A 261687-nucleotide genomic window follows, 5' to 3' on the forward strand; every position below is an offset into this window, starting at 1 on the left:
CCACAGGGAAATTTTTAACCGCCCCAGAGAAACCAATTCCCAGAGCGTCCCTCCTGCAGCCCTGAAGTCACACGGGGCTCCCGGACAACCCGCCCTGCCTGCGGCTCGTCCCCGGGCGGCCCCTTCTCCGGGGCGGCGGTGGGCGATGCCCCGTGGGCAGCAGCCCCAGCACGGGCCGCCGGGGCGGCGGTGGGCGATGGCCCGTGGGCAGCAGCCCCAGCACGGGCCGCCGGGGCGGCGGTGGGCGATGGCCCGTGGGCAGCAGCCCCAGCACGGGCCTCCGCTCCCTCGGGCGCCTCGGCGGCAGCACGGCCCGACTTCGAAGGTGAGCGAGAGACTGCTTCACAGGGCTGCGTTGCTGAGAAACGCTGCTGCCGTCCAGGCCGGAGCTGGGTTCATGGCGTCCTCTCAGTCCCTCCAGATAAAATTATTAACAAAGGAGATTCCAGGCGCAGGGTCGGGGTCGGTGACCGGGTTTGGGAGGAGGCAGAGCGGGGCCGCTGGTGAGAGGAAGCCCAGGGCGAGGGGGGTCTGCCACCCGCACGCTGGCTGCCGGCAGCGCGGGCCCTGGCATTAAACCAGACCACGACGGGCACAGCCCTCGGAGGCTGCTGGCCCCAAACGGGCTGAAAAGATGCACTTTTGGTGCCGAGAGCCACGCCAATGCTCCAGCCCTGGCGTGGCCCCGCCAGCCCCCTGCGAGTTCGGGCACCGCTCCCCCACCCGCCGCCCCGCTCCTTCCCGGGGAGGACAAGCCGACAGCAGCCGCACGCGTGCCCGCCCACGGGCGCCAGGACAAGGGGCCAAAATCAACCCAGGCGCTTCCAGAGAGGGCTTTTTTTAAATACATTTATTAACCAATGTTAACACATTAAATGACTCTATATATTGCTAGTCAGAGCAGCTTACAAAATGCCAGAATGCATCATAAACTGGACAGCCACAATGAATAATTACAATGTGCATAGTGGCTAAGCTCAACACTTTAATATAGCTTTATGATTTGCAGAAAAATTAATTTTAAATCATGATTCCTAAAACAATCAATTGTAATTTTACCTAAAACTTATACAAAACCAGGCCACAATCTTTTTTTTTTTTTTTTGTTTTGTTTTTTTTTTTCTTTAAAACACACAGTTTTCACGCTGTAGTAACTTGGAAATGTGCAACCGTGTCAACAGAGACAAAAAAGCCAAAGTAACACGAATCTTACTTTCATGCAGCTATCAGTTAAATATTACATATTCTGGAATGATTTTACACCAAAAATATTTCCACAATAACTTGCTTTCATAGGGGTGGATCGAAGTTTTGGAACTTGTAAAGTAATCGAACAAGATTGATTTTTAGTTGTGAAGTGTTTTACAGTCACAACACAGAGGCGACAAAAGTTAATTACACATTTATCATCAGGCAATAATGTAGCTGTGGTAATACAAGTTACCATCTACTTACTATTTTTTCCAATCAACTTACCACTTACTTTATGTCTGCAACATATTGGGCATTATTTGGCAGTATCTAGTCAATTAACTTATATCACCACTGTAAGTAAAAAAGATCAGGATTTCAGTGGTAGTTCACAGAAGTCTTAGTTATATTTTCATCTTTAAAATGACCCTGACAAATCCTAGAGAAAACTTTTTTAAAGGCTTTCCTCCTGATTCTTCAGCTTCCATCGTTCCATCTTGTAATTGCTTTCAATAAATATCAAAGATCTAAATAAATATTTACAAATTATTCCTCTAACTTCTCAAAAAATAGCTGGATGATTAATGGGCATATGACTTAGTCTAAGACCAATCTTTGAAAGAAACTAAAATGCGGAGACACTTTAAAAGAAAAGCTATTTAAGTAAGCTTTACATCTATTTAAAAAATTGTCTCTGAACATGGATGCAATTCATATATCTATATATAAAACAAACAAAAAGAAAATCATTTTTCAACTATCGATCCATTCCTATTGGCAATGCTTCTTAATCCAGACATTCTGCAAAATACAGACTTTTTACAAATCACGGCATCTTTAATACAAGAAAATTAACATGCATTATTCTTCATTCTGAGTACAGTGATGGAGCTCATTATTAGGCAATGACCCATTACTACAAACATAACGGCTTCTGTGAAACTTAAGTGTTTTTTCTCCTTTTATTATCGAGTTACAATGGACCAGGTGACACCAGATCATAGGCAGTCAAATGACGTTGGATTGGGGAGGCTGAAGGGGGGGGCGCAATAAAGAAATTTGTATGCCTCATAATTCCGTGTATGAATAAAGGTAGTTGGTTTTTTGTTTTTTGGCTTTTCTTATTCTTGTTACAAGCACTCATGTTAGGACAAAGATGAAATGTGCAAACTTCAAAATTTAAATACTCATTTTTCTCTAAGATCCAGCTCAGTAAAAGATTATCCCAGTTCCCTGTGATTTTAAACTACAAGATCAAAGCTAATATTTTGTTATAAAAGTTATATATTGAAAAGAAATAATGAAAATAAAACACAGTTGGGAAATATTTAAGAAAAAATACGCAGGACTAGCACCTGCTGTGTCAACCCTGTTCCCTAAATTCAATCATGTACCCACTGGTATAACCAATAGATAATGCCTTTAAACAGTAAAATTAAGCTGAACAAAACCAGCTCAACAAGGTTAAGAAATAAATGTTACATCAAGGTAGTATTCTTCACTTTTCTGAAACAGTTCTATACTTCTTACATTCAGATCTAGCTTTTAAATGTTCCTTTTGTTAAACTTGCATGATTTTTTTATTTTTAGATCTGCTGTTTTTAAAGATTAAAATCTCTGTAAAACCTAAAAATGTTTTAAAATTTGCTGAAAATGCAACAAATCCTCTAGTTTAAAATTATTTAAAGTAACCTGCTCCCACAGATGTTAAATTCATTTCGCTGACAAAATTTTGGAGGAGCGTTAAACAGAAGACTGAAATTACTGTGCAAAATTTCTTTTACGAAAAGTGTTTAAAGGCTGGTGCAAAATGGGAAGCAAATTCTAAACAATTTTGGCTTCTTGGAAACAAAAACCGCTGTGTCTGAGAATAGCAATCATCGGGGTGGTTTTCTAGGGGAGGAATAACTCTTTCATCTTTTTCTGCGGCAGGTACGTTTGTGTTCGGCATGCCAGTGCTCCTGCTGACACTTGATGGAGCAGTAGGAAGTGTTCCAGCAGCAGTGGTACATGGCCTCCTCTTCACAGTTGTAGCACTGGAGAGAACAAACGAGACAAGATTACCACCCTCGCAGAATCCCTCCTTCCCAACGCACAGGCGTTCTCACCTGCTCCTGGATGCACCAGCACATGCAGAGCAATACTTCTCGTTCATTGATGCTTGGGGCATCCAGAGGCAGGAGGGCATTTTTCACACGTGCTGAGTAAAGCAGCGGTCTTTAGCAAATCTGCACAATGCTTTCATATTTTCCGGCATCTGGATTATTGCTTTTGAAAAAATCATCTCTTATTTAAGAAAACTCATCTCTCAGGGCAGTGGACTGACATTTTTCAGCCACACAGTGCAGGAACCATCTTTTACCCTACATTTGTATAATAGCACCCTGATCTATGTCTTAAAAGGTACGATAAATCAACAGGCACTTCTGGAGTGAACAGGTTCTGCGCAAGCTTGAAAATTGGTGTTTCTGAGGTTTCTTTACAATCTTGACCTGTCCAGAGGTTGCTGGGGAAGATCCTTTTGGGCTAGGAAAATCTCAAAAGTCACAACAATAACATCACTGAAGAAAAGAATAATTCGTTACCAAGTGGTTAGTTATAGCCCGTTTAGGGTAGGTCCGCAAGGAGGCTACTGCCCTTGGCGTTTGCTGGCTGCCAGACAGCGCTGCAATCTCGTGAAAAGAAATGCTCGTGCTACATCAGTGCTACTGAGAAGAGAAAGAAAGTGCCTTTTCCCTCAAGTCCTCCAGAAACCAGAGAAGGCCTGTTGTACACAGGATGGCTACATGGGCTCTTGCCCCTCGTCATGCCTGCCAGGATGGCACAAAGCTCCCGAAAGAAAGAGACGCTGCACAGCCCGTGATTTCTGCAGAAATACTTGGTGCTGGGGAGTGCTGCAGCAAAGCGGATTGCCACCCTGGAACACACAGAACGGCCCCAGTTTCCTGGTAGCTGGAAGAGCTACCTGGAAAATAACCCTGTGGCCTCTGAGGAACTCAAAAAAGGGAAGCAACATGCTGGTCAACACTACAGGTGGTCAACAAGGAGGTACGGCACCCAGACGGGCAATGTGCCCTGTCTCTAGGTGGTGTTATACCCCTTCAGAGAGTGCTGCAAAAGCATTAACTATCATTCTGACAGAATCCTGTGAAGTAGGGTGGTACTGCTGCTAAAGGAACCACTTAGACTCAGCGCCCTTGAAAGACAGGGTTGAAGGATCTCAGATTTGTCTTTCTGAATTTGGTCTGCTCAATATCAGAGAGTATCTTTATAAATCCAGTCTGAAATGCTTATTGCATGATGGGGAACAGAGGGAGGGATATCACACGGTCTGTGCAGGCTGCTATCAAACCACAGAATAACACACAATTTACTTTTTATGTCCCGTCTAGCTACAGCATTGTTAATAAAACAGAGAATTACAAAGAAAACAAACCCAACTGCCTTGAAACAAAACAAAAACACAACCACCCTACATACTACTAAAAGACAGATAGAAGAAAGCCAACATTTACATTGGCTAAACCAGTAACTATTTATTTACATCAGCAATAAAGGGACTGCCCTAGCTGCATGAGAAGGGAACCTCTGCATTTTCCTTTTATAACTTAGCTCCAGGGAAGTTTATTTGTAGAAATGTCTGCAAACAAGTGTCCTCTCGAGAGCTGTTTTCCTGGTTTTTCATGTTGCTGGCTGCCCACAAGCTTGTGGGAACCATTAGGATCATCTGCTGGAAAGGTGCAAGGAACAGCTGTGTCTCTCCATTACATACAGCATGGGCCTCAGCCCAGAGATCAGCTTCACATCTGCTTGCTTGGAGAGATCAAAAAAGCTAAGGCAGGAGAGGACAACTGATCTGTGGGTCCTGCACTTCCCTTTACATATGCTGGCCATAAGTGTGGGGTGTAAATCTCCACTTACAAAAGGAAGATAGTGTCATCTAAGCTGGTACCAGCACATGTGGCAGAGAAGGCAAAATGCCAGCTGGCCTCAGGCCTCCTCTTTTCTTTGTATTTTCCTCTTTCTAAGCATTATCAATCACTTGGGTTTTTGTTTCAGACAGTACACATCATGGACAATGCTCATTCACTTAAAAACAACCTGTTGCAAGATAGAATAAATATACATGTATAAATAATTAAAAGGGACGGATGATAAAAATTATCTACAAAAATGAACTATGCACCAATTTAAATGAGGCTTATAAGCAAATAAAAGAACTGGCAGAAATTAAAAAAGAAACATTGTCAAGACCGGCACTCTAGCCTGTGTTCTGGAGGCCATCAAACTGCATAATCTCATAATCGTTACCCCTGCCTTTACATTTCTTCCTTTTGTTTGCTATTTACTTTTCTGGAGGTATAAAAATGAAATGGGATTAAGCCAAGGGGACTGTGACCAGTTAGAGCAACAGAAAATGTTGTTGTTTAACTATGTGTTAGGCTCCTAAGGGCTCGGAACACATCTTCTCATGTGCCTGTACACCACCAGCAAAACGATCCCTTCATCCTGACTGGATTTTTTTTTTTTTAGGTATGAGAAAAAGACAAATATAGCGTGAATAACAGCAGCTGTATTCCCAAGCCTAGACATCTGCCTTACACAAAACCAGAGGTCTCTGCTTCTAATTAAAAGGCAAAGCCACCAAAAGTCATTTAGTATGTGTGTTAATTACACGAGATTTTGGTAAGGAGGTGTCATTATAATAGCAGCATACAAGAGTGGTACTACACACCAGGGACTGTCATTAGTACCACCGAAGGAAAAATCACTGGGGAGTGGTGTAATTGGACCAACTCCAGCCGCCTGAGGCTGTGTGTTGGCAGGCAGATCCATCAGCTTGAATGCAAAGGTGCTTATCCTTACCCTCCCTCTCCTACCACATGCAAACCAGCTGCCGGTATGATGCCTTCACTTAGGGTGGCGATTGACAGATAGTTCTGGGTCCACAGAAACAGGCAAGACTGTCAAATACTCTTTATATCTTTAATAGTCTTGCTCAGAAAGAGGCTTTATGCGCATGACCATAAGATGCAGTGATACGGTACCAGGGCACTCTCTGATTAGGTTAAAGGATATGGTAAAGGCACATTGGAGCAGACAAAAGTGAGTCTCGGGAGTCTCTTTTATAAATTCTGCCTTCAAAACCACCAAAAAGCAGCTATAGCTAAGACTCCAGACTCACAATCAAGTTACTGTGATTGAGTTACTGCGTATCAGCTGAAAGGTGGCAACACTTCACATGTGCACTCTTAACTTTTGACAGACGAGAGCTAATCTGACATAGTTCTATAGCAGGCAAAGGCAATTCAATTTTCCCCTCAAGTGCCACAGGCAAAAGCATGCATGCAGACACCAGCAGCCGGTGACTCATTAAACACAGTAACTTGATCAAGTCGGAGACCTAAATAACTTCTCTAGTCTGCAGAGATAGGTAGACAGGGAGGAATTTTCTAACTGACAGAGACCCAAGCACTGCAGTATCATAACACCGACAGTAAAATCTCTACTAGGAACAGGAATGAAGACTCTACAGGAGCTCTGGCATTTGAAGTAATTCTTCTCTTTACAAAAACCCAAACTCGTAACTGTGGTAGTCAGCAACCCATTGTCTCGCCTTCGTATTTATTTCACTCTTCTACAGAGCAGAGTTTTCTCTGCAGGGGCCATCGTTTCATCTGTAAGAACAAGGAGTAATGAGGCTGAACATAAACAAACAGCCCTTTTATAGCGGAAAACAAACAGGAGCTGCAGGACGGAGCCGGGGCTGGCTGTCCCCGGGCGGCAGCAGCAGTGGGACGGCGGCTGTCCATCGCCGCTCAGATCAGCGTGCCATCTTGTGGCAAGGCACCCGCACGCTTCTCAGCCGCACCTGGCAAAATCGAAGCTCAAAAGCAGGAGAGTAGAGAATCTTGTACCCACCCACTGTGTTATAGATAGCTATTACAGTGCAGTGTGATGCCCTGAACGATGGCTTTCGTTTCCTTGTTCTATGAAAATTAGGAAAGAAATAGCAAAGTTTGTATGTGTGGCAGGCTCACTGCTCCTCAGCGTAACAGTTGCCACCTGTACTCTGTTAGAGGCTAGCAGCACAGTATTACAGTACTTGCTATAGTCCGAGTAGATGCTGTACAGCCATGTGGGAGAGCACACTTCTGGCTTGAAAATAAAACACGAGACACAAAACAAACAAAAACGGGGAAAGGTTTGCAGCATGTAACAGAATGGTAAGTTAGATGTCTGTTTTCACTTTTCTAAAGGGAATACAAACATGTTTTTTGTAGGTAATGCTGCAGATTTGGGCTTAAGGACTGAACAAGGGAGGGAAACGTTTCAGAAAGTCATGTCTTAAATACAAAAGAACATAAAAGAGCTGCAGAAAAAGCTATGAGAGGGATAGGCCAAAAGGATATCACTGCCAGCATTATTAGCAGGGGAATCCAAATTGATGCAGGCAGATATTGTACCCTCTGGGGTCTTGAGATCAAAGGAGTGTGAACATAACGCAAAACATGTCTTACATGGAGTAAAACTGCATTTAGAAAAAAGTATTTTGATACTAATGCCTGACTGGACTCAAGAAGATGGTGCTGTTAACACTACATAATTAAGACAGAAAGTATTCACAAGATGGAAAGTAATCAGAACTTCGAGTTGAAATTTGGAGGTTAAGAAAATTTGAAAGCAGTAATATGAAGGAGAAAACCTTAAAGCTGAAAGACCAGTGACAGAGAGGTGCAGTTAAAAGTAAGGAAAAAATCAACTTCAATTGGCCTGCAGTATGCATTATATATTTCCACTTATACTCTTGTAATAAATTTCTGACACTTACCCACTGCTTCTTCTTGGTCTGGGAAATCAGTTGCTTGTGCTGGCCTGCTAGCTTCTTAATTTCTTCTAAAAATTCTTCTTTGCACTTCTCCTTTACCTGCTTACATTTTCTGTCCATCTCTCCTTGTGCATTGGCCACAGCTTTATTTACAGCCTGCCTTTTCTCTTCTTCCATCTCTGTACGCAGCTGCCATAAGAAAGTCAGCAAAACAAGTCAGTGGACAGCTATTGGAATAACAGTATCTTCTTTAAACCTCTACTCTTTAAATCTCTATTACTGGTGTGGGTGGAGGTCACATAATTAGAGATTTCTCCTATTTAGAAAACAAAAACTTCCTAAAGGAGAGAACTTTTAGAGTTGTAACAAAATTTCCATCCCATACGAAACGTTTAAAATAAAAATGTCACTGTATTTCTATTCTGCTAGGCATCCACAAAAACAGTTAGTTTCCGTGAGTATTTTGCCAACGATCAGTTTACAAATTTATGAATTTATCTTAGACAAAGATTTTGTCTTTTCCAACTCTACAACTGCATATAAATCTACAGCAAGGGCACAGTGGAAAATACAAAACAGAACACCCCTGAGTTCAGTAAGAGGTACCTTTTAGTATTCATTGTCAGTGGGATTCCTTTGCCCTTGCTCAGTTATCTAAAAGTTTGGTGTCTTAATCCTGCAGGATTAACACTTACTTAAACTCCCTAGGTTCATTCCATAGTCCTTCTTCCAGAAGGAAATTCATCTTGTCTTAAGACAGGTACTTAAGAGAGGTCAGACAAGTCATCCTCTAAATTTTCCTGCTCTCTCCAGCCAAAGGTGACCAGCTGAGGCTTAGATATTGAATTTTAAACAGGTTATCATTAGATAAGAAAATTCAAACAAATTTCAGCGAATCTGTTTAGTGTTTAGGTCAGAAGACTGACAAAAGAATTATTTATGAATAGCATTTAAACAATGCCATTGTTTACAACCACACTTGACAATGGAGACAAAGGCTTTGGAAACAGATACTTATGAATGAACAATTAGTTTCATTTTTGGATCACAAACTGATTTCACTGGACAAGAATCAAAAAAAGCAGGAGTTTTCTGTTTAAACTAAGGTCTGTTGGTATAGAAATTGTCTAAAAAGCAATAATGAAGACTATTTTTATGTGGTCTCTTTGGAAAAGGTTTTTTTATTCATTTTCTTAAGGGTGGATGTTACAAAAATAGAAAAGAATGTGAAAAAAATCCACACTCCTCCTCTCCTCAAACCAGAGTGTAGGTGGTGCTCAACAAGTGTTACCTTTTCCACTGCTTCTCGCACAACTCTCTCAGTTTCCCTTTTGTGATCAGCTTTCATCCTGTCCTTGAAATCATTAAAGATTTTGGTGTATTTGTCATGGCACATGTTCTGACACACTCCATCATTACTGGTCTGGGTGCTCCGATGCAGCATTTTTGGAGAAGAGGCACTTAACTTCTTGGTCTGAGTTGAGACTGAAACTTTTTCAATGGGCTGAGGCATTGTGGGAATTTCCTGGCTTGAACTTACTGCTTCAGTTTCAGGTTCTGGCTCCTAAAGAGAAAGACAAACTTGTAAACCCAGATATCAAAATAGAACAAGTTAACTTTCAGATCCCCCTGGAGAAAGAATGTTACACGACTAATGCCAGTGCAACTAATGTGAAAGGTGTCTGTTGAAGACCTCTAGTGCTAATGGGACGTGGGATCCCTGAGGAAAACCAGCATGACAGTGGGTAGGCTCTTTGGTCAGGCTTTTCTGACTTCAGCTAGGAGCCCTCCAGAAGGAAGGACACATATGTCATCAGTACGCGACACTCACTGGCCTCGTTTCCCAAAAAGTACGACCAACATCAGCGGCTATGCTGAATCACTGCAGATCCCTTGGGATTACTAAAGGGTTGCTATAGATTTTTTCCCCTACCATTCTCCCTGAAGAGACTGTAGCTGTGTGGCCAAGGTGCCTGAATTGTTTTGGTAAACTCTGGCCCAACAGGCTCCACTGGAGTCTAATATTCCACTGATTTCATAGAACTGCTGCAAAGATTGATCAGTACTTCAAAGGTGCTTTGAAGATGAAAGACTAATGAGCGTCTAAGTCTTGCTTCCAATAATATAGAACTACACTTGGATGACCACAGTAGCTTTCTGTAATTACACAATTATCAAGAAAAAAATCATAGTTACTGTAGTGTACTGTACTGAATTTAGCAGCCTATGTTATTACACTGTAACACCAATTGTTACTGCTCTTTAGAACAGATGGAAGTAATATCCCTGCAAACTCTTATTGATATTTGAAGTGTCTGAAGACACAGAGGAACATTTTTTTTTTTTTTTTAACTTAGATTTTTTAAAGCTCATTTAACAGTGTACAGACGAAGCACATAGTCCTTGTAACACCAGACTTGCTCAGGACTGGACTTTGTGCTTGTCTGTGTGATGGGGCACTGCCCACACCAATGAAAAGGCTGACTGTGTATTCCCTTTTGCAACCAATTACTCTCTAATAGGTTACTGTGATTGACTTCTGGATCACTGACCAAATATGAGCAGAGCTAAGACAGCAAATGTTAAGACGAATTCATGAAGCAAATTACAGCATTTGCTTGACAGAAAACACAATAAAAATGACAAGGCATCCTGAACTGTAGTCTCCCTATCTTGCATGCAAGTACAGTTTGTGCCCCAGGGAGCACAAACTGTGTGTCACTGCCTCCATCAATGAAGGTGCCTCACAGAGCTAGCCCTGAGGTATCAGATACAACAGGGAGGCAGGTGCCCAGATATTAAAAGTGGCAATGTCTGTATTTCAGGCACCAGGGCCATCCCACATAACTGGTGCTAAAACACCTGAACCCTCCTCTGTAATGGAGTCCTGAGTCCTCTTCCAAGGACTGTGCGTATGTGCGACTTTTTCTTAGCGTTCAACATGCAGCTGAAACAAGGCCAAGAAAAAGTACTCAAAAGTTAGGAAATATGAAATTGATGGCTGCCTCAGCAACTGCCCCCTTGTGTACAAGCATAATAATACAGTCCCTTGGTTATATGATCATAGGTTTCTGTTTCCCCCGCTTCATTCAGTGTGCAAGTTGGATAAACAAGGAAGGAAGTTCCACAGACAAGGGTGGATATCACATTTTATAAACTTAATATTCTTGATTGTGCAAAATACGTTCTAATTTCTGCTGTTTATAGACTTACTAACTAGCCTGAATTTGTCTCATTAAAAAAAAAAAGCCGTAAGCTGACTGTTGATTTATTCATGATACAGAATATTACCACAATGACACCAGTGGCTTGCATGTGGGAGATGCAATTATGTTTCTTAGCAAGGAGGACCAAGCTATGGGGCTGGAACTTCCAAGATGAATACTGTAAAATCAGTAAAAGGTGACAGAAACCGAGGGAGTGTCTATTAAAATTTCAGACTTTTTGTACTTTGCTGTCTCTACAAACATGGTAATTGAGGTTACTTACTTCTTTCTTGAGTTCCATACTCTGGTTACGTCGTCCTTTCTTTGCTCTTGGTTCCTGAGTAACCTTCAGCTGCAAACATTAAGAAAAGCATATTGAATCATTCCAAAAACCAGTTCATATAAGTAGCATTCATTGTAACATGACCGATGTACCTTTTATTTGCAATTATTTAATTTAGCATATAGAAAGTTGAATACTCTTCTTAAATGAGAAGTGCACACAATAAACTTTCCACATTATCACTGATGACTATGACTGCATGAAGGAACAAAATTAATGAACAAGTTCTAACATTCCATATGTATTTGCTAAAACACCCTTAGTCATTCTTTTCTCCATTTCACACACAAATTCAAACACTTGTTTTCTGGAATATTCTGATATCAGTGACCCATAATTAGGGAGCAGATCTTGTTGGAAGCCAGAAAACAGCAATAATTATAAAGAGAATGTGTATGTGTAAAGATAGCAAGATTATCCAGACTTGCTATAATCGATTATAACTGTATGCTTGGAGGGGTATGAAACTTCATGCTTTAGAATAAAAGCCAATCTCCAGCAATAGAAACAAGGGGGAGATCTCAGTGGATGGTATATGATCTTACAATGGCTTACAGCAAAGTTCTTACTCCTGTCTTTGAAGCATCCCGTACTAGCTAGTGTTAGTGACAGGATACTGCAGATTACTAGAGAGCACTGAGTGTGATGGCTACCCTTATGTTCCTGTATCTGGGAAACCAGCGAAACAGGTATAAGCGTTAACCAAATGAAGGATGAACAGCTGCGGTGGAGAGAAAATATGCAAACGGGCACTTCAAATCTTATGACTGACACTTCTGAAAAACTGGGAAAATGCCTCTGTTATCTTTCATAAATATTACTTGTGACCGTTTTCCGGTTTCGTCATACATTGTTGCATGACTGCACATATGACATTAAATAAAGGGCCTACAAAGGGCCTAAAAAGGGCCTAAGCAAACCAGGCTAAAAAAACCTAAAACCACTCTGATAAGGAGCATCCCTTTAAAGCAACATCCAGTTTTATAAGCCTTAAGTTTTTAGCTACAAATTGGATGATAGACCTGTTTGACAAAAGGGCAGAGGAAGGGGGTCAAAACATGCTGATTTTTTAAAATACAGAGAATAGTGGTTTTAAATGAGGAAAGAAGATGTTGCCAGGGAAAAGGCTGCCAAAAATATAGAGAAGCATCCTGCAAGCTATGAAAATCTTACTGCCAAGTCAGTAATAGTGAATATGTAACACCCTCTTGAACAATGAATGACTAGCAAGGTTCAGCTGTGATAAGGGAATTTCCATATGGCAATGCAAAGTTTTGTATCTTGGCTCTTTGTGCTTTTCACTTTGTTAAAGCAATATAATTTTTCTTGTTTTGCAGAATTATTTTTAATTACTTTAATCAGTTGCTGGTCACGTGGTCCTCAAGTGCAATGTTTGCAGCTAACTTTAGTTGGACTTGCTGAAAATGTCATGGTTGGTTACTCAGGGATCTGTAACACAGAATACAGTCCAACGTGAACGTACTCCAGCTGTGAAAAGGCTGAACAGCTACAGGGCTGTCCCTTGATGCGAGTCCAAGAAGGCAGTGTTGCAGTCTATCTGATATCCATGACATTTAACTTGAACATTCCTATTTAACTTTAGAAATCTTGATCTGTCTCATCAAGGTGCTGTAGGTGACAAACATTTTAAAACTTCCCAGAGGTCAACCAAGAAACTGAGGAAAGAGGAAAACTCTATATTCTTGCTATTACTGAGCCACAAAACATAGGGAAAATAAGCCTTTGAACCTTTTCTTGTCACCACAAAACTGCAGACAGAGCACAAGACTAATTTAATAGTAGATTAATAAAAAATATGTCATTTTTGTACCCTTTAATAAATTGCCCTGATTGCTAACTTTGTGGCAGCACTCACCTGCTCATTGCTGGTGGAAGAGATACTTGACTCTGCCTCCTCTTCCCCTTTATCCTCATTCTTTGATTTCCAGAATCTCCCCTCACGAAGAAAACGCTGGTGCAGTTCCAGCTCATCACAGGCCTTCTTCCACCCCATACTGCGCTTCACATGCAGCCGATGGATGTTAACTGTGATATCTTGAATGTTTTCAGAGGGGATCCAGGCCCTTTTGAATAAACAGTACAGGCAGGTTCAGAAACATTAAATACAGAGGAAGGACCTTGACCTGAGAAACTGACTTCAAAAGCAGTTTTTCACAGCGGCCGATCACTGACAACTCCTTTTTACTCAGAATTTTTGTATATTCAATACATTTGAAAGAAAACAGACTGCATACCGTTATTTGTGTTAGTTATACGCACTTGTTAGCTGTGCGCGCTATGGCTGAAAGTCTCTTTCATTTTTGGTGAGCCACACACCTCCCCGAGCACCAACAGCAGTCACATCTCCTGCCTGCTCTCTTGCTAAATGCCTTAAGTCAGACACAGAAACATCTTTACTGAAGGTTTGTATGCTAATCCAATTTAGCCCTTGACCTCTTTGCTAAAACTGTCACGGAATGTACCAAATTATCACCTCGAATAGAGACATTTTGCAGTTTGGTCCCCTGTCTATCGTGTGGAGACTGTCATGCTCTTTTGGACTGAATTCATGCCAGTGACTTGGTTCCAAAGGTACTTTGTCCTCTTAAATATTTTCAGAGAGTCCTCATAGAGTTAGATGGGCAGCTCTTGACATTTTGAAAGGTTATACCAAGCAACACTGGACATTAAAGAAAAAGAGTCACTGCCATGCACATCTACATAACAGAGTAAATACCGTAACAAATTAAATGTCTGCAGACAGATTCTCAGTTCTTGCAATATAAATTTCATTTCAGTGAAGCCAAAGAAACAACGCTAATCTACATCAACCAGGAATTTGGCCTTTCGTCCAAGTCCAGCACAGTAACTAAGCAATGGCACTCTAGTAAAATGGATTTTGCCTTTTCTATCAGCACACGTTTAAGGAGTTGCAAGCACCTCATCCCACAAGTGTCATGTTACTTTATTAAATAGTTTGAACCTGTGCGAACTTAATGCCAAAACTACTAATGAGATAAGCTGTATTTACCAACAGATTCAAGGTAAATCATTCTGTGACTGAGACACAAATAAATATCCTTTACCCATTTTATGCCTATTAGGAATCTTGGTAGTTCATATAACAAATGAGAACATGTTATATACTGTGCAAGTTACACTAAAAGCAATTTAAATAAACAGCCTGATAAAACACTGTTACTGAATTGTCTAGGCCCTTTTGGAATGCACCAAAATATACCACCTTCCCAACAACCATGAATTACTTCTTTGCAAATGTCTCTCCTCCTCACATCATAAGCATATAAATCAAACAGCAAAAAAAATCAGTACATCCACTGTAGTAACACCACTATAACCCCCCCCCAAATGGTGAACAAACAACTGGAGATGGAAGTAAAAGCTGATCTCTAAGAGTGAAGTTTCCAATGTAAAGAGTTATGCTCTGAAATTGCAAACTGGCTCACAGCAGGAGCTCTGTCAATGTTCTAGCAGTGAGACAGAAACATTTGTGATGTATATTATGTTACTAAAACACAAAATTGCAACGTGCCTGCTCAGAAGAGAAAATTGCACAAAGTCAATACTGCTGGTAGTAAGAGTACATTTCTGTCCAATTTTCACCTTCGCCTGGATTAGCAGGCTGCTACTGATTTGAAGAAACAGTTGAAGTTCACTTGCTTTATTTAATTAAAATGGCATTAAGTAACATTCCTATGGCAACTGTGGAAAGGGAATCTCTGAGCCATTTGGCAACTTCGGATGTGTTAGACTGAGCTTTAAATTTTCTGAAACAATTATGGCAAAGTATTCAGTCTTTCTAATGTTGGCAACTAGCTGAGCCAGGATTTACAACATGATAGATCAGATAAATTCTTTTAAGTATTGTTCATAAAAAGCAGCACATGGAATTAATAAATTACCTTTGGTGGTGATGGCCAAAAAAGCGAACATCAACTTGATTGTCCTCTTTCTGCATGACTTTGGCTGGCCAAAACCCAAAGCCTTTCATTTTGGCCCAAACCAACTCATGATTAGGTATCTGGAAAAAATGTTGTATTTATTATTGAAGTATTATATTGGTATCTCCCACAAATATTTTGCTGTAATACTATGCTAGTATCTTAAGAATATGGTTGCTGTTTATGTCTAGTGCTATTTCCGTTTTTATCTTCTTACAACACATATTTCTCTGCCAGATGTATTGCTTGGATCAAGGTAAAAAAAAATACAAAGTCTGAAAAGGGTGTAACTGGCTACTGAAAACAGAGATCTTAAGCAGCCCAAAAATTAAACTTGTCTTTATAGCTTCATCTAGGAGCAAAGTTTTATTTCTGTAAGCTCCTTATTTTCTTGTGAGACTGTTGTAACTGGCTGATAACCAAGTTTTATAACCTATATTGTTACAGCTTTGAATTTCAATCAACATTTCACTTGTGTAAAATATCTAGGCTTACAGAGTCTTAACCATGCTTTTGAAACAAGCCTACTGAAATGGAATATTCAATGCATTAATGACACCAAAACTGCAGGCTTTTATACGGAAAAGCAAACAAATAAAAATCTGTGTCAGCAACATACACAAGGATAGCAGAACCAATTGTCAGGTCGCGCGTTTGACAAATAGAAACAGTTCTTGCAAAGCTGCAGTTCATCCAGCTGAAAAACAAAAAAAAGGTAAATAAGCCAAAAAAATCCTATTTATGTGACTTCAGTAGTATCCCTCTCTCGTAAATTGTAACATTTTTCAGCCCTGCTTGCTAATCTGGTGGAGTTACTTCTGTCAGTGCAAACTAGAAGTGTGAAACTGAGGTGAGCCGAGAGACGACGAAAGACAAGCTGCAGAAACTTTACTCATGTTTTAGAAAAACAAGGCAGAGGGAGGAGACTAATTCAACTCTTAATGACTTATTATAGCTAAAATGCAAAGAACAGTTCTTTAAATTCATCAAATATTTAAAATACATTCTGAAAGAAGTAATTCAATTGTACAAATGGAGAAAGTGTGACAGCTCCCCTCACTTTATTTTTTGGTCTCCTCCGAATGTTAAGAAATGTTTCAATGCCAATTACAGAATTTGGTAGGAATCTCACCTCAGATTCAATTTATATTAGCAAGTACAATTATTTCTAGTCCAACTATGTATTACTAGATTATTTTCAAAACTAAAAGTTGAATATCGGTATTTTGTAAATGATAGTCTAGTTGAAAAAAAAAAAAAGGAATTCTGACTCAGCTGTTAGAAAGTTACGGGAAAAATTGTAACAAACTTCATACCCTTTTTATTTTTGTAATATGAAGAATAATTTTCTCAGATTCTGAAATGAAAATCAAGTATCGTGTCTACATCTTGGTTACTTGGCACTACTTACTTCATGACATGTGTCTTTGTAAAGCATCCTCGCTATATCAGCTTGTTCACTGTCCGCTATAAATTAAAAATAAATGGTATGAACAATCACAGTATGGTCACAGTGCTCACAAAGATTTGCAGCTGTCATTGCTATGACTTTCATGCTATAATTGTCTTGCTTGAGAATACAAAACATAATTCAGTCACTTGGATAACTCTTCCACTTAACATTTTCAAACAATCAGTTCTATATTTGTTTTCTCTTTCATATTTACATGCAAAAATACTGTTTGGAGCTTTTAAACTGAACAATACAAGTACATATCTGAGGAGCAGAAGCAGGGAGACAGGGCTGCTTTTCATATGGATTCAGTTTCTTTCTCTGCTAGTGTCTTAATGACACACTGCAATTGTCCTAAAACATGGCTCTGCTATCACCTCTTGACCGGAACACAGGTACAATCACATAAGTATTTCTGCTCAGAGTAATGCTTCACAGACTATTTATCACTATGCATTTCCCTTTACACCTGTGTATTTCTCTATTAGCACATCCACATCTCCCCCTAACAACAACAGCATGGATCTGATGCTGCAAATAGACTGGTCCCACCCCGCTCCCAGTTTCCCTTATGTGGGCTGTGTCTGCAGGGGGGAACCACATCCTTCCTGAAATGATGGCTCTGGAGAACCTTGTTACAAGACCTGGCTATAGCTTCTGGATGTAGTGGTGGTGTTTTTCCACTTCCAGTCAGACTGTCCCACCGCATCAAACAGTCACTTATTACCTTCCCAGTGGCTGGCAGCTTCTCTGACGGCTGTACCTTCACACACTGCACCAGCAGGACAGTTCTAGTGTGGATGTAGCTATATTTGTTGTTGCAATATGGCAGATATTGCCCACGAGTGAAAAATATGTGTCTACAGTACATGTTTCTGCTGACACAGCACATCAGACATCAGACCTCTTTCCACCCTAGAACAACACACGTATACCAGCAGAAATCTGCCACTTACGACTTAGGCTGCAGAGGAAACAGGATGGCAAAGGTGCAAATTCCCAGCAGGTTTAGCCAGAGAGGATGAAAATAGTTGTGTAGTAGGTGGGCCAGAAAAGACCCTGCAAAGTCCTCCTGCAGCTTACTTTGATTTTTAAGGGCTCTCAAATGGCCTCATCCACAGTTAAGATTATCTAATACCGAATTCAATCCTGAACTTGTGAGTTTCCTACGGATAAAGATAAATCAAATAAAGCAAGCAGTAAATGTTGTACTTTACCTCCATAGAAAATCACTGTGTTGTGTAGAAGCAGCTGAGCATCTGCTTTGAACTCCTCATAACTCCTGTACTTTCCTTCATTTACTTTCTACACAAAAGAAAACATAGGACTGTGAAAAAACTGTTAAAGTGCTGTACCTGTTTTATGCAGAGAAGCTTTCACAGAAATCTGCATTATGCAACACAGATCAGACACTACCTTTCCTGCATACAGAAGGAATACTTACAACTCTTTGACATGGTTTGTTAGTACCTGAACGCTGGCTGCATTGGTCCCTTTATGCAACGCCCAGAAGTAAAACAGGTGCTTTAATACTTGACTAAGTTTAAAAAAAACCCTCTTGGTTATAACAAGGTAAATCTGGAGTAGCTTCATCAGAAGGTGTGGCCCAGAACACTTGTTCAAATGAAAATATATTCCCTGAGGTGAAGATTTTGTACCTTAAAATACCAGCTAAATTCAAATCAGTGTTGACTGCCTTTATAATTCCAGGATCTTCACTTGACAGTCAGTGTTTTCTGATGAAGGCTGATTGTCTTTAGTCTTCCAAACTCGTAACAAATGCCTACATGGAGCCATGCAGTTCATTTTCCTAGTGTGGTCTTTTGTCTGATAAGGAATGCAGCATTTTCAGTTGTGCTCTGTCAAGAACACCTATGAGAATTCCAATCATCAAACAAAACATCATCGGTTTCTAGTATGTTATCAAGGCCAAAACACCTTCGGTGGAAGCAGGTGAAGGTGACACAGTGAAAGGAAGGCCTGACCTATTTTCAGGCTCAACCAGTGTTGCCAGTACTTCAAGCCAGCCAGTAGTGTTGGTCTCCAAAACTGCCAGTGAAGCTACCGTTTATCTGTGTGTTTCAATAACAATAACAAAACAAAGGCTTTTCACATCTATGGTTGTAAAGGGCAATATATACTATGGCATTGCATAGTAATCCAGTTGCAGCAATGAATAAAGATGAATATGCTGTTCATTTTGGTCATTTGCAGTTGATTTACATGAGTCATGGTCAGACCTTTGGTTCAGAAAAAAAGGACAACATATTTACTAGTACTTTATTTTTGGAACAATTAATGCAATACAGATGTTTTAAGTGAGTCTTATTTTTTTGTGATCAACAAAATTATTGGCTCTTTATGAATCATTTAGATGTTTATAAAGTTGCTACCTACACAAGGCCTTAATGACTAAAATGGAACATGGTCAAAAACATTGGGCCAGATATGCCAACATGGACACTCAAGTCCCTATTCAGTGACTTAGATAAAGGGTACTTCCTCTAAAGATTTCAGCTACCTACAGTTCCTAGTAAAACCTTAGTACAGAAGGACTTGAGGGTACTCTATGTCTGAAAACTAGGCACCACGCAAAATGGTTTTACTAGGTTACCTAATTATCAGGAAAAGTTTGAAATTTTAAGCTCCCATATCCAATACTGGATACAATACTGAAATACTGATCATAAGGAGAATTAAACAGGATTAGTACTTTAGTCCTTCAGGTTTATCTTCACTGTTAAAAGACATCATAAACGGTGTGGAAGTTAGAAATCAAGTCACTCTACCTCCTGTATAGTAGGAACATCAACAGCTGAGTGCACCAGCCTTCTATACATTGGGTGTTTGTTGTCCTTCCCTTTCTTGTTTAGATCTATAGCCTGAAAGGACCATGAGACAGTGTAAGTTATTGCATTTAGAATTTGCTTAAAATACACACAAAAAAAATTAAAAATGCAATAGTTTGGAATATTTCCGGTGGGGAATACAGAAGGCCAAACTGTAGATCCACAATCTGACAGATTACATGTGTCTCAAACCTGAAAAATGTCCATTTCAGAATAGCCACAGGCCCATGGTGTAAACTACTCCTGCCAGAATGATACTAATCCGAGCAATGAGACGTGGTAAGTGTATGTTGAAATACACACACTGCTTATGACACAGGAAATAAAATGACACCCTCCGGTAGCCCTCCTCCCTACACAGTCACACATGGCCAACCAACTGCAATGCATCCTCTACAGTGCAACCCAACACTTCGAAAAACCTCCCTGTTTCAGACTCACCCGCTCCTTCATACGAGAGACTATGAACCGCAGGTATGTGCTCATCTCTTGTTTACTTGTGTTTTTCTTCTTGATACTCTGCCAAAGAAAAAGAGGATCATATTATTATTTTAAACTTGACTTCAGAATTCATCCAATAAAAATTTTCTCTGCATCGCAACATTATTTGAAAAGGTAACTTTGAATCACATATCACGCAATTTTTTAGGGAAAATCTTTTCTGGGAAATTAGTAACACTAACACGTCACAACAACTATATATGTTGCTTTAAATTATGTCTGGGCTGAGGACTTCAGCTACAGACGAAATGCAGGTTCTATTTCCACTTGTATCCATAACACTTTGTCAAAACCTCTCATGTAAAAAAGTGTCTAATTAGAATAAAGCGATGAAGAAAGGCATTTTAGGGAGCAGTTTAAAATTTATTTAATGGTCTTTTTATTATCAAGGCATTAATATTTTCAGTAAAATAAGAAATTATTTTTAAAAGAATATCCTGTAGCATCTACAAATTATGTGCTTACTAGGCAAAATGACACCGTCTAGGAGGAAGTCAAATAGGCTCTAGCCAGTAAAAACTCAGAGCACCTTTTACTGCTCGAGAAACATAGCAGTTGTTGATTTTTGTGGTTCTTCCTTCATAAAATCTAATCCAGACTGCTTCTTTTTAGCAGTTCAGGATCCAGAGTTTTTCCTCCTCATCTTAGACTAGTATAGAGACTTATCCCCACACTTCAAAGTCAATGCAGGCTAGTGGGAAGCACTGCACACAGAAAACATGCTGCTAAAGAGAAGGTGGCTCTCTGCAAATGCCTAGCGCGCTCTTACAAACCAGCCTTTCCAATTCCAGGTCACAGCAGCTGTGCACAGTTCTGCATGGCCTTACAACAGCTGGCTGAAAAGTGCTTTCTCCTTCTTGCTCTTGCCTCCAGTAGTTATCCAAAACAAAAGCGCAGTGAAACAACAGCATGGGTTCCAGGTTTATTATCCTGAAGTGATTTCTAACTGCTCACATCTCTTGCAAAAACGTTTACTCCTCACACCTCCGAATGCACTGAGTGCCAAGCTGAGTTCTCCCCTTCTCATGCCTCACATCACCACCTGTATGCAAACTGTGTGGACCAAACTGACTCAGTTACACCTGCATCCTCAAATTTTGATGGCCTTTAGCAAGATCCATGTAATTGTGCAGATGACTGTTGCTTAGCAAACACAAGAAAAAACAGAATCCATGTCCTAATAGGCAGCTAAAAGAGGTACGAGGCTTATGAACTATTAATCACTAGAAGTGTGCTATTTTTAACTGAATTACTTATATATGACTCTGAACATACAGAGGGAGCAGACACATTGAGTACAGAGCAACTACTTTTACATAGTTACTTGGCAAGAGTAAAAATTACACATTAGCGCAGGAAAAAATGATAGGATTTGATTGTGTCTCCTCTGCTTATATTCCTCCTGCAAGACACTGAAGACACTGAAAATCACAGGCTGGCCCTTGTGCTACAGCAAGTGTGCAACCTATACATCTCAGGATTGTACTTACTGCCTCCTTCTTAAATCAAAATTGCACACAGCACTACCAATGAAGCTGTTTATTTGATTGCTTAACAGTATGCACAGAATCATTACAAACTGTGCTGAAATATCAGTTCAGTCATGAACCTATACTACAGTATGCATAACAACACTATATAGCTTTTTCCTGACAGGACACTACCACTGCTGGGTAAAATTCACTGTTGTGGAAAGGGCCAGCACCAGGTCTTTCTAACACTCACAGTGCTTTTAAGCATTACTTTCATAGTATTAATGGTTCCCTGACCTTCCTTCCAAACTCTGGAATGAGACAGAATTTTACCCTGCGCTGTACGTCTGAATCACCTTCTGTATATTCATGTTTTACTTTGTCTGCCATGAGAATGTGCATTCTGCTGGAATTCAATTCACCTATTCAGTTTTGCATAAACCAACATTGCTACTGCAAATGCAAACCCAAATGTGCATTAAATTATCTGCATTATGAAACGCTGCTGTCATTTTAGGCACTGGAGTGCTGTACGCTTGCTAATGACACAGCATTTTAAAAGACTGAAACTTATTAGGACACAATAAAATTCACTTGCACTGACTAGTCCTTCTACACCTCCTTGTCTGACATGGTTCTGAATTTATCATCCTTTGGAAGTATTTCAGAATTCATGCGAACCGTTTTTCATGCCCTGCTGGGCAAGACAGTTTGTAAGAGACTGTGTTAAGATAGATGGTTTACAGTCTTATCCTTCAGATCATAAGAAAAGATAGATAGCTGGCTTTGTATCGTTATTGATGTCAGCAATTAATATCATCTTAAGCACCAACGGAAATGATATAACTGACTTGCCAATTCAGGCAAACTTGAATTTCTCCACTTTTCCTTCAATTCCCTACACTGATTTATTTAAAGAAAAATTTGATCTCCAGGTTCCTCTACTAAATGTTGAAAGGTAATGAATTTAGGGAATCGAAGCCTATGAGCCAGCAAAATGTCTTTTTACGGCAAGGTTGCTCACCCTTTGTAGAAAGCAAGTTACAATCCAACCGCTTCATTCACTTTTCAACAAAGATTAGCCCTTTAGGAGGTACCACTCACACATTCTTTGGAAGCTATAATGGAAAATGTGTAATTTTTTAATTAAAAAAACCCTACTTTGTATTTTGAAGACTTGTAGTGTTCTCAGAGAAGTCAACTTAGAGCCACTTAAAGCAAGAAAACAGATAATACTAGATGGGGGATATGATTTGCATAAAATCTATTTATATTGTTCTGACACAAGAAAATATACCCACTTTCAGGTCCCTTTACAGCCAGAGTGATATAGAAGTAAGTATAACTGAAAATTAGGTCTTTTAATTTCCTACTTTTGGGAAACAAAACCAATGATGGTGGCTTGTGAATCTGTAAAAGTGGCGAGATCCACTGTGTATCTTTTCCCACAGTCAGATCTAGTAAGATATGCTACCGCAAACCTCATTACTTAAACAAGTTTCTTTCAAGGAGACTGCTAAGATTCAATCCAGCCCCAAAAGATTATCAGGATCTTTATACTTGTAGATATCCTATTTGTAGGATATACTATCTTAATACAGGATTGTACTAGGCCTGGCTGGGATGGAGTTAATTGTCTTCATAGCAGCTCATATGGTGGTGTGGTTTAGATTTGTGACCAAAACAGTGTTGATAACACACTGATGTTTTAGCTCTTGCTGAACAGTGTTTGCACAGTGTCAAGGCCTTCGCTGTTTCCCACTCTGCCCCCACAGTGAATAGACTGGGGTGGTACGCAAGAGGTTGGGAGGAGACCAGGCAGATGACCTGAACGAACCAAAGAGATATTCTATGCCATATACCGTCATGCTCAGTAATAGAAAGGGGAAGGAGGGGCTTTAAGGGAATTAGCCATCTTTTACTTGGGAACTGGCTGGGCACCAGTCTACCCATGGAGGGTGGTGGGTGATGGCCTTTGCATCACTTGTTATGTTTTCTTTCTCTCTTCTTCCATTTCTTCATTTATTAAACAATTTTTATCTTGACCCCAAAGTTTTCTTGCTTTTACTCATCCTTTTCTCTTTCTCTGTCCCACTGGGACCTGGGGAGAAGTGAGCGAGTGGCTGTGTGGTGCTTAGCTGCCTACCCGAGTTAGCCCACAACAAGGATGATTCCTAAGTCACACCAATTTTCAGAGAAATCTGCAACCCTTCTGCTTTGAATCACGGTACACTGAAAGGCTTGGTCAGGCATGCATGTTTACGTAGGGGATGTAAGAGTGAAGTAATAACCTTCACAGTAGCAATCCTCATGTAGAAGATTAATGGGATCTGCTAGGTGGAAGGCCAAGGCTGCAACCTAACTCTTTGCTTGTGGGTATAGGAAATACCTTATATATGCTTTATTCTCTGCGGCCCATCTATTTCTTAGAAGCTGGTACCTGAAGACTGGAATTACATTTCTTTTTGTATTCAATATTCCAGATTAATAATACTGCTTAGCTGTTAAAGAGGGTAGCAATATATTGCACTGTGCAGGTGTGACTTATTTAGCAATTCTGACATGCTTATAGTGCAGGAATTCACTACAAAACTTTATGAACCACACGAGGTTAGCAGCAGCGAGGGGTACTGCCAAGAAACACTCCATCCTGCAGCAGCACCGTTTATGATGGAAATGACTATTCTATGCACCCTGAGTTAGCATGTAGCTCTCAACTCCCAGGGTGACAATGGTCACTATGCTGCAGCTGCTGCAGGCTTTCATTTGAAGAGAAACAAAATAGAGAAACTCTAAAGAAATGCAACGTGTTAGTGTCAGCATTCTGTCTAGCTATAAGCATTGAAATTACATTTTCTCCATGTAAAGGGGTTTCCCTACAATCTCCCATTAACGAATATTTTTTTTTTCCCTTCCTCCCTCAACTGTCATGTGTATCCGCACATCAAAGAGCTTCATTTCAGTTCAGTTATGGATTAGGTGAAGGCTGCTCAATGACAGGTACATTTTTCTAAGGCACCAGTTCCATTTTCAGAAGCAATTCAGGTTTCCAGGGGTGTATCTGCAGAGGGGAACTATGTGCATGAGTCTATCATACACTCCCCACTGCTGTTCAGAAACCCTTTGCTTTACCCACTGGCCCTTGGATTTTTTTAGGGCTTAACTTTCCAGAGGAATGTGGTGGTACATATGGAAAGCTTTACTGCTCTGCTGCCCTCTCAAACGCCCAACCCTCGGGTCCTCAGGTTTCCTGTACCATTAAGAAAGGTATGCAGGCGCACACGATGGGTCTCGGAGCAACCAGTGCGCCGTATGCCCTCAGCAGCATACAGAAAAGCATCTGCATGAGCAGAATATGCCATAAGACCTGCCTCTTTCACGACCATATACAGTTAAAAGTAGACTTTTCGAAGCATTTTGGAAATGTTACAGCTGAATCCACAAATTGGTTTGTACCTGTTTGGTGCATTGAGCACCTTCTGAATATGAAGCATCGTATGAATTACATATGCTTTTACATGCACAGAGAAGGTGGTGGGAGGCTCTAAGTGGAGGTTTCCCAGTTTTCCCACTGCTGTGGACAAATTCCTTTATTAAATATGCCCTATGCAGTGCCCAGTTCTGCTGGCTCCCTGATTTACTCAAGGGTGCATGTGGCTGCAAGGTGAATGGGAGGGAGCTGCCGAGCACTAACACCGCCCCAGGTGTGGGCTCTGCACACTGAACCATGTGGTGCTAATACTGGTCCTATACTAGGACTTCCCTTCACCCACCAACCCACGGCTATTATTTGTGTGACTATGCCAAATCCTGTTTATAGAATATTTTTCATCATGCAGTTATTTAAAAAACTCCTGCCATAACACCCCATGAAGTCAACAGAGCCATATTCTTTCTTCCTTCCTTTTATTTTACATTAACCATCTTGACTGACAGCTAGTACTTAAAACCCCCTGATCTAAGTACTTGAGTTACCTCACTTAAGTAACCTTCATCTTTCTGTGCTTCTAACTTTCTACTGTTTGTCATTCTCACTTGTCAAATCATGTCTAACATTGATTGTGAACTGCATGATGGTGTATTTTTATGTACTCTGTGAAATGCTTAGTACAGTACCAGAACTCAGAAATAGCCTACTTATAGAATACTTATCAGCACAGCATTTAATATCTTAAGCTCTACAGTTTACATTAGTCTTATATATATAAAAACCAAATATTGAAACACCCACTATGATAGGTAAATTGGTTATAATTCCTTGTAAAGTACATGCATGGAAGATCAATCTCTGATCAGATGATTCTGAAAAATTCAGTAGTCAAGTTAAGCCATATGAATAATTCTTTCTTTTTGTTTCACAAATCAAAATCTATTCCTCTGGGACAAACTATATGCCAGCATGCATAATTCTGCCTTTCTATAAAATTACTTTAAAATTTGAATTTTTAAAAAAAGAAATAACAATAGTCTGTTACCCCAACATGTGATCAATGTTCTCCTATTCAGATTTTTGTATATATCTATTTCCTCCCACCAAAACCCTAGTGTTTTTGCAATACTTTCTATAGTCTTTAGATGCTAAATAAACAGCTGGAGAAAATTAACTTCCTCCTGTTATCTAACCAAAGAGCAGCAATAAATGTACAAGTCTTCTGCATCCTTCAGAGATCAAGTTGACTCACCCTGTCTTGAATGGACCATTCCAGTAGTGGGAAAAGGCTAACGTAATCTCTAAGTTCATTTGATACGGAGTCTTTCTCTTGTGACCTGTCTACCAGGAATTTTGCTGATAATACCAATTTATTTCACTTAAGACAATGATTAGTCAGCAGTTAGGGAAAATTTTCAATCACTGCAATGTGGTTTGAATTGAACTTTGTTTGACTCATGACTCCTGCTGAGAATTATGTAGGGTACAAAATATTCAGATTGGTACTGTCAAGTTAAAAAAAAAAAAAGCCAGGAACTGGACATTCTTGCTCATGGATGCAGTGGAGAAAACCCACCAGCAGGGAAACAGAGTTCAGAGAAAGGTTTGCAAGGGACTGTTATAAATGTTATGGGAAGAAAAATATTTTAAAGTTATGAACAAATCCTTGGCAATGTCCTTTATAAAATGCTTCTGAGTAGTCAAGTGTGCAAGATAAAGCTGCACAGGTTGATTGCACTAGCACAACCAGCAATTGTGAAATGAATAATCCAAAGGCTTGCTGACCTTGGCAGCATTACAGAAGGAGTCTTTACATAAGAATGAAGTGTTCTTAGATAATTTCTCCCGATCTATTAGGTTTCAAACATACTTTCACTTTACCTTTGTAAAGAGCTTTGAAATCCCCAGGTGAAAAGTGCTATGTCCAGTTACAAGAATAAAGTATGAAAATATACGCATCTCTCTGTCCCAGCTATTACTTTTCTTGAACGTACATATTTACTGCTGATAATGCAAAGTAAATCTCATTGCCCTTATGCAAGATAGTTAAGCTCTGTTATGTCCTCTGGACATCAGCCAGAGCTCTCCAAATTACCATAGTTTTTTTAATATAGGCCTCTCTCCTGCTTTTAAAATAAAATTAGAGCAGTCATTTCCTAGGAAGGTGGGGAGAAAGTAGCAGAAGAATACTGAAACCTGACACAAGGATGCTAACTTCCATGCCCAATTAGACCTCTCCCTTGCTTCCAGGGACAGTGCAAGCCTCTTTAGTCCAAGTTTGCAGAATTAGGGCTTGAAGCAATTCGAATTAATTAGAAGGAAAACAGGATGCCAGCACAGAGGGAAAAAGGATGCCATGGCATTCAAAATGGCAATATTCACAAAAATAGGTTGATCATTATCTGAGGCACTGAGTGAGCCAAAGATCTCTGGGGCAGGAAGGATTTAAGAGCCCCCAAAACCTCTCCTTAGTCCTTGTATAACAAAAAGGGAACCAATATGCAGAAAGACAGACACAGTGCACATGGTCTGAGTTTCACAGTTTTTTTTTCAAGGTAAACATTTGTTTAATATCATTGCCATAAAAGATTTCAGGATGAAAGCCAAACTGATCTCAAAGCTGACCACCCTAGGTATCTGTGCATATTTCATGCAATGTTTCAGCATTCCACTCTGACGACATCCATGTTACAAGATAAATGTTATAAGCCACCTCATATACAAGGTGGCTTAAACTATTTACATTCCCTGCTCTCACCAGGTGTCATTTAAAATTACTGGTAAACTAGAGTGGAGACTGGATCCAGTTTACCTAATTTTAACTATTTATAAGAACTATCAATACTTATTACGAGAACCAACAATTATTAAAGAGATTTATTTAAAAATCTGAAAGCAATTCACCTATATGTGGTCATTCTTTGTTTTTAACAGAGGGAATATTGAGTAGCTAAATCAAATGCTAGTAATTCAATATGTCGAGATACAGTACATGTCCCTATTCTTAACTGGGTTTTCCCTGCCACTACCTCTTTTTCATTCCGTTCCACCTCCTTGAGGCAGGCTCGATTTTCTTGCTATTTCCCTAAACCCTGAGAGCTCCCAATCTGAGGCAAGAGGCAACAGGTTTGTTACAACTGGTTCTAAGGCAACAGCGGTCAGAAAGTGATGTTTTGAAACAAAACAATCCACGAGTTTTCAAAAACTGCTTCTCTGTACTATGAAGTGCCTGAATCCTTACATTCCTTGCAGCACAGATTATCTGCAGGTCGGCCTGCTGCTCTACAGCTAGATCTAAGCTTTTAGCAAGGGAATTTTCTCTCCCTCCAGCAATCCAAGGCAGAGTGCAACTGGCAGTTTTATGCCTTTCTATAGCAATAATTTTATCTTAAACATACATATGCATTATTCCCTCCATTTAAGGAAGCCTAGGAATGTGCTCCATTGGGGGAGGTGACGTGGAGATGACAACAGTAAGGAGAGGTATCTGGCTGGTTCAAAGCCAGGTTCCAGTAAGCACTATCCTGACTAGAATGTTTAGTCTTCTAATGATATGTAGACAACATACCTGCTCATTCTTGGAAAGTATATAAAAAATACTCTTCACTGTCTCCCTACCATACTCATAAAAATAGCAATTTTAAAGAAAAAGCAATATAGATATGGATGCTATGGGTAAAATCCAGATTGGCCTTTTTGCACCAATAGAATCCACAGAAGTAAATGAGAAGCAGGATTTCATCCCATATTTTTTGATACTGCCCTCATGAGTAACATGATTGTGGCTTTATAATGTAAAATATGATTCCAATAAAATATTAAGAATGCAGTCATCAAAATACAAAAAAATTTACATTATGATTCATTAAAATTATAAGTAAAACCAGTAGCATCTTATACAGCAATTTGTTTACTCATGTTGAAGATTTCCACAATATACTGCATTCACACGTGGCATACATACGTACACACATCCCCACACAGTATACTGTGTGCGTTCAAATGCATACGTAAAACTTGCTGGAGTCTTCAAAAATGACCATCTGCTACATGCACCATATTTTGGTATCTCTGTATAGATGCTCTAGGTATGTACCATCGTTTCAATATTCAATTCTTTATCCATTAACCTGACCAGACCATCTGGACACCTTAATGAATCTATTAATGAATATCAATCCTCTAATCAGCACATGAAATCTCATAGGTACTCACCCTGCAAACTGGGCACTGCCAGTGACTACTGCTGTCTCTAAGCCTGAACTCATCAGACAAACACTTGGAATGATACACACGAAAACACAGGTCACATATCAACACCTCTCCAGGCAAATGGCATTCAAAACAATACCAGTCATGATTTTCTGTTTCCCAGTCCTACAAAAAATACAAAATATTTTGGTATGACATTCTGTCAAAATCTGCAGGAACTAAGAACAAAATTGATATGTCTTGAAATCCAGCAGCAATTAGACATTATAAACATTTTAAGAAGTGTATAATGTTTAAAAAAACAGGGGAAAACCTACATGCTTTAAGATCTTCATCAGTTTAATACATACTAACTCCAATAGAATATGAATGCCACGTTTTAGCTTTTTCAAGTGTCTGATTAGTAACAATTTCAAATATGAGCTCTGTCCACAATGAAAAGTGGGTTTGTTTTCTACCTTTGTGTAAAACACTTGTTGACCTCTCTGTATTAAACTACAAACAAAAGTTTGTGCGCCTCAACAGACCATACCTATTTCCTTGGACTATTTCCCCTTGTTTTGATTGTTACAGTATATTTTCAACTGTAATTTTCTGAAGGGCGGTCCCTTCCAGTCTTTACTGTCTTAAAACTGACAGCTTTTCAGTATCAAAGTGTTGAGTTATGAGAAATAAATGAAATTATGAACCTATTACTGCAAGAAATGTTTCTGCTAAGCAATCCCAATGCGATTCAAAAACCAGAATGTTTCACTTGCAGTGCCCAACAGCACTGGGCTTACTCCTGAAACGTTCTACAGAAGACAAAGGATATGGTTCTGCTGATGCACAGATGTCTTTAATACATTCTTCCTTGAAAATTCAGCCCCAACGGCCAAATTCTGACCTTTGAAACATGTGCACAAGCTTTGCTGAAGTAAATGAGAGCAGCACGCATGTAATTTGGAGGCAGAATTTTGCTCTAGGAATCTGTAGTACTAAAACCAGAGAGAATTGCCAGTGGCCACCATTAAATGTTTATGTTTGTTATCTGAAATGCTACACTTTTCCCTACACTTGGAAGACAAAATAGCTGTCATATATCAGATAAAACTCCCAATGCCTTTTCATGTCAAATGTCACTTTTCAGTGGGTTCAGATCTCTGAAAAAATTACTCCTATTCTTCAATAAATTATCTTGATAAAAATCTGATCAAGCTACTTTTAACGTCATGTTGTGAAGGTGGAGTTAGCAATTCCCACCAACTGCCAGAACCGGCATTTGTCTGATTCTCATCTTCCCGTGCCTGGGAACTACCGTCATTTAAGTCCTTGTGTGAGAGGTCTCCTCCAACGGAGCAGCGTAAGAAGCGCTACACAGAAGTGGCACTTCCAGTCCCTTACGCTGAAGAGCGGCCGTGTCGTGTATATAATTCATCAGAGCCTCCCGTGAATGTAAGAGATTTAGGGACAGCCTCAACCCAGATTGCCTACACTAAGATTTATACACCATGAATGCTGGGCTGCAAGGACAGTAGTTTAGGGGAAAAAAACCCCAAGCAACCCTTAACCAATGATTTTTGAACTCAGAACTTTGCCCTCCTTTGTTGTTCAGATTAACAGTGTAACTTGACTCTTCTATCGTTTCTCCTCATTTAATTTTACTTGCCAATTTTGTATATCTCAGAATGGCATAATAATACCACCAAATCTGGCTATAAAGAACACATTCTAATTTCACCAAATCCTGCCCCTTCCACAAAATCCAGTGGCAGTGCACTTTGGGAGCCCTTTCTTTACGATATTTTAGAAACAACTAAAGATACTGCATTGTCGATGTACTTGATTTGCCTGTAGATTGAGAAAAATCAGGATAAAGTATTGCTTTATATTTCCTTCATATTAAGTGTAATACTTATCTTCTTTATGAAACTAAAAAAAAAATAATCAGATGGCAGTAAAGGGCCAATTAAGCAAGAAAAAGAATCAGTTTTGATTAAAGATCTACCCAGATAAAAATCAAACTGAGAAGACCCCAGCAGGTCCCAGCTACTGGGGAATTTCACCACAGAATCAGGATTCCAGGATTCTGAATTTTTATTCATACTAGTTACTTATTGGTATATCCCAGATATTCCATTGTTAGGAAATATGCTGGCAAAGAGATGCGGAATTTCATAAACATACGGAAATATACTTGCTGGCAAGAAAAATCATACACTCAAGCCAGAAACCATGACGTTAAATAAAACACCAGAAGAAGCTTCCTTCAGTATTCACACTGTAAAGTTTTGAAAACATCATTATTTCTAAATATAATCACCCAGGTTTTTCACAGAAAAGATTTTTAGTCTAATGCAGTATATTTAGTGCATAAGTATATATAAAACATTCATTTATGCAATATATTTGAAAAGTTAATAAAGAAAATAAAAAAGGTACATAGCCCTTGTGAACAACTACACTATTGACCTCAATAGCAAGGTCAGAGGCATTAATTTTGCTCCAACAGCAATGAAATGTTATTGCTTCTCCTGGTTTACATAAGTTTGAATGGGAGGAGAATGTGCTCCCAACACATTTTTTTCATGCAGGAGATCAGATTCATTTAAATAGCTCAAACTCTGCCTGTCAGTGCTCGGGGTAGGACAGGTCAAAATTCTCCGCCAGCTGCAAACACGGTTAAGTCTGCATTTACAAAGCACACCACCAGGTGTCATCAGCCACTCCGAAAAGGACTGATTAAAGGGCAACCATTGTAACAACATCTTGAACTGTAACATGTGAGTAACCGCTTCCAGCCCCCAGGAGAGAGAAAAAATCATCCAACTACATACATACATAATGCAGACTAAACTCAGAATTGGAAGTGATATGGATGATGGTGGTGGTTAATATAGTAAACTAAGCTATCCTAATGGAAGACAGAAACGTAATAGAAAATATGACAGAATTCAAAACCACATAGTGCAAAAATTGTTCACCTTGTTTTTTGCTGCTGTCTGGGAAAAAGGCTGCATACCGTAGGCCTTTCAAAATAAAAACAAAACAAACTTTGTATCTATACTGTAAGCCATCCGATTATCAGGATATACACAAGGCTAGAAAGAATTCATGCACAGTGACCAGGAAAGCAAGCTGTTACTTCTAACATCTGGTTGCATACATTTCCTCCTGCATTTCTGGAATGCTACCTAATGCTTTCACCACATTTTGCTTCTTTAAAATATCCCATGTACTTATACCATTAAAAGAACCCAACACCCATCTTCTTCCCCACATAAACACCCACCACCAGGACAACTTAAAAATCGTCAAGAATATTAATGATTGTTAATTAATGCACTCTCTTTGATACATAAACCTTCTTGCGGCATCTAAAAAAGAACCCTGTAATGTAATTTACTGCATAGGCAGTGGCCCCACCAAAATCAAAGCAACACCTTCTTTGCTGCATGTTATCAAAGATTAATCTATCACTTTATCAATAAAACTCACAGTCCTTATTTGTGTATAAAAGGTGATACATTTTCCCGGGGCCATGCGGAATGACGGCAGGCTCTCCGCCACGGGGACTCAATTTGCCAATATCCTGATCTCCTGACGCGGGGCAGGGAAAGCCTCTTGGGTCACCGCGCTGGCAGACGAGGGGAATCCTCCGCCGGCAGCGCCCGGCTGCCCGAGTTCAGCAGTTCAGCGGCACCCAGGGACTGGCCACAACCCCCAAGAGGGAGCGGATCTGGCAGCAAAGTCGCATAGCTCAGATGTAACAGGAGGCCTTCCCCCCTCATTTCACTCAGCTGCCCGTTGCATTTGGAGATACATGCACCAGCAGGGCAGCAAATGTCTGTTTGGGGGATTGTATTTAATAGCCAAAGAGCTATGCTCTGTTAAGCAGAGTGGGATCTTGCAGTGATAAGGGTCACTTGTGGTCACTTGTTCTTTATATTCAAATCAGCCAAACGTTATATCATAAAGGTCACTTTGCACTGACATAAATAGTTGAGATTTCTCAGCAACATGAATGAAGCAATGCAACAATTTCGAAAATATGGCTTAATTTATGACCGACACGTAAGCTTACTTTTTTGTGATTTGTCTTAAGTAGGTTGTCTTAAAGCAAATACAGAAATTTATTCTGGAAGTACAGAAAAATAACATGGGACAGAAAATGTCAGGCTATCCAGAACATTTGACAATTTAAATACAGATAAACCCAACAGAAAGGAATGAATCATCATGTCGTAGCCTTTACTGTAGAATAAAATATATAGTTGTTGTCAAGGAAAGAATAATTTTAGTGCATAAAGAAAATGTCCATTTTAATGCAAATGTACATGGAAAAGAAATGCTTACTCATTAGTAATGGAGATTTACTTAGCTGTAATTGAAATAGGGAATCTGTATGTTGGAGAATGTGACATCCTGCTGTACAATTAGCATACCATTAAGTAGGAGATGTGAAGCACATACTGACAGTAAAATTAACAATAACTTAGAGGTCACAATTGTAACTATTAGGTCACTTCCATACCTTAGCAAGCCCATAATTATTGTAAAAAAAAGATGTAAAAACAATTAGTAAATTTTTATTTTCCTATAAATTACATGTAGGCATAGCACATGAAAACAATATAACCTCCTTTCTTAGACTTTGTCTGAAAGGACCACTTTGCCTTTTATAATGCATATTCCATTAACATAGCTCATTTCTTACCTGTTAATCTGTTTTCTCCAAGTCCCTTAATGGTAGCCCAGATACTCGGTATTAAGTCACTCTACTATCAGGTGGAGAGAGGAAAAGGGAGGGGGAAAAAAGGCAAAACTCTATTCACGAAACTCCCCTTTACGGGAATTTGCTGGTTTCACACTGTTGAACTAGATTTCCCAAACGATCCAAATTATGGGTATCCTTTGGACCCAACCAGTAAGCTAAAAAAAAAAAGGGTCACATATATGGGAAAAACAATTATAAGTCATTTATTTCTTTGGTGCAATCATGTTTATTTATGAATAATATACATACAGTTCTGTTGTCCTAAATTCAATATGACGCAAATGAAGGAAAGCATTTTCCATGGAGCTCATGGTTCCCAGCATTTCCTCTGTGGCACTTGTCCCATAGCACTCTTTGGACTTTTTTTTTTCCCCAGGTGTTCTGTTTCAAGTGCTTCACCGGAGTTTCTTTGCTGCGTACCTATGCACTGCTGTGGTGTTTCTCTGTATCTCTCATCCACACTCATGCACACACAGCTCCTTCCAGATCATTGGATTTTCATTCAGACCCACCTGTGCACAAACTCATGGTCAGCCCTGTGTACTGTCTGTGCTTTAACAGTCCCTACAGCTCCAGCTGTCTAGTGAATAAAGAACTTAAAACAGTTTTTCACATTTAGCCTAAAGGAAGAGTATTAGCAGATACACAGTAGATTTCACCCACTTTGTATCATAACAACACTTTTGGTCTGTCACAGCGGTGGAATCTAGAATGGCAACAAGGTCCATGCTAGCAGAAAGAAGTCGTTTACAAAACATAAACTATGTAAAAATAGTAGCACTTGCATGCTACATTTATTTCAAGACTTTTTCAAATCACCAACCCAAAAGTTTAGTGTGATCTTTTCCTGACTATTTCATAACCCTTTAGAAAAGTGAAAAGGATCTCAATGAATGAGTTCCTACCATTTCTCAGATTCCCATTTCTTTGACATCTAATGAGATAGGCCATGTCCAATTTGAAGACGTAATTTCTGAGGCAAATGTTCTGGATTCTGGTATTTTAGGATTTGGGAACAGCCGTAAGGAGCATTTCTTTCTCTTCTCCCCACCTCCATCAGCTTTAACATCAGAGTTCTTTCAATTTTCCCACCTTCAGCTAAGAGAGAAGCTTTTAAAATCTTGGACTCTGCTGTTAAGGTTTCTTTGTTGGCTTTCAGTAACTCTTCACTGGAACGCAACAAAGTTGACTACCAGTCCATATCAGGTTGACAGATACATTGAAAGAAATGTCTCCCACAAGAATTACACATTACTTTTTTCACACCTTTCATTTTGCTTTAGCTTTTTCAGCCTGCATCCATCATCATCTGCTGTCGGGAAGTAATTCCTATCTTTTGTACTTAATCTTTCATATTTCAAACTTTCTGCTGTAAATGAAAAGCCTTTATTATAATAACAAGTGGTGGTACTGCATTCTAGCATGGGTGTATCTACCATACCATCACTCTTTTCTGGTATCCAAGTCCTCTCCTTAAGAGGTCTCAGAGCATGCCGCAGCAACCTATGCCTCCATTCACATTAAACAAAGCAGCACCTATTTCTTTCTAAACACCTTCTCCATTCTTAATCAATCAGTTCCTTTCTGTCTTTTTCAGGCAGCATCTGTTTCCATCAAAACTTTCTGGATTAGACATAAGCTTTACTATAGATAATTGTTAAAACTTAGCAGTGCATTTTGCAGTCTTTATGACTCACGAATGTAACGAACCACTGTGGGGACACACTAGCTATGTGTGCTCCTCTCCTCCAGTACAAAACCTGAAGGAAATGTTTGTTACTTATACATTCGCTGTGAACAGCTACTGCACATTTAAATTATTTCTCCGTTCACCAATACTTCTCTCAAATTATATGTATCAGAATCTGCGCCCCATGCAAAAGGCAGTCTGAAACAGGCTCAGCCAAGAGCAGTCCTAAGAGCCCTTAAGAATGTGGAAATGCTAAACAGTGCTCAGCTTTGAAATGTCTTCCCTTGCCCATCTATCCACTGCTTTTGCAATACTGTTTAACTTCCAAGTAACTGCTCTATAGTAAGAGGAGTTTTACAAAATGTGGCTGTTTATCTGTAGAGCTGGCCAGATTGGAACCTTGCTCCTTTTTCAGAGGAAGACTAGCATGTACACCTTGTATGTGCACACTGGCCTTTTTTTTAAACAGGCTATATCTCTTTGGGTACAGTAGCTAGTAAATCTTCAGCTTATCATGGTTCTCTGGCAGATGTATTGGTTTTCACTCAGACACTAGCACGCATCAAATACTACCTGGGTCGAACAAACATAATGTGTCACGGAACACCATTCCCGGTATTTTTTCAAACGCAGTGGGGACACTGTGTATGTTCTTCCCAGAGGTCCTAGCCTGCTGTGGGGGCAGTCCTCCTTCTGCCCTTTGGGTCAGCCTTCTCTTCATGCCACAACATCTCTGGCTCCATCTGTTCCTTAGCGAGCATGAATCCTCCTGTAAACTTGCTTTCAGTAGCCCACTGAATCTGCTTTTATCTTTCCATCAAAACGATAGGTTAGGCTCTGAACTGAGAAAGGCATGATCAATTTGTTGATGGCTCAGAGGACTTACTCCATCTTTGCAGCAGGTAAGTGGTGAGCTAGCTGTAAAGTATTTCCCTTTTATCATCGCTGTACAGGATCCATACTTGATCAGGATGATTGCTTTACAATGATAAAGTTTCTTAGATCATCCCATGTTTTACATTTAATGTTAGAGTAATGCATTAGAGTAAATTCAGCATCAAAATAAGCTTATTTTCTCCCCACTAGTTTCCTTGTATGTATGTATTTACGAGATACACTGCCTCCTGTTTTGCATCTATTTTTTCCCACTGCTTTTGCTCATCAAAAGTGCTCAGCAAATAAACAAGCATCCATCTCTCCTTCAAAGCCAAAAAGACTTCAGCAGCTAGAATCCCTTTATGAAAATTGTTTCACTTTATCTTTTCCTTCCTTTTCTAGAAAACTACCACAGCAGGTAGCTACAATGATGTGTGCTTTTACAGACAGGATAATCTGTCCATTGCAAATCAGTTGCCTTTATAGATCCTTTCCTTTGATGACATGGGCTTCATCTTTAAAATTGATTTCCATAAACTGACTCTGTAGGACACTTTGTAGGTATTCATTACTCATATTTTATCACAAAGAAATTCAAAGCAATTATGAGTTCATATGTCCTCACAACTACCTAGGTGTCTTGCCTAATTTCAAGTACTTTTATTTTTTTATTTACTATGGCCAAGATTTTCATAATCTCGGCAATTAACTGTTTTTTTTTTAATATTATTTTTAATTTCTCTCATTTTAGAAATCAGTTTTAGTCTAAAAAGAACCAATACAAACCCATCAGTGAGAAGACAGACCAAAATCTCCTTCTCCATAGTGCATATTAAACACAAACATATTTATAGGCTCGTGATAAGCCATTTCCATTTTCTTCACTGATAACTGCTTCCTCTTCTGATGCACTGATGCCAGAAGACTCAGGTTCTGCAGTGAATTCCACAGCCTCTCAGAACATTTGTGGCTTTCTTTCATTGAGTTTAACCTGCAAGCCTAAGTTTGTCTAATTAATTTATTGCCAGTTTGTCTTAGAAGTCTTCTGTTTCTGGCAGAAACCACCAAAGCCTTCTCTGGATGCCTGCCAAGACAGGTAGATTTTTATTCCCTCTCCTACCTTGTAGTTATGTTCTGGACAATTCTGGGTGATAGGCTCTGAAGTACAGAGACAGTCTCTAGCTCCCAGAGCTGAAGAAGTGAAGTTTTTTCAAGAAGTGTAGTAGCGTGCCACCAGCCAAAATGACCCTGTCACGCTTATCTTCTCAGCCTATGAGCTGTGTTCGTGAAGCAACGAATGAATCTCCGTTTCCCTCCCAAGAAGATCATGTTTGGGTAGCAGTAGTTCACATTATTTGAGGTGAGACAATATAAGTATTCTCCTCCAGGATATTAGAAATAGAAAATAGTTTCAAATGAAAACACTTTTTTTTCTTTCTTCACGTTCCAAGGGAGTTCACAGTTAATAGAAACTTTCAACTTATCTCCTCAGAAACTGGATTCGCTTCTGCTATTAATGTCACAATTTTTTACTTAGGTTGAGCCAAGAGGAGGTTTGTAGGTTATTTTCATTAGGGAGATAAATCAGTGATGAAGTATTTATTAGGTGCAATGCCTTTTATTTCCACATTATGTATGTGAAGGTTTTGTTCCCCTAGAAAGAGGACGAATCCAGACCAGAAAAGAAACCATCTCTTTGCTTGTAGTTCCAAGTCTCCTTCCAAGAAGAACTGTGCACAAAAGGGGTCTCCCTCCCATTTTCTTTCTTAAAATATGTTTACATTGCTTTTCTGGACTTATCTTCTCCATGGGATTTTGTAGTGTTTTTCTAGGTTGATGTTTCTGCACAAACAGAAACATGTTATCTGAAGCAACAGCAGAACTTCCTACACACTTTGCTTAAAGTCCAACTCCTTGTCCATGTCCCCTGTGCTGCAGGTGTGGCTAGTATTGTTTCAGCTGTCAGTGATATAAAGGCATGAGGGCTGCATTTACTGTGAATGAAGCATGAATGTTAATAAGCCCACCAGCTTCAATGAAGTTTCATTCAGTGACCAGCATGACATAATAAGAGATTCAAAACAGTTGCCAGAGATGCAGAGCACTGTGAACCCACAAAGTTAATAAAAACAACACTACTAGGTCAGGGTTGGCACAAAGGAGGTGGAAAAAACCAAGATGCATACTTTCAGAACAAATTCAAGATGGACTGATCTATGCCATCTAGTCCATTAGCATAATTTGAGTCCCATGATGGGAGCTTTATACAGAGTAGTTTGACTAGTTTACTTCAAACCTGTAAGTAAATTGTCATTCTCCAAAACACCCTTTCAGTCAGAAAAAACATTTTGTGAAATCCATGAACAACATCATCAGTATCTCAACTCCAGAACAGTGAGTGAAAGCCTCAAAGAAGAATATAGCGTTACATTGACTGAATTTTTAAAAGTCAAGTTGGCAAAGCTGGGAGAGGCAGGGGAAGATGCTGATGAGGTTGTTTTACCAGTTTAAAAGAAGTACCACCTCTTAGGTATGCAATAAGGTGGACTCTACCAGTGTCAGCTTCGGTAATATGAAGATCCTTCAAATAGTGTGGCTCCTTTTTTTAGGGGATGAAAAATAAGGATGAGCAGAGGAGAGGGAAGAAATACTTCTGAACAAATGGGAAGACAAAAACAAGATTGGAAAAGGAATGAAAAGAATTGTTCATGATTCTTAACCCATCTGGAGACAGGAAGAGCCACTGGAACGGCAGTGAGGCCACTCTCATGAGCCCCATGCTAAAAGCCTTAATGCAAAGACAAAGGAGCAGCTTGGCTTTAATACAGCAAGAATTTCTGATCCATGAGGTGGGAGTTCAGAATTCTAATTTGCTTCTCAAGAACAAAATAGTCTACGCTTTGATTTGGTGATTTGAAATTATTTGCTTTTCTGAACTTTCACAAATCCACAGCAGGATATTACACCAGTGGACACTAATTTTTGGTTCATTAATAAGCGGAATTTTACACTAGTGTATTTTGTGATAACAATTTGCAAGAAAAATCGTTGCTTTTAGCACACGGTGGATTGATCTGGTGGCAGTCTCTTGGCAAAATAAGCCCTGAATGATGGGACCTTAGAGGATGGAAAAATAGGCAGCAAAGAAAGATTCAAAGAGTTCCAGAAGCTCATTTCCCTTGCGTGCTCTTGTGTGACCAGACTATTATGTGGCCTGACCCTCAAATCCTCCTCATACTCTCTCTCAGGTGTGGAGTAAGAGATGGAAGCCAGTCTGAACTTTTCTCTCCCACAGGATCATTCATCAACTCTTTGCATCAGTGAATCATCAAATGTAAAGAACCCCGGTACTTTTGCAGTAATTAGGAATCTACCTGGAATGTTCCAGCCTGGAAAATCCTCAATTCATTACAATATGTGAGAAATAGTAACTATCATGGTTTGGGCTATGTTTGGCTTTGGATCAGTGAATTCACACAGGACTTCAGATTAAAGGCAATACGGATGGATGAGACAAATGGAGAATTTTTTAAACACTGAAGGAAATTTTTCTTCATTTGGTGTGACATGTTCTTCCTCTTTGTGCTCTCTAGTTGCAAGAGCTTTCATGATGAAGGCACTGGCTGTCACTATTGCTGTTTCATATTATCCTTGTGCTCATAACTGTAATGAATGGGATGCACATTAAAACCATTCCTCAACCTAGTTAGTTAGAAGGCCCTAGCTTGGTAGCAATAACTGGTAGCTATATAAGTTGGTTTTGTTTTGAGGTTTGGTATGGTGGTTTTTTTGTTTTTTTTTTTAAATTTAAAGAGTATTTTATGTACAGAAAAGATTCAAACCCTCACAGTTCTTAAGTTTTTTACAATTCTCTTCATATTTATGGAGACTCAAGATGACATAGCCAGTTCAAAAAACAGCTTCTGGCTACCAATACTGACCTAGCATGGAAAAATCAATATAATTACAAAAGCAATTAAGCATGGCAAGTAAGAAACCCAGCCTTTGCTCAATCTAAAGCAATTTAGATTAACACAAACATAACAGCCAAAATACTCCTTTCTCATCGATTGATCTCAGCAAAATTGAACCTGCAATACATCAAATCACAATAATCACCGGGTGTGTGCCTAAGGTCACTAGGGTTAACAAAATCACCTTCAAAACTCACAGTGCTGGTAGTGGGTTACAGCAAAGGTTAAAATGATGGGAAAGCAGACAGAGTGAAGAGATGGATTATTTCGGCAGCCTTGAGACTTGAAAGTATCTGGAATCACTCTGAGCAAGCACCAGCACTTTCTAAATATAAAGTATCAGAAAATCCCCAGTAATGAGTTAGCAAGTTATGAATACATGGTTGTGTTGGGAAAAAGCACATTCTACTTCTAATATTTTCTGAAAATAGGAAAGCAAGCAAACTGCTCTTCCAAATAGCATGCTCTCCATTAAACGAAAAAATCTTTGGAGGGAAGACTTGGACACGCAATAAATTAGATACGGGGAGGACCAAATGCACAGGAAAATGACTGTAACTAAGTCAGACTTAACTAGCCTAAGAATTGCTGGCTCTTTCTATAAGCAATCAACTAAATGATCAGAAAATCAGAAAAAACTCTGTAAAAGAGTGACTTCTTGAAAACATCATCACCTTGTATGTATTTTGTCAGTGAAGAAATAGATCAAAGCGCCTTAACTAAGTGTGAAGCCTCATTCTTCACGTCTCATTAGAGAATTTGGCCACTATGAACCAACTTTAAACCACAGCAGTTCTACGAGGTATGTTGCATTCAGATGCAAACAATGAACCCATGTTACTAACACATCTCCATTTTAGAAGAGCACAACATTGTTTGGCTTTATGAACACACGTAAATTGAAATTATACATTCATAATGCCTCTCTCTGGGTCAGTGCAGTTTTATGACTGTAATCATGAGGAGAAGATTTAGCATATTAAATGCTCAAAATAGCTCTGTGGACACTGTCTGTAGAAAAATCAAAAAATACGTAAATGAGTAAAACAAACTAACTCTAACAATTGTATCTAACCCCCCATAAAGCTACATGACATTGGCGCTTTTATTTGATTTCTTTCATTGGGATTAGACTGACCACTATTTTACACAGATAAAAGTACGTAAAAATCATGGCATGATTTAACTGAAAATAGAAATGAATAGGTAAGGAGATTCATGATTCTTTTCTTCATGAACTACATTTCCCTTCTATTTTATCAACTGCATTAAAAACATAGTTAACAACACTGATTTGCAATTTTTTTTCTAAACCCGGAAAGCAAGGAGATAGATAATTTCTTTTATGTTGATAATAAATAACACTTCCAAATCCCACAAGTTCTGTGAGAAATAGAAATAAAGCTTTTAGAAAGAAAAAGTACCATTACCAGATTTCAGGATTGACATTTCCCTTGCAAGGTAAGAAGCTGCAGAGATTTTGTTGAATTGCATAATAATGGCATCGACAAACAGTGAAAATGCAAAATTCCTAACTAAAATCCTGGATAAGAATGGAAAATAATATCTTCTTTCATTTATTTTGTGTCAAATGCATTAATCATCTGCAAGATGAGAAAGCCTGTAAGATGAGAACACATTTTGAAAATCCGCAAAGCATCTGTATAGATGGCAAATGAGCAAACAAAATGAATACCTGCACAAGCCCCAGAGGTATAATATTTGCGGCAAAGTTCTTCCATAGGTACCAACCCTTAAGTATCAGTTGGAATATAGTACATTTGGCAACTGACTCCATATTTTAAATTTAGTAACTTACATAAAAATATTTCTCCCACATATATCTGAGAGAAGAAGGGAACAATTTTATACTCTTTTAAATCTGACCATTCTTTTTTCCAGTTTTTCAGAATATTCATTTTCACATGAGTTGTCTCTTTTGGAAGGGCCTCCTCCTGATGCCCTCGAACAGTTTTGTCTTTGCTCTTCAGCTTGTTCTTTTGTATGATTTCTCTAAATATCTGAGATTTTGGTTCATCTTTTTACTACAGCTTCAACATACCGATAGAACAATGATAGCAAAGTGGCATAATTGTTTTAACACATTCCTCTGAAGGCTAACAGTAACCCTATCAGAGATCGTATCCTTACTGCACAGATCTGTCATTACGTCAACCTATTGGATAGGGCAAATGTTTGGAAACACATAAGCAAGCACCACAGATTGTCTAATGAATCTTTTCCAAATGGAGCTGTGTTTTCATAACCTATGCCTTTAATTATTGTTACCATTTAGCTATCAGTCCACAGTCATCATTAAAACCAGTACTTTCAGGCCTTGTGACAGCCTCTAGTCAGTCAACTATATAAGTAACAGATACAGGTGCTCAGCACTTCTGCGGCCCAGGCCAGTAACTTATTTACTTGAATATGGATTTAAAATGCTAAGATTTAGATCCAAAACTTCAAAAATGTAAAGAAACATCAAGCAAGTATTCAAAAAATGGCAGGAGGGATGACAGGAATGTGTCCCTTTGCTAAGTCCTTGAAACAGCTGCTCCCTACCGACTTCCACTGTGGTGCCAGAAAACAAGCTAAAATCCAAGGGCATTTTTGTACCAGTGCCAATAGGTGGTGGATCAGTTCTCAGCTCTTTCGTTTTCACATTATGAGCTTTCCAAGTTCCTGTAATACCCGTCAAACCGAGTTTGACAATTGGGTCAAGGGCCTGTCTGTAAGTGCTGAAGTTTGATGAGCCTGAAATCCCTGTTCCAACATTAATAGCCTTATTTCATAGAGTTCTATCTCCTACAAGTGGATCTCTGACAAGACTCCTGTGTGTTTGTCCTCACTGAAATGTAACTTGAGCTCATGGTTCAACAGTCATTAGTACCAGATCTGAGCAGTACTGAATTACAAAGAAAGAACTACAAACTGCATCTTGATTAAGTGCAGACGAAGCATCTGTAAAACTATCCAGTGTGTCCAACATAGAGAACATACCAAACTTCATGGTTTTGCACCAGTTGTTGGAGAATGGAAAAAACTTGATCTGATGTCGAGTGACGACAACGACACTTTGTTACTCATTAAAATTTTTTGAATAAAAGAACAAGGAGAATGACTTTATACCAAGTCAATGTGTTTTGCTTCATGTGTCTGCAGCATTTTGATTCAGTATTAGGATCAAGAAGTTGGAGGTTGGGTACTGTTGAAACATGGCCTGGATCAGAAGCTGATTTCTATTTTCGCATAAAACTGTTAAGTCAAGTGCGCACTGGTGTTCTGAACAACTGAGATAGCCATCAGACATATGGACACAGCACAATGCATCAGTGATTAGCAGTCATGCTGAAAATACAGTCAATACTTCTAACCAAAGGGCTATTCATAATGTGACTTAAGCAGCATCTTCAGTCAAGTCAAAGACAACTCTTTTCATTCTGAGATAAAATAATTACGTAATTCTAATGACTCACTGGGAATTTACATGCTGGTTATCTTATAAGCTTTGTTAAGACAAATGTTGCTAATAAGTAGCAGGAACATTTTTTGAGTGACCGTTTAAGAAATGGCTATTGTGAAGCATTTTGATTCTTTTTTTTTTCTTCTTTTTCTCTTAGCAATAGGGGAAACAAACATACTGAATACTTGAGATAACTACAGATCTCAGGCTTTATGTCATGTTGAGTCTGCACAGTTAACATCACCTCTAAATAGATAAAACTGACATAAGAAATACCTAAAAGAGCTAAATGGGAATTTTGAAATGTTTACTCCCAGGAAGAATAGTAAAAACAAAGCTACATACCCTTTAAAGGTTCACTTGAGGGTTTCTAATGAAATTAGAATGAGAATCTTAACAGTGACATAATGTACATTAAATAACTATTTCAATATAAATTAGTATAACTGAGATAATTTTAACCGTAATGTTTTCTATTATGGATACGGCTTGTTTCCACTTTCTAGTCCTCTCACTTTAAAACAAAAAATAATCTGTTGTTTTACTTTTGGGATCTTATTGATGGCTGCAATAATGCAATGAGTGTTTTGGTGGTTTTTAGAATTTATTTTCCTGTAGAGTTTTTCTAGTTTTCCTCAAATTTTAAATTATTATCTCTGCCTGAGACAATGCTTGTCCATTTTACCAGTATTTAATGCAATTTATATTCCAAAGCAACAGTTCCTAGTTCAAGTATTTTAAAGCTTTGCCAAACTCTTTTTTTTTTTAAATTACGAAAACATGGTCTTGTAAATACAGGGACCGGGTTTCTGAAGAAGGCAAAGCAATTGCACAAGCTTTTTCCTGGTCTATGGGACTATTCTCAGTTAACTTTTTAGGGGCGTTCCATCTCAGCTATGGAGGGATAGAGAAAACACGCTTGTCTTCCCTTCACATCACTTTCAACTTGTTTAACTCGATTTAAATATTTATTTCACACATCCAGTGGAACAATGTCTGGATGCCTGTAACTAATTTGCTAAGAAAATCCTTCCTAACTGAGTGCCCTGGTATTCACAAATATCTGTAAAACACATCTTTTCATGTGTGTTTGTATATAAATGTACAACTTCTTGTTGCACTTTCGAAAAGGAGGAGTTCTTCCTTCCTCAGATTCAGATTAAAGCAAGACTAATCAAAAATTCTTGTCTTCTTTTTTTTTTAAAGGTACCATCTTTGGGATTTGAGGACGTCTGAGGATTTCAAGTAATACCAATATTTACTGTCTTCCTATACAGCTGTAGAAGAGAATACCACATAAAAGTGAGAAATGACTGACCAAAGGACTTTGCCAGTGTTTCATAGCAAAAAACTCAGAATTCAAGAAGAGCGAGCTTCTATGGAATAGAAAAGGTTAAAAAAGTTTAAGAGTGCATTACTTCCCTGTTCACAAGCATCAACACAGCATCTATAAATAACTTTAAACAGAAATTAAAACAAGTTTCATGCTAAGATACCAGAAATCGTGATTTATTTTCTCAAAGATTTTATACTCACAATCTCATCTCCTGGCAACCAATATCCTTCTTGTTCAATACCAGCTTTTGACCCTTTACACCCCACTGTCAGGGTTTCAACAATAAGACCATCCTTGACTGCTAAACTCAGCTGTCGTGTGGTTTCTTTTGGATGCATACCATGGACTCGAGACATATACCTGCACACAAAGCACAAAAGTCTTTGTTAGTGTTAAACTATAAAATGCATCAGCAAAAAGATATTCTTTTTCAAATGATTTAAAATAATACACAGTCTAGTGTTAGGTTGTTTTTAAACCCTCAAAATTTATGCAATTTCCCCCTTTACTCTAAATCATCTTTTCTTCCCCTTGAAGTTATCATGTACACACTTAAACAAGTAGTAGCACAGTAAACTTCTACCAAAAAAGATTATCACACTCCAAAACTAACACACACATTGCTTGGGCTTGCCTCTGCTAAACTTCCACATCGATTTGTGCCCCTAAAGAGACTTCTTTAAATTAACTGAAACTTGCATTTCTGTAATACTTCCTATAGCATACATACTACAGAGTAAGTCTGGAGATGTACCAGTGAATCTACGTGATGCTTGTGAGTACAATACATAAAAAATGTGAAATTCATGCATCACACATGAAAACCCAAGAGCCAGAGTTAGAGTACTAGGTGATTTTTCTCCTTTTCTTGAGATAATCACACTGATCACACTATGATGAACTGCACTGGTGAGAACAAAACATATATAGCCTAAACTGTGTATATACATGAGATGCAGTTGTGTAATGCTGACCTTTATCCAGTATAATTTACTTCTAGACCAACATCAAATGTGAACTTGGAGTAAACAACATAAAATGATCTTCCCTCAAAAAAAGACAACCTTCCTGTTTTAAGATCATTACACTTCAGAATTTTTTTTAGCAGAATTCCAAGAATGTATCTACGAGTCACTGCACACAGAGAAGTGAAGAGAGCTACAATCGCATGTGATCAGCAGATAAGTGAATTGACTCTGAACCAATTGGAAATACCTGTTTTGTGGACATATTTTTCTAGTTATAACTCTCTTACAGCTACAGGGCTAAATGAATTTCTCTCCCTTTTTTGGTTTCTCCAGGTGCTCTGTCTTTACCTGTCTCCTAGGAGAGAAATCTGTAATTTGCCTGCTTTAAGACAAAGCTGTCAGCTATAGTATCCTCTATTTCATGCTTGACAATGAATTCCAGCAACCGTGATTCTTTTGCGACTGTCATCACAAACATCTTCACAAAAAATATAATTATTTATTGTCAGGAGCAAACTCGAGGAAAATTTATTTTAAAGCAGTAGCATTACATAGGGGGAAAAAAAAAAGTTACATCAGTTCAGATTTTCTTTTTAGTAACACGGCTGACAGGAACTTTTAATGCCTTAGAAGTTACAAACTTACAATAAGGGATGAAGACCACTCTAGTGGTCAACCCTCCAATCAACCCTTCTCTTTGAAGACATACGACTTTCAAACTTCTTACTGTTTTGGATGCGTAAAGGTCTTTTCCAATCCTGCATTCTCTCTCAAACTTTTGCTGAGAACTGGTTTACCCTAGTCCACAGGACCCTCAGGACCCTGTGGACTATGGTCACTCTTGGTTTCATTCCCAAACTCACTCGCAGTTACCCTGTGTGGAGGGAAACTAAATGCATATAATCATATAGTAAATTTCTGATTGAGTAGAAGTATATATTTGTGTAGTACATTATACAATAATCAGAGCAACACAGGAAATTTATAAATTTCTGCCTGGTATCAAATGCAGCACATTTGGAGGATCTTGGGTATTTTTTAGGGTAAAAACTCTTAGATGCTGCCATTTACTGTATTTTACAATGTCTACCGCAACACGGTCCAAGTCTGGTTGGTTTGTGCATTCTACTACTGCATAAAAAGTAAGTAATAATAAACAAAATTAATATAGAAAGAACAAAATTCTGTCCAAGTCTGTGAACCAAGCTAATATATATGTCAATCTTATGCTGGCTAGCAAAAAGGATCGAGGGCCAAGCAATGACTGAGAAGATAAGCACATCAGTTCAGTTCTGTATCACACTGGGTGGATGCTCATCTGCTCAACCTGATGCCTCTCTGCTTCTGTAGAAACCTAAACTCAACATGAGAAGCTGTTCAAGTGATATTAACAAGTCAGTAAAATGAGTTTTCCAAGTTCTCCAAATTCCAAGGAGAGCTTGAACAGGCAGAGACTCCAATCTATTACTTCACTTTCAGAGTGCAAGTGAACACTATTAGTTTGCTGAGGCATAAAGTGCTGAAGCTTTGAAACTGTCTGAAATAGAGAAAACAAATCATTTGTTTATATACTCATGTTACATGTATTTCATGTGTGTGTACACATATACATATATTTATGCAAACACAACTAGCTTTTTAAAGTGCAAATTATCTTTGTCAGCATTTGCTAACTTTATTGGTTGTTCAGCAAATTTCCATTTTAACTCTGTACTAACAACCTCCCTGTCAGAGCCACAGCATTCATGTCTTCCGCAATTTCTTCAAGCCCTTAATAGGCCTCAAAATACATAGCATAAGTACTAACTATCATTCTTCCCATTTTACTGATGGAACAAATGAGGCACTGAGCAAGGAAGTGATTTCCCTACAGTTATACAGCAGGCTGCTATATGTCTGAGAACAGAAATCAAGTATTAACCCAGTGCCATGATCTTCACTGCATCCTGCTGAAGAAACCATGTATTTTGCATTGCATCATCCATAGTTGCAGAAACACAGTCCAGCAAAACTCTGGAATGTAAGCTACACGTTTCGTGATTATTTCTCACTTGCATCTCTGAACAGAACAGATACATAATACAAACCAAAAAGCCTTAAACCAACTCTGATCAGCTAAGAGGTTTAATCTGCCTATTTCAACTGTGTCAGGGTGTGCACTAGTGAAAAGGAGCACAAGGCTCAGAATCTCCCATTTCTCAAATCTAATCTGTGTTCTCAACCGGCGTGAAAGTACTGCCACCAACTAAACAATCTCCTCCTTTTCTCCACCTGTAAATCAGGATTAACAAATCGCCAGTGGCTTTCTGAAGAATACTTTGGTCAATGTTCAGACTGTGAAGCCTGAAGATCCACAAGGGCTATGTTTTCCATGTTTAAAGTAAAATGCTCTCAGCTTTCATAGGAAAGCACACACATGTAGACAGAATGTTTTTACTTGGAAGAGTAGAATTGCTGTTAGAAAAGTGCCCCCTGCCCCCGAATTTTTACTTATATGAAAACCTGTGACGTGTATGTGGCTAGATATTCACAGACTACCAAACAACACTGGCAGGGTCTGGATGAAATCCTACCTTGTTTCTTTTCAGCGAGGATGGCAGCTAACTAAGAAGCTATTAAGGCACAGGATTTGAACCAGAAAAGATAGTTAGAAGTTCTTTAATAATGAAATGTGAAAAACTGTCACAACATATGAAAGATGCTGGAAACACAAAATAAGTTGAACTCCAGCCTAGAGACAGAAAGCATGATGTCTGGAGTCCTAACTACCACATCAGACTCATTACCGGATCGGGAAAAAACAATGCTGAAATGTCTTTGTGCAAAAGTGACACTACTAATCCAGGGAGTACACGTCTTTTCCTGGCACTGCATACACTGGAGCATCTGGCACCAAGAAGTTAAAAAACAAGTAAGAGAGATAAAGCAATCCCTAGTTGCTGTTTTCAACAAAAGCTGATTAGCCTTACCTTGGAGACAGGGAGTTGAAGCAATACTGGTTTGTTATGCTCTTGCCCAGTTCTCCATATCAACAGACTGGGAAGCGTAATACAATCCCTATCCTGCTATTACCTAGCCAGCCACGAGAAGTAAAGCAAATATGCTTTCAGATGGGTGAGAACAAGGCATGAAGACAAAGTAAAATCCCCTAAATCAGCAAACCAGCCCTAATCAGATAGGGGGCTGAAACAACCATTTCAAAATACAATTTAACTGCGCTAATCCCTACTATATAAAATGAGGGTCTGTCTGATGAAAAGAGGAGGTTTGGCCTGATAATCTGCATGTTAAATTCCAAATCTCACCAAATGAGGCTGCCTGTTTGCAGGACACAGAAGCAACTGAACTGCTTCTCAATATTACAGTTTATAGGTCAGTATTTTCTCCATTTATAAACTGGCAGCATAAACCTCCATGACATTAGCATAGAAGAATCTTAGCAAATCTAGCAAAATTACAGTTTTTGTAATCAACATCTAAGAGCCTACTAAAGCATGTTTTCAGTTATTGCAACACCACTTGGAAAGCAAAGGATAAGACTCTTTAGCATGTAGGTTGTTCATTACCACCCTTAAACAAACGTCAGCTCTGTCATACCATCAGATGTATATGTAAATGTGCTGACCTTCAGAAACAAGATACTACCAACAGAATCAGGTAAATGCACATGTGCACATAGCTAATATATGTGCACACCTGTCCAACAGCAAAAGAAAAAATGTAGAGGAGAACAATAGTGGATAATCATTAATGGATTTGTAGATTGAATGTGTGTGTGCATGCTCATCTCTATTTAGTACACAAAACACCAATCAGAAAAATGTGAAATAACAATTTTAAACCTATTTGGCACTTCAGATAAACAGTAGTGAGGTCTTTTCAAATTTAGCAGCAATAAAATATCATCATATTCTTGTGTTTATATACCTCATTCTTGTTACCCATCCCAAAACCCTGACCCTCTCTGAGACACCACAGGGACAGCCCAAGGGGTCAGCACAGCCGGAGGTGAGGACTCAAGCAGTTCTCGCAGGCCTCACGGCATCCAGGAGCCACACAGCCAGCTGCTGCACACCCCACCTGAGCCATGCTGCAATGACGGGGAGGAACGATACACAGGGAAACCTGGTACCTGTCCTTCCAGAGTCTCTCTCCTTCATAGCAACAAACTGCAGAAGCTCCTGTAACTCATGCCACTACTAAGTGATAACTGGATCTTGCCCTCCCTTTGCTAAACAAAACTGAACCACAGGAGTACCCTAATCCACCTGTAAACTGTGTGCCTGCCCAATCCACAGGAGACATTACAGAAGCAACAAAGTCTGTCAGCATATGAGCAGTTCACACCTAAAACTTCAAAAAAATTTTCTCAAACTAGCCAGTGTTCGGCCTGTCTTTCTATTCAAAACCTACATCTAACACATGTGCTTCATACACACCTTAAAACTCAAGAAAAAGGTTTGTTTTGATCTAAGGGGTGTGGAGGAAGAAGACTGTAAAGCCGCCATCACCATGGGAGCAAAACAGATACAAAAGTAGCTGGCACTTGCATGGGGATCAGATGGTGAACTTTTCGCCTACAGCTGTCACACAGCTCACAACTCTCTTGCTTGGTGCTGTGCAAGACACAACACGAAGCCAAACCCTGTCCCAAAGAGCTTAATACACATGGCCACAAAATAATGCACATAAACAGCTAACTCTGCCCTCAAAGAGTCCTCCTGAAGGCAACTTGTCTACCAAGATGCAGCAAATGGTTTAAATGGGCACAGCTGTGTTCTGGGCCAAAAAACAAAGCTGGCCAAGGAAGGAAGGAGGTAAGGTACTTAAGGTGGAAAGTTGACAACGCAAGTATTTGAAAAATAATCACAGTTTTCTGGACTCATAAGGAATTGCATTTTCAGCCACCTGAACTCATCAAAAGGAAAATACTGAAAAAATGCTACAGCAAACATCTCTGTAAAAGACTAAAGTAAAATACATATAGGAAATAGCTGCCTTTTATAAAATACAACAGTGTGACAAGTGTAGGTAGATGCTAATTTTAGTGGCAAACGCTGTAATCTTGGTCTGATCAATTATCTCTGTCTATGCTGGATGCCTCCGCCCTCCATGACACGAAGGGAAGTAGCAGTCTGCTGGCAGCAGCAGACTATCTGCTAAGCAACTCACCCAGGGAGAAACAGAGGTCTTGAGATTTCCTTGTGTGCACAGCCCATCTCACAACTGAGATCTGATAAAACACAGCAGATCCCATTAGACTCAACTGAAAGACTGCCATTAATTTTAGATGTTACCTACAGGTATATAAAAATGTCCTAGATTCAGGGACAGACCTTAAGGAATAATACATAAAATGGAAGGAAAGCAGCCAAAAATCTGTTCTGAGTTTTATATTGTGTTCCTGCCTCTGGTGAGAAATGATGCCTTTTGCTTTAGATTCAGGGTATGCCAGCAGTTTTATAGAAGGCCCACGCACTTCTTTTAAGACTTTTTTTAATTTGCAAAGAATAGGTCACATGGTCATAATGACAGTAAAAATGGAAGAGATGGCTGTGATTTTTTTTTTTTTTTTTTTTTTTGGTAACAAATACAGCTACATAGCATAAGAACTTAAAACACCCAGGTTCAAATCTCAGGAATCCACTAGCTATCCTTATGGCGAGCCAGGTGAAGATTTGTGCTCACAGTTGTATCTCAAGGTCTCAACTCGGAAGCGTAGGCTGCCTGCTCCCACCAGATGCAGCACTGTGGTACAAATCAACTTTCACAAAACTCAGGCTAAACATTATGGGTATTTGTATTTCAAAACAATATATCTGAAATATATATTCCCTGCTTGCCAGAAACTGAGAGCTGCCCCGAGAGCCCAAGACAACACAGACACACAGAGAAAGTAGAACCGTCTACAGCGGGGACATAGCAGCACACTTTTGTTTTCTAAGATACTTTTTGATATGTTTACAGTTTCTGAAAGTTTCGACTCTGGATTAAATTCACTAAGATAAAGACAACCAAAGCATAACATTCTTCCTCTGCATTTACACTTCAAAAGGAGGGCCAGGGAGAATCTCCCTCCTTTGTTGGATGTGGAGGAAAACATTGCCACGAAGGATGAGGAGAAGGCTGAGGTACTTAATGCCTTCTTTGCCTCAGTCTTTAATAGTCAGAGTGGTCATCCTCGGGGTTTTCAGGCCCCTGAGCTGCGAGATGGAGACAGGAAGCAGAATGAAGCCCCAGTCGTCGAAGAGGTGGCAGTCACCGACCTGCCCCTCCACCTGGATGCTCACAAGTCCATGGGACCAGATGGGATCCACCCAAGGATACTGAGGGAGCTGGCAGAGGAGCTGGCCAAGCCACTCTCCATCATTTATCAGCAGTCCTGGTCAACCGGGGAGGTCCCAGATGACTGGAAGTTAGCAAATGTGACGCCCCTCTACAAGAGGGGTCGGAAGGAGGATCCAGGAAACTACAGACCTGCCAGCCTGACCTCGGTGCCGGGGAAGGTCACGGAACAGAGCATCTTGAGTGCCATTACACGGCACATGTGGGACAACCAAGGGATCAAGCTCAGCCAGCATGTGTTTATGAAAGGGAGGTCCTGCTTCACTAACCCGGTCTCCTTCTACGACAAGGTGACCCACTTAGTGGATGAGGGGAAGGCTGTGGATGTTGTCTACTTGGACTTTAGCAAGGCCTTTGACACTGTCTCCCACAGCATTCTCCTGGAGAAAGTGACTGCTCATGGCTTGGATAAGTGCACTCTGCGCTGGATAAAAAACTGGCTGGACGGCTGAGCCCAGAGAGTGGTGGTGAATGGAGTCAAATCCAGTTGGCGGCCGGTCATGAGTGGTGTTCCCCAGGGCTCAGTGTTGGGGCCAGTCCTGTCCAATACCTTCATTGATGATCTGGAGGAGGGGATTGAGTGCACCCTCAGTAAGTTTGCAGATGACACCAAGTTGGGTGGAAGTGTTGATCTGCTGGAGGGTAGGAAGGCCCTGCAGAGGGACCTGGACAGGCTGGATCGTTGGGCCGGGGCCAAGTGCATGAGATTCAACAAGGCTCAGTGCTGGGTCCTGCACTTCGGTCACAACAACCCCATGCAACGCTACAGGCAGGGGGAGGAGTGGCTGCAGAGCTGCCTGGCAGAAAAGGACCTGGGGGTGTTGGTTGACAGCTGCCTGAACATGAGCCAGCAGTGTGCCCAGGTGGCCAAGACGGCCCATGGCATCCTGGCCTGTATCAAGAATAGTGTGGCCAGCAGGACCAGGGAGGTGATGGTGCCCCTGTACTCGGCACTGGTGAGGCCGCACCTCGAGTACTGTGTTCAGTTTTGGGCCCCTCACTACAAGAAGGACATCGAGGTGCTGGAGCGTGGCCAGAGAAGGGCAACGAAGCTGGTGAAGGGTCTGGAGCACAAGTCTTATGAGGAGCGGCTGAGGGAGCTGGGGTTGTTTAGCCTGGAGAAGAGGAGGCTGAGGGGAGACCTTATTGCTCTCTCCAACTACCTGAAAGGAGGCTGTAGCGAGGTGGGGGTCGGTCTCTTCTCCCTAGTAACAAGCGATAGGACGAGAGGAAAAGGCCTCAAGCTGCGCCAGGGGAAGTTTAGGTTGGATATTAGGAATAACTTCTTCACCGAAAGGGCAGTCAGGCATTGGAACAGGCTGCCCAGGGAAGTGGTTGAGTCCCCATCCCTGGAGGTATTTAAAAGGCGGGGAGATGTGGTGCTAGAGGACATGGTTTAGTGGTGGACTTGGCAGTGCTGGGTTAACGGTTGGACTTGATGATCTTAAGGGTCTTTTCCAACCTTAATGATTCTACGATTCTATGATTCTATGAAAGAGAGATGCACGTATATGAACAGGCTGCATTTGATTTCCACTGCACTTCACATACCAACAGCACACTGCATAGACCACATAGGCATTGACAGAGCTGTTGCCTGTGCAGTGAAACACGGATTGTATGATCTACATTTTGTGCAGTCCAAAATTCCAAGTGGAGGACACAGAGAAACTGAGCTACAAAGAAATGATGAATTTTCTTTTCTTTCTGACATCTGTATCTGCAACATTCACATTCAAGACACATACACTAAGTAGGAAATGTTTTTAAGGTTTGTTTCATCTCTCCTTCATAGTCTAGAAATATAGCATCTGCATGAATACAGAATCTAATTTTGTGCAGTGCTTTTATAAAACAAAAAGAATGCATAGACTTGATAGTGAAACAGTGAGATCCAGCAGTTCAACGAAACTCAGATCTGCCTGATGTTTCTTCTGCTGCTGCTAAAACAAAGGTAAGGAATAATCTTGTTTGTGTGTGCTTTAGATACCCCAGGCACCATGCGTTTACCTATAATGTTAATCACCTGGGTCATTTCTGTCAAGAACACAGGTAATTCCTTGTTTCAGTAATTTAAATTCTTACTCATACAACTTCACTGTACACTTAAAGATTGTGTAACTCACCAATACGAAGGTGAAAAGCAAGTAATTAAGGTACTGAGCTATTCAATGCTTATCTAAAAAAAAATCTCTCTTTCAGAACTACTACCAACTTCTTAAGGAGGAACTTATCTAAAAAAGGGCTCTACTTCCATTTTTTGAACCCAGAAAGTTCTATGTGATACTGCTGGTAATGTACACGTACGTGCACTGAGCACTACTGGCAAACAGGAGCACTAATCGTTCAGTAGCATTCCATGCATATGTAAAATTGCTTGTGTATATGCAGAGCCAGCGTTCCATCCAGCACTTTTCTGTGGATGTACTGAAGAGACAAACAAGTAATACATGACTCAGAATGTAACATCCTGGCTAATACCTTGCAAATTAAATATTTAGTCAGCTCATATCAAGCTTCTCAATTAAAAACATGCTTAAAAAATACACATTCAATTGCTTTCATGATTCAGTTTTTCAGAGTTGTCTATCTAATTTAATTTCCATTCTTATCCAGGTTAAAAGTAACAATTTGTTTTTTTTTTTGGTCAGATTTGTTTTAGCTTGGCTGAGTTTCAAAATCATCACACTATCACACAAATGTTCACCTAATTACCAGCTAGGGAACAGCACAAGGGCTGGAAAAGCCATCAGGGCAGGGCTGCTGCTTTTGGTGATGATATTGTTTACATGAATGGCAATATGAGACCACAGCCTAAAATAGATGGTACGACTAGTGCTTTGGAGATCCTTCTCTCTCCACTGAATTACAGAGAAAGCCTTGATGAGCACTTCAGGCCAGATAACAACCTGTTAAACGGCCATGTCACACTCATTTTTATCTTTTACTTCTAATAGAAAGCCACATCTATTTACAGCAAAGAAACCAAATGTAAGCTACAAGTTTCACTTTCAAATATTATAAAGATGCTATGATTCAAGCAAAAATCAATATTGGTTGTGACATAAAAAGTAAATTGGTTTGCTTTTAGTAATTAGAAATAAAGACAGCCTGTTACGTATTTTTCTGTGTAAACTTACACAACTTCAACACAAATATTAATAGAGGTATGGAGTACCTGAGAATATTCATTAAAATGAAAATGAGGACAGTGATTTTCAAGTCAGTTACACTTCCACCACCTTCCTTCTCAATATTTATACTGGAGTTCATAGTTTGCATGTATTATCTATGAAAAGTATTAAATGTTGACTATTACAATTTTTATAGTAACACAGATTAAGGAGAGTTTAAATGAGTTTGCACTCATTAGCAAACATCAAACAAGTAGCATGGCTGTTGTTAATACCCATGTGTTTGTGCTGTTAGTGTGAATCATTTTATTTACCAGTCATACTCATGCTCAGCCCAGAGATGGCTTCACCTACTGAATCAATGAAGAACATTGACCTTTGAGACAAAAGAACAAAACTGCCTTACTAAGAATACCACATAAGGTCATTCTTAAGAGAAGAATTATTACATAAGGAAAATTGATCAAGCAAAATTCGTTAGAAGATCTGAGCACCTATCTATCTATCTATTTTTTGCAGAATGAACTGTAGGAGCTAGATGTGTAAGCATTCATATTTCTGATCAAAGCAAACACACAAAAAGTTTAGCCTCACCTCAGGCTCTAGCCCTCAACAAAATAGCCTTTTATGCTAAAGCCCTACAGGCGTAATGGTTGCACAGAATCCCTTCCATTCCATGTAGTCAGCATAAAGAAGGAAAAAAGGTGGCAAGGCTGGAGGAATCTCCATCAGTCCTGTGGTGAAGAGTTTTCTACACTAGGCACTGAATTAGTCTTACGACAGCCAGCACTGAGAAGCAGACCCAGCAATTCAGGTAGCAATGTTCTTTATCACATGGTGGGACAGTGGCTCAGTACCAAGTTGAAGGAACAACTATCCCTAACAAATCACAAAGAACACTGCTTAATATATCTGGACTTCTTTTTATGTATTCCTTTATTCAGTTTAATTAATGTGATTAAATAGAATCGTTACAAAAATTGAAGAAATTATCTATATCAAGGAAAGAACTTGATGGGAAAAAGAGTAAATATTAATATGCATTATAAACTCAAGATGACACTTTAACCACATTTACTAATTCAGAAATTTTAATTCTACTACTACTCACAGCAAATGCAGCGAGGTTCTTTATAGCCTTTTTCCAAGAGAAGTTTACAATTCTTTCCTGTCACCCCTGCTTCCACCCCCCCTAGTCAAAAATGTCTAAAAGCAGCTCTTAAAATAGACCATAAATACCAGCAATATTAAAGTTACATAATATCCAAAACAGAAAATCATGATGAACTCACAAACAAAAGTAAGATTAAACACAATATCTACAAATAGATAAAAGCTTTATGACAAATGTAGCTATCTACAGGTAACACAGGTGAAATTTAATGAACATATGCCATTGTGAATGTTCCTTGTGCAACTGATGACAATCCGTCATTTCTTCTTAAGGGTCTTATAAAATATGGGTGTTTAGCTTAGTTCCTCACTTCTCTTCAACATTTCTGTGAATCTGGATATTAAAAACTCTTACGAGCTTGCTGAATAATTACCTCATTGGTCAGTCTCAGTACAAATTTACAAGCAAAATTGTATATTGGTTACAATGCAAAAACTGGTGAGATTCCCTGTACTTTCCTGCATATATGCAGTTTTCAGTGTTCTTTTTATTACTTCATACCATATATCTGAACTTTTGAAAAAGTTCAAAAATTTCAATCTGACTGCATCATTTAACCTCACTGTGAAGCCATCAGTATAAAAAATTAATATATCAAACAAGTCAAATGTTTTGGTGTCCATCATATTTCTATGCAACATATTGCTATGCTTGTAACTGACAGTTACGCACACACAATGCAGAGTTTGTATATACGACCAAAATAGTACTTTTACTAAAAATTTTGTTATTAGGGAATCAAATGATAAATTTTAGATTACTTTTTATTTTATTAATATAATGATTTTTAACCAAATTGATCAAAAATTGCTGAAAAAGCACAGAAGCCTTCCCCCCACCCCCACCCCGATGTTCTGTGACAAAGGATTTATAAGCTTTAAAACTCTAGACTTGGTTCATTCTCTTGGATTAACACAAAAATAGCTATGAAAACAGAAAAAAACATTGGTTTTGGCATAAAAGAAGCAACTGAAGTTTATCATGGGAAAGAGAGAAGGAAAGTAAAAGAAATGGAAAAGAGGAGTGACTTAGTGGAGTCAGATAGAAAGAAGTGCCTTGTCCTTGACTATAACAGAAAACACATAAAGAGGTATTTAAAACTAAGTTTTCAACCCTGTCATCACCTGGTGATGTGTTTCTGTGTTTGTTTTCTGTAATGAATATATCTATAATTAAGCCAACCCTATACAAACGGAATTCAGTTTTCTCAGAGGTGAACACTCAGTAGACAGGCTGTGACAAGAAGCAGCAATGTGGCCTGCTGAGGAAGCAGTATCATGCTGCTTATTCTAGGACCTTGTACTCCATGCTTTTGCTTACCCTTGCATAATTATGAACTGCTATTACACTGCATGGCAGGGAAAAAAGTACTTCACTGTACTGTTCTTCCTCATCCTTTCCCAATTGGTAAAATACAGGCTTTCCTGAGTACCTCCTTCAATATTGACCTGTTCCACCACAGTACAACTGACCAGGGTTTGATCAACATGTACCAGATTCTGAAGAGTTGCTTTTAATAACACTATTTGCTTCACATGGTCACATTTAAAACATACATGAGGATGAAGTAAAGATGTGGAAAAAGAGCCCGTAACACTGGTTAAAAGTGAACTAAAGCAACCACTGCATTCTTCTGTGTAACAAGAGGATGTTTTACTTCAAACAACTGTTTTCAGATAAGCCTACTCTCCGGTAACAAAAAGACAGATATTTTAGGGGAACGGCTTGACAAAGGATAAGAAACCAACAGAGCAGAACAACATTTCTAAGCTTTCATTTCAGTCAAAGAAATATCAGGTGCTACAATACTTCTGCTCATGTGAAGTTAAACAACAGGATTATCTAGTTATAAACCCAGAGTCATCTGCTCTCCTAATCATTCTTATGACTTACTATTTTTGTTTGTGCCTGACTATTTAGTTGCAACATGCAAAATACTAGGAAGATTTAAATTTTCATCAAAGGTACTATAAATAGTGACAGTTTTTTTCTAACAAGTTTCTGAGCTTCAAATAAGCAATACTGTAAGAATCTTGCTCTTTCCTTCTTTTTTTTCTTGCCACTGCATTGCATATTCTTATTTATAGACTTGTGTGATTATTCCCTACCTGTTCAAATTGCTCATTTTCTTATTTATACTCTCTTGTGATTATTCTCTACCTGTTCAAATTGCCCATTCTCATCTTTGCTTTAATCAGTGCTTCTAGAAACTGTTTTCTGTTAAAGCAGATGGCCTAAAAAGAGAACCACAGAAGAAATAAGGCAACAAAAACAGAATTATGGATGGGAGAGGTCCTTAACTTTTAACTACTCTCAGAGACTGACTGGAGAAATTTCATAGAGTGATATTTGGAGAAGAAATCCCCCTCCTAGGACAAAATGTCAAACTGAGAGGGTCACATACTCTATCTGCAACTGCAGCGACTCCACCTCAACTGTAGGCCCAGAAAATCTCATCATTTTACAGTAATCTTTCATATGGAGCAATTCTTTTCTGGCATGCTATCCCATCAATGCTGATTAATGTCAGTCTGCACAAAGCTAACAGGGGACTGACAGAGCCTACTCTGTATAGGCTTGGGATCTGCTCATTTCTCTTAGATGATCTGACTTTGCTGCACTTAAATTAAATTAGAACATAACAAAAATGAGTCCACAAAACAAATATGGGGAAAAATGGTTATGACCATTTAGGGACCTAGTACTGGACCACCCCATTTGAAAGAGAATTAAAAAAGATGAGAGTCTTTGTACCTATTTATGAAAAAAAGACATTTCCTTCTATCACCAATGTTGTAAAACAGCTTTCTGACTGATGAAAATGATAGTTTCAGTTTCGCTCTATTTGAAAATAATGCAAATTCTCCAATCACAGCATATCAGTTTTATCCTAGCTAATGGTCATTCCATCAGCTTCATCCCCCCCAAAAGTTGGGATACCTCTACCCTGTGGACTATGGTCACTCTTGGTTTCATTCCCAAACTAACTCACTCTTGGGCTCCATTCTGGAGAAAGCCAACTTGTTCTTCCTGGGAAAAAGGCAAAGCATGGCCAAGAGGTTAGTTTGCCCCTGACAGAGAACATGGATGTAAACCATGCCAAGACTGGCTCCTTCTGCTAAGGGCACTCCGACACTGTTCCAGCATGCTATGTGTCCTCAGACGCCTTCACACCATGCCCGATGGCAAACTATCATGCCTCTAGCTTCAGGTTTCAAGAATAGCATTGCTGTGGGCTGTGTTATTTTTGGCGCTTGGAACTGAAGAACCACACACCAATATAAAACAAAGAAAGAATATGTCAGGGCCAAAGAAACACTCCATGAGCCAAAGGCAATGCAGTGTGGTCACAGCGTATCTGCTCCAGATGGTGCCAGGGCATTCCCTGCCACAGTACGCAAAGACAGTATAGACGCAGCCTTTATAAGAGACAGGGAGAGAAGCCAATCAACTAAATAAATCATGAAACACATCAAAGGGAGAGAGGAAAAAATATGAGGAAGGAAGTATGGAAGAAAAGAATTACGGTTTTGTTCTTCACATTAGTCTTCACGGAATAGCTTAGAAAACAGAGTAATTATCTGTTTACAATGACAAAACCTTGAAAGTGGCCAATAATAGCTCTAGAACACCATATTTGCCAATTGGGTATTTTAATAACATTGACTTAATAGGTAATGAACTCTGAACTAATCATAAAGATCACAAAATATTCATAAATTGCAACTGAGGAAACCCAATACCTTGAGAGAAAGAGGGTAAATATTTAATTAATAGTTAATTAAATCTTAGGAGTCCAGTTACCTGTATGGGAATTATAAAGAAAGCACTATAAAAGAAACTGGAATACTAGAGTAGCCAAAGAAAGAGAACTTTAAAAACATGTCTGTACAGAAATACTTACCAATCTGCTATGTCAATAATTTATCCTACTCATTTAAATATGTGTGGCTTTTTTTTGCAGTATTTTAAGGCATTTTATTCCATAGAATGAATTTTTGACGTTACCCCAAACCCAAAACAGATGGAAGATAATGAGGAAAAACCAGAAAGTCAAAGCATAATTATAATTTTTAACACACTTTTAGGGATGAACAATTTGTCAAGCTGCGCTCTTGACAGAGAATTCACAAGATACAGGAAGCCATTTCTCCCCTAGTGTTTACAGCATAACTAATACCAATAATTGTCATCTAAATAGTTGACATATTAGGGTCAAATTATCCCAACATCAAGTCTGGACAGAAAAATAAGTCATATTTCTTGATAAATACCTCCTAGAGATATCATTTTGTTATTAAGTCATTTGGTAGTTTAGAAATGTTAGATATTTCTAGTAGTTAGATTTTGAATTATTATAATCCATTCACTTGAGATACACTATGACAATAGAAGCCGGGTGAGAATATTTATTTTGTATACCTTTACAGAAATGGTACCACTGTCTCCAAATGAGCTTTACCACTAAACAAAAATATACTGAACACACTGACACCTAGGTACAAAGACGGGAACTTGTATATATATTTTAAAGTTCTCTTCAAAAGGCAGTTTGCACTTTTACTACAAACTCCTTTAAATTCACTACACTGTCACTTCTTGTTAGTATTGGTTTTCAGTCCTCCATTTAGTTTGCAAGCGTATCTCCAATGAATGGAAAGTGCCTTTCCAACTATAATGTACCCCCACATTTAATCACTAAAATTGCAGAATCCCTTTCATATAATGATTTGTTTATTTCTTTTTTTTGGAGACATCAAGTCTGTGCAGTGTCATCTCTTCCCTACCAATGCTTTTATTTAAGTATTTATATAATACTCCAATTACCAGTGTCATATTCTTGCCATTTTTCCACACACATGTTTTTAATTCCTTCAAAAACAGACACCTTTCTTGTGTTTCTTAATATTTCTCTGCATGCAATGACTTTTCTAGAATAATTGCCAAAGGTTCAGTAAGCTTACTAATTTCCTAAGGGCTCTAACTTGCATATTCAAATTTTCCAAGTGACTCTTTCCTCAATGTAAGACAGTTTTCAATCACTTTCTAATCATGTATTTTTCTATTCTTGCTTTTCCTCCTCATCAATTTAAAAAGCAAAGCATACTTGATTTAGTCTACTTTTAATTAAAGGGCTTCTTTCCTTATAGGTTTTTCCTGATAATACCAGAAGTACCTTCTAGTGCTCTTGGCTCCTCCTACACTATCCTCCTACTCTTATGTTCTCTACAGAAAATGCGTGGCTAGTTGTATAGATTTTTCTTGCATACTTTCCATTAACAGTATCTTCTGGAAGTCTTTGTTTACCCCAGATATTTTTTAACAACTACACATAAAGTGCACAGGTTACATTTTACACATTTTAATGTGTTATATAAATTTGTCCTTTTTACATATTGAGTTGAAACAGTTCATAATCTATAAACAATGAATCCTCTTTTTAATTATCAACATTTCGTCCCTGGTCATAAAAAGTAAATGCTCCTTGATATGTACAGTGGCTTCTACTCAGCACCAGAAGGCTAAGAAAAGCAAGAAGTAAATGAAATAAACAGGAATATGTTAGGAAGAGGGAGACAACCATGATGAGCTGCTGGTTAGGAGAAAAGCCAACAAATAGATTTGCTTGAAAGTAGCAAACCATCTGATAAAGAAAGCAGCAATAGAGATTCTGCTATGAACGTGTTGTTTGGACTAACAGGTCACAAAGTATACAGGACAACTTGTCTCTAGCAACAAATGAACACTGGAACTATGGCAAAAAGAAAATAAAATAAAAAATCAAATCATGAATCATCTTTTCAACTTTTGAAGTTCTCTGAAAGTACACATTTGTCATCCACTACACAACACAGTAGGATGACTGTCACTTACCTTAAACATGTATTTATAAAAAAAGATTTTCTTGCTGTTTTTCTGTATCCTTACTCAGAAATAAGACATGCTTCCATAAATTTCACTGTCATTATTACTTGCAAATACTTGTAATATGCAAAGCCACTCTTTCGGTCAATCCCAAGAGTTATTAACACCTCTAAAAAATGTTACTAATCCAAGTATGAGAATCCTCCCTTTAGCTCCAGCTATGTTTATGTACTCATAATTTTCACTTTTGACCACTGTTTGCTTTTGATCTTTCTTATTAGTCATACATTTGCCTATGTGCCCAGACACTGATTGATCTTTTAAGGAACTGCTGTTGTACTTGACCAAATGATCTTTGAGCCTGGAAGAATGCATCAGCTGCTTAGTTTTCATCAGAAGAGGTATTCTGGCACCCTGCTAATTTCAAAACTTTATTCTGAATATTATATAATATGCATATTCATTTATGAAGTCATCTGTGTTTCTTCATCAATGACTAGTACCGTAAAGCAACTCAAAGGTCTTTATCTTTTCCTTCTCAAAAGTTATCATCTCCTTAAAAATATCATATAACAGAAACTAGGTCACTGTTCATCACTCTTGTCACTGATGTGCATGTGGAGCATTTACAATGTCCAAGCACTTTTTAGATTACTCTTCACTGCTAACACCTTGCACATCTTTCTCAAAGCACTAAGGCTGCCTGCATCTCTGTTTGTTTAGTCACTTATTTTTCTTCTGATTAGAAATAAGTCATACAATCTGGATCTAGGCTGTTTTTTAAAAAATCAAACTACCCTTCAGTTACCAAGAGTGGTACTTCTTTTTCTAGTATCTAATTACTTGTTTTCTCAGCATTGTTTGTAACGGTAGGATTTGTCTTACCTAACTTTACCCAGCTAAATGTTATTCACACTATTTTAAAATAGGCATCTCTCATAAGAGTGGGATGAATCCCCAGCTAGACATGCCTGTCTTCCTTTATTACATATAAAAAGAGCATAAACAGCTAACAATCTCAGCTAATATATGGCCTGGAGCAAGTAATTTGAAAGGTTAAAATTGAAAGTGTATAGCATTAGTTTACCCACTTGTCTCCTTGGAAACATGATGCAAATATATATGCTTTAAAGGATTCTGAAACTCAAGTGCAACCTCAAAAACGAAATTCCCTAAAATACAATCTCCCTCTCAAGCCCGCTTGGAACTCTCTGTCTCTGGGAAGGTGCTTTTCGGTTTAATGGTGCATTTTTCTTTATTGTAGGAGCCAGGTACACACTAATTCATTTGGGACATCATCTTTTTTCTTTCTCCTGTTTACTGTTGACTATGTTTGGAGAACCTGAACTGTTACACTTCTTCCACTTATGAAGCCAGTTTTGCCTGTCACTTCCACGCCAGAGCTTCCACTCTCTGTCAGTGGACCATGTTATAATGATTTTCACTTCGTTAGTCACCTGCACTGTTTATAACTCTTCCCTTTAGTGGTCTCTGGCCTCATTATCAGTTCACATTGGTTCTGGCAACTGAAGTGTTGCCAACTGGTTACTTTTGCTCTTTTAAATTATTCATATTGATTGATTACTTTGACAAATGTGACATACATGTTGGCCTGGAAATGCAGGCAAAGCAGAGAGAGGCACAAAACCTCCTCAATTTTTATTACAGTGGCTACTCCAAGTTATCTTAAAAGGTATTCCAATATTGTAGGCCTTTTTACACATTGCAAGCTCCACAGTAAAACGAATATGTATTTCTCTGTATATACAGCACCTAATACATTTTGAAGAATATTTTAATATTAACAATAGTATTAGGCATAGGTGGTAATCATCTCCTGTCTTCTTTAATAGCATCCTATGCCCATCTCAGCAAATATGGCTTCTTATTTGTTTGAGTAACCTAACACTTCAGGTTTATCTTTGCCTTCTGGAAAAAGAGTTCTCCACTGGCCTATCACATTTTCCTAAAGAATTAGATTATTTACAGATGTTATTGCCCTTTTCTCCTTAACTGTTATATCTACTTCTTGTATTTTGACCAAGCTACCAAGTGAGTACAACTCTGACATGCTAAACTGAGTTCAAGTACTATAAATATTGCATATTTCCTGAAGATGTTTATATAAAACAAATACAGGGTGTGTAAGATCTCAGTTCAATGGACTAAACCTCTCTTCAGGATCTTTAGGTGCTCAGTTCTATAAGGTTTTTTTTTTTAATAATTAGATAATTAGTACCACAGAAGTGCATGTAACTGTTTCACAGTCTCTCACAATGTTTACTGTCTCTGTTTCCCAGGGCTTTTAATAGCATCAACCTTCCCCCTCATCAAGACTTTTTTTGGAATGGATCACTTACTTTGTAATACGGTCAATGTTAGCAATTTGCTTCTGGTTCCGGATTATTTCTATAGCTGCCCAAAGATGCTGGATAGCCTTTGTATCTGCCTGTCGTCTCTTCGTTAAGCGTGCCATGACCTGTTTACTTGGTCAGCTGCAGCCGATAAATAAAAAAAATACACCAAAAAGTTAATCATGAATTATGAAATGGATTACATGATGATCATATTGCAATAAATATGATTACAAGGAAAATTTTGTTAATCTATAGCAATTCAATTTGTCTACAACAGCATGTTTTCTTATACTTAAAGAGCAGTAAAAAGTAAAAAAATGTAGTTTACAAAGAACCCCTTTCACATCACATAATCTATACAGAAGACAAAAGGCAATCAGTAAAAATTATCAAATCAATAGCAAACCACTTATCAAACTGGTTACAAAAAGTCACTTAGTTCACATCTCAGTTCCCCCAAATTTGGTAAAAAGCAGAAGCTACCCTAGCCTGAAACTTCCACAGCCTCCTGCATTGCCCGAAACCTTTAAAAAGGACGAGTGGTGTTTGACTACATCACACGGTGTAAGCGTGAACTCTGACACAGAGAAAAAGCTGGACCCACAGTTCAGTATACAATATAGTTCTCAGAGTATTACTTTCATATCTTTATCATTTACAACCATTTAAAAAAATCCATTCTATGAGCAGAAACTAGAAGTATATTTTCATGGATGATAAATATTTAAAAAAAATATTTTGGAGCAATTCCATTTTCTGTAACATGCTAAAACCCAACAGGACCAAAGTGCTTCTGATGGCATTTACCCATCTAACCAACCCTGAACAGGAACATAATGAGCATCTGGCTTTGTTTACAAATTTTCCAAAAGCTCGAGGCAATGAGTACAGATAAGCCATAAATCGCCTACAGCTCTACTACAGGCACAGAATCCCTTTTTAAAAGCTTAACGATGCATTTTGATCACTAAATAATTTCTTCCAGTGCCACCACTTTCTCAATGAAAAAAATGACTGATTTATGACTGCTACCAAGGTCTGTAATTTATTTGAGACCTCTGTCCTCAAAATGAACTCTGTGGTATGCACATGGATACTTGTAGCTAGCAGAATATTAACTTTGGTAACCCAAAATAATATAAAAAATGCAAAAACATTACACCATCTGTGCAATGTTAAAGATGGGAATTTAAGTATTAAGTGTGTCCCTCCTCTCAAATTCAGAAAAATTAAACAGATTTGAGTATTCCATCAGTTGCAGCAATGTAATTTTCAAGTCCATGGGACCTACAGGTATTTGTCAAAGAGAGCTGTGAAGTTTCAGATCCAATATTAGCTCAGCAATGCTCATTCACTCTACAGGTGTAATGGAATGAAGTGCAACGTTCTATTATTCAGGAGAAGAAATGATTGAACAGCATTATACTTAACATTACGTAGCCCGTTTTAAAAAAAAAAAACAGAAAAAAAAAAGATGATGTGAAGTGACATGTGCATGTCCAGGTGCGTGAGGCACCTCTGGCTGCTGGAGATAGCAGGGAAGGGCAGAACAGAGCGGCGCTTGCGGGGACGCAGTGTGGTCACACGTCGACCCCACATTTCTGCTTTAGAAATCTCCTCCCGCTGGGATTTAAAGCAAGGGCAACTGGATGGATCTCCCAGAAAAGAAAGGCCAAGAATACATTTTTGAGGGAAGGATAAGAGGGAATATGACAGACATACAGCTAAGAGTGACAGCCAGTAGATAGCATCGCCTAAGAATGATTCAGAGAAAGAAAGCCTCTGTTGGGAATAGTGGGAAAAGACACTGCATCCCTGTGAGCTCCTCTGCATTCATTTCACAGAACATGTGGCCATTACAAGTAAAAAAAAAACCCTCCTAATTTGTGAGAGAAACATATGATTATTTGTAGAATTTAATTCTTAAGGAAAATAGACCTGTAAAATACAAAAAAAGGTTAGACACTAACAAGAAAAAGGACAATCTTTACAGCCCTATTATCTTAGCATAAAACTCCTTTCCTAACACAGAACTGACTAAAAGTGAAACAATTCTTTTTATTCTAGCTCTCTACAAACTATCTGCCTTAAAAGCTGTTAGCCGATATGGCAGTCGACAGGCCGGACACGGAGCCTCTTACGCAGTATCACGTCCACATGCGAGGATCAAGGAGGAAACACTCGACCCTGATATCAGTGTGAAACAACAGACCAGTTCTCAGCGTATTTTGCAATAAATGAAGTGAGTCCTGTTATCCCAACTACTTTAAAAACAACCGTTATTTTTGGCAGCCTGGCATATGGCTGCCGTGAGAGAGCCGCACTCAGCGCGCCTGGCAGAGGGGGAAGGAGGTGGTTTTCTCTCACACCCCTGCGACGCCTGGGCCCGAGGGCCCCAGCACAGGGCAGGGCCCCAGGGAACCCATCTGCTGCCTAAGCGTGGCCCCATGTCCCCGCCGTGCAGCCGAAGGAAAGGCTGACCTTTGGGGCTAAGGAATTCCCTCTTGTGTCTCCAGGGCGGGAGAAGAAGCCCACGTCTGAGACAGGGAGAGGGAGAGTGAAGGATCGCTGTAACTACGAGTTCCTGAAGCCTTGTGGTTGCAGAGCTGCACCTAAGATGGCCGCCAGCAGGCAGAGGAAGGCCTATCCCTGCAAATGGGCTCCCCGTTTCCTTTGGAGTGCGCTTCTGGAACAAATTTCCTGACCACCCCACTGCCCCATCCTTATTACGCGTTGTCGGCTGGGAGCATGCAAACACTATGCCTGTGCCGCGGCTAACTCCAACCCACAGCACAGGCATGCACCTCCCAGGCCCCAGCTGCGACACGGAGGTCACTCCGTGGGACCAGACTGGACCTGGTCTGAAGTAACCCCCCCAAACGCAGCGGGTGCGGACACCCTCCCAAACTGCTCCCTCCTGGCTGGTCCCTTGCTCCCCACCATTGCTCACACAGGCACAGCCATGGCTCTTCCCCCGTTTGTCTGGAAATAAAAGCAGTAAGAATTCTGACACGTGGGACACAGCAATCACATGTGTTCTCTTCTGTTCCTTTTTTTTTTTTTTTTTTTTTTGTAAGATACAATAATTTTAGCAGGTGTTCTACCTTCAAAGAATATACATTTCATTTTAATAGCTTTGGTTTACTATTTAAGGGCACTTTTGTTAAACTCAAGAGTTGACACTCCACTATTGAAATAGCAGTTCTTATACACCACACTTCCAAAAATACAGATTTTTTTTTTCCAAAAAGCCCAGACCACTTTAGTATTATTTTCATCATTTAACTGTGTGGTGTAGAAGACATATAGAGCCTTTTTGCATGAAAGAAACAGATTAAAAGATTGTGGCATATTTCTTGCTGTTCATTGCAGTCACTCTTCCTCCACGGTAAAACTAACCACAACAGTCTACTCCCTTCATTCCGGCAAAAATACAAGCAGTTTTCTATATTATTATAAAATCTTAAAGATAACTTGTATCAGACTGTTAATAGTTCATAAAATGCTTTGGAGTGCTACTTCCAAGCAACAGAAAATGCTCCCAGTGCTTCAACATGCACAACTTATTCATGCAAATAATAGTTTAAAGTTTAATGGGAGACATACTAGATTCTTAAATCTATATTTATCACTCCTGATTATTTGCTTATGTGTGGGTGTACACACACACATGCAAGAGAACAAGCATAAACATCCAGTGCACATGAGTATGTGTAAGAATTTATGGCTTAGAGGTTAAATACCGAAAGAGGCTGATTCATCCATGTGCTGTTTTAAAGAAGTTAGAACTCCAGAGACTCTTTAAAACCACAACACTGAAATGTACATATACATATAAATGCTTGAAGATGTTTCTCATCCCCCTCTTTCATTATAGCATTCCTCTCAATATCCTGGGAAAAAAAACCTAAAAGCTGAAGCTAACATTAATTTCCCGCTTGTGATTTGCCAGCAATCGTGCTTGTTCAGCTATGGTATCCCCGGTCCATACAGAATTATTCGCTTCGTGCCATTTCTGTCACGTCCTGCTAGCAAGTTTATGGTAGGATGCAGCTTCGGGGAGAAACCTTGGCAAACAAAAGATGGCTAAAAATGTAAGAATTTATATCAGCAGGATGTGTCTTAAGTTTTGTAGACCTGCATAATGTAAGAAGGATTCTCCTAATAGAGGCAGTTTTGTGTGGCTGACGTGCCAGCTCACACACTTCCATCACACGCTCACTCACACAGGGCCCAAAGCAAATAATTTCTCGTCTCAATTTTCAACTCTCTAACTGTTCCTCAGTGCAATCTGAGTAAGTTTTTACTATATTTTATATTTTCAATCCCTCTTGAATGTCCTATGTACAACATTTCGAAAAGTATACCACGTTATTGTACACAACTTTCCTCAAGAGCTAAATGTTACCCACATTTCTTACAGGCAGCCTCAACAAACTGCCCTTTATCTTGTGAATACACACAGTGTGGCTTATCTTCTCAAAGTCCATCGCAAAGCGTGCGTTGCCATGCGGTGGCAATGTTACAGAAGTGGCAAACCAGACTTACTGTCAAAACAGCAAGGCTACTAGTCGTTAGACACGGACTTGGCCAAATCAAATGCTGTGCAGCTGTCTGTTGCAATAGTAGTGGATATGGAAATCTGTACTGCAAGTCAAAATAAACAAAAATCACCTTGAAGCATGCCTAGGGACTTAGCCCAAGGAACCTCCTGACCTGCTGCCTGCATCCAATTTAGCAGATACTATCAGGTACTAAGTTTAGCTTGAAACTCTCCCTACAGACAGAAATAACTGAAAGGTAGTCAAATCTTGCCATGCTTGAGCTGTGAAATACCATCGTCCAAGCAAAATACGATGCTTCTGAAAATTTAACTAATGAATTGGACTTTGCACTGAAGCAGACGGTGTTGCAGTTGGGTGCTGCTGCTCTGATGGGAGCTGCTAATTAAGAGCTGACAAGTAGTAGCTTGTTACATCTCCTGTTCGTACTTCACCGTAAGTGAGGCTACCTGTGGCGCTCGTCCCTTTCAGTGCAAAGTCAAACAGGTTAAACTTCATCCCTGCTATTAGCCACCATTTGGCTGAGATTTCGTATGCAGTTAATTGCAATGGAAAGACAGTTTAAGAAGTTGATCCTTGCCACTGCTCAGCTGCTAGTTACTGCCTTTCAGCCCCTCATCCCTGGTGCTTGCTATTGTTTCTTCCACACCACACCGTGAAAAGATTTCAGGCTCAACAGAAGGAAGAAGCTAGGCTCAATCCTACTTTTTGTGGCTTTCACGCTGTGAGACTGGCTAAGTTTGGGCGGTTAGGAAACTTGGACACAGACTTAGCTTCATATTTATATGCACATTATAATATGGGCTCTAGTATTTCTTAAAGTGTAACTTTCTATAGTAAGCATAAAACTGTATGTATCAGCAGTACAAGCAGTTCCAAATGTTTAGTGCTTTATTCTTGTATTAAATAGGAGTTTCCTATTAAAGTCCAGATTACAAATCTGCGAGTTGATGTAGAGTTTGGGTCCCTGGACTGTATACAGGTCTTTGTTGTACTCTGAAGTTCTGCAAGTTTATAGTTCACAATTTGAACTGCTTTTAAAGCGTATATTTCATCACCAGTTTAGTGGGAGGGTAAACTCTTTAGTCTTCCCCTCCTAGAACAACTGAGAGCAAAAGTCATAACTACCCTATTTTTATATATGGAAGGTGCACATGAAAATGTTTCGACTGAGCAGCAGTGAGGGTCATGCATGGGGGGAAAAACAAGAGAAAGTTTAACTTCAGGTCTGCCTTCCAGATCTAGTGATCCAAAAGCGTGGGGAGCAGCTGCTAGGGTGAGCACAAAGCTTTTGGCAAGAGCAATCCCACATTTTGCTTACCATTCACTTGTCTTCCTGAGCATGCAATATTATGAGCATGACCTAGGATTAGCTGGGCACCTGGTAGCAGGAGACCCTCTTTTGCAAGAGTGCAGGTTATCAGAAATGCAGATTTTGCATACAAAATCATTTTCAAATGTTTAAGAATCAGCAAGTGTTTTGGTATCATTAGATATTTATTCTGGACTTAATCCCAATCCACTAAAATCAACAAATGCCTTTCTGCTGACTTTCCAGGGTTTTGGAGTAAACTTTCAACCGCTGACTGCTCTTCCACATCCTCACAATGAAAAACTTAAAAGAGGTGTTCGATGATGTTAATGAAGCTGAAAGATGTAACAAAGGCTTGTGGCTGAAATAGGCAAAATTTCTTTGTTAATTAAACTAAACTCAGAAAATTAGAGTATAAATTAATAAAAGTTACTGAATTCTGCAGTGTGCCTTTTTGTATTAAGAGATTAGTTCATGCTGTAATGCTGCCATTTTGGAAGTTAGTAAACTACCAAAGTTTTTTGGATGTTGAATGTGTGTCATTCCTAATGAAAATCTTTTCATTTCACTGTTAGATTAAGGTGCACACAGTCTATTCAAAAGAGATATTTATTAGCATAGTTACCCTAAATATTTCTCATGCGCAAGTGAAATAATTCTGCTGTTACGTGCAACCCCACCTTTTGCCTTTCCTGATTTCTAGGTTTGCAACCTTGACGTCATGCAACTTTCTGAGTGAGGTTTTGCATAGCTCCATAAAATGCAGTACAGACAGAAAAGAGGACTACATGAATACAAAACTGTAGTGTTCTGTTTCTTTCTCTCTGCAATTTAATTTTTTTCCAACTTCAGTACGCAGAATACAAGAAAGCTTTTGCTATTACCTTGTGCCATTCCAAGATGGCAGTGAGCCACTGTAGAAATCAGAGCCAAGGACACTACAGAATTAAAGGCCCCAAGAATACTTTTACTACACATATGTGTAAGCTCTATTTGAATCCCTGATATTGCATTTACTCCATCTGTATTGTATTTCATTCAAAATGATTAAGTAAGTGTCCTTCACTGAGGCTAAGGCATATGATACATGAATTTTAAGCTCAGACATTCTGAATCATCGGTGTACAAATAGTAGAACTCTCCTTTCCTTTTGAAACCAAACCTGGACTTTCTTGTTTAATTAACTCACCCTGCTACAGAGAACTTGACACAAATGTTGAGGCGCCATCCCAGAAGAGACTTTCTAAGGAAGTGTAAGTGTAAGTCAGTGTAAACGGAGTATAACAAAACCTGAGATGAAGCATCAACACCAGCTGCTGAGAAAGACAGAATACTAGCCATACACCCCAAACAAAGGCTGTCAAAGTGGATTTGTTAGCTACCTAATACAAATATATGTACAGGGCTAAAATGTAATTCTGTATTCTGCTGTCCCTCCAGCCAACCCCAGTCAGTAATTTCACAGACAATAGCAAATGCCGTCCTAAAAATTGGAAGGAAACTATCCTTTGTTCCCGTCTGGCAGAAATCACTGAATAAAACTTTATCAGGCAAAGTAAGTTTGGAGAAGAGAAGAACACAACTGCCAAAGAAAGTAATATAGTCAAAAGGGCTGAAAGCAAAAAGCCAAACCTATTACTAGCAATGTAGCTACACCAACTTCTTTCAGTTGCTTACTTTTTTTTGGTAATGGTCATCATGTTTTACTCCAGGTAATGTGCTTAGGTAAGCTGAAGCACATAATATATTTCCTGCTACAGATTTGTCTCAACACAATTTTTCATGTGTACATGTTCCACATTCACCTTTTAAAATAAGCAGTATTTACCTTAATAATTCAACTTTTAATAGGTATTAAATACATGGAGAATATTTATTTTTGTATAGGTAGTAACAAAATTAACAGTTACATAAGAATATCGAGAACCACAGGAGTTTTTGTTTACATGAGAAAATACCACCACTGAAAATGTATACACTGTTAACGCACTTAGCAAACTTCTGAATTAACACAATTTCAATTAAAAAAAACAATTTAGTGTGGTTTGGCTAAGGCTTAGTTAATGAAATTAAGCTACACTAAATAAAGAGTTTCCACAATGGAGCTTGCACTAGTATAAATTGCTTTAAAAAATATGGTTCTTGTAAAGTGATGCAACTTTCTCATGAAGATAAGCTTTAGCTGCCATAGTAACAAAGCCCCTTATTTCCAGGATGATGATACACTAGTATTAAACAGCCTTTAAGTTGTTAATCTCCAGAAGACTACTCAGCTTTGTTCAAAGAAATTTTCTGTACAAAAGACAGTCCAACTTGACTAACTTCAACATCACTAAATAATAGATGGCTCATATGAGGTGTAGAAGATCATCCTACACATTTCTTATCCCCTATCATGGCTGAAAAATAATGACAACTCTTCAGATTTGTTTACTTGAAGAGTTATCAAAAATAATACTAGCACCCAAACTGCTATCAGCAACACTCTGGGTCCCCTGTATGAATGCACAGATGCATGGACACCCAAGCAAGTTACACACATGCCTTGATATAAGAGGCTTGAACTAACACGTTTTGCCTTCCATTTGCCACAGACTAAGAGCATGAAGAGAGTCAGTTACAGCAGATTAAGTGACACGTGGAGACAGGATCATGTTCCGAACCCATGCTGCACGATAATACGGGCTTTCTGTGGTTTACCTACGCCCACTACCAAATTCTATGTTTTCCAAAGCAGCCTAAAGCTAAACCACAGAAAGACGCTCGAGGAGAATCCATGGAAGGAGTTAACGCCTATCAAGCAGCCTGAGCTATTTCCCCATGTAGACAAGCCCTGAGTAAATAGATGCTTCCTGTCCACTCGCTTGGCTGTAGCGAGCAGGGATGATTAATGCAGCTATGCATCCTGACAGGCTCCAACGCTCACTTGGTCGTAAAAGGGGGAAAACCATGGCCAAAGAAGGCTGACGGCGAGGGCTGGAATTTCGGTTTGGATGATAAATAGATGCTACTTTGATTCTGCAGCTCTCTCTAATAAAAATGAGAGGTGGAAGACATCTTAGAAAATGCTAGGAAATGTAAATGAGAAGAGTATCTCGTTCTCCACAAGCAACCTTTTGATCATCATCTTCCTTTCTGTTCTGAAAGCTAAGGAGCTTGGTTATTCTGCAAGCCCAACTAAACTGATGCAATACATTTCTGTGTCAATAAGTCAGGTATAATAAATGAGGTATGATGACATAAATAAATAAATAAATGATTTTTCATGGGATATTATCAGGGAATGTAATTCCGCATAAAGTCAGTTTCGCATTAAACAATAAGAAAAAGAGATACGTTTTCCAGGTCAAAGAATTAGGAATGTATGGAAAAGAGCTAAATCATGAAAAAAATGTAAATTTATTGCAGATTATATAAGCTATATGGTAAAATAAGGAGTTGACGTTGACTTTTTGCAGTGTAACATGAGATTCCAAATTGCTGTTTTTTCTTTTCTCTGAACTACACACAACTGACAGTATCTTGAAAGTACAAATTGTGATTCTGCTGCTAGCAACAGGACTTAAACCTTAGATGTTTGTAAAAACTACTCCTCCACCAGGCTGCATTTTTATTGACAAAAGGCAGCTGAATCAATTTTTGTTGCTCCTTAACAAAAACGAAGACTGCCTGAACTTGTTTCTTTAAAAGCTATTCTCTTTGGCTTCTCCCTCTCTATAAATAAAAGCACAACTACACAACTTCTAAAACTGCTCAGGTATTGAATTATTTGAAAGTCAGTGTGTTATGCAGGTATGACCACTTTCCTCCAGAAGTCAGGCCATGAGCAGCGTTAGCCCAGAGGAGACTTTCTCTTGTCAACAGTCATTTCAGGGAAAGCCGATACTATATAAAGAAAACAAGTGCAATTCTGAACCAACTAAGATTTCCAAACTGAAGTTCCTTCAAGCCCAAAATGTCTGGGCTCACACTTGGAAACCTTCAGAAATATGCTCAGACTTTTCAGAGTTAAAATACATTGATCTGTAATGCAGGTAAGATGAGCCAAAGATAAACACTGCCAAAACTTACAGGCTTTTACAGCATTAATCAAAAGAAACTTTAAGGCAGGGAGGGGATCAAATTGTAAAATCTGAGCTTTTGATCCTGCTTCTGAAATTCAAGGCGAATGTCAGAAATAATGGACCTGAAAGTTTCATGCAACACTCCTCCAGCTGTGGGACAGTTCATCAAAACAAGAGCAACAGAAAGAATAATATATTGTAGAACTGGAAGCCTTTCCCCAAGTCCTCAGCTCGCTTGGTTTTCTCCTCGCTGTTTTTTACAGTGTATTTCCTAGGTTGGGCATAGAAATCTGGCTTAAAAGTACACTCTGAAGTATATTTGGAACGTTTGCTCTCTCCTTCACAGGCAGTACCCAAACTCACTAATTATATGCATTCCAATAAAGCTTTCCTCTCATCCTGCCCCAAACCAAGTCTATCATCACTCCTCAGTGAAGCGCCTTAAACCCTATCCATTTCAAAGGTCCACTTTGATTTCTTTTATTTTCCATTGACATTTCAAATTTTTTTTATACCTCAAAAGCAGGTAATTTATTTTGTTTGCACTTTCTTCCTTCAGATTGCCCTCAGCTCTTCCCCCAAAATATTCATGTCTGGACAAGGACGAAGCTTGCCTAGAGGACAACTTACAGACATGTGAGAACAGCAGTTTTCATGAAAACCAATGCACAGTGATAAACAACTGCATTCATAGCTAAACAAATCCTGAAGTGGAAAACAGCTGAGTATAATCATGACCCTTTTCTTTTTATCTTTGTTGCAAAAGTTGATAAATCAGAAGTGGAAAAATAATAAAAAGTTTCAAACCCACAAACTTCATAAAGAGAAACTTTAAAAGCCAAAAAATTATTCAAAGAAACAAAGAACTTCCAAAGAAACTGGTCAGGGGATGAAAATATGTTGCCATTACTTCAGCTAACACCAGTTTCTCAGCAAACCTGGTAACAGCTGACATCTAGAAAACTTTGCCCTACCACTGCAGGTTAGCGTTTCCCTCCTGGAAGTTGTTTAAAAGAGACAGGAGTGAGGACAGGAGAAATGGGTCACTTCACTTTCCAACCAGGTCTTGGTGTGGCTGATGGTGTGGGGGAGGTTGTCAAATGGGCTTTTCTGGCATAGATTTTTTCCCCGATACCATACAAGGCTCAGTGCTGGGTCCTGCACTTCGGTCACAACAACCCCATGCAACGCTACAGGCAGGGGGAGGAGTGGCTGCAGAGCTGCCTGGCAGAAAAGGACCTGGGGGTGTTGGTTGACAGCCGCCTGAACATGAGCCAGCAGTGTGCCCAGGTGGCCAAGACGGCCAATGGCATCCTGGCTTGTATCAGGAATAGCGTGGCCAGCAGGACCAGGGAGGTGATGGTGCCCCTGTACTCGGCACTGGTGAGGCCGCACCTCGGGTACTGTGTTCAGTTTTGGGCCCCTCACTACAAGAAGGACATCGAGGTGCTGGAGTGTGGCCAGAGAAGGGCAACGAAGCTGGTGAAGGGTCTGGAGCACAAGTCTTATGGGGAGCGGCTGAGGGAGCTGGGGTTGTTTAGTCTGGAGAAGACGAGGCTGAGGGGAGACCTTATTGCTCTGTACAACTGCCTGAAAGGAGGCTGTAGCGAGGTGGGGGTCGGTCTCTTCGCCCTAGTAACAAGCGATAGGACGAGAGAAAACGGCCTCAAGCTGCGCCAGGGGAAGTTTAGGTTGGATATTAGGAAAAACTTCTTCACTGAAAGGGCTGTCAGGCATTGGAACAGGCTGCCCAGGGAAGTGGTTGAGTCTCCATCCCTGGAGGTATTTAAAAGGCGGGCAGACGTGGTGCTTGAGGACATGGTTTAGTGGTGGACTTGGCAGTGCTGGGTTAACAGTTGGACTTGATGATCTTAAGGGTCTTTTCCAACCTTAACAATTCTATGATTCTATGATTCTGTACATGCTATCTTGGATTACAGTCTTAAATTTGTTGAGCTGTTTCTTTCAAAGATCCTGGTGGGAGCTCTAGTGTGATCTCTTTTGATACATTTTCTATTGCCTATGACTTTCAGATGCTTCCACCTCTTATTTCTTCCCATCTTCTTTTACCTGAAGCCAACTCACAACATGTCTTTATTTTTTAATGTATAGAATTCTTCTCAAGGCTTTTCCAGGACTAGTTGTGGGTGAACTGAATTATGCACTTTTTTGATACTGAAAATCCATTTCACATCAGCATGATTCATGCATTTTGTATCTATCTGCTCTGTACTACTTCTACAGGAAACTTATTGCTTTGACCAATGATTCGCTATTATATTCATATGCATGCCCACGGCATACGCTAGAGCTACAGGTCAGAGAGATGAAAGAGCTCTCTGCAGCTCTGCAAGATTACGATACTTTGCACTTGCAAAATTATGTTCTGCCTCTGCTCTGGTAGGTGCATCTGAAACCTATTTCTTCAAGCACTGATGATGATGGTGATGACACAGAGCAGATTACAAAGGCCCTTTAGGGAGGAAATCACTTCCTGAACACTCAAGAGCTCTTCCTGCTGTATCATTATCTAGGGCTGAGGTTTATTAAAGGCAACAGGACCATACGGTTCTCAGCCATTTCCTTCAACTCAGAAACATAGGATTAATAATTTTGTCAGCAGAAGTAGGACTTCATTTTTCAGATTATTTCAGTTATTCTACTGCCAACATTTGGCTGTTTTTTTATTTTACTCCTTTAACCTGAATGCAGATGAATGAGCCAGAGCTCTGACACAGCAACTTAGCCTTACAGGGTGAGGGAAATTCATGGGAGTGCAGGACATGACTGAGTAGCGTGCCATCCCTGTGGCTACCAACAGAAGTTAAAGCCCAGCAAAATTAACTAATCCTACCATCAACCTAACATAAATTTCAGAAAATGTCATTCATGAAATACAGCTTCCTACTGTGATTTCTGCGAAAGTCTTTTCTACCTAACCCAAAGAAAACGACCTGCAAGAGTATCATAGCATTACGGTGTTGTAACAAAGGGCAAGCCTGTTGACTTGAAGCTTGGATTTGCAATATAATATTCTACAGGAATCAGAGGAAATAAAATGCTAGAGTTCTGGCAGTCTTTCCAATCAGTATCTTATTTTGTCACGTGGTGTTCTTCCAACCTGGGCAGAAGACCTGGAGTCCACTGTGCTGCTGAAGCACGTGCCGGAATGACTCCAGTTGTGATGCCTGATGCTGAATGAGGCATTTAACTCCAGGCTACTTCACCAAGCACTAGAAACCATGTGAAGCACAGTCTAACATTTCATCACCCTCTTAAGCTGCTCCCTGTCCTACAGAACTGAACCCAAAGTGGAAACGGAGAGGTTAATTTGTGCATGACAGAGTTTTTGAAGCTGGATTACCAGATTGCTTGATTTCAGACAGCTGCTCCTTAGGAAAGTGGTTATTTTCTCGCAGGGGTGTAACTTTTATTCTCACATAAGTCAAATCCATTAATTAAGGTAGCCAAGTCTAAATTTGGGATGATGTCATAATAGTAGTGATTTCCTTTCAGGCTTACATACATATTTCTTTTTGATACACTTACCTACTAATTCTAAAACAGCTTAGAGTGTGCTCAGCCCTTATTTCTATTTCACTTCTTCATGCCTGTTTGATAAAGGTTTAATTTAATTTTTCGTTTTGCTTTCTTGAGTATGACATGACATAAAGCGAAACTATGAGAGCTTCTTTTACCTTGAGGAGCAAGGTTTCTTTGTTTCAGTGATGCCGAGGCCCCGGTGGGTGCCCACAGTCAAAGTGACGAACACCTTGTTCCACCTTATACGATGAAATCCGAGACATTTTTTACTATTTTCACCTCCATTAACAGAAACAGAATGTGTCTGTCCAAGTGATGACATATGCTGAAGGAAAAACATAGCGAATCCTGAATCGGTCATTTTAAAGTGAAGAAAGACCATAATATTTGTTTTAGCCATTTCACATCTATTCTTCCAGTGCTGAGAGATTCTGACTTTTACCACATTTTTTTCTGTTGAAGATAGACTGCTATTTTATTTTTAGATGTGCGATTTCCTACCAAAACCAATTGTGGGTTTACAATCTTCGCTGAGCTCCAACAACACAAAAAAACTCCTTTTGGGGAGACTTTTCAGGCAGCGCTTGTCTGAGGCTGCTGCCACCACAGTGGTCACCTGTGGTTCAAAGCACTATGAACTGACCACAAGAAATTTTACTCCCCAAGTCTAGCAGCATGGTTGTTAAACCAGACACTGTCCTGTCTTCGTAAGGGTTTGTGCTCTTTCTGCAGCCTTCAAGCGTAACTGTTTCGGTGTGCTAAAGAAGACACTGACATTCATGTCAGTCTCTGGATTGCAGCTTCTGAGTTTATGACAGATGGGAAACCAACAGAGGAGTTAAAATCCTGTGAATCCACACACAGCTTATAGCCAGTAGCCATCTGGCTGGGGATCTACATAATACCACGAGAGGATGACAAAAAAAAAACGACAAAAAAAAAGGCAGTTACATTTGCATTTCCATTTCTCTTCCCCTTCTTTGTACTTCCTGTTTTGAATATACTTAATAATCGCATTACAAATGGTTTTTCAACTATTTCATACAGGTTAAAACTACAGTATTTTCTTACTAGCGCTTTCCACACAGAAAAATAAATTCAGTATTAGGCAAGAAGTCCAACACATGACAACATATAACATTTGTCTATGCTAGGTAACAGCCGAACAGGCAGCATTTAACAAAAGCGTAAGCATTTGAGGGGAGAACAGAGAACGGCAAGCACCAAGAAACCCCATTCTGCAGCACTGCCAGTTACTCTATAAAAACAATTCAAGGCAGAAGTTGTAACACAGGGCCCCTAAAGTATAATTACTTGGGAAAAAAAATGTGGCCAACAAAAGTTACCTAACCTGTTCAGAGAAGAAAGCAGCTATTTACCCCCAAAATGTGCTGGGAAGGCTGAAAATCTGGTTTTCAAAGGAAAAAGCATAAGCTTCATCAAAACCCTCTTTTGCACAGCAGTGTCTCCTGCTAGCTAGAGCCAGGAAACAAGGAAACATGCAAACCTGCGTTAAAGACAAAAACCATTTTTCGCTTCAACCTGCTGAAATGTTCAGCTAGGCGTTTTCAACCCATAACTGCGTGTTTGTTGGGGTTTTAGTTTCCTGAAAAGAGCAGGTTTCTGATGTAAAGAAAGAGTAGAGCCACTAGAGCAAGAACTCTTTTCCCTGTGTGCTGTGTTGCAAAAACGAGAGCATATTAAGCAACTTGAGAACAGGAAATAACACTGACAAACAAACTGATATTCTTTCCATAGCATGGTCGCTCAGAGGAGGACATTTGAAACTTCATCTCCCCAAATCGAGAAATATTTATTCTACTTTTGGCAAAGCTGCTGAATGTTTGTGTACTCCTTCTAGTCCAACTGTTTTATGATCCTTTCAGTGAAGTAGTCACACTAGAGTAGAAATGAACATTGAGCTGAAAATTTTTTTAATAAAGCTCTCTCCTTCGAAAAATGTTGTTTTACTGGTACCAGGATGGTTTGTAGAAATGCACCAGTTCTAACTGACATGCATGTGGGAATGTATCTTAGATCCCCTCACTTCATCTGGAGTTTCGGGCACCACAGGTGAGCACTGTAGAAGCTCCAGCTATATAGCCAGTGTCCTATAGCAAGTCTGTTATTTTATTAATGTAACCTCCCACATGAGAGAGAGAATGGAAAAAATGGATTAAATGCAGACATCTATTTCTGAGCTAATTACTCTACGCTCCCTTCACACTTGACATGAGGTAGTCAGTGCAACAATTCACCTTGTTGTGGAGCAGACATCATAAACAGGTCAGATGAATTAAGCCCTAAAATTAACCATTTATCTCCATGGAAGATAAAGGGAGATTAGGAAAACTAGTTCATGTGGCTGGACTTAAATCACACACACTCCACTCAGGCTGTCTTTTTTAACCAATGCCTACACTTACCTAGTTTAAAGTCCTGCTTGAAACTGAATTTCTTACATCTCAGCTAAGGGCGTTAGCCATGATATTACTGATTTTTTTCTGCTACTTTGCCTTTTTTGGATGAAAAATTTCATCGATATGTTTTCCATTTCCATATGGACATCTTTGAATAACTGAAGATATCTTATTTACCCCATCTGTTTAAAGTGAAGAAATGCAGTTGTGTTTTTCACTGAGAAAGGCTTAAATAACTGCATTTTTTTCCTCAAAAATAAAAAAACAAACCGAGAAATTTAAATTAAAAACTTAGTAATATCACATTGCAATTCTAGTAAAATGGATGATTAATGGCAATGTCTGATATATATTCTAATTTTCAATGTGAATAACGTATATTTTGAATTAATTATTTCTTGACAGATTGAGTTTTTAATTAAGAAAAAATTGCAGTGCAAGACATTTTTTCATTTTTCTTTCAGGAAGCTTATTTTTCAGAAATGCGGCTATTTAGCCGGACAAAATGAAACTGCAAAAGCGTAGCTGTAGAATTTTCTTCAGTGTTTTACGACAATACCTTGATCAAGTAGAAATTGAGCTAGGAGATAAAATGAATATCCTTCCTTACTTCAGGAGGTTAACTTTTGCTGACTTTGACTCCTAGGTCACAAGGGATTCTGTTTATTTCAGATCAGTAGTACCATCATTTAAAATAAAACTACAAATTTTTCATCCCATTTTTTAACTTTGTGGCCGTATCACCACTGGAACAGTCATCTCACCCTCCTGACTTTCTCAGCATTCAGCTAATCATATTTATTTGGTTACTCTGAGACTGATTTCTATATGCACTGCATGCAACTACCTCCAAACAGTTTAAGAAGTGCAATAAAAAAAAGCTGCAACTATAAGTAGTGGAAGTTTTCAATACTGATGTCTCTGTCTTCAACGATTTAAAATAAATGCCTCCCTTTCTTCACAAGAGTTCCTTCAATTTGACCTTGACTTTTATGGAGTTCACAGAAAGTTATAAACTGGAATGTAAAATAAATAAGAAAAATGTTGAAACCAGAGGTACAACCTCCCTTCCCAGAGAAGGCGTATGTGGAACTACACCCTGTGGGCGAGGGAGCAGCCCACCGAGGAGTCACCCTGCTCACAGGCGGTGCCCCGGTCCCTTCAAGGACTCCTCTTCAGAGAGGGTGCTGGAAAAGCAGTTCAAAACTTTTAGGATTCATCTGACACTGTAATTCAAACCTTCAGCCTCGGCAGCCGTCTTTATCTCTTTCTGTGATTTATTAAGGGTTAACAGCATGTTCTTCTACCTGTTAAAACATGTTACTCTTTCCTAAGGAGCTAAATAAAAAGAAACAGTATCTAAATTCCTTCCTATACGTTTTACTTACAAAGGAGGAATTCGTGTATGATTCAACTCTGTATATACTCCTCACTGCATTTTAAATAAAATATTGTAACTTCAGCAGTTGCTATTTAGAGTAAATTTCAGAAATAAAAAATTAAAACAAAAATCAGATATAAAATACCATTCAATTCTTATCTCAAAAGAAATTGCCCGCTTCCATGCATTCAGTTCTTATCTTACTACTGCTTATAAATTCAGGGATTTTTTGCGTGAACTATAACAACCGATTTACAAAAGAAAGAGTTGAATTAAATCCCGAAGTGACATGTAAAAACCATTCCAGTTCACTTCTATCTGATGGTGGATCAGGCAATTTTGTGCCTTTGCAGCACCACCACATCACCAGGTTCTTCTGTTTCAGACCACGATGGTGTCATTCAACACAGCAGCACAGAAAAGCAGGGCAGCGTTCTGTGCAAGCGTTTGATACGGTATGACGAAACACAGAAGACTCTGTCCTATCCCTAACGATTGCTAGTAGCAATGCTTCAAAAAACTTAGACACTACAAATACCCACGATGAACCTTACTAATTGCAGAAGGCTTTGCAGGTGACAGAGAGGAACGAGGCCTTTCCAGATGCTCGCAGGTAATGCGCTTATGTCTTAAATCATGAGATTTGATTACCCTTCTCTAAGCATGCTTTGCTGCAACAGTTACTAGCTTTTATATCATCAAGCCCTTTTTGAAAATTGAACCACTATATTTAACTATATGACCTCCACGGTGAATTCTACAGGCTAAATGCACACTGTCTGAAAGGACTATTTATACCTTATAAAATTACAAGCTACTCTTAAATATCTGATTTCTTGATCTTATTTTATGAAGCTGGAAAAGAAGGAGAAAACAACACAACCTGATCATTCCTCCTCTTATTTCATATTACTGTATATCTCAAAACTAATTTTTTTTACTGTTTCATTTGCAAAACAAAGATAATATATCCCCATCCCACTCCCCGTCATCTCACAGACAAGACTCCTCTCTATACTATTTAGTAGTCCTACACTTTATAGGACTTTAAAAAATTTAAAATTTCAATTTTATAGGCTGAAACCATTAACACTTTATCTCTTCTCCAGTTTTTGGGCTCCCTCATGGTTGCCAACTGCAGCAAGACGACTTCCTGATACAACACTTTAATCCACACCCCTCCAGTAGGACCACAGAGGAATGAACAGGAGTTCCAGAGTTGGTTTTTTCCCCTTCAGCTGTTCTTTTTAAGAGTTATGGATTCTTCTTTACTCTTTGAAGACATCTATGTGAAATTACCCACACAACAGTAATCCTAACAAAACCAAGATTTATTAAAACAAAGAGAAAATGGAATTAAAACAAAATAAATTGTTTGCTTAACATAGCTGAATTTACAATTCTCATAAGTTAAATTAGGTAAGGCATAAACCAGATAAGCTTAACTTCAGATAAAAAAGAAAAAAATGAATCCTGTAGTTTATCCTTTGAAATTAAATATCCTTTCTGACCACACCAGTCAGCCTGTCAATGCCGCTTGCTGCTCGGAGACCAACAATTCCCTCTTTTGTCTCCCACAGATATGCTTAATAAACCCCGGTTCAGGTTTCCTAAACACTTTTCTGAAGACAAAAAAATGGGCTTTGGTAAACAGTTTCAGTCTCCATCTCTGAGGAGTTACACTACCGAGGAAACGAAAAACCTTAATTATGATTTATGACTGCCTTTTCAAGGTTTATGACCCAACTCAAATATTGCCTTTTGCTAACCATCTTGGCTGGCTCTGTCTAGGTTTTGGCTAGACCCATGGGCAAACCTCACCTAAAGCAGATCCTTTTCTCTTCCACTTGTCACAAGCGATGAATTATAGACAAGGGCTAAGGCTCGCTCTTACAATCAGCTACATCTCAAAACAAAGTCCAACGGACCTTTTAAAAAAATCAGTCTTGGCTGACGTCTCAAATGACAGACTGTTCTTTGTTTCTGCCTTTATGGGTTTTAGGACTCACATATACATAGTTTTTGCTTGAGTATGCTGTGTCATTTAGCGGACAGCATTTCCCTGAGATAAGAAGAGTATGACTCTTGGACAGCTATAATAAAAACCGATCTGTAATAGAAACTTTTGTCACTTTGGAAGTATAATGAAAATGGCAAGCTTGTTCCTTCTCATACACAACCGTGGATGCAAGCATGCTAGCAAAAATGGCTTAGATAAGCAGAACTTCTTTCTGTTAAGCAAATAACATAAAGACAAAGTGGAAACAGTCGCACTGAACAGCCTCCATGCTGGGACACAGATGTATCAGAAGAACGAGGAGAGCAGTGGTGAACAGATCACACCCGTACCCTGCGCTATTAACTCAGTGTAACTCTTCTCAACCTAGAGCATGGTCTAAGCCATTCTCAACCCTTTATTCTTCAGCCTCTCCAATAAATTTGAAATGAGAAAAAAAAACCAACCCAGACAAGAAACCCTGAAGGCATGAAAGTGATGGAGATATTATTACAGAGCTACTTAACAATATCCACATAGGCTTGTCTGATGAGATGCAGTCCAGCGCTAAGCCAGGACTACTGTAGGCAGGCAAGAAAAAGAAGCGATCATGACTCGAAAGCAGATTCCTATAGGAGAAGGTTAGCTTGTGACTCCCAGAGCTGGAACTGTGTCACATACCATTTTTTGATATAACAGGATGCTCGGAAGAAACCCTTCAGCAGCAGGAATTCAGGGTGCGGCTGCACTTAGGTTCCCTAAAGCCAAAAGCAAATGAACTGTGATCTGAGATCTGTTCAACAGAACATTATATTCATTTAATTATTTTTTTCATTATGAAATCATACATAGGACAGTCTTTCCAAGCTCCAGATCAAGTTAATTTCATTCATTACAGAGGCACATAGAGTTACTCAAACATTCCATTAAAATAACCTTACAGAACTGCATTTAAATTGTATCATCACTCTGACGAAATCCAAAGCAAAACATAAAACAAAGGTCAAACTGGAGAACACTATGGAGCAGGTTAATACTCATGAAAAATGAGCACAAGAAAACCAAAACTATTCCCCAGTGAAAAATGGTAGCAGAGGATGTGAGAAGGGATGTTATTCCTCTCTTTTATTGCTGCTCATCTAACAGAAGAAAAGCCGGAGAAAAGGAACTTCAACATTTGTACTGGGGAAAGAAACAGACAACTCTGCCTTACCACGTAACAAGGAAAGAAGGAGGGAGAAAAGAAGGTGTATAACCAAAACAGGACCTCACTGCTTGCACATCTCTCTCTCAAGCCCCAGGACACAAAAGCCCTGCTACAGGTGATTTTTTTTTTTCAGTTTGTTCAACAGTTTCTTACAAGGAAATCATTTTGTAATTGACTTAAGGCAAGGATTCCTTCTTAAAAACAAGCAGAAAAAATCTTAATGCTTTGGTAATCTCTCTCTTAATCCTCTCTATACGTATCACTGGAAAAGACTTCAAAAACTGATTAATCCAAAGATAATTATACTCAACTGTTCTCCAAAGAGGAATAAAAATGTATTGGAACTCAGCTAATACACAGCGTCTTCCTTAAAGAAATAAATTACTTAAATATTCTTTCAAAATGCTGTCAGATGCATATATTGGAATTATTCAGAAATATATTAATTTTAGATCCTGACCTTCTGGCTACCACTGCAGCAGAATACAATTAACATTATGCTGAGGCTCCCACAATGTATATTCAAAGAGGTTTTTTATGACTAATACACAAAATGATACAAGGGAACTCTTTGAAGTACTGCACAATAACAAAACATTGAAAAACAGTATCTACCATGTTTGCACACAAATATTCTGCATAAGCAATGATGAGCTAAGCACACCACCAGGATGGAGTTTCTTTACAGGTGGTGAATTTGGACAGATATTATTGTCCCTACATTACTAAACATGGCAGAATGGCAGAAGTCTGGTAACAAGGTAATGTTTCAGAATCAAGGTTTGTCTTCAGTGGGGACAGAGCATATTTTAAAGACTCATTAAAATGCTAGTGTCAGAAAGGTAGGTGGAGTTTTGACAGCTATCCACTACTTGAGGTGGATCCTAGTACAGTGGGAGTTGGGGCCACATTTCAGGGGTGTGTAGGTAGGTACCAATGCTGCTAAACATGCTGAGATTTTTTTTTTTAAAGAAGCCCAAGTCATTTTAATTTCATTAACTGAATTACCCTATTGCCAAATACCCAACACAAAGTGATTAACAACTGTGAACATGCACCTAGGTTCTGTACAAGCGTTTGTGGATCACTGTAGGATAACCAACAGATGTACAGCTCAAAACAAATATTTGTAAAGTCTCTGGCTTAGTATTTACAATCATTCACCTGAGTTAAAATAGGACCTTTTGATACTTGGGTTATAAAGGTGTGATTCACCAAGGCACTTGACTACAACGTGGTTTACCCAGAATTGGAAGAACCCTCAGCAGCACCCTCCATGGCAAGAAGATTTTCCCCACTGACACTGGACCTGCTCATGGACAGCCCAGGCTACGGAGTGCCTAGCTGCCCTGCTGGAGTGGTGCCACTTCCATGAATAATTAAATATTTATTCCAACATGATTCAAACCCTCAAATCCTAGATAGCTGCACACTCCCTAAGGTTAGAAACCCGGTGCTGTGTGCGTCACTTATCCACCAAATGCAAAAGCTTAAGATCATACTAGGAAAGAAAAACTAACTCTCCTGTATGTTACAGAAACTGCCAGAGAAAATATATTCATCGCTGTGATATTGTCCATTGGTTTGCACCTGGAATTTCATTTTTCCTCATCCCTAAGTAAGGAAGAATTAAAATTACAGTGTTTTTTAATTTTATTTTTACTGAGCAAAGAAAGCAAAACTCTTATAAAAACAATTATTCGTACAAAACATACGTGTTTCAATTTTCACAAAATAATCAAGAGAAGGGAAATTATGTACTACATTTTCTTAATCCATTATGCCTCCAGTGACTTTCAGGTCTGATGAAGACTGGCACCATGCATTTTTTTTAATTACTAACAAAAAGCTCTGGATTAGTTGAAGAGCTTATCAACTCTTCAATACTTCAAATACGTTGTTAAAGGCAAAAATGTAAATGGCTTTCATTCATAACATTTTAAACGCAAGAGGTGACAATTCTCATGATAGCACTGTAAGAAAGCAGTGAAGATAGCATACGGTGGTTTTGAATTACACCAGGACAGAAGCTGGCATGTCCAAACCAGTCTGAGAGGGATGGAGATGGTTGTGAGATGCCCACCACCACCACAGGAGCAGAAAGACAAACACAAAAAGTAAGGCTCTTATTCACACGTGCCTGGCAAAGGAGAGGCCTCACAAGGACAGGGCGTAAGATGGTGAGCGCGCCTTGGGCAGGTCCCCACGAGAGGGGGAGTGCAAGGAGACATGGCATGACTGTCCTTAAAAACCAGCATGATGACATGGATGGTAAAAGGAGCTGCACACAGGTAGAAACTGGCAGAAGTATCATTCTTTGGGATGACTCAGGCTAATTCCAAGAGAAAACGTTATCCTCCACCACTGGATCAGGCAGCTCATGTCCACAAGACAATTCCACTGCAAAATAGCACAGTTCAAACCATAAATGGATGTATTTGGCCAATACACTCGGTACTGGACGTGCCATAGGATACACAGCTAGCTCTAAGTTACTAAGCATTATCCAAAAATGAGAAAAATATTTAATTTCCAAAGCTCATAGATAACCCTTCAAGAAAAGATACAAAGACCGGATGACTGAGTAACTCCTTTTCTCTAGTGTAGTTCCTAGTACCCTAAAGAAGTGGGATTTTTTTGTTAGATCTTCTGAAGAACGTCAAAACCCTGCTCCCAATCTAAAGCAGGGGGAGTTGAGGCTTTTAAAGGTTAAAGGGCTTACCCAAGATCTGTAAATAGCAAAGACAAATCTCCAAGCTCCATCTCTCCTCCTGTTCTTCCCCTACTCTACCATGAATCAGATATAATCCTGAACCAGAGCTTTATCCCAGAGATTACAGAAATTATTTTAAAAGACTGCATATGGGAAAAATACATAAATCAAAAGTTCTGGCATGAATTCTAAATAATTTGATTTTAAGAAAAGCAGCGTTTCAGTTCAATTCTCCGCTCCAGTTATATTCTCTCTCCTAAAAATCAAGAAACTCATTTCAAAATAACCAAGATGAATAAACACTCTTTTCAGTAGAGCAGCAAATCAAGTAGATGGATATCTTAAAGATACATGTTTGAAGTTTCACATCTCATCACTGCCTACAGCCCTCAAGTCTCAATCCTGACAACAGCCAATAGCTTTTATGAATAAGCATCTTCTGGAAGAGATGCTGGACTACGTGGCTGGATAAACAGGCAGATAAGATGGTAGAGAAATACAAAACATCAAACATCCATTTACCACAGGTATCAGCCCAGGAGCTTGCAGTAATGTTTATGCAGATAAGAAAAAAAATCAAAAAGAAAGCTATGCAAGTAGTTTGGTTCTATTATTTATTATAAGATTTTGGCTTTGTAAATATAAATCAAATACAAATGTACAGCGCTGCCAAGGAAATAAATTATATTTGATATCTATACATTAATATATTCCAGTAAACCAGACTAAGGAACAAATTTAGTCATAATTCAGTCAAGAAGTACAGAACCATACTATTAAATTCCTATGGTATGTGAAGAACAAAACAAGTTTAAGCAATACAGTTCTTCAAATCATATCAAAAGCAAAATGACTGCAAACTCCTAAAGCAACGTTACTAATTTATCATTGTTACAGCTTAAGAATGTAGCCACAACACATAAATTGCTTCTCCCTTATGTAGTATCTTTGAATCGCTCAATCTGAAAAAAAAAATAAAATCCAAAGTGTATTACAAAGAGACGGCACTTTTATAGCAAAGGAGGTAGCAGACGGTGAAACAAGAAATAATATAATGGCATGAAGAATTATATGCATTTTGCATTGGACGTATCATTTATATGATAAACACACAAGTGTACAAAAAAATTGAGACACTCGATTTTTTCTCTTGAAGGAAAAAGATCTGTTTGGTATAGGGTAACTAGTTGGAAGATACATGGATTTTTTAGTAATTCTGAAAGGGACTGATGCAGACAGTAACAGCTAAAATGTAACTCACTACGAAATGCCTTCCTAACAATTTTGGGATGTTACAAGGTGCAGATCTACCTTAATCACAAATAGGGTAAAGACATTCAGAATCCTACACAACAAGCACATTATCACTACGAAAATCTGCAAACGAAATTCAGCTGTGCCTTTTCTGGATCTCATCCAGGAGGAGTAGTGGACTTTTATCTTTTTTTCTCTTGCAATTAAAACCAGACAGATTTCTCTTCTACTCAATTAGATATTTTTCTGCAAATCTTTATTTTCAAAAAACAACAAGGGAAACATCAGGGGCACTTAATTTCCTTCAGGTAATCCATCACATCATTGATACAATTTTTGTACCCTTAATTCTATGATGCCTCTAACATTCATGACCTGCTCGCTGCTGTTCTACTTAGCCATAGTATCTGAGTACTTCTCTGGTGACTTCAGTCACTGTAGTCATTTTCCCACACCAAGAGCCTCTTCAGTTGCCCGGTTGATTTGCTATAAATTTTCATGGATTATCGGCCACCTCCCTGACATCCTCCCCATTCCTTCTTACATCTTGTTCCCTGCAATCGTGGGAAAGGAACACGGGACATTTCATCTCCGCTCTGCCTCATTTTCTTGGTGGTCCTTACTTCCTCTTATTTCCCCATTTAGCAGCTTTTGATATACAGGGCGTAGAGATATAGGAAAGGATAAGAGAAGTCCTTCTTCACAAGAGAGCAGCAAATTAAGCTCCTTTGCCAGCATCTCAAAATGCCAAAAGATTTTCTAAAAAGCAGAATCAACCAATAAATTACAAATATTTTTTAAATCACCCCGAAACTGCTATGAAAGTTTAGTGCATATAGTGAACGTGAAAACGCTAATTATGAGGAATAAAAAATAAACTGACTTGTGTTTTTAATTGGCCACAGCTAACAGCTAGAAGAAAGCAAGCAACAGAAGTACATATTGGAAAGCACATTTGATTATTTTAAAATGTTAATACTTTTTACTGGGAGTGTTTTAGCTGCTGTTTCATGTAAGCTTCACGAGAAAATGTGAAAAATAATTATATTGTCTCCATTTATTCTTTTTTTAAAAATCATGCTATTTTTAATAATTTACAAGCTTAAAAAAAAGACATTTTCTTCTCAATATATTTCTTTTTATTGTTTTTCTTTAGAAAAAGAAGAGCTTGTGTAAAATCTGTGCAACTAGTTTTTAAGAAAGAATTAAAAAAGACTGCCTGACCTGATAAGCACTCTGGAAGAATCTACTAAAAGTCTGAGAAATAGAAAAGCTGAGCTGCAGGAAGATTGCACTGACTATTTTGGTACTAAGTCTCCTGTCTCATGTGCCACTCCTATCATCTGTTTTAACCAGAAATGACAATGCATGGCCAGTTGCTGACAGTCAGCTTCAACAGTATAGCACATAAATTTGTTTAAGAAGGTCTGTCCTGCAGGTCTGTCCATGTTCAATTCCTGGCAGTGCTACAGACTTGCTGTGACACCAGGAAAGTTTCTTAACCTCAGTTAAGAAAAGATATCATATCTATATTCTTTAGCAGTTCATAAATTGTCTTCATTTTTACAAAATGGAAGAATATCCAAACATATACATTCTGATTACAATACTCTCTAGTCATTCTTGAAAGATGGGTATTCAGATTCAATGAGTGAACACTGAAGAAGCCATTCCTGTTTAATTACACTCAAGAAAGAAATAAAGAGGGTATTTCCAAGTGTAGGGCTCATGTTCTATAGCACAAGCTGAAGTTTGAAACCTGACAATTTCTGTAAGAACAACATCATTCAGTTCTCTAAAAAGCTATGAGAGCGGTTCCAGATTTTATTGTAGTGAATGCTCCAGCTCGCTGATGACAACAGAACTTCTGATGTCATGGCAAAAAGTAAAGAATGGGCTATGAGCAAATGTAAATTGGAATATATTTCAGTCCTCCCAGAGAAGAGACATTCACTCTGAACGAAGGGATAGTAGTAGAGTACTGGTAAGAGAATTGCTAGCAAGATTTGATGTCTCTTCGTGAAGATTTTAAGCAAGATTTTTCTCTTGAGGAAGATGATGCTAGTTCTCATCACATTCTTTCACCAGTTATTAGCAGTTTCTCAATTTCAAAATAACATTCATTTAGTTCCCAAGTACAAAATTTGCTACCTTTAATGTAGTACTTTCTTTAAAACTAATCCAAAAATCATAGTAGCAAGCGGTTTTCACAATTTCTATGGCTTAAGCACAATTTCATTTCCTGCTACTACAGGGGTACCATCAACTTGAAGTTCCAGCCATTTTTATGAAGCCATTAAACAATTTAGTGTATTAAATCTGCTTGCCTTTTACTTTTGCACTTGCCTTCATTTTTATCAAAACGACTTTCTCTCCATCTGTTGCTCCCACAAAAATAACATGCACTATTTCTTACTTCTAATTTTCTATTCTTCTAGTGCTAAAAGTATTGGCATATTATCTTCATCTGCTTCTGGTCTTAGAAGCAGACCTGTCCTCAGAATAAAATGGAAGTGTTTGCCTTAGCAACTATTCCCCTCTAATTTATACTCCAAATGCCTCGTAATATAGCGAAGTGCTGATACTGCTATTTTACAGGGAGGAAATCATGCCATAGAGAAGTATATTCAAAATCTGTTACAAGCACGAAAGTGAGACAGCACAACTGGTAAATCATTTCAGAAACCTGATGAGTTATTCTCACCTGCTCCATACAGAGCTGCTGAAGCCAGTGGTGGCCAGCGCACGGCTCCTGAACCGCTCCTGGCTCAAAATATTTCAGGTGTGGTTCTCACGAGGCTGCCAGTCATGTACCTGGCAGCAGGGCCAAGCTGATGCAGTGGTGGCTGAATAAACTCAAATTATTGGATTTGGAAGCAACAAGTCAACAAGGGTTGCTGAAGCAAACGTCACCCTAGCACTCAATGCGGAGACAAGTTCCAGCCCACATTTTGGGAGCCCTCAGCTCTCCAAAGCGTACAGTAAACACTAAAAAGCAGCCATGACATGATATGACATGAGCCTAATATAGACATCATGACAGGTTCTTCCATCTAAAATGCTAATGACTAGAAAGTACAGCCTAGCTTCCAATCCGCATTTACTCAGACTGGCTGTATACAGTCATCCTCACACCAATATTGGTCTGTGGCTTAAGTGTCTTTTTACTCTCTTCCATAGTCACCTCCTTCTAGACACATTTATAGAGATCGTAAGAACCATAGGGGTTGAACAAAGACACATTTACTGAATTCCTTGAGTATGACATGAAGCTACTGAAATACATAGGATACTCATGGGGTAAAGATGGAGAAGGTAACATAGGTAACAGCACAGTTTCAGCCTCTGTTGGAACACTGGAGAAATATCAACATCTAATTCACAAAAAATCTAAATCTTACCTTATTAATATAAGCAGACTGTAAATAAGAGTAATAAAGATTAGATATTTTTACTGACCTTCATGTTTCAACCAGTTGCCTTCCTATCTAACATAGCTGTAAGGCCCACAAATATCGGTTCTTTCTCTAAATCAGGCTCTGACTAGAAGGACTGAGTATGCTATGAGGAATCTTGAGAATCTTTGACTTTGAAAACAACATGAAGTATCCCGGGTCTTCCCTGGGGAGCCTTTTTGTTGGGCCCAAGAAGGAATCCTAAGGAGAAATGTGTCCTAAGCTTGGGGGCTCTCAAGGTAGCTGTTGGCTCATCGAATCCTTGGAGGGAATGGTCTCTAGCTTTTGGGATCGGGAACAAACCTCAGCTGAGTAAGTTACAGGAATTAATTTAAGGGAGACAGACCACATGTCTGTTCTCCTGCCGGAAAAGTTTACTGTAATCCACTCTCAATGATGGGGTAGAGAAAAGCAAACAAGCTGGGCCAAGAGCTCCTGTAGTACCTACAGCACACACATCCAACATGGCCCAGCATCCCTCCTCTACAGTCAATTTTGAGAAAGCAAGGAGAGAAGAGCGACAAGTACTCCGTGGTGAGTTGCAGCTGGATAAGGTTACTAGTGTTTTTTCCGCAAGCCATCTTGGCTGAGGATCTTGTAGCCTTGAACGTTTTTATGCTCACAGCACTTTGTAAGATTTATTTTTCAATTTTTTCATTTTACAGTTTGGGAACCAATACACAAAAAGCTGTGTTTGGAAGGCCCAGCGGAGGTACCCAACTTCAGCATCACAATTACCAGGGTGTGCAATTTCAGAAGTCTGGCAAGTGGTTTTTAGCCTCTGCCCCCAGTGAAATAAAAATAATTATATCCAACAACTAACAGTATCCAGGCTATTCTGCTGTGAATAGTCCTGGGCATCTCCAGTTAGCTTACAGCTCAATGCATTATTTTGGTGACTTTATGCAAAACAGAAATAGTCCCCATCACAAATTTCTACTATAGACAAAAATAACATGCACACATTAAGCTGCTTTCGCTTGTCACCCCTGATGAACTTCATATGGCAACCAGACCAAAAGCCCCTGCTGAGCCCCCGAAGCTGAATGTGAAACGGAAATATCACAAAAAAACACTGCCAGCATCCCAGAACATGACTCACACTGCTTAAGTACCAAATCATTACATTTAGAAAATTCTGGATATTTTGTATGGATAGATTGAGCACTCTGAACCTACATTTGCTGAAGAAAGTAGACTGAGCGCCAGGGCTCCTAACTTGGTTCAGTATCCTCCTGTGCTGGTTAACTTCAGGCAAGTCACTGTGTACCTCTGTGTTACCATTTCCAAATGCAAAACTAATTACACTAATCCCCTCTGTGCAGCACTTAAACATCTACGGATGAAAAGAATTATCCTAAGAACTATTTATGTTATTAGAGCAAAGAACTGCAATACTATGTGGAAAGCCAGGGCCAAGTCTCTTCTGTCAGTCTATCCCTCTTGACAGGTATGAACTCCAAGCTCAGAAATTACTACAAAATGCTGTTTATAACTGATGGACCTTCCTGGGCAGAGTAAAATGGGGAACTGCTACGGGAAAAAGCAGTGAAACAACACAGGGAATGCTGTTAACTGTCCTAAGGGCCAGATTTTCAAAGATGTCTGAAGACAGACATGAGGTCCATACGTGGTGGGATTTTCAGAACTAACATTTATTCAAAATACCACTAAAATCAATGGCAGCTAAGTAGTGTAACCTTCACAGACAGTCCCTGCAACTTTAATCACTTTAATCCTTGAAAATCTGACCCCAAGTAAACAAACTAAAAAGACATTGTTTAATGTTACTTGTATGACTATCGTGGAAAACTTTTTCAGAGAGAAATGTGACTTTTAAATTGCAGTTTATCAATCCATAAATGCTAATGAAATCCCACACTGTCTGCCCTGTGATAATTTTTTCCTGTTAAAAGCTTATTCTTTTTTTTAACCTAATAAGTACATCACTAGTCTAACCACATTCATTGTTCAAAGTTTAAATTTATAGTTAAAATCAAAAGAGAGGTCACTTACCAGTAACCAGAATTCTGAGACATGAATTCTTCACGTATATTCAAACTAGTGAGCTACACATATGTCCTTTCACTTAAGACTGGTCTTGTATCTTTGCAATGAATAAGTGTATAAGGTACAGACTGATTGTGCCACTTTCAGTTTCCCCCCAACCACAGAAACAAAACTCAGGGAACTTCAAAAAATTCTGAGGGAGAGAAAAATAATTAACAAGAAAACATAAATGTGAACTACACACGTAAAACAAATTACTATTGGTAAATCACCTCTTTTTCTCTTTTTGAATGACAGCGCACAAGTATAGTTTATCACAGTGACTTAAACAGCTACACCTGGCCACTAAGTACCTGAGGTCCTGGAGTCTTTTGTACAAACCACTCTGGCACTTCTTTACCAATATATAGGTTTGAGTAATGTTACAGCACATGGTGAAGGTAGGGATGGAGCTCCAGATAGCATCATCTCCAATATCTCAACTATTTCTTAACAATGTTGTGTGCTCTGGAGGAGTACTCTGTAGTAACAGCAGGAAATTCATCTTAGCAGTCTGATAGCAAATTTTGACACAGTCTCCAACTGACGTCGACAGTCTGTGTGGCTGAACTGTTAAACCCTTCAGAAAACACACATGAATAGCCTGAAGCGTTTGAATGTGTGAATATAGAAGTAGACAACCCCCAGCATAAAAGTATAAAACCCAAATTCTGCTTTAGAGGCAGAACACCAGAAATAAAATTTGGAGATTAAATAAAACCTGTTGATTAAAAAATATAATTCTACCATGATTTGAGGCAGAAAATGAAGAAGGTCATTCATAAGAACATATGCACCTTCTGCAAAAGCCTCTGAGGAAGTGGCCTTGATGAAAGCAGAAGTAGTAAACACCAAGCCCAAGACCTTAATGAGGCTAAGTGAGAGTTCAAACTCTTTTAGCCTTAAGCAGATATTCCAGAACAGCTTTAATAAATGATACAGAAGGAAAAAAAAATGGTAAGAAGCCACATGGGTCTCATTCCCAGAATGCGCAGCATGTGGGTGCTGGGTGGCTTTCCTCATTGAAGTATCCCTGCCTCTTTCAATAAAAAAGCCCACAGATGACAAAAAAAGAGCCAACTAGACAGACAGCGCTAAACGGGTAAGATCCCTGTCTGCCCCACAGAAAGGTGGGTTTTCAACCCTTTCGCTTACACACGATAGGCTGGCTGCTATCACAAGGGGGCGGGATGGCATTTTCAGTGGGCTTGATCCAGGAGAAATAGGTAAAATTATTTAAGCTGGGTTATGCAGGAGCTAAAGGAGGTCAGAATAAGTGATCAGTGCAGTTCTGCTAGATAAGAGCTTAAAGGTTTGGTACTACTGTGTATCTGTGACCTAAAGTGAAAAATATTTTTGTTTAAATTCTTTCCAAAAACAAAGCCAAGACAGATAGCCCAAAAAACGTTAAACAGACAAAAAAAAAAATAGGAAGAACCACAACTTTCAAAAGCACATGCATTGTCCTAAATCTCTCCTTTGCGTAAGTACATAGTACATTATGTACTACTTTTATTAGCAAATGAAGTCATGTAAAAACAACTACTAACAATAAGAAACATCAATGTTAATATGCAAATTCTAAGATACTTTCAAAACCATTTTTTCCATTTCTAGAAAAATAAAACAAAAAAACCCCAAACTCTTGTTTTGTGAACAATCTATTTGAGATTAGTATGATTTCACTCACAAGTACTATTCGAAAACATTTTTCTTGAAAGCATTTTCAAAATGGAAACTGTTTAAAACTTTTTTCCATGTACTTCTGGCATCTCTGTCAAATGGGGTACATCTGGGCTGTGGATGAAGCATCTCTAAGCAGACTTAAGTATTTTTGGAAGAACACTGGGACAGTTCTTGTAAATATTAGACTGCTATGGTTATGTAATATTGCCTAATATTGGATTATTTTGAACTCCTCTGGAAATCCATTCCATGTTAATACTGATTATTAGTATCAATCAGTTTTAAGAGTAAGCTTGCAGCTTTAAAGTTCATATTTCTACAGAACAGCTCTCCACAACAGGATGTGGCTTGGGTTCTTCTTTTCACCATCATGGTTTAACCCCAGTTGGCAACTAAGTCACCCTCCCCACTGCCAGTGGGATAGAGGAGAGAATTGGGGGAAAAAAAGTAAAACCCATGGGTTGAGATAAAGACAGTTTAATAGGAGAGCAGAGGAAGAGAAAATAATAATAATAATAATAATAATAATAATAATAATAATAATAATAATAATAATAATAATAATAATATACAAAGCAAGTGATGCACAATGCAATTGCTCACCACCCACTGACCGATGCCCAGCCCGTCCCTGAGCAGCAGTCACTGCCCCCGGCCAGCTCCCCCCCAGTTTCTAAACTGGCCATGACGCCATACGGTATGGCATAGCCCTTTGGCCAGTCTGGGTCAGCTGCCCTGGCTGTGCCCCCTCCCAGCTTCTTGTGCACCTGGCAGAGCAGGGGAAGCTGGAAAGTCCTTGACTGGTATAAACACTACGTAGCAACAACTAAAACATCAGTGTGTTATCAACATTATTCTCATGCTAAATCCAAACCACAGCACTATACCAGCTACTAGGAAGAAAATTAACTCTATCCCAGCCGAAACCAGGACATTCACCTACCTGTAGCTCTACAGTAACACACAGCAAGTTCTTCCTACTGTAATTTAAGCAGGATCCTAAGAGACTGAGTGGCAAACGATAAAATGTGCCTTTGAATGTAGAAGAGGAACATTTCTGTGCCAGCAGATGGTTGTCACATGCAGACCTGTGATTGCCTAAGTCCTATTGCCAGGTATACACACCACCACATAAATTGACTCCCCCCTCCCTTGTTGATACACATGTAAAATCCATGCCCAATAACCTTGTAAAAATATAGAGAGAGTTCTAGCTACAATACAAACAGGTATTACTTCTCCTACCAGTGAATTATATCCATTTCTGCTGCACAATATATCATATGTTTAACACTGCACACTACTCAGCAACTTAACCCATGGTGTACCAGCTTTTGCAGGAGTGTCTTTTACAAAGCATTCTTGAACTACACCTCAGCCTGTGTTTCTTTTCTCATCCCTCCTACATCTATCTAGTTTTCTCACCTCTCTCCTTTGTCTCCGTCACCCCTTTGCTGTCTTCTTTTACACTTGCACTTCATGGGCTGCGCTTTCTCTTCTATTTCATAATTTCTGCAAATCTACCTCTTCTATGAATGCTACTACTGAATGTGCCACTTTGTATTTTTTCTGTACTGCATCACACCACACTATATTTATATTCACGGACAAATTTATTCACGGACAAATACTAAATGTAATTTGGAGCAGGGATTTTTGTAACTTTTTTATCCTGTGCTGTTATTTTGTAAACTGCCAAGTACATATGCATTACTATGTAAATAAACAACAGTAACACAAACCAGATGAAACTTCACAGAAATGTAGGTAGTCAGAATGTAATTACCCAAACTGGAGCTTGGCCAGGAGGAGAGGGCAAGCATCCTTACTCTTGTGGAAAGTGGCAACGGATCATACAAATGGCTCAGATGAGTCAAAATCATCACTACATAAATATATACTTTAAATGAAATTTCCAAACACAGTACACCATCATCTATCACTTTTTAATTATCTAGCATACCTGTCAAGGGTGCTAGAGCCTCATTAGCAAACACCTTCTCAGGGCTACCTCCCATTGCAGCTTGCTGTAGCCTCAGACGCGGGAAGTGAAGGTCGTCATTTAAATTCAAGACAAAGCGATTGTAAAGCAGCACATTCTGTCCGAGATGTGGGGCTCCTGCGACAACAGCTAACCGGCAGCTCTCCACCGAGTTTGGCAGTTCAGTTAATTTCATTAATTCACTGGAACTTGGAAGAAATGCTTAAAACCAGGGCTGTCATTTCAAACTGTCAAGAGCTCTTTTGGTTTTTAAGTTTAGTAATGTAGACGTGAAAAGGTTTGATACCCATTGTAATACTGTACTTCAGTTATTTGTTTGATAATCATCTGGCCACCAGACCCACCAGAATGGACTGAACTCAATGGATGCTTGTTAACTCTCCCGCACAGGAGGGCTTCAGCCTGCCTCACCTGTAGCTAAACACCCTTTCCCTCAACGACTCCTAGACTGTAATTCAGCCATCCAAAACCTTTTTCAAGAGGCACCTTCAGTTCCTGAAAAAAGCTGCAAGTATGTTGCATTAACACTGACTTTTTGCTTTTATTATCACACAATTCTCATTTTCCATTGCCATGCAGCTGGGTTTCAGCACCATTTTTTTTAACCTCGCTGAGTTGCCTTCCATGACTGAACTCCCTTGTTACTGATAAAGAAATACACAGCGTGGACACCGCACATTCATCGGAGTTTGCAGCCTATTCCATGCTCTCCCAAAAGAAAGAGAGCAAAAGCAGCAGATCCCTGTTTAACCTGCCTTGCTGCACTGAGGTCTTACTCAGCAACGAGATGGCATTCACAAAACCTTTAGTCAAATCCCTCCTCTGCAGTCAGACTCCTCATGTATATACATCACGGCACGTTACTTAAAGAAAGGAATCACATCCCAGAGCGCCCAGATGAAAGTGTAACAAGAACTTCTATCAAAATTGTCATAGACTAATGTAATAAAGCAGAGGAGCTACTAAAACAGCCTGAGAGTGAAACCATTGAATAACTTGCTTATTAAGAAAACACTGCAAATAAGATGAACGACTGACCACTTCCTCTGTTTAGAGTCTCTCTGACGAAGGTACAGTAACACTGAGAGATACTTAACATCATCATAACTGCTCATTTGACAAAGCCTTCGGTGTACATCAGGAAAGCACAAGAAATAAGCCAAGGGATCCAGATGCAGACAGATGGAATTAGCATCTCTGGATTTTAAGTTTTCATTTAACAAGAGGGAAATACAGTTCCCAACTTCATATGAAACATGACTTTTTTGTTCCACCTGCATTCAGACAGACTAAAACAATACCTCAGAAGAGCATGAACTTTCCTTTTCATCTCTGTAGGGAAATAACTGAAAAGCGCACGGGTGACCCTTTAAAAACCATTGCTGCCAAGTGCATCACTGCCAAAGAATTTACCGTCTCTTTTTATACAAGATACTTGCCTATCGCATACCAAGAAGAGGTTTATTTCATTGTGAGTAGTTCCCTCTCAGAAAATACTGGCCACTCAAGAGCATCACAACAATCTTTTCCTCCACTTTTCACTGCCACGCATTAGCTGTTGCCACATTTATTTCCCTTTTTATATATCTAGATCACTGGGCTTCTACTATTGAAGTGCTTACAGTCCAGGAAATTAGTTTCCTACTGCTGCTGAATACCTAAAATACAGACTTTTCCCATTTTTTACATGATTATACTTAAAATTAAAGAATAAGCCATTTTTAGAGTATTTTTTAATTTCAGAAAGTTATTTGGGGTTACAATTTTAAAATGTGGCTTTCATTTTCATGCTCACAAACTACGTCTGTTATGAAAATATTTAATAGCAAGCTGCTGCCTAATTAGATGACTTAATGTTGCAAAACTCTCTATTTAAAAGCAAAAGAACTGCCAAAGATCAAAATCAGATTTTTTTCCTTTGTTTGCTACGATGTGCATTTTTTTCTATTTATATTATGTACAGAAAAAAAAAAAGAGTTGAATGATAAGATCATGAATTCACATTGTGTTTTCCTTTATACTGTTTATAAGTTAACTGGGATGTTTATACCTTGATTGCTTTTTTCTTCTTTTTTTTTTTTTTTGCAAAAGTGCCATTTAGAAACCAATAACCCAAAGTATATTCCTGAACTCTTTAATAGTGTCCGATAGGTAGACGACCTAACTGCAGTGTGATTAAATAATCTAACTGCTAGATCAATGAATGCAGCATGAATTAAAATGGCTGCAAGCTTCTCCAAGCATAAGATTAGAGATCCAAAAAAAGGTTTCTCTTACCTTCTATTTTACATTTCCAAGAAAATGTAACCATTTATTAAAAAAAAAAAAAATCCGTGTTTTTCTGACAGAAATAATACAGTAGTATTCTCATATATAGTGACTAAACCATATATTTTTATTGTCAAAGATCAGACTACATTTTGCCATTCTCATACTGAATAACCTCATTCAAGGAAAAAGCAGTCTCTGCTCAAGAAACATAATGGTGCTAGGATCTGGTCCAAAGTGAACTGTTATCTCACGCGTGAAGATAATGAATGTTAATTTAAAATAATGTTCTTTCAACTCCAGGTTTTTTTTCATATAATCAATCAGGCCTGAAAATGCGTGCATGCGCTCTCGCTCTCGCACGCTCTCTTTCTCTGTCACTCATACATAAACACTTCATTATATATTCTCATTCCCAGATATTCAGGAGAAAATTTTCTGCAGGTGTAAACTAGTATTTCTCCACTAAAGTCAACAATGCTGCACCAAATTATGTCAGCAAAGACACTGGTCCCCTCTCACGCATACTGTGACATGTGTACCTCGACTTTCGCTTGATGTGCATTTCACGCCAAACTCTCCCTTTCTTCCTTTCATATGTGCATTTCCCAGCTCTTATTTGCACTCAACAGACAACCACTATGGCCTTTCATTAACTCACCCCTCAAGGTCTCTTATCTCCATCAAATACTGCGCGGACAGGCAGGTATACATGGCTCTTTTCTGTAACCGAGGCAGGAGCTCTCAAGTAAATACCAGAAGAGAAAGAGCACTGCAGTGGGAGGCTGCAAGGCATTTGGAGAGGACAGAAGACCAGGCTTGACCCAAAAAAAAGGAGCAGATTTTAACATTATTCAGTTATTACAGTAAAGAGAATTTACAACATTCCAAAATGGAGTTTTGGAATAAACATAAATTTTTATGCATAAAAGCAGGAACCAAGATGTAAATTACTATTGTCTGGAAACTACTGTGGGGAAAGAAGTATTCTATAGCTTTCTATATCAGAAAATTGGGTGATTTTTGGCATCTGTCTGGGAGACAGTTGAGACTGGCAATGGCTGGAGACAAGACTCTGGATTACACGACGTGCTAGTTTGATCAAGAAAGGCAGTTCTCACGTAAGAAGAGCCAAGCGGAAATTTGGATACCATTCCTTCCCACTGGCCCAGGGAACACTGTAACTGCTTAGCCACTAACTTGGCAGAGCAAACACCGTTCTGCTTCTAGGCTCCTTGGTGCACCTGTACTCAAAGCATCTGTGCCATCAATTACCTTCAGCTGATATTTATCAAGTTTCCTGTGCCACTATAAGGGTGTATTGCGTTTGCATGCCAAGGTTTTGGTAGTGGGGGGCTACAGGGGTGGCTTCTGTGAGAAGATGCTAGAAGCTTCCCCTATGTCCAACAGAGCCAACGCCAGCCGGCTCCAAGATGGGCCAGCTCCTGGTCAAGGCCGAGCCCATCAGCGATGGTGGTAGCCCCTCTGGGATAACATATTTGAGAAGGGGGAAAAAAAAAAAAATAAAACCCGCACAATTGCAGCTGGAGAGAAGCGTGAGAATATGTGAGAGGAACAACTGTGCAGACACCAAGGTCAGTGAAGAAGGAGGGGGAGGAGGTGCTCCAGGCGCCGGAGCAGAGATTCCCCTGCAGCCCCTGGTCAAGACCATGGTGAGGCAGGCTGCCCCTCTGCAGCCCATGGAGGTCCATGCTGGAGCAGAGATCCACCTGCAGCCTGTGGAGGACCCCACACCAGAGCAGGGGGATGCCCAAAAGGAGGCTGTGACCCCGTGGGATGCCTGTGCTGGATGGAGCAGGCTCCTGGCAGGACCTGTGGGCCCGTGGAGAGAGGAGCCCAGGCTGGAGCAGGTTTGCTGGGAGGACTTGTGACCCTGCGGGGGACCCACGCTGGAGCAGCCTGTTCCTGAAGGACTGCACCCCATGGAAGGGGCCCACGCTGGAGCTGTTCATGAGGAACCCCACCCCTGGGAAGGGCTCACGCTGGAGCAGTGCGTGGAGGACTGTCTGCTGTGGGAGGGACCCCACGCTGGAGCAGGGGAAGAGTGTGGAGTCCTTCCCTGAAGAGGAAGAAGCAGCAGAGACAACGTGTGATGAAGTGACCCCAACCCCCATTCGCTGTCCCCCTGCGCCACCTGGGGGGAGGAGGCAGAGAAATTGGGAGTGAAGTTGGACCCAGGAAGAAGGTGGGGAAAAGGTGTTTTAAGATCTAGTTTTTATTTTCTCATTACCCTACTGTGATTTGATTGGCAATAAATTAAACTAATTTCCTCAAGTTGAGTCTGTTTTAGCCCGTGATGGTAATTGGTGAATGATCTCTCCCTGTCCTTATTTCAATCCATGAGCCTTTCATTGTATTTTCTCTCTCCTGTCCAGCTGAGGAAGGGAGCGATAAAGCAGCTTTGGTGGGCACCTGGCATCCAGCCAGGGTCAACCCACCACAAAGAGACAAAAATCATTCCATTATATTGAAAGCTACACGTCTTCAGAAGTTAGTGCTACAAGTGAGGCTTATACTTGGATGATTTGTAAATGGGTTATTTTTATAAAACTTTTTAAAACTATTGAGAAAAAGAATGTCAGCATGGATTAGAAAAACCTAATAAAACTGGCACCTGAAGGCACTTCACTGATAATCCATATTTCCTAAAAGGTACAAGTTGAATAACAAGAGGAGATCTCACATTTGGAATCAGAGAGAAGTGAGGAGTATGCTTCCAATTAGGAGGTTTTATAAAGAAGCCTTCTGGGAGCCAGCAGTGTGGAAAGTGCGCAGGAAAAGGAAGAATCTTTCTTACAACAAATATTTCCTGTCAGTCTATTTACTCCAGGTCAGCGTAAGAAGAAGAAGGAGACGACAAAGCTAAAAAACTGAAAGATGCAATTACAGATTGAAAGCGTCCATGTTTCTTGCTTTCCAACACTGTCAGTCTGAAATGCTTCCAGGTATGCATCAGCACTCTCCTTCAAAAAGATATGTCAGTGAAATAAAGCAATCTTTTTTTTTAACAAGGAAACAAACAAACAAAGTTTTAATACTTAGGGCAGCTTTTAAACAACATGACATTACATTCTAGTCAGACTGGTAAGAGCTCAGACACTGTGAGTTACCAATGAGCAAAGCGTACATCCCTGCTCACTGTTCCCCACATTTTACCAAGATCAAGAAAAGTTTTCAGAAAGCTATTTTGATTGGTGAAAATAATTTAAAATTCTCCTTTTTTATTGAGAAAATGTTTGTGTCAATGCCAAATTATTCAGTGTGCCATATTATCTTCAAATGTCAGCTTGCACGTGACGACCGACACCGAAACATCCAGCTTCTTGAGAAAAAGCTCATGCAGTCAGTTCTTAGGAACATCGTGAAGTCTCAACTGTGCTTATATGAAGCTAAAAATGGTGCCAGTCTGGTTCCTGTGAAAACAACTAATAACAATTCCGTGCTTTTAATTAACATAGAAAGCAAAAAAGTTTTCTGAGATTTCTGAACTGCCTAACAAAGAAAGAACAGAAGCACAAGGTGAGGAGAACATTACTCTTTCTGAACTCCTCATTGCACGGAGCAAAAAGGATTGTCTAGATTTTGCAGGTAACAGCTAATGAACAGGATGAGTCAAGATAATTTTCAGAATTTGCAGGTTTTTAATTTATGTTCTGTGATAGAAAAAAATAAAATCATGTGATTATTAAACTTGCTTTCACATGCATGACTTCCATAATTTTGAAACTAGGTTAAAATTCTCAGTTTCCTGTCGTATCTGTTTCCTGTCTTTCCTCACGTAAAAATAAACCTTTCTTCTCATAATGGTATCAGCTTTTCCACTAAGAATCCTTATATTTCTTCTTCTACCAGTTTATTTATAATTATGTCTTTCTATAGCATACAGGCTTTAAAATATACAGAAAATGTTAAAAGTCACTAATAGAAAAATGTTAGCCATGTTTCCTCTGTGTTTTTCATAGCTACTGTAAATTCCTTCAAAGACTAATGCACATGCAGGAAAAGTGCCTTAACTTCAATGGGAACAATCATCAATGTAGAATTTAGTGTGTGGAAAAGTCTTTTTAAAATAACAATAGTCATACTGTTGATATTCAAAAGGCACGAAAAATACCTACGTAACATTGCATACTCCAGTAGAAGAATAAAAAATATAACATTACATAAAATTATATAGGCAAAACAAATTGTAACTGTGTTCTGCCTTGAATACTGGAGTTGTACATGAAGTTTTCATTTTAAAAAATATTTTATGAAAATAAACTTGATTCATCAGTATGCTCCAAGGCCTATGCATTTTTATGCCTCTGGGAAACAAGTGCTTATATGATCAAGGTCTCTATCATTATATTAATATTAATCTATTGGTAACAATGAATTTTCTGCAGTGAACATCACCAATTTTCATCAGTGAACAATCAGTGGCCTGTGATTACATTTTATGAAATAGCAATTCTTTTGTTTTGATTTTGCACAATTTTGACCCTGAATCTTAAGCAATCGGATGGGGAGAGGGGATTATGCATAAACACCGAGTTAAGCTTGTCCCCAGAGTCAATGATGGTTCAGAAGATACTGATCTCAAACTCAACAAACAACCAAAAGGAAAACTGGAGAAACAAAAACCCCACCATTTTGAGGTAAAATTTCCACTTTAATTTGCGCATGTCAGTGCACGCACTGCACTGTTACACAGCAAGGCGCAGACTATCTCCTCTTCAGAAGTTTCATTTTACTGGCAGTGACACCAAGAAAATAGTAATAAGGCACAGTCACTGCAGACTTGGCTGTTACTTGGTTTCTGACTTGCAAAACATCTGTAATTGTAAACAGGTATCTGTAGTGTGAGATCCTCTCTTACTGAATGCATAAATGCTGTGTGAGACTTAATAGAAAATGATGATAGTGTGCTAAGAAAGATAAAGCTCTCTTGTCTCCCAGATCTCGTCAAAGATTTGTTGAGCAATAAACATATCTCACATCCTTTTAATTTATTTTTCACTGTATATTATTTCTAGATACTTTGGGATTCTGCTAATCATTTTCTCTCAACCCCATTTTGTTTCACTTCATTGCTTTTCCAAAAGGTTCCAATAAAACCTAACACTGGAAGATAAGAATTGCTCTGCTAAAATTAGTGAACTAAGTACCATATCCCATGAGTCACTGCATGCGACTCCCATCCACCTATCTTGAAAAGACCAGATAATAATGCCGTGCTGTAAGTGCACGAGATCAAAGTACAAGTACCCACTTTCCAAAACGCTGCTTTTGAGTACTACACCTACCAGCAGGCTCCTACCGCCTGTAACCAAAACATTAGTTAAGTTAGCTGCATTAAAATCATATGTTTGAATACAAGGCAAGTTGGTTTCATGTTTATTTTTAACATACTAACAAAGAAAAAGGAAATGAAGCATAGGAGAAATGAGAGGTAAACAGCAATATGTTTAACTCTTCTTTTTTTTAAATTACTGGATCTCAAATCAATAGTATCCTATTACGGACAAAAAAGAATTAACACAGTGAGACCAGTTCTTTGCATGCAAAACAATGCAATTTCCACAAAAAGGGTGAATGGGATGTTACTGGTATTTTTGTAGGTATGCTTGACTTCATTTTTTAACCAGTAAGTGGATTTTAGCACTTCAGATTTCACTGTCTCTGGTGCTAAAATTATTTGTTAAGAATTAGTTTTATATCATACTACTATTGAGAGTTGTATAAAGAGTCGTAATCATTAATTCACAATGTTTTATTCTGCAATTATTTAATCCTGGAATTTCACACTGAATATAGTGTAAAGGTATATGCAAAGATATTCTGACTGTTGGTACACCAGCAACAATGTCTTACTTAGATTTTTTAAATATTTTTGTAATTTTGAAATTACAAATATTATGGTCCTGCCATTTTAACCAATAACGTACTTCAAACTCAAATTACATGTCTCTGTACTTTCATAGCAGAAACTTCTGCACTTTAGTGAAGTGGAAAATGAGGGATTGGAAGAAAATCAAAACCAGTCTTTTTGTACACAAAACTCTCAATAACTAGACTTTGGATTTATCTACGTAGCGCAACTATAGGATCAGGCTCTGATAGGATATTACCAAAGCTGGCTGACCTAAAATTAAATGCCGTGAGCTTTAACTTGGGTTCATGGACATGTCACAGTGCTTCACCACTGTGCCTGCTGTCACCTGCCCACAAGACTAAAAGACCCTGTTCGCCTCAGGGAGAAAAAAACAGAAGAGACAGATAAAAAATATGAATGAAATCTTACTAAAATATAAGGGAAAAAACAACCTCTAGCATAGCTAATGATTCAAGTTAGTTCACCTTTTAATAACTTGTGTATTTAAAGAAATTGATTGCAGCCATCTTACATCTAAAAGCATTTCAAGACAACTGTGTGTGTTAGCATGACTTCAGACACGCAGTGAAACAGTATAGTTGGAACAAATAGCTTATTTACCCTTTTGAAACAAAAACAATGCTAAAAATCCATTATGCAGTTATTTGTCTAGTTTTGCTCCCCCTAAAAAAACCTCTTCATATAATTCAATATTCACAGCTTAGTTAAAAATAGATAAATAATCAGACAGAGTTCAGACTTGCTCAATTAACTTGATGGCAGACATTGCTTTAAGGAGATGATAACACTATGTTTAAAGACTAGAATTGAAAATAGGGAAAAAAATCAGCTCGACCCAGCCCTGGTGTTGCAGGGAGATGCATGCAGAGAGGCCTCCGAAATCAGAGAGCTCCCTGTGCCACAGGAGCTCACCCCTTCAGGCTGGAGGCCACAGTGTTTATTATACTGCACACAGCCACTCTGGTGCCTATCAATCTACTTCCAGTTACCTCCGCTACATCCAGGAATGAAGGTTTTTTTGAAGAACTGTTATTTTCCACCATTTAAAGACAAATTTGAGCTTTATTTCAAGAAAAAGTTTTCCACACTTGTATTGCATTTTGTATAGGTGACAAGATACTCTTTCACCACTGATTAATTTGCATCTTTATACTGCACTGAAAATTACTGAAGACTTGTTTTAGGAATGTAGGAGTTAGTTAACTTATTAAGAAATTCCTGCAAAATGGAATCATTACCTCATCTTATAAACTACCTATTTTGCACGCTATATTCTCCCGACTGGCAGATTAAACCTTAGAACAATAACCCAATTATGAGCTAAATTTACATTCAACTGATCAAAAATCATCCAGAACCTGACAAGAGCAATCTTTGTTCACAACATTTAGCACAGGCGACACTGACAGACTAAAATGTATGAGCTATATAAAAGATGACATATGTTGCACTGCCCAGCTACCAAGGGCACCACGCTCCAAGTATTACGCAAGTACTATGGGAGTGTTCATCACATCCTGAGACTAAAAAAAACCCAACAAAAACCAACACAAAAAACCCTGCAGATAAAGAACATGATCCGACATTAGCTCCTAAACAATCGGTGCAAGAAGGATGGCTAAAGACAGTTGTATTCCACGGAAGGAAAACCACCCCAATTAATAAAATCAGTGGTCAGAATTCAAAAGAAATGTATATATATACTGGATAGACATGGGAAAAAGAATTGCTCCAACAATTCTCATCTAACTCTTGCAAAAAATAAAAACCATCTACTTTATCTCATTCAGGAAAGTAAACTCTTGTACACATCTGGCCAGTAATTTTAAACAACTCAGCATTTTATGAACCAAGTTCATCACTGATGTGAGCCACACATACTTTGCATAGGTCAGTTTTGTTTATAGTTTGACTTAGCATTCATAACAACCTACATCAAGTATAAAAAACTTACTTTACTGACACTTATGCCACTCTGGGGCTAACTAAAAAGCCTTCAACCAATTCAAGAAGAAAATCAGAAGTTTACCGAAGACATCTTCATCACCACTCTGTCCCTTTTTCAGAACTTTTATCCTGGACAGATTCACTGCTTGAAGTCCTTACACACTTCCAGAGCTAAATGCTCTAGAAAACTGTGGAAGGCAGTAACTATGAAAACTAGCTACAGGTATGTCCAAGATTTGTGAACTTTAGTTGTCTGAAGTTGGGTACTCAATTCCAAAACAAGTCTCCTAATTCCAAAATTTCTCCTGATTCGCAAATTGTGTGTAATGAGACACAATTCTAACATACTAGAATGAGACATAATTCTAACAAACTAGACAATGCAGACATTTATGGAGAGGTTTAGATACCTAAAATTGAGAAACCATCTTCAAATGTTGTCTTTTATCTATTTCAAGTATTTCATCCTAATTCAGAGATTGCAGCTAGCACAGTTCAGTGGTCCCCAAGCAGCGTTTCACTGACAGAAATGCACAACAGTCTAGATGTAGCCTAAGCCACTTCAAGGTGAGTTTGAGGCCAAATTAATTGTCCATCCACATTGTTTTCTTCTCCAGGAGCACCACATCACTAACAGTACCCAGCAGGTTATGTTTACCTGCAAGATGGAAACACCAAGCACGCTTCACAAACTTTTACCATCTCATTTGCTCTTGAGATGATGTCAGGCTGAAAAGATGATCCAGGCTCTTCCCCTGGGGAAGCCTCAAGGCTTCCCTCAACAGTCCCTTCTACTCTCTGCTACAAGGGCAGGCGGGACGCCCAGGCAACCTGAACACTAGCTGCATACAGACCGCCTACTACCTACAAATAGTATGGACACACAGCACCAGATTACAGCAAACGACATCGCAGTCACATATAGCACGCACAGCAGTTACAGTCATGAATTTCTTGTTACTTCTGTAGTGTTCCAATTTGTCCTGAAAAGTTAAGAAGAACTGCTCTCGCTCACAATATGTAACGACTAAGACAAACAACTAAGAATCTTAGTTCATGGTGAACAAACTCATTTTTTTACACTTATATTTAAAAATAATAGCTGTAAGTGCTTGCTTAGATTAAAAAAAAAAAAAAAATACACCAGTTTAACTGGTATGGAAGGCAATTCCCTGTTAAATTAGTGCTATAAAGCTCCGAACTGGAAGAAGAGCATCTTTTAGCACACCACCAAAGTCTTAAGACCCCCACCCAACATCCACACACTCACAACTCCCCTTACATAGCTGACTTCATCACAAGGTAATTTCCATCACGCTGCCCAGCTCATGAGGTGGTGCGGAAAAGTCATTTTTCTCACTCAGTCCTTTGGTGCTGAACCCGATACCAAATATCAGTTGCAGATGCCTCTTCTTGACAGCAGAGACCACCATCCATAGCACAATCAACAAAAAGTCATCAACACAGAAACTTTTGTTCCCACTCATTAAAACCAAACTCACCATCAGAAAGAGAAAAGTACTCTGTGTTGTACTACCTAGCCCATGAACCATTCCCTTCTCCATACAAATATCTGGTCAAAGCAGAGGGGGTTTGTTTAGGAATGGAAAAGCTGGCGTTGAACATAAATTCATGCTGGGAATTATTTTGCGGGTACTTTCACTTTTATACAAAACAGCAGTCAGCAAATGGTCTACTTCCCTAAAGACTTTCTTTAACGCGCTCAGAATGGTTGATAACAGAATAAAAAAAAATAAAAAAATGTGGAGAGATGCCAGGTCCTTCATGCTGAAGGATGAGGGACTAGAAAAACCCAAGGGACTGCAACCTGAACCACAAACCGGCATTTCCACTCCCACTCTTCCCCCTTCCCAATACCTGTCTCAATGATCACCCCTGAAGAATTAAACAATTTCCTACAAAGAACAGCAACAGAAGTGCAAAAAAAAAAAAATAAAAATCAGCGTATCTAGGACAAGAAAGCATTTTCTACTTTTGGTCCTTTCCACTGCAGTAAGATCTTCTCAAAAGTACAAGTATTATTACTCCCACAATGCAGAGGCCATGGCAGATGATTCCAGGGTGTTAAAAGGCCAAATTATACAATTATAAAACCAACAAGCACCAAATTAAATAGTTTTTCACCCATTTTCCTCTTCTCAAGCCACCCCAGCTCTAGCCTTTGTAAAGTTCTGTTTGCCATGTCCACAGAAGACAAAAAACTAATTCCCAAACAAAGTCTGCTGTTTTAAGGATAAGCCCCCAAAACACACACAAAGTTTCCCCAAGTCCTTAACACCACTATTTTACAGGGGGACTGTTCTCTGAAATGCATGGAAGGCCAGGAAAACGTGCTGAAGCTCCCCATCATCCGTACCATAGGAAACCCCACACCTGCACTCGCATCCTTTCCCCATAAAAGAGGAGGCAGATAGGCCTCTGGACAGCCCCTGAGGTAGGCGAAGAAGGAAAACACCTCACAGAGTGAACGGAGGGGAGTTATTTGGAGACACGGTTTCGGGGACACACACACACACACACACACACACAAAACCCCCCCAACCACCACAAGCAAGCCCCTCAGTAGTTCGTATTCTCCCGAAACCCCACCGCCGACTCCCGCGGGGCTGCGGGAGGGCCCCGGCCCGCAGGCAGCGGCGCTCCCCGCACGCCCCTCGCCCGCCGCGGGGGGAGCCGGAGGAGGAGAGCGGAGAAATCGGCCCCTTTTTCCCCCCGCGCCCTACCCTGGAGCAGATGGGGAAGGCGAGGAAGCCCCCGGGGCCATGCCGGGGGACGAGGCGCTCCGCCAGCTGGGCGATCCGGGAAGCCAGGGGCCCCCGTCCCCCGCCTGCCCTCTCGGCAGAGCCGGGCGATAAGGCCGTCCCCGCCGCGGGGGTGGCGCAGCCCGCCCGCAGCCGCCCGGGGGGAGGAGAGCTGGGGCTCCAAGTTCACCCCTTTCCCCGTCCCCTCCCCTGCCCCCCCGCGGGGAAGGGGAGCCATGGCCCCTCTCCCGCCGCGGCCGGCCTGCGGGGGCCCGCCGTCTCTCTCCCGTGGAGACTCGGCGCTGTCGAGCAGCTGCCATTACTCGGGCCAAGACCCGTCCTCCAAGCAGACATCCCCCACCCCAGCGAGGAAATGCGGGGGCGGCGGGGGGGTGCGAGAGAAAGGAAAGTAGGGGGGAGTGGGGAGCAAAGCGGTCGCCCCGCGTGTGGGAAAAGAGCGGGGCTGGGGCGGGGGGGGGGGGGGGACGGGGCTGAGGCCGGGCTGCGCCACACCCCGCTCGGCCTCGCCTCTCACGCGAGTCCCCGGCTCCCCCGCTCCCTGCAGGCCCGCGCGGGGCGTTGAAGGCAGCGATTCTGTTCTGCGCCCCGCTCCCCACCCCATCTCCTCCCGCCCCGACCCCGGGCTGACTGCAACTCGGCACGGGGGCGCGGGGGGCCCGCCGCCGCCTCCCCGCCGAAATCCGACCGGGGAAGGTGTGGGGACAAAAATAATCGCCGTTAATAATCACACGCGCTCCGCCGCCGTCCCCTTCTCCTCCTCGATTTCCAAGCGGGCTGCCAGATAATCCTGCCCACTCCGAAAAATGAAATAATAATAAAAAAATCCCGCCTTCCATCTCCCCCCCACCCCCGCAGCCCCACACATTTTATTATGAAGTATAATTGCTCCCCCCTCCCCATATGGCACCCCGCGGGGCAGGATTGCCCCCTCCCCTGGTGCCCAGCCCTTCCCCTGGCCCCTCTCCCCCATCTCCTTGGAACGGTGTGTACATGATTTTGTAGTTTTTTTAAGGCGCCATGTTTATAATCCTCCATCATATTAAAAAAAAATCCACCCAGCATGAGACACGGCGTCTCTCGCACCCCAAAGCCAGGGAGGCAGACACAGAAATATCCACAGGGCTGTAAATTCGCCCCCCCTCCCGCACACACCCCCCTCCTCCCCAGACTTAAAAGTCTCTCTCACCTTGTGCTGCTGCCGCTGCTTCTGCTGCTGCAGGGGGGGAGAAGTTAAGCCAGGGGAAACTTTTCAATCCCTTCCCCAGGCCGCTGCTGCCTCCTCCTTCCACATATTTTTCCCCTCAGAGTTTTATTGTGTCTGAATTTTCTCTCTCTCTCTCCTCTTCTGTCTGTCCACAGTTCAGGTTTCTGGGGTAAACAGGGTTTAGGATGGTGCTAGGGATATTTGGGAGAAGGAGAACTCTAGTGGTGTCTGCTGGAGTTGCTGTTTGTTTCTTTTATTATTTTTTTTAATAATACATTTGAAACGGATCTTTAACTATTTATTATATACGTATTTTATCATACTCTTAGGTCTAGACCCTGTCTTATTGCAGAGGAAAAATATGCCGCTTATCTGGCCCTGATACAGAGAATTTCCTCCTACCATGAAGTCCAACTTGGAGAAATTCCGGATAACGTTTTCAAAAGTGGATTCTCACCTTGAGCAACAGAAAGTAAAACATACAGAATAAGTGGTCTGTCTCAGAGCTGGCTATATGTTGCGAGCAGTAGATGCACACTTTAATTGCAGGATTGGAAGATATATAGTAATATGAATTATATACATTTATAGGCCCATATATATATATGTAAGTAGCAAGAAAACGTACATTTTATACTGTTTCTATATGGACTGTGAGATAAATATTCTTACTAATAAATGTCTAAGCAAATACATTCTAAAGTTTCTGAAATACTTCAGGAATTATTTAATGGAAGAGTAACATACTGCACGATTAATTAATCTTGACCAGAAATGTGACATACTTTATTAAAATACACTGTAAGCTTAGTTCTATAAGCATTTATGCATGCAAATAATTTTATTCATATGAGTAGTCATTAGTATTACTAAAATAGTTTTGGACTGCTAATGATCAAAAAGATCCATTCATTGTGCCTGGTCAGTCAAAGATGTAACAGAGTTTGCACACTGAACAGTGAAAGTTTCTCCAGTGTGTTTAGTAAATAAGATTTCTAGTAGTGTCTAAAACCACATTTTGTTTGAGACTTCTGCATCTGGACTTTACATCCTGTTTTAAAAAATAAAATGCAAATAAGTTTGTTGCATGGCAGTGATAAAGCTTTACTTCTATTATATATTTAAATATCAAAGAAAATTTTATATTATCTAAAATAAATAGATAGGAAAGAAAGTGCTGGTAATTGCTTCCAAAGGGTGCTTAAGGGGTTGGGCAGATACCAAACAGTGGTACTATAATTTATTACATGCATTATATTGCATGTATTAATAAAAAGCAAATGAAATTTACAGGAAATTCTTTAAGTAAGAAGGGATTTACCATCAGTATAATTACAAAAAGGCTACCTTATGTTAAGCATTTAGTTGTGATGTTTGGCTCTGATTTTGTTAAGGCATGTAATTTTCAAAAGAAGTTTGAGAGAAATATATGCCAAGTTTCCATGGGATATTGCTGGCATGGCTGTCTTAGGTTTCTTTGAAACCTTCTCTATACAAATTGCATCTGAGCTATATTTATAAAAGAAAAAAAATGTTTAGGTCCTTATCGTTTCTGCTGTTTCTACCATGCAGTCAAGCTAGCAGTTCTGCTCAGGCTGGCGTGGTTAAGGCACACACAAGCAGAGGAGAAGCGTAGCTAGCAGCGTGCCTAACCAGCTTTAATTCTTCAGCCAGAACAGCCAGGTACCCCCGACAACTGGCTCGGCTGGGGGGATTTGCCATAACTCCAGAACAAAGCTGCAATTCCAGTCTCAGGTTCTTTAGCGAAAAGATTTATTACTCTGCCACAGTGCTTTCTCCTTACCTATGTAAATATTTACTTAAGGCAGAAGTTCAGCTATCTTCAGTATAAAAAGGGTTTAGCCCTTTATCTCTTCAAGACCCATAGAGAGCTGTCAAATAGATATTTCAGCCACAGTTTCACCAATGCAGAAGCATATGCAGGGTTGCAGCCTTATGGTTTGCCTACCTTACAGGTTTTTACCTGGAGTCTACTGCTTGCCGACAATTTGCTGTACCTAACATATTTGTAAAGGCTAGTCTGGACCATCTCCAAATATTTATTTCAGGATACAAATATTTGATTTTGGAAAGAACAAGGTATCCTAAAGCAAACATGTAGGGAGTGTCTGCAACCAAAGCCACTTACCTTGTCTGAGCTGGTGGGCAGTGAACCGAGTGTAGCAAGACAGGCATATATATGGGTGTTCGTGGGCCCTGTTTTGAAATATTTTGGTATCATTAGGTCCCCTGGGTAACTGTTTGCATTATATAGCCTTCAGGATGCACACTGAAGGATAAAAAGGATGCATTTTTGGGTGTTTTGACTTATTTTTATCTATATTGGAAAGACTTTTTAATATATAGGTTTGAAGCCCTGCTAGCCAGTCTTGGCTAGCCCCGATTCTTGCATTTATCTGCATTTAGTTTGCTGTCAATCCCAGCCCTGTCGCGGATGCCTTTGGCCATTAACTTTGGCGCAGAAGGCGAGCTGGCAGCGCGGGGCGGCTCGCGCCTCGCGCCTCCGGCCTCACCCCTCAGGCCTTGCGCCTCACACTGCAGCGGCCGGGCGGGCTGAGGCCGGCAGACAACGGTAAGGAAATCCCACCCTGCCCCAGCGCTGGGCAGCGGCGGGTTTCCTCATAGGCAGGGGGAAATATTTGTTAAAACAAAAAGTGGGCTTAGGGCCGTCTCCAGCCCCCCCCCTCCCCGGGGCGAGGGCTAGGGGCAGTGCGAGGCCGTCAGGCATTTCCGTCCCTCCCCGGCCTGGAAGGTTCCTGGGAAGGACGGGCAGGGAGCTGGGGTTCTGGAATGGGACAGGCACGTCTGGGGCTGAAGTAGCTTGGCTGGGGAACGGCTTTTCTTGTCAAAACTGTCTGTAGAGCTGCAACCGGCAGCTCAGGGTGTAACGGTGAGGGGTCCAGCCATCTGCTTGCTTGCAAGGTTGTGGGGAAAGAAAGCACGCCACTAATGCAATGTTAGAAAGAAAACATGATAAAGTTACTTCCTTTCGAGTAGGAAGTACTTACCATAGGAACGCATCAGGCTGCCTGTGTGCTTTTGCCAGTATTGCTCGCTGGTGTGTAAACAGTAGGTGTGTTGGTGCTGTTTGCTTCCCTTGGAAAGGGGCTTGGAGGGCAGGAGAAGAAGCTGCAGAAGCAGAAGCACAGTTTTGCTAGAATAAGCGGTATCCAGCCTAAGAATGTAATCTACTGCCATGAATTAAAGGGCATATTGGGCAGGTTCATGGGAAAGAAATCCCTTGCAGGCTGGAGACACACAGACCGTGACTCGGGAAATCCCTGCGCTGAAAGCAGTTGGAGGCTGGGACACAGATACCTAGGTGCCTGGCTGTTACTGTGCCTCTGAAGGTATGGGAACTGCTATGTCCACTACACTTTTTGTGCGCAAGAAGACTGACACTGCCTAGTAACATGTAGGCTGGTAAATATGCCTCCATTTTCCTTTTGTATGATACTCCTCCTCTCCTCCTTTTCAAAAGATGATTGTTTTATTTTTAATTCTAATACTGAACGATGCAATCCTATGTGGATATGACCTCTTGCCACGCTCTTTTGCCATTCTCTTGGTTCAGTAGTACAACCATAAAACAGGTGGGTGAACAAGTACATCATTGCTGGCAGGTTCTAGGCACTGGGCTCAGGACTTTGAAAACATCAGTTGAACACTGCCCTTAGCAGAGCAGGGAGTGTTGTGTCCCCTCCAGCATGGGACTTGTGCTAGGCTAATGAATGCGCAGCCCAGCCTTCTTCTCCAGGACTTGCTACCATCTTCCCGGCTGAACCAAACCCACCCACTATGTGCTCAGGTCTTTATCTGGCTTTGTAAGAGAGCTGTCTCTTGCTGTTGGTGCCAGCCCACTTTACTGTGTGCTCCGCTCCCAGCCGCACTGAAACAAAAAGAATTTGAATGTGTTTCCTGAGAGGCAGGTCTGCTGTGTTGTGATCATAGGAGTATTAATGCAGAAAATTAGGGTAAATTTTTCATCAGAACAGAGTTTAGCAACATAGTTTTCTTTGCAGTAAAAATCTCAGCAATGCATTTAATTTAGGAAGCTGGGGGGAAGGGAACAAAGCCTTAATAACAACAGGCTCAGGAAATCCACTGAGCTGAAAACAGTTGGAGGATGGGAGAGTCTTAGGGAGAAGCTTATGCTGTTCCTTTTTTTCCCCAGGTATTGAAAAGAAAATACGAGGCTCAAGAGGCGGACACAGAGCAGACAACCCCCAACAATGTCTGCTGCTCTACAAAGCTGTCTAAGGAATGAGTGCATGCCACCCAGAGGTCCTGTCCTTGACAGCTTGACATGGTAAGGATTCAAGTAGACCCTGCACCAACCAAGATCCTTCCTCCCTTTTCAGCTTCCTTCTCCTTGCTATGTCCTTGGCCATGCAGACTGGCCATCCAGTGCTGGCTAGCCACAAGGCTGGGAGGGGCTTGATAAGGAATTCTGCGACTTGGTGGGGCTTGAGAAAGTAAGGGTATAAATAAAAAGCGGGGAGGAAAAGTACCACCAGAATCTCTAAAGACGTTCTGGGGTGTTTGTTGAAGACAGTACATTGTGGGGAGGTGGATCTTTGGTCTGACCCTCTATGGCCAGTACTCACATGTACCTTGTGGGTATAATGACTGGTAGTAACAAAAACAGAAAAGCCTGCCAAGTATAGATGGAGATTAAGATACAAAATGCATTTTTTTTTTCACTGTGTTCTCTCTTTACATTTTCATGCACAACTGGGAATAGAGGTTTATCCTAAAAAGTTTACCTGTGAGTAAACTGACATATGTTTATGACATATGACATGACATGTGTTTATGCCAGCATTATGCTTCATGAAAACTGTATGCCTGATTCAGCACAGAGTCTGCCAAAGGAAACTTAGCTCCATATTTTTTAACTAATTCAAAACAACAGAGTGAGTTTGTACCAGTTTCATACTTTGTGTCATCTGGCTACTGTATTTTCGATACGAGAGCAGGTGCCATAACATATAACATGAAAAAAGTCCTCTTCCAAGTGTACATCAAATTTATCTCACTCAGGTTTGTCCAGTCTTGGTGTAATATCTAAAATAATTTGTATCTATGCAAAATAAATACACAAAACTTAAATTTGCTTTTAGCCTGAAATAGGATCTATTGTTGTTTTATGAGGACGCAGTGACTGCAGGTATATCATTTGCCAGAAAAATAGCTATGACTATGAAGAAATAACTAGTACCTTTTGTTATGAAAATAATTACAAAACTAGAGTTTTTACATAAGGAGGCATTATGAATGTCATGATTGCGGGGAAATATTAATTACATTGTGCATCATATTAAATGCCAGCATAGCCAATAATAAGAAAAAAATATAATATATTTAAAGTAAGTGGGGTCCGTCATCCCAAGACAGTGGAAATACATGGATAAGGGAGGTATTACAGCATGCATTAGGAGCATGCAGATATGTCCAAGTGCCTTTGCACTGAGGCAGTTCATGGCAAGCCAGGCTTGACCAGGTTTGGTCCAGCACTGGCTTTGAGCTAATTATTGCAGAAATAGTCTGTCTCTACCCTGCGCTTCAAAGCCTTCCATGTTCAAAGTTGGCTTGTTAGCTCCCAGGCTGGTTCCATGCATTCATGTGGCACTTCTTTGGGATTAATAAGCCTTTCCAGTAAACAGACTTCTGTCGTGTATAGAGCAGAGACATCCAAATGTTTCTGAAAGAGATAATGTGTTATCACTAGTCCTGAACTGAAGCTAATAAGCCTTGTTGGACCCAAGTTGATCATATGCAGAGCTACCCAGCTGTGGCTCTGTACAGCTTTTTCCCTAGCTCCCATTTCCAGGAAGACAGTGTTTTGCATGGCATTAGCTCCAGTCTCACACAGCTTATTATGCCAGTTGCAATGCTATGCAAAAGGGGCAAAATTGTTTCTGGAACAGAGCTGCTCTCAAATCTAACACATTGCTGGAGCTAAAGATCCCTACCAGACTGAAGCTGGCCTGGCATGAAGCCATCTTGATGTGCTTGCAGCTTTGATGTATCCTGATGTCATCTGCAGCTTGAATAAACCTCCTACAGATATCGCTGATTGGCTGTACAGGATAGGCATAATTAATAGCAACATTTGTGTCAGTTTTGAACCATTATGGTAAAGATGAAAGCTAGTGTAGGAACAAAAAAAAATCCACATCTGCCATTCTGTCGTTCTGACCCCTTATTTGAAAGCATCTTCAATTATCCAGAGTTAAAGATACTATGTTGGATAAGATAAATTAGTTTTGATCCAGTATCACTGATTTATTTTTTGTTGCATTCTGTAAGGAATCACCTGCTCAAAACAATTTGTAATGTTCAAGACTAATTGTGCTATCACTAACAACCTTCTTACACTGACAGAATTGGAAGAGAGTGCCATAACAAGTTAAGGAAAGTGGAACTTATACACTGGGACTGTTTGAAATGGTGGGATTTGAAGAGAGTGCTGGGACAAATAGATTGTATATTGTTTGATCTTACATGTCATGTAGGATACATATTATGTATAATTCACAAGTAATAGATATTATTTATATATTTGTCTATTTATCTTAGCTAATAGCTACATTAAGTTCAGCAGATGGCAATGCAATCACTTAAAAGATTTCTCATTAAAAAGAGAATTTATTAACACCCTATTAACTTTAATAAGAATAATGTATTTTTTGACATATCTCCTAAATTTACCAGGCATACTATTCAAAAGTCATGGTTAGCTATTAGCAGGGTAAAATACAGTTACCACTGAAATAGTAACTTTGAATACTCCAAATTGCTGAATTTAAAAAGTTCCACTGAATTTCCTCAATCATGAATAAAAAAATAAAAAGAATCAGATTCTGACATGCTGAACTGTATGCGTGTGTCACTCAGGGCAATCTCGATAATACATTTTGTGTTTGATACCTGCACTTACTAAATTTTTCACAGTGAGAAATAAATCCACGTATTTTATTTCTAGTATTTGCATGTTTTATAGCCTCTTCTTAGTGCTGGACTAGTGCTAATTTTGTTCATTTGTTAATGTAAAAGGAAAGATTTATCATCCCCATATTTCAGTTCTTATCTGTAGGTCAAGCTACTTTTCATCTCAGTTATTGATGTGAACATTTTCCCCTTTAGCTGACGACTATATTGCATTCACTTTGGAAATAATGTTGCCTTTGAATGGTTTAGCATGGCACCAAGGTGTTGAGACAAACATACAGACACATTTTTCCTTCTTTCTCCCATAAGTCTCTGGAGATCTAGGGAATCCTGCTCACATGCCAATTAAATAAGAAGTGTTGTGTTTATTTTCTTATTTTTTTAGAAAAAAAGCACTGCATATAGTTAGGGAGTATGTACCTTCATTCTGTAAAGACTGTTTGCGGCTCAAAAACAGTTCCACATATTTAAGTTCCCTTGGACCATCTCAGCCATTTAATATTTCCCTCAGCAAATATAGACAGGTGAAGGGAACAGCAATTCTGCAAGCACAGCTTCATGTTTGCAGTGTAAAAACTGTGGTTAAAACTATTAAGTTTCATGTGAATAAAATGCTCCTGTTTCCTTTATTCGAGCTCTGAAGCTTGTTATTATATGCAAAATTGCAAACAGAGGAGCAGAGCCTGGGCATAGCTTATGAAGTCTCTGGAAAGACTCCCACTGACATCAGTAACCCTGAGATCAGAACTTAGGTAACTTTATTCTCGACCAAGCAGGATTTCCAAGTCATTTTTCTGCTGATTCCTTCCTGTCTCCATTCTGTGAGATGTGGTTGCACAGGAGTTAAGACATTTTATGCTTTAGCTCAACTCCTCAAAAAGATGCAGCAACACTAGTTTTGGACTAGTAGAAATATTCTACGTTATGTAAGATCAAGCTAAACATGAAGTGTTAGTACAATTATTTAGAGTATAAGCAAATTCTATGTGACTTTTTAAACAAAAATAAAGCATAGTGTTAGTTCTGAAATCTATGGATGAAGTAAGCAGAAAGATTGTGGAATGCCAAAAATAGAAAGAATTGTATTTGGAAAATGAATCGACAGAACTGGTGTTATATAATCATACTTTTCTTATATTTAGAAGTATTTTTCTAATGGTATTCAGAAAAATTGCAAAATGGTAGGTGTACACATGGTAGAGAACAATGTGGTTCTGCTGATAGAAACTCAAGAAGTTGCAAGAATGTTACACAAATGTTCAAAGGGATCCTGTAATAAACACTAATCAGCAAAGCATTGTAATAATTAATTATATGATTATTGGAAAAGTGGTTGAATTGCCAAATGGATTCTCAGTTTGAAAAGGGGGCAGAGTTCCCCCCAGTCCCCTTATTTAATATGCTGCATTTTAATATTAAATTCATACTGCTTGATAAGATAAAAACAGGACAAATCAACTCACAGAAAAGCCTATGTTTGAATTCTTTTTCTGGACTAATTTCTGTCCATAAGAAAATTTTGCAGAGGTTTTAGACAAAACACTGTATCAATTAGTTTCCTGAGAAGGTGACAATTTACTTAAGAAGTTGTATTTACTTCCTAGTACTGAACTATGAGCATATAATAAGGTGGTAGTGCGCACCATATGTATGAGGAATAAAAAAGATAATACCTGTCTTCTGGAAATCAGAGGACTGAAGGTTACTCCAAGAGGCGGTCAAAAATATTAGGAGAGGCAAAAAAACCCAACCCAAAACCCCTCTAAGACCAAGGCAAAAATAATTTTTTGCAAATGGCCAGAAGACTCAGAGGGAACCATCTCAAAATATTTGATATACATGTAGGGACACACGAAGAGACAAATTAACCCTTTCTGTCAAGTTGGAAGTACTGTCCAATGTGTATGAATATCATGTTCAAGCAAAGATTGTAAGAATAAAATCTTTCCTCCCCTAGGAATTTCGTGACTAGAGAATGAAATCAGAGTATCTTTGTGATAGCAGTATGGCTGCTATGCACCTTAATGTGTGTGAGTTCTGAGGTCAAGTGTCCCAAATTTGTATCCACGCTTATATTTTACTAGTTAGTAAGGCCACCTAGATGACTGGTGACAATAGTGCTAGCAGGGAACTTCTCTTGCCTTTTCGTTACCACAGTGAAAGCGTTCATGTCCTCCTGATGGTAAAAAAGATAAAACATAACAGATTTATGCGCACTATTTTAAAATGTGTTGTCCATGGGGAAAAAATTATGGTCTACGAAACCCTTGCAGAACAGTAATTGAATTGTTAGATTGTACTATTTGCAAGTATTTTCATTCAGTCCCGTGGAACTCCCAGGCTCAGGGAACATGGGGAAGTATGAGCTATTTGTAAGCAATTGCCATGAAGTAGTGGTGGCGGTTTGTCTGAATGTCTTCATGGAAACCATGTGTGATAAGGAGACACACCATTGGAGGATTGGAGTCTTGATTATTTTTGTCTCAGTTACTAGATTTACATGGCATAATACAGACTGACAAAATTCTGCTCTTGAGTTCTAGCTTAGCGTTCCTGGGAGTGCAAAAGTCAAACCTGAGCTCATTATATATGACAGCAATGTAATTGTATTATCTTCATGGGAATACCTGAGCAAATATGATAATGAAAAATATAAAAAAAGACTTTAAAAATCGGGAAGCTCACAAGCTGCCAAAAGTGTTACAAAGAGATGCTTCCAACCTTTCTCACAGGTGGCCCCTTCTTTAAGAAAAAGTAAAAATCATTCTTCCTTCCAGAAACAAAGAATACAGACTGGAGATAAAAGGCTAGAGAATGTATGACATGACTCAGTAGTTTAGTAACTGTGAAAGGAGCTGGTGGTCATGCTGGATAATTAGTTGAACATGAACTTGTGTAGTTAATGAAAGGAGGATATTGTTGCAATAAGTAAGGTAAAGTAGAATGGATTAGAGGAGGAATAAGGAGTTGAAGAACAAATTAAAAACAAAAAGCCTTTGCTGTATTTGCAGCAGTAAGTCTACAGGAAAGTTGTTATGCCATTGACTTAAGGTTTAGATGGTGTATATGGACACTGCTGAGAAGCTAAATGAATTTGTTGTAGTTGAGGCTTCAAAAAGAGGTAGTGAAGAGTAAAATGCCAGAATAAAATGCCCTCTGTAAAATTTTTTAATAGAAGTTTGTGTTAGTATTTTGATCATAAGCAACAACACTGTCTGATTGGTAAAAAAAACATGTCCCTGACTATTATCTAGCCCTGATACCAACCTACACAACATGGCTTACATTCAGGTGGCTAAGTTCTGTTACCTCCAAAATACGAAGTTCTCATCTAAACAGCCTAGTGGGACTAGTGTCTGCCTTGTACTGCCATTGAGTCCTGCTTGGCCTTTTTTTTTTTTTTTCTTCAGAAACTGTTAACCATTTAACAAAATTGGTGACGACGTGCCGGTGCTTGGACCTTAGCACTGCTTAGTTTACCAATATAGACATTGCTTCTTTATTTATACTACCTGCATACTCCAATTTATAAAAATATATGAGTCCAGTTATTCTTAAAGAAGATTCATCTATAGACAACCCTGAAATCAAAGTAGAAATCCCATAACCATTGCCCTAAACAGATAATTTTGTTACTACTAATGTGAGCAAACTATTTGCAAAGCAACTAGAAGCCTAACAAGCAATGAGAGATGGATTTGAATATGCATTTATGGAAATACAGTTTACAATTACTAGAATAAAATACATCACGTCTAGTGCCTGTTTGTGTGTGAAAGACACTAATTTGGTTGTTTACTATTTAGCTCTCATCATAACATATATTAAAAAAATCTTGAAAAACTTACATTCTGTGTATTGAAGGCCCATGATTTTCAAGTGTTTAGGAACTTTTACTTAAACAGCTTTTTTAACTTGTCAAGACGTGTTTGAGTTAGCAAGCACAATAATGTCTGAATAATTTATCTAAGCATACACATGCAACCTGTCTTAATTAACAACATTAGAAATGTTAAAAATAAATGTATAAAAATAAGTTTTATAAGTCAGAAAAGTTAATACATCCTTAAGCTCCTTATATCCTATTTTTTAGAAGAACACAATGTGAAAAATGGAAACTAAGAAAGTAGGGCCTGTGGTAATAGCAACAGCTGTCACATAGCCATTTTTGTCTCTCTCGGATATTAAAAATGGCTAAATAGAATTGATTAAACTTTTCTTTAGAGCTGCCCTGGAAAGGAAGCAGCTATGGCAGATTTCATCCAACAAATTACATATTTTTTAAATTGAGGCTTATAATGAAAATGCTTGGCTTTATTCGTCCTGTGGTACTATGAAATAGAGAGGGGATAGTGAAACTCTACTGCTTTTTGTCATATTAGAACCGTAGAAGCTGTCTGCACTCCAAAAGACTACTGCTCACTATGCCTCTGGTTTACAGGAGCATATGCATGAATTGTTTAATTCAACAATAGAAGACAGATCATACTGGTTATTTCTGTTACACAGAGATATTACTGATCTTTTCCTATTCCACAGTTTATTTTTGGAAAATAATTCTTATTTTCAGGCAGTCTAAATATTCATTGTGCTAGCATTTAGAAAGCACAACAAGTTGTAAGTTAATATCACTGGAATTCAGGGAAGGGACAACGGGGAGAAAAAGGGATCTGATCCCCAACATCTTCTTCTGAACATATCCAGTAATAGTGTATCCATCTCATTTATTAAGGCCATGAAGGTTGTAGTACTTAGATATCTAAATAGAGGTATAACAGTACAAGTTTAAAAAAATCACATACAATTCTTTTGGCCATGAACAAATGTCAAATACTTAAACGTGGTACACAGGCAAAGAGACACTGAGAAAATTCAATTTACAATGCCATTTTAAAATACTTTCTGTTACCTGCTGTGAACCATTTGTTTATGTTTAGAATTTTGAATGCTCTTTTTAAAATACAGTAATAGTCCCTGCAATGCCAACATTTGTAAGTGTAACTCTGAGAGTCAAAAAAAAAAATCATGAATGATTCCTTATGCTTTCATATTCCCATTACAACTGTACTTTGGACCCTCTGTTAGGCCACACTCTACATCTCTGAATTCAGAGGGAATTTAAAGCCCTTTAGAAGTCAAGAAAATTTAGCTTGCCTGAGGCCTTTAGAGGCCTTTAGCATTGTTCCATTTCTTCTGTTTACATTGAAACCTAGCAAAATAATCTCATAGTTTTGGAGGTTGTTTTTAGAGGCATACATACAATAGAGAAATAGGAGCCCACTTTTAGTATTTTATAAAAGTGATCTAGCAAGGCAGAACAGGAAACTCATTCTTTCTTTCTAGCAAACTCAATAAATCACCCTCATTCTACTAAGTTTCAGAGTTTGCTGGAGTTCTGAGTTGTAAATGAGCTGGGGCCTGCTTCTTACTTTAGGAATTTTTTGTAAATGCTAAAATGAATGTGAGAAGAAATAAATCTCTCTATGATATAGTAAGAGCCTAATCTGAATTCCACTGAAACTGCGTGGAGGGAGTCCTCTGCCTTACACAACAGGAAAGAGGTCACAAATCCTATACATCACTTATACAGCCCATGCTGTACCAGACAGGAGAGTGATTCTTAAACAAGAAAACAAGCATATGCCCACCTACTTGGGGATAGTAGTATTCATGTTCTGCCTGTTAGGGAGCAGCGTTGGTGACAGCCAGGAAAGCGAGGACAGGAAGGACCTGGGACCCTGCTCAGCTGGAGAGACCAGCAACTGCAGAGTCAACAGAGACACACCAGGGAAAAGAGAGGCCAGGAAAGTAATGGGTTTTTTCACCAACCTTGTTGTCTGGCTTAATTTTTTCTCATGTTATGTCTTTTCCTTACCACTCTTCATATTGCTCCCTTAACTTCACTGACTGTGTGAGTCTTCCATCACAGAGAAGGACTTACGTGGACTTCAAGGGAGGAAGGAAGACTGGAGGCACAAACCTTCACGTCTGAGTGGACATTGCTCAGGAGAGGATCAGCATTATGCTGGTGTGGCCTTGATCGAATCTATAGTTTCAAATATTAGAAACATTTGTCTGCACCTGGGTCAGTATTTTGTTATCTAAGGGTTTTTTTTTTTTCCAAATATTTTGTAAGCTATCAGTTTTGGGGTGGGGGGGGCGGTTAAGCCTTTACACAAAACAGCCCTGTGTATTTGTGCAAAATGTAAAATAGATGCCTGGCAGGCAAACATAGAGTACATACTGCCACAGTAAACTTGTGATTGCTTTCAAACCATTGCTTTCTACTTCACTGCACATAAATATGATTCTCCTAACCCCTTTGCTTGAGTTTGACGGGAAGAAAATCACAAGACTTTCATGCAAGAACAGCTGAAAGGAAACTAAGGAGCATCTTAGAGGAAACAGGGCAGATAGAGCTCACTGCCATAGCTATGTGCCTTAAAGCACTGGTGCTCCTGGTGTGTATGGTCTAAGATACCATTCTCCTGGCTGGCTCCAAAGTATGAATAACTGTAGCCAGGTCTGCATTTGAAAGAACTGTTTGCTATGTCCTGGTGAGGCACTGAAAATAGAAAGCTGACCTGATTATACTGTCTGTGAATGGTTGCATGCTTTCCTTTCATAATGAGTGATTTTGTCATTTTGAGACATTGTGGGTTAACCCCAGCAGGCAGCTCAGCCCCAGGCAGCTGCTCCCTCACTCACTGCCCCTCAGTGGGGTTTGGGGAGAGAGTCAGAAGGGTAGAAGTGAGAACACTTGAGGGTTGTGATAGAGACAATTTAATAGGTAAGGCAAAGCTACATGTGCAAGCAAAGCAGAATCAGGAATTCATTCACTCCTTCCCATCAGCAGGCAGGTGTTCAGCCATCTCCAGGAAAGCAGGGCTCCATCACGCGTAACGGTTACTTAGGAAGACAAAACGCCATAACTCTGAGTGCCCCACCCTTCATTCTTCTTCCCCCAGCTTTTATGGCTGAGCACGGTGTCATAAGGTATGGGATATCCCTTTGCTTGGTTGGGGTCAGCTGTCTCGGCTGTGTCCCCTCCCAACTTCTTGTGCACCCCCAGCCTCCTCGCTGGCAGGGCAGCCTGAGAAGCAGAGGCGGCCTTGATGCTGCATAAGCACTGCTCAGCAATAGCTAAAACATCCCTGTGTTATCATCAACACTGATTTGGTCACAGATCCAACACATAGCAACATACAAGCTGCTGTGAAGAAAATAACTCCATCCCAGTCAAAACTAGTACATGAGATTATATTATTATAGTTCATCATAGGACTCAAATCCATTCAGAAGGGGGTTCGGTAGCATCCTTGCTAAATGGAGTATTTACCAAAAGCATCAGACACCAGTGACTCCTTATCTCCTTGATAAAGAACAAAGTGTTGACTCCTCCATCTGTGCAGATGCTCAGTTTGGGACCAGTTTGCTAATCAAGGGAATCAGGTTCTCTGTGTGCAGGCCTTTTGAATGAATTCATTAAAAAATCTTTTTTGAAAACGTGTTTTAGGAGTTGGTTATATTTGTTGCTACCCAGGGCATAGTCACCATTTTCTTTTTCAGCCACTCTCTACCTTAGGAATGTGAAGATGAGAACAATGTGATTTAATTTTGCTGGTTGGAGATTCAAACATTGAAGAAAATTACTGCTTATCTAGCTTTAAAGCAACTTGAACCAATGGCAATACATTAATTTTGAGGCGGATCTTCTTTTAAATGCTCTTATCTAAAATAATTTTTAAAATTATTCCAGAAACAAAGCAGGGGAAAAAAAAGAAATTCTATTTTGGGAAGAGTGAAGCTTTTAGTAACAGTATTCATATAAAAACTATAATGTAATGAGAGATTGCAGGAGGTGATGAAGGGGAACTGTAGGAGTGGATGAGAAAGGAGACACACATAATTGCCATTATGAAAGCTTTGTAAGAGAGAAGGACTTCGGACTTTGTACATATCAGAGGTGGAAACAGCACATAAAGTTTTAAATAGACTGAGACATTGCTGAATGTGTACTCCATCCACTTTAGTACACATATCAAAATGTAAATGAGAAGGAAATCAAGTCTTGCTGTGGATACTAACACCTGTACATCAGGATGTATGAGTTTGCCACCTATGAACATATCATTCAATGCTAAAAAACCTAGCTGCCCCTTATTTGCATGGGCATCTTGAAAGACTACTAGTTTTTCCTACTAAGTTTCGTTGCAATTTATAAAAATAAGGTATAAAAATCCATTCACTATGTGGTTTTAAGATCTATTTCTTTAAAGATTTATTTTTATATCTTGTGGAGATAGTTGTACAGTCTTTGTTGGATTCTTTTTCCCCTCTTTGAAAGAACACGAGAAAGTTAAGGAGTATATGCAATTTCTTCTCAGGTCTATAGATTGCTTATCCTACAAGGCTACTATCAGTGACAGTCCCATGATTTGGCCTTCAGTGCTGAAATTATTTTTTCTCTGTTTCTTCCACACACTGTAAATGTTGTACTACATCAGTTGTTGACAGTACAGATGGGAGTAAAGTAATCAAGGTCAGTCTGGAAAAAATGCCAGTGATGGTGAGAATGTGAAAGCACCTACTGGGTTTGCCAGCGTGGCTTGCAGAGTTTGAATTGCTCCGGATCTGGGGATCTGAAATATCATTGCTCATCTTGTGTTCCTTCACGGCATTTGTGCCTGTTTGGTTTCCTGGTGCAGCATGTTGCCAGCATTGCACCTCTCAAGAATTCAGAGCTGATTTAGCAGAGGGTTCGTACTTCTGCAGCCTACTTCTGACAGGGTGAAAAGCCAAATTTTTGAACGCCTAACACTGCAATGTAAGAATTCCTTTGTATTTGATTATTTGGAGAGGTAATGAGGGAAATGGTGAGGGTTTATTTGATTAATTTATTTGTTAATTACTGTTCTTTAATTATTTCAGGTTCCCACATGCCAAACTTATTGGGCATGCCAGTACATTTCGAAGTAATGGGGTTTTTTACTTTAAATAGTGATTTGGAAAATTTTAAAAAATAAGAGAAGGGAGAGTACAAAAATGGATACATGATTCACACACTGTGTTTTCCAGTCTGAGATAAACATTAGAGAGCAAATTTGGGGCCAAAGGGTATATGTTGGCAATCAATTCTGCTCAGCCAGACATTCATAAATATGATTTATTTAAATTATGTTCTGTTCAATAAACATCTGAATCTTTATTTATACCTCTTGATTTGCCAAAATGTTTTGCTAGGAATCTAAGAGGATGAGGAAATATGATAAGAACTACTTCCACAATCTGTTAAAGGAGAAAACTTGATGTATTTTTTGTAAGAAACATGCATATTTTCTTCTGAAAAAATATTGTGAAAGACTGCTTATGGCATGGTCAAGGGGCAAAAGGAACATAAAACATATTTTAACCTACTCTTTAGGCAAGTAGCTAAAATAGTTGTTTTAATAATGTAGCAGGGTTAAAGAGAAGTAACAATGAATTTCAGTAATCTTCCACTGCCTTTCCTTAGACAAGTGTTACAGTTGGAAGAAAGTCGTCCTGGCCTTTCATTTCTTTACCATGACAGTTTGTTATCACAAAAGCAGGCTAGTCTGTGTATGAAAGGGATGTGTCATTTCAGAACTTTATGGGGGAAAAAAATAATGGAAGTAATTTTGTGTTAAGCAAATTATAAGCAAGCAGGAACATGAAATTTTGGCACATATTAGCAGGTAGAACTCCAAGAAACTTGTCGATTCCTATTCACAGTGGTCCCTGTAGATATTCTTGGCTTTTCTTTGGCTTCAGTTCACTTTACTACTGCGACAGCTAGGAGTTATGTGTTATTTTAACTCTCAAAAGCCATAAAGGGATTAGGCCCACATTGTGTTGAATTCTGCAAGGATATATAGAAACATGCTTTTCCTCCCTGAAGATCTTGCTCTGTTGTCTTTAGGGTCAGAGACAGAAAAGGCGAGGAGAAGAGATGCAATATGTACATAGAAATATTAATTTAGCATGCAACTTAGTTTTAGGATTTTATTTGTATTTTATTGCATTATATTTAAACCATTATTATAATTTCATTATTTTGTTCTACAATGGTTTCCTTCCCAAACCATTCTGGATACTTCCTCTCCCCTTTTACTTTACGAAAACTGAGTCCTAACTTTTATTTTCACCCTTGTTTCCTAAGGAAACACATGATCACATTTTGTTTGTGTGAGAGAGAGGAAGAGAGAGAGAGAGAAAAAATTGTTGTTACAAGTTTTGTGAAAATACGTAGTAGGATGGGTAGAGGACAGTCTGCAGAATCCTGTATTAGATGATCCAGATCCACATTTATACAGGAAGCCACTGGAAGCAGCTCGTCTGTACGCAGAACTGCTTGTGTCTATTGATAAACTTCCACTGTGCTGGCACTTTGTTTCAGCCTGTGATGTGTATTTGTAGTTTTAATGATCAGTCATACGTCTGTCTGGAGATGCAGTTACCTACTCTGCACAAAGAACTATGGTATCTAGATATGCAGCAGCGCAGTTGGATACTCATTTTTTTTAAATCATTCTCTCTGTTCTTTAAAATTCAGAACAACCTGTTTTCCTTAGCAAACACTGTCCTTCAACAAGAGATTAATCACAAACAAAGGATGAAGAATATTATTTGATAAATACTACGTGTTGAATACCACCAGGAGTGGTAAAATAACCAGCTGGTCACACACAGTTCAAATAATTGCAACAGGCATATTGTCAGGACTATTAGTGATATTTAATTACGATTGCCTACAGGCATGTATTGCACCTTCTGTGTCACCTTCGATTGCTCAACGTGTTGTGTCTGCAAACAATACGAATCCCGTTGTCCTGCAGAGAAAAGAATCTGAGAAGTACGCTTTTGTGGGCACTTTGGTGAGCTTGGAAGTAATAATAGCTTCTGAGAAGACGCATCTATCACCACTGTTTTGTTCGCGTTTGACTATCTGGAATGCAAAAAATATGGAAAGATAACAAGAGATTTTATAGGATAATTATAGATGAGATATATAATGTCTGACTTGGCTTATCTTAGCTTAGAGGAATTACAATCAATTTTCCAGTGAACACGTTTCAGTGTTACACTTTTGAGAAGCTTGTATTAATCATAAGCCCTTAGGCACATCCGATATGAAGTTCTGACATGAAGCAGTACGCTTTCAGCTACACCTGCGCAATTCAGCTGAGTCCAGTATGAAATGCTTTTCTCATCTCACTCTCACATAAGTATATTTATAGAACTGAAAGCACAACTGAAGAGCAATAAAACTGGATGTTGATGGAAACAGAGCACAAAGGCTTGAAATCTTCCTTCTTGGGAAAGTATGATGCCTAGACAACCACACTGAGCAGCACCTTTGGCGTGGTCAGCATATGAAATGCTTTCATTTCAAAAAATATCTGATAATGATAAAATTTTATTTAGACTCTTCGCCATAGGATTAATGAGATGTGTAGAGTCAGTGTTCTGCTGGTAGATTAGATGGCCTCTTCTTTCCAAAGTGACTTGAGATAATGGTGCATTGAGATTTTATTGGCTAAACTTGGGAATCCTCTGAATATTAAATCCCTTCAAAGGGTTACAGAAGAGACATCTGAAAACAGTCAGTGTCCATTTTTAAAAAACTGGGTTCTGAAATAACAAAGAGGTCACTCGGTTTAAAACCTGCTTTGGTTCCCATTTAAATCAATGATAAATATCGTACTGATTGAAATGGGAACAAAACCAGATTCTTGATGTATTTTTCATTTGAGATTTGTGAGCTGTTTTGCTTGTGCAGCACTCTGAACTATGGTCTACTTGAGTTATGCTCATAGGAGTTCATTTTTCAAATATAAGAAAATATACAATCCAAAGCTTTCTTTCAAGTGTTAGTCTGCATATTCCTGGGGATTTTTAATGCTGTCTCTTTTTAGTGAGTTACATTTATAAATTTGTAAGGAATTCAACATTAAAAAAGTCAGGATCTAGATATTTGTTTATATATTGTCTAATATGAGGCAGATCTATGTATATCTAGAAAATGGAGGTATACCAGATTTGTTATTTATAATTTAAGTCCTATGAAGCAATTTTTCAGAGGAAACTCATTATTTCTTTGAAGAAAGGCTCAGCTGGCATGGATTTGCTATTGGTTATTAGGATTAAGAATAAAATTAAAATAGTGAATCCTCTTATAATAGGGCCAGATCCTCAGAAGTTATAAATCATAACGGCTCAATGTAAGTAAAGTAAGCTCTGACAATTTACATCAGTTTAGGATTTGACCTTCTCCCCAGAAAATTATTTCTCTGAAGATCATACTTCCTATATTTGTCTTACTTTGTGCCTGGCAGAGAATTAATTAACACATAATTGCTTTGGTGAACTCAGGATAAAACTTCTGTGTTCAAGAACTCTATTCATTTACTGTTTAACTTCCTTCATGGCTGAGTTAGTTCTGCAGGGTCATGCTGTACTAATGACCAGAGCACAGGAACATTATCAAACCAATGAGGACGAGGTAGGCTTGGAAGTATTCCAGATTCTGTTCAATTAATCACTGAAATTTCAGGATCTTTGGGGACAGAGTTGAAAAGTAAGTTGGAGAGGAAGTATATAAAGAATTAGATTCATATTCCAGACGGAGGGAGTGGGAGGGAGACCTTATTGGATGAGACTCTAAGAAAGATGAATCGAACAAAAATGTGAAGAAATAAAAATAAAAAAAATGCGTAAAACTTGTTACTGATGATTTTTCAGAGGATTTTGATTATTTCTTCTTTACTGTAATTTAATTTTGTTCTTTTTCCTCTCTAATACTACTTGCATATGTACAGACCATGCATGCATAAAGGCTTGTTAGATCTAGTTCAGATCTCTTTTTAAAAGTTTCCAGTTTCTTTTTCACAGTCCAGATTTTCTGCCACAACACACTGCTATAAGTAACCTAAAAAATATGCTGTATTTAAGACCCAAAACTTGGTAATTCTTGCTAAGGTCAATGAGAATTGCAAATGCTCAATATCTCTCAGAGAGGTCCCAGAGACAGGCATGGTCTCTGGACACGTGGTTCCAAATCCCATTAGCACTACTGAGATAATGGTATGTGCACTGGAAGGAAAATAGGCTACTCAAAGATTAGAGGAGACCATGTTTTTCCTGTAAACAGCTGTTCAGTTATTGATTTTTTTTTTAAATAGCACTCAGCTGAAAACTTTCAGGAGGTCCAGTACCATGCCAGCTTCACACAAGTTAAGGCAAAAGCTGGATTTCAGAAAATTGGGCTGAATCTTCCTAATTCTGTCTTAGATTTCCAGCTAATCTTTATTAGGCTGCTGAGCAGTATTGTATCAAGTGCCTTGAACTTGAATTGTAGATACTGAACACATCACAAATGTCATTTTTTTTTAACAACTCTGGCTGCATTTTTTCCTGGGAAAAAATTGACTTTAGCTTTACCTAATTGAATCAACTCAGATGCAATTAAATTCCATTGAAAGCTAAACTCTATTTTTAGTTTTCACATCAATTAGTAGATCAAGTGAAAACTGTACCTATGAGCTTATTTAGACCTGCAAACTCATGTCAAAGTTGCAAACTGTCTAGACTTCAGTGTTACCTTGCATTATTTAACTTGACTTCAGAACTCAGCATGAGAACTCAAGTTTTTTTCCTGTACAGATGAGACACTAGTGTTTCAGTTTCTCAGTCTCTAGAATCTGGTCAGTATTTTGATTTAATTTTGTAAGTGAGAAGTGAAACTAAATTCATTAAGTTTGTGTGACTTTCAGAGCATTTGTCAAAAGGTGCCAAAGAGAAAATCAATAAAGGTAGCTGTTGTTAATATATTGAATTTCAGCACTGGATGTCTAATTCTGTAAGCACAATACAATTACCATTGTGCTGTACAAATTGTGAGGACAATTTTGATAATATTTTAGATGAGGATCATAATATTGCAACAGTTTTAGCTTAATTACAAGGGCAGATGAAGGTTGGGTTTTTTTTTTAAAGTAAAGTGAGTTTTCAGAAAAAATAAACTGTTTCTGGGGTTGAAAATTTTCAAGCTTTTTTCTTTTTAATCATTCAGTAAAGTCTAAACCTTTTATTCCTATAAATCAACTATACTGCACAGCTGGACTCTGATATTCTGGATCATAATATTGCAACAGTTTTAGCTTAATTACAAGGGCAGATGAAAGTTTGTTTTTTTTTTTTAAAGTAAAGTAAGTTTCCAGAAAAGTTTCTGGGGTTGAAATTTTTCAAGCCTTTTTTTTTTTTTTTAATCATTCAGTAAAGTCTAAACCTTTTATTCCTGTAAATCGACCATACAGCACAGCTGGACTCTGATATTCTGGTTATTATGGCAGAACATTTCTGTAGGAGTTTCTAAATACTTCTCTGTGAACCAGTGAATATGGTTGAAAACCCTGCCGAATTCTGTCTAGCAATATTCATAGTATACTCAAGGTCTACTAGTAGATCAAGAGGAGATTGGACTATTTTTTCAACCATTCATCTGTTTGAACCTCTTTCTCCCCAAAGAATGAGGAAAAGATTCTCCCTTACCCATTCCCCTCCCACCTACAGGAGACAGTTCTCCATTAAGAAACAGAAACCTTTGATAAATTTTTCACCTACTCTAATGAAGCCAGTATCACACCGTGCAAACAACTTTGTTTCTAAGCTAGCTGAGATGCAGGCAAATGTTACAGACTGTGCAGTGGCTGTCATTAGCCTTCATAGATTACAGAATTAAGCTTTAGGGAAGGCTTTGGGAGGGTGGCTGTGCTGTATAAGCCTTGCAACAAACCCTGAGAAAATAGACTGATGTTACAATAATACAACATCATTGACTAAAAAGAAGTCTGAGAATTGTTCTTTAAATTGATACTTATTAATATGTTGTTATTGCCTTTTTACAATGGGAATGGCATTAATCTAACCAAAGATAGGTTTACATTTGAGCTAGTTACCCTAGTCAGTGGAGAAGCAGTTACTTTTGTCAATATGATCTAGGTATAAATTCATCTTGTTCTCTGGGTAGATAGCAAAAGTAGATCAGAAGAACATCATCCCAAAATACCTTTTAACTCCCTATAAGAGGACACTGGAGTGACTTGTTTAGCTGTAAATGTCTACACTGTTGATGTCTGAAGTTAGGTGTGATGAATACCATACATTAAGTCTGAATACAATTTTCTTATTTAGAGGTATTCTCTATTGGAAGTTTAGGACTTTGTATGTGACAATGTATTCCTTATTTTGCAGTCGAATGACACCAAGAGATCATACATTTTCTAAATGTCCAGAAGAGTGGGAAGAGACAAATCCTAAACTCTGCTATAGCAGATATTAATTTTAAGAAGAGTCACACAACTCAGTCACACACCAGGGAAAGGTAGACATTGTCAGTAAAAATATAGATGACCTTACAAGTTAATTATATCAATAAAATGTGCTGGAAATTTTAAAGCATAGATGTGGGCTTGCTCTTTTCTTTCATTTTGAAATATATGTCAAACCCAAGCACAGAATAAAACTGCTAGGAAAACACACTTATGATCGCTCATGCAAGTAAACATCAGTAATATGAAAAAGCTTACCATGGATATTGGAATTTATATTACCAGAGATATGTAGATGCAGAGATAAGTAGACGTCTTTTTTGTTTCTTGTTTTCTTGCACCTTTGTTTCTTCCTTTAAATTTATACTTTCTGCACTTTTAGGTCTCAAAATAAAAGATGCTCCAAATGATTAAAATACAGAAGAAACAATTTTCTATTTGGAAAATAGAAAGGGAGCAAAATCTCTGGATTAAGTTATCCAGACTGGCCTTCCAAATGGGACTGTGAAGAAGTGATAGATGGTCAGCCCTCATCAGTCCGGGCTTCACATCAGCACCTATCACAAGGGTATTGAGTACCGCAGTTCCCTGCTGCATCCCTCCCCAATTCCATTTACCAATCTGCACTCTCTCCGCTCAAGTTTGTGAGGCAGGGGCAGTACAATTTCACATCGCTGTCTTTCTCACCACGTGTCACCTCTAGGTCTGTTCGGCAATGGACAAAAAGATGTTCTTCAGAGGAAGCAGCAGCAGCTGTAGAACAGCTACCAGCTGGAGGTCTCTAATAACTCAGACAACTCTGGTTATATTGATTACTGATGAAAGGATCTGGTTTCTTGAGTCTATCAGTTTACCTTTGCAGGAAATTTTGCTGATTCAGAATGCAGGCATAGAGTCCTATATGACAAAATAGTTTGGAAGTCAGCATCTGCATGAAACTCTATCTTTTTGGCATTAGTAACCTTGTAAACTGCTTTTTGTCATTACTGTTCTACTGACTCTAATTTTTTAATCTAAAGTGCCTCAAATCCCAGTGTTGCTGGTGTTTTGATGAAAAGTTTGAAACAGGTTACTGGTATTTGAGTCCGATTGAGAAGTTGATACAAAGCATTTCCCATGGCTTAGGTCACAGTGAGAGCGGTAGCCCCAGGTTATAGTCCCTCTTTTGGCTTCCAGCCAATGCCAGTTTATTGTTTTGGTGTTAATTTTCAAATCAGTCAAAGACTCATGCCCCCAACTTCATGAAGGAGGAAGTTTTTATATTTCAATCTATTAAATCAGCAATGTGCTATCAGCACAACTTAGAGCGTGAGACTGGCATCTGAGAGCTGGAAGTAAAGTATTGGCAGCTAGGAAAGTCCGAACAAATTTCCAAGAGATCATTTGAATGCAGTGGCCTGATCCTTTCTGAGAAATGCTGCACTCTGAAAGATCCTTTTCAGCAAATGAAAGGCATTAGAAGTCTTCAAACTCTGCCAGCTTCCCCCCTCAAAGGACAAAACAAACAAAAAAGTTAAATGGCTTTTTTAATTGGTGTGGCTTTTTAAAAATTGTTCCCAGACCTGACCCTTGTGCAAAATGGGATACAGACACTTGTGAGACTCTGTGACTTTGTTATTTCCATTGAATTTGTTTGAAAAAATGTTCAAAATTAGAGACGTGGATTTTCAAAATTTCAGATGAATAAACTAAAAGTAATGAATGACCTGTAGCTAATTAGCAGACTGAAAGCATGAATTAATTTTCAGTAGCGTGTTACTGGAAACTGCTTACAAGTACTATTTAAAAATAGTTATAATAAATCTATATTTGTTGATTCTGAGTGCACAAATTTTACCTTTGCATGTCACAAGATGGCACTGTAAGAACAGACATTGCATTTGCTCACTGAGTGCTTTCATTGCCACAAAATCCTGCCAAACTCACCTACATATCCTTCAGACCCTGACAAACACTCTTACTACGATCTACCTGAGGGGGTTACGTAGGCAATTGAGTGTTGTAGCTGGTCACAGATTGCTGTCTCCAGGACCTCTCTGCAGACCCCTCTCCTTATGTTGGCGTTAGTGCTGGGGCTGGGCAGGTGTGCAGAGCGCTGCTCCATCCTCACAACAGACCCTGCATGAGTACAGAGCCTTGCTGATCATCCCATAAGATTGAGGGATACCATAATGAGCGTATGTGGAGCCTATATGAAATTCAAAGGTCACAACTTCATAATAGGGAACCAGCCTGGCACATCATCCCTCATTTCTTGAGCCCAGACCTTTAGGAGCCTCTCTGGAGGTAACAGTCTGTTAGCTACAGAGAAGTGTCTTCATACCATGGTAGGGATGGCCATGACACAGGCTGCCTGAGTATCCTGAGCCTGCTGATGAGTGGTAAATAGGGGCTCAGTGTTGGGACAGGTCCTGTTCAATGTCTTCATTGATGATCTGGATGAGGGGATTGAATGCACCCTCAGTAAGTTTGCAGATGACACCAAGTTGGGTGGAAGTGTCGATCTGCTGGAGGGTAGGAAGGCCCTGCAGAGGGACCTGGACAGGCTGGATCGTTGGGCCGGGGCCAAGTGCATGAGATTCAACAAGGCTCAGTGCCGGGTCCTGCACTTCGGTCACAACAACCCCATGCAACGCTACAGGCAGGGGGAGGAGTGGCTGGAGAGCTGCCTGGCAGAAAAGGACCTGGGGGTGTTGATTGACAGCTGCCTGAACATGAGCCAGCAGTGTGCCCAGGTGGCCAAGAGGGCCAATGGCATCCTGGCCTGTATCAAGAATAGTGTGGCCAGCAGGACCAGGGAGGTGATGGTGCCCCTGTACTCCACATTGGTGAGGCCGCACCTCGTGTACTGTGTTCAGTTTTGGGCCCCTTACTACAAGAAGGACATCGAGGTGCTGGAGCGTGGCCAGAGAAGGGCAACGAAGCTGGTGAAGGGTCTGGAGCACAAGTCTTATGGGGAGCGGCTGAGGGAGCTGGGGTTGTTTAGCCTGGAGAAGAGGAGGCTGAGGGGAGACCTTATTGCTCTCTCCAACTACCTGAAAGGAGGTTGTAGCGAGGTGGGGGTCGGTCTCTTCTCCCTAGTAACAAGCGATAGGACGAGAGGAAAAGGCCTCAAGCTGCGCCAGGGCAGGTTTAGGTTGGATATTAGCAAAAAACTTCTTCGCCGAAAGGGCAGTCAGGCACTGGACCAGGCTGCCCAGGGCACTGGTTGAGTCTCCGTCCCTGGAGGTATTTAAAAGACGGGTAGACGTGGTGCTTGAGGACATGGTTTAGTGGTGGACTTGGCAGTGCTGGGTTAATGGTTGGGCTTGATGATCCTAAGGGTCTTTTCCAACCTTAACGATTCTATGATTCTATGATTCTAAAAGAGGCAGATGGAGCAGGGAGCAGCAAGCGAAAGTGCTGTGTGAAAGTCCCTATGCTACACAGGGCATTACCGGTGTGTCTCTGCAGTCTTTGCTGCATAGTGGCTGGTTTGAAAACGTCCTGCTACCTCAGGCACCCTGTTAGAGACTTTTAAAAGTGGTGATAAGCGTCATCACATGTTATTGCTCATCTACACTGTGGCGTTTCCAGCACCGTGTGTTGTCAGGCCTGCTCTGACCACTTTGGGCTCTCCTCCCCATCTCCCTCCCCCCAATTGTATGCTGTGGGGGAATTACACCTGCATCTCCTGTGCCGTGACATGAACAGGGGGAATCCTAGTGGAGCCAAGAAGTTGCTGAAACACCTCAGAGAGACTAGAAGAACAGGCCTCAACCTGTCCCTTAGTGGTTTCACTGTTGCTGTGTATGGAGGTTTCTCATGTGAGTGAGCAGCAAGCTTTACCCGGCCATGTCCACAGCTTGCCTGGATCCCCCTGTCCTCAGCCCTCCCTGTTGGACTGCCAGTGCCTTGGTGGCTGCATGTGACCTTTTCTGGGGCTGGGTGGCACAGGGGACAGGAGGATGGGTGCCTGCAGATGTCACAATGACGTCCCCCCCAAAGGGGGTTGTGCAGTAAAGCAGGGGGCTGTGTAACCACTGCTCCACCAGGATGTCCCATAGAAACCCAATGAACTGCCATCCTGCCAACTTGTTTCTGTGAAAATAGGGGAGATTTCTTTCCCCATCCTGTCTGCTGCCAGCTTGCAGGCAGTGCTGGACCATTTGTTCTGTGAAGGGAGGATAGTAGGGAAGATCTACACATGCTCTCCTGCTAGATCGAGACACATCTTTGGTTTGGGAGGCTCATGCAGAGTGGTGTTCATTGCATGCATCTGCCCTGCTCTCAACAGACAGAGGTCGAAGCTGTGGCACAGTCTGCACAGCTGCCATTAAACAGCACAGGGGACGGGTACATGAAGAAACTCCTCCCCTTTGCTTGTGTATTGCTGTGGATGGGGGTGTGACGAATGGGTCGGGCTGATTCTGGAAATGTCTTCCCACCTCAGGATACCATACCTTTTTTGGGATCATTTGTCTCTCTGTCTTGGACTGTCCTTTAAGGACAGCCTGAGTACTTACCCATTTATCCCTATGAGTCCTCAGCCAAATGTAGGCAGAGCAAGGCAATCACCTGAGCTGGGGAATGCTGGGAGGAGGATAGTCCATCTGAGCTCTTCCGCCATGTTACTGGGGGCAATGGTGAAACCCTGAAAGATGGACCCTCTACTATATCTTCTGAAAGTTTTGAAGGTCAGGGAGGTTGAAGGCTCCTGAGCCCACTGACCCTGACATGCCAGCCTTGCCACGACATCTGCTTTGGAGGCTGTGGAGTGGTATGGCACGAGGTACAACCATGCCTCAGGGTACACCACGTCCTGGTTTGGCCATCCCTGGCCTTTCTAAAGGCCAGCTTTTAATCTCTTGAATTTTGGGTGGCATTTAAATGGTTTGGTGCTGCAGCCATGTTCGATAGCGCTAAGCTGCTGTGCTATCCTCTGGCAGGTGCCAGGCTCCTGTGTCCCAGGGCACAGCCTCCTCATCTGGGGGACAGAGGGGATTTCCTCATGGGCACCATGAGGGACCCAGCCTTGGAGGATGACTCTCTCTGCCCCTGTTTGTAATGATGATAGTGGATTTGTCTGGCTCAAAAGGTCCGTAGACCTGCTCTGCAGCTCACTGGAGCAACTGTACAGTCAGGAACAGTAGGACCTTTGTGGCAGTGTCAGAGGCATGTGGTGGCCATGTGCGAATACGGTCTCTCTGGACCACAGAGCAGGCTATTTTGTCACCCATACACAGGGTTGCTCTCAGGGAAAGCTCGATATCCAGATGCCTAAGCGGAGTCTGCCAATAAACTAGGAAATATGCTATATAGTGGCGTTGTCAGTGATCCAGGGCCCAGGGAAAAAAGGGTCATGAGTCAAACTGGTAATGTTGATCCACTGTAACACTGAATGTACTCATACAAGCAATTTATCTCCTTTGAGACAGCAAGGACATTCTGTTTGTTTGATTTCCCACCCTTCCCTTGACTAATCAAATCATTAATAATCCAGAATTTTATCTTCTACAGATTTATAAAATGCTTTCACCATATCTGTTCCACAAGCTACGTATTTTTTATTTTTTATTTTGTTTTTAAAGTGAGCTTGTGCTTTTGTAGTGGAAAGATTTAACATTTTCTGCTAATTGTGCCTTGTATGTGCAATGTTTCTTTGCTGGCTCACGTACAGTGGAATAAGGGCCTATTTACTCCTACGCCCTTGGTACTTTTAGGCTGTAAATCCCAGCTTGCCCAGGGACATTTCTGGGCCCTGGACCACTGTCGTCTGTCTGATAAGTGGTTTGAATATTATCTATCAATCAGGAGCTTTGCCTGTCCCAGGTAGGACTTCCCTTACGCTTACCCTGCGCAGGAGCTGCTGGCAGTGAGGATTGGCCAGGGACAAGCTCAAATAAGCATTTGCTTGCAGGCACTTCTTTTGGAGACAACAACAGTTCGCTAGCACAGATGCAGACTGCTCCGTGCCTCTTGGTGTATGTGCCCAGGCATCCTCAGTTAACTGGGGGAGACAGTGTTTCTAGACTCTCACCCCATCTGAATACCTTTGTTTGACTTTCAAGCAATAGCCATTGTCTGAATCCCATGCACATAACTTAATCATCTTATTTCTCACATGTTTTCATATATTAGATGAACGCGCACTTTGCACAGCTTAACGTTTCTTAAGCACTACCAACACATTTTAGAAAATAACCAAAGTGGTGAGCTACAGGATAGAATTACAGAAAATTCCAAGTTGGAAGGGACCTCTGGAGAGCATCTGGTCTAATCTCCAGCCAAAAGGCAGGCCTTAGATTAGGTTTTCAAGAGCACTGTCTAGCCAAGGAATATTTCCAGCTAAGGAGATTCCACCATTTCTCTGAGCTGCCTAATCCAGTGTGTAATTCCCCTCAGGATGAATAATTTTTTTCTTAAATCCACATGAAATTTCCCCTGGAACAACCTGTACCTGTTGTCTCTTGTCCTGCTACTGTGCATCCTAGAGAAGAGAGTACCTCTACCTTCTCTGTAACCTTCTCTAAGGTGTTGGAAGACAGTGCCAAGGCAGAAGTCTGATTTCTGATAGAGGTGGACACCCACCACCTCCCGGAGATTTCTGTGTGGTTGTGGGCACCCTCTGTTAGCTCTCTATAGTGATCACATGAAATGCTCTGTGCTTCACAGAGGTTTTGTGAATCTATTTCATTTTGGTAAGATTCAGGTAAGAGGATGCTAGAAATGCCTGTAAATGATGGGCTCAAAGCCCACACCTTTTGGTGAACTGAATCTGAATCAAATTTGCATCTTTTTAAGTCCAAGTGTGTATCAAAATTTTAAAAGAGCTCAGCATTTGAATCACTCCTCTCTTTCACCGAGGCTTGAAATCCTAACATGAGCTGTAAACAGTGTATAATGTTTTCACTGTGAGCACTGGAATATCACTTAATTGCACTTAGTTTTTCCTTATCCTGTCAATGTTGGCTCTACTTGTACTGAATGTTTCCAATGTATTGCAGCTCAGTAGTTAATCACAAAAATAAATCAGATCCTTTCTGTTCATCTTTTCTCCCTGTTTTTTTTATGGGAAATTGTTAACACTAAGCTAGCTATGCTGATGGATTAGCTGAGTTGAATTTTTCATACAGCCCTTTTCAAATGAAGAATTGTGTAAAAGTAATAATGGCACTTAAATAACATAACAAATCTTAAGCATAGAAATACCAAGCGAGGCTATCAGCTGGTCAGAGAGAGTCAACATTTCTTTCATAATTCTCTTTTTTTCCTCTTGTTGGAGCTGGTGTAGTAAGGAGAAAGCATTTATAATCTTGTAATCTAGGAGCTCTCCAATAGAGGCAGGAGTGATACCACCAGATTTTCCAAGGAGCTTCATTGTGGCCATTTATTGCAGTCAGATCATTTATTGCAGTCAGATCTTTGAATCAAGTGCAAAAATTTAGAAAACTAAGGTTATATCAAGTCTCCAAGAGGGATTAAAAGTAACCCAAACAGAAAGAGCAAATTGGGGGGGGGGGGGGAAGAGAAAAAAAAAAAGAAAATAATGTAATTTTCCTCTCACAGACAGAAACTTTATCTAAATTTGCAGCCAAGGCAAGAATATTTTCCATGGAGAAAAAGGATAAAAAACAGGATGAAAGATATATGCTGAATCTCATTTTCCCTGAAAATGCGCAATCCAGTTTCCTGGTAATGGTGTTACGAGGTCTGTAGCTGACATTAACTTCATTTCCACACTCTTTTTGAATGATGGTATGGTGGAGGGAGTTTGTTTCAGGGAGAGTTTGGGAAAGTAACAAACAGTAATTGGGAATATAAAACACCTACACTATTTCTGAGTGCTCTGGGTTTTAGAATTTTTAGACCCCTGACGCAAAACATCCAACTAACCCCAAACTTTAAGTAAGCATTGCTATGATACAGGCAAGTTATTTCTTCAGTTTAATGCCTACAGATATCCACATTACATGTAAAGAAATATTATTATAACCTTGAACCCAAATCAACTCAAGTACACAACATGCTCTGCATCTAGGGGTCCTGGGTGTCAGGCTGCTTGTATGAAGGGAGCGCTGGTTTGTTTCATAAAATAAAAACATGGTTGTCTTTTTATTCACCAGCTCTTTACAACACAAATCTTGGCTATGGAGAGCACTCAGTGAAAGCCCCAGAAGAAGCACAAGGACCATGCTGCAAGTACCCATTATGTACATTGCCACTGAATTTCACGTACAAATCTGATAAGGCATTCTCATTGTTAACCGTCAGGACACAGCCACTGGCTCACTGATGAAGGCTTCACACAGCAAACCATCACGTTTACTGACTTGTAATTGTAATTTTTCTAGGACTCAGAGATGCTGAAGAGGGCAAGCAGGGGTATACATTTGGGAGAACCAAAGGGTAAGAGCAGTCCTCAAGTTTTCACACAGCTCTCAAAATATTGTGTTTTCCTTGCTGGAAACTGTATTTTCCTCTGCTGAAGAAACTCTGTAACTGTGTTTGGGAAAACAGAGTAATACTTAGTGTCACTTAGTTTACAAGAAGCGAAATCTAAGGCTCAAGCTTTTGTTTTGTTTTGTTTTTTTTTTTTTACTTACTACATAGTCACAGAAAATTCACGAAGTGCAGTGAGTTACAATTTTATATAGTTTCACTGGTGAAAATAGAAAGTAGCTTTGCGCAAACCAAGTGCTTGCAAGTAGATATCTGAATTTTCTGAAGACTGCAGATTTAAGCTGTAGCCACATTAACATGAGCAGAGCCTAGATCAGTGCAAGCTCTAAGCAGTAGCTGGTTAAATACTTTCTCCTTTTACAGGTATCCCCTTCAGTTATTAGGCTTGAAATTCTGGCCTTGCTAAAATCAATGACAAAACTCCAGTTAACATCAGCAGGGCCAGAATGTTATCCAAAGAATCTTTTTCAAACCAGCAAATTCTTTTGAAGTTCAGGAAACTTTTAAAATGTGACCATCTATGTGGCAGATTTTCGTAAACTTGGGGAGGATTTATAGCAAGGAAAATGTCTGCAAGATTCATGTAACTGAAATGTGCAGCAGGAGTCCTCAGCATGCAGCAGTGGCATTCATCACAGTCAGACACCCTCTTTGAAATCATATGCTCCCAACATATTAGTGAGACCTTTAATCTCAAAAGACAAATCTGACCCATAACTGATTCATGGGGAGTTGCATTCCTCATGCATGAGTATATGAAAACCTTGTAAGCTCTCGGCTGAATTATTAAGGCCTTTGCAATGGTATGTGTGTGTGTGTCCTCCCTACGTGGACATTATGCCAAACCCAAATTTTGGGCATTGTACATTCAGAATAAATTCATAAGGCTTTTGGTTCTGTATGTGCAGCCAAGAAGTACCAGATATTTTTAGAGAGGAAAAGTGACAAGAACAGATAATAACTGTTGTAAAGGTTACCACCAATGTTCAACTCACAGGAGAATAAACTTGTAGTTTTGAGAAACAGCCCTTGTTCTATCTTGATGCCTGGCATGACAAATCCTCTGTGTTCTGTAAAATGTTTTGCTGTCATTTGCTGCTATGTAAACGTGAGATCGCTTGGTAGAGACACTCCACCATAGGGTCCACCATAGGGATTTATGAATACTGATGGAATTAGAGGATGTTTGAAAATGTAAAATTCTTAACCTTATTGCAATGGTTATAAATACCATAATTTTTTTTTTTAATGTATATAAACCCATTCTGGAGAACTGTGAAGTTAATGGCACTCTCATGTCAGACCTATTTTTCTAAATGAATATGACAAATATTTAAGAGTTCACACAAGCCATCTCTAAAAGAGATAGATACTTAGCTAATCTTTCTCATTTAGTATGTATACAGAAACTGGAGAGGTTTTCACCTATAAACTTCCTTTACATAAAATGATCAACACCAACTTTGCCAGTAATCAATTTTATAACTATTCTGCTAAAAGATCTTAGAAGTGTTCTTTTTCTAGAACTTTAATATTCTGGGGGTAATAGGCTTATACCTTGGAAGGAGCCGATGGTTTGTGAACTCAGGTGATCATGACTGCCACATTTTGCAGGAGCCAAAATACTTTTAATAATAATAATATATCAGGTCAACTCATAAGAAGATTTTGTTTGTGTTTCAGACAGTTGCTGCTTGGGAGATTTATTCCAACTGTTTCAGAAGTCAGAATACAAACAATGTCCTGTGTGACAACGATGTAGATTAAAACACAGCTTTGGTAGTATAAGCTCATTTCCTCATAGCTTCAGTTTTTGGTTTTGTTGGAAGAAGTTTGGTTAATTTTTTTTGTCTCTTTGGTTTCTTCATGATTCTTTAATTCCTGGCTTGGGCTGGTGCAAAAAGCACAATTTTACAGAGTACATAGCAACAGCTATTTTTTTGTGGCATTCCTGCCCTGATTGCCCTCATTATCATGAAATTTCATGAGAAAAAAGTGGTTCTAATAATTTTGGACTTTTCCCATCTATACTGCTTCTTCAGAAGATAATTGCTGTCTTTTTCAAACTGTCTCCCTGGCAGAATAAGGCATGCTGGTGCAGTGCCTCCTCTCCTGCTTTGCTCCCTGCTGTGCATCATTTACTTCACAAAAAATCTCATCTATGCGCTGTCTCAAAATACCTTGCCTTCTGCTATCTCTGCAAACTCTGGTGTCTGCTTCTTATTGCAGGCTTCCCTGACAACAGTTCTGCTGTATCCTCTGTTCCCCTACAATGCTCTCATCAATAGTTACATCCACGAAGAATACAACTGGGAAACTTGGGATTTTTTTGTTTGTTTACATTTTTGAAATAATAAATCAGAAAGAAAAAGGGCCTAAAAGCAAACCTATGATATTCATTAGCCTTATAGGTATAAATGCATCCACTAGTAATGGCACTTTGAAGAGTGTTTCTCAGTCCATTGCTCACTGCCAGGCAGTTCAGAGACTGGAGGAACTCTGCTTTGGACTCTCACACTACTATCGTCTATTAGACTCTAGACGATCTATTATGTATTTTTTAGCAGTTATTATACCTATATTTACATATAATCTGGGAAGACAGAAGCCTTATAAACAAACTAGTGAAAGCAACATACGGAAAATAATAACGTGTATGTTCCAGTCCTGCATTTGTTCACTGCTGGTTCTCAGTGAGCCCTGTGACTTGTGTTGATGAAGACTGAAAGGACTGCTCATGTTGCACAAGAAGGAAACAGCTTTCTTCTGGGCTTTCAGCGGGTAAATGCATATGTCCTGAATTATTGTTCCGGAATACATGGGGCATGAAAAAAGACCCTGGATTTGTCCCAGAGCCTGGGATCTAGTAGGACCTCTTGGGATGAAGAGTCTAAATTTGTAAGCAGAACATTCACTGTTTCCCATCACATCAGCAACCAGAGTTTACAAGCTGAAGAGCACAGCGCTGTGCAGCTTCTCCTGGGTGGGAACGGTGAGCTTTAAACACTGACAGCAAGTGAATTGCTCTGCGTACACTTGAAACACCTGCTTCTCAGCTCAGCCTCTCTCTACCTGATAAAAATTTATTCTTTACTCTTCTTTAATGAAGCCCTACAAAAAAGTCACTTGAATCCTAGATGTTTATTTTGTCTTGTTAAAAATGAACAAGCTATATACACACAAATGAAAAAGGCTATTGAAATGGGACGTAAGTTAAAAGCCAGCAGTACATCTGCATCACCTGAAAAACAGGGAAATTGAGATCTGGATATAAATGTTGTGACTTGGGCTCATCTTTCAGATAAATAGTGCAGTTAGTGGCTGTGTTCCTTTTTTTTAATTATTATTATTAGTGCACACATATTGCAATTTTATTGTCCTGAATTATTCAGTTAATACCCAGCTAGCAAACATGAATATGACAGTTATGCAATAGAGAATCTTAGTTACTTTAAATGTAAAATCCAATAAAAAAATCCAGTAAAGCCATTTTTAGATTCAGAACTGCTGTATTATTATTATGTCCCTCCAGTGAAGTGTATACAAATCCAGGCACTGGAAATAAACTCAAACAAGCAGAAGCTCAGAGCTACAAGTTCAGATGTTGTGACATGTGTGAACAATGTATATTATACTTCAGCATGCTAATACCTTAACACTGTCTCCATAGTATTGCTGCCAAACTTGTTCTAAGGCAGAATATCATCGAATCATAGAATGGTTTGGGTTGGAAGGGTCCTTTACAGGCCATCTAGTCCATCCCCCCTGCAGTAAGCAGGGACATCCTCAACCAGATCAGGTTGCTCAGAGCCCCGTCCAGCCTGGCCTTGAATGTTTCCAGGGGTGGGGCATCTACCACCTCTCCGGGCAACCTGTTCCAGTGTTCCACCACCCTCATTGTAAAAAATTTCTTCCTTATATCCAATCTGAATCTACCCTCTTTTAGTTTAAAACCATTACCCCTTGTCCTATTGCAACAGGCCCTGCTAAAAAGTCTGTCCCCATCTTTCTTATAAGCCCCCTTTAAGTACTGAGAGGCTGCAATAAGGTCTCCCCACAGCCTTCTCTTCTCCAGGCTGAACAACCCCAACTCTCCCACCCTTTCTTCATAGGAGAGGTGTTCCATCCCTCTGATCATTTTTGTGGCCCTCCTCTGGACCAAATATCTATAGACAGAAACAGAAATACTAAATACAGAGACAAAAATACTGGTATCTAGAGGATGAAACAAAAGACTTTTTTTCCTTAAAAATGCAAAACTGAAGATTCAATGTCTTTTTAACAGAATCAAAGAGCACATAGGACATAGGAAGATGGAAAGATACTTTAGTGTCCCGGTAAGGAAACCTTATGATTAACCATGGTTGTGTGTAGAGCTTGCAAAAGGCAAAGCTGAAGTAATAGACTCATTTCAAGAGTTTCTGAAAACTGTGACCTGGATAGACAGAACTTACCCCTTCCATTATAGACAAAGGAAAAAAAAAAACAGTTTGAAGACTTATATCCTGACACAAGGACTTGTGTTTTAGCAATCCAGTATTCCTTGTCCATCTTGCTCATCCCATTTGCCTGACCTACACTTTTGTGGACTCCTGTTTTGCTTTCCGATACAGACAGACCCAGAAGAGAAGGTCTAGAGGACTCTTCTCTTGTATTCAGGGTGGTTACTATATTTTGGGTGGTTTGCCATGCTGCATTGCTACATTTAGGTTCTCAGCTGGGTCATATTCATGCTACTAAAAGATTTGATGAAATCAGTTGACTTATTACTGAGATGGATATTTAGTGTGAATAGTGTGGTTAATTTTTTGCTACAGTGTATGACAGCATTTTTTTCTTTGCTTCTGCATAATTTTTTTTGCAACTTCATTGTGGGTGCCTAATAAAAGGTAGACTATATTACAAAGAGCTAAACTGAATGTTTTTTATTTCTGCCTGCAGCTCAAACCCACCAACAGCATTTAATACCTTCTCACATGTATGCATTTAATTTTGGTCATCTGTCTGAAGACTGCCCATCTAGTGCCTGATACTTCACTCATTTGCAGTAAGTATGCAAAAAAACTTCTTTGGTTTTGGCAAGTGCGGCAATACTTAGGTCACCTCTGTGTAACTACGTCATATCCTCCTCTTGCCCAAATGCTTAGGCAATTTTGAAAAGGAAATTGTGAACCTTTGTAAAGTTTTAATCCTGTCATTAAACCACACTTCAGGGTCCTTGGTCCCTGCTAGTGTGGTATAAAAGAGCGTAATGTCCCCAGCATTGTTAATTCCTTGCTGCTCCTCAGCTGCCTTTCAGGAACACAGCTTGTATTTCCTAAGCATTTCTAACATGTCGTCTTTTTTGACAGTTACAGTTACTACAATATCTATGCTTTATTTTAAGTATAAATGAATTAATTACTTCCATGAACGCAAAAGAAGTATTTTTCATTTTAATGAATTTCAAAATGTCTGGGAAGATAAAATTGCATTAAAAGCATGAGTCTTTAAAGATGAACCAGGGCACATCATAGTCTTTCTAGGTCATGCTGCAATCCCATGGTTTATGATGACGCTGTGTTGAAGTTAAGGGTCTGGGCCAAACCCTTGCCTGTGTGCTGAATTTTGGAAATATTAGTGTGACAGAGAAGCCTCTGGAAAGGGGACTTCGAATGCCTAGGTATGCAATGGCGTTAGTGATAACTGCTGTAGGAATCCTAATCATGGCTCAAGCACTGCGTAAAACCAAAGCAAAAATGCAGTCATTGCCTTACAGCACTGACAATGCAAAATATTAGACAAGAGGCAAAAGGCTGATTCAGAGCAAAACACTAAATGGAATTACCCTTAGGAAAAGGTAACTGTCTTGTACTGTGAGGTTCATCTACAGGGATGTTGCTAGTCTGAACTGCTTTACAACCACCCATTCCTAACAGAGAAAGAAGCAACAAGGTGTTAGCTTTCACTGTCTCTTCTTTTTGACTATAAATGGTGGTTGTCACTCTTTTGGTAAAATGTCTGCTCAGCTAGGGGTAATTACTGTGATAACCTCAGCCTTTTTCTATCTTCTCCTGGGAAAAGTGGCCAGCTGAGGTGATGCTGGGATGCTAATTCAAGTACTTGTTTGAAGTTTAAGCACACCTTGAAATAAAATGAACCGACAAACACCACCATGGTTAGAAAAATCACTGGTATTTAGTTCTCAGCTACCTGGGGAAATACAGCTCCATATCCATTCCTACTGGCATATGTTAACTTGTCTTTTCATTTTAAACTGTTTTCATTAGAGGTAATAGAGTGTGTCAGGCCTTAAAGCTTCTAGATAATAGGACATGGCAGTTTGTCATTTAGGACAGAAATAACTACTGCTTCACCGTCAGAGTTCATTACTGTCAGCTCGAGTAGATCCCGGCTTTGGTTACCATGTACATGTCTGATGACATGCTATGTCGTCTTTGTATTTGTGAAGGGTTGTATGTGCGTTATAAATACACTTCAGATAAGCACTGCATGCCCAGTCCCTTCAGGGTTACTGCCCAGGGTGAAAAGGTGTGAAAACTCTGACATAAAGTTTATGTCTGAGGGCTGAGACATTCATAGTTGCGAGTTTAAATTCAGACTAAATCCTTTTTTAATCTGTATAGTTAGTGAGATGACTAAAGTCATTGCTTTTCCAGGTATTTAAACTAAAGAAGAGTTAGGACAGGAACCTGTAGATGAACCTGGTCTGTTTTCAAATATGCTTCTGAATTTCACTGGATTTCGAGATACCTGGTGATTTCAGATAAGGGAGATGACTTCAGCTGATCTATGCCACTATTTTTCCAAAAGTTTGCTTGGAAATATACCATCAGTGGAACTGAAAATACCTAATCAACAACTGGAACTGCAGAAAGTAAGCGTTAATTTACTTTTACCAACCAAATTAATGAATACAATGTACAAGTCTAATGTGCTTTGACATCCAGGCCCAGAACAGCAGCCCACAAATATGTCAACATTACATTATAAGGAACAAAACACACTTGTTGAGATCTGATGAGAAATTTTCTCATTAGTGTATTTTATTGAAAGATAACTACTAACAGCCTTGTGCTCTGCGTGAGCTGTCAGAAGTTCCCATAGCTCTGGGAACTTGAGAAATAATAATAATAATGTAACATTAGAAAGTTTCACTTTATTCAGTCTGGGAATGAGGAGATCAGCAGAATAGCTTCCCTGCGATCTGTTGACATTGTGGAAAACTAAACTTGAGTAAGAAAAATGAAAAGGGTATCGAGCCTAGTAAGCAAAGGCGGGTAATGAAATTCAGGAGCCAGGCAAACACAACATTAAGTCCTACAGACAAGGACAAATCACTGAAGGTGGGAACAAAAGAGGCTGCCCACAGTAGTTCTTGTCTGAAATCCACAAAAGGCTCTAGTAACCTAAGTTTCAAAGATCCTCAAATGTCCTGGGTGCTCGCATTTTGGACTGCAGAGTCAGGCATTTCAGTAATTGCAGAAATTTTCCTCTGGGGAAATAGGTGCCTCACTCACAGCTAAAACCCTGCTGTGATTCTGGTTGGGAGGTGCCTACGTTTTTCCATCAAAGACCAGGTCTCCAAGTCTTACTCATAGCATCATAATAAACAGCAGGCTGCCTGAATCCAGTGCAACACATGAAAGCTGCTAATGATTTCTCTCCACAAGAGGTGCAGAGGAGACACCTCTGCCTGCCTTTTCATAATGACCTTGTGGGTTTGCAGTGCCATAGACCAACCAAGCAAGCTGAAATGCCAGCCTTTGTCCATGCATTGGGGATTGCAGGAGCCTACCCAAATCACCACGTTATGGAAGAGGCTTCACAAGACAACTTTCCCCTTGAAAATGAGCCATGGTGTAACCTCAAACACAAGAAATGTGCAGTAAAAGGAGAAAAATGAATGAATTGCCTCTAGCCTCCTTTTGAGGGAATGTTTGGCCTTACGCTCCTTCTCACAATAGTTATTTTTGTGTTTCTTAGTCACCGTATTTTTTATATAATGCTGATTGCATGTAAAATGCATGAGCTAAGATGCTGGCAGTGAGTGGGGCCCAAGTGTTCTCTCTCCAGTGAGGCTGCTTCTGGCTTCCTATGGAGCTTTAAAGTCTGCTGAGATTACACATGGATTAATTAACCATTATTAATATTTCTTGGTTTGCCTCTCCTAGATGAAAGGAAGTTACAACCATGCTTAGAAAACACGTGGTACACTGAGCATTATTTATTGCTAAAACACGAGAAGCATTTCTTCCTAAGCAAACTTTGGCAGCGGTTACCATCCCACTTAAGCATTCCACCTATTTGACAGAACAAGATGATGAACAGATGTAAAATCTACCAGTTTGGTGAAAGCTCTAAAAAAACCCAACCCCTATTTTTAATTCAAACCATTTCATGGACGTATTTGGTATATATTGCACAGTACACATGGTTTTGCTTTTGGTTTCCATTTGTATTTTGCTGTATTTCTAACATCATTTAGATCTTGATGAGTTTACAAAGCTTTTAGGGCTTTGATAATACCTTTTCAAAAAGATATGCTCTAATAAAAGTCTTCCTGAAACTTCCTGATCACCCAAATTAAGGTATTACAGGACATGATCACGTTCTAACCAACCTTCTTGCTTTGTCCAAAGCAATTCCTACTTCTGTTACACCTATCTAGACCTTCCAGAGGCCAAATTATTTCCTAGCTCCACTTCCCCAGTTAACATCATCTTTACATCCTCTATACTGTTTTCCTTCTGATTTCTTTCAAGCATTTCCTATTTTCTAGCTCAAAGCAGTTTTTCTGGAACACATCCTAGAGGGCCCTAATTCTTTTCAGTTGCTGAACATCGGCCTTTGGAAGGGCTTGACTCTTCCCATTGACTGTACAGAGCAGTCTTTGGCTCTCTTAAATTATCCTCTGACTCCAGACACCGAATTTTTAGGCACTGCAGTGCCCAAATTGGAAGTGCATAAGGTTCCGAGAGTCTTCTTGTCAAGAGGACGATCATTTACCTGTGTAATTTTAAGGGCTGTTAAAATGCTAACATGGTTATAAAGTTAATATTAACAACGTGTTAATGTTTACAAAGTACTTGCAGATATGTAAGAATAGATACAGAGGGCTCTGCTAAATACTGTGTGTATTTTGCAGGAAATTATTTAGCATTAAAATATACATTGATTATCTTGAACAATCTAGGTCATGGAAAGCAGTGTCTGTAATGGAGAGAGCTATTAATTCAAATTGTATTTACCACCCTGAATAAAAGTTTCACAATTTTTACTATTTACTTCAGAGACTCAGCAAAGGAGGAAAAATCTGAAGATGGAGTGTTTACTACTGGAGTGCTTTTAGAAGCTAAGTTAGTGTACTTTTTCATGGTTTACACTTGGCTGAAGCACGTAAGCAGAAGCCATTTAGTCCTGAGTAATGCACATACATCTCTCTGATTCTGGTGTCATTTCTTGCTTTGTAACTATGCAGAAGTTTTAGTTATGTGGGAAGCTATGAGAAAAAACAGCTGTCTGGCACACATGATGGCTTTTCTTAAAGTGGGTGAATCAAAGTAAAACTTGCAGTGTTTGACATACAGATGTATTAAGCCTGCTGTTATCCAGAGGTCAAAAAGATATTTATAGATTAACTGGTGTTAAAGAAAATATTAACTATTTACAAACTTAGGATACACTCAGGGGAAAAAGAACAAACTTCTGTAGCTTATTTCTAAGACATTATTTTTTCCTTTGTTTAATGAAAAGACATAAGTTTACTTTTCCCTCTTTTGTTATTTTCAATAGAAAGACAAAATATGCACTTACCCAGAATACTAGTGTTTATGCGAGGGTGAAATCCCTGCACACTCACTCTTCAGATGCGGTATTTAAAAGCTACCATATACTGCATTAACAACCCTTCAGCATTACCCAAAAGATATCTCAGTTTTGTTTCCTGTTAATTATGGGGAAAACTATAGCAATTTGTATGTCATTGTACAGGAATTCTTAAGAGATGGCGACTTTTAAATAATTTTGTACTAAACAAAATTTTAACAAAATTGTATTATCCCTTTTAGGCTTTTACTAGAGGAGTAAGAACTTGCAGAACATCTTTGAGTCAGGAGCTAGATGGGTAACTCCTTGTTTAACTAGTTGTAAAGTCAAAAGATCCTCTATTTGAAGTAGCTGTTTGTATACATCTTATATTAGATATATTTTGTCAGTAGCATAATCACAGGGAGATAGGATTAAATAAGCTAAACTGAAAGGAGCATATTTAGAACATATCCATGTAACAGCCTCTTAGTCTCTGGTGGCCTGTGAAAAAGGAGCAGCACCGGGGATGTGGATGGTCCCTGACAACAAGCAGAAACCAGCCCAGAGGGGTTCAGCTCCTGGGCTTCCTTAGAATAAACACCCAGAATATCACAATCATCCCAAACAGTATTGTATTCCAATAAAACACCCCTGCAGGAAAGCGACTGGGTTTTTTCATTTATTTTATTTTATTTGGGGTTTTTCTGGTTGTGCATTGAACTTCTAGATAGCAAAAGAGCTGAAGGTATGGAGAAGTGTTAGGGATTTCATGCATCTTGTCGGCCAGTTCTGAAGTGACAGCAGTGTGCCCGGGGGGCCCGGGGGGCGCAGGGCTGCCCCCCTCCCGCGCTGTGCTGCCGCACTTCAGGGATATCCGCACGATGGCAGAAAAGAACAGAGAGCTGCAGACGCAACCTGACAGCCCGACTTAAGAGAAGCAGCAAGTTAACTTCTGATATTTTTGTAAAGTACTTTCTATATTTATCTATTAAAATATATAAACATCTGGAAGTATTTAGATATAAATATATAGCATAAATGCATATATGCATAGTGTATATATATAATATGCATTTATAAATATTTGTTTCTGATAAGTATCAGGAAAACAAATGTGTTTAGTTTTGGATTGGCCTTACTGTTCCTAGGAATCAGAGAATAACAGAGATATAAAAACAGTTGACTTAAATCCCCCTTCTTACTTTCATTACCAGAGGTGGGCAATAGTTTGTTTTATCTTTACTGTTACACAGGTAAAACACTATGATTAAGTAAGACTAGGACCAGACTCTGAAAGGGAGAAAAATATATAACTTTAAGGACTTCCATGGTCAGTGAAACTCCAATTTTACTAACTTTAAGCATGCTGCACTCAGTAACTGGAAAAAGCAACAAGTTACAATCACATCAAGCAAGAGAAAAAAAGTGAACTTTGTTGTTACCAGTCTACATAGTTATACTGAATACATTGCACGTACCAATGTTTAAAATCTCCCAGCCTCACTAATTCAAAGTGATCTCAGAAATGCAGTGTATTTTTATAGGCAGCCTTGTAAAAATAATTTTTCTTGGTTGTATGTCTGGAAAGTGTCGACTACATTGCAGGGACTACATCGGCTAGTAGTAATTACTAGGGGGCAAAAAGAAAAAACATTGGGAGCAAAATTAACAAATGAATTATATGTGGAAAGTCAACAGAAACTATGAATTGAGCAAAAGGCTAAGAACCACTTCCACAGAAATCCTGCTCCCAGCTCTGCCATCTGACTCATTATACAACCCCACATAAATCTAACCCTTCTGTTTGTCATTGTTACAAGGATTAATTAGTGAGTAGTTGCACAACACTTGGGGAAAAAAAAAAAAAAAGAAAACAAACCAGAAAATGCTGAGCATTGTTATGATGGGTTTGAAGCTCCTTGATTTGACATGGATGCACAAATAGGTGGCTTTCCATTGCAAACTACATATAAGTGATACTTTCACAGTGGTTGATTTCTGATTGCAATTGTATATCTAAACTGAGGGAAAAAAATTGTAATTAATTTTTTAAATTAAATTGTAATTAAAAGTAAGATGCACAGGTTGCGACAGTTAGTCATCGTCTGTTGCTTTGTGGAGCATGCTGCTATTTCAGAGTCTGTTACTGCAAGGCAACTGCAACAGAAAGGGCAAGGACTCACTCATGTATTTTAGATAGTATGATGCCTATGCTGCAGGGTAAGTAATAGTCGTTGGATCACCGCAAATGCTTAATTATGCAAAAGGAGGAGGAAGAATATGGTGTGAACATCAGCAGCCTAGCCTGATGGTAAGCTGTGCTTTCTGCAGTGCTTTTTGAGAGACTAGCATCATATGGCTGTGCCCACCCTTTGGGATGTAGTATGTGTCTGAACCTCCAGCCTGGGGGATACATGGTGATGCAGTGTTGTGCCCCAGCCCTGTGCCTCTCCTTGTCCCCCGGCTTCCACGGGCAGAAAATCAGGACTCACGGCAGGCTCCAGTAATATCCAGACCAGGGAACTGGGACTGCAGGGCGGAGCCCTCAAACATCCCTACCTTGAACCTTGATGTAGCCTGCAGTATTCAAAGTGATCCACCAAACAGTTTGCTTTTACCTTTTTTCCTAAGTTCCACTGTTCATAAGAAGCATAGATAAAACATTGCTTGAGCCAGTTTTCTGGATACTGGCAGCCTTATGCAAGAGATGCATTTATTTCTCTCCCTCTTACTTTCTCTACCAAGCGCTTTCACATGTTCATACACTCATCTGTTGCTACCTTGTACATTTGTCAGAATTAAGAGGCAAATTTACATTATTTGGTACCGGGAACTCGTGTTACAATGTAATATGGGGATTTCTTTCTGACTCCCTGACCCAATGTAGAGATTGAGGGAGTCGAGGACAGTGCCAGAGCACTGACCCTGTCCTTCTTGCAGCGCCCAGACTGTGGCTGAAGGTGAGCAGCCCTTGCCTCATCCTGGGTGCAGGATGGCACTTGTGTACCAGAAAGTGGCTGTTCAGAAGCAGAGGAAAGAGCAGCATGTAAATAAGGGCAAAAGGAGAGAAAAAGAGGATTAGGTATAGCGTATATTGGTGTGAAATTTAGAAATCAAGAAATAAATCTGTCTTATCCTGAAAAGAAAATGAGATGAGTACACCCAGTGGTATGCATCATCAGGACTTGTTCTGAAAGATCCATGTGTTGTGTCGAAAAGGAGATAATGACAAAGAAAAGACTTGTTTTTTCCCTTAATGTCTCCAGGCTACTTTATATCATACCCCCTCCTGCCATGATGACTCTGCTACATTATGATGGGACTCCTAAAGTCATTGTGTGTAACCCAGTCCTGCCCCCCTCAGAAATTCTAGGGTGAGATTAGTGAGCAAAACCTCATGCAAATGGCCCCACCAAAACCTGTACAACTATTTTTGAGAATAAGTGGTCACATTTGTTAGTTAGAAGGTGACAGGCTAAGTCTCCACCTATTCTGTATTGTGGTATAGTATGGCTGGTGCTGTGGCTTTGGTTTCCATTGTAGTCTGTAAGGAAGACTACTGAACTGGAAGAAAAAACATGATTTCCAGAAATGCCTGAGATCAATTACCATGCAGTCTCTGTCTAAATTAATCTCTCACAAACTCACTGGAGCTCCTAACTACAGTACTGGTGTAAACACGGTTTCTTCATTCTAAAAAATCCATAATAAATGCTAATTTTCCAACTTTAATTTGCCATTGGAGAATGAAGTGATTACTTACACTCTGGCTTCATTAAAGCTTAATTTTGTGGTTCCAGCTGCCTGCACACTATCACCTCATCTGTGGCTAAGTAGAATTTGCCTCGGTGGAATCAGGAACAAGAGTTCTTTTGTAATCTGGTTGTTTGACACTAGCTGAAAAGGAGCATCCAACTGGATTGTTATTTTTAAAGAATCTGATTCCCAGGACAAATCTAATCATCTGTGGGGCAGAGGGGGGAAACACATCTTTTAGTTGCATGGTGTCCGTTCTTTCAAATAGCAGCTACCTGTGGCACCACTGGCAAACTCGACACAGCTGCTCCTTTCAGCAGATGGACCATTTTTTTTACTGGAAGTCAGTCAACGGGATTAAATTGCTTTAATTTTATGCAGCAAGAGATATTCTGTGCCAAACTCCAGCATTACCTGAGCATTTAATGATCTTAGTGACAAAAATGTTGGTGTTAGTAATGTAAGAGCTCTTACTAAAATAGAATTTTAATTTATAGTCTTAACAAGTTTATGAAAAAACACAGAATAAGGGAAAGTTGAATGCTGGAAGGCTACTTTAATTCATGGAGCAAAGATATGGAAACATGTTTTCTTTGGTAAGCACAATCATATCCATATACGATTAGGAAGTAACTGGAAACCTTTTCAAAGAAAGAACTTTATTAATTTCAGAGTTAATTAGTTAATTAATTTCAGAGTTAATTTCAGCTGCACAGAACTAGGACAGACCCCACACAGACCCCAGCTAAGACGACTTAATCAATTGCCAAGGTAGCTAGAAATCTTCAAGTTTTGAGATGATTGAGAAAATGAGAGAAAATGATTTGGGTTCTAAGTCTGATTTTACTTTTACGCTAGGATACATATGACAAGAATGGATAGGGAAGATTTGTCTCTAAAATTAATTAAAAATGATTGATTAATTATTTAATTAGTCAATCTCTAAAAGGAAATATGCTGTGAATTGCTTGGTTCTTTGCTTCTTTATTTAAAAAATAGCCATACTTATTCTGATGCTCATCAGTACAACAGTATTCTTAATTAAAAGTGACATTCTGAATTCATTGGCAGGTCATATGAATATATGCACATTGAGGAAAATCATGGAAAAAAAAAAAAAGTCAGGATAGAAGTGGTTTTCTGAAATTTGATGGCAGCAATCACATTTAACCTGGACAGCTGTTTCTTTGCTGGTAACATGGGACATGGTAGTTGCTTTCTTTCTGATGGCAGAAGATTAAAGAAAGCATTCACTATCACTGACCAAAACATGAAGTTTGACAGCTTCTGTAAAGCTCCCCTGTCAGATCCTCTCAGTAACTGGGGAAGGTATTCTAGGGCACAAACCAGTAAGGAAAAGAAAGATAAAAGAGACAAAAAGTGTAAACACAATGTCACAAGCAGGCTCAGTCCTGACATCTAGAAGACTGTTTGTCTCTATGGACGGTCTTATTGCAATTATGCCTGAGCAAAATTTATCTGTCTGTTAAAAGCAGGCATTGTTTTTGACAACTTTAATATCTAAATAGATATTCAGATTAAGTTGTATTTTCTATCTTTCCAAGGAATTATTTAACATATTTAGCTGCTTCTCATATTTCTATGCATTTATTGTCTTCTATTAGTAAAATTATACAGTCTCTACGTTTGATTTTATAGCCCTTCTAACTTTCCGGTAATACTACTATTTTATTTTTTTTTAACAAACCCAAATTTAGCTTAGAGGAACCTATTTTTTTTGTGCAAAATTGATAAGTTTTACACAAATGTTCTGTGAAACTTAGTTTCCATCTACAAAGCTCTTGAAGAACAACTCATGGTCATACTCTTGCTGGTGGAGTCCGGCAGTGATGGGAAAGCCAGATGTTCAGAGTGTTGGTTTTGGTGCCTGCTTCTGGGTATGTGCTCAACTGAAGTGACTGAAGTGTTTCCCTAGGTGTGTGGCCTTCTTGCTTCAGCTGGACTGGACCTTTGAAAGCATCCCACAGTGTGCATTATCATGCCACTTTGCATCTTTGAACTACAACCAAATTCAGCATTCCACGTTATCAGCCTGGGAATCCAAAGGGAAAAATAAGAACTTAAGACCCAGACAACAGCTGATTCTTGAAACTGATTCTTCTTCTCCCTTTCCTACCCCTGCAAAGGCAGAGGGGAGACTGCCAGAGGGGTCATCCCCCTATTGGAAAGTAGATCGAGAGGCTGTTGAGAGGTGTGCCTGCTAGCGGGTGTGTTTTACACCCAACAAAATGTCTGTGCCAATGCATAAATCCGGGACACGGTTTGGCCTTTACTGATTTTTTTGCTGATTGTGGGCCAAATGTTACTCTTGGTTGCAATTAAGAATTAAGTAACCCAGCTCATGAGACCAGTGGAGTTGCTCCCAGTTCACAGTTCATAAGGGAGACCAGAGGTTGGACCTCTAATTTTTAAAAGAGTTAGCTTTTGTTATTTGAACAGCGAGCAAGACAGACTGACATTGCTAAAACAGTATTTTTTGCAAATGTGTCATGAGAAGAATGACTGACTGACATGAAGATGTTCACTGCTAGGCTGTAAGTTTGGGGAATTTTTTAGTGTTACTTTGTGTTACCTTTTGCTTGAATAAGCAGTTGTGCATGATGGATTTTGACAGAATCAGGGAGGATATTCTGAAAGGCAAAAATTATTTACATTTCACAGCCGACTGACTAACAGTCTGTCTCTCTATGCTGAATTCGGCAGTGCGAATTCTGTCTCTGGTGCTTCTCATCTAGCTGGGAATCAAAACAACAGCGTGACTTTCCAGCCCAAGTGATTTGGGCAGGGAGCTCTTTGCAGGGCTTTCTGTGGGAAACCCATGACACCTCAGCTAGCCTAAGTGCCATGCTCTACTCTTTCTGCTGTTTAACCATGTTGTGAAAGGGAGATCATAGGAATGTGACTTCTGAAGACAACATGATTGCAATCTTCTTAATAAAAAAAGTGGGGTTTGTGTTGGTTTTTTTTTTTTTTTCCTGCCATTTTAAAGACGATGCTAGTATTTTTGTAGAAAGTCTCCATTTAAGCTGGAAACTTCAAAATCCAGGTCAGTGAGGTTCCATAAATCTGAGTGTCTGGCACTGCTGGTTCCCAAGAATATAATTGCTGATAGCACTGCTAAATAGCCACCCTAGCTGCCACTGGTTTCTTGGTGAAGTTGGTATCCTGGCCTGGAATATGCTGGTTATTCTACTGCTATACATGTTGGATGCCTGAAGTGACTTTCTTATGCCTTTGCAGGGAATTAATTTAGAGCAGTCACTGAGTAGAATGTTGTACCTTTACAAGATGAGTTAAATCAATGTAGAGAGTTTAAAAAAAAGGGGGGGGGGGGAATTCTTTTGATAATTCCATATGAAGTTTGTTGACATTTCAAATTGAAAATCAATCCTCTAAAAGCAACCACTGTGAAGCTCCCTAAAATCACAGTGTGACTTCTTCTCACTTTTACCACCTCAGGAATACACTAACATGTGCCTGACACCATTACACACAGAACAGAATCAAATCTGGCTGCCCTGGAACAGTATTGGTATAGTAAGAGAGAACCACTTTTACATAACCTCTAATAGCCAACAAAAGCTACTTAATTGTATTATCTATTTTTAGATACATAAGTGTATCTACCTAAGAAAGAAAACAAGCTGACATTCCTCCCATATATCAATTACTGTATACTATGAATTGTCTTTATTCATAGCAACCTGAGATCACTTTGCTTATGATTTAAATGAAAAGAAATGCCTAAATGTATCCCTTGGAGTCAGTCCAGACTGACACTTTCTGTGTGGTATCATTTTGAGATCCAGATTTATGTGATGTATGATTACAGCCAGAAAATAGACAGCAGCTTGGCCACAATTTTTCAAAGGCAGTCAGTAACGTGAGATTTTTCAGGGCCTGAGCAATCTCATGTTGCTTTAATGGGACCTGCTTTTTCAGGGCTTGTGTTTGGTTGTCTTCAGCGATGCAAAGCTGCCCAGCTCCTCGCTTCCAAAACTCTGAGTACTCCTTGACATTTTTCAGACTGCCTAAATGATGGAAAAACTTGGACCTTGTTTTCAAACCTTAAGTTGCCTTGAAGATAAAACTTGAGCTCCTAAACTGCACAGTGATTTTGAAAATTTTCAACCCCTGCTCTTTTGTGAGGAGGTGGACTGATGGAGGCACGTCACTGCGGATCGACATGTATCTCCCTACAGAGGAGGGTGTGCGTCCGAGCCTCACTTGGACGGAACTGGCTTGTGCTGAAGGCTGCTTCCCAAAGGACCACTGTAAATTGCCCTCAGCTATTGGGGCTGGCGAGGTCCTCCATATGGCATTTGATGGTTGCATCATCTCCTTGCGCTTCGCTGGCTGTTGGGATGTTGTAGCATCACAGCGCTTGGGTGATGCTCTGACCTTTTAGTGACACTGCACTGTACACGGTGTCATCTTCGTCTTTCCCATTTGTTTCAGCCTGTCAAAATCCCACAGGAGGAAGCTGGAAGAAACACGGCTTTTGAGACTTGGGGCTAATGCACTTGGTTTCTCCTTCTGAAAAGTAAATATTTGTGTAATAATCTACAAAACCCCTAAAGCAGCTGTGAAATGATCTAGCCGTAAGATTTCATGAACAGATCCGGGATATAGGAAAACAGCCAGCAAGATCTTGTTTACTCTACTTTGAGAATACTACAACTGGAATCATGGATAAAACATCTGTCCGAGAGGATACTGCCAAGTCTGAAACATAGCTGTAGAGTATATAGCTGTAGCTGTTGTGCTGGTGGTAAGAAAAGGCTTTCCAAGGGGCACAGTGACCAGACGGGTGCCGGGGAGCTATCGCTCTCCCTCCTGTGAACGGCTCATTCCTGGTGCCAGCGTTGTGCTCCTGTGTTTGCCCAAACTCAGCTCTCCCTAGTTTGCAGAATCTGGCCTTTTCTCAGCCTCAACCCTGCCCTTGGATGGCTCCCACTGGTTTCTGACCTCCCGCTACCTTTTCTATGCTATTTATAGCACACCAGCTGGGGAACATTAATGTACATATCTGTTGTATTTATATTTTGCAGAGTGACTTTGGTTTTTATTTACATTCGCATTAGTTCAATAAGTCGTCTGGCATCATTTGGACTTTTCTAGTCGGGCTCCCTTTGCACTGCATTTATCATATTTCCTACTCCAGTTTTGTTTTCCTTTTTCTTTCCCCTGCCATCACTGATTCACTCTGTCCTCCAGCTTTCCATTCAGCTGTCTCCTTTGTTTGGAAAAAAATGTAACCCAGCGTATATTATTTCTTTCTTAAAAGGGTCATTTGTTACTAGGAAATAAGCATACAGATCAGTTGGAGAGTAGACCCTAAGTCTCAGTATGCTCATCTGATTTCTTTTGACCTCTTGTGCGCAGGGTGTCTTTCTTGTAGATGTTGTGTGGTATCTTGTTTCAACACCTTGAAGACTGTGCACTTTGCTTATCCCCAATTCATTTCCAACCAAGCTCTTCTGCTTTGTTTCATGTGTCTGCATCTCTTGCGCTTTCAGCTGCCCTTTCAAATGTAGCCTTTCAGTTATGTCAGATTTTACCTTTTGACTATTCCAACTTCTCAGACATAAAGTCCTGCAATCTGGGTCCAGAGTCTGAATACTGTGTCTGTATATATGGGGAAATGCTCGAAGGTATAGATGATCTGCAAAGGGAGGGAAGGACTTAGGCTCTAGCTCAGTTATTAATTTTACTTTTATTTCTGCTTAGCAATAAAAGAGGAAGAATAATACTGTACATGCATATAGTGTTAATAACTGTATGCAATTATTATCTCAAGTGTTATTGTGCCATTATAAAAGAGTATATGCTTCCACTGTGTAATGAGGCAGTATAATAGACTCCACATTCAATTCTTATTTTATAGAGCCTGTGAATAATACGTAATACTTCTCTTCACAGAGAGATGCATTCTGCGAACTGTTTAAGTGTTTGACTAGCGGATTCACTTGTACCATGCACAGTCAGTATCCTGTTTGTGCAGAAACAAAACTCAGTGATGCATTTGCCTGTATTTAGAAAGTCACAAGAGAATATTTAACCACTGTGACTGGCCTTACTTCTAGAGCTGAAACTCCTTAATATTTAAAGAAAACATTTTTCTTCATTCAGTTTACAACTAATTTATGAAACTCTCAGTTGTGGTTCTTGTACTGACCCAAAGCATCTGCTACCAACAACTGCAGACAGGGAAATGAAGGTTACTTATGGGTGCCTGCTCTGATCTCCTCCGGGGACTTCCAAATGCCCTAAAAATCTAAACCCCAAGATTTATTATTTCAGATGCTCATAAATGATACTCATGATCATTAATGATTCCCTTACTGTTCATTTGGTAGGTTTTAAGCATTTTTGACTACTATTCAGTGGAAATGTTTGAGTAATTAGAATTAAATTAGAACGGTGAATACCTGAAGCTCTGTGGTTTTTGCACAGCTTCACAGACTCCTGTATCATGTATTTCTGCGGAAATTAAATATTGCCCTGTGAGGGTAATCTATATATGCCTCACAGATATGGCAACACTGGACATAAATAACACTGTACATATATAACCAGGGTATCTGACTAAAACAAATCTGGCTCAGTCAATTGGAATGTTAAGGCTAAATTTTTGGCAACTTGCTGGTTGGACGTAATGCCAAATCTATTGCTTCAGGCTAAAAAAAGCATAAACAATACAAACCCCACTATGAATGTCAAAGGACTGGATTTTCTTTAGATGTGTTATAGTACAATGCTTGTGGCTTTTTTCTTTCCGAAATTTCAAAATAGCATGTTAAAATTCAGCTTTGCTTATTTAATCCACTATTCTTCAAACTGTTAAAAAGACACTAATGTCTAGGCTATAGACAGAAAGCACTATAGGGTATGTCAACAACAGCAAGTAGGGCAGATACTGGGAGCAGATACATATAACATTTGGTGTTAGTGTCTATACCATACACACTTCAGTGGGTTTTACTTTGGGTTAGCTGTAGGTGGGCCCCCTGAACTGAACTGCCCCTTGCGTTTGGAGCCCGTGAGGAATGTGCTCAGAGTTACCTTCTGGTTTCATCCAAAGAAAACTCTTTATGTTCTCTGAGACCTCCCCATGAAGTGAATCAAATAATGGGAAATGGGAAAAAAGCACCCTCCCGACCTGGACTAAAACACTAATGTAGACATGATCTTAAATTGTCACAGGAATTCACTGGACCTTCTTGTAAAATAAATCATTATAGACTATTCTTCATGCAGTTTGGCCTATTTTCTGTCCAAACACAGTATCCTGCTGTTTAGTAGCTTACCAGAAACTCTTACCTTTGTGAATTTAAATTACTGTTTTGTAGAAGACGTAAAATTTGCGTGGTTTTTTCCATCCCTCAGACTAAGTTTTAAATGTTTACTTTCCTCGTGCAGGAGGAATGCTTTCTGAGAGGTTTCCCTTCAGCTATGAAAAATATTAATGAGTCTTCTTCAAAGTTTGTGGAATCCATGTAGTCGCATCAACAGTAATCCCTGGGCCGTCGGTCTTCCAAACCCAGGAAAATACATGCTTGCACACTTACTATATCTGTATTAGTATGTTATTAGGCCTTGACTGCAGGTGGCACATACTGGCCCGCAGCAGTCCATACTGCTAACTGGCTCATCTGTCTTCCTTTAACCACCTCTTCCCCACCCCAGCACTCCACTCTCCCCTTCAGATTTCAACCCACCACAAGATTGTTTTTCCATCATTGCAACCACCATTTTGAGGTGTATTGACCTCAGCACAAAGATGGGTGTGCGCTGGCATAAGCGGAGGAGCACATAGCCAAGCCACGGGAGGAGCGTGATACAGAGGGAGCTCCTTCAACTGGCAGGGCTACTACAACATGCCGCATGAAATTACCATCCAGGAACAGCCCGTAATTACTGGCTGCAATGTTCATGCCCACCGGGGAGCTATGTTTTCCAGCCCACAGTTCTTTCACAAGGAGGGGAGATGGGGCAGGAGGAGGGAGAACATATGCTTGCACACACCCCAGCAGTGATAATGTCTTCTCTCCCTTCGACTGGGAACTGACTGGCTGCAAGCTTTTGTTAGCAGATCTTAATCTTTAGATTTTCTTATAGCTCCCACAGTGGTTGTACCTCAGGACATGAAAGCACTGATCTACACCACTGAGTATTTATTTAGCAGAACAACCCTTCCTTCCACCTACCATGGAGTCCCTCTTTTCCCTCTTATCTCAGAAAGAAAAGGAGATCAGGAAAATCCAGGAAAATAAAATGTGACTGAAATTTCCTGGATTTGCTGGGAAAAATAAATATGATTCCAGGCTCTGTTTGATACACTATTTATCTCTTTAGAAATTTGAATCTGATGAACTCTCAAAAGTGTGTTGCTCGATTCCCCAGAGCTGACAGAAAATGGACAGAACATGAGGCATGTTGAAAAGCTAGCAGAGCATGTGTACTTCTTGAAGAGTACATAAAGTGCCTAATACTCTCACTGCTTCAGAGGGGGAAAACTGTCCTCCTTTTTAATCATGTCACATTCCTGACTTGTTGGAAGTTCCTTGGAAAGCAAGAGGGCAACATTTCCAGTTCTGTTTGTTCATAAAAGTGATCATTATGCAACATTTTGGCAATAGCATTTATAACCCATTTCTTTAATATTTTTCTCTCCATGCTGTTTTCTCTATTATCCTTTCTTTGGTTGTTTTACTTTTTCCTCATGCTTCAGAAGGAGGACATATGGTTCTTAGTTTTCTTTTGAGTGTATTTATTTAGGTTCTCCTTATGGGAAGTATGATTGTTATTCTAATTTGTTTTTCTGACAAGCTAAAGTAGTGTTTCTGTATGTCTTTACTGCTAGGCATTAAAATAATTGTTTGCATTAAAATAATTTTCCCCTATTTTACACCTTGATTTGTGTTTCAGATCTAACACTAGAGCCTACTTTTATCTCATTATAAGACTTCTGCACCTTCAGTCAAACCCAATTCTAATGACTAAAATGCACTTTTAAATCTAAGCTTTAGTTAACATTTAACTGAGATTGTTTAGGTGGTTTTTTTATCTTCATTTTCTCCTTTCATTTAGTTCAGCACATGCCCCACAACTGACTTGTGGCATCTGCTATTCCTGTCTTCTGCTGCATCTGAACTGAGGTGACAGCTCCTCCCAAATGGTACAGTTTTATTTTACAAGGGAACCTAGAATCATAGAATTGTTAAGGTTGGAAAAGACCCTTAAGATCATCAAGTCCAACCATTAACCTGTCACTGCCAAGTCTACCACTAAACCATGCACCACGTCTACCCGTCTTTTAAATACCTCCAGGGATGGGGACTCAACCACTTCCCTGGGCAGCCTGTGCCAGTGCCTGACTGCCCTTTCAGTGAAGAAGTTTTTCCTAATATCCAACCTAAACTTCCCCTGGCGCAGCTTGAGGCCGTTTCCTCTCGTCCTATCACTTGTTACTAGGGAGAAGAGACCGACCCCCACCTCGCTACAGCCTCCTTTCAGGTAGTTGGAGAGAGCAATAAGGTCTCCCCTCAGCCTCCTCTTCTCCAGACTAAACAACCCCAGCTCCCTCAGCCGCTCCTCATAAGACTTGTGCTCCAGACCCTTCACCAGCTTCGTTGCCCTTCTCTGGCCACGCTCCAGCACCTCGATGTCCTTCTTGTAGTGAGGGGCCCAAAACTGAACACAGGACTCGAGGTGCGGCCTCACCAATGCGGAGTACAGGGGCACCATCACTTCCCTGGTCCTGCTGGCCACACTATTGCTGATACATGTTCTAGAGTGAACCAATTTTTATTTTCCTTTCCACCTCTGCTTGAACCTTAAATTTGATTCATGGAGGTCTGTAGCCAACTGCCAGGGCTATCAATGTGAGGTGTACCTACCCTACAGGATTACTTTAGTATTTTAATTCTTCACTGGTGGTAAAAGAAATGTGTTTATGTAAAGCTGAAATATTTTCTCTGATTGGCTGGTTGTTTTTCCCTCCATCAGGTCCAAACTGTTGATCGCTTTGACTGAGATACTGGTGCTTCAACTCTGGGTTTGGGACTGATTCACTGAATCAAATGTTCTTGACAAACTCTTTGGGGGAAGTGTCAGGCCAATTTACAATCAATTGCTACAGACAGTAGAAACATCTGCTTCCCATCCTCTTCCTTTCATTCACCGTTAGAGACAATTTTGGCTAAAGTGGAAGAAATTGTACGATGCCCATTAACATGCGTTACTTTATTTAGCATCTGCATTTTACTCCTCTTTCATTTGTTTCTAAACTAATCTTCATCTGCTGAGCCAAGAACAAATGACAAAAAGTACAAAATCTGGCAAGGCAGCAAGGATGGGCAAGTGACTGCAGGGGACAAGAGAAGCAATTTGTTTCACTAAGATTTTCAGCTCACCGCTGACATCAGACAAAGTCTCCGAGACTCTCAGTGAACCACTTAGAATAAAAATATTTTGAAACTATATTCTTAAAAATAAAAATTATTTTAATTTTCTGTTGTATGTAAAACAGTCACAGTCAGTGTTCAATTCAGTTGCCCACATACAGGTGTGTAGCGACATCTGAGATATCCGATGACCATGGGCCCCCTTGGTTCTAGAAGGGCATGGGTATCCCCACTGGTCCTCCTAGCCCTGTGCAGGTGCCTTGGGTGTCCTGGAGCATCTCAAATCCTATGACAAAATGACAACTGGGCAGGTGAATTGAGTGCTGAGATTCACTATCAGTATTTCAGACAGAGCCAAAGTTAGCGTGTCTGAACACCTGATGAGAACACAGTACAAATGTAATGTTCAGGCACAGCTCTTGTATATAATTTTTAATTTACATGAAAGTTTTAATTTTTAAGATGAAGTTTAGGCATAGTCTCGTGGCGACATCGCTTGTTGAACCGTGAGATGTCACCTGGATTTCCTGGATTCTCCCTTGCCCTGTCTTCTCCATGTTTCCAGCCAGGAGCTGCCCACTGCCCTGGGGTTGTTCAGATGTGGAGGTATCTGGTGGGCGGGGGAGGCAACAGGGGATGCCTCTTCGCCCAATGGTGTTTGTGAAATCTGAATTGCCCCAGCAAAGGCAAATGCACAACCCTGTGCTGCCATCTTGGCTGACTCTCAGGGTTAAGAGGCTCTCATCATGTGCACTGTATGAAGTATGTAGCTACAGACTTCAGCTATGTCCGGAATTTAGACTGGAAAAAAAGTGATCAGGCATAGGGTTGAGGATTTTTTTTCTGGCATTGGAAGATTCAGTGTGACACTGGTGCTGCTCAGGAGCACTTTGGCCCAGAGATTGTCAAAGCCACCCATTGCATTCAGCCAAAGCTTTCCTAAAGGCTATAAAGCCTAACTGTGTCAACATCCTCCTCCGCATAAAGCAGCACGGTCCCTCCTACAGGACTTCCTCTGAGACTGGGTCACCGGCATCTCCCCAGTGGATGTGGTGTTTTTTTTGGAAAAGATCATCCCACTGACCCCCTCTTCCTCACCAATTAAGAATTAACTGTGCTAACGGGGACATTAGGAAATGCGTCCTAGGAAAAACTGTAAGACCGATACTTTTACTTGCAATGTGAAGTGAAAAGATGACAAAATTGTGCCTTTTCTTTCTGTCACAAGCATCCAAGGTTTAAGCATCATTTATTCTGTGTTCCTATGTCCTGCACAGCTAAAAGATTTTCAAAGGTACAAAACTCTCATCATGAACGACATCCTCCTCCTCTTTCTGACTGATAAAAAGGTGAGTTTGCTCATTCTTCCTCAATTACATTATATAAGGAGAAGCAAAAAAATGTGAATTACTCAATGCCTACACCTGGAAAGAAATCTCTTGTGGCTGCCAAAATCTGGCTCTTGACTCTATATTTTACACTGAATTTGATCCTTTTTCAAAGCGCATGTCAATACTGGCCTATGACATTTGAAATTGTTTGCATTTATTCCAAAGAGGTCTAGGTCTATGAATGATTTCATGTAATAACAACCAGAAATAGCTACATTTCCTTTGAAGTTAACACAGAGCCCCCAGACTGCAGAGTGAATCTCCCCCACCAAAATATTTGACTAACAAATGTCCACATTTTCAGCTGGAATCTAATGTATACATTTGTTAGGCTGACTATTTTCTAGACCACACATTTTTATTATTGATCAAAACTTAGAATCTAGGTTTATGTTAGTCTTTCATATAAATAGGCTAAAAGCTCTAGATCATTAGTTCTTTCTGCTTTCATTTACTGGAAAATATTTCGTGCCACTTTTAGAGATTAAGATTTGGTAACACTTTATTTTAGCTGTCTTATTATTTTAATTTATGTGGTCTCAGGAATAACAGAGATCATAACAAATTCCTTTGGTATTAAAGAGGGTGGTATGTGCACACTGATGGAGAGTCAGCTACAGACATTTCTATTATTACTTTCATTTTGAATCTTTTACACTGATTTTGAAGGCTCAGGTAAGAAACAAAGCAATTTTTTTAATAGGAATTTTTTAATAAGAATTTTTTTAAAAAGCTGAAATGGGAGGAAGTTTGAGCTCTAAGAGTAAATAAAATATTGGCAGGATGCTGATTCTCAAGCTATCTTGAGAAATACAGGTCATGCATAAGTATCAAATGACTTGTCATTTTCTTTAATCTCCATGGTCTTCATGTAGGCTGGCAATGAGTCTGTGTCTGAGTCTGTCTAGTAAGTCTACACCAGCAGAAAGATTGAATTCAGCATAGCCTGATGTTTAGAAGAGTTGTTGTTGACTGATTTTTCAAAGGAGGCTGGAAGAATGAGATGCTCAGTTTTCCATGAATTTCAGTGATATCTGCCATGACCCAAGTGTCTCTGCCCTGAGCGGGTCTTCAGGAGGTCAAAGCCTCCTGTTTTGCTGAGTACATACCCTATCAACTGTAACAGTTCAATGAGCAGGAGGAAAGAAAGAAAAAGGAAAATGTTCTTGTCTAAAGGAGAAAGATAAGGGGAGAAAGTCTACCCTGAGGTTAAATATTAGAGGAGTTCTGAATCTCTGGCCTAAAAGGAGAGGTAAAAAAAGAAAGAAAAACTGGCTAAAAATATCACAGGAATCCTTGTCTAAGCAACCTATTACATAACCATAAATCCTGGCAATGACTAGCGAGCGAGTGCAATGTACTGCTAAAGCGCTGGGATCAGCCTGAGTAGAAAAAGTAATCTACTTCCATTTATGTCCAGGTGTAATATTGTCATCCTTGATACCAGAAACTGAGATTAAAGAGATTTATACTGCATTTACCTGGACTTCCACGAGTAAATGGCAATTCACAGGAACCGAGGAAATTTCTCCAGAAATCACTCCTTACTTTAATAGTGGATCACTGTAATTTAAGATGAGTTCTATCCTTGGTATATTTTTCAAAATGCGATGATCCAGGGACTGATATAAAATCTTTTCTGGGACTGTGAACATTGGGGATGGTGAGTTATTGCTGGAGGGCAATGGGAGTCACCTGGGATGTACTTGCGTGGTAGGAGACTCTCTGGAGACACAAGCTGGTTACTTCCAGACTGATCCTGAGTGCAAGTTCTCAATCTGGAAGTAACCACGGGTTTTTTGCCTGTCCTTTCCATGAGGTTTAGCCTGTCCACAGGATCATTTAAGCAGATCGGACCTAGTTGGTTCTCTGCCACTGTAAGCATTTGGGTGTCCCCCGTTATCTCTGTGCCAACCCTTTATCTAAAGTTGATTTCAGTCCTCAGTAGGTTAAGTCTTTAGAGAAAGGCACTATACAAGAAGTCAGACTAACTGATGCCATAGTTTCTAGCATGAAACTGCATTAAATTTTATGAGATTTTAAAGGTTAAACTGAAGGATAAGCAGCACAGTTAGTACTCTTCAGCGTCCTCCCTGAGACTTCATTTGGTCTATGCAAAAAGGAAGATAATGTTCAAACATAACTCAGTATCATCTAACACAGGGAATTCACTGTGGATTAAAACTTAATCCTTTTAATAGAAACTTTTCCTCTTAGCCACATGGTAGTCATCTCTAGTCCAAGGTGGTTGGAACGGGCAGGGAGAAGCAACACTGCTTATGCATATGAACAGCAAAACCACTGCAACAACAAAATATGGGCGCTCCTGATCCATATTTAGGCAGCTAAATAAGTGGCTTCACTCGGAGCTGTGCTTCACACTTGAAGCTGTGCCCAGTAGTGTAGGACCCACAACAGATGCTGATTATTATTGACATTTGCTTTTAGCCAAACACAAACTGCCCAGCTGACAGCTGCACTGGCAATTTGCTGTTAGCCTCAGAGAGGTCATGGAGCGATATAAAATGTAGTAACCACCCCTTTTCTTGATCTGGCACGCAGCCAAGGGAAGTTATAGAGTCCAATATGCAATCGTCAGAGAGAGAACAGTAGGATCACAGAATCAAAATGGATGATAAAGGCTCGGGCAGACAGTCTGGTTAGGTCACATTTTTGTATTAGAGAAGCTAATGACTACAGGAGGACTGATTATGGGACTCCTGGTCACAGCATCCTGTAATGAAACTACAGTTTCTCTTGGGAAAAAGAATCAAAAAATCCAACAAAATATTCAGTGCTGCAACTCCTAAATGTTAGCTGTCTGGCACCAAGAATTCACAATGCTTTGATGGACAGCTAAATTGCTATGCCCTAATTAAGTATTAAGTATTAAAGGGCAAAGAAAGGGATTTAGAGCAACCATAAGCTAAATCAGCCAGGAGAAAATGCTAAACTCAGGGCTGCAGATGAAATTATTTCTCCCTCACACACAGGTTCCTAATTCAAGACTTCTCTCAGTTGCTTCTGAGTACTTTTATATTGCACAGTGCATGTTTACTTCTGCTTACTGAAATTTGGGCTTCCCATACCCTGGGTCCTGAATCAGTTCTGCAAGGCAATTTTTTTTTTTTTCTTCTGACTAATGGACCTGTAATGACTCAGACTCTGATAAATGCTATATGCAGACATCCTCATCAGGAGAACTGGGGTCCAGAATGCACTGCAAGGAGACACGTTTTCAGACCAACATGCAAATTCTTTGCTTGGGACTGATACACCTCAATATGTTTTATATAGACAGATATACACCTTTGCTGTAAATGCAGTTATCTAGACAAAGATAAAGTGCTTTTCCTTTTTATTTCAAAGGTGATCTGAGTTTTGATGCTTTATTAATATTTATTAATTTATAACACTACCACATGTATTTTGATCATTTCCATCTTTTAGGAAATAAGTTTATGGGTTCAGCTTGGTGAGACTCATGATGCTGCTGTCAGTCATTTATGTAACTACCTAGAAAGTCATTGTATCATGCATCCGAATTGAGTCATTACTTGGCAAAAGTGGCAACATTTACTAATGGAGTAACTAATAAGTTTGAAAGAGTAGCAGCAATGCACTAGAAATTCAGGAATACCAAATTGTTTTGGAAAGGGCAATGAGAGGTAAATAGTTCTGGTTGAAAATTGTGAAATGTGAGTAATAAATAGTGAAAGCTGGTAGAAACATAGCATGGACAGGAACTACAGACCTCTTGAGTTTTCTCGCCTTAGAAGTTGCTATTAGGAAAACTGCAGAGGTGAGGCTTGTGAAGGTTTCATACCTGCTCTATGGCATAGATGTAGCAAGTAAGTTGAATTTTTATTATTAAAAAGAAAAACAGGCAAGTAAGTCATCCCTTTGGCTAGCAAGTACTGGATTATTGCATTGATGGATAAAAGAAAAACAAAAAAAGCCTGAAGTCAATGGACTAGGACAAACCCACAGGTTTAAAACCAACATGTGGATAGAGATTTCTTGGCATTTCTACTCCCTTATCTCTATCCTGGAAAATATATCTACAGATATATTGGGAGAACTAGTTTCTGGTGTTTATATTAGCAGGTAAGTACATTTTATTCCAATTGCATGTTCCAAGATACGGTATTACAGTGGTACATATTAATCTGATGTTTAGAGACTGAATTTTCTTCGTCCTGCCTACAGTATTTTCATATTGAGACTCAGAAGCATGATAATAATTAAAAAAACACAACTGTGAGGTCCGAATAGACATAACCGAAAAAAAGGAATAGTGAACAACCTTAGGCACAGATGCCTCTGGGTGCTTAACACAGTAACCCTAGTTAACAATTTGTGTTATGATTTGTGAAGTGCTTCAGGATCCTTCAGAACTTGAATAATGGCAAACTGCCTTTAAACACAGTTATGACAAAGCTAACAAGGCAAAGCCTAAAATATAAAATGGATAGCTTAGTTTCTTTGGCTAGAAGGGGCATGTAGTTCAGCTCTGTGTGACCTGAATAATACTGGGCATTGCTCTTGCATGCCTGACTCTACTTCCATGCACAAACACTTAAGTGTCCAAAAGGTTTTGCCCCAGAATTAAAATATAACCTAATACGACACTTGTCCAACAGAAACTGTAATGCCTGTGGTCCTCAGTGAGAACATATCACTAGAACTTTAATAAACTAACTAAACCAGAACAGCATTATTGAAGAAACTCAATCTGTTGGCTGACTCTTGCCAGTCATGTTGACAATGTTGACAAAGGAAAAAGGCAGGAGAAACTTGCCTTTGAGAGAGAAAGAAAACAGTGACTGTTGGATTTGTTTGCACATCTTGTTAGCAGAAACTTTTAGCAGTATAAAGTACTTATCAGGGGAAAAAAAATGTTTTGCCAATGATTAATATTTTTATGTAGGAAATCCCTTCAACTTCATAAAATAACACTTAATGAATTAAAATAAATACATTCAAGTTCTATAATTTGTTCTTGCCCAATGTATATCTTTGTTTTGTGGTGAGAAAATGGTCCAGTTCTCCCTGAGAGTTGCAAATGTAGTCACTTTATACAGCTGACAGCATTTATTATACAATATGAAGAATCATTGCGCTACTGCATGACTGTGATGAATTTCTCCAGCGCTGAAGCGTGTTCAAGGGTAGCGATTACCAGAAGCTTTATTATGTGGGCCTCACTGTGTCAGTTTTTTCTTTTGCTCTCCTTCCTTTGCCACCTCTCCCTATTCCATCCGTTTCTGCTTGACCTGTGCCCTCAAAGGCTGTTCATCCCACTAATGCCATTAATCCCAGCACTCAAAGCCGTCTCATTGCCCCTCTTCAAATCGCTTCTGCTCCCCAGATCTCTCGCCAGTGCTGAAGCTGTGGGTCCCAGCAGGGCTGGTGCTCCTAAGCTATCAAGTCCTCAGCAGGTTTTTAGCTTGCAATCCCCATCCCGCCCCTTGGCTTCTCATGGTCAGGAGTCATTGTGCACCTCACTGCTGGGCATATCAATGTCAGAGGTCCCTGTGACTACTGAGGGAGAAACCTCAAAAATAGTGAAATACTGGTAGCTTGGTGCAAACTGACCTAGGAGGAAAGAAAAGTATCCACAGGCAGACAGACGAATGTGTGAAAAATATTCTGTGTACAAATACTAAAGAAATAAGATTGAAAAAGAAAGAGGAAAATAAAAGAAAGCATGAATAAGTAAAATAAATAGGCTTGGAGTCACTGGAGGCTGATCTTGCTAGCATAAACCGACAGTTATTCTATTTCCTCATTTTGCCGCAAAATGCATCTCTCTGCTGCCACTACCTTCATCTCCTGATAGATCTGTCTACAAGCTTGAGTAACTAATTCTCTCCCACACTGGGTTTTCTAGTGGACATAAATGAAATCTCTAAGTTCTCTATATTGCCAATGGAGAGAGGAGGATGCCTCTGAGGCCTCCAGGAGACCCCACGTGCCTAACTTGCATATGTGCATATTGCCTATGGAGGGCAGCATGAAGAGCGCCCTGCCCGGGCAGTGCAGCCTGCCTTGAGAAAACAGGGCTGCATCCACTCCATGTCCCATTAGCCTGAGTCTCCTCTGGGCCCCACCCCACACACTGTTCTCCTGGGACAGGGTTGGGTTTGTTGTGATTTTTCAGTTCAGAGTACTAAAAATAGAGAGAGTGCCATCTAAATAGGGGTCTCACCCACTTTTGTCCTCAAATCAACATGTTACTCTGAACATTTCATACTGATTGATACTGATTTATAATCTAAATAATACGCCAAACATATCACCACATGCTTATGAGAAGAAACTAATTTCTCACTGTGACTGAAAGGTTTTTTTATACTTTTATATATAAGTGTAAATACATATATACATATTTCTGTATATGCAATTAGGCCTAAATATAAATACTTGAATTGGACAAGTAGGATGTCCCTCTGGAGGCATCAAAGTGTTTGCCTTGCTCCCTGTGTGGAAGGCAATGTGGGACACAGTGTATCTGATGTACAGATCCGAATGACTATGTTGAGGGTCATGAGCTACATATTGCACATTATTTACCATGGAACCCTTGTAAGCCTCAAATATCTGGGGCAGAGAATGATCCTTTGACTCTTAAATACCAGCTGCAATAACCATGCAGAAAGCTTCACCTTTTCCCCTTCTTAAGTTCATGCCTGCAAAACTCAACTGATGTACAAAAGTGAAGCAAACATCTTTGAGTTTTAAAAAATACCTCAGAGAGGAGGCTGCAATCCTGGTGTAGGCAGCTGTGTGTGAAGTGTAGCTCTGCTAATGCAGGAAGGTGTAAAGCTAAAGAAGGGTGCAGTGACAAGGGGCAGTGATATATATGATTTAAAAATTACATGGTTATTATTTCAGTGGGGTCACACCAGCACTAGTACCAGCTTGATCCAGCAAATAATTGCTAGTAAACACTATTTGTAGAGTGGAAGTGTTAGCAGCCTTTGACTTCACTTTGCATAGTGCTTGTAGTTCTCCTTTTAAAGCAAAAAAAGACATACGTTTTGTATGAAAGAAAGACAATCTGTCTTATGTTATTTAATAAGTTCCTGCAAACCCATGAGCTCAATTCTTGTTCAGCTTTCAAACAGATGTTATCGTCTTTAAAAATGATCACATGCCAAATGCAGTAATTTTAAGTGCACATTCACGCTGTAGTCCAACACTTCTTGGGTTTAAAAACACATTTTATTACAAGCCAGAACATCAGTATCTTGAAACAGAATGTGTACATATCCTTTGGAGCAGAGACTGAATACCAGATACCCTTCATCCCAGATGAACCATGAGGATGAAAAGTCATTTCCCTCTTCTCTCTTTCCCCTTTATCATATGCATCATGCATATTTAATTTTCCCATGCAACAGAGCACTTCCTTCCACAGGGCAGATGACAAACCTGGTTTATCTTCCAACCTGGTCAATTATGACTTCTCAATTAGAAGAGGTGGGTTGAAATGTCCTGGCAGAGAAGTGCTCCTTCACCTCCCATCCCGCAGCGTAGCCATCCCTTCCCTCCAGCTGAGCACTGCATGAGTCCAGCCGGGTCAGGGTTTTCAGAGCAGGACTTCCAAAACAGACCTCAGAAGGGTTTCTGGATATTTTCAAAACTTTGGGATCAGCTAAATACCTAATTGCTCAGCACTATTGAGACATATTGTTGCGGGCATGGCCAAAGCACACATGGGGTTTGAGGCTAAGGAGCTTTTGGAAACTAGGAAATCTAGTTCCAAAAGTTTCCTCATTTGGAACTAGGAAACTTAAGGGACATGTTGCCTCTTTGGGGATGAGACATCTGAACAGATATATAAATGCTCTTCATTTCAGCAAGTGGACTGATCCTTTTTATAGACCTGCCTGAGAGGCTTACATATGGCATTGGAATTTAAATGGTGCGTAGGGCTCGAAAGTAACAGTAGCTCCTTCCTTGAAGTGCCCTGTCCCAAGGTAGTGGCTGCATTGCCAGGAATAAGTCACTCTTGTACAGGTGGAGTGAGCCCAGCTGTAAGATAATTCGGCCCAGCTGTAAACAAGGAGAGAAGCGGGTTGTCTTTCTATTTCTCTCTCTGTTTTGTTTTTTTTTTTTTTTTTTCCTTTCACTTTGTCATTCATGACTGATAAATCTGGCAGACAGGGAAGAAACTGAATTTTTGTTATTATCAGCCTGAAAGAATATAAACTTTCGCAATTCACTTGTGTTAATGCTGCGCAGCTGTTTGATGGTCTGACTGTAAAGGACCAAGAAGATATTTTAAAGCTTGGACTTTTTCAAACAATGTAGTTCTGATTGCTTTTCAGTCAGCTCAGAAGCAGCCTGGTTGCAGAGATAGGCTGACTCTGCCATTCAGACTGCTCTAAGCTGAGAAACAGTAATCAATGCAAAATGGAAGTCAGCGTTTGGTGAAGAACCCAAGTGTAGGAAGAAGAACCCAAGTGTAAGGAGAGGACTCAGAAGCACCAGGAGGTCTACCTTCATGCTCTGGGTTGCTAGAAAGGGGGTAGGATTATGGGGTAACATCTCTCAGAGTCCATAGCAGTAAGATAAATGAAAACCAAAAGCACAAACCAGATCAACATTAGAAATATTGCAAGGAACGGGGCACTGCTTGGCAAGTATTAAGCCACCTGAATGAGCTTAAACTCCTTGTATAGTTTTGGAAAAGTTTAAATTCATAATTACAGCATAAAATGTTGGTGAAGAATTCTTTTTTAAATAAAAGATGGTGAGGCTGTGAAAAGAGTTGAATGGAGAAAGCGCCGAGTACTCCAGTCTGGACTAGCAAGTGATAGAGAGGTCACACCTCACTGGGATAAGAAATGCATTTTAAATAGGGTTATCAGGCTTTAATATAGAGTTAGATGAGATTTAGAAAATGATCTTGGATGAAATTACCTAGACCCTTTTTCATCCTTCATGAATACACTGGTAGGTTTTGATACCCTCATGTTTCTTAGATGGTGTTCATGGGTTTTCCCTGTCCTAAGACTGGGGCCAGGTAGACAGCCACCACCTGTTTCCCACCCAAATAATCTGAAGAGTCCAACTGTATTTCTCACCTGTGAGAAACCTTCCCTTCAGAGCATACAACTATCTCCTACATCCCCAGCAACGAGTCGTATTACAGACTCAGTTAACTTAAGAGCTTTTTGGATTCTGAGAGGAAATGTCGATAAGCGAATGGAGGATGTTGCTGTGAGTAGGGAGAATGACATTTATTTAAAAAGAATATGATTTGTTTAAGTGGATTTACCTCTTGAGGTCACCTGTCAGGTTTTAAAAATAGCATTTGCAAATTCTTCAAATGATACTTTTGAAGCATAAATACTGTTGCTCTGAGTTTATTACTACTGTGTAGGGAATTAAACAAGCCCTTTGATTTTCATTAGTTTGCCTGGCCTGATCTTTCTCTAAACCCCTTCCCTGCCACAATGCTGCAAAGGAAAATGCCGAAGTTCCGACATTAAAAATTAAACAAAAATCCTATTATATTTCATTTACTTTGAATTGGAGGTGAGAGGATGGGGACTGCTGCACATTGTGCCCCATGCTAGCAGTGTCAGAAGAATTATGTCACTTTTCAGCAAAGCAGAATTATTTGGTTTCAAAGTGCCACTTGTAATTAGACCTTTCCTTCTAAAAGAAATTCCCAGTGTGTGTAGGCAAGATCAGCTGCTTGCTTTGTGTGAATTCTCAGATTGCAGAGCTACTTTCCCTTGGTCTGATTGCCTTTGAAAAGGCCTATTTCTTTAGACTGAATTCATCCATTTCCATTGTAAATGTAGTACAAAACATAATTACTTTATGGAAACTGGAAACTCAGAATGGCCTTATTTAGAAGGCAGGAGCCTTGGGATTGTTGTCAATTTGTAAAAAGTTATGACTATGTTGCTGCGATCTGTCAGACTAGCAAATAGGAATATTGCTACACATGCTTTAAAAAATAACTATGAGAATCTAATCCTGGATTACTGTAGTGCTCATGGGTCCCAAATTAAATCAGTAAAAGTGGCTTAATCTTTCCTCTTCATTTTCAGAAGTAACAAAGATATTTAAAATGTTTCTATCCATTAGTTTTCAGTGGCGGAGGATAATGTGATGCAGATGAGGTGAAAGGGTTTTTTTGTTTGTTGTTTCGAATTAGCAAGAATTACATGTAAAGGATAGATTTTAAAGGTCATTGATAGAAATAGCTGTGTGGGTTCTTGGAAGAGGGGAAAGAGGAGAAGAAGTCAGAGGGTGGTCTGAAGGACTAGAGGCAGAGGGGAAAACACAGACACAGCAGCGAGCAGAAATTGAAGAAGCAGCCAGAGAGATGGAATATAATTAGAGGCAAAGAATGAGAGCGTTTGCATGAGTTTTCTCAACAGATAGAAAAACATTAAAATATTTGTAAAAAGGGGGCAAAAAAGAAGCGCAAATCATAGTGTGAAGATGGCAAACCAAGGGAATGATAGCTGCATCCCACAGACAGCAAAAAATGTTGTCAGTGGAAGGGACCTCAGCGTGCTGGCAGAAAAGCTGCAGAGGCGAGAGCAACTGCATAGGAGCCAGAGCAAAAGAAGAATGATGGGAGCTGCAGATAGAGCTGAGCGACAGCCAGCGTGGTCTTGGCAAGAACAAACAATGTCAGACCTTTCAAATTTCCTTCTGCAGCTCTGTGAGTGAGAGAGGAGCAGAAGATACTCTGTGTGGTGTCTGTAATAAGGCTTTTCACATTGCTTTACAGAGCGTTCTCACAAGCAGGCTTTGAAAATACGTTTCTAAATGCAACTACAACAGGCTGAGGTGTAAAACAGGCTGGAAATACGTACTCGGTAGTGATAATCAAAGGGGATGCTTCAGAGCCTGTTTTCATTAACTATGGAAAGACAGAAAAGGAGAATGCTCATTAAACATACAGAGGACATGCAACTGTTAGGAGCTACCAGGAGATTGTATAATATGATCACAATCATGGAAGGAAAAAGGAGAGAAAAAGACACCATAGGAGAAAAAGCCTAAAAATTAGGACACATTCCAATGAGAATAAATCCTGGTGAACACTTTTTAGGTAGGTATAATGAGCTACCATGTAGGAAAGATCTGATGTTCAGAGAGAATCTCAATCTTCTGAATGGTTCTTGCTAGCAAAAATCTTAAATAATTGTCTACAAGGAGAAAATCTAGAGATCAAATGAGTTTTCTTCTTTCTTTTTGCAAAATAGTCTCCCTCATACTTTTACTCCTTGATTTTCACCAGCATTTTTAAAATACAAAGGTTTTATCATCTATTGATGCAACTTGATATCATCTTGTCTTTCCCTCACCATACTAGAGCTATAAGGTCTGAAAGCAAGTTTCAACTATTTGCTCTTGCAAAATTCGTTTCCTCTGGAAAACAAGAAAATCAATGATTAGCAATCCAAGAAGCAGCAAGGTCAAACTGTATCCTTAGGAATATGCATCTAATAGTTTAAGGATTTTTGTAAATCAGACTGACAGCTGGACTCACCAGTATATTTTTTCTTAAAAGTCCAGTCACTTTTTGCATGTTAATTTCTACGTCAAAGATCAATAACTGCAATGATCAGAATGTACCTGGCTCTCTTTTTCCTAGCAGAGATGTGTAATGCCTTTCTAACACCTCTTGCTGATCTGTGTTGGAAATGTAAGTTTAACTGGTGCCAGTTTAACTACTATTCATATATAATGGTGGGTTTTACCCTCCAAAGACAAGATGTTTCGTTGGATGATATCTTTCCACAGAAAACCTCTGTGCCCAGAAACCCTGGGAAGCGTTGCAGACTGCTCCCAAGGCAGCTCATTCCCCAGGATCTCGCATCTCACTGCTGAGATAAGGTTTGACTGGGATTAAAAATGCAGCCGCTTCCCTCTTGCAGTCTTGACAAGGTTTTAGATGTCAGTCATCTGAATGGGGATACAGGTGCCACAGCCAAAGCACACCCTGGATCCCTGAGAGTCAGCAGAGGCTGATAATCACATTTAGTTGGTGTATTAATTGCTGATAGGTATTTGCATTAAAGAACGATAAACCCAAATAATTTTAACCTACCAAAAATCAAGTTCTGCACATACCAAGCCCACCTAAAGCATGCATCTTTAGTACTATTGCCATAGCGTGGAAATCATTGCTCCTAAATGTAGCATCCCATCTTTTAAACATGGACCCAAGTTAGTTAGTGTAATGTATGCCCAGAGGGCAATTGGTCTGCGGGTCTCCAAGGCCCATCTGTTTCCTGCACCTTGTCTTTAACTTCTGCAGGCTCTCTACAGTTTCCATTTTGCCTCGGGCTCCTGGGAAGTCTCTGAACATTTTCATAGATGCCATTGAAGTATGAAAGTAATCTGGTATTTCCTTGGCAGTTGGTTGTTAAAAAAAAAAAAAAATCCATAATTATCTGTCACAGGGTTTCATGCCAGCATTTGGCATTTGCCGCTGGAAGAGAGGGGGAAGTATGTTTAATGAACCACTCGTCTTACTTGATAGACCAGCTCTTATGTGTCCTAATTTTCTGCATGAATGGAACCAGGGAACAAAGATTTTAGAAAAAAGAAACAGAAAATAAAACACTGAATTATTTTCTTCCTACTGATAATTCTGTAAATCCACTGATTTAAACGATGTTCATGGAGCTAGGTTGAGGTTTTTTCCTTGCATGTTGGTAGATAATTCTATTCAAGCTTTAAATAAAACTTAAAAATAGATGCATAAGGATTAAGGTATGCACTCAGAAACATGAAGTGGTTAGGAAAAGTGCAAGTAAGAATACTTCAAATAATCTGCTTGTTTGTTTTTAAAAACCTTTTTACATTGTGTTCCCCTAATGACTGCTAAAGACAAGTTGCTTTAAAAGCAGGAGCAGTAGGGGAAGGCGGATGAGCTCCCACATGTAGATTGCACATTCCTCATATGGGGGATTTACAGTTTACAAAGAACAGTGCAGAAAGCACCACTGGGTACAGATGCGTGTATATTAAATCCAAGTTCTATGTTAACAAAATGACTATTTAAAGCCCTTTCTTTCCACTGGGCTTTTACTGAACAAAAAACAGTTGACAACTGTGGACAAAAAGCCCTGAGCGCTTTATGTTTGTCAAATTGCCTCTTTAGTTGCTGCATTAGGAAATCAGAAGCACAAGAAAAATTCAAATTGCTTCAGACTTTTGTGTTGAAACTTCTTTAACCAGAGGCCTTATTTGACCTTCACAATACATACATCTTTCATTAGCCTGATGATCTGAAGATGTACTGTCAGGTTTGTTTTAGGACAAAGAAACAATAAGAAGAAGGAATTAAGGGCACCCACAAAAGCCGTTAAGACTCATGTCTTATTAGACCCCTTATCTCTCTAGGTAACGTTTAACTGTTTCTGCAGTGACTCATTCCCAATAATTTCACAGCTGTGCAAACTGATATTCTCTATGCAACTTTATTTTAGCATCTGTATAGATGGCTTTCTTCTTCTGGTTGTTCTTTATTTTCTCATAATCCATTATCTTTATTAGTTAAAATAATTACTTTATTGATATAATATGAAGCGGTAAGTTGATAGAAACATTGGTCAAATTCCAGGTTACAATTTAAATCTATAAGTGAAATGGATGTGATGATTGAAAAATCTGTAGTGAATAAGCCCTTTTCTATTTATTCTTTGGGAATTAACTTGTCATTCATGGGAGTCGCAGATGGCTCCTGGACTAGAGGCACTGGTCTAAATAAAATGCATTGGAAAGAAATTAATGAGTAAAAGAAAAGCACTTCAGTAAATTATTTAATCGTGCATTGGGGATGAAACCCAGGGTTTTCAGCTCCTGCAGAAAAAAATATAGACCTCTTCATCTGGGCACTGCTCTCTGGTTATGGTGGGCCAAGAATCCAAAACCATGAGTTCATTTTTCCTTTGCATGAATGAAAGCTGGAGCAGTGAACAGAAGTTGACCCCTATTCCTCCCTCCATCATCAGGAGTCTTTTTGAACCAAGTTTCTTTAATGTTAGAGGTGATTGTCAGCCCTGAGAAAGACAAACGTATAATCCTATGCACAGTATTGCTATATTATAATATTGTATAGCACATATATTATGCATGGTATGCATACATAAATGCTAATATATATAGTGTAATACAACATACAAAAAAGGAAGGTTCTCTTGTTTGGTCTAAAGAACTTACACTATTTTTCATCCAACAAATGAATGAGTTTGTGGAAAACAAGAGGTGGGTGTGAGCAAAGGGACAGTAAACATATACAAGACACAACAGTACAATGCTGTACTGCTGTCTGGCCATAAAAATTAAGACTAGAAATTTTCACAAGCATTTGAGGACACGAGAAGTAAGGCTAATCTTACCAAATTTAGAATAAAGATCTGAGTTACTCATTTTGATTCACTAGATAGTTAGTGGAGAGAAGGTGGCATATTTTAAATTGTGCCAGTGAAGGAATCTTACTTAGGTTGGATGAAATGCTTCCCCATAGTGCTTGTTTCTTTCCATTGCCTAACAGAGTAACTGGGTGACCAATTCAGAAACAGCCCTGTAGAAGCAGGTGTCCACAGCTGGAGAGACGGATCCCACCAGAGGAGTCATAGCTCCTCTGGGGTTATGGTTACACCGCTGTCAGTAGGTGAGGTTGGGAAGCAATGCTGACGGCTCCTCTAATGATGTGTACCTTTGAGTGCCTTTAAACATATTAGCCTTATAGTGAGTGGGTTTTAAAGGCTCACCTGACGGTTTTCAGAAAAATTACAAATCAAGAAAGAGATGTTACCACAGCTTTTCTCTTATTCAGTGCCATTCCTGAGACTTAGAGCAGTTGAGGTGTTTTTATCTTTTGAGCTGTTGCCTCAGGCACGTGGGCAGTCCCACTCTGAAAAGGATATAGAAATGTGATCGGTGTTCAGAGGTGTGGAATGGCCTCAGTACAAGGAGTACGTAAATAAACTGGGACTCATCAGTCTGAAAAAGCATTTCTAAAAAGTCTATGAAATCAGAAAGATCCTGTAGATAAACAGGAATTTTTTTCTCACTGTTTTTCTTAGTTTCATTAATGCTCCCTAATTCTTCTACTATGAGGTGACAGATTCAAAACATACAATGTAGGTGTTGGGGTTTTTTTAATTCATAATATGACTGTCACAAGACTATGGATGCCAAAAGAGCAAAAATCAATGAGACCAGTCCCTGGAAGGCGTATCTAGTAATGCCTGTTGATCGCATGGAACCAATCTCTGGGTCAGTAAGTTCCAAAACTGCAGAGTGCTGGAAGGCAGGAGAGCACATCACAGGAGCAGGCACTTTATGCCTGCCCCATTCCTATAATCTTGGCATCTGCTGTCAACACCTATTGGCATCAAGGTGCTGAGCTAAATGGGTCAATGCAACCATACTTAAGAAATAAAGTATTTTCTGAGCTGTTACTGGAACTTTGCAGGAAATCAGAAATCAGACAAAACTTTTAATGTCAGGATTTATCTACTTGGAGTTCCCTGTATTTAAAGCACAAATCATCCAGGGACAGGAGCTCTTGAAGCAGGTGTACCGTGGGCAATTGGAAATAATGAGCTATTTTACTGAGATGCCACACAAGCATCTCAGTTCAAGTACATCTCAAGTTAATTAAAGTTTAAGATTTAAGATAGAATAAGGTATCCAATTCCTTGTGCAGGCCATGTGGGAATCACAATAAAGCCAGCTTATTCAGGTCTGGACTAGTGAAGAGAACATGAACATCAGCAGCATTGCTCTATAAGACTCCCATGGCAATTTCCAATCCAGCACTGATTGAAGCTGAGAAGAAAGGCATCCAGTATTCCTCTCTATCAGTGTGACTGCCTTGCACACTGCCTTAGAGACTGTGTTCAAAACCAGAGCCATTCCTTTGAGGCAAAGGGCTGGAGGTTTCAAAAGAGGGTAGGCTCTTTGTCAGCGCTTGCAGCATTGCATTTTCAGAAGTTACCACTGTCGGCCGGACGTGGCTGCCCTGCAGCCCAGGCTTGAAGGCTGGCTGTGTAGAAACTAAGCCATTGCAGTGGGATGTAAAACAATTTTACTGACCTTCTTCACTGATGCACTGTTACCTTCTGCAATGGTTTAAGCAAGAACTTTTTAGTTCACATTATGCAAAAACAAGGAGCTCATGCAATTACCCCAGCTGAGCTGAGAGAGGCTAACATCACCAAATGTGCCACTTGGTTTCTTGGAGTTGTATCATCCTTAGAGGCTGGTCTCAGTTTTCCTTAGTTCTGCGTCAATAGCAAGTTTTTAACTCTTGTTAAAAAGAGAACAGGAGAAAAATTGCTGGGAAGGAAGTTATCTGGTGGTTACCCGTACTAAGGCTTCTCTGAGCCTTCTGGCAGGTATCAGCTACTGGGGCACGTAATGCTGTATCCTAGGGTATAGTGCTGGAGGTTATAGACCTGTATTCTTCTTGAAAATCATTATTTATAGTAATTTAAAATTCAATTGAAAGTCTAATGAAAACATTTTTGTAGAAAGCAGATAACTAAGAAATCTTCTTTCTCAAGGTTGCATCTTAAACCTTTTGCCCATCTGTTTTCTCTTTAAACGGCTGCGTGCAGACTGAAGGAAACCCTGTTAGTTCAGGCTGGCTGTTCAAGCCATGGTGAGTGCAAGGCGTCTCAGGGGAAGGCAGATTGGGTCAGGGTCTGCAACGCAGAAACCAAGAGATTGCCTGTCTGGTTTGTGAGATGAAGGCAGAGAGCAGACAGAGGTTTGTTGTCTGTAAGCAGAGAAACAGCAGAAATAGACAGGTCTTCATGGCTGACTCAGTATTTTTGATTTCTGCAATACCTTGAGCATCATTTCCTGCTGTGTTAGATGTGAGCATGCCTAAGCTGGCTCAGGGTCTGGGTTGCAACAGACATAGCAGCGTAGCAGCCACATTGCGGTGAATTTTCTGATACTGACTCACAGCCAGACCCCGCTGTGGCTGGGCAGGCTCAGGGAGGGATACACTTGCACCGCTTTAACTCCCAGAAATATCCGCTGTCCTTCCCCATACCTGGCCCAGGAGGACTATGGACACAGCTGGATGCAAGCCAGAAAGAGATGCCACAACCAGGTCTGTGCTCTTCTGCCTCTTCTTTATGGCCTTATCTATTTGCAGTGAATTGGATCCATGATAGGGACTGAGTTGCCAACACTAAAACATGTGGCAGAAGGTAGTCTTGCTTCAGGGCCAGTTATAGAAAGTACCTCAGTCCAAGATGGCAGCAAACCCATGTCACTGAGCCGGGAAGAAAGCTGTGACTGGCATCTGGTGTCCTGGGCTTGGCTGCAGCTGGGAGAACTGGAGTCCCCATAGTCCTCTGCCTGTCCCAGCCCCAGGCAGCGGTGTGATAAACCTCTCCCAGTGGGTCACATTTGGTTCAACATCTACTGCTGTGGGCAGAGACCCTAAGTGGGATATACCCACGTAAGAGGACAGAGCAATTATCTGTTGGCTAATGCACAAAACAAAAGGCCAGGACTTATAACCTACTAGGCTAAGCATTAATACATCTCAGCATCTTTAGCGAGAAACCCTGAAGACTTTACTGGCAGTGCAGACATCAGCCCTGGGGGAAGGGTTGACCTCTGCTGATCCTTGCACTGCTGAGCTGCCATCTTCCTATACCTTGCTTTTCCTCCTTAGGTTTTATACCTTGTCATATCAGTATTTCTTCTCTTGGCTCACTGAGCTACTACTAGTGTCTCGGCAATGCTTTTCTTACCTTGCATGGCTTCAGCTCACAGCCCTGCTCACACCTTGAATAACCATTTTCTTGGTTAAACTGAGACGACGTCTCACGGCCGTGTTGCACCAAGCGCGGCTGCAAGTCCCAGGCAGCTCATGCCAGTGCTGAGGGTTGCAGGGGTTTAACTCGCAGAAGGAGAGGGTGATGGCAAATGGAGAGGAGCATGCCAGGTCCCAGCCATGTGGTCAAGGTAGGCTCCATCGCCACCGGACAGACCTTAGTGACAGCTCTGAGTGAGATGATTTGGTGAGAAGCACCCCAGTGCTGGTGTGATGGTGTGAATGACAGACAACGTGTACTGTCTTAGCTAGCTCCTAAGAGCTGCATCATGCACTAGGATGTGCTCCTGCAAGGGCTCAGCAGTGTAAAATGCTGAGTGAGGGATCGGGGAATCAGGGCTCTTGGGAGAGGAAGGGGGGGCTAATACAGCTTTGCAGATGCCTCTCTGCTTTTTAGGATTACAGAGTCAAAAAACAGGATAACATAGATCATGAAACCCATTACAATAATATTAATCCTTGTCCTGTCCATCAGAATTGTAATCATGTAAAGTGCCATCCATCTAGACTAAAATCAGAAACTGTGCTTTTAAAATGTTGTGACATCCCGGGTTGTTATACCCTGAAACCAGTTCATTGACTGAGGGAGAGCACAGTCCTGTGTGCTCAGCAGCACTGCTGAGAGCTGTGTTACTTCACAGCACGTGCCTCTGAATTCTGCTTTCTTCTAGGAGGGCTTCCCAGCACGAGAGCTGACTTCTTTATTTGTTTCACACAGGTTTGAATCCTGGTAAATACTACAAAAGAGTCAAATTCCATTTATCGGGTATTTTATAATGTATGTCTTTTGCTAGTCTGTGGGACTGCTTTTTTGTGCACATAAGGAAAACAATGGAAAAGAAAAGGAAAAAAAAAAAAGTTGTGGGGTTTTGGAAGGCCTTGTCAAAGTATTTTTCTTCAAAAAACAAAAGCTAAAATTGTTATTGTTAGGTGACATTCGGCAGGTGCACTGTACAAACCTAGTTTCACAATGTTAAATGACTGCGCAATTTATAGCTTTCTCACCATGGATCTGAGAGGCTGCATTCCTCAGGTGCTGCATGCACAGCTCGTGACTGCAGAGATTTCTTGGCAGCATCTCTCAGAAACAGCCCCTCTCATTCTTCCACTCCCTCATCTCCTGCTAAGTAAACGCTCTCATTAGAGAGCCGGTAACTCGGGCACCCTGCTGTCGTTGTGGTTCGGCGGTATGTATGGGTTTCTGGCCAAATATGGATCAAAAGGTACATAGGTACTACTAGCAGTGAACTTAAAACTGTTTTTCCAACAATTAGTTGGTAAGTAACATAAAATCCTTTGTATGTGTGTAAGCCATACATACATACACTGACAGTTATTCAGCAAAATACTCATTAGAGAATCTTGGTTACAAGAAGATAGGTAAAAATCTAACCCTGTTTGGAAATAATTTGCCAAAAGAGTGCAGTGCCTCTAAGGAAAGAGCAAGAGTGCAGTTAATCATCAGTATCGGTGCCGTCTGCCACACCTTTCATAGCTAACACAGGTTTTAAAAGTCTGAAATAGAGATGCTTAGTAGTGTTTCAAGATCAGTTTAACGCTAAAGGCTTTTTTTTAATCTCTTCTTTCTTCTGCCATTAGGCAATCTTCAGTGCAGCCCAGAGCAGGAGCCAGAGGACAAGGTCACTCCCCACGGCGCATGCCGGCAGGTGGCACGGTGTGGCAGGACGGTGACACTCACAAATCCGAAGCGGTGGCCAGCGGTAAGAGCACTATAACAGGGAAACAGGGAAAACCATGGGTTTCCTAACGGATGTGGCTGTGGCTGGGTTTTGACAGGATAAAAGATCTCATTTAACAGAAACCAGACATATCAGTGACAGTCCCCAGATGTAACAAAAAAATGTTTATCTGAGGATTCCACAGCACTGAGAAGTAATCACTGCCTGTGCTACACCAGAAGAGACTTTCTCACTTTCTGGAGCGACAAAATCCTGAAGCCCTAAGCCTGCTCTGCTGAGATGAACAATTAAATGAAATTACTCTGATAATTAAGTTCATACAGCAACTGCTAAGCATGATCCTGTGCCCAGCGAAGAATTTGTGGTTTAGTTACACTTATTATAAATTCAAATATCCCATCTAGACTATAAGCTAATTTATACTGCTATCTATTGGAGGCACGTTCATCCTTTTAGACAGAGAATGTTTAAGAGCAGCTGTTTGATTTAGTCTTGGAGAAAGGTTTTCGTGGATTAGAGAGTAATATTCAGCCCCTCTGTAAGGGCTTTCCAGGCCTATGTATTTAGGTGATTTTACTTAAAAAGTATATATTTTTCAAGCTTCTCTAAACAAAAGGCCAGCCTGTGTAAACTGAGGAAGCATTTCTGACTTCAATGGGGATATGACCATTTACCGGGGACTGGTCCTTGGTCTCCAGGCTGGAGTTACAACCCTTGCAAATGCTACATCAGAGAGAGTTTTGTGGTCAGGTTTTTAGACTAATGCTAGACATAACCGCCATGGCCATGACTTTTTTCCTGATCTTCTAAGAGGCATCCAATTTCTTCTTTTTCAGGACAAATCTCTTTGTATTGTTATCAGAACAGCAGAGGAAACCCACCTCGTCTATACTTTTGGAAACAACCCACAAGAAATAGGCATCACCTCTGTACAAACTTGTGTTGGGTTGGGTTTTTTTTTATTTTTTTTTTTTTTTAATTTAAATTCCTAAAGGAAGATATATCCTTATTTCCAGAGTTATTTCTGCATCGCCAACAAAGAAAAGTAAAATGCAAGAAAACACAATCCATATGATATCTGCTTTTTATCATCCTCTCTCCCCTTTAGCTCCTTTTCTGAATGGGAACCAGCAGAATGGAAATCGAATGTAAAAGAATATATACAAATGCAACATGGGAAAAAAAAAATCTTTCACAAATATTTAGAATCATGTTTGTTTTATGGCTTTAATACTTGGTAAAAATAGCATGCCAAAACTGAGTGCATGTGGAAAAAACGCAAACTGTGCTCTGCATCTTCAAAATGCAATTGTGCTAATGCCACATACAAAGCCAGAGCAGCGCGCTGCAAAAATGGATTTCTGCGTGTAATCAGATGGGGTAGCATGAACCTATACCTTGAACCTTAACCATAGACTAAATTCTGTCATGTCAGGTCCTATTTTCACATTCTTCTGACACCACAATGTGTTCAACAGTTGTCTGTTGTGTTTGCCCACTGATACTATGTTCTCAATTACAGACCATTTATCACTTCTGCAGTTACCCGTTTTATTTTGTGAAAAGCTGCCTTATATTCTCTTTGTCAAGGCTTCCATATAAACATGAGCATCCGCTTAGCTTTCTTCACTCAGACATATCTCTAAAAATAATGGCAAGCTAAACACCTCCTTGGAAGAGCTCTCAGATTTGAGAGGCTTCGGAGCTGTGAGGGGGGATATGCTGCAAACGCAGGCTCTGGGTGTAATTATAGTAGTAATTGCCTGTCACTCGTGTAAGTAGGCAATAACTATCTTTTTCTCTTTGGTTAACGTAATTCTGAACACATGGAGGAGGCCTTAGGAAAAGAAAAAAAGCAATCTTCAAAATAACTTGCAAAATAAATACATAGGTGTGTAACGAGGAGGGAGGAGATGCCCTCAGCAGAGTGAGCTCTCCCCAGCTTGCCTATCGTAACACCTGTAACTATTGACACATGAGAAACATTTTCAAAGGGAAGAGAAACATGCCATGGTTTACTGAAATATTGGTTATGTTCTGTTTAATCCTTTCATCATTCTTTTTTTGGCCTTTCTTTTTTCCTTTGCTGCCTTTCCATGGAAACATAACATAGTCTATTGTTTTGTTTAATTTTTGTCATTTGCTTTTCTTCTATTGACCTTCTCTAATATGTGTCTGATTCTATTTTTTTTCAGACAAGTTAATGATTCAGGAAGAGGAAAGATGTTTTCAGGGCAGCTCGAATATAAATGATAAACTCTAAGTCACATTTGTTTGCACAAGGATAGTATTTGTGGTTTCACACTGTTCCAAAGCTGGGGCTCTGCTTCCAAGAACTGGCTGGGTAGTTTGCCTGTTATTTATCACACTGTCCCAAGCAGATGATTTCTGGATGATTAACAGAGCTGTCATTGCACTCTTACATGCAGGCTGAACTGATCTTGCTGCTTTCGAAATATTTAGTAGTTGTTAGAAAGAAGGAAAAAAAAAAAGCCTAGAAATACTCATCTACTTACCTTGTTGATAAATGTCTTCTAAATGCTAGCAGTGTTTTATCTATAATTAAAGCCTAGGTGAACTTTCCCAGCCTTCCCATTCTCCATGGCTTGCAAGTAGTTGCAATCCCAACCTTTCTTTAAATCACAGTGAGGAGACTACACTAAGGATTATTGTCTTCTAAAAGGGGGGAGGGATCTACAGAGACAATATTGTCTTCCAAAGCGCACGGGGCTGTTTACCTTCAGCATCCCAATGGGATTAATTCAAACAGTAGCCTAAACTCCAAAATATTCCAGGTAGTTTTCCCTGCTTCTCTTTAGAAACCGGCTCAGCAGAGCCCCAAGGTAGGGACGACGTTACCAAGGAAGTACTTTCTATGTGCCTGGACAGCATCGGCCAGTCCTCTTGGGTTTATGGAAGTGAAAGGCATAATCTGAGGCTGTCCTTGGAAACACAAATCCATCTTGAAAACCACTGAGTTGTGTGCCTTCTTACTGCATGGGTTTAACAAATCCAAATTGCAGCCGTTGCTCTGTAGTATGTTGAGGGAGTTATCTGTGGTCTATTTAGGAACATTTTATGATTAAAGGATAGGAAATGATTATTTTTACTTCAATCGGTTAAACTGCTCGGATTGCACTGTGGTAGCAAAGTCTGTGACCTGAGAAAGTTTGCCAAGTTCCATGACACATCTCTCAGTACAAGCAAATCATATATAAACCCATCTTGGGCTACTTTATTTTCCTATTCTGGGTTGTGGGAAGCTAAAAGAGAATCTGTGAGTGATATTATTATCATTACATTCACTTGTTTCATATTGCTGAGCCTGAGCATCAGCCCTGTGGAAACAGAAGAGTCAAAAATATTCTTTAAATCTTTTGCCATGGATTCTAAGCTGCATTTGCCTCTATATTTCCTGTTTATTTATGTGATTAATCTATATAGATATTTTAGAGAGGATTCAATCCCAGAGTATGTGGAAAAGTATGTTCAAAGATAGTTAAGATCCTAAAGATGAACTGGAAACAGAGTGGATTATTCAAAACTAAGCTGCTTTTCTATCAATTTCTTCATGGCTTTTTATCGTCTGTAAGTAACGTGGGTGCTAGCCCAAGGGAGAATGGTAAAGAAAAAAGGCTTAATTTTACTAAGAGGTGAACTGGCCAAGGTCAGCCCTCTGTCCCTGCACTAACGGGCTTTTGCCAAGATGAATGTGCCATATTTTAACTGTGTTTTTTATCTTTGAATACCGCATATGCACTCATCAACCCAAAACAGAGGGAAAAAAGGCTTGTTTTGCTCAGTGAAGACAATCCTTTTGACTCTTGATTAAATTTGAAATCTAGTTCTTTTAGTAAAGTGTTTAATCTAGTTTCTGCTACACAGAAAAATAAACCCAGTAATTTCCTCGTTCTTTATTTAGATATAGCAGTAGCTTTAAAAATGTAAGGAATGATACTTCATTGTACTACTTCTGTGATGGAGGGCTATTTTGATTCCATTTTTGATAAGAACAAGACTCCTAACCCAACCTGCAGCATTTTTTCCCTTTTTTGCTCTGTTTTCCAGATGCTATATTCTACCCAGGCAGTATGGCCATTTCCTGCCATAGAAACACAGCAAAATGAGGAAAACAAATATAAAATTTCCTATTGAATGAGTCAATTCACCTGGAATAACATTTGAAATAATGAGAGCAGTTTTCCATTAGTGAAGTCCTGCACACACTATTGAAACTAAAATGTGTGCTGTGGAATTGCGGTCCTGTCTGCTTGGAAAGGTAAATGAAAACTTTCCAGAAAAATTGGATTTCCTGCCTAGAGGGCACTGAATGCAAAAACCCCCACTCAGAATACCACAGGGGTTTATAACACTCGTGTCCAGTACAAGAAAGGACTAATTTGCAGGTTATTCATCAGAAAATTTTGCAACTGTTCCAGTGCCCACTGTTACTGCTTTATGCAGTGTCCTGTTTCCCAGGGCCCTGTCCCCATCTCTGGATGGTGATAAATTTTGAATTATTTTGGAAGTTATATTCAATCCTGCTATTTCCATTTGATTTCCAAAAGCAGTTAAGTTGCCATCCTAAGCTTGTAAAGATCAATGTCCTGAAGCAGGTCTTACTGAATACTTACTTTCCTCCCAAATCACTGATTCATGTTCCAAAATTTAAGCGGTCATAAGCACATTATTTGGTGAAATGGCATAAGGTCAGTTACGTATGCTATGTCCGTTGTCCTGAAAGGTAACAAAGACGGTGAATGTGCCTTCACTCCCATTTGTTTTTAATATCAATGGTCTCAAATAGTCGTTCTCATAGGTTTAGTTCAGCCAATAGTCACATTGCAACCAGTGGATTAACTGGTTTAAAATGGCTATGTGCATGGCAAGAATTGGATCACCCAAAGATATTGAATGTTACTTCTTGTATTTGCAATGTTTTCCACTTTACTCTGCTAATGTAAAGTGGTGCAAATGTCCCTTATGAGGCCTGAAGAGAGGCTTCAAGAGAGCAAGGGGGAAGCCAAGCAAAGACGTGTCTGTTCGAAAGTGTTCTGATGAAAACTGAGTGATGCCTTTCTGGCTCTGAAGGCTCATTGCAGCAGAGGATATGTGTTTCTGGAGTCCTATGGATTTTAAAACTATTCTGGAGTAAGCCTGATCCTCTAGATTATCACTTATGGGACCAGCTTTCAAGTGCTGGAGCCCGAAACTGTGCAGAGCAGCTCAGCAAATCCATCAGAGGGAGCACCAGGAGGTTCAGCGCCGAGCCAGCATTTCTGCAGGGTTGCTGTAGCCCCTGCTCTGAGCTGAGGAAAGGATGGGCTTGTGGTGGAGGGCTCCAGCCCACCCCAGCTGTGCTTTCTGTGCCGATGGGCCCGAGATATTTTTTCACTATTCTGATCCTGTGCTTCTTTTAGGACAGAAAAGATATTGCTATTATTGCTCATTAGTTTTGTCCTCTTTATGACATTGAGAATTAGAGTATGCCTGACTTTCTAGAGTCTTTTTTTTTTTTTGTATCAGTGATAACTGATAAACTGCTGGATTCTTCTAGAGAAAACTTAGTGGTATAGAGAGACCACTAGTTCTCTTTCTAGTGTTTAATTTAATGTGCTGTATTTCAACATTGCTACACTCAAAAAATATTTCATATGTATAATGAAAGAACCTTTTGGGTCTGTGACATCTATGTCAATGCAGAAATAGTTGGCATGTGCCAGGCTCATTTTGCAATAGACAGCGGGAAGCAGGGTCAGATCTGTATAATTAGGATGAACCTTGAGAAAACTCTACCATATCAAGAGTAAGCTCAGTCCTTAGCTAGCCCCACAATCCCAGTTGAGACCTTGGGGAATATGAGGTTTACCTAACATTTCTTTCCCTCAAAAGCCATGCTGTAGAGCTCTGTCTAGCAGCCCATCTATAGTTTTTACCGAGTCTGGCAGCACCTAGAGTGTTTGAAGATCAGCTCAGAAAGGGTCATGCAAGTGTAACTTGTTAATCTTTAAAACTTGAAAGCGATGTGTCTCCATGACAGTGGGGGAGAGTTGTATTGGGTAATAAACCAGGATATCAGTTGGGTTTATGTAGAGCACTGTAAATCCTGGCTGCTCTGTACCAGAGTAGGAGACCATGGCTGAGAAAAGCCCATAAGATGGTGCTCCAGGAACTGCCTTGGAAAGGATTTTGTTACGCTCCAACTTTTTGCTGTTTGGAACAGATTGAATTGAAATGAAATTCAGGATGGGACTCAGCCATAATGAAAGAGAATTTTTGTTGTCTGGTGACTGTTCAGCTTGCAGTTAGCTGTAATTAGCTCTATTGTTCCCCGATTAGTGATTGCTGGCCTTCTGCCACTCTGCTTCATAATGATAATATTAAAGAACTGAATTCACATGTAGCCTGCTACAATCTCAGGGATGCCAGTGTGGGATGCCAGAAGCTGCTTATCTATGTTTTCGTAAAAAAGAAACATCTACATCAAGTAAGAACAGTTGAAAGAATGGGACACAACAAACTGAGACTTGCTGCCTGCTACATCTTACTCTTGTATTTTGGCGTACTTCTATAGTTTCAGGCTCTGCTTGTGCATGCTGGAAGGTTTCCACTGCTTAGATCTGTGGCTGGGGACTTGACAGTTGGCATTTCATCTAGGCATCATTCCCTCTTTTGGTTTTCATCTTTTTCATCTTTCATCACTTGATTCAGTAATGGTGTATCTCCAAAAGGAGCTTAGGTGCAATTCATGCATCTATGCATTACTGGGTGGTCCACCAAGAAACCATCTAACTCCTCAGTCCTTTTGGTTCCTGAAGGCATCTATTTTTGCCCTCACACGTAGAAATGTCTTTGCCACAGGAGAGACAATTGGGTGTGTTGGTCTTTCCCTGCTGGGTGCCTGTCTAATTCTTTGGCACCTGACACACAACATCTAGGCACCAGAGGCCTTTTGTAGATAGCCCTCTCCTGCCTAATTCCCTCACATTAACATGAACTTGATCCTGACCTGCAGGAACAAAATCTTACTCATTCAAAACAGAGTTAGGGCTCAAGCTCACAATTCGAATCCTGACAATCTTCTCGGCTCTAATTTTTGCAAAGGGCTGCAGCGCCGATGCACAAGACAAGAAACAGCAACAGCTGAGCGGCATTTGTGCAGAAGGTCAGAAGAGTGTAAGTTCTGTTTTCTCTTCATGATTGAGATGTCCTCGAGTTACTGCTGCACTGTGTGGTTCTCACCAGTACCTCTGTCTGGTCACTACTTAACATCTCCCTGGCCGCTTTTGCAGCTCAGCTCAGAGCTGGGCTGATGGCTCCAGATTCAAACTGATTCTCAGCATCCAGGGAATTTAGTTAGATTTCAGTACTTGTACATGAACAATAAGAACAACAAAAAGGATAGTATAAAAAAAAAAAAAGCATGGGATAGCAATTACACTACTTCACAAAAATTAAATTAACTCTCAGCCTTTCTTTCTGAGCTACTAGATTCAGAAGGTGGCCTTCCATTTCAAATAGTTGTAACTGATTTCCCTCTCTGAAAACTATTGTCATTCTATTCATAGCAGAACCAAATTCACCTTCCTGTTCAGTTCTCTTTGAACTTGCACATTATGCACTTTTTTACATCTCTTGTACTTTACATCTCTTAAAGCACTGATGCTCACATTATTACTCATATCCAAACTACATTTTAAGTGATACTAAATTTGAGAACATGGACCTTGTATGTGTGACAAAAGCATTTATCACTATTTAGCTAGGCTTTAAAAGCTCAGAAAGGTAAGAATTACTCTGAGGAAAAATCCAAACAAGTTAAATCTGAGAACAGCATCTAGTGTACTAGGGCAACTGTAAACCCATGCCACTGTGACGACATGCAATGACCCTATTCTCATGACTAAAGCATTTTATTATTCTTACTTCTAAATTTAACTAGTTCTAACATTTAAAAAACAGTAGATATTTCCTTTTTGTGATTTCCCTCCCAGGCACGCATATGGTGTGCTGGTTTTGGCTGGGACAGAGATAATTTTCTTCATAGTAGCTAGTATGTTGCTATGTTTTGGATTTGTGCTGAAAACAGCGTTGATAATACAGGGATGTTTTCATTATTGCTGAGCAGTGCTTGCACAGAGCCAAGGCCTTTTCTGCCTCTCACCCCACCCCACCAGCGTGGAGGCTGGGGGTGCACAAGAAGCTGGGAGGAGACACAGCTGGGACAGCTGCCCCCAGCTGCCCAAAGGGCTGTCCCACACCGTATGGCATCATGCTCAGTATATAAAGCTGGGGGAAGAAGAATGAAGGGTGGGGCACTCAGAGTTATGGTGTTTTGTCTTCCTAAGTAACCGTTACGCGTGATGGAGCCCTGCTTTCCTGGAGATGGCTGAACACCTGCCTGCCGATGGGAAGGAGTGAATGAATTCCTTCTTTTGCTTTGCTTGTGTGTACAGCTTTTGCTTTACCTATTAAACTGTCTTTACCTCAACCTACAAGTTTTCTCACTTTTACTCTTCTGATTCTCTCCCCCATCCCACCAGAGGGGAGTGAACAAGCGGCTGTGTGGTGCTTAGTTGCCGCTGGGGTTAAAGCGTGACAGTCCTTTTTGATGCCTAACATGGGGCTTGAAAGGTTCGAGATAACAACAGATTTGATTGGAATGTGCTAGATGATTGAATTTATAGCTGTTATTGCTGTTTAGCTATTAATTGCAGGCTCCTGTGCTTGCCATGGGGTTTGCTTGCCTTACTGTATATTAGAGTCCACCACTTGTTAGTGGCTGCTTTTGCTTTTGCTGCTTGCTGTGCTGCTCATTTTACTCTGCTGTGCCTGGGAACATTTTGATAACGGCAATGGCGATGTGCCTGGGCTAGTAGCTGGCCAGGGCATCACTGCTGTTTCTGTGCTGCTATACTGGACAGGCTGGAACTTCAGTGTGAACTTGAGTCAAAAGGACTGTGACCTGTGGATGAGTCCACAGAGGAGAAGGACACCCCAAAGCATCTGTCGCCGTGAATAAGTCCACACCAAAGCAGGTACATCTCAAAGTGTCTGTGGCCGTGGTTATGTCTGTGCTGCAGTGGGTATACCTCTGAAGGGACTGTGGCCCAAGGATAAGTCCACACTGGAAAAGGTACACCTTGAAGCATCTGTGATTGTCGATAAGTCCATGCCGCAGCAGGTACACCTTCCAGCATCAGTGGCTGTGCATGAGGTCATGCTGGAGCACCTCAAAGCATGTGGCTGTGGATAAGCCCACGACAGAGCAGGTACACCCCTGGAGGGACCGCAGCCATGGGTAAGGCCCTGTTGGAGCAGGTTTACTTCTGAAGGGATTGCGGTTGTGGGTAAGGTCATGCTGGAGCAGGTACATCTCTGAAGGCATTCTGGCCCATGGAGAACAGGTGCACCTCAAAGCAACTGTGGCTGTGGATAAGTCTACGCCGCAGCAGGTATACCCCTGGAGAGACTGTGGCTCATAGATAAGGCTCCACTTGGAGCAGGTACACCCCTAAGGGACTGCAGTCTGTGGACAAGTCCAAGCCAGAGCAGGGGCAAGGGGAGGAGTTCATGGCAATGTTATACCCTATAGTCTGGTCCAAAGGGACCAGGGGTGGAGACTGTAATGGAAATACCTTTAAATTGTTGTAACCCATGATTTGAGTTGCATGTTATGGGAATTACTACATCAGGAACCATCCAAAACAGTGGAGGACAAGTCTTACAAGAATCACTTTTACTCTTCTGATTCTCTCCCCCATCTCACCGGGGGGGAGTGAGTGAGTGTATGTGTGGTGCTTAGTTGCCAGCTGGGGTTAAGCCACGACGTATGGTTATTTTAGTTCTACATTTTGCTGCCTTACGTTTGCTGCCTTAATATGTTTTGATTTCTTTTAAGAGGATCTTTATTTAATTTCTTCTATATAGCAAATTTCACCTTATAATCACTTCAGTTTATCATCTGTGTTTCATTTGTGGAGAATAGGACACCTCTTTCTTTTGAATTCATCTTGTTTTGAATAAGCTTTGTGATAAAGTGGAAGTAATGGGGTTGAAAGCATCCTTGTACCTGTATAGACATGTTGCAGAACCAAAGAAAAGAGAAATCATTAACAAATATGGTCTACTCGGTCATCAGGTGTTTCCAAGTAGCACAGGAGGAGAAATATGCCAGCGTTAACAAGGCACAGCACTTTTGAAGTAGACAGAGGAGGGAATGAAGCACAGTGTCTCTCTTGTGCCAATATGACAGATAATTCCTTTTAGTCTCCTACTATTTTTTTTGATTGTTTGAACCAGTGCTTTGAATAGTTGGAGCTAGCTAAGCTATGGATAGTTGAACTTTTTACATCATTCAGTTCACCTTTAATTAGCACATTTTACTAGCCTTACTTTACAACATCAATTATTGTTAACCACTTATATAGCACCTTAGTGATCCTGTGTGAGAACTTTATATTTTTCAGAACTAATTGCTGCCTTACAACAGAAGAGGAAAGCAGGACTCCAGCTCCCCAAGGTAAGGTTGAATGACAGCTTTTGCACAGCTTCTGATAAATAACACTCTGAGTCTCTATTGCGTTACAAAGGCCATTTGTCCACTTAAGAAACGCTTTAAGAGCATCTGTCTACTGTCTTTGTTTTGCTTCAGTGCACTATGAACTGAAAGCATTATTTCCACAAGGGAAATTAGAAAATCCACCTGCAAAATTATCCTTATACCTCCAAACTAGCTGCAGACTATTCACAGCGGCTTCTTGTTGTTATTGGATTTGGTTAATCAAGAAGGTAAAATAAATCCAAGTAAAAATAATTAAATAAACTTGTGGGGTTTCCTTTCCCTCCTTTGTGCCTGACAGTTGATTAACACTTAAACCTCCTTTCCCTTAATGCCTATTGCCTTAGGACAAATCATTTATACTCTTATAACTGTGCTCTAAATTGACAGTGTCTTATGCTCTGTAAGTACAACTTATTTTCTGCTGGGAAAAGAATTAAATATAAATAAATCAATTCTGGCATAGTGTATATACTTCATGAACATGTTGGCCAAGATCCTCATATCTGATGGATCTTTCCAGTATGAAAATTTTCTGAAATCTGGCACATTTGCTGAGCTAGAGGAGATAACGTGGTCTACTTGAACACATGTGCTGGAACCTTGGTGTTTTAGGAGCTGTACAAAAACCAGAAAAAAACATGGTCAGAGCCCTGAGAACTTGGAGTCTAATGTGCAAGAAGAGGCGGCAAATCAATAAAAGTCACATAAGTGCTTCTCAACAGGAGAGAGCACAGTTGTCCCAGGAAATTACCAAACTAGCCAAGCGGCTATTGAAGCATTATGGAAAAGGAAAGTTTAGGAAAGACTTTAAAGACAGACTGGGAATTTTTGCACATATTTGTAAGAGCTTGCTCTCAAACATTAGCAGTGGCTGGAAGGAAAGGATAAAGCTGCTTTTTGAAAATCTAGCCAGGTACAATGAATGATGCCTGAAGCTGGCTTCAGAGCCAGATCAGAAGAAAAAAAAGCTGTTATTGGCTGGGAAGGTCCTCAAAAGCCTTTCTTTGATATGAAAGAGAGGAGGAACCTCAGAGAGAGAGAGGAGGAGACTAATGGCATGGATAAAGTAACAGACTTGGAAAATTATCATTGCAAAGGTTTTCTGGGTATATAGGGGAGACATGGGATTTACTCAGGCCCAAGAAAGCATGCCACATGCATGAGATGAGAGCCTGGATAACAGTTTGAGCTGAGTGAATGAATCAGAAACTGTGTTTTAGAGATGTCAGATAGAAAGATGCTGTAAGATTGAGTGTGAGGACTTCAAGAACACAAAGGTCAGGTTATGGTCCTGAGTGATCAGGTGCTTGATAGTTCTGTTCGCAAGAAGTGGGCAGAAAAATACTATGGAGAATATTAGTTTTATATTAGCTATGTTGAGCCTAAATGTCTACAAATAAGTGTTAGAGATAGACTAGGATTTTATTTTGGACAAAAGAGTAGGATTTATCCCACCTAATTTTATATAGCTACAATGTAGATATTACCCTTTACGATGAAAGGAAAGAAGCACAGTTAGATCATCATTCAGCTGCCTTATTTTAGAGATGTTCTTCAGCAGTTGGATTAATTGCACCCTACAGTTCTTTAAATATTATTGGCTTGATTTTCAGACTACACAGAGAGCCTACAATGGGTGGTTCAGAAATAAACATCTACATTCAGACATATGAATCCCATCCACAGGGGTATAAGTGAGGCATAGAAGCAGAGGGAGAATTTATGTTTGTAGATGACATTTACTTAGAAAAGATGTCGGCAGAAAAGACAGAGCTGCAGGAGATCCCCAAAGAGAGATGGAAAAAGGCAAAGACTTACCGAAGAACATACAGAAGGAACCATTAGAGAGGTAGGAGGATTTATTTACTGAGATCAGTTACTAGAGACTGGGGAGAAACACAGGAAAGAGGGCTAAAGATGGTGAGTTGAGCATAAATGGAAAAACATATCAGAATTTGTCAGTTTTCTCTTAGAATAAATAAACGAGTTTTTGGGGGAAGTGAGAAGCAGAGGCAGGTGTAAGGAAGATTTTGAGGAATGGGTCAAGTTTGTGAGCAAATTCTTCATTTTTTTGTAGAACTCAGTCTCCATACCTGTAAAATGGGACCATAGCAAATACTGCATCCTGAATCATCGTGCAGAGCGTGGAGATACTCTTCCTGGAGGCGAATGACAGCAGGAGCCAGAGCCACTCTGGATCCTTAGCAGAACTTTCTAATTCTTTTTGCTTCTCACTGCACTGCCCCAGCTGCTCTGTTATGATGAATCAGTGTACTCTGTTTCCTCCAAGGCCACACTTTGTAGAGTGTGATGCTTCTTGATGAAGTATAATACGGCAAGACAAAATTTGATTCATTCACTTTGTCATAGTTCACATACGGTGCACATGAGCAACTGTGTTTCCGTGAAGGCTCTCCTCACTTTGTTTCTTTTCTATCCTCCCTGTCTCTCATATCTTCCATCTCCGTCTTGAGGGCAACAGCCTAGAAAGGAAAAATTGCAAAATGTGCTATTGCTTAACTATTCATTGGATGCAGTTAAAACATCCTGCGAAGGGTGAGCTGGATGGTATTACAGATACATCAGGAATAAAACTGTTTAGGGCAAATTGTTGCCCGTATATTACAGTTCTGGAACGTAGACATCACAAGCAATGAGGAAAGATTTTCCAGTAGGAAAAAGTAAACTGTTCAGTTTGAAACAGGCAGCGCAGACTAGGAATCAGGGTTCTCTATTTCCAGCATAATAATTAATAAATCGAAATTAAAATTTACAGCATTGTCAGTTGCTGATTCAAAGGAATATCCCACCAGTAACGTCCGAGTTTCCTGGGGTGGGAGGGGTTGATTGTTTTGTTAGATTTTTAACACACAGCACTAATATTTCATAACACTGTCATCTTCACTAGTGCAAGATGATTAAACCTTTGTGTTTCAGTTTGATCCAGGCATATAAGCAAGCCATGCTTTTTGTATTATAAGAGGAATGAAAGATCCAGAACAAAACTATGGGTATGCTTCAACTTAGGGAAAACTCAGAGTTATGCTTGTTCTTACCTGCTAAAATTAATGTGTAGTTGGCTGTCAGCCTACTTGGCAGGGGACTTGTGAGGGCTTTCAAGTCTGAAACTCTGCTTCAGGTGTTGATTGTCACCTGCTACCCTTTTGGCAAAACGTATACATGGAACTTGGATTTTAAGCTAAAAGGGCTTGACAGAATTGCAATAGCAGTAAATTTACTTGTACGTGCAGCTCCATTGAAACTTCAGAAAACTGTTTAAAAGACTCCTGCCACTGCAGGGGTTACATTTCCAGTGTATTTTAATTCCAACGAGGTTCATGTGTCTCTTAAAATAGAAATACTTGTTTTTCTTCTTTAGTTCAACAGTGAACTCTCTAGTTGGATTACTGCTAGTAACATGGGCACTGATAAGAGAGTTTTCAGGCAATGTTAAGGCCCAGAGTTTTAGATTTTCTCCTAAAATGGACTAATTGGGATAGAAAAACTTCCAAGGTTTTTGAAAATGTCAGTGAAAACAATAATATTTTTTTAAATTAAACCTGTTTCTGCCCTGCTGGATACACATACCTCAGAGTATCACAGAAGTGCATGAGAACTACAGACTGACTTACATCACTTTGTGTTCTAAGATGAGGGCTTAATTTGCTTAGAAAGCCAAAATGCATTTATTTTTAGACTCATGACTGCTCATGACATAAAGGAAGGTAATTTCAAAATGTTTTCCTAATTATAAAGGAACAGGTTTTTTTGCTGCATTGAGTAGCACCTTCCTCTGAAATTTTCATTCACTCTAATGTATAACACTGAATTCCCTGTATTTCTAAGAAAAATGTTTGAACACTTTTGAATCCAGGTGTGAGGACTTGGAATGCTAATATTTAGCACAGTTTGTTTTTTTTTTTTATATCTTGCAGTTTATTTACATTAATATGCTTTTGTGGGATTATAAATACATTATGTTATTACATGTACAATAATATGTGGCACATGAGGATAAAACACCGTAATAAATGGCACATTGTGAATTTTGCTGTAAATACATTCCTTGTTTTACTTTCTTGTGCACAGTCTTCACCTTTAGTCTGCTTTGGAGCTCTGTGAAGGTTGGCTACAGTCATCACTGTGGTCCTCAGGTTTTTAATTGGTTTTTTTCAGTGCTGAAGTAGCAAATTTGGGAGCAGAGCTGATGCAACAGGAATGTGCACTGTACATAGATAATACAAACTAGTTCACTGGCCATTGCTGTTTATTATTTCCTCTGCACTGAAATAAAAAGAAATCTGGCTAAATTGGTTGATCATAGAGTGACCTTGATCTGTTGTTATGGTGCACCCCTCAGAAATGAAAGGCAGTAGTAGGATTGCTGTAGGCTGGGTACTTTCTTTAGAGAAAGATTAGTTGTAATGACATTATGCAAGGCATGGCTGGGACCCTGCTGGAATATTGCATGCAAATTTAATCACCGATGCTCTGGTCCCCATGAAAAAAGTACAGGCAACTAACAGGGAAAGAACGGAGTCTAAAAGATTCATCTTCTTTAACTAAGGGAAGAAAAGGCTGAGAGTGAATATCATGGTTTCAGAAATATAACAGAGCTGAGAAAAAGCAAAGTGCTATAAGTACTACTTAATCTAATTGAGAAGGCAGATAATGGATCCAGACTGTCTAGGAATACAGGTAGGCTGGAAGTCAGGATGAGTTTTATCCATCAAAGCAGTGCGGTCTGGAACAACTTTCCAGTATAATAAATATAGCGAAAGCCATGTATAGTTTAAATCTTGATCACTTTTAAAAAAAAATCATTGTATATTCTGAGGTCCCCAAGTGATGTTTTATACAAAGATACAAATGTTGAAAATGTGAGTTGAGGCTGCTACACAACTGTCGTTGCAGACAAAGTTTACTGAAAGTTTTTGAGTTGGAAGAAGCATCGCTGTTTTATATCAGGCTCAGAAAGCCTGTTCTGTCCAATGATTAGGAGAAAATGAAATCTTACCACAAGCTAAATTACTTAAGAACAGTAAATATGTATCAGAATGCAGAAGGTTTGGTACAATCCTATGACTACACGTGTTTATAGTATCACAGGATTCATAAACATTTTGTGTTAATTTGTTCAACTACTAAGGCTGTTACTCCATTTATAACATTTATAACTTCATTTATAATTTGAAAAGCTTTGCCAAACAAATAGTTCTGAAATGATCTGTGTTACTATAAGTCTCTAAGATTTCTCTTTTCTTTTTGTAGAATACTAGCTTTTAAGTAGAATCCATAAATCCTTTTTTCTAACACTTCTTTTTACTCTCAGTATCCAAATGCGTATCACGTTGATATCTTTTAAAAACTTTACTTTTATGCCAAGATATACCTGACATGAAGATGTATGGAATGTACAAAATGAGTTGAAATCAGGGTCTCTGAATAAACACTATGCTTGATGCCATGGTCCACTGGAACCACATGGAGACATCAGCAATCCAACTCATCAACGGCACAAGAGGGATTTTTTGGTGGGTTGAAAGGGCCTCTGACTAATGTCCCATCAATGATTTCAAGTGAAAGGATGAAAACTCTTTATTAGTGAACACATCTATTCTCTGAAAAACAGTATCGCAAATACTGTACAAAAAATCCTTATTATTTGAATGATAGCATCCAGAGCAATAAGCACCCAGGTGTTCTAGTCTCAGGTTCTAAAATATTCATGCACACATACTGGGATGGTCTGAAACAACAAACAGCATTTGAATCACACAAGTAATTTTAAAGGAGTGATGGAGAATAGCCCAGTCAAAACTGCAGTTATCAATAGGTCTGTAAAATCAGAAAGCTCTGCCGCAAAAGAAGTGATTGAAAACTGATGTGGTGAAATGGCGAAATTAGTGTGTAGCTTTATGCTCACTGCAATGGCTCAGGCTCTGTTCTACTCCTCCTTTTCCTGAGAATCAAAGATGCTGGCCCAGCCCAGTCAGCAGAGATACCAGCCAAAGCACTTCATTATTTACTGGAAATACATTAGAAAACAGGTTTCTAGAGCTTTTTCCTGTTTTCTGGCTAGTGTGGAGCTGGGTAGCTGAGAACGTAACTCAGAGACCCATGAGAAGCAGCCGAGCCCGGCCAGCGAAACGCTGCAACTCGCAGAGCTGCGGGAGGGAAACGCGCTGCCCAAAGGAGGGGACTGCTTGGCTTTGCAATTGCCCCTGTGCTCCCTCAGGCTGATACCAGGTCTGCAGTTCATTGAGTGTAAGAGTATGTATATGGTATGAAACCAGGAGGAGGCAAGCTGAAAGCCCTTTTTTCTTGGTTTATACCCTGCTGAGATTGTGATAATTTTTAGCATAAATTACTTTGCACTTTCCTCATAACCCTTAACACAGATTTAATGCCTGTAGAAGCATGCATCACTGTACAGCTTTCTCATGGTTCAGGCACTCCACAATTTGGGTGTTTTAGGACATACAATTTATGTCTTTTGATTCTTCTCGATATGCTGTCAAATTTTCCAAGCAGATTAGAGCTCTGGTAGGGATAGTCCTAGGATAAAATTGAGGACTTCTCATTCAGCTTAAACCCACAAATTTACATCACACTGCTTTGTGTGTATTTTCTGCTCATGATTGTGTAAGTATAGATTTTGTTACAGGAAGACTTCCTAAGGAAAACAAACAGCTAGTGAGTATTTCTTTGAGTGAGTTAATGTGCAGTTTTTCCTTAAGTACTTAATTTTCTTTAAAAAGTGTAAAATTTTGTCACCTTAGTAAAGAGGAGAAACTACAGCATGTGTCTTAAGAGATCAGTTTTCAGATGGCTAGAATTAGTTACTTTAGAGTCTAATCTATTTGTGCGCAGTGTTGGGTAACCTGAATTACAAATTACCTTATTAAGAATTTGCCACCTAACTGTATGAGACTGATTCAGCACAATGGCATTTAAAGCTTCGGAGCTCACTAGGAAAATGAAGTCCTGTCAGATGCAGACAGTTTGTGCAAGGTGGGTTTGGAGGAGGGTGGGCTGAGCGGGATGCTCCTTGTCCGCTTGCCCGCAGGACACGAGGCAGATGGATGGGCTCATGTCACCCAGGAGCCAGGGGCTTAATGCAGGGGCTGCGCATTGGGTAGCTCTCTGCCCCGGTGTCCAACTCCTCTCCTGGCAGCAAAGGCAGACATGGAGGCTCTCCAGTCTTTTAAAGACATTGACAGTGGTTGAAACCTGTCTTTTGGAGTATGATCCCCCTGCTTCTGGGGGCTTTGTAGTTTTTGGAATGGGCATTCTACATTATAATTTTGAATATAACCACCTTGACTCTGCCCAGGTGCCCCTCTCTCTCTCTCACTGTCGCGACTTTGCCACAACACTCTACGTAGCTGCAGTCCCCAACCACCCTCATATATTTCACTGATAGGATGCTATCTTTTCAACATAGCGAAACTGAGTTTCTCAGGTATGCTTTGCAGCTGATTAAGCCTTTGACATGGTGCTGTCAATACTTTCTAGACCGACTGCTTTAAAAGATGTTACTTGAACTTCTTGACGAGTTTTTCTAAGCTAATTTTCCCTGCATTACAATTGCATAATAGTCTCAGATCGAACTCTCGTTAAACCTGCTGCAGCTGTCTCAATTTGAAATAAATAGATTTTATTTACATCTTTCAGTACCTTAATTTATTCGATCTCAGGGGAATCGGTTGTTCTTGGGCATTGATTCATATTTAAATTATCTACAAGAAACGCATTACTGAGTATTAGAATAATAACACAATAATACTCTGATTAAGGTGGTAGTTTTAAATCACGAATATAAATGTTGTCTTCAGCCTGAGGTTCCATAGGTTAATTTTTGGGAGAATATGTACTTAGCACAGCCAGATTGGCTCCTTAACAAAAAATGTTATTAGCATATAACATGTAAAGTGAAAGCTCTAAGTATTTTATAAATAGTATTGATGGGGTTTTGCATCCAAGAAAGATCATAATGTTAGATATATTAAGTCTTTACGTTCACTAATGCATGTGATTAGGCACAAATATCTGCTTATAATAGAATCTTACTGGAGAGCTGGGAAAGTGTGTTTGTCTGTATGCACAACAGTTTAAATAATTCAAGGACAGAGGGAAATGTAGTTACTTGAATAATAGATAAATCAGCAGACTGTGAGGAAGAGATCTAAAACAAAACTAGTTATCTGAAAAACCCTGTTCAGTGACAGGGGAGATAGTTTTGATGACTCAGAGGTTGTCTATCTTCAGAAATTAAGTGAAATAGCTGTCTCAGAAAATAGCGGCCATTTGAGGATTTACAATGAAACAGTTATTCTGGCTATTTCACCACAAATTCAAAGGTAAACAAGTCTTGACTGCTGACTTATTTATGAGTTTAGCTGCTGGTGTTTATTTTAAGTTGATGTTTGCAAAAGTTGGATGACTTAAATGATTAATAGTAGAGTCAGAGATTGGTAACTACAGCCATCCCAAATGTTTCTATGTAGTCCATTTACCTTGCTAGCACTGTGCTATCCACAGTTGAGGTGTCGGTATGGGAGACTAGATAGTAAAAATATTCTTCTTATGAAGAAGGTAAAAGAAAATAATTACCTTTTTCTATCATAGACATTACTAGCAGGAGTCTAATTTAATCATGCATGTTAGCACAGCTGAATAAAGTTGCCACTATATATCGAGCTGCCTGATAATGGAGAAGGATTTTGTGTATTCTTCAATGTGTGGCTGGATACCAGCCCAGGGACCTACAGCACTGGGCTGTCTGTTTTGCTGCTACTTAGTGTAGTTGATATTAAAGGAAATACTGGGAAACTTAGGTCTGAATGTGAGAAAATTTGGAGTAAAGGATTTTTGGATTCTCTGTCCAATAAAACTAAGTCCCAGTTCTTAGAGCTATTATCCTAATTCTGCAGGAAGAACACATGTAAAATCAGGCTTATCTGCAAAAACACTTCCACTGACAGGTAAAAGCCCAAAGTATTTGGGTTGTGGAGGCTGGAAGATTTCGTCACATATGTTCATAAGCACCTCCACCCCCCCATTTCCTCCCTCACAGCAATTGGTACACTGATACGTATTAGTTATTTTCTACTTTAATGAAGCAGTCCGAATTGTTCTCTCTTCTAAGTGTATCTTTAATAACTCATTATTCTTGATAGAGTTTTGTAGATATATTTATCCAAACTTTAAAAAGGTAGCCCAATACTGATTTGTGTGGGACATCACCAGCAAATTTATTTCTCCTTAATGAATTATTTATAGTTTTCCATTGTCAGTAGCTCATAAGCCACTCACAAGCCAGCTTTTGATTAGACTAATTGTATTGTTGTCCAAGCCAAATTGATTTAATTTTCTCCCTAGACTATCATATGCCTCCTTATCAAATGCTTGTCTAAAATCCAAGTATATCCATAGCATGCCCTCACTTTGGTTTTCTGCTTAAAAACTATCAATCAAGCTTGTCTGGCCAGCTTTATTTTTAGTATTTCCATGTAGGTTTTTTTCCATGACAACAGTCCCATCTATGGACTAGATAGTGACAGCTCTTCATCTGTCACACAGGGACTATGAGGGCTCTGGGACACCTCATGACATTTTTGAGCCTCACCTAGATGTTCACCCAGGCCATGAGAGTGGGCTCAAGGACTGCTCTCCCCAAAGTCCTCTGAAACAGAAGGGCCAAGAATAAACAAAAAGCAGCATTGGCTATGGCCCACGGTCCAGCTATCAAGCCTAAATGGACAGTAAATTGTTTCACTGAAACAGGCGCAAAAAGACATTCTCACCAAACATGGGGAAAGCAGTGAGAGAATTAGGATTGGAAATATCAGAGGCACAATGCGCCTACCTGACACATACCACCTGGCACATCGCTGCTCTCAGGAGCTAAGGGATCCCCTGGGGATAGGACACAACCCATAGCAAGGCAGGTTGTGTTAGTTCTGCTGCAGTCCAAGGTGATCTCACCATGTGGTGTTTGCTTCAAGATGATCTGAAACTTTACCTGGAATCGAGGATGCATGATGAGGCTGGATGATTTTAACTTGGTCTTTCAAGGAATTCAGGTTTGGCTTGAGGTAAAGCAAAGGTTCCTTCATGAGATGTTATGCATTTGGGAAAAATAATGAATATGTTTGTGGTATATTTGCTATCATGATTGCTAAAATACAATAAGTTGTCACTCTATAGTAAGGGAGGATTTGTTTATCATCAGATTAGTACCAAGTAATTTAAATGGATTCTAGTATATTTTCTGAGTTTCAAATCTGACTCAGTCTTTCTGACAAAGTCTTTTAAAAAGGAACCAAACATTGCATGAATGACATTCAAAGAGTGTTATGTGTATTGAAGCATGTTAAAATTTTCTGTGTTAATTGATTAGATATAATGAACTATCTGTCCTGTAACAATTGCTTTTTTCTTCATTGAAACAACTTCAAATTTTCGCTTTACCTGCCCCATCAATGTCATTCTAAAAGTGTCAACACATATACTGAAATGAAATTTAAAATAACAACAATAAATAAATAAAATATAAGATGTTTTAAAAACATCTTGAAGAGCTCCTTCTATATCACCCAAGGAAAATGAAGGGAGATTCCTTACCACACATTAGAGAAATATGCTTTTCTTTTGAGCAGACACTTAATGCCCAACTCTAGCCATATGAGCATGGATCATTACATTTTAGTGATTTTTTTTTTTTTTTTCAAGTTGTTGAGGCCTTGAAGAAATTTTAGATGCAATGTTGTCTAGAGTATTTTGTAGCCATATGCCACCTGGCATGCAATAAGGCCAACTCTACCACTGTAGTAGACAAGGTAGCTTTCCTGTTCAGTGAAAGGACAAATTATAAGAGGAAAAAAAAGTTTGGGCCCAGTACAGTCTCTTAAACATTTAGTAGCAACAGCACTGTAAAGTGAAGGAGGAAAAAGTCCCAGGAGGGCAAAAGTAGTGAGATCGCTGTTTTTTAACCCAAAGTGAAGTCCTGTGTCTTCTGGCCCACATATGTGTCTTCAGCCTCCGTATTTTTCAAGTGCTCCCTGAGCAGCACATTCTCAAGTCCTCTCTGACCAGCAGCCATTTAGGTGTTTTGCATAAGAACAGTTTCAGTGGGACAACCCCAAATATATGATGTTTATGGTACACACCTGCAAGGTGGGAGACATTGGTTCAAGTTTCTATTTCAGCCAAGGGAAGGGAGACAGCTAACTCAGCTCTCCAGTTTCTAGACAGAGTATCCATCCAACTGTGCCAGTCTCATCATCAGGTGAGTGTCTGTTTTATGAGAAAGAAAGGACTGAACAGATACAGATGGTTAACTGCAGGAGGCAGGTGCTGGCTGTGAACCCCAAAGTAGCTGTGATGCTTCACACTGTTGGGGAACAGCACAGGCCAACTGCTCCACAGGGGAGCTTTGTCTGTGCGTTGTATAGTGGATCCTGGATTTTGAATTCCCATGTAATCAGGGTCCTCGCAAGATTAATTATCTGTCCTTTGTCATAGCTGAATAATGGATAAACAAGTAAAATCAGTTTTGTTACCTCCATGTAGTATCTCATCACACACTTCCACACTGCTGTTTATACAACTCTACTTCATCATCTTTATCTTTTAAAAGAAGGCAATGTTTGTACTAGAAGAGATATTGGATATGTCCAAGCAGTAACACTGAGCATTCTTACGTGACTACCAGTAGGTTTCTTCAGCTGGACTACTGGTTTCTGCTGGCCTCCAGTCAACGGTAGGGTCTGCTCTCTTGACATTTCATCTATCTCATTGCTTTGTTCCAAAGCTGTAATACTTCAATAGTAGAAGCAAAGCTGAATCACATTAAATTTCTTATCTTCCACAGAGACACCTGAGATACCTCAGACTTTTATGCAAAGGAAATATTTGATGTGCAGAATAATCTAGTAAGAGTTAACTTATATGTTTACAAGAATTATTTCCAATGAAGAGTAATCAGGTATGCTCTCATAGTCCTCCTCTAACTCAGCTTCTATTTAACAGATTTGTTGTGTCCAGGTTGTGTCTTTTTATCTGTACTTGATGCTATTAGCTCTGCTGACTTCTACCTTTTTATTATGTTTGAAAGCTACTTTTTTTCAGACTACTAGTTAGAAGCCATGGGTCAGACACATTTATATACAAAACCACCACATGTGGGATGGATAATGGCAATGAAATTACCATGAAAATCATTTAGTCTGAAAGAGTGAAATTACATCTATTGTGCTCCCAAGGAGACAATACATGAAGTGCTAAGGGAAGGGTTATAATCAGATACTTTGATTAAGCTTATCAAGAGAAACACGAAAAGCCGCTATTATGAGTACCCATTCCCACAGTCATTGGCAATTTTCATATTTAAGTTTTCAAACAAACAAAACAAAACAGCACACACACATCCCCAATTCCTCCCCTAAATTATGAGAACAAGTAGTACCAGTTTAGGTCAAAGATAATGTTTCCAATACTTGTAGAGAGTTAGGTATCAAAATTTTCGCTGTTAATTTTGGCTTAGAATAAGCATCCAAAATCTTGGTGGCTTTACTGAACTTCATCAATCTTTAAAGCAGAACTAGAAAGAATGAAAGAAAAGGAAGGTATTACTGTTTTTCTTTTTTCCAGACCTGCAATTCTGTCTCTCTCTAGTCAAATTGAGAATGTAGCTATGTCAAATAGATTTATCTAACTCTTTGGCTATCTCTACCTTTTTCTTTTTTGTTTTGATGTGAAAGACCTTCTTATTCCCAACCTGCCCCAAAGTGCCACTGAGTTATTTCAAAAACAAAACCTCTTTTTCCTGAAAATTATTTTCCCCCCAAAAGTATGAAGCTATGTTGTCTCTTGGGTCCATTAAGTCTCTTTCTGGATGAAAGCTGAGGAACTAAGTCAAGACAGACTTTCATGTCCTTTACATTTTTTCAACATGTCCAGAGAAAGAGTACAGCTTGATAGTCCCGGAGAAAGTGGCAGCACTCATTCCTGGAGCACAGCAGGCTCTCTTCTGAACATTGTGGAATGTGGGAAACCTCCACTTTGCACAGAAGAATCAAATTTACCTTGAAATTGAAAAAAGTTGGAGCTGAGCAGCCAGGACCAAAGGGGGAGTTGCATGCTGAATTCTGTAGTTTTAAGACTTATTGGAGTGGTATATTACAAATGGATTGCATTTCCCTTCTAAATTCTACTTTGGTGTCTGGCTACTAAGTAAACATCCATGTAATTCATCTGATAATCCAGCCTTACAATCCCCCCTCGTTTGGAAAAGTCAAGTCCCCCAGATAAGCTGTCTTGAAGATAAAATGAGAAAGTATAAACTTTCTAATATCTTCTAATATTGTATTTTTTTATGCTATTTTTGTATAACTCAGAAAAAAGTGAAGTTCTCTGCTTTTGTGCTGTATAGTGTCCTGGTTTCAGCTGGGATACAGTTAATTTTCTTCCTAGTAGCTGGTATAGTGCTGTGTTTTGGATTTAGGATGAGAATAATGTTGATGATAACACACTGATGTTTTAGTTGTTGCTAAGTAGTGCTTACACTAGCCAAGGACTTTTCAGCTTCTCATGCTCTGCCAGGGAGGGGGCACAGCCAGGGCACCTGACCCAAACTGGCCAAAGGGCTATTCCATACCATACGGCGTCATGCTCGGTATAGAAACTGGGGGGAGCTGGCCAGGGGCGGCGACCGCTGCTCAGGAACCGGCTGGGCATTGGTTGGGGGGTGGTGAGCAATTGCATTGTGCATCACTTATTTTGTATATTCTATTATTACTATTATTATTATTATTATTATTATTATTATTATTATTATTTCCCCTTCCTTTTCTGTCCTAATCAACTGTCTTTATCTCAACCCATGATTTTTTTTTTCTTTTTTCCCCACAATTCTCTCTCCCATCCCACTGGGGGACGAGGAGTGAGCGAATGGCTGTGTGGTGTTTAGCTGCCTGCAGGGTTAAAGCACAACAACAGAATAAAACCACTTGCCAGTTTATTGCAAGTCTGACTCTAACTTATTCTGTAATTAGAATTTTTTTATATTATTTTATTTTATTTCTTCTATGTATAATACCCAGCTGATCTCAGTAAAGCTGTTTTCCAGGTAATTCAAATAAAATGCAGTTCCCTGTTGTTCTGCCTTATAGAAGAACAAACCTATCTGAGCAACAGTAAGGTATAATTACATTGAATAGGTTGATTGCAAAGAGACTGCCAGTCCACTGCTGTCTGTTTTGTGAGGCCTCTTACTGCTGGGAGCCTACAACCAAATTTACATGTTTAAAATGATGGGTAAGTAACAGATGAAATTTCAGCAACTGTGGGCTGTTTCTTCTTTTGCAGGTCCTTCCACTCTACAAATAGAAAAGTTACATTAGCAATATATAGATAAAATTCTTAAATACATTATGCTAAAGCTAAGGCCTGCTTGGCTCAAATGTTTGATGCAATAAAGTAATTTGGCTTAATATAGAACTAATCAAGGCTCCATCTTGATGTGACCCAAGAAAATAACTATCTTCTAACAATCAACTTCACAAGCAGTAGATAATTATGCTTTCTCTTTTGCAAAAATGTGTATTTATAGTGTAGCAGATAACTGTGCACTGGATATATTCTTGGAAGCCAAGATAAAGCCCTTTTACTTTTCTGCACAAATAATCTGGTTTTGAAAAGCATTCCAATGTAAAAATGATGTTAATGAGTATGCTGCAGTAACCTCCAGTGGCAATACCATCAAAATTTATCAAGTAGGAGTTTAAAGTGCCTACATCTTTATTTTTGTGATTTTCAAAAGGTCCATTTTGACCTCAAAGTGTTACTCTTGACTAAAATAACAACCTATCCTTGAGTTTTGCCGAATCTTCAAAAACTGATGAAAATTTTCATCTGGACTGAGACAGTCGTCTCAAGTCATGCATCTGGTTTGTCCATCCATTCCCTTTAAACAGTTAATATCTCCTGCAAATGCAGTTCATCATCTAGACTGGAAACCAAAGTGTCCGTAGGCTCTGCAGTTGTTGATTTCAGTTGCCAGGAGATCAGAAGAACTGAAAAGTTTGCTGCTTTAAGAGTTTTATTCCTTTTGAGGCTTCTTTAAAGAATAAAACATTACAAAATCTTCTTGCTAGCAGAAAAAAATATTTAACCCATGATTTTTTTCTTCGTACTGTATTATAGTGTTGCGACATTCAGGAGCTAACTATGATTATATAAACTACTAAGCCCTCATTCAGATTAAAAATATAGTATTCAAAATTATAAAATATTTGAAAATAACATGGTTATGGCAATGGTTTTGGTTTTGTTTCTGACAGTGGAACTATTCTTTGCTTAAAAGCTTTAATATCTTATGCAGGAGGGAATTTCTCCAGGGAAATTCACACACGTTAGTTAGAGGGAAGGAAAAATTTGTACTCATAAATTTTAATGTGTAATTTATTTGCTTGTTTCTGCGGATTAGTCTGAAGAAAAATGTGAAGGGCAAAGGCCAGCATGGCTTGATTAATGGTCCAAAAGGCTGTTCAGGGATTAGGAATCTGGATGAATTGTCTAAAAGCATCTAGAGTTTTAAGAACATCCTTCTAAATGTTTTAACTTCAAACAATACCTTTGTAAATTGCATAATAATAATTCTTACCATATGGTGAGCATAACTGTATTCAAAAGGCCTCATTCCAATTTCACTTGTTCTGGTTCAACTCTCTATTCAGTATGTGGCAGTATATTCTTGTCATCTACAGCAGTAGATGAAATATAAATTGGTCACTAGAGATAAGAGAAACAAAAACACGTGCCTCTAACCCCTAGTTCATATCAGCAATACGGTACTACAAAAGAAGTTATAAAATATTTGAAATTAGCAAGGTTATGGTAATGGCACCTCAGCTGTCTACCTCTGTTTATAACAACTAGCTAGGTCCCTAAGAGGTCACTAGCTAGAAGGAAAGTAAGATCTACCTCTAAATCCAAATCAAAGATTACATTTTAGTTAAAGAATTGGCCGCATTGGTTACTCCTACCAAGTAGAGATCAAAGTTTGTTTTGCCGGCTTAAGCACAACTCAACAGAGTGAGAATATGCAGTGAGGCTCGACTGGAAACAAACCCCAGATAGCTGGTACACCTAACCAGGCGTGCCACCTCTTACTAGCAGATAGTATTGTGATATGAGGACCTCCTGATTACAAATGTTATATTTTTTCCAGTTATATTTTAAAAAAAATGCTATAGATAAATAAACATGTACTGTCAAAGACACTGTGAGACAATAATTAATTTAAAGAAATATTTACTGACTGACTGTGTCTCATTCCACTCCTGTAATAGTACCTAAATCTAACTGTGGGGAGCTTTTTTTAGTTTAGAAAAAAAAAATAACAAACAAATAAAAAGAAAAAAAAAACAAATCTGAACTAAACAAAAAATCTAGGCAAGAACTTTTCCTGTTTTCACATAAACTTCAACCCCACCTTATTTAGATAAGCCTACAGCAATTAGGTTTATGAGGAACTTCTGACCCAGTGGCTGGGAAAACAACTCAGAATAAATGTACAAATATAGCATGAGTTTCCAAACGGGAATGATGCATAGATGTCTGAATTGTTTCTGGCACGGGAGCTCATGAATTATATTTCCTCATGAAGAAATCCATGAAGTAATTTGGAATTCTCCCAACAGAGCTATCAGGTACCATATATGTATTGGAAAAAACTTACATGAATATCTGGATATGCCATGATCTTAATCCTCAGAACCAAAGATAACAAACTATATGTGATAAGAAAGCAGATGAAACATAAGAAAACAAATCTCTGAAAAATAGAAGAGAAAGTTGACCACAACAGACTAAGATTAGTGTCATTTATCACAGCATTTTCAAACTGAAGTAAAGATTTCACATGGGGCAAGGCTTGACTCACCACAGGACATCAACACTGACATCGTGAAGCCCTTTCTGTATGACAGTGTCATAAATTCTGGAAAAAATACAGTTTCCAGAGAAGCAATCCTTCAGCATGGGTAAATGAGAAAATACAGAGCTCTATCAACAAAAGGAAATCAGCCAAAACAAAATTTCACTTCTCAAAAACATTTTCAGAAACTCCAACAAGCCCACAACTCTTCCATGTGAAGCAAAATCGATAAAAATCACATCAATAAAAGCAGTACAGAAAAATCCAAGAGGATGTACATGAATAGTAAAGAAATTTATACGGATGTTGAAAGATGCGATAGTAAACCACAAGGCCTACTACATTCATCTATAATATACTTAAATTATAAGGGCTAAATAAATTATGAAGCTTAACCTGAGAAACGTTTAACAACAGAATTAATAAACCAAGTATGCTACAAAAGCATCTTAAAGAGAATAAAGACAGAGTTTAGCAAGAGCAGGGTAGATGTTAACCAGTCTTCAACCACATTTTCAGGCATAGAAGATTAATCAAAGATGCATCAAACAACAACAAATACTTAAAATATGCACTACAGATTTTAAGAAAGTATTTGATAACCTCCTTCTTGGAACACTGTATAAGCAAAAAGAAAATAAATATGATATGATGGTTTTATATCAGGTATAGCTTGCACAGACAGAGTAGACAGACAATGACAGACAACGTTAGCATTAATGTCAGAGAGGTTCTCTCAACATGGCGTTTGGCACTGAATTTATAAGCTTTTAAGATGGAGTCGGACAGATAAAAGTGAGAACAAAGTGGTCCCACAGCAGAACGTTACTTGGGTTTTGCTAACAATACAACTCTTACATGAGACAATCAGCTAACAGGCAAACAAAACAGAAGTTTTCAGCACTGTAAAAAAAGATGGGTTAATAAGCAGTCATAAAAACCATACTGAGCACCCAATATTTTCGAATTTCGGCATTGTATTAGAGGGGAATGAGTATTAAGACAACTTGCTTTCCATGTACCTTCCTAGTAATATGCAGATCTGAGAAACAGTCAGATGGAAACTAACTGTATTATGAATTGGGAAGTCAGTTGTATCATTCATTAAATCAAATGAAATTTGGTCACTGCAAATTTAGGAACTGAAGACCAAAATAATCTTTGTTTCAAATGTAATTTCCAAATTCACATCTGAATGTCTCCATAACTTTAAAAGCAAGTGCCTGAGGAAAACAGTAAATATTGAGCAGGAATTAATTTATAACAAATGCACAGATTTTTCCTGAAGTTCAATAATTCCAGTACGTGCTAAGAATGAAACTACAGGGTGTATCACTGCCTGAAAGGAAAAACATGGAAAAGGCCAACGGAAGTAACTTGTGGTGGCAAGGTTCAGGGAAACTTAGAGAATATAAATGGGATGAAGAAATGGGAATAGAAAAGCTTGGGCTTTTTTTTTTTCTAGTTCTTGTTTGACTGTATGGGAATATCCAGATTCAGACAAGAAACAAACCATTGACTATTTTGACCCTCAGATCTCTGCACTGTTATTATTACCTTTCATGCCTTGGGGAAAGCTCATTTTTGAAAGAAGCTGTTACGTCTCACAAAATGCCTCATTACAACTCTGAAGTTATTGCTGTTGCTCATGAATGCAGCTTCCTTTCACTTTTATAACTGAGAAATATTGACCTTGGGTATTTTGAACCTGCATTTATAAAGCTGATGATGCTGACAGAATGAATCACACATGCTTGCATTTCCATTTCATTCATATGTCTTTTGAATTGGGTTTTTTTTACATATCATATCCTGAATTTAGACCTTGGAAAATTGAATTGCTAGTTGAATTATAGTGCTAAGTGGCACTTTAGAATGCCTATTGAAAGTTCTTATTTTTTTTTATTCACCATATGCAGTACTAATTTTTGAAAGTCATTAGGGTTAGCTTATTCTTCTGAAGAACTATTTTTGGAGATGAAGAACTCATCCTCCCTCCCCTCTCCCTGCAGCCCAGAAGACTTGTTTTTGCTGGTGAAGCGATAGATGCTGAGCACAGAAGTGCCCGAGCCCCACAGTGACACTCAGCTGCTGGACGGGATCAGTCAGGGAATGCAGACCTGTTCATTGCAGAATTGGCCTTGCAGGTAACCTGCTGGGCAGGGTACTTTCTAGGCACAGGTGAAGCAAGCAGTTCTCTAAAAGCCACTATGGGCCCACAACTTACTTTTGTCTTTGAGCCCTGAAAAGCTACAGTCATTGCTGCGTTGATAGAAGGCCACTGGGTACATGGCAGGAGGAGGGGTGCTGGTAAGCCCTACTCCTTCCACTGGAAGCAGAGCCAATGCTCCCACCTTCTCTTGCTGGCAGGCAACTCTTTGTGGCAGTTCTTTAGCTCGCCCCTGATCTCTGGCTTGGATTTTATCATGCTTCCTTCCCTTTTTTTTCAGCAGGAATGGACAGGTTCGAGTCCTGGTTCTGCAGTCGTGGAGCAGGAAAATGAAAATGAAATGGTGTCTACACTGCTGAGAGACCCTGACCTGGCACTGTGGACTGAAAGTACGTCCATGCATGCAATGCAGATGAGCCCAGGCCTGGCTTTGGTCAGTATGGGCCAGCCACGTTAAAGGCCTGCTGGAGTATGCCCTCCTAAAACAATTTCCAGCCTGGAGGAAGCTTATGTCCACCCAAGTCAGAACAGCAAGAGAGCAGCTTCAGAAAGTCCAATTCGTCTATACCAGCACGCTGCTATACGATGAAATATTTGTACTGCATTTCACACAGAGCAAAGTAGAAGAGCACAAGCCTGCTTTTAATTATGCTGGAGTAAGTCCAAGATGGTACCACAGAGTCTTCGGAAGCCACTCAAGCTTTATGCCTGTCTAAGACCTGTGCCTGAATGACTTGAGCATGCTGACTAGAAAGCTAGAGATCTTGTTTCCACTTTCTTTTGGAGTTTTCTGTTCTTATATTGCTGCTACCAGCCCTAAGTGCATCAGTTCTTGCTTTGCTAATAAAGAAAGTAGTCTAGTGTTTCACTTAGTACTGGAAGAGTCTATGGAACACATATAAATATATATACCCTGCTCCAGGGCTAAGTCCCTTCTGAATGTGATTAGCCTTGAAAAATGTGGAAATTCCCAGTGTTTTTAGACCATAAATCTGTAAGGATGCATCCTTTTTCTCACTTTGTGTTGTATGGGTCGAATATGAAAGGATTATTTTTTCATTCTGCCTTTTTCCAATCTGGAAAGACATGATAAGTATTTATTTATTTGAGTGAGCGAAAATTCATTTTCCCATTCTTGATATTACTGTTTATTTTATGATTGAGGTCATCATAAGGGGCATCTTTGAAATGTTTTTCTTTCTTCATGATAGCTTTTTTGATTTTTTTCCCCTGTAAAGATATTACTTTTTAGTTGAGTGAATTCTGCTATTTCTATTGTCTCTTCCATTAAGCTTTTTTAAAGTGAAGTGAGGGAGAAGGAGTTAGAAGGAAGAAATGGCAGTTGAGCCAGCAAAAATTTTCCAGAAGCACTGTTGAGCTACAATGACTGTATCTACCATATTTCTGTTGTAATCTGTTCCTCATTTCCTGATCAGCCTGTGCAGTTCTCTGAAGATTGTGGCCTTAACAGGTGTGGCCTGGGTCAGGTATGGACCTTAGAGATAAACAAGCCAGTCTTTTCCCCTCAGTGATATCCTGCAGAAAGTGGAATTGTCCACTGAGCAAAACTACGAACCACCTGTGCTTTGGGAAAGGAATCTGGGAGGAAGCTAAAAGATATAGAAGTATTTGTTTAATTAATGAACCGTGGAAAATCAGTGACTATACCCTTGAAGAAGAGCTACCAGACTGAGAAAAGGGAACATCTTGGCACCAAAGACTGGATGGTGGACAGAAAAACATGAAGTCTGATAAAACTGCAGTAACTGGGTGAAAGGTAAATGTGGCGAGGGGAGATCGTGACCACCGACTCAATTCAGGACCGAAAAGACCCCCCCACACCTGAAAGGAGCATGTGTGCTAATTTGCATAGGAAGCAAGGCTAATTTAAATATAGTAAACCAATAGCGTATGAAATGTTAATCACTAACCAATAAGTGTAAAATTAGGCGGGATGATACTAATCGTAGTGGGCTAAATATGCTGTAGTTTTGTACGAAGGTGTGCTAGCTTTGTGGATTTACCACCTAGCACCCATCTCTGCGCAGACATGAAATAAAATACCTCTGCTCTTTGTGTTAATTGGCATCTGCACACTGAGCTAATGACCCCGCTTTTGGGACAACATCAACTGCAACCTGTTCATTCTGTTTGTTCATGTATTAATTTAGATGTTATAGACTAGAAAAAGGAGAAAGGAGATAGCTTGCTTCAGATACATTACTTTTAAGGGCAGTTCTAAGTTACAGTTCCAGTAAAAAAGCCACTCCTCTTTTTTTTACATTAGAGTAGGTATTCTAGATCTGTATGAGGGAACTAAAATAAGAATAAGGTCTTATATTTCTTAGTTTTTTTAAATGAGATTAATCAATACTAGAATATCTCATTCAAAACTTTGTTACATGCTCCAAAACTGAAGGTTCACAGACAATCAGAAACAAATTTGTGTTCATATTGCTTTGCAATATCAAGTCACGTAGCTTTGGGCCATTCTAATGTACATCGTACAGAGCTTCCTTTTTTAGCAAAAAATCTGCAAAAGGATTTTGTCATACAAATTAACATCCTAGGCTTTCTGAAAGTAAAAACCTTTTTTCTTAAAAAAAAAAAAAATAAGCACCTAAATCAAATCCAAACAAAAGAATGTGTATGTAATAGATTATTTGTACAATATTTTTAGGTAGCGACTTTAGTGCATAGGACAAAGGACTCTTGAAGACATTCTGAGCCACTTACTTAGCTTGGGAAATCGGTGAGGTCCCAGCAAAGCAAACCATGCTGGCGGGATCTCATGAGTTGGTATAGGATCTCCTTGTGCAGCTCGCTGAAGGAACTCGGCCTTCATAAGTATATGATGAAGTTCAGGATAGTTCTCACATCCAAGCAAACAACAAACATTCGTGACAAAAAAACCACAGTGTAACAAGTATCTGCCTCCTAAATTGCTGACTAGATAGACTTTAAGCATATTCTCATATCAATCTTATATTTTGGTGGGGAGACTAGCCCATCTCCTGTGTAATATGATTTTGAAAATAATAGATGAGACTAAAAAATAATGAACAGGGAAGTAAATATTTTCAGATGTGCCAGCTCTGGAGCCAGCATGGAGCATTTGTTGTGATGAATTGGTTAAATGGGCACAAAAAAGCAACTAAACAAGCTAAAGTTAGTAATAGGCAGCTGCAGGCTGAAAGCTTGCCCAGTTTCTGAAGACTGGAAAGACGAAAGATAGTAGAAACTTTATTCATGTTCTATGTGTTTGTGTTTCCCTCAAAGAGGGCTATGAAGTGTGTTAAGAGGAAGAAATATATTCATACATCCTATATTGTCTACAGTCCTGTTGACAGTCTGGACAGTTGGCAGAAGTCAAGAGCTTTAGGAGGTTTTTCTGTCTGTTTTGTGTCCCAGAACTCTGACTTTCTGCATTTGCATTAATATGGCAAAGTCTGTGATCTTCTTATAAACCTTCTTCAAACAAAATTTTGGTTGTGCATCTCAAAACATAGCACCCAAATGATGTTTAGCCACTGTAAGTGCAAAAAAACTCTGTACACGTTCTCTTTGGTTTACATCAGAATAATTCAGAGCAGAATTCAGCCAATGTTTTGGGTACTTATTTTGCTTATTTTTCCTGGGTTTTGGCAAGGTACATCATGGTCTGTTTAGTTAATGCAGTCTTGGTAACAGAAGATCTTGCTTCATCCATTTGCTGTTGAAGGTTGGTGGTGTTCAGGGATTTGAACGTCGCTGGATTTACTATGAAGCATTAATGGATTTGTAAAACAGCAAAATGAGAACTGGCTATCCTGCTTGTCCAGTAATGATTGCCAAGAGTTTTAACAACCTCTTGAAAAGTAACGAAAATCCGCTGTAGTGATCCTTCCCTAATAGCAAAGATCTGAGTTTTATCGTTGCTTGCCTGGTCGGAGATTTTGTGAGTCCCAGGGCACACAGCCCCATATATTGGAAAATGTAGCCCAAGGGGAATGTAACAGCACAAGATGCCCACAAGCTTTGTGCTCACAAAATAGAGGCAAAAATTTAAATTTAAAAAAAAAAGAAGTGTTCAGGGTTTTGCTTCAGTCACTGAATTTCCCATGTGACCAGAATGACCAGGAACTCTTCCCAGTAGTATTCAGGCTGCTTCTTCCTTCCTTACACAGGGCATAAGTAGCAGTATAGCTGTGGTTTAGTGCATGGGCAACAGAGTAATTTGCATTAATGCCATTGTTGTAGATTGTGATTGGAATCTATTTGCTTCTTTGTCTTTTGCTGATAGGAAGTTTGCTCCCCTAAATGCAAAAGAATGAGAAAATGAAAGCACCCTCTCTCCTGCAACACAGAGTGAGGTCCCAGAATGTCAGTGCGGAGGGCTGTGTGTAGAGTCCAGTCCTCTTGTCATTGCAGAACTTCTCAGATTTACATTAGCATTGTCACTGGAGAAGATTTTGGGGTGGTTAGGAAACCTCTTACTTTTTTTTTTTTAACCAGTTTTGGTCAAATAGAGGGCCAGATACGCTTAACACAGGATTTTTTTTTTTCATTTTTCATTGTCTGGAATGGAATTCTGCTGCATTTACTTGTGTGTCTGCTCCTTGCTGTGTCCCAAATTTGGGGTAATACTCCTACGTAGACAAAAATTCTGTTGTTGTTAACCAAAATACCTAGATTTCTGCATAGGCATTTTCACACTTAAAAACAGAGGAATAGAGCCCTCTACCCTGACAGCACTGTGAATGGGAATTGAGCACAACTAATGCCAGAACCAAAACCTAGATAACGACTGCATAGACTGTTGGTATTCTTATTATATGTTTGTGCAACTAAATTAAAGTCAGTGCATGAACCCATTATTTTCATTAGCTCTGGAAGTGACAGGGTTTTTTCCTTATATATTTATATATTATTTTTGTTACAAAAATTGAGTTCTCAGATCCAAGATTTTCTGCTAAAAAGTAGGTTAAGTCTTTATAATCAGAAGCTAAATGTGATTTTGATATCAGTCAGAATACTACCTAGCATGTGTGATGTATTTTTGTAAATTAACAGTCTAGAATTCATCTCACTCAGTAATCACCATTTAAAAGAAAAGCATGACATCTAAGCACCCTCCACCTCAGCGATGGGACAAAGGCACCTCCTGACATCCCAGACTGTTGGGATGAATCGCTTCTTCCCAAGTGCCTGTTTCTATAAATTTCTGGCAGAAGGTGACCAGTACTTTCACTCAAATACTTTCCTCTTAGGTGAAGTGAATCGCATCTAAGATTAATAAATTCAGAGAAATATTGGAGGGAAAAGAAAAACCAAACCAGACGTTCTGCAATGCAGGGCATTTGTGTGCCTTCCCACAAGTAAAATTATACTTTGGATAATAAATGTGCCTATAAATATCAGGTAGCTATGGGAATTTTTAAAGATTGTATGTTGCTGGAAGGATAAATAGAGACTGACTGCCAGTGCTAGCAGGATGGTAATCTTTCTCTCAACAACAAACTTGTAAGTTGCTATTCCCATGTGAAACATTGTAGAGGACAACATTTAAGAATCTAGTATAATAGAAACTGGATCGAAGTGATATTCTTAACACACTGGGTACATTTCAGTAGTAAACAAAAACTGGACCCCACCAGACCCTAGGAATTCCTGAGTGTTCTGTAATAAAGTTCATTTTTACCACATAGCAAATTATTACAACCTTAAAAGGCAATTTCATTTTTACCTCAGCCTGAAATGACCCTTTTCCCCCCAACTAGCCTGTTGGCTAGCCTTTTTTCTTCAAAAATTCTGGGATAAGTAAATATTCAGAAACTTGGGCTTTAGGGATACATCTAAAGATTTAGGAACTTGAGAATTAGATGCTTTAATGTTGAACCGCTAAAGCCTGGTCCTTTAGCCTGGTCCTCTAGCCTGGTCCTCCCCTGAACAGAGCCCCCTGCACTCATCCTCATACTGCACCTGAGGATGGATACCCAGTTCTTGTCACACTCACCGTACAGACCCCTCGAGCAAACCACGAGTAAGCTCTGAGGTTACATGTGAAACACAGCCCACCTTGCAGTACTTTTCGCAGGGCTGTACAGAGGCACTACTATATACTCAAGTTCTGTAGTCTGTAACCATTCTTTGAAGAAGTGTGTATAGTTCTCACTTCCTTTTTTTTGCCAAGTAATACATTTTTTTCTCTCTGAACACAGGTACTATTTCCTTACTTTAACACCTTTGTACTTTAGAGCACAGAGCCCTAAGTGAGAGAAAGAAATTCAAATATGACTACAGCTTAGCAGCTCTGCACCCATCTCTTAGGAAAATGCCCTCACCCCAAAATACAAGCTGCTCAGGAGATGGGGAGTGCTCCAAACTGCTCCAGTTGAATCCACTCCAATGTGCAGAAAGCAGGTTATTAGGAAATATTATATACTTTTATTTGCTCAAATTATATACCTGGAAAAATGACAAACTTTGGGGCTCAATATGGCTTCATCAAGGCTACCAAGACAGAAAAAAAAGGGTAATTGTAGTGAGATTAAATTAAGCACACTTACGTTTCACTTGTTTTGATACAGTTTAATCATCTTGGAACTTCTTGCCTTTTTTGCTAACAAGAAACCTTTTCCCCAGACTTGTCTGTTTGCCCACCTATATTAACTTGTCTCATGGAAGACACCTACTTCTGCTTCCAAACCTTGTCTTTGATATCTTCAATACAACCAGGGAAAAAAGGAAGGCAAAGTTATTTGAGCTACAAATTGCACAGAAGCAGCTATGTAACCACAGGGGTGACGTGTATGGTCTGGTCCTGCCTGCCAGGAGTGTGTATGTTTAAAAGATATAGGTTGATAAGATATAGATATACAAGGTATTTTACATCAAAAGATCTAGGTAAAAGATATTTTTATCAATACCTAAACTTGTATGTTATATTACTATTCTGGAGCCCTGGCGAACTTTGCATCCCATTACCTCAATCTTTAATAAATATTTTGTTACTAGAAGACTGAGAAAATATCATCAGATGTTAAGGAATTTCCTCAACAATTACTTGTTGATATTGCTGTCGTTGTCCTAACTTTGTCCAGTGTGACTTAGAAGTCCTTATGCCAAGTGATCTTATCTCTTTCCTTACCAGAAAACTATAGTTTTACAAAGGGAAGCAAAGATAAATAGCATTTTCCCTCCCTTTCCTTTGTGAGCATGAAGCTTATCAAGGGATCAGAGGAAATATCAAAAGACTATTGTCCCAGTGTTTACTGTCTTATTGGCAGCTAAACGAGGGGAACAGGAATAACCTATATGCTCAGGAAAAAGCCACTGCTTTGACACTCTGCTCTCTCAAGGCATATATTCAAGAGGATTCCTTCTCTCCAAGGAGGATTACAATTTTTTCATTCACATTCCTGATTGCTAAGAGTTGCTCAAGCTAGGGCTATAGTGAGACATCTAAGCCCCTGAGGGCAAGCTCTATGTTTAGTGAGACGATGATTTCTTTTTCCCCTCACTCTGATCTATAACATGCAAGTGCAGTACCAAGTGTGTGGCTCTAAATTTTCCGTTACACAAAATCAATCTGCATACCTGCAGCCAAGAATCATAGCAGCAGCATAAATGCATAAATGCACCGGTGATTTCTGGTATCCAATATTTAACAGTTTTGCAGAGTAAGAAAGAGTTTAGTCTTCACGGACAGTTTAATAAAAGAAAAAAATATATACCAAATGTAAAACTCAAGTTGTTTTTGAGTAAAGTATCATTTTTTTACAGGGTGAATTGCCTTATTGAATTCATAAACAACTCCAAAATCTACCAAAGTAAATCCTCTTTACCACAAAGAATGGGCAGCAGCAGCAAAAAAAGAAAACCTTCCCCCAAAAGACCTGGGAAAACAAAGGTCCCTGATGTTACCTTAAATATAATGAATACTAATAGATACCTGCTAAAATAAGCTTCCAATATAATCTTGTCAATCACACCAATGATTTGTGCAAATGCCGTTTGATTAATGGACAATTATGCTCTGTTTTCTTGAGTGAGTCCAGCAGGAGTTGATCCTCAGTTGACATTCACTTGGTTTCTACCACTCTCTTACCAACATACTACTCCACAGCATCATGAATGTCAGTGTGTTAATGACTATAAAGACTTTACAGTAAAGACGACTAGTTGTATTTCTAGATAGTTATCATCTACATTTTGAACAGATGTTACTGGTGATCTTTGTTTTAGCTTACAGACTGAGGCTTTGGAGAGGTCTACTCTCAAACGTCTGCACAAATTAATTTGTGTACTAGCATTAGAGTCTGCAACAAACACTGCTAGTTTGTGGCTTATGAGATCAGATGTATGAATGGAGAAATTTTGTTTCGCTCCTGCACCCTTTAAGTAATTCCTCATCCTAGGAGTGAGTCCACTGTTTTCTCCATGGTCTTCTGTGCCACAGATTGCTTCCAAGCCTGCCATTCCTGTCTGCGGGAACTCCCCTAACGCACAGCTGGACCCTGGTCATGTAGTGTCGCAAAAAAAGAATATCCATTATCCACTCAGAAAGGAGTGAGATAAATGCAGCTAAAGATCAAAATCTAGGGTGTTCTCTTTTTTTGATCACAATTTATTAAAATGAGCTCCTGTGCTCAACAAGTAGGAGGATGTCGGACTTCACCTGCTTTTCAAAATCCTGGAGTTGGTGAATGAATTTCGTTCCCAGCCTGTAGCGACTATAGGTGTGACTACTATCTATCTTGAGCTCTTCAGACTCTGCCTTTGTCAGGCTTCATTGCAGTTTAAACCAATTTCTAATCAGAGTACAACTGATATATTTAAATATGAATCGCTACATTTGGGCAGAATGAGCATGGAAATCAGTTCATTTACATTTTCCAGGCTACACAGAAGTCACTAGACAAGAACACTATTTGTGTAGAGATTCTTGAATTAAATGAACGTGTTAGTCAGCATGTTCCTTAACATGGCATTCAAAAATTTATTTCTTAGACTGTCTTCCAGCTGTTGTATAATATTCTGATTTCATTTATAATATGTGCAGTCACGCAAATTCTGTTGACGTCAGTTGTACTTCACTCCTTATAATTAGTGCATAATGCTTTTCTCATGTTTAACGCAGGGAAGTGGAGGAACTATTAATTTTTCTAAAATAATTAAGTTGTCATCAAAATATAATGAAGATAAGAAAATTAAACAAACTCTCTTATGAGTCTGGATGAAATTTTAACTGAAAAAAGCAGATGACTATCTACATCTGGGTTTTTTTTTCCAAAAGTAAATAACCTTATTTAAAAGAAAGATGGTTCAGCTGGTGCCTTGACAAGTGTGTACATCTGTCACATTAGGAGCAACCCCCAAACACTTAAATAAATGAATAATTAAGGATATCATGAATCTTATGCCACCCACATAATTATGTCACTTTAGTAAATTATCACTGCATAAAACAATCGACTTGGAATGGATTCTTCTGGCGCAAAAGTATCAGAGTGCTGACATCCAGCTTAAAGTTACCTTTGTCCCCCATCAGCTCTTTTGAGCCCAAAATCGATGAAATTCACATTGAAATAAATGGAAAAACTCTTATTGACTCCAAAAAGCCTCAAAATAATGCAGATCTCTTCATAGATAAAAGACAGGATCTAGCCTATTATTCTTATTCATGCCTATTCTAAGCTTGAAGTAGCAGTTTTAATGTCTTGATTAAAAAAAAAAAATCTAGCATGCTAGTTCAAAACGCTATTACAGTAAAAAATAAAATTAAGCCTGGAAAAAAGAAGGTATGAAGGTAGTTAATTAATTAATTCTCAAGAAGGGCATCAGAATCAGTATGGTCAATGCATCCCTCACCATGCAAAAGCTTCCATCAGTCATTCATTTAAAGCTTTTGCATAACTGCTTTGATAAAAGTGTGCTTTAGGAAGAAATTTAAGTACTAATGCCAAGACTAAACCACAGATACTTCATTATATTCAGGCCTATTGGAGGATTGAAGAATATCTATTTTGCAGAAGAGAATCTGAAAAAGTTTTCTTCAAAATATATTTCTTCTTCTTCCAATTTCCAAAAAAGACTACTTTTCATTGTTGCAAAAGACCAAATTTGTATCTTTTGGCATAACCACAGGGATGGTTACATCTTGCAGATAACATCTCTGAGAGCTGCCAAACCTTGTAAGGACAGAAAATCCAAGCATTATTTGTTTGACTGACTTCGAAGAACTCAATGATCCGTGAGCAGACAGAAACAAAAGTTTCATTTGCAACGTACAGCCTTGGGTATGTGGGACTTTTCTGTGCACTTAGTTCCAGGCCCAGTTAGCCCAGCATATACAGCTGAGAAATTGCAGCCTATTTTCCACCTTCTAAATAGGGATCTGACCCAAATCTCAGTGAAGTCACTGGGCATCTTTCCACAGACTCCAGTGGACTTTGAACTGGGCTCTTTGTTCCAAACACTGCTAGTAAGGAAAGCTGTGAGAAAGTATTATGAGTGGTTGCTCTGCTGAGCCTCTTTAGGAAAAACACTCATCTGGGAGATGTGGCTATGCACATGTAAGTGTGTGGGTGTGTATACAAATTTATATACAAACAGGAAAAAAACATTTTCATAAGTAAACTTCTTTCCTTACATGACTCCTTCTTGTTGCAGCTATTTTGACTGGAAGTAACTATAAACAGAGCAGGACAGATATTTGTATCATTCGGACAAGGATTTCTCTTCTGTCAGCATGAAAGCAAACAGACTTATGTCTCCTCTTGAGTGAGGCATGGGATATGTCTTGGTCTCCTCATATGTGCATGCAACCTAAGCTTTCCATGACCCTCTTGTTTTTGTTGCCATCTTTTCACAACTACTTGACATGACCCACACTGGCCTTATATTCCCTCCCCACTTCCAAATGGCTGGTGGCTCCTTGCTGTTCCTCCCTTCTATGCCACTGCACCCAAATCCCGCCTACCCTTTGGAAAATCCTGCCTGTATCCTGAATAAACTGCCTCTGTTTCTCCAGGACAATTCTTAATAACTGAGAAGGAAAAAGAAAAAAAAAGGAAAAAAAAAAAAAAAAAAAAAAAAGCCAATGGCATTTTTCCATTAATTCTCAATTGATTTCCATTGAATCTGCCCATCTCTCCCTTCCAGGCTCCAACTCACTCTCTTTTAGCTGTATTTGCAATGGAAGTTCTTTACAAATGCAGACTTAACCTTGTCCAGACTATTTACTCCTTTCACTGCCAGGCTCCTTTGATTCTCATACAGTCTAATTAATTTTTGCTCAACATATTCATACTACGCAAAGGGACAGTTTGAGGACTTTGCATTAACTTAGCTCAGAAAATTATTTTACTATGCTCTAAAAAAAAGAGAAACATTATCCACACCAAGGATGTGCGAAGAGAGCAGGTCCCCAAATCTGCTGCTGAAAAAAACAGTGACAACCTCCTTGTGTTTGTCTTGCTGAGCTAGTTGGTAGCTACAGTGTTAGCTGCAAATACATAAGTTCTGACTTGCAACCGAAAAGGAGATTTTGTTTCAGCCTGAGTTTTGGCTGTAGGAAACAACACACTGCACACCACCAAGTATCTTGTAATTCATCCTGAAATCCTCCTAATTCACCAGCTTCACTGCTGTTTCCCATTCTATCCTTTTGTTGTAGAGCTACAGACTGCTCCCATACTGTTAATACTCCACTCAGTTCTTCTTCCTAATCACTTGTAGATACACGATTGAAGGTGATGGGTGTGACTACAATGCAGGCTGCTTCTCAATATGATAAATCAGCCTTTGTTAAGGTCTTCCATACCAGAGTTAATTCAGACAAGGGTACCACAATGCTATTGAGTAGGCAGCAATCTCCCTGCTCAAAACGTAGGAGCAAAAGCTCATTTTTGTATAGGATTCAGGGATTTGGGGTTGATTGCTTGGTTGGGGGTGGGGGGGCAGTGTTTGGACTCTCCTTATAATCACATTGCTGCTCCAAAGTTCCATAACATAAGTTTTGTTTGTTCTTTAAGGGAATTTCAGGGAAAAAGATCTTGACAAAATTATCTGAGAGAAACCTGGATCCAGCTAAAGTCGATGGGAATTTTGCCACTGAATTTACTGAGACCAATGTTGAACCTCAAGGACTGTAGATATCTTCCAGCCCTGCTGGATCTGTTCTTGTTACAGCTGATCAGAAATTTCCTGTTAGGGAAAATATAGGAGCTAAAGCACTTATCTGTACTGGATCCTCTCCAATACCAATTCCCTTTTAGCTTCCAAGCAAGGCATGAAATATAAAAATGAGCACTCTTCTCACTGTCTGGACAGCCTCCCAGCCATCTGTCTGAAAAACCACTATGTAGAAGCTTCAAAACTGTCTTCTTTTTTTTTCCACAGGTAGCTTTGGTTATGGCCTGAAAAGCAAGTTTCACTTGTTGAGTGGAACCACAGTATTGAGACTTTCCACAGTGACTTCTCCTGTTTTGGGGCAAGACTTTTGCTACATTGGGGCTGAAGGGAATATTTAACACTCTAAATGTTAGGGGCAGGTAGCAGGTGCCTAAATCAGGAGCCCAAGTCCAATGTGTCATCTCTGATGGCGCCAGAGGAGGGTACAATGCACATAAGTTAGGCACCTACCTCTCTTCATTGACCGTAAAATTCACTGTGTTCAAAGAGAAGGGTGAAATTTACTTCCATGCAGGCTACCCAAGCAAGAAACAAATCTTGATCTCCTAACAGTGATATTAAATACAGATTGTGATCAGTAAACCATAAACTGTTGAAAAAGGTCAGGACTGAGAACCACCCAAAAGTCTGCATAGCTCTTGAAGCTATTAGAATCCCTTTTATCTGCTAAATTGGGTTGGACAACCTTGTGAGAACTGTTTTTTTTATGAGTTTTTTTAGTTCTTTCTGCTTCTGGATAAGCTGTAAATAGCCTGAGAAAAGACTTTCTCATAGTATTTCGGCTATTCCCATTCTAGTCCCAAGAGACCTGCAGCAGTGTGAAAACAAAGATGGAAAATAATTTTTAAGATTGCCTAAAAGCTTGAAGTTGAAAGAGAAGTGCATGCTAAGAGGGTTGAGGAGAGAGGAGTAAGGTAGATGATGAGGCCAGTTTTTTGATCTGAGATGACTCCCCTAGCATAAGAAGCTAGGATGACAGTTGACAGGACCATAAAAATGCAAGAACAGACCTATTCAGACCAAAGATTTGTCTAGCCTGGTATCTGACCAGCAGCAGATGCCAAGTTGAAAGTACAAGAACAGGACAAGCACATATGCATACCTCCCTGGGGCTGCTCCCAGTGGCTTGTGTTTTATGGCTTTCTTGAGCTGGTGACGGCATCCCAATTGACTGCTTATTCAAGAGACGGGCTACGCAGCCCCTTCCCACGGGGTGCAGAGACATTATAGCTCCCGCACATCCTCTTTCTCCTGTGAATTCACCGTCCACCTACCAGCAGCTTTCCTCATAAGGCACAAACAACCCCCATTGCTCTGAGCTGATCTTTCCCTGTACAGCAGACAGTTCACATCTTACCAGCAAGGAATATTGGGAGGAGATTTGTCTTATTTATACCAGCCTAGAAAACAATTCAAAACCATTGTGGGAAATGAGGGAAGGGTAGAGGGAAAGATGGGAGATGAACCTCCCTCCCTCGGACTGCTACTGTCAACAACAGCTAATTTCTCCCTGTATTCAGGTCCTGGCTTGTGCGAACAAAACCAGAAGGAGAGCTCTGTCTCCCAGGAGACAGGCATCAACACAGAGAGAGGAAGCTATGGCAATCAGGAGGCAGAATTACCTGTCAGGAAAGTATTCAGTCAGGCACACACGTGCGTGTTTCCTACGCTGGCCCTATAACATCCATCAGCACAGCTCAGCCCAGCCCTACAGCCACTGCTCGCTGCTGCCTGGGAGTAGAAGCATAAGCCTGAGGACAGCAGAGCAGCCATGCCTAGGGCTGAGGGCCCCATGGAAAGTGGAAAATTGCATGGAGCATTGTGTTAACAGCAAATCCCGATGCCATAAGAATAAATTACAGTCTTTTAAATCAGGATATTCACGTGGCAGAGAGAAGGGAGGAGACTGGTTGATCTTAATTGAAAGTTTTTATTACTGAAATGCATTTATTACTGTGTAACATATCTGCATATTATAACAGGTTATATTACTACTAAAACAGAAATCACAAAAAGTCCTGTCAGTAAAAAGGAGGCAACATTTAACCTACTTGTGTTACAAGTGTACTTTCTATCCTGATATGTCAAGTGGTCCCCTTGTAGAGAATGGGGTGGAAAAGGAATCCCTTAGTTGCTGTTAAGTGTTAAAGCAGATGAAAGAGAATATGTAGCCATAAGAGGTACGACTTCTATCCTTGCATAGCTGGCTCAAGAAGGTAAGGCCAACAGAATTAAGACACTGAATAAACCCCATGGCATTTATAGAATCCCACTCAGCAACACAGCGGGGCGCAGGAATATTCTCCTTACAGACAAATTGTCCTTCCTTTAACGGCTAGGCAGCTGGCCAGCAGGGATTACTAACCTCATTAATATCTCATGTTTAGTTCTAGCTTATAAATAGAGCTGCAATTATGCAAGTACATGGTCTATGCAACTATGTGTTCTTATCGCTGTTTCCCTCCTGTCCTCTTCTCCAGTCTCTCCATTTATTTTATTTGTTTATTGTGTCTGAATTTAGACTGTTAGGCTCTAAAGATCAGAATCATTTGTTTGTACAGTTAGCATGAGATAATCTTGTTCTGACAGGAGCTGTTGTAATACAAATATAATACAAACGATGCTAAATTGTTAATGTTGTTAATCTGTTTGACAAAATCCTTTTGCAGTTATTTTACTAATAAAGGAATAAGCACTCTGGTGAGCAGTATCTGGATTAGAGCACTGGAGACTCAGGCCCGAAGCTACGGCATACTCTCACCTTTCCCTCCTACCTTCCTTAGATGATTTACGCTGCAAACTCAGCTGTCCTTGTGACTTTCTCTCAGTTCCTTCTGATCTTGGACTAAAGGAAATTGCTCGTTCCTGAAACCAGCTCTCTTTCTCATCACTTCCCCTGCTCCTGTATGTTGGGGAAGACACCAATGATAGAAATGCATGAGGTGAACATAATTCTTTTTTGGTAGATCTGCTAAAATTGAACAACCAGTGGGAAAAAAAAGACAAAAAAATATGTTTTTTCTTTCCTTAATATGAAAAATTTAAACTAAATATTTTCATCTGTCGATTAACAAAATATTTCATTTGAGTATCAGGCACATCCTCAACCGTGATGTAATGAAAGGATGAGCATGACGTTAGCCTCTGTAAAACTGGAGGTAGGTCATCGCGCTTGGTTAGAGCCCTAAGGTTGACTTCTCTGCTCTTTTTAAAACATTCCCACATTCCCCGCCATGTTCCTGCCCTGCTCTCTATGAAGTATAAAATACCAATATTGTCACTGAGACAAAGAGTGACTTTATAGGTTGGCTGTTGCCCCTTTCTGTGTGCAGTCATGCTTCAGTGACTTCATTTCTGTGATTAGTATTTTATAGTTAGTGGTAGACTATCAACAAGGGAGTGAGATGCTTGGAAAGCGGGAGCAGTGGATGCAGATCTCTTAAAGAGAAAGGAGAATTTGATGTATGGTCTCCATTCCTTGGGTAAAAGCCTAACTGCTGTATCAAAGGATACAACCTCTTCCAGCATTTTGCGAATCTGACTGATGACTTCTCTTTCACTGTTTTGATCAGATTAGCTCTAAAATAAATAGAAAATAAGTCATTAATAACTTTTTATAGTATGTAATAAGTGTATAATGAGTAATAATTTTCATTAACAACTTTTCTCTGAATTCAGTCTGCAATTACAAGTGGTTTGGGGTTATTCAAAAGCATATTTTCTAGTTAATAAATGGCTCATGTGGAAAATATTATCCAATGCTGACCTTAGCTACAGACGAACATAATTCTCCCTTAGCTAAGATGTTTTCAGACTGTTGTTGGACTCTTCATGATTTAACATTGCAGATGAAACATAATGATGACTGTGCTGCAGAAAAGTAGTTAAACAAACATCTTGTAGCTGTGAATTTACACAGGACAGTAAAGCTCAGCTGCATCAATTTCTTCTATAGTATCACAGCGCAGCCCTGAGATTTTGCAGAAGTTTCTTGATATATTCCACATTAATAATTCAGAGCATCTGAAAATGTTTTTTGCTCTATACAAAATGGCAGTCAAGAGATAGTATGCAACTAATGAAGCAGCAACCAATAACCTCTAGCAGTCAGCAATCCAGCAAATCAGTTCTGTTCTTTTTCTTTTTTTTTTTTTTTTTTTTTGAGAAGGATTACTATAGCTTGAAGTTGTGAAAATGAATCTTGCAACAAAACCTTCTCATATTACTTCAGGATATCTATTTAATTCCCCTTTTGCCAGCTTGTCTTCTTCCTACACCCCTTTTTTTGTCTTCAGACAGGCTGTGTGAGCAAAATTTTAGGGCCAGCTAACAGATGTCTTCATATAAAACCTTCACTTAGGGGAAAAAACAAAACACATATTGGCTGAGTCCGTACAAATACCTTGGCTCATTCTTGAACTCCAGAAAGTGCTTTAAAATGATTTGTAGTCTTTCATAATAGTCATCATTTCACTCAATACTTGAGTCCACCACTTGAGCTCTGCTTTTCGGTAGTACTAGGCCAATGATGAAGACTGAAGTCTTGGCTTGCCATGTCGACATAAAAAGCAGGGAGGATGCTGGCTTTCACAGGAAGCATCCACTTCACACTGACACTGTGTACATGTGGTCCTGCTCCTCTGCATCCTCCTCCTCTTCCATCCCCGATTGCACTCTGACTCCAGGGCTCAGGACTGGGACAGATGATAGTGAGAGAAAGTGCTTGAAGTCCTGCTGGTTTGCACCTGGAGCTGGAGAAAGTGCTTACAAATAGCACTATTTCTTATTTGTTGCATCTGTGGTCTGCCACCACACTGCAGACACATTTTTTTTCTTCTGTATATATTTACAGCTATTCCATCAGCTTAAAACAAATAAGCAAAACCATCCACCAGGCATACATATGTATTCAGGGTTAATGTAGAGGTGGAAAGGGTAAAGGAAGTGGATTACAAGAATAACACTGGTCAGACTGGCAGTCTTACAGTGATAAATTAGAAATGCATGATCCCTCCATAAGAATGTGCTTGAAGTCAGTCATTTAAGGCCATGGTTTTGTAGACTTAACTATATGTTAAAAAGCATTTTTACTTCCTCAAAGTAAATTAACAAGGAATTTTCAGGAATTAGCACAGCAACCTTTATGGAAATGTTCCATTGAATTTAATTACAACTAAAAAAACTGGAGAGGAGGTTATGTGAATTAAATAGGTTTATAAAACAAATTTTAAATCATAGAATTTGAAAAGAATGAAATAATTGTGCATAATTTCAAGCCTTTACAAAATTAATTAGCTAAGCTTATCTCTACTGTAGAGGTCTCTGGGAAGTTTTAAATAATTTTAGAAAGATTATTATTCTCTGTTCATAAAGGATAGAAATATTCAGTACAGATTTTTTTACCAACTAAAGATGTTGTGTGCTTGGCAACCTCATTGAGCTCATTGGCACTGCACAGATTTGGTGACAATGGTTTGAAACCCAGAAAGTATCAGCTAGAGATCAAACCAGAACACAGTGACAACACAGGAGAGCGCTCTGTGCAATACCCTTGCAACAGGAAAACACCTGCTTTCTTGAAGGCTTTAGAGATGCTGGTTTTCCAGATTCAATAGAAAAAGCCTTATTTTGCTCCTATTTAGAGCTGCCATCTAATCTGGGTTCACCACTGTAGTGTTCAAAAGGTACTGAGCATGTTTAATCGTTTATGGAATAAATTTATGCTTAACTGTAAAGCTCAACATCTAGACTGCAATTTTTTTGTTTCATTTAATTCTTCCTCAAAAAGGTACTTACTCTCTTCAGTTTTCTTTAACTCATCAATTTCAAATGAAACAGGAGTACATAGAAAGCAGATAAAACTCACTCGCTATTGTTTTGTAACACTCTAAGAAAGATTTTCAGCACTTTCTGTGTCATACACATCTGCAAGTATTAACTGTTAAATGAAAAGTGCAAACATACTTCAAATGAACTGGTTTACTTGCTAAAAGCCCATCAGTGTTATGATAATACGGCTAAAGTAGCATTACTAAACATTTTTTCTATATAGCCATTCTGGCAGAAATTAATGTACTTGGAGTTGATTAATGTTGACCAGCATTTTCCATTTAAGAGTCTGTTTGAGGTTGCCTACAATGTTTTATAGAATAGAATAGAATAGAATAGAATAGAATAGAATAGAATAGAATAGAATAGAACAGACTATTTCAGTTGGAAGGGACCTACAACAATCATGTAGTCCAACTGCCTGACCACCTCAGGGCTGACCAAAAGTTAAAGCATGTTGTTAAGGACATGTCCAAATGCCTCTTAAACACTGACAAGCATGGCAAGGGTGGGGGGGTGTTGCTTATAACAATTGCACATTAAAACAATCATTCCACTGAGAAATTAGGGGACCTCTTCGGTTTGGAGGATTGTCCTGGCTTTATGCCTAAGTAAATCTTCCAAAATTTGCATATGTTGCAAAGTTCTGAAAAATCACTCAGCAATAGAAACTTGCTAGTATTTAACAGCTAGGTAACTCTCCTGAGATTTTATTTGTACTCAGTATGCTGCAATCCACGCCTGCACAGCTTGAGCTGTTCTTTCCTCACAATTGCTCTTTTCTCTTGATGGTGCTGAAAATATTAAGAAAGTTTTGCTGTTCTCTCAACATACTTATTGTATGGAAGTAATGGCATGGGAGAGAGGGGGAGAGAGAGTCTGTATGAAGCACAGAAGGAGGAAACAGAAGAAATAGAGGGAAAAATGTTCAGGGCATAATATAAAAATGATACATAGTTAGCAAAACCTGGAATCCTCAGTGCATGCCAGAAGAGCATGCTGAAATCCATGACAAACACTTCAATGATATTAAGAGGATATCTACCTATAGGATATATACCGATGTTATTTTACCGTTTTCGCAAATTGAAATGACATCCAAAATTAACTTAAGTAATGTAATGGTTGAAAAATCAAGCTTTCAAAAGATAAAAAATACAAGATGTGCATAGGTGTGATGTGCACAGGTGTTATGGTGAGGTCCAGGAGACCTAAATCTCACTGAAGAGCCTAATACTGAACTCTCATTATTGCTGGACTAACAAATGGCACCAAGAGAGCTCACTCATCCCGCACAGAGTGGCAGCTCATGGCAGCAACGTGTACGCCTGTCCTCCCCTGTGGTTTTCACAAGCCCTTTGTGGCATTAGTGGGAGGGTGCTGAGGCTGGAGCCTCCAAGCAGGCAGCATCCACTCTGTAGTCAAGCATCTCCATGCAACTGTAAGATCACCGTCATGGTTATTCCTTCACTATTTTTTTCCTTATACTTACACATTTCACCCCATTCGTTGTTTGCTTGAATTCCCTTCCTCCCTCCCTCCCTGCCCTTCCTCTTCCCTCTCTCCTTTGCCTCCTCCTGTCCTCTCTCCCTGCCTCCTGCCCTCCTGTTTCCATGAGTGCCTCTCCAGGTAGCTGTGACATGCTTTAACAGAAAGCAGCAGGAAAAGCATAATAGGAGTGATCTTTGCTTGGATAGAAAATATCCACGTGCTTCTGTCATTCCTGATCTGTTTTCTTAAGCTCCCATCTCCCAGACTTTACGTTATCAGTATGCGGCACAGCAGCACAGCAGTGCATGGCCTCAGCGCCCACCCAGAGCCATCTCCCTCCCACGCTGGTGTGGGAGCCCTCGCCCACGCACCAGTGGTGACTGCAATGCTCTACGGACACAGACAAAAGGGTGAGAACCTCTGCCTTTGCTTTGGGTCTGGTCTCATTCCTTTTTTAAATCTCCACCCACAAACTTCTCTTCTCTCGCTCTTCTTAAAATTGTTATCACAGATAGCTCTGTCTTGGGACTTCTCCAGCTCACCATGCTATACAGGTAAAGACTCTCTCTTTATATGAAGTTTATGTTGGTTTCTTGTCCATTTCACTGCTTACATTCTGATGAGACAACAAGGTCTACGAATCACCTAGAGACCCTTCATTATATTTATCACAGGAACATTTTGGCCAAACCTTCCTTATGCCACCTCTGACACCAGAGCCGTGTAAGCTGAATGATGAGGACAAGCAAGAGTTTGTGTTTTTGTAACAACCTGGTGGGCAAGAGTGCCAGCAGCGGAAAGGCTGCTGCATGCTGGAGGTGTGGGTGTGCTGTAGTTCATTTGCTATTTTCCCATTTGAGAGTGGGTTGCCTTGTCTTTGCTACCCAGTTCAGTTTTATGGGAGGAAACAAGCCATTGTTTTGTGCTGAAGGCTGAACTACAAAGAAAGGGAGGCTTGAGCTAGGACTTGGTCGTTATCTGTTTTGTTGCCTTTTGTAACAGAGGAAAGTGGCTTCCTGGTAGCAGCGAAGCATCAATACTTAAAGGTAGTTATGAGGGCTTCTTTTCCTGCAGTCACTTGTGACTGAGGAGGTCAGAAGTGTTCTGTCCTGGCTAGTGTAATAACGGCTCATCTCCCAGCTATACCTCCCGCATCCACAAAAACCCATGGAAGGTTGCCTGACTGCTGTCACCAAGGGACCAGGTGAGGTGCTGATGTGCTTTTGTTGGCTTTAGCCAGGCATGGAGGCATCCTACAGGAGGTAGCATCCAGTCCTTAGAGGATGATGTACATGGGTCATGTTGGTAGGCCTGGCCTGAAGGCCTGGGATGTCAGAGGAGTCCTCCACATGCCGTCCTTCAGAAGAGCTGAGGCCATGAAGGAAAAGGCTTGTCCCCCTGTAGTAGTAGTCTGTAGGGGCAGACAGGCCCTTGGAGGTACAGTGGAACCAAGCAGCATCACAGAGGCTGAAGTTCAGTCTAGCTTCCCTCTCATTCTGCTACAAAAGTCTGGTTGATCAAAGGCAGGAGGCTGTGCTGGCTATGCCAGGCTGCGTGGCAGGTCACAGGGCGTGCAGCGAGGAGATGAGGGGGTAAGGCTGGAAAGCCCTTGCAGGATGGTAGAAAGGTAGTGGGATAGATGACTTTCTCAGAGCATGTCTGGCATTCGATGTTGATTTCATTGGGGCTGTCTGAAGCACTCTCACCAAAGTTTCTTAAAATTGCAGTTTGTACGTTGCTAGAAAGTACTGTAGGAAGTCCTAAGCAATTAGGCTCCAGGCATTTCAGCTTGGAACACAAAATTAGGTAGTTAGCTTTTGACCTTCATCTCTAAGTCCCTACAAAGGGCTGATAATAACATAGCACTTCAGCTGGGTGCTGTGAAAATTAATCCATTACATATGAGAAGTACCCAAATACTCTGAAACTGAGCACATCACAACAGCCATTGAGAAAATTGACAAATATCTGTTCTGAGGAGGGTTTGGATAGCATGAATTAAGTAAGATCACTAAGGTCACATACTGAATAAAAATAAAAGGAAATATTACATATCCATGCACTGAATGAGGCAGAGATACTGGGGGAAAAATATGAACATGTAATGAAGGTCTGAATTGTAATGCACAAACCAGAAAGCCAAAAGAAAGTTACAGGCAATCTTAAGTCTTCTGTTCAGAAACATTCGAATGCTTGGTTTTGCAGCTTTAGTGCATCATTTCTTTTGACCGACCGCCCTCCTCTCTTCTCCTCACCTCGCCTCGCCTCTCCTGTGCTCCCCTCCCTTTCTTTCCATTGTGGTTTAACGCCAGCGGGCAGCTCAGCCCCACGCAGCCGCTCGCTCACTCCCCCCCAGTGGGGTGGGGGACAGAATCAGAAGAGTAAAAGTGAGAAAACTCGTGGGTTGAGATAAAGACAGTTTAACAGGTAAAGCAAAAGCTGCACAGGCAAGCAAAGCAGAATAAGGAATTAATTCACTACTTCCATCGGCAGGCAGGTGTTCAGCCATCTCCAGGAAAGCAGGGCTGCATCACACATAATGGTTACTTGGGAAGGCAAATGCTGTAACTCTGAACGTTCCCCCTTTTTTCCCCCAGCTTCTATTGCTCAGCACTATGTCATATGGTATGGGATATCCCTTTGGTCAGCTGGGATCAGCTGTCCCAGCTGTGTCCCCTCCCGACATCTTGTGCACCCCCAGCCTCCTCGCTGGCGGGGCAGCTGTGCAGGCACAGCCTCCTCACACTGCTCAGCAATAGCTAAAAATCAATGTGTTATCACAATAGCACCAAATATGTAACAAGAGCACCATATGAGTTGCTATGAAGAAAATTAACTCTATCCCAGCCAAACCCAGCACATTTTCTTTTTCTTTTCCTTTCTTTCTTTTTCTATTTCCATCCTTCCTTTCTCCCTTCTTTTTTTCCCTCTTTCTCTTTCTAGAGTAGCATTTTTGAACATAGTACCTTTTCTGCCACCATGGAAGTGACTTCTACACATGCAAATAACAACTTTTTAGAAGGCGAATACTTCCAAGCATCTCAAATTGACTTGATTTTTTCCAGCTTTTTAGAGCTTGATAGCATACAGAAAAAATCAGAATGCTCAAATGTTTTTGTTCTAACATGTGCTGAGCATGTGACTCATCTTCACTGTGCACTGAGATCCAGCAGAACTTGGATCCAGGACTTAGAGAACAACAGACCAAAGTGACAGTTCAAGTTCGTTGGTTTATGTTTTTAAAAGGAATAAAATTCCTAAAACAACGAGAGAGGTTTGGGGCCACCGATCCATATAGCTGCATTAAGTGGCTTAGAAAATATTTCAAAACTATAATTGCAACCAGTTGCACAGTGCTAATTAGATAACTTTGTAATACTGAGGCATAGGGTGGGACGAAAATTGAGCTTGTAGCTTGTTTCTGCTCTTTGTAATAAGCTCGTTTGTGCAGTGTGATGTGTATGGTTACCTCTGCATTGCCCAGCCGGACAGGCGGGCACAGCAGGAGCACCTCGGGCCCACTGGCGGGGTCCGTGGCCAGGCACAGCCACGGGCTGGCTCCGGGCTCTCTGCCAGGCAGCCACGCGGGCAGGAGACAGAGCACACTCCGTGCACAGCCATTTCAGGGACTACTGCTTCTGAGCAGTGAAACCACAGCCCCAACCCCTACCCTCAGTATTGACAGATATATGTAGAGAGTGCCTACTTGCTGTGTGATCTTGGAGAAGTCACTTCATTTCTTTTTGCCCACAGTTCTTGCAAGTACATGTCTGAACAATGCCCAACAGCACGGAGCCCAGGGCTAGGGCTATCACGGGAGGTCTCCAGGTGCTATAGTAACACAACAGCTCGTTATTAACTTCAGAACTCTGCCGAATCTTTCTGCAAATGTTTGGCAGAATTTGCAAACCATTAGTAATGCTTCCTAAATATTTAAGGCTTCCACGTCACAGCAAATGAAGCACCTTACACCGAAACAGCTGGTGAGAGCTCAGCAGTTCTGAAAATCTGGTTGTTTTTATTTAAACGATTACATGGAAGACTAGCTCTTCTTGTCCTGTCTTCTTCCCATGTATTTTTGTGAGCACTTTAAGAATATTAATGGTAGCACAATGATAACTAAAAATCAGGTTCATGTTTTAAAACAAGAAGGGACTATTATTACTAGATAGTCTGGCTCCCTACAGAGGTGCCTAAGATTCTCTGTGCAATTCCTTCACCAAGTCTCAGTTCACCTACAGCATTTATTTAAAAAAACCCACATCTGATCAGATCAACATCTGTCTTTATTTCAAGATATCTATCCAATTCTTAAAAAAGCTACTTAGCAGATGGTTATTAGCACTGGTCATAAAATACTTTTCGACTGACAAAGTAATTTGAGGGTGGGGTTAGGATTCCACTTGGAAAAGCCAACATAGAGTTGCCAGGGAAATGCATTTCAAGCAAATTTTGCTTTCTTTCTTTTCCGTAAGTGAGGTTACTTTGTTGAATTACAATTTCCAAGATGCACTCTGGTCTTTATTCTTCTCAAAAGAAGCCTAGTATATCTATTGGAGGAAAAAAAAGGAAGTATCAATTGCAATAGAATTCCAGGTTCTGGGTGGCAATATGATGATTGTACCAAGCCAAAATATTTTCCATGTGAACATTTATATTCAAAATTATGTGAAAAACAGAAACATGGTGAAAAATATAAACACTAGAGATAATAAACTATCTTTTACTAATACTATTTTTTCTCAGTTAAAAAAGCCGAACAAATATACTCTCTTCAAGGCCACAGAAGACACTGCTATGACTGACAGCCAGAAGGCTTCCAGTTCTGCTTGAATATTAGAGCGCTGTGTGATGTCCCAGGGAGTTCTTCTGCCTCTGAATAAGCGATCAAGAAAAAGGAGAAAAGCTTGATGTTGATGCAGAATTTGGGAGACAAATGTTCAATTTCCTCCTTCAGCACAGATGTCCTATGTAACTCTGAACATGTCATTTGGGTCTCGGTTGCAGGAAAGGCTCTGGTAGCCTGATGCTGAGCCTTCCAGTGCCCAACTCATAAGTTGCTGGTCTCCAAAGCAGGAGTCAATAACACAAAGATAGGTTCTAGATCTCTCCAATGCACAAAGAAAGCACAAACAGGATTGTAACTGGCAACATGTGAAGCAGGGGGGCTGCCTGGAATGGTCAACAGGCTACAGTGAGCATATTTTGAATTCTACCTCATGCTAGGTCCTAGCTCAGGGTTGCAGAGAGGTGCCTCTCTTAAGACAGAAATACTCCAGCTAGCTCTATCACCTGATGTGCCAAAACTCTTTAAAAATTGTTTGGGCAATATGAATGATTTTTACAGCTGTTATTGTGCTCACTGATATTGTTATCTCTCAGATCCAGATTTAGTTCCTTCCTCTGCTCTCTCTCTCTCATCTCTGGAAGTGCCCTAATCAGCAACTATCAGCTATTGCAGGGCCTGGGAAATCTTTGTGCCCCTAGTGAAGCTCTACTGCTTTGCGTAAAGGTAATGGTCATGGGGTAAGAGACAAAGTCCCTAAATGTGAGTCTGCCATGGCAGGCTAACAGCTGGGGGGAAGGAGTCCTGTGTTTCAACCACTGCCCCGAGCACTGCTAATGCATCCCAGCTGAGAGCTGTAGGTAAAACACATAAGCAGTGTACAGGCAAAATGCATAAGCAGCATTTTGGATCTCAGGACTGTCTTTTGAAAATGCTAAACTGCTGAATAAAAGGGGGAGCTTCTGCTTGTGCTTTAAAAGAAAGAGCAGACAAAAGTGATTAATTTACTGGGGTTTTTTTCAGGTTCCCAAATACAGGGGCAACAGATGAAGATATGTCTAGTTTGTGAGTCTGGAATGGCCTTTGGGACAATCTCTCCACAAGCTACTTACCTCTGTTAAGACCTGAGGTCCTACAGGACATTGGCAGAAGCAAAGCATCGTGCACAGGGAAGCTCATAATCAAGAATGCAGCGTCTGTGAGGTTTTGATTCCTCCAACAGTAAGCAATGGCTAAATCAGAGGTTTGGGGATCACAGTTTTGTACTTGCCCTCTATTTTCCACGCAACGGCTTTTTTCTTTTATTATTATTTTACTAGTTTATTCTTTTGTTGTTTAATCTGTTTGTGTCTCAGTCTCTCATCTATGAAAGCAGAGGGATGGCCCTACCCGAACTATCAGCTGAGCTCTGAAAGCAAAGGCTATACAGATTTTGAGTCATTATCATTGTCATTAGGATAAGGTAGATGCTTAAAATAAAGCTAAAGCTGAGGACCTGTATTCTTAGAGCAGTATAAATCAGTTCTCTCGCTTAAAAAAGGTGATATCCAGAAAAATATTTTTGGTTAATTCCATTTCTTCTTTGTTTACAGTGGACTTTCATATGCACTATAGTATACTGAGGACAGAGTGTTTTGCATTCAAGTACAACCTCCCAAAAGTCATGCCACCTTAGTTACTATGGAAAGAGTGTTTTGCATTCAAGTACAACCTCCCAAAAGTCATGCCACCTTAGTTACTATGGAAAGATAGACATTAAGTTGACAGAAATTTTATGAAAATAGCTGAATCAAAAAGGGAAAAATTCCATCAGTCTATCAATCCCCACATAGGAGAAGAATGCGGTAGTAGTTCAGGCCTTGCTAGAAAGAAGAGAATTCATGGAAGACAGAAATATTAGAAATGTTCTAACCATGGGAAAAATGTCAGTGGGAACTTGACCTTATTAGGCACTGATGAATGCACTCCTCCCTCAAGATTTTTCTTCCATATGAGTTCCCTGCGCTAATGTTCTCACTTAAAGCTAAACACAAATCCTAAAAAAACTTGTTCTCTTCCATTGGTCCTGCAATTACTTTTTTTGTGGTTGATCCTATTTAGATTTTAAACTTCTAGGAGCCTATACTTTTCCCTAGAATAAAAGTTTTATACTCTGGAAAATCTGGTTGCCGGTTTCATAGCAAGTTTTTAAGCAATTGAATCAATCACATTAGATGCTTATGGAAAACCTCAGCTCTTCCGGTAGGTTTGCTCTGCTAGATAATGCAAGCTAAAATACAATTTCCTCTCTCTATAGTATATGGGATTTAATGAGGCTGCAACTAAAAAAAGAAAGTAATATCCCTTTTATTCTAATATGGGCAGACTCTAAAGTCTGTCTGGAAAGATTAGTAGAATAGGGACATATCCTAAGTCAGAAGTGATATCCCAAGACCAAAGGCAGTGAAACTAGAGCTATTCAGAATAGAAGGGAATTTCTCTTATGCTAATGAAAATGTTCTGGGTTTTCATGGCTCTTTATTATTCGTTACTTAACTTCAGGAACTGAACTAACCCTTTTAAAAATATTCAGCATTCATCACATTTGAAAAAAGGTATTAATAGATTACAACAAACATCTTCATTTTCTCAAAATAATGATCCAACAAAACACAATATTTACGGGGCTTTTTAAGTTACGGGTGGGAAAAAAAGAGAAACAAAACCCTCAAACAATCTTCTACCCAAATCCCCATTTGTTACAAATGGTAGATAGCAGATACATATCAGCAGTATGATCACAAAGGGCTCACAGCCTTAGGAAACCAGATACAATTTTTTGCAGACCACTTTTAAGACAGGTCTTCAAATTTGCAGCCAGATAAACTCCTTCATCTTAAATCTTAGTATAGGAGTTCATGAGAGATGAGTAGTTTTCTTACTTAAAAGGCCAAGACTCCAGCTGACACATGCTTTACAGGCTATAACTGAACAGATGTTTCTCTCCCTGTTCAGCAAATGAAAATATTATAAAGAAATGTGTATACAAATATGTGTCTAAAATAAAAATTTCAGTGTAATACTCTTGAAATTGAACGGCAAAAACCATTTTTATTACTATTTTGAGGTCATCTGATGTGAAACTGAAATAACCTTAATCAAAATTATGCTGACACAGTATTTCAACAAGTTGATAACAGCTTCTTTTCATATCTTTATGCATTTTGGGGCAGGAAGTGGGGGAAGATATTCTACTAGCTGGGGTGGGAAATGTAGGATATCTTACATATCAAGTTCATTGACATGTGTGCCTATGCATATACAATGAAATAAAGAAATAAAAGACAGTAAATGAGAGAGAGTACAATCTCACTTTGGAAACTGCTAAAAGAAAGTTTACTTTTCGTTTAATTAGCAATTGGAATATACACAAAAGAGAAGAATGGCATGTTTCCTGCCCTACTGGTTTGCTTGGGAATGCAATAACTATATTTGTTCAGGCTTTCCTCAGTATTTTGAGCAGATGCCACAATTTAACCTCAAGGAAATTTTAAGAAGAGCATCTCTTCATTTGCTGCAGCCTAGGAGACCAAATGCTGCCTTTAGGCTCAGGAGAGTGGAATTCAGCCTCTGGCCCACGGACTGACCTCAGGAAAGCCATGTCATCTCTCTGAGAAACTTCAGCTTCGCTGCTTGTTTGGGCTGGCTGGGGTCTTGTGAATGCCACACACAGAGGTACAACTTCAACATGAGAAATGACAAGTGCTCCCCCGCAGAACAAACTTTTTCCGAGAGATGAGCTTAAGCCCCATTAGGTAAAGAACTCCGCACACTGATTGGATACTCTTAACTGCAAGGCTCTGGAGCAAAATGATAATTCTTCCTCTCAGTGGACTCTACTCAAGGGAGGTCGAAGCGATGAAGTGTGTGCCTGAGACCCTGAGCTCCAGCACACATGCTAGAGTGACAGAGAAGCCTTAGGTCACGGATCTCTCTTCAGCATTTTCTAGAGGTTGGTTTGGGCTGTCCCCACTCATAGTGCGGGCTGTTACAATTCTTCTGAGATGTGACAATTCCCTGTGTTCACTTCATAGGCACTAGTGAGAGATTGTTATTACTCCATTATTCTACTGATTAATGGATAGGGACAGGAAAAAGCAATGCACATGTTTGAGAAACCACCAGAGAGATGTTTGTAACTGGGGACAAAGAAAACTGGTGCAGCACGGTTTGACTCGGGATGAGTAGGTACAACTAGAAGAAGAAAGAGCTTTACAGAGCTCTATAAGTGGTATGAATGCTTGTATTTGATGTAATAGAAGAAGAAGTTGCATTGGAGGTATTTAGAAATTAGAATGACTTGATCAAAACTTTTGGCATCGCAGAAGTCTATGCATAGGTATATAGACTGGGGAGAGGTCAAGAAGCAAACCAAACAGCTAAAGAGGAGGATCAGAGATCAAAGTAAAAAATGAATTCTCCAACTGCTATCTTCTACTCTGGTAGGCACTCCCTACAGAGTGCCCACTGTATTCAGTACCAATTTGGAGGCACTTCTTAAACTTTCTTATGAGACATATTGCACATGGAAGCACAAAAGAGAACCTGAACTTTGTCACTTTATAGTCAGACTTACTTTTAGACAAATAAAATGTTTTAAAGGAGTGCCTTTTTTGTATGAATTAAATAGCTGGAGCACTATAGAGCAAATTGCTAAAATGAAAATTTTGCAATACGCATTCTGTCATAACTTTATGTGAAGTAGGTGAGTGCAGATCATGTAGAAGGGCATGAAAGCTATCCAGTGGCTAATATTTGGTCCCATAATCAAGCATTGATACCAAAGCCTTCAAACAGAATATCTGGGCTATTTCACTTCATCTGGAATGAGGAACTGGAAACAAAGACCCGTGCTAGCATTCAGAAATGTATTTAATTTTCTTTGACAAGATACCCAATTATATGGTTTAAAATCTTGGAGATAAATTCTCCATTTTCTGTTTGTGGATGGAACTGGTTTATAGCTGTTTATCTGATTTGTTTATAATTCAGTAGGAAGGATCTGGAAATTAGATTTATCTTTCAGAGAAAGTTATTATAGAGGAACGAAGCAGTTTGGAACAGTAACAATAAACAAGGATATGTATTCATCTTAGCAATACTGACCTTGCAGGAAATTAATTTATATTTTTGTTTCTGGGTAATTCCAGAGAAAACTTTACTAAATAATACACAGCTTGTTACTGAAATACATTTTATAAGTATAAATATTTGGAGTTAACTAAACAGTTTCAGCATTTGTGTTGGGACTCAATCCAGCCTTGTGGTGTTAGGGCTGCTTAGTCTTCACCTTACAGCACATTTTTAGGATAGGATCCTAAAATCATAGCCAAAGTCTAGAAACACATTGACACATGCTTTTGGAAATCACAGTCTTCCAGGAACATGAACAGGAGCAGGCAACTCTTCTCATCAGGGCAGTCTGCAAGGACAAGGATTGAGCCCAGAATTCTCTGACACACATTTTTCTTTTGTCCACTAGCAATGGGTGTTGGGGCTTATAGGACTGTTTCCTTTTAAAACTTTCCTGTTAGCCATTCTTTGGACGATATTTTTTAAACTTAGCCTCTGCCAGATTTTTCTTGATTTATAAAAAGAAAACTAACTGAGAGAGAGATCTGGATAGTCTTTAGAAATAATACAATCAAAGCCAGCCATACTGTCATAATGAAGATTTAAAAATGACTGTTAAACAACATCCTATCATGTATCTTAAGATGGCCCTGACATACAGTGTTTCTACAGCAATTAGTGCCATATCCGTGCATGCCTAATGAGATTCAAGGAAGTAAATAGTCCTTTCTGTGTGCACAGAGTTTTTTCCAAAAGACCTCACACCTACTTTGCTGCAGTAGCCATACCAGCTCAAACTTGTGAGCGATGGTAAAGTCTGTGAAGAAGTATCCCATGTTCCCATACCAATATGGAAGCAATTGGTTCTTTCTATCAAGTTACTTACAGATCACTGTAGAAAACTACATTTTCCCAAATGACTAATTGGTGTTGCTTAAATCAGTTACTTCTCATTTATTGGTAACAACAAGAAGCTTTCTGAGGATGACGTTCACAGATTATCCCAAATCACTAATGACATTCAGACGAGGATAGTTCCGCTTCAGGAGACAATCTCTGTGGATGTGAGGAAACGGCCTCAAGCTGCACCAGGGGAAGTTTAGGTTGGATATTAGGAAAAACTTTTTCACCGAAAGGGCAGTCAAGCATTGGAACAGGCTGCCCAGGGAAGTGGTTAAATCCACATCCCTGGAGGTATTTAAAAGAAAGGTAGATGTGGTGCTTAGGGACATGGTTTAGTGGTGGACTTGGCAGTGATAGGTTAACGGTTGGACTCAATGATCTTAAGTGTCTTTTCCAACCTTAATGATTCTATGATTCTATGATTCTATACACACCCATGCTCTTGAGCCAGAGGCTTTTCAGTCCTAACAGTACCTGCAAAAGACATTCCTTCTTTGTGTGCCCTATACTTGAGCTGAGAAGCAACCTGTTTCTTCCAAGTGTGTTTTTGCCTGTAGCATTATGCCTCAGAGTATCATTCTTTGCTTCCTCATGTACATTTATTATTCTGTCCCTTTGCAAAACAGTATATTGGTTTTCCTCTAGAGATGTATATTGTCTTATTTACATTCTGACTATTTTTTGTTCCATCACTCTGTAATGTTCAGCCTGTGTAAGGCATCGTGTTAAAGGGACATTCCTTGCATTTGTTTGGCTTAGGAGAACACGCTATACCAGAGGAATATCATATTTATGCTGCCAAGAGCTAATAAAGAGCATCTTGGAAGATCTTTCAGTTCTACCTCTGACACGAGCAAGCCATGCTGCAGACAGTAATTGATTGCTAATGCAAATTTTGTTTTGGAAGTAGTGAAATACTGTGGGTCATTCCTGATATGTTGCAAGTCTTTGGAGTTCCTGTTGTGAATATTACTTTAAACTTGAAGTATGAGGGGACTCCTAGACTGTATGAGGTATGTTGTACCTGATTAATTTATGGAATAAGTGGTGTATGAATCAATTTATTTGCCAAACAAAATATCAATCTAAATGGATCTTTCTGTGCTTGCTAGTTTGGGAACACAGTGTACCATGGACTTGGCTAATGCATATTGCTAGTTGCTGTTCCTGCTCTTTAATAAAATCTTTTGAAGTTGATATGATTTCAGCTTTCCATTTCCTTACAGTTAAGTGGACACCAAAAAGTGCTTAAGAAAACTTAAAATGGCAAATACATTCTCATAAAAAATCATTAATAATCTTGCCTGTCAACAAGAAATGAATGTGCATGTTAAACTAATAAACAAGGTATTTACTAATGTGTATACATTTACATGAATTGTATGAAAATCCAAAGAGCAAATTAAAACTAAAACTGATGTGAAAAAAAAATAAGTAAAAGGCAGAGTTCTGATGCTGCCTGCCCTTTTCCTGTTCTTTGTTTCTTTATCTTTCAGTTTCTTCTTACACTTTTTGGGTAGAGCTGTAGAGGAATTAAATAAACGGGGATTATTTGCCTCATTTGTTCATCTCCCAGGGAATCGCTTCTAATCCCAGGTCCTGCGCAGCTGCAGGTTACTGAGGATGATTCTGGAGAAGGAATTTGCCCTCTGCCAGTTGTCTACTTGCAGAAGAACCAGCAAAGATACATTTGCTTATTGAAACTACTGGAACATAAAATCTAGCACCATCAGGACTTCCATATTAATTCAATACCCTGTCTGTGACAGCAGCAAACAACAAATATGTAGAGTGTAAAAATAGGACAAAGACATTTAGTCTTTCATAAGCATTCTCCCAGAATCCAGTGATTTGCATTCAAAGTGTTTGCTAAGCCAGTGGTAATATCTTTGTATTTAAACCTCTATAGGCTTTTCTTCCATTAAATTGTTCAGTGTCTAACCTGTACAAACTTTTAGGAATCCCAGCATCCTCTGGAAAGGTCTATGCATTGTCTGTGCATTGTGTGAAAAAAAGTAGCTTGGTAGTTTAATTTCATGTCCTAACTAGTCTTTGTATTGAGAAAGAGCACCAGCAATCTTTCATTATTCATCTTCATGCCACCCACACATGTCCCCTGGAATACCATTTAAAAATTTGTACCATATTAACTCACTGCCAATCTTCTGTACCAAGATTTGAATGAGAAATTGCACACAATTGTTAGAAGCTCAGTTCTTTCACTTGGGAATTCCTTTAAGATCCTTTGGGAATATTGTCAGACCTGGCAGTTACTGTTCTTTTTGTCTGTTTGTTCCATAACTTCTACCAAAATCTTGACTAGAGACAGATTTTCCTGAAACATCGTTTATAAGCAAGGCTCTGCCAAGGTGAGCTCTCTAGACTCCTTCACTGTGATCAGAGGTGCAAAGCTCCAGCTTACTTGCTGCTTCTGATGTGTTTGAGCAAGACTTTACTATTAGTACTGATGCCGTTTGGAAGCTCATCTTCTGTCCTATTCTGCTTTTTCACAGGTAATATGTGGAGTTTTATGATATTTCTGGTTTTCCTCATTTGGCCACATTTTCACCTTTTGAAAGGTTCTTTCTTTCTTCTAATAACCTCCCTTACCCTTTTGTTCAGCCATGCTGGATTTCTTTTTGTCTTTCTAAAATGGGATGCACTTGCCCTGAATTCCTATACGGTATCTTTGAATAGCCTCTTTGCTGCTTGCCATAGCTTCACCTTTGACTATCCCTTTTATTGAGCTTCCTCCTCTGTATATAATTCTTCTTTTTGAAAATAAGAACAGTGGCATTCTTGTTCATGTATCTCTTACCACAACTGAAAATGAAACCAATATCTAGGCCTTAGCCAGAAACATCACTTACCCTTTAATGCAAAGAGGCTCAGGGGCACCATACTCCATAGAAAGTGACACTGTTGAGTATCATCCTATAAACCTTTCTGTACTTTATCATTCCATGAACATTTATTGCATTTCATCATTCCATGAGCAACCATCTATTTCTTCAACTTTGTGCTACCTCCTTGAATTTGAATCTTCCCTTATGCACCCTTTCTGCAGCGTCATGTCTGCATCTTTCTTCCCACCTGCATTAACTTAATCAACGCACTCAGCCCTTGGCAGAATGGCAAGCCCTTTGTATTTCAGAGTAGCTACAAGCAAACAGAAAAACATACCATTCATTTTCAGAAACACATAATTCTTTTCAGAAATAACAGAAAGGCTCTTAGTTTCAAATTCAGTTAGGTAAGTGACCTCTATGAGCAATATATTCAAAATGAAGTAGTAATGAAGTTGCTGTGGCTACTGCGGTCAAAATCATAGCCGCTGGGTATTTTGAAATCCAGATATTGACCAAACATTGCACTCCCCAGGTAAGCTAGCATCATGACTTGACAAGTGGGAGTTGGCAAATGATCTTAAGAAGCTATTGAGGAAAAAAAAGAGTGAAATACCACCATATGCTATCTAGTGTCCAGCCAGTACAAGGTGGATAGACAGCAGTGCAGAAAGGCCAGATGACAAAACAATAAACAGTGAGAACACGAGCAGATGACACTTGGAATCTAAGCCCTGGAATTCATCATCATAATACAACCAAACTGCAAATCAGCAGCATAGGGCGATGACTGGCAGTTAAGGGACGGAACCGCAGCAAAGACTTACAAGATGCGTGAGTTGGGGGCTGCTTCAGTAACAGAGAAGAAGTAAATGAATAACATCAACATGTAAGTTTAGTATTGCTTGAAAGCTGGTGTTAGCATTTGATCTTACAATCTTTCATGTCTTCCTGTGCCACTATGGACTAAGATACTTCTAGTGAGTAGATGGACTTAGTTCAAGCATAATGTAAGTTGGAGCTCATTTACTTTAGAGCAGTCCATGCAATCAAAGCTCTGTGATGAAAGCTGTTTTTCAAATACAAACCATCAACATTAAAGGTTTGTTACCAATTGGCATATGCAAATGCATTGAGAAAAATGGGGAAAAAGTGGAATGACTAGGAAGGGAAAGCGTGAACTCTGTGCTCTTGCTATGCTCTATTTGGACAGAAGTTCAACATTTCGATCCAGCCAAAAGAAAAAAAAAAGCAAACCTTAAAATCTCTGCAGACAATTGCTCATAATCATCTTCCAGGACATTCTGAGCTTGTTCCTTTGCTCCTTTGTTTTGGGTTCTTGTCTTCTTTTAACTGCTTTGTGCCCTGTGTCATCACTAACAACTGTGGAAGGAATATGTAAAATACCATCAAATTTGGAAAAATAGGACATTACATCCATTCCAGTCATTTTGTTCCAATGTAAATCACTACATAAGGTGCAAGGCAATAAAGACTGAGCACCATTGTATTTCCATAGCCTGACCTTAATATTAAATTCTATGACTAGTGAGTCAGTTTCTGTCTGGTATTTTGACATTTGCCTCTCACTAATCATTCTGCACAATTCCAGTAAAAACAGTATATATTAAAGCAGGGAAATTGCATCTCTTAGGATTAATTTCTAAATTTTCAACCCAAAATAGCATTGTGAGTGGGGAAAAGTTGAACTGGCATTTCAGTTTGGGAGATTTGGTTAGCTAATTGTTGGCATATATAGTTAGTGCGTATCATTCCTCAATATATAAGGTGCCTCACACTATAGCTGCTATGAGATACTTATATGGAGACTGTGTCATCATTTCTGTGATGATCATAAGCCCAGCCAGCTATGTGTTCACCTCAAAAAGAGCAGTGTGATTTATAGAAATTCTAGGTTTGAGCAGCATTTACATGGTTTAACAGCCAAGTGCTTGATTGTGTTCCCAGCTGAAGCCAATGGGACTGCTGTCATTGATCTCAAGGTGAACAAGGTTGGGCCAGAAATGCAGGATTAAGGCTAACAAGGCAATACTCAGTTTCTCTTGAGGGTTCAATGATTTCAGTCTGAGCTTCCTCAATATCCACTGCAGCTACACAAACCCAAGGACACTCCACACCTCTCTAGAAGCAGAGCAAGAGATTTTGGAGTTAGATTCTCAGGCCTTAGTTAGCACTTGTTGAAGAATGATTCAGGAAATACGGGGCAAGATCCAGCCCACAGACATACATTTTTCTAGCAAAATGTAAGCATCTAGGGCCTACAGGCACTCTACTGCATCTATTCAAAGCCACAGTTGGCAATACTCATCAGCAGTTCTGGTCAACCTGGGAGGTCCCAGATGACTGGAAGTTAGCAAATGTGATGCCCCTCTACAAGAAGGGTTGGAAGGAGGATCTGGGGAACTACAGGCCTGCCAGCCTGACCTCGGTGCCGGGAAAGGTCACGGAGCAGATCATCTTGAGTGCCGTTACGCAGCATATGTGGGACAACCAGGGGATCAGGCTCAGCCAGCATGTGTTTATGAAAGGGAGGTCCTGTTTCGCTAACCTGGTCTCCTTCTATGACAAGGTGACCCACTTAGTGGATGAGGGGAAGGCTGTGGATGTTGTCTACTTGGACTTTAGCAAGGCCTTTGACACTGTCTCCCACAGCATTCTCCTGGAGAAAGTGACTGCTCACAGCTTGGATAAGTGCACTCTGCGCTGGGTTAAAAACTGGCTGGACGGCCGAGCCCAGAGAGTGGTGGCAAATGGAGTCAAATCCAGTTGGTGGCCGGTCATGAGTGGTGTTCCCCAGGGCTCAGTACTGGGGCCGGTCCTGTTCAATGTCTTCATTGATGATCTGGATGAGGGGATTGAGTGCACCCTCAGTAAGTTTGCAGATGACACCAAGTTGGGTGGAAGTGTCGATCTGCTGGAGGGTAGGAAGGCCCTGCAGAGGGACCTGGACAGGCTGGATCGATGGGCTGGGGCCAAGTGCATGAGATTCAACAAGGCTCAGTGCCGGGTCCTGCACTTCAGTCACAACAACCCCATGCAACGCTACAGGCTTGGGGAGGAGTGGCTGGAGAGCTGCCTGGCAGAAAAGGACCTGGGGGTGTTGGTTGACAGCTGCTGACCATGAGCCAGCAGTGTGCCCAGGTGGCCAAGAGGGCCAATGGCATCCTGGCCTGTATCAAGAATAGTGTGGCCAGCAGGACCAGGGAGGTGATGGTGCCCCTGTACTCGGCACTGGTGAGGCTGCACCTCGAGTACTGTGTTCAGTTTTGGTCCCCTCACTACAAGAAGGACATCGAGGTGCTGGAGCGTGGCCAGAGAAGGGCAACGAAGCTGGTGAAGGGTCTGGAGCACAAGTCTTATGGGGAGCGGCTGAGGGAGCTGGGGTTGTTTAGCCTGGAGAAGAGGAGGCTGAGGGGAGACCTTATTGCTCTCTCCAACTACCTGACAGGAGGTTGTAGCGAGGTGGGGGTCGGTCTCTTCTCCCTAGTAACAAGCGATAGGACGAGAGGAAACGGCCTCAAGCTGCGCCAGGGGAAGTTTAGGTTGGATATTAGGAAAAACTTTTCCACTGAAAGGGCTGTCAGGCACTGGAACAGGCTGCCCAGGGAACTGGTTGAGTCTCTATCCCTGGAGGTATTTAAAAGACGGGTAGACGTGGTGCTTACAGACATGGTTTAGTGGTGGACTTGGCAGTGCTGGGTTAACGATTGGACTTGACGATCTTAAGGGTCTTTTCCAATCTAAGCGATTCTATAATTCTATGATTCTATGATCTTTTGTGTAACACCACAGCAATAAATGCACTTTCCCAGGAAGTGGAAAATGTGGGTTTCCAGGGCCACATAAGCCTGAGAGGGTTTGAACGTACAACTCCTAGCTGTCCAATCTACCAGGCTCTCTGCTCAAAGATGTCCTTCATGTCTCCTCTTGAAGCCAGGCCATTATGCAGCCACAAATCTGGCTGCCATTTTCGATTCATCTATTTCTAACAACTTTCACACCAGTTAGCTCATCTCAACCAAAGAGAAAGTATCAAAGATGTTATTTTCCTCCATATTTCATGAAAATGGATGACCAAACAGAAGAGTGGCTTGTCTGTCACCACCACCAAGTGACAAAGAACAGCGCAATCTCGACCCTCCTCTGGTCCCAGCGTGCCTCTGGGTTGGTAATTGGGGCACACTCCTGCTCATTCACAATGATGGCCTTGATTCAGGTTGAACTAGGGAAGACGTGGAAATTAAGTCCTCAGCAACCCTGAGGCTACTGCGCCACAAGGGTTCATAGCTACTTTCTCCTACTTTAATGTTGGGTTTTGGTTTTTGGGTGGTTTTTTTAAGGAATTAATTCTGCTCAACTAGGCCTTTGCTCTTCGCAAAGCTTTCTGGATCCTGAATGGACAAAGGCATCTCGTTTCTAGAGAAGGCCAGAACACACATCTGCTCCTAATATTTCATTTTGCAGATAGACGCCTGCTCACTCAAATGCCCATCTTTCTTCACCCACTAACACTGGCATCCTGTTTCGCAATTGCCCTGCCTTTTCAGGCTTTTCAGACCTTTTCTGTTTAACTTGGGCACCTGAAGTGGGTGGTATTGATTTTGTCTATGGAACATTCCTGTGGATTACACGGGCTTGTTTTGTCAACATATATTTCTTTTACCCTCCTGTTACATGGGAAAATTCTTCATACAACCTTCAGTAATCCATTCTTGATTAGTGTCATTCAGATCATATTACACTGGACAATTAGGCTTCACTTACTACCTTATGCTGTTGAATTTTTCTCTTAATGGAGACAACCATTTTAGAGTGTTTGAAAGTTTGATTACACTAAAGGTGAAGTTTCTCTTTTCATATCTCCTGCGTAGACTTGAGCTAAGCAATAGAAATGAAGCCCCATATTGATAACTACACTGAAATCTCATCTCTCTTCTTTCTAAAATTCTTGCTTTATGTATATCCCATTAGGCAGATGGTTATTCAAGGTTTTTGACAGAATTATGTTCTGAATTTCTAAAGTATGCTGAGTTTCAGTCTTCTTCCTGAAGTGTTGAAAAAAAAAAAACCATGATGTAAACAATATTCTATCCTAAAGACACAAAAACTTAACAATCTAAACAACCTCAAGCTGTAACTTACTCTGACTAAAAATTCACTATATATTTACTTGGCTCTATTCCAAGATTTAAAATCATGCAAAATTAGCACTCAATCTTTTGACTACATTAATGCAATTTCTCCCCCTCTCCCTTTACCAAGACTAGGGATGGCTTGGATTTTTCATCTCTTTTTTAATCATCCTTTAGTACAAGTCTTAATGTTTCATTTTCCCTTGTTTCTAGACAAGAGCCCAGTACAGGGTTCCTGATACAAATACTCCCAGATTACAAAAAAATGAAGATCCAGATCCAGCTTTTGTAAATTGGCCTAAAATCTGCTTTGTACCAAGAAAAGGTTCCACTGAACAAAAAATCTTCAGAAAGTAGAGCCTGGTAGAGACTTTTTTTCCCCTCTAGCAAAATTTATGGTTGTTTTGAAAAGCCTCAAATGGAAAAATTTATCCAAAAGCTAACTATTTGTATTTCTGCCAAAAATAGTCATATTTTTGACGAAAAATAGAGATTTTCCACAAAGGTGGGCACTTTGTATAGAAAACTACATTTTCTGTGTAAAAAGACAAAAAATCCAGCAACCAATTTTCTGTAGAACAGTGCCTTTGATGGAAAAGGTTGGAGAGGGACTATTTACTAGAAAGTAGGATAAGGGCTTGGAAAAGACCTCTAGAGAAGCCTGGCCTAATATTGGTGCACAGAGCTACATTATAGAATCATAGAATGGTTTGGGTTGGAAGGGACCTTAAAGATCATCTGGTTCCAGCTCCCCTGCCATGGGCAGGACACCTTCCACCAGACCAGGTTGCTCAAAGTCCCATCCAACCTGGCCTTGAACACTGCCAGGGATGGGGCATCCACAGCTTCTCTGGGCAACCTGCTCCAGTGCCTCACCACCCTCACAGTAAAGAATTTCTTCCTAATATCTTACCTAAATCTACCCTCTTTCAGTTTAAAACCATTACCCCTCGTCCTATCACTACACTCACTGATAAAAAGTCTCTCCCCATCTTTCCTGTAGGCCCCCTTTAAGTAGGCTGCAATAAGGTCTCCCCGGAGCCTCCTCTTCTCCAGGCTAAACAACCCCAACTCTCTCAGGCTGTCCTCATACGGCAGGTGCTCCAGCCCTCTAATCATCTTCGTGGCCCTCCTCTGGACCCACTTGAGTCATGTCTTTCTTATGCTGGGGACCCCAGATCTGAATGTGTACTCTAAGTGGGGTCTGTCTCGAGTGGAGTAGAAGGGGAGAATCACCTCCCTCAACCAACCAGCCACAATTTTTCATGCAGCCCAGGATGCGACTGGCTTTGTGGGCTGCAAGCGCACATTGCCGGCTCATTCAGTTTTTCATTCACTAATACCCCCGGTCTTTCTCCACAGGGCTGCTCTCAATCCACTCATCGCCCAGCCTGTATCCCTGTCTGGGATTGCCTCGACCCAGGTGCAGGAGTATAAAATCCTCTTCACTGGCTGATCAAGTTCTATCTTGAAAAGCAATTTTTTTCTTTGCCCTCGCTGTTAAAATATTTGTCCAAAACAGCTACCTGGATATCAATCTATGCATTTACTCTCACCTAGGTTAATTCACTTGTTATTCTGCCAAATTTCCTTTCGTCTACATAGTTCCTTTCCCAGTGACACATTTAATCTCAGTTTACATTTTTTCAGGCTACTGAACCAAGCATTCTCTAACATACTTAGGTCTTCATTTATTTGCTGTGCACATGCTGAATTCATCTTTCTTGACTGCAGATTGCTCAATTTATATGCAACACTCCACATGAGATCTGACCAGTCCTTTGTGTGTTACCTAGCCTCGTTACTTTTCTACTACAGCAAGTCTCTCTCCCGTATGTCCTAAGATCACATTTATTTTTCACAGTCACATCACATTAACGCTTGTATTTGCCACACACCGACTTGTACACACAGGACTTCCTACTATTGCCCTTTAGCTTATGGTGGAAACAACTGTTCGTTGTTTGTTAGCACATGACCTATTTTGCTCTATTAAATTTCCAACTTTTTTCTAGCGCTTAATTTTCAGTTGATCCAGTTCTGTAAGATATCCAGATACTGCATGCTGTTGATGACACCTTGAATCCTTAGCAAATTTTGTTTTGTCAAAAATGAGAACAATTACTAAAAATAATAAAATAGGACCTCAGCCTGATCTCTGAGGAACTTCACTGTTATTTCCTTTCATCCCCCTATTTACACATCAGCATTAATTTGTCAGGTTTATTTAACCACATTTTGGCCAAATAAATTTTTCATTAAGCTCCATCATTCTAATTTTAACTAGCAATTTCTATGGCACTGTATCAAATGCTGTACTGACAGCTATCTAGAATAAATATAATGTCTTTTTGTTGTGTAGAAAATATGTCGTAGTAAAGAAAAGTATTGAATTATGCTGGTACTGGCTCCTCTTGATAAATAATACTTTTATTCTATTTTTCATTTGTCTTCCCTTCTGCATCTACTCTTCTCTATTTTTCTAAAGCCTTGCTTGCCACTCCATCAGTTCATTTCTTCTGCCTTTTTTGAGTTTTGCCTCTAGAGTTTTGTGGCAAAGCCTATCCTTTACTTTAAATTGTACAAAAAAATTATCATCGTAATAACTAACCATTACAAAAACCCTGAAACTAATAGGGACAATTTTCCTCTCACTGTATCAGAATAAAAAATACTTCAGATTTTCAGAAAAAAAAGATTTGATTTCTTCATGTCCAGTAAAAGACTCAAAAATCACTGATCAAACCTGGAACTCTGTAGTAAATCACAGCTAAAATGACGTTAGCAGAGTATTTTCCATTATGCCATATACCCAAATTATTTATTTTATATTTAATTTATAAATTTAAAAGATCAGATTCTACTTCATCTATACATGTGAATGTAACAGAATACCTATTAATTTAATGTGTTCCAGAAGCATGAATGAAAGGACCTGCCTATATTGGAAATATGAAAAATAGAATACCCTGGCCAAGAAATTGGAAAGGTTCATTATACTGAAGGGACTTCTCTCACTCTTTTGAAATTACAGAAGACCTGGGAATCTTATACATTTGAGGCAGAGTGGACAAAATTGCATACTTTACACTAGGTACTATAGACTACACTATGTGTCTTTGGTGAACAATGTCGCAGTGCCTTATCCTGATGGAAGACTTCACAGTTAGAGACATCTCCTTAATCAAGCCAGTTAAAAGTCTGTGAGTCCTGAGCTTAACATACCAGAAAGAAAAGTCTCTTTGTTTTCATAGAATTTCTTTGTGTTTCTAATCTGCAGAAACCTAGTTTTGAGCAGCCAGGCTACTTGCGCGTTACAGAAAGATCACTCTGAAGGGTTCTTCATATCACTATATGTTGTTGGTTAGGAGTATGTGCTGTTCGGATGCACGTGGTATGCTGATGCTGGTAAACTGCCATTTCGCAGGTCACTGCAACAAAGCAGTTTGTGGAGCAGTTTGAGCATCATCACTAGAAGATATGCTCTCAGCTACAGTATGAAGCTACTCTTCATGCCTGGAGACAGCAGGGCACTGCTGGAGATGCTGAAATGGAAGAGAATGAAAAAGCTGAGGTGACACTTAAGGACAGCCTTTCCTTAGAAAACTCTCCCTCTGCATGGTATTGCTTCTTTGTCTAAGAAACAAGCATAAGGTTCAAGAGATTATGCAGACATAAGATGATCAGCAATGACTGCAAAAGTTCGAAATAACTAGGAGGACTTTTCAAACACCTGCTGGAGCTGCAGAGAAAATACACTGATGAGTTTCTTTTGTTTGTTCAGAGAATCTGCATTTCACCTTCTTCTCTTACTGCAGCTACTACAACACTTGGTGCAGGAGGGTCAACTGTTGGACAGCAGCAACACTGTGATGCTTCTGACAGCATGGTGTTGTAGCCACATGTCCCCTGGAGCCTGTCCAAGGTCTGAATTCCCATTGTCATGAGCAGGACACGTATCGTTTGCCCCACTCGGGCCTGGCACCTTCTTTGTTGTGCTTCCATCTGATCATTGAAAGAGGCTCAGTAAGATCATCTATGTTAATAGTTACCAATGCTAAAATTGGGGGAACTTTAATCTTCTCCAATATAAAAAGTCCAATCAGCACGTCCATTAAAGTCACAATTCCTTTTTCTCGGGAAACCCTCTCTAATGTCTAATTCCATGGCTGATAAAATCTTCCCTTCAGTATTTGGACTGCAGGGAAAAAAAAAGCCTAACAAAATGCAGTATGACAGTAGAGAATGCCTTTGGGAGATTTAGAAATATCTGATGAAGACCTAGTGTATTTGCTAAGTGTGAAGACTTAGGAAGAGCATCCCTTTTGCAATGAGACTTAGTACAGCATTCTGCATAAAGTGAAAGCAAAAAACCTCTCTGTGGTCTCAAAAGCAGGACTCAAAACACGTGAAATAGCTTGAGCAGCTCAAGAGAGAGCCACTCTTGAAAAAGGCACGTTGTCCAAGATGGCTTGTACACGTGCTTTGAGGGAAATCCTTCTACATTTTTCATGCGATTCAGGTATTTCTGGCAACTGTATGTCATGCATTGTGTAAACAATAATTGTTAGATGATTGAACAAAAGAAAATCTACTTTTAAACAATGAAAGGAATGTTTTTTTAGTGTTTATACATGACAAGAACATGATTTGTGGATAGAATACAAATTGTCAAAACACCTTGAACTCCACAAACTTATAAGAATTCAGCTCAAAGGGGACTGATGCCATTGCTTCAGTATGGAAACCTGTCAGCTGCTTCTCCATGGGCCTGACCAAAATCATATCAGCTACTTATTGCCAACGCTGTGTATCAGAGGGCTCTGAAGAGACAGATGGCCAGGCAGAAGGTACTTGTTACTTACA

General features: G+C 39.7%; 1 protein-coding gene across 9 annotated transcripts; it reads right to left on the reverse strand.

The window, feature by feature from the left end:
- Window positions 1-870: 870 nt before the first annotated feature.
- On the reverse strand, window positions 871-113293 carry ZMYND11 (zinc finger MYND-type containing 11). Of its 9 annotated transcripts, none has more exons than XM_082318945.1 (16): window positions 113117-113293; window positions 65393-65527; window positions 45747-45906; window positions 32412-32456; window positions 29452-29613; window positions 20275-20352; window positions 19774-19866; window positions 18202-18289; window positions 16943-16998; window positions 16151-16228; window positions 15493-15611; window positions 13446-13653; window positions 11510-11578; window positions 9312-9584; window positions 8024-8209; window positions 871-3227 (listed from the first exon to the last, which is right to left on the reverse strand). In XM_082318945.1, the coding sequence occupies exons 2-16, from the start codon at window positions 65506-65508 to the stop codon at window positions 3105-3107; spliced, it is 1854 nt and encodes a 617-aa protein (XP_082175071.1). In that variant the 5' UTR covers window positions 65509-65527; window positions 113117-113293; the 3' UTR covers window positions 871-3104. The 9 variants fall into 9 exon arrangements, with proteins under 9 accessions (XP_082175071.1, XP_082175070.1, XP_082175072.1 ...); XM_082318944.1 differs by lacking the exon at window positions 113117-113293 and adding an exon at window positions 111892-112025; XM_082318946.1 differs by lacking the exon at window positions 113117-113293 and adding an exon at window positions 79026-79091.
- Between the last annotated feature and the right edge of the window lie 148394 nt (window positions 113294-261687).

Source organism: Platalea leucorodia (genome assembly GCF_965183815.1).
Source record: "Platalea leucorodia genome assembly, chromosome: 1".
Lineage (NCBI taxonomy): Eukaryota > Metazoa > Chordata > Aves > Pelecaniformes > Threskiornithidae > Platalea > Platalea leucorodia.

Excerpts from the sequence above, each read along its gene's own strand:
- ZMYND11 (XM_082318945.1), bottom strand. The coding sequence starts at position 65,508 with ATGGCACGCTTAACGAAGAGACGACAGGCAGATACAAAGGCTATCCAG. Across the intron at positions 32,457-45,746 it reads GGTTGCCAGGAGATGAGATT|GCCTACGGTATGCAGCCTTT; the intron begins GTGAGTATAAAA and ends TTATTTTGAAAG. Across the intron at positions 16,229-16,942 it reads ACAAAGACACATGTCATGAA|CTGGATGAACTGCAGCTTTG; the intron begins GTAAGTAGTGCC and ends TTTGTTTTTCAG.